The 288,358-nt window shown below is 39.7% G+C and overlaps 1 protein-coding gene and 3 pseudogenes across 4 annotated transcripts; 2 read left to right on the top strand and 2 right to left on the bottom strand.

The window, feature by feature from the left end:
- The first annotated feature begins 50,940 nt into the window (after positions 1-50,940).
- Positions 50,941-238,603, top strand: EFHC2 (EF-hand domain containing 2). Its single transcript, XM_082378301.1, is given in 17 exon segments — positions 50,941-57,046; positions 64,870-64,927; positions 106,970-107,158; positions 139,436-139,586; positions 149,741-149,964; positions 152,842-153,093; positions 155,242-155,355; positions 155,685-155,823; positions 161,794-161,959; positions 170,458-170,600; positions 173,839-174,035; positions 176,669-176,799; positions 224,034-224,073; positions 224,077-224,231; positions 225,963-225,991; positions 225,994-226,054; positions 237,320-238,603. Coding segments are annotated over 17 exon segments (2,322 nt in total). The 5' UTR covers positions 50,941-57,026; the 3' UTR covers positions 237,573-238,603.
- Positions 110,242-129,518, bottom strand: LOC309620318 (putative deoxyribonuclease TATDN2 pseudogene; annotated as a pseudogene). Its single transcript has one exon. The product of its transcript is annotated as a putative deoxyribonuclease TATDN2 pseudogene (transcript).
- Positions 238,604-249,711: 11,108 nt separating the features above from the next.
- LOC309621140 (protein FAM3C pseudogene) lies at positions 249,712-254,763 on the top strand (annotated as a pseudogene). The gene has a single exon. The product of its transcript is annotated as a protein FAM3C pseudogene (transcript).
- Positions 254,764-258,568: 3,805 nt separating this feature from the next.
- On the bottom strand, positions 258,569-259,035 carry LOC309621164 (small ribosomal subunit protein eS26 pseudogene; annotated as a pseudogene). Its single transcript has one exon. The product of its transcript is annotated as a small ribosomal subunit protein eS26 pseudogene (transcript).
- Between the last annotated feature and the right edge of the window lie 29,323 nt (positions 259,036-288,358).

Raw genomic sequence — 288,358 nt, 5'->3', positions numbered from 1 at the left:
CCTTTAAAAGGCTTATCACAATTGTCCCGAGATTGATGGATCTACAGGCCTTTAAAAGAGCTTCATTGTCATGTTCAGAGGAGAAATGGGCCCCATACAATGAGTATGTATCAAGTGCTCTGAATATATTTTCAGAGACAAAGCTACTTCTCTCAGTTGTGGCTTTAGTCCAGGTTTTTGGCCTGTTGAACACACCACCCAAGGATGAGATGGACACCATGACCATCCCATGGATCCTCTTGCGGCCAGAAGGAGCCCTTGGCCTATGGGACTCCATGAGGTATTCTCACCAAATGCCAAGGTGTTTGGCACATTTAAAATGCAGCTGCACCAACTGATCTGCCACAGTGCTGGAACTCAGAACCACATATGCTCCCATATGCCAAACTCAGAACTTTCTCCATCCCAAGATCAGTCTCGCCATTAACTGTCCAACAACAAACACAACGGTGAAGCCCAGAGACCAGGCAAGTCCCTTCTGAGGAGCACAGGCTGCTAACCATGGTGGGTTTCAGGGACAAGGTCAGCGCCTTTGTGCCTCCTTGGCTCCCATCACTAGAATCTCCATCTGGACCCCCAAGGCCAGCTTCTGAGGAACAGAGGTGTGTTCACTGTGGGCTTGGGACCCGTCCATTGACAGACTGTCCCATGCAGGGAGGCTGTACACATGGGAGCAAGTTTTGGGGAAGAAGGGGAGCTCTGGATTGTTGTTCTTCCAGAGGAGAGCCTCTAGAAGGAACCTCATGTTGGGAGGTAGAGCCAGCAAGGGGAGGCTTGTAAGACAGCCCTGAAGAGTTGGCGGAATGTGGTTTCGCCATGTGGCTCAGGGAAGTGTAGGAAGAAGCTTCCTGGAGAGGCTGCCATGGAGGAATGGATGCCACAGGAGGAAGATGTGGGGAGGGTGTTGCCAAGTGGAAGTAGGTGAGGGGTGGGAGTGAAGCTTTGCGCTGTTCGGTGACTGCATACAAGACTGACTTGGGTCCGGGTTCTGTGGTACTGCCATTTAGCTCTCTGTTTTTCTGGAAAGCTCTGCTGAGGGGGGCCTGGCAAGAGAGCTCTTTGTAGCCAGAACTCTTGGGGTTTTTCTCCTCAGACTGCTCCAGTGCCACTGTCCATTCAGCCAGAAAATTGAGGGGGTGATTACAGAGCTCTAGAGAGTGATGGTCCAGAGAATTGGGCTTTGGAAATTTCCCTTTTTACTTTTGTACATAAAGACCCGTGACTTTTTTTTTTTATATAAATTTGCTATATTTATTTATTTATTTATTTTGGCTGTGTTGGGTCTTCGTTTCTGTGCGAGGGCTTTCTCTAGTTGCAGCGAGCGGGGGCCACTCTTCATCGCGGTGCGCGGGCCTCTCACTATCGTGGCCTCTCTTGTTGCGGAGCACAGGCTCCAGACGTGCAGGCTCAGTAGTTGTGGCTCATAGGCCCAGTTGCTCCGCGGCATGTGGGATCCTCCCAGACCAGGGTTCGAACCCGTGTCCCCTGCATTAGCAGGCAGATTCTCAACCACTGCACCACCAGGGAAGCCCGACCCGTGACTTTTATACAAAGCAATGGGGTTGCCCATTCGGGCTGATCAGATGAGAACCTTTTTAGGAGGCTTAGTCTCTGTTTCCTTCACCTTGACTTTGAAGGAGCCATGACTTTCTTCTCGGTCAGGAGGGATGTCAGGGACCCGTGGTGTGGTCTGCTCTCCTTACACAGAGACCTGGTGTGTACCCAGCTTTGGGGCCAGAGAGTTTGCACTTCAGCATCCAGAAGAGCTTTCACGCAGTCCTGCCTAGACTGGCTCTCATTCCTTTCCAGATTATAGCCCTCTGGTTCCATCTTTACCACCTGAAAGAGCCCCTTCTTGATTCCAGCATTCCATTGACATTTCTTCTGGGCTCTGCTCCCCTTTTCTTCTTCGTTACCAGAACAAATCTGTTCACTCTGCTCCTTGTCTTTTTCCTCTTCCAGCATCTCTGCAGCCTTTGCTTGTGGTGTGCCGGGAATTCATCCGCGTACTGGGCCATCTGCTCTGGCATCGCCCTGCCAATAGCTTCTTTAAGTTTCTGTAGAGGCGCCTTCAGATGCACCACCTGCCCCCAACACACAGAGATGAAGTTTGGGGGCAAGTGTGACCAGGATGTCCTTGCTGCCGAGCAGGGATGAAGTCACATGGCCACACTCTTCAGAATCTTCTGGCAGAAGATTGAGAGCGAGGGATGCTACCCCATTCTCACAGGCTTATGGTCCTCATGCCTGTGTTTCCTGGGCTGATTTCTCATTCTGAAATTTCTTTAACATCTCTTTATCACTTCGAGCCTCAAGAACATTTCTTCTTCTTCTTCTTCTCCTTACCAGCATTGAGAGCTGTGAAGCTCCTTTGGGAAAAGCTGAGCTTTGTTCATTTCTTCTCCCTGTTGGAAGTGTCCTCTTTTTTCTTTCTTCCCTTCTCACTACCTTCCTGCAGCTTCTTCTTCTTCTTTGGTGATTTTTTTCCCCCCTCTTTTCTTTAGTGGAGTCGTTGTCAGATTCTGATGTTTGTTGTAACTGCAGGGTTCTCGGGTTAATGTAAAATCCTCCGTACTTTGTGGTCAGGGAAGCACCATTTGAAGAAGCTCATCATATATTTCAAGTCCAAATCAGTTGGTGGAAGAATCAGATTCATCGTGCTCATCCCCCATGGTAATCAAGTCTCGTGTATGGTCTTTTCTATGATTCTTTCCAACCTTGTTTCCAGGTTGAAGACCTGCCACTTCAGCCTGTGAACTCTTCACCAGCTCTGGGTAGTACTCTGGGCAGCGCTCACTTTCTGGGTCAACAGAACAGTTGCTGCAGCCAGCTTAGGATCTCAATGCTCTTCTGCTCTCCCAACCTCCTCTTGCCCAGATTTCTTTAAAAATGTGAGATTCACGGGGCTTCCCTGGTGGCGCAGTGGTTGAGAGTCCGCCTGCCAATGCAGGGGACACGGGTTCGAGCCCTGGTCTGGGAGGATCCCACATGCCGCGGAGCAACTGGGCCCGTGAGCCACAACTACTGAGCCTGCACGTCTGGAGCCTGTGCTCCGCAACAAGAGAGGCCACGATAGTGAGAGGCCCGCACACCGCGATGAAGAGTGGCCCCCGCTTGCCGCAACTGGAGAAAGCCCTCGCACAGAAACGAGGTCCCAACACAGCCATAGATAAATGAATGAAGAAATAAAAAAATTAAAAAAAAAAAAGGTACAGCGAATACATGTCTTTTGGGCATCCCTTGATCCAGTGTGTTTGTGATTTCTGTGCCAAGCATCACTGCACTTACACTCTGGGACTTCCTGCTCCCAGAGCTCCTGTTTTGGAGTGACAATCTTGGCTCTATCTATGCAGGGGGAGAGTTCGAACATCTCTCAATACAAGCAAACTTTGTCAGGAAAGACGGGATTTGGTGAGGAAAACAGAGCCACTCTATGGGTTGTGGGAAACCAAGGGCCTGAGGGCTTACATGATGTGGGGAAGCTGGGGGAGTGAGGGTCTGCAGGCACGAAGCACTGGATGGGGGCAGGTGGTTCTCAGAAGTTCCATAGGAAATTAACCACAATTCTTAAGCAAAAAATGGCTGAACCAAAAGATCTCTAGGGTCCTTTCCAGTTTTAAGATATGCTGACTCTTTAACACGGTCCAGAGAGAGTCCCCGGTAGACTCATCAATAGCAAGGAAAACGTGCAAGGTTGGGGAGCTGGACGACTCTTAGTCAAGTGACAAGAACCCCTTGCACACCGGCCTGTGATTGGGAAGGCAAAGCCCAGTGTTTCTGCAGTTTTTCTCATAATTCTGGCTTTCCTGAACAAACCATCCCTCCCTCCAATCCTTAGCCATCTCCCATTGGTCCTGCCCCCTGATTTTTGTGCTGTGACCTGCCAATGACGATGTGCTCTCCTGCCCCAGCTGACTGCTCAGTGTTGATCCGTGAAAGGTGTCATTATTCCTCCAGCGTGGCTGGAGGAGACAGGAACATTTTTGCCCCCTGTCTCCTTGACCAATTTGCTTAATCAAACGCACAAAGGATCTGGGACAAAGACCCATACCTTCCTTTTTCAAACCTCTTCTTCAGTCAGCCTGTTTTGCTCACCTCTCTTCAATGAATATATAAAATCTTGCTTGTATCAAGAGATTGTGAAAGATTTACTCGCCTTAGCCACATGATTTTCAAAATGTGTTAATTATGCATTACTCACATGCTCTGAGCTTTTGCTGCTAATGTCATTTTATTGGACTGGGGAGAAGTTACTTGTAGTGGTTACATAGTCCTCAGACTTGCTGACAGGGTATTTTACCACCATAATATGCGTAAGTGGGGGTCCTCAATTTTGATTCATTGCCCTGATGAAATAAAATCCTTCTGGTATTTTCTTCCTTTAGTCAGATGGTAAAGGCAGTCAGCATTTTCTTTTATCTAGATGTTCAACTTCAATTCCGTAGACAAATACCATTGAAAGATTGAAGTAATAATGATAGTCTAAACAGAGAACTCAAAATTCCTATACTAAAGATTAATGGGTTTTCATATTTTATTTGTCAAAGTAAACCATAGAGCATTATTTCATCCCCTCAAATTTTAGTTTCAAAAAGGATGCAAGTTCAGTACTCATAAACATGGTGAAATTTATTGATCAGAAATGCTATCATTTCTTCATAGTTGCCATAAATGGTATGATTATAAAGTAGACTGACATAGAACACTTGACAGCTCTTTCTTTCTTATACACTGTAATTAATCTTGCAACCTGTCTTATTTGTCAATTTAAAAAAATGGGTCAGTGAAACATTCAGTTAACACATGGCATGATTCTATGACAAATAGACATGATTCACGGTCCAGAGCAGGTCCATGCAGAAACCAGCTTTGCCTTTGATTAAATGGCAATACATGTTTATACAGCATCCTCCAAGAACTTAAGGAAACCCTGTATTTGAGGCTGAAATGCATATACTACCAATTTGTCTTTTCAGCAGCATGGGTCAATTGTTTTTGGTCAAAATACATTTTTGGGGTCCCATCTGTACAATCAAAGCAATAATGAATTGTGACAGTTTTAAAATATGTCCGCAAATCCTTTGGCACCCTTCCCACGTGGGTTCTATGGCCTCTCCCCCTGAATCTGTACTGATGTTAGAGACTCATTTGTAACCAACAGAACCAGCAAAGTGATTCACATAACTTTTGAGGCAATGCAATGTCTGCCTGGTTCCCTTGGGGCACTTGCTGTGGGGGACCCCAGGTGCCATGTAAGAAATCCAACCACTCTGAGACCCTCATGCTGTTGAGGCCACGTGGAGGTGCTCCAGCTGACAGCCCAACTGAACTCCCAACCAACAACCAAACTGCCAGATGTATGAGTGAGCCATTTTTCACGTCCAGCTCAGTTGAGCCTTTCGATGACTTCAGTCATTGAGAGAGTCCAAACAAGAACAGCCCAACTGAGTCCTTCTCCAATTCTGCAGTCAAATAGTTTTAGAGAGAATTTTGCATCTTAGGAGATTGAAAATGCACCTTGTAATATTAAAGGCTCTGATAAGTCCTGCAGTACAGAAATCTAAATAAATTTAGCTTAAATTTATTTAGCCACAGAGCCATTCTGTCTTTAGACATCTATTAGGAACTGATTGATAAAATTAACACTCTGATTAATACAGTTTTCAATTATAAAATTTTCAGCTATACCTTCGGACTCTAGCTTGGCTCAGAATTCAGAAAGAGAGCTTGTTGCAGTTGCAATAGTTAATTGACTTCATCTTGGTAAAGAAATCAAACTTCCATGGGGAAGTATGAATAATAGGGATGGGTGGAGGATCTGAAATATCGTATTAGAAAATAAGAGGCTACTGGTTAAACCAGAAATTACACACTAGTGCAGGGAATACATCAGCAATCATCAGGAAGGAAATTACTTCTGGATAGGAAAACAATTGAGTTTTATTTATTTATTTTATATTCTTTTTTTTTTTCTTTTTTTGGCTGCACCACATGGCATGTGGGATCTTGATTGAACCCGCACCCCCTGCACTAGAAGTTTGGAGTCTTAACCACTTGACCACCAGGGAAGTCCCAACAATTGAATTTTAAAATATCCCTTGGTTCTGCTTGTTTTGGTGGTCAAAGGAGTGGCAGAAACTTCTGGCTGAGTCTCAGAGCAAATCAATTTATCTACCTACCTACCTACCTACCTACCATCCATCTTCATTCATTTCATTTGAATGGGTAATATATTCATATAGTGTAAAATTCACAAGGCACAGAGTGACATAAACTGAAAACTGTCCCTCCCAATCTGTCTTTCAACCACAGTGTTTCCAGTTTCTTGTCTATCCTTCCAGGGTTAACTTAAGCATATAGAAACAAACACATATATATGTTCTTAAAGAAAACGTATATAATAGCATACTATACATATTGTATTCTGTACCTTGCTATTTGTAGGTAAAAATATATATTTAAAGTCATTCCATATTCATACATGGAGAGTTTCCTTATTCTTAGTTTTTCCATATCCATTTAATATTCCATTGTATGGATGTACCAGAATGTAATTAACTAGTCACTTACTGGTGGGTCTTTTCCTATTATAAACAATGTTGCGATGAATAAATTTGCCTGTGTGCAAACGCATCTGAGGATAAATTACTAGATATGGAATTACTGGGTCAAACGCTGGCAGGTGTTATTGGTGCCTGACCCTGACCTCTTTTATGGGACTGGTGTCATGCAGGATCTCGGGATCTTAGTTCCCCGACCAGGGATGGAACCCATGCCCCCTCCAGTGGAAGCGCAGAGTCTTAACCACTGGACCACCAAGGAAGTCCCTCACATCTGCTTTCTTTTCTGGGGAACTGCTGTTGACTGACAGTTGCTGCCTGGCCCGCAGATGTCTTGGAAGTTACACGCCCTTCTGGGGATAGCCCCTGGCCAATGACTTACAGATGTGTGGGTATCACAGGCTAGCCTGTGCAGAACAGCCTCTGTGGTGCAATTTTGACTCAGGAGTTTCCTGTGGGATGAGGCTGAGGCTGAGGCTAGACAGATCTTATGCCACATCTCGCCCTATCTCCTTCCTTTGCCATCCTGCTTCCCTTACTCCCCTGCAGGTTTCTCCTGAGAACATTCCCTCAGTAAGTCATCTGTACAAGAATGCCTGTTTCAGCCTCTGTTTCTAGGGAGGCTAGTCTGAGACAAATGGTATGTGCACATGTAATCTTTCTGTTGTTGTTAAATCACATGTTTTTTTTTAATTAAGGTGAAATTCGCATAACATAAAATGAGTCATTTTAAAGTATACAATTCAGTGGCATTTAGTGTATTCACAATTGACACACAATGCCTCTATTCACTTCTAAAATTTTTTCCATCACCCCCAAAATAAGACTATACCCAGTAAGCCATCATTTCTCTCAGCCCCTGACAACCAACCACTCTGTTTTCTGTCTCTACGGATTTGCCATTCTGGACATTTCATATAAATAAAATCATATAATATGTGATCTCTTGGTGCACGCGTAATTTTTATAAATTTCATAGATATTGTTCAATTGCCTCCATAGAGGTTGTACCAATTGAGATTCATCCTAGCAATGTAAGAAAGGGTTAGGGAAAATTGTATCATCTTAATTGCTCATCAAGTATTAGTGGAAGAGTGAATATATGCTGTATCTTACTTGGGTGATAGTATATTTGGAGTAGTGTACCCCTACTTTTAAAAATGTGTTTGTTTCCAGAGGAACTGGGACAACTGTCTTCTTAAAAAGTTGTTTCCATCTCAACAGCCATGTGACCACTGACCCCATGGCCCTTCCACTTGCCATGTAGATGGTGGGGAGGGCCATGGCCAAAGGGACTGGGTAGGAAGGTTGCAAGATCTAGGCTGCCATGTTGGTAGGATACTTTAGGACATAGCAAGTTATAAGGTCTCCAGTTTTAAAATCTTGACAAAGCACAGACTACCTAGTTGTGAGGAAAATATCTGGGACTCATAGGGAGATTCTGTTTCTGAGCCCAAATTTGACCAGTGCTTTTAGGGGGTAGATGGTTTAAGCGGCAGTGTGGTTTGCATAAGCCAGAGGCAGCCTGCTGTGGGCTTTCGGGTCAGCACACTTGAGATCCAATCCCAGCTCTGCTGCCTTCTAACTCTATGCCCTTATCTTTCTGAGTCTTGGTTTCATTTTCAGTAAAACAGTAATAATAATACCTATCTTGCAAAGTTAATACGAAGATTCAATGTGTTTGGTCCCTGGTAGGGGTTCTGTAAAGAGTACTGAAAAGGTAGTAGGAACTGTGGTTATTATTATCGGAGAGCTCTCCTTAATTTTGAGGAATGGTTTCAACACTAGGGAAGTATATTAAGTACAGAAGAAGGCCCAGGAGAAGGGCTCCTGGTCTTCACATGCCAACAGCCCCACTTTTCACCAATTCTTCACGTTGTCCTACTCCAATTCTTTTACACTAACAAAGACCCGTACTCCCCTCTCACTGCCTTGATCTCTCAGCTCATTCAGGGGCTGGCATAGACAGCCAATAAAAGAAAGCCAGAGCATGTGGGTGTCAGGGTTTTCTCTGCTGGTAAATGTTTGGGAACCCAATGACCTGTGTTCAAGAGGTTTGACTGCTTATATGACAAGGGGTTTCAATGGTGGGGAGTTTTCCCATTTCCACTGAGGACAACATAAAAGGAAATGGAGACGCTGGAGCAGAGGGGGTTAGAATGGACTTAAGCAAGATCTTCCAAGACCCTCAGTGCTAGAAGATTCCATACTGTGAACACATTGCCTCTGGGTTTATTTGAGTGTAGCATTTATTTATTTGGTTCAGCATTAGCTTTATATTTGGTTCAGCATTAGCTTTATATTATCTAAGACACCCAAAGGAATCCCCACACATAATACAAAATGCACACATTATAGAACAAAGCCAAGGATGATGATGATGATGATTTGGGCTGCACTGCACAGCTTGCGGGATCTTAGTTCCCTGACCTGGGATTGAACCCAGGCCACAGCAGTGAAAGCACTGAGTCCTAACCACTGTATTGCCAGGGAATTCCCAAGGATTATTTTTTTTAAACCCTCATTATGTTTAAAATCATTTTGGGGATAAGTTTCAAATGATCCTCTTTCATTATGTTCCCCACTGTGGTCCTGTTCATAAAGGTTGATGTCGTATAATGAGTAGGGTTGTGAACAACTTTATTGGCTTATTTGTTTTGGTGGAAGAAGGGATTCTATCTTGAGAAAAGAAAATTGGAACATTTGTTTAAGAAAAGTTTATGGGGACAGAATGTTCTCTGCTTTGGAAAAATAAAAAAGCCAGATCTGTCTTGAGCCTTTTATGTTAGGTAATAGTTTGAGAGTATGTCTTCACATCTTGTAAAATAATCATTGCATAAATTATTTATCCTCTTTTCCAGAATAAAGTACTTCTTGGTACCCACACTTGAGAGAACTTACAGATGCAAATTGGGGTGAAGTGTGCTTTTAGCTTGTTTTTTTTTTCTTCTGCAGTAGGGAAGGCGGATTGGGTAAAGGCACAAGCTCCAAGATCTAGGCTGTCATGTTGTTGCACAACTCCAAAAGACACTATTACATTATACCCTATGTGAATGGCGCCCCCTGGAATTCAACAGTGTAAATGGTGAGCCCTGGAATCGTGCATCCCTTAGTAATGTCCACATTTTGTTTCCCAATGGCACTTTTGGAGTCTTGCCCCATTTAGTGTCTCTAGGAAGCATTATCTACAGTTCAAGCTACAACAACCTGAGTCAGAAGCTGGCAATCAAATCCAGCTTAAGATACTCTCCTTGATGGGGTGACCCATCAAAGGCAGGAGATTTTGGTCCTCTGGTCTATGGATATGGTGACCATATTTTTTGAAACAAAAAATCAGGACAAATGGTCTGGCAAGGGATTATTTATGGTCTGTGAATATATTTAAAAGGAGCCTTACAAATAGCTTTTAGTGATTTATGTGACAAATCATTGTGTAGAAAAGAATGAAACTGTGAAATGGATGTCATCTCAGGAATTTTAATGTATACTCGCCACTTATAATATTAATAGCTACCATTTATTGAAGGCTTATTATTGAAGCTTCAAATTAAGTGCTTTACAGAAATTATCTCATTTTCTCCTCAGGAGAACTCTAGTTGGTGGGCACTATCAATCCATTTTATAGAGGGGATAACTGAAATCCCGAGATGAGAAGTAGCTTACCACGATCATGTAGCTAGGAAGTGGTAGAGCTAACATTCTGACCCAGGCTGGCAGGACCCATACTCTTCAATGATACAACACAATACCATCTCTCCTATTTAATGTGGGCTTTTTACTCTTTTATTGGCAAGTTTTACTCTTCTCTTTGGGTCTGGAATGTAGCAAAAGACGGTAGTTCCATCAGGCCAAGAGATTTATAGCTCTCTCCTGTCGGTGGAGAATAAGATATTCCTCATTACCTCAATTTAGTTCAGGACAACAAACATTTATTAAGTATCTACTTGATACCAGCCACGGGGTTAGTAGTTATGGAATATAAAGATTAATGAATATCAATACTGCACTCTTCCTACACTCAAGATGTGTGGATTAGGGGGAAAAAGCAAACACACAAATAACTTTAATATGAGGCCAACTGGAATAAGTGACATACTGGAGAAGCTAGTTGTTCTGAGAGTTTCAGGAAGGTAGAAATTAAATCTGACTAGGGAATCTGACTACAGGAATTGGCATTTAATTAGGGCCCTGGAAGATTGTAGGGCTATCATCGTTACTATGGTCGTGTAACAATTTACCCCAAAACTTAGTGGCATTAAACAATCATTTTACTCTGTTAAAAAATCTCATGTTCAGGAAGGTCTCAGACGAGCAGTTCTTGCTTGGGGTCTCTTAAGTGGTTACGATCAGATGCGACTGGGGCTGCAGTCATCTGAAGGCTCGAGCGGCTGGACATTCAACATGGCACACTCACGGGGCTGGCATTAATGCCAGCTGTCAGTGGGAACGCAGCTGGGAGCTCAGCTGGGCTGCCACTGGAGTGCCTGCACGGGGCCTCTGTAGCATGATGGCCTCAGGCAGGAGTTGCGTGCACTAACCTTGGAAGTCACGCAGCATTACTTCCGCCACATCCTGTTGGTAATGTGAAAGTCACTAGGGCCAGCCCAGATTCAAGGGAAGGGGTCATGGGCCCCACCTCTCAATGGGAAGAGGATCAAGGTCACATTGTCAAAGAGAATGTACAGTCTGCCACAAGGGTGTGGCAGGTGGAGGTGTGGGCAAAGGGCCTTCTAGGCAGAACCGCAGGAATAGGAAAGAGGGATGTTGAAGGAATGGCAGGTTGTCTGGTGTAGCTGCGGTGGGGAGTGTGATGAATTGGGAGAGAGAAATTTGAAAAATTAGTTGGGGTTCTGTCCGCAGAGGGCTTTATAAGCCAGAATGCTGAGTCTGGATTTATTGAGAGGTAATCTAGTGATGAGATTAAAAGCGTGGTTTTGGAGTCAGCTAGAATTATTTCCAGATCAACCCTTTGCTAGCTGTGTGACCTTGGGTGAATTCCTTACCCCTCCAGAGACTCAATGTTCTTACCAGTGAAAGAAGATGATTGTAACTTTGTTGCAGTTTTACTTTACAGGATAAGAAGATGAATGTAAATCACTTGGTATATAATAAAGGGTGGCAATTATTATTACTCTGATAGGAATAAGGCAGCCGATGAGAGTGTTTGAGGATAAGGTCACATGATCATATTTATCATTCAGAAAGATTCCAGCAGGCAGCTAGCAAGCCTGAAGTCAGGAAGACCAGTTAGGAAGCAATGATACTAAGTTGGTTAAGAAGCCATGAGAGTCTAAACTGGGGTGGTGACTGAGGAGGGCTTAGAATGACAAGATGTTGAGATGTTGAGGAGATAGAGGTTTTATTTGGTGGCTCACGGGCGACAAGGGTGAGGGAGAGGGAGAATCTGACTCGGGTCAGAGGTCAGAGGTCAGGTCGTCCTGGTTGGGGTGCTGATTCTAGAAGCAGAACCTGAGACAGAGGATCTTGGGTGAGGGGTTTATTAGGGGAGTGTTCACAGAAGAAAGAGTGTGGGAGAAGGATGGAGCAGCGGAAAATGTTAAGAAAAGAGGTGGTCTCACCTGACCACCAGCTTTGGTTGGATCCCACGGGAAGCTCTGCAGCTTGATTGCACCACACAGTACTTTGCACCTCGAGGCAAGTGTCCTGCCTTTTGTACTTTGCCTGCAGCCAGTCAGTCAGAGCTTTGGGCTGCCTGGGGCTGATGGGGTAAGGTGTAATCTTCTTTGCCAGATGGTTCCATTTGGCCAAGAGCAATTCTCTGGAGAAGGGGGCAGCTGGGAGCTCTCAGCAACCACCATTCCCGGCAGCTGGGGGAACGGGTGTCCTGGCCCAGAAAAGGGGATTTGGACGAGGCACCACCAGTGTCCATTATAAGGGTCAGTGTTGCGATCAGTCTGCTCAATACCTTTCCCAAGCCAGGGAACCAGTGCAACTGAACTTCTGCTCTGCACGCCTATCTTCATTATAGGAAATTCCTATAGGTTGCAAGCTGTGATAATAACTAACATCTAGTGTTTGGGAGGTCATCTTTTCTTCTTAAAGGATCCTGGGGTATGGCATTGTGCACGTATAGAGTGCTGAAATGGGGGCCACAAGGAAGCCCGTAGAGCCTTTGGCCTACAGAGAGAGAGAGAGAGGAAAAGCAAGAGAGGCCAATAGAACAGATAGCACATGGAGATGTGCATTACGTCGTATTTACTGAAGAACTTCCCCCCCCTCATAATTTATGTACCTCTCAAAAGACCCAGCAGGTGCTATTTATTCCATCTCTGGCTCTGTGATCTTCTGTTCCACGCACGCTGGATTTGATTGAGATTAGACAAATCACTGTTTTCTTTGAAAAGGGAAACTTCTGAAGCAATCGCTGAATGTAGCGCGTGATAAATTTAACTTTTCACGTAGGTACTGTTTACTTCTTTAAAGTCAGTATAAATGACTAAATGGGAATAACTTACGTAATTCAAAGCAAACACATACACACATACCAAATCTTTAGATGAATGGCTTGGCTGCCCGCCACCAGAAATCTCCCACTTCCCTTTTATTATTCGAAGCAAACACAAAACCAAATCAACACCATCAAGGGTTTGCCCACTTGGAAAGGATATTGCATTCCAGAGCGGTCCAAAGGTTACACTACTCATGACAATTGTATATTGTTTTCTCTAAAGTTCATGGGAAGATAATAGTTGTTATTTTCTTCCTTCATACCAGCTTTCCAGCACTCCTTGTCCTTCTAAAAGGGAGAAGCACATCTTTTGTGCATTGTGCGAAGTGACCCTCTTTGGGAAGTCCTCCTACTGGGCTGAGCCTATTTACCACCATGGTTCTACCATGATTTGTTATAGCAGCCTGAATGGACTGCTATTTTCAGAAGGAAAGACACTCATGAAAACCACTCAGACTGTCACCATTCCTGTCCTGGATTTATATAGATAACTATATAAGAATGAGCTACTGGAGGTCAGAGGTTATATTTTGACCAGATGACCACAAATAAATGGTTTCCAAGTACGTGTTAGATGCCATCACATTGAGTGAGCTAATTAAGTCCTAAAGATTAAATGCCAGTGGAGTTTCTCACTTCTATCAAGATTAATACTCAACATGAGCATGTTCTGTATATATTTAAAATTTTAAAAATCACCTTTTGCTATCTGATGTGTAATGAAAAGATGAAGATTCAGGAAACCCCAACTTGTAGTGACAGGAGATTTTGGACAAGTCTTTGAGCCTCAGTTTCTGAATTTCTAAAGTGATAATATTTGTTAGGCCTGTCAGCCAGAGTTGCTGGGAGCATCTAAGGAGATATAAATGTAAAGAAATTTTGCAAACTTGAGTGATGCTCAAATATTGGAAACTAGGGGACATTAAAGAATTATACATTTAAAATGTCTTCTTTTATTCCATCATATAGGAAATATATACTCATAACAAAAATATAGAAAAGTGGGAAAAAAATGGAGGAGGGAAACAATTATAGGATTTAAGTGGTTATTAGATTAAAAGTGATACCTCTTCAGATTGGATGTTATAGTGGACTGAGTTGTGGCTCCTCGAAAGATAAGTCTGAGTCCTGGCCCCTGGTTCCTTGAATGTGATCTTATTTGGAAAAAGGGTCTTTGCAGTTATAGTTAAGTAAAGGATCTTAAGATGAGATCATTCTGGATTAACTGGGTGGGTCCTAAATCCAAAGACAAGTGCCTTTATTATAAGAGGAGAAACAGAGTGGGAAAATGTAGGGGAAGGCCATGTGACTATGGAGGCAGAGATTGGAGTGATGGGGCCATAAGCCAAGGGTTGCCAGCAGCCAACAGAAGCTGGAAAAGGCAAGGAAGGAGTCTTTCCTAGAAACTTCAGGTTGAGTATGGCCCTACTGACACCTTGATTTCAGACTTCTGGCCTCCGGAACTGTGAGATAATACCCTTCTATTGTTGTAAGCCGCTCAGTTTGTGGTAATTTGTTATGGCACCCTAGGAAACTAATAGAGATGCTCACCATAAAGAAAGCCCTACGAATTTCATCATGCCAGAGAGTGAGCAGAGTATTGAAAGACAAAGGAAGTATGTGGTTGGCAATCTGCAATGCATGGCTTTTCTAATGAAAAAGCTTATTTTCTGCCCCTTTTAAAGGAGAATAGTCACTTTAAATGAACCAAAAGAAAACAGCAATAAAAACTATAATAAAGGCAAGTTAGGAGCAGGTTGAGAAGGAAAGTAACCACAGCAAATAAGATTAAGTCAGTTGAGTGGCCTTATCTTGTATTAAGGAAAGACTTTTGGCCGTAGAATTAAGTAGGTGAGCATTTCCTCTTTAAGGTGGAGCATGGGAATAAAAGAACAAAGGGATTAGGAATGCAAACAGTTAAGGGATAGAGGGAAAAAAACACCCAGTTGATTCAGAATTTATACCACCTTTGGCTCAGACTTTGTCCTTTTTTCGATTTTACATTTAGTTGTGTTTAAACATTTTAATAAAGAAATTGATTCTTATCAAGTTAAGTTGGAAAAAATTCACTGATTAATTTGGGTGAGTCTGGGCAAAGGAAGTCCTTGGCTATTTGAGCGACCTTAATGTAGTACCTGGCACCTACAACTCAACCAGTTGAAACCCAAATTTATAATATGGATTTTCCATGTTCTGGGACTGACCTCTTGGCCGGAAGGATATTTAAAAGAAGTCCTGCCCAAGGCAAAAGTTACCTTAATTTAAAGTCTGCCTGGTTCCTATTTTGTTAATCCCCAGCCCCCTTAATATCTTCTTTTCTATTCACTTGGTACATTTTTATGGTTCTTTTGTTATTAAAAAGAATAATAAGCACCGATTACCTCTTAGGCACTTATGTTTTCATAGATACCATTTGATTTTCATGATAATCTTGGGAGGTACCCAATACCATCCCTATTTTATACATGAGGAAACCAAGGAACCGTGACATTGGAGGTACAGTGTCTTAAGTGGCTCCATGTCCAGAAATAAGCTGTGTGACTTTGAACAGATAAGTTACATAACCTCTCTAAGCCTCAGTGCTCATTGTCAATGAGCAGATCGAAAAGGAAACCAATACATATTTTTACACACAGGAAAGATAATTACATTGTTCAAAAGGGAGATTAGTAATATGGGTGATCTTTCACTTCTTATCTTAATGTTTGAAATTGCAGTGTATCTTATAACTGCCGTCTTATATTTTTCACCCTATAAAGCTGCTATTAAATTGATGATGTCTTAGTGTTGATAGCATTTGATAATTGAGGGATTTGGTAATGCATACCCTCCAGGGTTCTTATAAAGCCTAAAGACTGTGTATGTAAAGTGCTTGGTACTGAGTCAGAGCTCAGGAAATGTTGATTTTTATTATTTTTTAAGTAACTTGGCCATAGGTTATACTACTAGTAAGTGGCAAAGCCTAGATTGGAACCAAGTTTGTAACTGTGGTTACGGAGCTCCTTCTTTTCTAGGCCAAAATTCTAGCCCCAAATAGTGAGGGAACCAGCTTATTACATTAGCTGTGAGTCGGTCCCCCATATAATGATCCAGACTCCCTGATTCTCATAACTATGCCTGTTCTTCCTAGTTCCTAATATCTTCACAAGGCATAAATTATGTTGACCCATCAACATTTTAAATTTGAAATTGTAATCTTTAAATCAAGGCACACAGGACTTGCATAATTATTATTTGTTATATTAAGTTGTCATGTTGTCTTCCGGATACTGAGCTTCTAGGATAATGGGAACTAGGTGAAAAATGAAATAGGCTAAAAGGCAAATAGAAAGGTAAATCTTCAAATTACTGAAGTGAAGTTAAGCCTTTAGCCTGTTCCAGTGTCCCCTTTTTGTGTTTTTGCTTTTCCTCCCAGAGGGAATCAACAATTCATCATTGTACCTGTGATTGGTGTCAATGTTCCTCTACCCACTGAAAGTGACTCTGAGCTGGGGAGGGAAGTGTGGTCAAGAATCTCAGGCACAAAGTTGGTGTAGTAGACATTTATTGTTATTATTATTATTATTAATTGCCTGCCTAACATCCAGTCTTTCTTCTTTTCCATTGGAGAAACTCTGTCCTCCCTCAGTCCTTGTGATTTTGAGGGGTAGGATTCATCCTAGGGGTGATTGAGAAACCCAGGCCCAGACAATGAGCATATTTTATCCCTTTGCCCACCATATTTGGTTCAGGGATGAGCAAATAAGTTACGTTTTTTTACCTAATCTAGTTTGAGTTTTAACTTTCTAATACTTTTGATTGAAAGAAAGTAACTAACATCACTAACATAATTGGAAATCAAGACCAGTTGGTGGCTGGGGACACCCCCAGTAGCCACAGGCCAACATTGGAACTAAACCCTTAATGAGGAGTTGATGAGGATAGTTTTTCAGGGTTCCCTGGCACCATCAAGGAAGGGACTTGTTCCAGTAGACCGATCCAGGTGTAAAATCAGCCAGGTAGATATTTTTATTAGCAGTGAGGTTATCATGGTCCCACAAATCAATAACCTTTATTTAAACCACACGGTTCCGTCTTCTTGAATCCAGTGTTTGTCAACCAATCATTTGAACTTAATTTAGCCTTTCTTTTCTGGGAAGGGAGTCCATATAGCAAGTGAAACCCCTGCTCTGGGAGGTATTTGGTAGGATAGTGTAAATCAATAAACTCATGGTCTGGTTATAAGTGAACCTCCTGTGAATCTAATTGTCACAAGCCAGTCCAACTGGTGAGCTCAACCTCGGATAATTTAACACATTTGAATTCCGAACCCGCACATTTGAAAATCACCTCCAGAATAGAAATGACTAGTGGCAATTAAAAAAAAACCCTTACAGTTTACCTAAAAACACCATATTTCAAAATTACCTATTTGTTGTTTTCTCTTGAGGGAGGAATGGGGTTGGTGTTTGTTCTTTGAAATGTCTTTCACTCATCTAAGATCCTGGATGCACTGTATAGCAAGTCAATGAGGGTTTGGGGGCTGATTGATTTACTTACTTTTTTCTAAGACCTCAGCCACTAAACAGGGATCCTTTGTGTGGTTGCTGAGATGTTAGTTATGAAAAATAGCCATCACAGCCCTGGTAAGATGTTCTAAGATCTTACTTGATAAAGTGATTCAGTCTTTCAGAAAGTTTATATCTGTGACTACCCTGATAAGACATGAGGTTCTAGAGAAAGGAGTGGAACGTTGAATGTCCAATGTATTTTACAGTAGAGCTTATTGCAGCATCTTCAAGATAAAGAATGCCATTTAGAGGTTATTTCTCTACATTAAGAAGACTTGATATTCCTATGTAGTTTGGAAATACTAAACTATTAATAGACTTGCTAGGAGTTTTGCTTATGAAGTACAACAAACACTATCTACTTTGTACATGGCATGGGTTAAGTAAATGTTCCCTTTTACACAACCTAAGTGCAAGATACTGTCAAAGTAATTTCATAATCATTTCATAAGTCAGATAAAGGCACTTACCATAAAGGTTGTAATGTTTTTAAATGTCAGAGCAGTAACTGAACAATTATAAGAGGGCACATTTTGTTATTAATTTGTCACTCTTACTATGACATTAACTTCCTTCCTCCAAATTACTCATTTGACATTTTTCCAATCCGGACTGTGTGAAGAGCTTCACAATGGACATTGCCTTATTTTTTCTTCTTCCTTTTTTCACATTGTTTTAAAAAAACCATACAAAGTAAGCACAAATACCTTCTTGTCATAAAAAGTTTTCAAATGATAAAAAAGCAAATGTCCCCTTTTATTCCTACCCAATCTTATGCCCCTTTCCAGAAGTTACACAGTTAACTGTTTATTGTATCTACTTTCAGCCCCTTCTCTATGCATTTATGAAAAAATATGTACATATATCAGTGTATGGTTTTATTTTTGGTATGTGTGTTTATAAATTGGATCGTAGTGTATGTATTGCTTTGTAACTTGCCTTTTTCACTTAATGGGCTGTGTTAGGGATCTTTCCATATCAACACACGTGGATTTATTCATACAATCATTCAACAAATATCTATCGAGCACTACTGTGGATTTTATTGTTGTTCAGCAAATATTCACTCTCCTTTCCCCAGCTCCTCAGGGGAAGAGTATATTTCCCTGCCCCGTTGATGTGCAGCTTGCTCATATGACTTGCTTAGGCCGCTGGAACGTGGATGGTAGAATTGACAGCGTGTCAGATCCTAGCAGAAGCTTTCAGAGGCATTGCAAGTTCTGCTAGCCTTCTTGAGCTCCTGCCCTCCACTCAAAGAATAGTATGTTCCCCATGTTCTTCAGCCTGGTCCCTGGCACAGGAAGATGCATGGAGCAGATCTGAACCCAGCCCACAGCCCGGAACAGAGTTACTGTAGTTGACTGTAAAACCATGAGCAAAAAATAAACATTTGTTGCTGTAAGCCACTGAGATTTTGGAATTTTTGTAACTCAGCCCGATCACAGCAAAATCTGATGCATACAAATAACTGCTATTTGCCAGACATTGTTCTAGATGCTGGGAAAATAACAACAATCCCTGCCTACATGGAGTTTACATTGAAAAGCTGGTTAGTATTCCATGGAATGGTTGAAGCATGGTAAGGTACTGTCTCTTTTTCAGTCTTATAGGCCTTTCGTAGAAAGTGCTTAGCATGCAAGGTCTGCGCATCTTCAACACTTCTGCCGCCTCTATCCCCTCCTTCCCATCACTACTCCCACCTGGTCGTTCCTCTGCTCTTGACCTTCCGCCTTGACTATGGAAGAACCCATTGGCTCTCCTCTAGGTTCTCCCTACTCTCAGATGTCCCACGCATTCCGACAAGTGCGTTTTCTAGCCATGACCTTGCCTCACGCAAAACTCAGTAACTCTTTTTCCTTCTTTATAAAACACAAAGTCTGGCCTTCAGTGTCCACCCCCTCTCAACTTTCCAACTACATTCTTTTCTTAGGCTTGCACTCTCGTGTTTTGCCAGAGCAGCCTGATAACTGCCCAGGACACACATCCTGTAGTGAATTTCGTGGTGGGCCACCCAGACAGAATTTCCCTTCGGGACTGAGGTACCCACTCCCCCAGCTGCCATGTAGTTTGCTCTCAGATGAAGACACCCACCTCACCCAAGGTTCACATTCCCTTCCCAGGGACAGGCTACATCCAATGACTGGTCAGAAGGGGTGGGGATTCCCTGCTGGTCCAGTGGTTAAGACTCCGTACTTCCACTGCTGGGGGCCCAGGTTCAATCCCTGGTCAGGGAACTAAGATCCCACAAGCTGCGCTCTGCGGCCAAAAAAAAAAAAAAAGTGTGTGTGTGGGGGATGCTATAAAGACCCATCCCCCTTGTCTCAAGGCAAGGCAACTCTGAAAAGTTATTCCAGCTTCAGACCAATCTATGAGATTGGCTCAGGCTTTTTGTTTGGTGTGGCTATATTGCAGCCCAGCACCTTCCTTTGCCTAATCCTGTTTCCTTGACTCCTCCACAGGGGATGATCCCAAGGATACTCCCTAATACGTTTCCCAAATGCTAAACTCCATCCCAGAGTCTGCTTCCTGGGAAACCTGAGATGAAACACACCCTGCAGGTCCTTGGGCCTTTCCCATACTTTGGGACGTTTGATCACGCTATTCTCTCCACCCAGAACACCTTCCCTATAGTCCTCAGCTAGTTAAAACTCTACCCGGACTTCATGACCTCTCCCTAACATTACCTATTCCAGGTAGTTTTTCCTGACTTTTGAACCCAGAAGCCCTTGCTCTCTTGAAAGGCCACCAGCAATGTTTTTTTTCATATTTCTGTTACGGTGCTATGGGAGCTGGCAGGTCGTAAGGGGAGAGCTTGGACTTTGGAGTCAAGCAGGCTGGTATTCTTTTACTTACTAGCCGTGTGAACACAGACTCTTCAGTTTTTCTCATCAATAAAATAAGAAAAAAAAAAAGGCTACCTCATAAGTGCGAGATCCTCCCACGCTCTCCTTCCTTCTTCCCTTTATCATACCTTGTATCTTTATTGATTGTGCCCATCATTTATGGACTTGTCTCATCTGCCTACGGGCTTGGTAAGGGCTGGAATGTGCCTTGCTTATCTTTGTATTCACACAGTGCTTTGCACAAAGAGCTTCATAAATGATGAGCTGAATGCCACTTCTGGGCCAACATTTCGAGTTTGTTTTTGGAACCAAGAATTTCCCTGTTGTATCCCATAATTCATAAATTGATTGCACAAAAAAGGGAGTCCAGAATGACTATTTATGGGTTCTCAATAGCGACTTTAGCTGCAGAGAGGTGTGCCAGCCTTCCGGCTGGCCCTGTCTCTCACTGCAAGCACCATATGGGAAGCCAAACCTCAAACAAAGTTGCCCTTAGAGAGTCTGGACTCAGATAACAGCTAAGGAATTTCAAGGCAAACCATACACATCAGCGTTCCTATGACTAAAGTTTCTTTCAATCTAATTTTTTTTTTTAAAGTATTTGTTTATTTATTTATTTATGGCTGTGTTGGGTCTTCGTTTCTGTGCGAGGGCTTTCTCCAGTTGCGGCAAGTGGGGGCCACTCTTCATCGCGGTGCGCGGGCCTCTCACTATCGCGGCCTCTCTTGTTGCGGAGCACAGGCTCCAGATGCGCAGGCTCAGTAGTTGTGGCTCACGGGCCCAGTTGCTCCGCGGCATGTGGGATCTTCCCAGACCAGGGCTCGAACCCGTGTCCCCTGCATTGGCAGGCAAATTCTCAACCACTGCGCCACCAGGGAAGCCCCAATCTAATTTTTTTAATGACCATAGTTGAGAATTCTAAAATAATCTTAAAGATGAGCTCTAGGGTAAGAAGTGACCAAGTTAGCACACTGCCTAGCATAGGTTCAGGATGTGTTTCTTGAATGAATAAATGAATGGATGGATGGGCTGTGGCTGGGTCATGGGTGAAGTTCTCTAGAAGGGATATTCCCATCTTCTCAGACACACTCAGGTCACCTTCAGGGCAAACTGGAGGACAGAGTGGGACCTCTCTTATGTAGCCACTCTTAGGCGTGGTTACTGGGGTAAGTGAAAGAGTCTTGTGTCTGACAGCACCGTTTCTGAAGGTGAACACGTACGGTGATAATGCTGTAGTGTTGGAAGTGAAATTTCTTTAAAACCCCAGCATAGCTCTAAGTCCAAGTTTCTACATAGACATTAATGGCCCGTGTCGCAGGTTGGCTTCCCTTCAGAAGCTGACTGAGGCTGAGACTGGGTTTAGCGTGCAGGGTGTTCATTAAGGACAGCCCTTGAGATCAACACCTGTGGAAAGGAGACGAAGGAAGCAGGAGTGGGCAGAGGGAAATGTCGAGCTGCAATGCAGGTCCAAAGACAGCCTTAGCCTATACTACAGGGGGCTCTAGAGCTAGATGACCCTTCAAGGTTGTCCCAAGTTGGGCTAAGATGATCAGGCCTTTATACCCTTGCCTCAATCAGTCATTGTATGTGGGTTGTCCCCAGAATAGTGTGATTTTGGGTGAGGTGGTTCTCTGCAGGTGACGCAGACCCTGAATGGGCTGAGGGCTGTCTGCTTACTGTACTCGCACAGCTGGGGTATCAAGTCCTTCCTTGTAGGGTGGCTGGGAGGTGCAGCTCCATATTCTCAGCCCTTTATGCCCATCCCTATCCCCCCAACCCCCTCGCCTTCTGCCACCCCTGCCTTCCCTTTATACCCCTGCAACAGTAAAGCGCTTGTAGTCGCCATGCCTTGGCTTACGCTGCCTCTTTTCTTAGAATGTTCCTCCTCTCCTTTCTTGGGTTAACTTCCATTCATTCTTTAAGATGAATCCCTGGGCATTATCTCCACTAAGATATTTTTCTGGGCTCCTCAAAACAAAATGAGATGTTTCTCCACAGTACTTACAAAATATCCTGCGCCTCATACTTCTTTACCACGCTGTTGTTGTGTGTCTGCTTGTGTGTCTGTCTCTCGTTCCAGACTGGGAGCCCCATTCAGGGTCCAGCACCTGGGAATGTCTGACTCAGATAACGGGGATTCTATTCATGTTTGTTAAATGAATGATTGGGTGGAAGAATGACGGGGCTTGTTAACAGAATTGTTTTGTGAGTGTGTAGTCCTACTGGCTAAGAAATTACAAAGTAGGTCAATGATAGCATTATGTGTGTTTATTCAGACTTTTACACTTGCAAGAAACAGTCTCGCAAACCCCTTGAATCCTTTTGCATTTGGCTGGCTGACTGTTTTGCAAAATGAACAGCATATATGGTGCTTTCTGAGCTGCTGTCTCCCAACCGGTAGGTTGGGACACTCTGATGGGTTGCAAAGATGTTCTTGATATGTCACAATCCCCTTGGTTTCCTCATTCTTTGTTATCGATTTCTGACCAGCAGGGTGGGATTAGTGGTAATGTGGCAGAGAGAGGAGGCGGGACAACACAGGCAAATATGTGAGTGTCTCGAGGTCAGGTGTTTGGGGTGTGGGTGGCTATAAAGCTGTATCAGCGAAGGGCTGGATGGGATGGAGCAAGAGGCAGGAGACAGTACACCCTGCCTCACTCTATATCCTGTTTTGCACAAGGCTGGTGAACACAGTGATTTCAAATGACTGCAGATGATATCGCAACAGAAATCTCCTAGTGTGGAATCAAGTACCGTCACCAAGTCAGGATGAGCTGAGGTCGGAAAATGAAGCAGAGCACGAGCTGAGGATGTAGACCGCTCAGAGAGAATTTTACTTAGTAAAAGGGAAAATTCGCTCTGTATACGTCTGTGCAAAGAAGGCTCACATGTTAGAACTCTTGTGGTTGCAAATGATAGAAGCTTGCCTGGAACCACCTTAGGCAAACAGGAGGATTTATTGGCTCATGCAGAAAACCCTGGAAAAGGCAGAGATGCAGCTGACTTCTGGGAGTAGAGTGACAGAGGCTAGTCCCCCTCTAGGGTGGAGAGTGCCACTTTCTCTGTGTCAGCTTTCCTCTTTTAGACAGGTTTTCCAGAAGATTGGATCATGGATGACAGCAACTGCCAGCTCTCATCTTCCCAGATTTCATTCATTCAATTCATAAAACAAATAGCCACGGAGCACCTATTACAGGCCAGATATTGTTCTAGATGCCGGAATAGCCGGGAAAGAAAGATGAGAAAAACCCCTCTTTTTATATTCCAGGGGAGGAAATTCAGACAGCGAACAAGAGTGAAGAGGAACATTTGATAGTACATTAGAAAGGGATAAGTGCTATGGAAAGAGAAAATCAAGCGTAGAAGGGGGATAGGGAGTGCTGGGGCTGGGGGTGGATACTGCAATTTTAAAAAAATTTATTTTATTGAAGTATAGTTGATTTACAATGTTGTGTTCATTTCTGCTGTACAGCAAAATGATCCAGTTATATATATATATACATTCTTTTTCATATTCTTTTCCAATATAGTTTATCACAGGATATTGAACATAGTTCCCTGTGCTATACAGTAGGACCTTGTTGTTTATCCATTCTCTATATAATAGTTTGCATCTGCTAATCCCAAACTCCCTATCCTTCCCTCCCCCACCCCCCTTCCTCCCCTCCCCCTTGGCAACCACAAGTCTGTTCTCTATGTCTGTGAGTCTGTTTCTGTTTCGTAGACAAGTTCATTTGTGTCATATTTTAGATTCCACGTATAAGTGATATCATGTGGTATTGTCTTTCTCTTTCTGGTATTGTCTTTGTCTTTCTCAGAAAGAAATAATCTCTAGGTCCATGATGTTGCATTTTAAATAGGGCCGTCAGGCAAGGCCTTACGAGGGAAATGACATTGGAGCAAAGACTTGAAGGAAGAGAAGGGGTGAACCATGCAGGGTAACTGGAGTTGGAGACAATAGCAAGTGCAAAGGACGTGAGGTGGGCGTGCTCTTGGCATGTGTGAGGAACACCAGCAAGACCACTGAGACTGATCTGGAGTGGGCAAGGGGAACGGGAGTGGGAAATGAGGCCAGGGAGGTAAGGCAGATTACATGGGGCTTTGTGGGTCACAGTAAAGACTTTGACTTTGACTTAGAGTATGAGGTGGGCAACCACTAGAGTGTTTTGCAAGGAAGAGTAACGTTATCTGATCTGCATTCGGCTCTGGCTTCTGTGTTAAGAATGAACTGTAGAGAGACAAGGGTGGAAGTAGGGAGACCAGTTGCCTATTGTAATAATCCAGGTGAGAAATGATAGGAGCTTGGACCAGGTTTGCTCTCTGAGAGGGACTGCTCCAATTAAAGGGGAAATGGGGGCTGTGAGGTAATCTCTCTGGTCACAGGTATGGCTGGTTGCCCCCGTGAGAGCACCTGGGTGGAGTAGGAGAAGGAGTCGTTTCTCTTAAATGTGGAGAGCTGTTTCTAGAAAAAGGGAAATTGGGAGGCAGACCACAGCAGCTGTCTACTTCAGCCATTGTTTACTCAAGACTGCTTGAAAGTTTTAGAAACATTCTCCTGCCTTTGCCTATGTGTTTGACTAGACCTAGGAAACATTCTCTGCCTGTAACTCACAAGTAGATTCCACTACACCCATGGACTGGTCTGCGGAAAACAGAGCTAAAGCTTTTGTGAAGAACTGAGCCATGAGTAGATTTCATCCTGACAGTGTCTTTCAGCGTCCTTGTTCTCTTTCTTAGAGAAGTTTTCTTTGTTGAAATATAGCTTACTCAATTTCTTACTTACTGTCACAACAAAGGACTTAAATGGTTTCATACGCATGCGCTTGGTTTTCTCAAAAACTACCTCTTTAGAACGCCATACCGATTCTCTGAAAAGGGACAATGTGTGACAAACATTGCATTGCTTCAGAGTGACTCTTGAAAATGCTGGATGGAAATTTAGGAATCTAAAGAGTAAAATGGGCTCTTCCAATATTGCTGTTACAATTACAATGAAAGAGTCTAAATACAGAAATGGTCTCCCTTTCACTTGTCTGGGTGGTCTTTTATATTTAACCATGATACAAACACAACGAGTGGACCTTGGACAGTGGGCTCTTTTATCTCATTTTTTTCCACAGAGGTATGATATGATGACATCTGCAACCATTTCAGATGATATTCAGTACAAAACATATATCTCATAATTTTAATGCCCTCCCACCTCAATTTTTAAGATATTTAGTACTGTTGGTTTAGATTGAGTTTACCGTTATCATCTTGAATCCTGGAAGGAGAAGCTGAATATTTCTTCTTTGTTTACAAGTTTACCTATGGCCTTTCTAGAATGAGAAGTTTAGACTTTGGCTCTACTTTGTACTCTCTGGGTACCACAAGGTATTCACCCAGATGGGAATAATTCTTGTTAAGGTACCATTCTGTTCACTGCTGACTTTATGGTCTCCATCTTCTGACAGCCACAAACAAAAGAAGATATGTAATCAATGTATAAGGTATGAAGAAAAATGTGACAAGTACTCAGCAAGCTAACTTAATAAATACTACTAGATTCCCTGTACATCTTTCTCCTGTCATATCACTTTCCATTATTCCAGAGGCTACTACTATCCTGAATTAATCTCTATTTACTTTTCCTATTTTATTATGTCATTTGCTTTTCTTTCTTGAGTGTGGATTATTTTGTATGTACAAAAGAATGTTATACGGCTAACAAACACTCCTGAATCTACCATCTAGCTGAAGCAGCAGACTATGACCAAGACCACTCAGGTTTCTGTGCTCTTCTTTGATCTTAAAAACCACATCCTCCAGCCCTTCCCTAATTTTTGTGTTTGCCATTTCCTTGCTTGTCTTTATAGGCTTACTATATTTTTATGTATCCCGAAATAATACGTTCTTCAGTTTGACATTTTAAACTTCATGTAAATGGTGTAATATTGTATATATTCATCTATGACTTGCTTTTTATGATCAACATTATGTGTGTGAGAGTCTAAGGCTGTGGGGACCAATTATGCTGGTTGTGTACTGTACAACTCTAGGGGGGAGCTATTTACTTTGCAGTCTGGGCAAACGGTAACCTCTGGAGCTATACAGTGTACAACTTGTATCTACTACTAGATACCAGTAGTATCTTCAACCCCCTCCCCCCAATCCTATAGTATTTTTCAGTATATCTCTCTGTTTAGATTTTTAATGGCTGCACTAAGTATTACATTACACATAGATAAGTCATCACAGCCTACTACTGTCTACATTTTATGAGTTCAAGTGAAGTGTAGAAATCGTATATCCCTGTTAAATGTTTTCCTCTCCCCTGTTTATAACTATCTTAAATATTTCTTCTGCATACATTGAGAACCACATCACATAATGTTATCTATTTTTGCTTCAAAAGTCAAAATTTAGAAAACTCAAGAGAAAGAAAGTCTATTTTATTTACCTATGTTTTTACTCTTTCCCTTATTTTTTATTCCTTGCTGATGATTTCACACTCCTTCTTTTACCATATCTTTTCTTTTTCAAGAATTTCCTTTAGCTATTCTTTTAGGGTGGGTCTGCTGGTGACATTCTTTTAGGTTTCCTTTGCCTGAGAATGTCTTGATTTCCTCTTCATTCCTAAAGAGTGTTTTAACTGGATATGGAATTCTAGTTTGACCATTCTTTTCTTTTAGCACTTGAAAAATATCGTGTCACTTTCTTATGGCCTGCATGATTTCTGATGAGAAATCCAACTGCCATTTGAATTGCTTTTGCTATAGGTAGGGTATAATTTCTCTTTCACTGATTTCAAGATTTTCACTTGTTTTTAGTTTTCAGAATTTTTATTATCATATATTGTGGCATAGATTTCTTTGACTCCCTATTTTGTGTTTGCTCAGCTTCTTGAACCTGTAGGTTTATGCCTTTTGCCAAATTTGGGAAATTTTTACCCATTGTTTTTTTCAAATAATTTTTCAGTTCCACACTCTTTCTCCTCTTCTCTTCATGACTCCAAAGACATGAATGTTAGATCTTTCATTATAGTTCTATAGGTCCCTGGGCTTTGTTTATTTTTTTTCCAGTTTTTTTCTTATTCTCTCTCTGTTGTTTAGACTGGGTAATTCCTATTGGTCTATTTTCATACTCACTGATTTGCTCCTCTGTCCTCTCCACTCTGATGTTCAGCCTATCAAGTGAGATATTTTACCTAAGTTATTATATTTTTCAGTCTCAGTTTCCTTTTCGTTCTTTTTATCTTCTATTTCTTTACTGAAGATTTCTATTTCTCTGCTTAGACTTTCTAGTTTTTCGTGTATTTTTATTGTGTCATAATTGCTCCTTGAAACGTTTTTCTGATGGCTGTTTCAAAATCCTTGTCAGATGATTCCAGTATCTGTTGACACCTCATTGTTGGTGTCTGATTGTCTTTTCTTATTCAAGTTGAGATTTTCCTGGCTCTTGGTATGATGAATGATTTTAGATTGTATCCTGGACATTTTTAGTATCATGTTATGATACGCTGAATCTTACTGAGTTCTTCTGTTTTAGTAGACTTCCTCTGACACCATGCTTTCCGGAGAATATGGATACAACCTCTTTTCTGCCAGGTTGGGGGTGGAAGTCCAGCCTCTGTTGACACCTCGGGGTTGGAAGTGGCACTTTGTTACCACTAGGTGGAGGTGAAAGTCATGACTCTTCACTAGACCTTCTCTGACACCATCTTAGCAGGGGGAAGGAAAGGTTCCTTGTTACCACGGGGTGGGAGTGAAAGTCCTGTTTCCACATGTGATTTCCACTGACTCCATGTAAGGACATTTCATTATTGCCCGACTGGGATGAGAGTCTTACCTCCCCCACTTGGTCTTTCATTACACCACCCTGGCAGGGGACTTCAGGCACCTTGCTATAGCCTGGCAAAGGTAGAAGTCTACTCTCTCCCCTTGGCATTTTCTGATGTGTGCCACAGTTTTTTCCATGATGTATGGCTGGAATACAGTGGTTATTGACCAAAAGTTCTCTGTCTTGCTAGGTTTCCCCTTTCCTGGTCCTTTGTCTAGGAAGAGCAAGCTTTTTTAGGGACTTTTTTTGTCTGTGGCTGCTGGCATTTCTGGGTTGGCAACTTCTGTAGCACCCAGTCTGAGATATATAAGGCAAAAAGAATACCCAAGGAACTCACTACTGTGTCATTCTTTGGGTCCTGAGGTTTCTAACTGGTTTGCCTTCTTCTCTCCCCCTTTCAAAGTCTTATGTTTGTTTTATGTACAGTATCCAGTGTTTTTAGCTATACTGTGTGGGAGAAATAGGAAGAAGTGTGTCTACTCTTTTCTGTTCAGGACTAGAAGTCTCTATTCAACAATTTTTTAAAAATTTCTCTTAACTTTTATTTATTTATTTATGTTTATTAGAGTATAATTGCTTTACAATGTTGTGTTACTTTCTGCTGTACAACAAAGTGAATCAGCTATACATATACATATATCCCCTCCCTCTTGAGCCTCCCTCCCACCCCCCCATCCCACCCCTCTAGGTAACAATTTTTAATATGTAACATTTTCATTGTTATTCAGTTGAAGAACTTTATTTTTCTTATGATCTTTTTCTTTTACCAGTCAGTTATTTATATTGTGTTCTAAATTTCCAAATATATAGGATGTACTTTTTTGGTTATTTTACTGAACCTATTTGCCTGTGGGTGAGAAAGTTGCTTAAATAAATTTTTTTTTAAATAAATGCTTCAGTTTTTCACTTGTAAATGGAGATAATAATAGTTTTATTCTCATAGGGTTGTGAAGATTAAATGAATTTGTCCGTGAACTTTCCTAAGAAATCATAGGTATATTCCCTTCACCATTTTTTCTTAATCTTTTTTTTTTTTTGGCTGCTCTGTGTGGCACGCAGGATCCTAGTTCCCCTACCAGGGAGCGAACCCGTGCTCCCTGCAGTGGAAGCACAGAATCCTAACCACTCAACTGCCAGGGAATTCCCTCATTTTTTTAAATGAAAGTTTATTGAAATATAATTGCTGTTCCATGTAAATCATTATTTAAAGTGTATAATTCAATAGTTTTTTAAGCATATTTACAAAACTATGCAAACATCACTACAATCAATTTTAGAATACTTTCATCTTCCCTCAGCAAAACCCATTAGCAGTCACTCCCCTTCCCTCCCCTCCCACCCCCCATCTAGACTTAGGCAGTCATGAATCTGTTTTATGTTGCTATATATTTGCCTATTCTAGACATTTTACATAAACAGAACCATACAATATGTAGTCTTTTGTGACTACCTTCTTTTGCTTAGCATGCTGTAGCATGCATGTATCAGTATTTCTTTTTTTATTGCCAAATAATCTTCTATTGTATGACTCTAACACATTTTACTTATCCTTTCACCAGTTGATAGACATTTGGATTGTTTCCACTTGTGGGCTATTATGAATAATATGTGTGGATATATGTTTTCATTTCTCTTGGGTATATTCCTACGAGTGGAATTATCGAGTCTTTATTAACTTTAATAAAGTTAAATATTTAACTTTTTGAGAAACTGCCAAACTCTTCCATAGCAGCTACACAATTTTACATTCACACCACCGACATATGAGGGTTCCAGTTGCTCCACATCCTCTCCAACACTTATTACTATCTATCTTTTTTTATTAGAGCCATCCTAGTGGGTGTGAAATGTGATCTCATTTTGGTTTTGATTTGTATTTCTCTAATGGCTAATAATGTTGCATATCTTCATGTGCTTATTGGCCATTTGATATTTTCTTTGGAGGAATGTTTACTGAAATCCTTTACCATTTAAAAATTGGGGTCTTTTTTTGTTGCCGTTAAATTATGAGTTCTTTGTCTATCCTGAATACAAATTCCTTATCAGAGGTATGATTTGCAGATGTTGCCTCCCATTCTGTCTGGTTAATTTTTCACTTTCTTGAGAGTGTCCTTTGATGCACAAGTTTTAGATTTTGATGAAGTTTCACTTGTATATTTTTCCTTTTGTCGCTTTTGTTTTTGATGTCATGTCTAAAACTCTTTTGCCAAATCCAAGGTCATGAGAGAAGTGTGTTTTCATCTAAGAGTTTTATAGTTTTTAGCTGTTAACTTTAGGCCTAGGATCCATTTTGAGTTAATTTTTACATATAGTGAGAGGTAGGGATGCAACATAATTCTTTTGCATGAGTATATTCAGTTGTTTCAGCACCATTTATTGAAAAGACTATTATTTCCCATGTCAAAAATCAATTGACTATAAATGTGACTGTTTATTTCTGGACTCTTATTCCATTGATCTATCCTTATACCAGTACCACACTGTCTTGATTACTGTAGCTTTGTGGTAAGTATTGAATTTAGGAAGTTTCATTCCTCCAACTTTAGTCTTCTTTTGAAGGCTTGTTATGGCTATTCTGCATCTGTTGAATTCCCATATGAATTTTAGGATCAGCTTGTCAGTTTCTGCAAAGAAGTCAGTTGGAATTTTGATGTGGGTTGCACTGAATCTGTAGATCAATTTGCAGGACTATTTTGATCTTAACAATATTAAGTCTTCTGATCCATGAACACAGGATGTCTTTTAATTTCTTTAAATAATCTTTAATTTCTTTCAATGATGTTTTGTAGTTTTCGGTGTACAAGCTATGCTCTTCCTTTGTTAGATGTATTCCTAAGTATTTTGTTCTTTTTGATGCTGTTGTGTAAGATGTGCTCTTGAACCAGAAGGATGAGGGCCATAGCCTAAGAATGGCAGACCAAGAGCTGGAAGGAGTCAAGGCACGCTACACAGTTGAGTACCCAAAGAGCTTTGTTTCACCTACCCAGACAATTATGTAAGAGAAAAATAAACTTTTATCTTGTGCAAATATATGTTATTTTTGGGTGATCTATCACTCACAGATGAACTCATTTTAATAAATCTAACCCATGATGTTAATCATTTATTTATTCACTCATTCAACAGTTATCTGTTGAACATAAAAAATGTCATAACATTGTACTAGGCCCTGAATGAGATGAAAAAGACATGTAAATCCCAGCTATTTAAGAACCTCTCAATGATACATACACTCCAATAAAATGTTTTGGGTAACGACAAAGTGCCGTTTGTCCACTGAAGTGAATGACACAGACCATGCTTGCCTCAAGTCAGAAAAGACAGGGGCGAGAGGGTGGGAAGAGAAGAGATCCCCTAGGACTGGAGTCTTAGAGGAAGATTTGAGGGAGGAGTCTTGAGCTGGAAGAGGCAGTGGAATTTCAACAAACAGAAGAGGCAGATGATTGAGCATTTCAGATGGAATGTTGGGTGAGAGGGAGCAATGTTAACAAAGCCCGGAAACGGGAGTGAGGATGGCAGAAAAACTGAAGGGACAGTGGGGAAAGGGGGCAAGGACCCAATGAGAGAACCATGAACACCCAACTGAGCAGTCTGTGGGCAAGGTGAGGATCCTCCAGTGGTGTGAACTAGACAGGTTTGACTGAGTGGCATATCAAGGGTAGAGTAGAGGGGGCATTGGGCCCTGAGTGCAAGCAATAAGAGGGTGCGTTGTCTATAGGAAACTTAAAAACAGTATTAAAGTGGCCTAGAATTTGGTCTGCTTTCTATTTTTCGCCTTGTACTGACAATTCTAAATAATGTCAGTGTTAAAATACTCCTCCTTCCCATAATCTTTTGTCAGTCTAGGGCAGTGCTACCCAAAGGAAATATAATGCAAGCCACATACGTTATTTAAAATTTCCCCGTATTTACATTAAAAAGTAAAAATAAGTAGGTGAAGTTAATGTTAATAATATACTTTGTTTAACACAATATGTCCAAAATATTAAATATTATATATCCAAAATATTCAACATATAATCAATATAAAAATTATTAAATATTTTGTATAATTTTTTTCACGCTAAGTGTGTATTTTCCACTTACAGCGCATCTCAATTTGGACTAACTACATTGCAAATGTTCAGTAGTACCATGTGGCTAATGGCTAGTATTGGACATGTTTAAGGTCTAAACAAAAGCTTTGCATTGTAATAATAAGTTAAAAGCTCCAAATTAGCACAATGTCATTATTTATCATTTCATAAACATTGTATTCTACATGTAAGTCAGCTTGGAGGACTCCCAGTTATATAGTCAGGCCCTAAAACATGTGGATTCAGGTATATGTGTTTGTTTGGAAAGTAAGTTTTTGTTTTAGGGTTTTTTTCCCTACTTAATAACATTTTTTAGAAAAAATAAAGTTACATGAGGAGAAATACAAACTTTAACAATAATTATCTGTTAACAGAACAATTAAGTATATGAGAATAAGCTTATCCAGGTGTATCTAGCATGTATAATTGTCATCTTTATATTCATATAAAGAACTAGTGTTTTAATTTGTTGTTCCTTTTGATCTGGCTTGGTATTCTATTTTATTGATTTCTGTTCTTCCTTTTTAAAATTCTTTCCTTCTGCTTGTGTCATTTCTAACTTCTTGAGTTACCTTTTAGCCTTTCACCTTGTCTTTTTTTCACCCAGCTTTATTGAGCTATAATTGACTTATTGCCTAAGTTTAAGGTATATAATGTGTTGATTTGATACGCTTATATATTGTAAAATGATTAGCAGAAGAGCATTAGCTAACACCTCCATCCTGTCACATAATTACCATTTCTTTTTTGTGGTGAGAACATTTAAATTTTAGTCTCTTAGCCACATTCAAGTATATGATACGGTATCATTAGCTATAATCACCATGCTGTTCCTTAGATCCTCAGAATTTGTTAATCTAATAACTGGAAGTTTGTACTCTTTGACCAATAGCTCTTCATTCCCCCCACCCCCCAACCCCTGACAACAACCATTCTACTCTCTGGTTATATAAGTTTGGCCTTTTTGAATTCCACATATAAGTGATATCATACAGTATTTGTTTTTCTTCTGTCTGACCGGAGAATAAGTTTGTAATGGTTCATAATTATTAGAGCTCTTTATAAAATTCACCATCACAAGTGTAGGTTACTAGTTTTACCAGAGAACATTTCTTTATACATTCTTCCTCTCCACCCCACACATATCCCACATAAACAATACTGTGACCTCCACCCACATCCTTTAAAGTCACTCAAATCACGGGCTGTGTCCAAGTTAGCACAGAAAAGTTTTTGTTATTGCCCTCTAAAACAAAATGTCCACAGTCTCTGAGAACATTACTCTTGGTGAACTCACCCCATCCACTGCAACTGTGACAACACTCACTCATGCCTAAAGAGAAGACTTAACCAGAGCAAAGGAATGCACTACAGAAAAAGTATAGTGTCAACGCAAATGTCTTTAAGTAAATAATTCTAGCCTAGAGGATGCTTGAACTGAAGCTAAGAAAATGAGAAATAAATTAGGCCATTTGTCAATTCTGTGACTTGGAAGACAAATACCATTTTGTGATTCAGAAGTTTGATATAAGGCATTCTAATTATGTGAGCTTGGATATTTTAAAGGACAAATCTTTTGGCTTAAAACCAAAGTGTAGATAATAAAAACCTGCTATAACATGGTTAGTTTATGGGATGGGTGTCACTCTTATCCAGTACCTATATTAATATGGAGAAGGTCTTGCTGTATGACTGAATAAGCATATATACTCTCTGGAGCATACAGAGTGAAGCCCATATGCTTCCCTGGGGAATTTCCTTTCCATTCATGAACTGTTTCTTGGCTCTCAATAGAGCCTTCATTTTGTTCATGTGTGTATCTGACTTTATTAGTTTCTTTTTTTTCCGTTTAGTTATCTTGCACCATCATTTATTGTAGTATTGTATATCTACCTCACGTGGCATTTATTACAGTCTCTAACTTACTGATCTTTATATACATCCTTCTTCCTCAAAATTGCTGAAACCATAAAAAGCATCAAAATGTAGGTACTCACATCACACCATAAATCTTTATTTTTTAATTCCTAGGCAGATAGAATTCCAAATTATTTTAGATGACAGTTTGGTATGTGAAATGATTAATCTACCCATTCTTTACACGTAGCTATTTGTATGAAACGTTGTCTTTGAATAGACAAGTTATCAGTAGGTGCAAACCTTAACTCATGAAGAACTCGTTGCAACAGGACTCCCTTCTTTGGATCTATGATCTTATGATCTTTCAGATACCACTCTCCTCATCCAGAAAAAAATTGTTCACTTGCAATAGGCCCTTGGGCATAACACAACATTTACAATGTATAGAGTGTGCATTTCAAGGTTTTTTTCATGTATTTCCTTTGGTTAAAAACTAATATGCAATCTACAACATCCAAATAAATGATTTAACATATTTTATACAACACATGTTCAAGTAATTGATTTTCTCACGGAAATGTCATACCATTTAACTCGTAGTTATGAGCCAAATATTTGTGCAGTAGTTTGTAATGAATATATGCATCATCACAGATTGCCCTATTTTCTTTGTACTCAAATATAATTTAAAGAGACAGAAGGACTTCACATTTTTTAATGCTTGATGCATATTAGGCTCTCAATAACTCCTTGTTGGATGAATAAACACATGACTGACCAGTTTGGCAGATCTGATCAAATCCTGTGGGTTTAGGATTTTGGTTAGTCTTATTGGAGCCTTATTATTATATTACTAACACAATTGACTGTGTATGATATGTTTTTTTTTTAAATTTTTTATTTATTGGCTGCCTTGGGTCTTAGTTGTGGCACATGGGATCTTCGTTGTGGCATGCGGGCTTCTCTCTAGTTGTGGCGTGTGGGTTCCAGAGTGCACAGGCTTAGTTGCCCTGCGGCATGTGGGATCTTAGTTCCCCAACCAGGGATTGAACCCGTGTCCCCTGCATTGGCAGGCGGATTCTTAACCACTGGAGCACCAGGGAAGTCCCGTATGATATGTTTTGAAAATACTTGGTTGCCCGAGTACAGCAAAAATAATTATGGATATATGTGAACAAAAGCTGATGTAAAAACCAATTTATATGCATCAAGTAGGGAACACCTATATCAGTCAGATTATTTCCAGTGGCAGGTAAGAAAAATAAGGCTCAAACTGGCTTAAAAATACGGAAATCTATTACCATGCCCAAAGGTAATGCAAGCTTCAGGCACTGTTCTTTCAATTCTCTTGGCTCTGCTTTCCTTCATGTGTTTCTTTTGTCTTCAATCTAACTTCCCTCATGGTTGCAAAGTGGCTGCCAGTGCCAGCAGCACCTGGGACAATGTGCTTCCTTGCTCACATTCAGTGGGAGAGTGCAAGAAAGCATCTTCCTCAACCATATCCTAAAAGTCCTTTCCTATAGTGTGATTGGGTGGGCTAAGGTCATGTGACCACAGCTGCTTGGGGAATGCCATGCACTGATTACCCTTAAGGCTGGGTTTCTGAACCAATCACTGGTAAGAATGATGGGATTACCTTGAATAGCTGAGACTAATCAAGACCTATTCCTGGAGCTAAGGAAGGAGTCAGTTTCTCCCGAGTCAACTGGGCTCTGGGGAAGTGAGGAGGATGCTTGAACAGAATTGGGTTCTGTTAGGAAGGAAGAAGGGGGAAATGGATACTGTGTATGCAAATAACTGTCTATTCCAGCACCACTCTTCTTTAAAAAAATTTAATCATTATTATTTTTCTTTCTTTAAAGTTTCTTTATTAAACACTTGATTTTTCTACAGCAGTTTTAGGATCACAGCAAAACTAAGAGGAAGGTACAGAGATTTCCCGTATACCAAATGCCCCCACTTGTGCATAGTCTCCTCCATTATCAACATCCCCCACCAGAGTGGTGCATTTGTTACAACTGATGAGCCTACACTGACACATCATTATCACCCAAAGTCCATAGTTTACATTAGAGTTCATTCTTGTTGTACATTCTACGCCTTTGGACAAATGTATAATATAATGACATGTATCCATCATTATAGTATCATACAGAATAGTTTCACTGCCCTAATAGTACTCTGTGTTCCACCTATTCATCTCTCCCTCCATCTTAACCCCTGCAACACCACTCTTCCTCAAAAGAGGAATTGAACTAGTCAATCAAGGAGAAGTATTCCCATATCGCCACAAAAATGAGAATTGATTCTCTCCTAAAGATACATTCATCAGTGAATTAAGAAAATGAGGACAGAATGGGAAAATGTAGTCTGTCCTTCCCAAGTTTTTATTCTTTTTTTTTTAAAATTCACTTTCCCCTCGATTGGTACCTATCAAGACCCCATCATGCTTTAGTTCTTTTTACCTGCTGCTTATTCTCTTACTTTCTCTTTTCAAGAGTGATCAGCTTCTTTGTATCATCTCTGAAAAAAATAAGTCTAAGAATCACCAAGATAATCCCATTATCACTTCTTAAATGTTTTTCACTTTCTTCAGCTAAATTGATCTGGAAAAAAAAGACCTACCATCCCCATCAGTGCTTATTGAAAATCATGTGGCTTATCACTTGCATTCTGTAAGGATCTCAGCTTTCTCACAGTCATTTAACTTTTTCTGAAATTACTTGGATAGAAAACCCTGTGGCGACAGCTTGAATATCATGATTGCCCATATCTGGTTTAAGAGGCAAAGAAGTGGGTCATCAGCCCACAGAATGGCAAGTTTACAGGGCTCTGGCCACTTGGAAAAAGGGACAAAAACCAAATGAGAGGTCTGCTGAACCAAACACAGGGACATTGGGAAGAAAACAAAGCAGACTTCCAGGATCCATTCACTTTCTGTGCAACCGAGTGCAAACTTTGAGGTGACCATACTAAAGAAACAGGTACAGCCTGTAGTTTTCTGGAAGAATTATTGCCTTTTCTTTAAAGCCCCACTTTACATAACCATCAGAATCAAACATTAGGGAAAGCAAAATCTCTTATATGGAAAGAAGAGGAGTGCTAGTGACTTTAAAATTTTTTTTTAAACTGCTCCATCATATTTCATGCATATGCTGTATAAAACATTTCCTATGAGAAATGGGGCCATTCTTATATATGATTTCACTTCTTGTCTTTTTTTTTTTTTTTTTGCGGGGGGGGATGGAGTGCCATTCAGCCTGCGGGATTTCAGTTCCCCGACCAGGGACTGAACCCAGGCCACAGCAGCGAAAGCCCGGAATCCTAACTACTACGCCACCAGGGAACTCTCTTAGGATTTATTTTCTTAATTTTTGTATGTAGCATACAACAGTGTTCATTCTATTTTTCACGTGGTACATTATATCCCTAGTACTTACTTATCTTATAACTGGAAGTTTGTACTTTTTGACTACCTTCATCCAGTACCCCCTCCCTGCAGCCTCCACCTCTGGTAACCACAAATATGAACTCTTTTTCTGCGAGTTTGTTTGTTTGACGTATAACTGACCTTCAACACTGTGATAGTTCCTGGCACACAACATAGTGATTCAATATTTTTATACATTTCAAGATGATCACCATGATAAGTCTAGTTACCATCCATCACCACACAAAGATATTACATTATAATTGACTATACTCCCTATGCTGTACATTTCATCCCCATGACTCATTTATTTTGTATTGGAAGTTTGTACTTCTTAATAGCTCTCACCTATTTCACCCAGCCCCAACTTTCTCCCTTTTGGCAACCACCTGTTCTCTGTATCTATGACTCTGTTTCTCTTTTGTTATGTTTGTTCCCTTGTTTTGTTCTTTAGATTCCATGTATAAGTGAGATCATATAGTATTTGTCTTTCTCTGTCTGACTTATTTCACTTAGCATAATACCCTCTAGGTCCATCCAAGTTGTTGCAAATGGCAAGATTTCATTCTTTTTTTATGGCTGAATAACATTCCATTGTACATATACACACCATATCTTCTTTCCTATTCATCTATTGATGATCTCTTAAGTTTGAATGCATTCTAACAACCCTGCATTTTTACTTCCTCCCCCCAACAATGAATGTTTTTCGTGTCCTATTTCACATTGCTTTGTTTTGTGTATCCCTTAACTACTTATTGTGGATATAGATGATTTTACTACTTTTGTCTTTTAACCTTCCTACTAGCTTTATATGTGGTTGATCTACCAACTTTACTGTATATTGCCTTTACCAATGAGACTTTTCCTTTCATAATTTTCATATTTCTAGTTGTGACCTTTTCTGCTTAGAGAAGTTCCTTTAACATTTCTTGTAAAGCTAGTTTAGTGCTCCTGAACTTTTTAGCTTTCTCTTGTCTGTAAAACTCTTTATCTGTCCTTCAAATCTGAATGAAAGTCTTGCCAGGTAGAGTATTCTTGGTGGTAGCTTTTTTCCTTTCATTACTTTAAATATATTGTGCAACTCCCTTCTGGACTGCAGAGTTTCAGCTGGAAGTCAGCTGACAGTCTTATGGGGGTTCCCTTTTACATAACTAGTTGCTTTTCCCTTGCTGCTTTTAAGATTCTCTCTTTAATTTTTGCCATTTTAATTATAATGTGTCTTTGTGTGGACCTCTTTGGGTTGATCTTGTTTGGGACTCTCTGTGCTTCCTGGATCTAGATTTCTTTCTTTCTTTCTTTCTTTCTTTCTTTCTTTCTTTCTTTCTTTCTTTCTTCATTTTTTTCTTTTTTTGGCTGCACTGTACTGCTTGTGGGATCTCAGTTCCCCAACCAGAGATTGAACCCAGGCCACAGCAGTGAAAGCCCGGAATCCTAACCACTAGGCCACCAGGGAACTCCCTGGATCTGGATTTTTATTTCTTTTCCCAAGTTAGGGAAATTTTCAGCTATTATCTCTTCAAACAATCTCTCTGCCCCATTATCTCTCTCTTCTCCTTCTGGGACCCCTGTAATATGAATGTTAGTATGCCTCATGTTGTACTAGAGGTCTCTTAAACTGTTCTCATTTTAAAAAGTTCTTTTTTCTTTTTTCTGCTCAGCTTGGGTGATTTCCACTACTCTGTCTTCCACTTCACCAGTCTGTTCCTTTGTATCATCTAATCTACTGTTGATTCCTTCTAGAGTATTTTTTATTTCAGATATTGTATTCTTCAGCTCCATTTGGTTCTTCTTTATATTTTCTAACTGTTAAACTTCTCACTGTGTTCATCCATTTTTTTTTCCTGAGTTCACTGAGCACTTTTATAATTATTACCTTGAACTCTTTATAAGGTAGATTGATTATCTCCATTGTGCTTTGTTTTTCTTTTGGGGTTTTAGCTGGTTCCTTTGGAACATATTCCTTTGTCCCTTCATTTTGCCTAATTCTCTGTTTCTTTGTATGTATTAGGTTGGTCAGTTACATTTCCTGATCTTGGAGAAGAGACCTTATGCAGGACACATCCTATGGGGCCCAGCAGCACACCAGAGCTATATGATCTAGCAGTGCCTCCTATGTGGGCTAAGGGGCCCTTCCTGTTGATGTGGGACTGAATACTGTGTATGTGCTGGTATGTGGGGTTGGGTGGCTGCCAGGCTCTGCTTTGTGCAGAGGCTGCCATCTGCTGGTGGGTGGGGCTGGGGTCTGGGCAGCTGGCTGCAGGCCTGGGAGGGGTCCTAGACTGGTGTTAACTGGTTAGCCCTGGTGGAACTAAGCTAGAGGGAGGATTCCAAAATGGCACTTGTAAGCACCAGTGTCTTCATGGTAGAATGAGCTCCCAAAATGGCTGCCACCAGCGTCTACATCTCCAGAGGGAGTCCCAGTTGCCTCCTGCCTTCTGAGAGGCTCTCCAAGCAGCAAGTGGGTCTGACCCAGGCTTCTTTAAAATTACTGCCTCTGCACTGGGTCTCAGAGTGTGTGAGATTTTGCAGGCACCCTTTAAGAGCAGAGTCTCTGTTTCCTACAGCCCTCCAGCTCTCCCACAGGCAAATCCCACTGGCTTTCAAAGTCAGATGTCCTGGAGGACTTGTCTTCCTTGTGTGGGACCCCCAGGCTGGGGAGCCTGATGTGGGGCTTGGACCCCACTCCTTGGGGAGAACCTCTGCAATTGTGATTATCCTCCTGTTTGTGGGTCACTTGGAGGTATGTATCTTGACTACAGTGCATCTCTGCTCCTCTTACCTATCTCGTTGTTGTTCTTTCTTTATATCTTTAGTTGTGGAAAATACTCTCTGCTAGTCTTCATGTTGTTCTCATAGATAGTTGTTCTGCAAATAGTTGTAATTTCGGTGTGCCCATGGAAGCATGTGAGCTCAGGGTCTTCATACGTTCACATTTTGGCCACTCTTTGGGTACGGAATCATAAAAATGATTTTTAAATAGTCACGTTATAAGTCATACTATGTAAGTACCACAATTAATAATTATCTCCTTTTTTAATTCTTTAAAACATTTCTTTTAAAATCGAGATATAATTTACAGACTGTAAAACGCACAGATCTAAAGCATACAGTTTGATGAGTTTTGACAAATGCGAACACACTCTAATCAAGATAAAGAATATTTCTATCAGCCCCAAAAGTGCCCTCATGTCTCCTCCTATTCAATTCCCTATCTCTCCACAACCACTGCTCTGATTTCTCTCACCGTAGCTTCATTTTGCCTATTCTTGAACTTCATATAAGTGGAATTATACAGTATATACCTCATTATGTCTGACTTCTTTTTTGCTCAACAGTTACCTTTTTTAAATTTATTTTTAATTGAAGTATACTTGATTTACAATGTTGTGCTAGTTTCTGGTATGCAGCAAAGTGATTCAGTTATATATATATATATATATTTTCATATTCTTTTGCATTATGGTTTATTACAGGATATTGACTATAGTTCCCTGTGCTACACAAGGAACTCGTTGTTTATCCATTATATATGTAATAGTTTGCATCTGTTAGTCCCAAATTCCCAGTCCATCCCTCTCCCACCCCCTTCCCCTTTGGCAACCACAAGTCTGTTCTCTGTGTCTGTGAGTCTGCTTCTGCTTCATAAGTAAGTTCATTTGTGTCATAATTTAGATTCCACATGTAAGTGATATCATATGGTATTTGTCTTTCACTTTCTCACTTACTTTACTTAGTATGATAATCTCCAGGTCTATCCATGTTGCTGCAAATGGCATTATTTCATTCTTTTTTATGGCTGAGTAGTATTCCATTGTATATATGTACCACATCTTCTTTATCTATTCATCTGCTGATGGACATTTAGGTTGTTTCCATGTCTTGGCTACTGTAAATAGTGCTGCTGTGAACATAGGGGTGCATGTATCTTTTTGAATTATAGTTTTGTGTGGATATATTACCAGGAGTGGGATTGCTAGGTCATATGGCAACTTTATTTTTAGTTTTTTGAGGAACCGTCATACTGTTTTCCATAGTGGCTGCACCAATTTACATTTCCACCAACAGTGTAAGAGGGTTCCCTTTTCTCCACATTTGTTATTTGTAGACGTTTTAATGATGGCCATTGTGACCAACATGAGGTGGTGCCTCATTATAGTTTTGATTTGCATTTCTCTAAAGTTAATGATGTCGAGCATCTTCTCATGTACCTATTGGCCATCTGTATGCCTTATTGAATAAATGTCTATTTAGGTCTTCTGGCCATTTTTTGATTGGGCTGGGTTTTTTTGTTTGTTTTTTTGTTTTTGTTTTTTGGCTCAACAATTATTTTGAAATTCATTCAAGATATTGTGTTTATCAGTAGTTCATTCTTCATTATTGTTAGTAATATTTCTTTGTATGGATATGTAACAATTTGTTTATTTGCCAGTTGATGGATATTTGGGCTGTTTCCCATTTGGGTCTATTATGAATCATATTGCTTCGAACATTTTTTTTCAAGTCAATTTTAGAGGGGGTGAAAAGTGATAAGAAAGGATAGCTAGGTCAGTGATTCTTTTTTTTTTCTTTTTGTAGAGAAGGTACAGAGAAGCAGGGGATGCAGTTGAAAGACTGGGGATGGAGGGGTGGTAAAAATGAAGCAAACAGGGCTTTTGAGAAGGAAAATCCAAGGGGGAAATTAATTTAAAAAGAAAAAAGAGAAGAATGAAAATGGGCAAGGCTAAGAAGAAGCAATCAATCAAACACTAAATGAGAAACAAGAAAAGCCTATAAAAATTAAAATAAGTAAAAAGAATTAGAACCACAAAACATATTTTTAATCATGTTCTTTGAGAACTCCCGGAATGAAGAGAAACAAACTTTTGAGCTTTCTCCGCATGGACTTCCGCCCCTCACATATTCCTGATGCTCTAATGCTTTCTTTACATGAACATTTTCTACAAGCAACACTATTTCCCTTGCTTGCCAGAGCAGAAGAGTGTGTTCAAAGTGGCTTTGATCAGGGCAGGGAGGAAGCCAGGAGGCTTTTAATTTAAAAATAAGTGCTGCCTTGTCTCCCATGTTTCCTTAATTGAGGCAGAAGCTGAATCTAGGACACAGCCTGGTGGGAGATTGGCTATGGCCCAGTCACGTGGGGATTGGATTCTGAGCGAGAATGGGATGGTGAGCAGCGGAAAAGCAGAATGGCGCAGATGTGTGTGAATGTGTGTGTGTGTGTGTGTGTGTGTGTGTGTGAACAGTTGCAGGGAAGCGTTCTCAACTGTTAGGCCTGTCAGATTAAGATGTCTGAATGGGCTATAAGGGAAAGAAGTAACTGAATCTGCATTAGCTGTATTATTTCATTTTGTAGACGTGGTGCAGAAGGATTTAAATGCCTTCATCTAGAGATGGAGGAAAACAAAGAAAGGCAAGAAGGTCCAAGATGGCTGGAATTGTTTTTGTCTGAAAGAGACTCTGCAGGCCTGAGAGTTGAAAATTTCTTTTCTACTGTGATGTTGCTGACATTTTGACCTAGGATATTTCTTTCCTCTTGAAACCAGAAAATAGGCACAAAAATAATTATAAGAAATGACAGGCAAGAAGGATGAGGAAATATATAAGGTATATTGAAGACATTGCTGATGGAGTTTTATGGTGCTTTATGGCACTCTTACCCCTGGCCCCAACTTTCAAATGGGTTTGGAGTGAGTTTGATGGATAAAAGCATGAAAGGAGGGAGAGAAATGGGCTATGGCTGCGATCTAAAGCTATTGAAAGTTGTTAACGCAGAGGAGGGATTTATTTGGTCTATAAATCCCAAAGGGACGTAACCATGAGAAATATGGTGTGGTTTACAAAAATTCTGATTGAAAAAGAGGAACAGTTTCTTGATGTGAGAACTATTGGAATACAAAATAAAACAAAATATTATATATTAACACACTTAAAGGAGTAAAAGTGCTATGCAAATTCAAAGCATCATTATTATTTAGCCCTTAAGGGAGCCGGTGGTAACTCCACCATTAAAACACGCCAGAGCAATCCCAAAATACAGTCTCCAAAAACCCTGGGGACCAGATGAGACCACAGCATATGCTGGGGTCCCTTGGGGAAGTGAAATATTCTGTCTGCTTCCCCAAATTCCCAGAAGGTTACCCCTTCCATATGATGGGCTTTGTTGCTCCCCTGATGTAAATGGCTGCTTCTGTTGAAAAATCTCAAGTGGTGCATGTGGCTGAGGACCATCTGCTTGGTTTCAGGCAATGAGTTAGGGCAGACATTAACCTTTAAAGAAACTCGGTGAATTTTCATCTCTTAGGTGTTAAAGCATATTCCTTGCCCAAATCAGGCTGGAGTAGGGGGCATTTCCACATTCGGTGTTTGAGAGTAATTGGAACTGGGCATATGAGTGTGAAAAAGAGTTCTCTTTGGGAAGCCACTTTAAAACAGAAAGTACAGTTTTCTGGTCCATAGCATAGCCTGGGGATGGGAGTTGGGAGGCTCTCAGTGATAATAATCTCATCCACTTTCAAGTTCATCCTACATTCTGGGCCCTTTACACCTATTATCTTGTTCAGTACAACAACCCTACGAGGAAGGATATTACAAGTGAGTAAACTGAGACTCCAAGATAGTATATGACTTGGCCAGAGTTACAGAATTAGGATATAGACAGCTCAGGATTAGAATCCGGTCCTATCTGACTCTGAAGCCTGTGCTTGCTTCAACTCATCATAAGGCTGTGTGGGATATTTGTTCCTTTCCTCCCTGCACTCGGTTTCAATGTCTGTGTTTTCATTTGGATTCTCCCAGAAGCAATTCTGAGACAAGGATTTGGAAGCATGTAGTTTATTCTGAGGGTGATCCCAGGAAACACTGGGAGGGACGTGGAGAAGGGAGACCGGGAAGAGAAGGCATCCAATAAATGGTTCATTATTGAGCAAGTTGCCACTGCACGTGACTGGGGCTCAGTCCTGCAGGAGAACTTTGGAAAATGAGTTATCCTGCCTAGAAGGCAAGGAAGCTGGTGCATTTATATAGCCTCCACCCCTGAGCATGAATTCCTGGCAGGCAAAGCTGGCTCTGGCGGCCAGAGAATGCCTTCAGCCCAAGAAATGAAGTGAAAAAGGTGAGGGCAAGTGAGGTATAGACACCTGGGGACCTCTCCGGTGCCCAGGGTGCTGGCTAACTTGGTGTTAGGCACTGAGCCTTAAATGGTGCTGATCTCCTGGCTCTGCAAGGGCTCAAGTATCCCCCTCTGCACCCCTATATGAGAGCGGCAGGGAATCCAGACACCATCTTGCCCAGGGAGAAGGCCAGCGTGTTGGGCAAAGAGGGAACAATGGCGTTATTTTTCTTACCAGAGGAGTCTCTCTTAGACTCATGACTGCCCAGAAACCCAGTGATGTGCTCACCATCTGTAGAGAGATACCAAAGCAAAATATATAACAGTTACTGGAGAGGATGGGGATATAACAGAGGATCTGCTGATTCTTCTAGATGCTGTGTTCCAGCTGTTTTTTTCTGGATGTTTCCCAACACTCTGCAAGGCTCTCCCAGGTCTCTTAGCAATTAACATGTGTCATTAAAATCTTCTCTACAATTGTACTCTCCAATCTAAATTCTAGCTTCGAGTTTTGCCTGCTCTTTTCTTCCCTGAGCACATGAGTAGTTCAGAGGCCTGTGAAATAGACAAACCCCACAGAGAATTTGATATTCCAAACCACACTGAATATTTTACCAAGAGGGTAAAACTTGAAAATGAATTCCTGAAAGGTTGTGCTCCTTTACATTGAAGTTCAAGCTTAGAGGTTGATAAACTGTTACTGTTAAATAGTTTGGTCAACACTTCTATTTTAGTAACAGAAAATCTGCCCTGAAAGGAGTCAAAGACGTGATGGGGCCCAATGACAAGTGAGAGCATCTGCCTGAAGCCATCAGAGCCACCTTTGAGACATAGACATAAGGGTACTTTCAGAGTAACCAAATTGTCTACATTTCTTGGACTGTTTAAAAAAAAAATCTGAGGATTCTGCTATCTGAATATGCAAATTAAAATTAACATTCTTTATGAATAACATTGTATAACTTCTCAAAAATGAGAAGTTAAGGTGTGCCACTCAAAGATCGGATTTTCTTCCTAAAAAAAAATCCAAATTCTTAAGCATATAGGGCATACTTGTTGAGTCAAACACTATCTGGGACTAAGTTATACAACTGTAAATGAGGTGTCTTGGTGATTTCTTAAATTCTTCCAGGAGAAGTTTTAAGTCATTTCCTCAGAGAACAAAGTCAACCCTTGGTCTGAAAATGGCAAAAAGTTTACATAAACAGGAAGTAGTTGAGGCCCTAGGAGATCTCTGATCCATGAAAATGATGTTTCTTTTTACACTATATTCACTCCACTGTGTATAATTTTATATAACAGAGACCATATTTTATGTATTGTCCTATAACTTGTATTCACTGAACAATACGTGGTAGATCTTACAACGTCAATCATGGTCAACTGACATCTTAATGGCTACATAGTATTCCAGTTGGATCAGTGGAATGCTATAGACCGAATGTGTCTGTTGAAATCTAATCCCCAATGTGATAGTATTTGGAGGTGGGTTTTGGGGGAGATGATTAGGTCATGAGGGTGAAGTCCTCATGAATGAGACTAGTGCCCTTATAAAGAAACTCCAGAGAGCGCCCTGGTCCCTTCTGCAATGTAAGGACAAAGGGAGAATATGGCCATCTATAAACCAGGAAGGGGGTTCTCACCAGACACAATCTGCCAGCACCTTGATCTTGGACTTCCCAGCCTCCAGAACTGTGAGAAATAAATTTCTCTTATTTATAAGTGACCCATTTTATGGTATTCTATTGTATCAACCCAAACACAGACAGATTTATTTACATAACTGATCCTGTTGTGATAAACATTTTGGTTATGTTTGATTTTCCTGTATGATAAATAATATCTACCATAATTAAGGACTTACTATGTTCCAGGCATTGTTCTAAACATTCATATATAATAACTGATTTAATCGTCACAACAAAACTTAGAAAGTAAATTTTATTATTATACCCATTATTGATGAGAAAACTGAGGTGAGAGAGGGAAGTATTGGGTTGGCCAAAAAGTTCGTTTGGGGTTTTCCATAAGATGTTATGTTACTTTGCCCAAGATTGTCCAGGTAGTGAACAGCTATAGCGTCTACATTGGTTAGCAAACTGGACACCCATTCCCAACACTTTCTCCTTTGTCCACCTCCATCATTAGACAAGAAAAGCCCAGTTCTGCTTTCCCAGCCTTCTTTGCAGCTAGGAGAGGCCAATGAGACATAAGCAGAGGTTTGCTGGTTACTTCTAGCAAAGACTTTGTATGTCTTATCATCTTAAATACAGAAGAAATGATTTAAGGTTATGCAGCCATCTCACCATCTTTCAAGTGTAAGTGAAAGGCCAAGAGAATTGCAGAGATGCCAGATCTGACACTGTGAAGCCTGCAAACCAGTGCCAGATCTGACACTGTGAAGCCTGCAAACCAATGCCAAGACCTGCCCGTTTTTAGGTTGTATATAATGTGAGAAAAATGAACTATTTCTTTAAACTCCTGCTGGTCTGCTTTTCTTTTTTTTTTTTTTAATTTTTATTTATTTAAATTTTATTTATTTATTTATTTATGGCTTGTGTTGGGTCTTCGTTTCTGTGGGAGGGCTTTCTCTAGTTGCGGCAAGTGGGGGCCACTCTTCATCGCGGTGCGCGGGCCTCTCACCATCGCGGCCTCTCTTGTTGCGGAGCACAGGCTCCAGACGTGCAGGCTCAGTAATTGTGGCTCACGGGCCCAGTCGCTCCGCGGCATGTGAGATCTTCCCAGACCAGGGCTCGAACCCGTGTCCCCTGCATTGGCAGGCAGATTCTCAACCACTGCGCCACCAGGGAAGCCCTGGTCTGCTTTTCTGTAACTTGCAGCCTAAAGCACTGCTAGCTGATACACTACTGGGACAGGGATTTGGGCCAGGCAGGCTGGATCCAGAGCCCATATTCTTAATCTCTACACTATTGTGCACATTTGTGTATCTAAGTCAGCTGGGACAAACATCTTTGCATGTACGTATCACTTCTGCTGTTGTATTAAGGAAGAAAAGTTGGCAGAGTTACTTGTCTGATTTTCTGTTTGTGTCTAAAATCCAACAGATAAAGGATGTGGGAGGTGAGGCTCAACAGCAGCATGCATGAGAATGATTGAAGTAATTTAGTATAAAGTACATCATTCCCTTGGGTCAGCTATGGGACACTGAAAATGCTGACCTGACCTGAGATGTATTTAGAGAATTGTGATGTCTCCATGGAAGTGCGGTGTTTAGTTCTGACAACACCAATTAAGAAATATCGTGATGACGATATGCTGAGTGAAAGAAACCTGACACAAAACAATGCTGCCTTGGAGCAGATCCTCTGAGAAGCAGACACCCAGGCAAGAGTAAATGTGCGAGGACTTTATTAGGGGAAATGACTATGAGAGAAACAGCGAGAGACATCGGCAAGGCTGGGAGATCTGCCAATGGGCTGTAATGTTGGTTTGACCCAAGGGAAGGCGAGAGGGCAGGGAAGTGGGCGGGAGCATCCTAGACTGTCCTGCAGTCTCTGGAAGGTTCAGCGAGGCCGGCAGGCTGTCCTCAAACCAAAGTCAGCTGTCAGAAGTCTTGTTTCTTTCAGGAACCGGCCTGCCTTAGTGCCACGCCTGGATCAGTCATTGGCTGGGGCAGCCAGTGGGAGGCATGGCATCTGTGCAAATACCACGATGGATTTTGGAGCCCAGTAGCTGTGGCCCTTGGTCAGTGATGCTTCCTGGAGTTGGATGTCTGCAAGTCACATTCTTCCTCTTGCCTGCCGTAAGTACATAATGTATGATCACATTTATGCCAAGTTCTACAACAAGCAGAACTAATCTACGGTAGAAGAAAATCAGAGTGGTTGTTTATTCTGGGGGCAAGGACTAAATGGGGAAGGGTATAAAGAAATTTTGTTTTATATCTTGATAGGGATTGGGGTTACACTGGAGTATGCATTTGTCAAAACTCAGTAAATATGCTAAAGTTTTGAGCATTTCATTGTATACAAACTTTATATCAAAAGAGAAAAGCCTGTAAATAAATTTTAAACTCCAGCTAATGATATGCTCTCTGAAGTATTTTTTGAGGGGGGGGGGGAGGTCAGCAATTTACTTTGGAATGCATCAAAAAGTAAAATGGAACTTCATACCCATTAGAATGGCTACTACAAGAAAATAAAAATAACAAGGGTTGACAAGGATGTGGAGAAATTGGAACCACCGTATACTGTTGGTGGGAATGTAAATTGGTTCAGCCTCTATGGAGAACATTACATATGGCAGTTCCTCAAAAAAATTAAAAATAGAATTACCATATGATCCAGCAATCCCACTTCTGGGTATATACCCCAAAGAACTGAAATCAGTATCTTGAAGAGATATTTGTACATCCATGTTCATAGCACCATTATTCACAATAGCCAAGAGGTGGAAGCAACCCAAATGTCCATGGATGGATGAATAGATAAACAAAATGTGGTGTATACATACAGTCAAATACTATTCAGCCTTAAAAGGGAAGGAATTAATGGGTGTTGAACTCCACGGTTGGTTGAATTCGCAGATGTTGAACTATGGATATGGAGGGTCAACTATAAATTATACTCGGATCTTCAACTGCATGGAGGGTCAGTGCCCTAACCCCTGTGTGATTCAACGGTCAACTGTACTTATTAAGTATAAGAAATAGTTCGATAGTAATTCTGCTTAAATATGGAATCAGGTAGTTCCTAGTCTTTGGCAGAGTTCAGGTATGTGTTGGTGAGGAGAGACAAATAGGACAATTGTCTGCTAGAAATCCCCAAAGCTAACTGGGACACTGGCTCCCCCATCTCCCAAAGGAAGGTGATGTCACAATGGTATGCAAGTTCCCTAGTCAGTTGGCAGCCAGTTGCGGGGGGCTGTCTCTGTTAGGAAGGCCTTTCTTATGATCATAAGGGTGTCATAGTCACATGCTTGGTTAGATGCTCCCTGGGAGAGCAGCAGGACCGTGGGTCCCTCCCTAGAGCACAACCTGTGATGTATTTAGCAGTTTCTAGCCCCAATACACCACTTCATGGGATGGCAGGAGACAGAGGCACTGTGTGCTTTCTGTGGCTGATCTTCTGCTTGCGAGTTCTAGCCTGAATCACATAATGCTTGTGATGTTTGCCCAAGTCCTTTACTCAACGCTTAGACAATCACCTTGTAAAAAATATCAGAGGGAATTCAGGCTCTGCTGGTCAGATAGTTGCATTAGTGCACTTTTATTTCACTATGGTTCCCATGGCTTTAAATACCACCACAAACTGGTGTCTACCAAAATTATATCTTCAGTCCAGACCACTCTCCTTATCTCCAGGTTTATATCCCAAATTATACGTCTAATAGGCATCTTTTTAAAAATTGAAGTATAGTTGATTTACAATGTTGTGTTAGTTTCAGGTGTACAGCCACGTGATTCAGTTATACATATATGCATATATATCTCTATCTATCTATCTATCATCTGTCATCGATTATTTTTCAGATTCTTTTCCATTATAGGTTCTAATAGGCATCTTAAATGTTAAAGTGTCCATAACCGAGTTCCTGCTTCCATCTCCAACACCCCTCTTTCTGCTTCTCTTGTAGTTTTCCCCATCTCAGTTATTGGCTACTTTATCCTTTTGCATATCCAGAATCTGAACATCTCACAAACCCACTGCCACCGTCGTCTGTTGTCTGGTTGATTTAATATTTCTAACCTCTTCCCTTTTTTCCTCAGCCCTAGCAAGGGTAGCTACTTCCTTCAGTTGCTACTCTGTGATAATTTAGAGTCCCTTTTTAACTTATCAGTTACTGACTTATAATATTATATTAGTCTTAAATGTTCAACATAGTGGTTTGATATTTTTTACATTATGAAATGATCTCCACAATAAGTCTAATTACCATCTGTTACAATACAAAGTTATTACAATATTATTGACTATATTCCCTATGCTGTACATTACATCCCTGTGACTTTTTATTTTGTAACTAGAAGTTTGTACCTCTTAATTCCCTTTACCTCTTTTGCCCATTCCCCCACCCCGACCCCCTCTGGCAACCACAAGTTTGTTCTTTGTATTTATGAATTTGTTTCTGTTTTGTTTGTTCATTTGTTTTGTTTTTTAGATTCCACATAAAGTGATATCATACAGTATACGTCTTTTTCTGTCTGACATTTCACTTAGCATATACCCTCTAGGTCCATCCATATTGTCACAAATGGCAAAATTTCATCCTTTTTTAAGGCTGAGTAATATTCCACTGTGTGTGTGTGTGTGTGTGTGTGTGTGTGTGTGTGTGTGTGTGTGTGTGTGTGTGTGTATCTCAGTGTTCTTTATCCATTCGTCTTTTGATGGACACTTAGGTTGCTTCAATACTGTATATGGGTTATTGTAAATAATGTCACAGTGAACGCTGGGGTGTGTATATGTTTGAATTAGTGTTTTCATTTTGTTTGGACAAATACTCAGAAGTGTAGTTGCTGGATCATATGGTAGTTCTATTATTAATTTTTTGAGGACTCTCCATACTATTCTCCACAGTGGCTGCACCAATTTACATTCCCACCAACAGTGCACAAGTGTTCCCTTTCCTCTGCATCCTCACCAACACTTGATATTTGTTGTGTTTTTGAAAACAGCCATTCTGACAGGTGTGAGGTGGTAGCTTGTTGTGGTTTTGATTTGTGTTTCCCTGATGATTAGTGATGTTGAGCATCTTTTCATTGTCTGTTGGTCATCTGTATGTCTTCCTTGGAAAAATTTCTATTCAGATCCTCTGCCCATTTTTTAATGTGATTGACTATAACGTGCGGGTTTATTTCTGGGGTCTCTATTCCTTTCCATTGATCTATGTGTCTGCTTTTGTGCCAGTACAATATATATATGTCTATTTCAAAGTGATAGTTGCTTAATTTCTAATGCATTCTAAAAGCACTATGTTTTATCTTCTTTCCCCCATGTTTTGTGGTTTTCATGTCATATTTTACATATTTCAATTTTGTGTATCCCTTATATTATTATTGTAGCTATAGTTTAATACTTTTGTCCTTTAACCTTCATACCAGCTTTTTAAGTGGCTGATCTACTGCCTTTACTATATGTTTGCCTTTACCAGTGAGATTTTTTTTCTTTCATATATTTAATTAATTAATTAATTTATTTATTTTTGGCTGTGTTGAGTCTTCGTTTCTGCGTGAGGGCTTTCTCCAGTTGCGGCAAGCGGGGGCCACTCTTCATCGCGGTGCGCGGGCCTCTCACTATTGCGGCCTCTCTTGTTGCGGAGCACAGGCTCCAGACGCGCAGGCTCAGTAGTTGTGGCTCACGGGCCCAGTTGCTCCGTGGCATGTGGGATCTTCCCAGACCAGGGCTCAAACCCGTGTCCCCTGCATTGGCAGGCAGATTCTCAACCACTGCACCACCAGGGAAGCCCCATATATTTTCTTATTTCTATTTTTGGCCTTTTTTTTCTCTTTTTTTGGGGGGGTGGGAGGGATCTTAGTTCTTCGACCACGGATCATACCTGGGCCCCAGCAGTGAAAGCGTGGAGTCCTAACCACTGGACTTCCAGGGAATTCCCATGGCCTTTTCTTTTCCACTTAAAGAAGATCCTTTAACATTTTTTGTAAGGCCAGTGTAGTGGTGACAAACTCTTTTAGTTTTTGCTTGTCTGGGAACTCTATGTCTCCTTCAACTCTGAATAATAATCTTGCCAGATACAGTATTCTTGGCTGTAAGACTTTTCTTTTCAGCACTTTAAATATATCATGCCACTTTCTTTTGGCCTGCAAAGTTTCTGCTGAAAAATTAGCTGATAGTCTTATGGGGGTTCTCTTGTATGTGACATTGTTTTTCTCTTGCTGCCTTAAAATTCTCTTTTTAACTTTTCCATTTTAATTATGATATCTCTTGCTGTGTATCTCTTTGGGTTCATCTTGTTTGGGACTCTTTCTGCTTCCTGGACCTGGATGTCTGTTTTCTTCCCCAGGTTAGGGGAATTTTCAGCCATTGTTCCTTCAAATACTTTTTCTGTTCCTTTCTCTCTTCTTTTTCTGGGACCTCTATAATGTGAATGTTAGTATGCATAAAGTTGTCTCAGAGGTCCCTTAAACTATCCTCATTTTTAAAAATTCCTTTTTTTCTTTTTCCTGTTCTGATTGGGTGATTTCCACTCTTCTGTCTTCCAGATCACTGATCTGTTTTTCTATATCATCATATCTGCTGTTGGCTCCCCCTATTGTATTTTTCATTTCAGTTAATGTATTCTTAAGCTCAGGTTGATCCTTTCTTATATTTTTAAACTCTTTGTTGAAGTTCTCATTGTGTTCCTCCATACTTCACCCGAGTTTAGTGAGCATCTTTAAGACCATTATTTTGAACTCTTTATCAGGTAAATTACTTATAAGTTTCATTAGGGTTGTTTCCTTGGGTGTAATTCTTTCATTTGAAACATATTCCTCTGTCTCCTCATTTTGTTTGGCTTTATGTATCTGTTTCCATGAATTAGGTGAAACAGCTACTTCTCCCAGTCTTGAAGGCATGGTCTTGTGTAGAAGCATCCCCTGTGTAGACTGCATGTGGGTGGCTTTGGCTGTCTGGTTGGACATGGAACAGGCATAGGCTGGGGGGTCCTGGGGAGTGCTGTGCTGGGGCCACCTTGGTGGGACGGCAGGAGCTGGAGTGGGCATGGGCAGAGGGGCCCAGGGTGTGCCACACCAGGGCTGCACTGGGGTGACAGATGTAACTGGTGAGGGCCAGGGTCCTGGGGCATGCTGTGGCGGCCTTGGCAGGCTAGCTAGTGCCTGGACTGTGTTCCCACCTGTGCTATCCAGGTGGAGGGGGGAATGCAAAAATTGGTACTCTCTGGCACCTCCAACCCGGGAGAGAGTTCCAGCAGTCTCTCTGTCCATTTGGAGATGCCCTAGGGTTAGTAAATGGATTTCCTTCTTGTATAGTCTAAGTGCCCTTTAAATCACTATTTTTTTTGCCGTGCCCCAGGGTGGGCAGGTCTGCATGCGGGGCTCTCAGTGATATCCCTCTCTACTGCAGGTTGCTATGTTGGAGGTATCCCATAGATACTGTGTCTCCATCTCTCTCCTGTTTGTATTTATGTGGTCCCTCTATTTCTTGTTGTGCTGAAGCTGTTCAATCAGCCTTCATTTCTTCCTCAGGAGGAATTGCTCTTCCTCTATATAGGTTTAGATTCATTGTGTCTGTGGGAGGAGGTCAGTCTTCCTATGCCATCATCTTGGACTGGAAGCCAGTGCTCCATTTTCTGATTTGATGATGCCTCCATCCCCCAGTGAGGGATGAGACTAGGACAGAAAAATAATCCAGAAGAGGGATAAGCATCTAGAGGAAACTCACCTCAGAAGAGGGCTGGAGGGAGGAGAAAAATCTATTTATTCTTTAGATTAAATTCTATCTGTTCACTTAACTAGTGGGGTTTCCTTTTCCTGTCTAGACCCTAAATAATACAGCCAACATATTTAAAATTGCAGTACACTTTTAGTACTCCATATTCCCCCCAGTTAATTGTCCTCCTCTGGAGGCAGGAGATAGATGGGCCCCAGGTCGAGCAGCTGGAGTTTGTCCCCTGGAGTTTATGGACGGATACTCCAAAGTAGCAGGAGTGAGAGAGGCGCTGGGCCCTGCCCAGATAAAAGATAGAGACCATGTATTTCTCATTCTCAAGGTCAAGGAGACCCTCCCGACTACACATGTGCAGAGAGGCTCCTTGGAGGTCAAAAAGGGAGCGATGTCAACCTACCCATAGGCTCTTAGCTAGAATCCATCTTGGCTAAGAGATGCATGAGCACACATGGGAGGACCCTGAGATAAACCAAATATGGACTCAGAACCAGGCAAAGCAAGATGATTGGCCAAAGGAAAGCTGGAAGAAATGCACCGTGTAAGTGATTCAAACTACCATGGGGACGCGACTCTCTCTCTGAGTCCACCCATATGTCTATCCACACTTACTCTTTTTCCTCCTAATAAGCACTTTCCTTGTTTCACTACTTTCTGTCTTTGAGGGAATTCATTTCTACATAGCCGACGGGCCAGGGCCTTGTCACTGGTCACTGGTCCCTGGTGGTCTAGTGGCTAGGATTCACTGCCGTGGCCTGACTTCAGTCTCTGGTCGGGAACTGAAATCCTGCTTCAAGCAGCTGCAGGCTGAGGACACCCGAGATCACTCCCACCAGAAGGTAAGCTCCATGAGGGCAGGTATTTTCCATTTTCTTCATTGCTGTAGATCCAGTACCTAGATTAGTCCCTGATATATGGTCAAAATTCAATATGTATTTGTTGAATGATTTCTATTATGTGTAAGAAAAGTGAGATTTGCATGATTTACAACTGTAACTGGAAGAGTGAGATCATCCTTTTTCTTCCTACTGGACTGAGAATGGGGTCAAAGGCAGCCATTGGTTAAGAAGGTAAATAAATCTTTCCAACTGACTGTTTCAAAAGTTTTGATCAGGCCCTTGTGTAAGTAATCTGGGAAGCAGCCACTAAGACAAGCCACCAAGGACTCATCAACAGGGTAGGCGGACACTTTTGTTTGCTCCTCTTCAGAGAGCAACAGATGAATGGAGAAGTTGAGGGTCAAGGAAAGTGACTAAGTATTATTATTACTACTGAAGGGGAACAGAATTTGCCACCCCGAGCTATGCCTCTTTGGCATAAGGATTATCTTGAGCTGGTTATTTTTAAGAAAGAGAAGACATAGAGAAAATCTGAAAACCAAGTAGAAGTTAACCTCTGAAAGAGACATTTACATTTATAAGGGAAATCACCATTTGTCAGGGTGTCTCCATCTCTGTACCGGGAAGAGAGGGATGACTAAATCTCTAGAATGCTTATCAATGGAGAAGGCAAGGACCTAAATCTGCATAACAACCTTATCCTTGTTAACTGTGCTTTTCCTGATAACCTCCCACAGCCTTGTTAAAGATAGCAAGGAAGACTCTTCAACAGGGACCACTGCAATGCCGGTTTTCAGTAGGGGTGAGAGATTGGGCTCCAATCTGAATACAATTGGACAAGTAGAGATACATAGCCAAGGAGCAGGGTGGGGGTCTGTGGATAGAAAATTACTAGGAGGAAGCATCCGTGTAAGGAGGATTCTGGCTAAACTGACTTGACAGGATTCCTGCCTTCAGAAAAGCCAGAGGGATAAGATACTGAAGGTGGGGGATGAGGCATTTGGTCAGATATCAAGAGCGAGGGTTTTTGCTAAGCTGACCCAGCAGGATTCTTGCTAACACTGAACTAAGTGGGCCAAGGACAGAACCGAAGGTTGGGGCCTAGTTGAGAAGAGGACTCAGAGGATCCTGACTCAAGTTTGGTTAAGGAGAGAGTCTTTGTCAGAAGTAGGGAAGGCTGACACGTTGGGGGTTACATACAACTTGGTACAATTTTCATATAGCTTCTCATTCCAAAAAGAAGGATAATCTATTATCTCTCATTTAAGTGCAACTAAATGCTTTAACTAGAATGAAGGTTTGCTTCAAGAAATGTTCTAAGTCTGTCTTTATATGTAATTCAAATCTATGTCTAAGTGACTCATTCCTGGTGAAAACGGAGAGCAGCTAGTGATGATGATGATGATGAAGATGATGATTTTGTTTCCTGTGCTTGGAAGCTATTTTTGAAAATATCCCCAACTTCCATCTTTCTCTCTTCTTAGATAATTAGTCCCTATTTCTAAAGTTTAGTCCTTTTTTTAAAAATCTTGGGCCTTTGAATTCTACTAAAGTGTGTTGACCCTTTAGGTTAAAGTTTCTTTTTCAAGGAAGTTACACAAAGATTCAGTTGCTTCTCTGAACATTGTAAAAGGGGTTAAACAGTCTTTTTGCCTTTTATGTCCAATTTCAGGTTCCTATCTTATTGAGAGCAACCTTACTGTTTTGTCTATTTACTTCTTTTTTCCCAAAAATATTGACATTCTTTTTGAGGAGTTTTTAGGACAGTCACCTGGAGTATGGGGTCGGGATAAGGATGAAGCAATTGAGGCACTTAGACCCTAAGTGGTTAAATATGGTTTTGACTAGAGGCCTGGAGATGAAATAGAAAAGCTCTTGGGTTCTCTCCTGCTTTGTAGACCATCACTGACCTATTCTTTTGAACCGGGAATTGTTCACATTAAACGATGTTGACTCTGGGGAAAAAAAGAGTTGCTTCTTGAAGAATACAGGGCCTGTAAATATTAAAGGAACATTTTCTCTCGCAGGGATTGTGGCCAACACAGCTCTCTCCAGTGGAAAATGAATTAACTCAGAGCATCAGTCTCCTAATTAGAAGAGCTAAAGCAATGGTCCTCAAGAGAGGGAGGTATGGAACAAAATCACCCAGGGGACTACACGTATCACTTCTCCCCCTTTCTCTACCCCCCTGGAATCTGATGGGGGTGTGCATGTCAGGATGGCCCAGGTGGTTTTGACAAGTTTCCCAGGCAACACAGAGGGGCAGCTCTCTCTCACCCAGCTGGGGAATCACTGGGCAAAAGAGACCCAATGTTATTTATGAAAGTTTGAAATACATATTATTGACTCTACTTCTAGGAACCTATTATTCAGAAATGCTTGTATACTCGTTCAAAGATAAATACACAAGGATGGAAATTACAGCACTTTGTAATAGCAATGATAGTAATAATAAAAATAATAATAACGACAACAACTTGAAAGTCCATCAGTAGGGCACTGGTTAAATGTATGATTTAGCCATACTATGAAATTATATGCCTTGGTGAGAAAGAACAAGGTAGTTCCTCATGTGCTAACATGGAGTGATCTCCAAGGAATATATCTGGGTGGAGAAAGCAAGCTGTACAACAATAGGTATAATGTGATATTTTTAAAAACAAAACAAACAAAGAACAACCAAATCATGCGCATACCTGTTAAAATGTATTAAAAAAATTCCGAAAAGAGACATGCAAATTCTTAACACTGGTTACTTATGAAGATGGGAGTAGACTAGTGTAGGATTTTCGGTTTTTTAAATGGACTTTGGCACTTGACTTTTTTTTTGCAACTCACATTTATTAGTGAATTTGTTTTTGTCCAATGAAAAAGTTAATTTAAAAAATTGCCCAAACAAGTCTCCTTTGCCTCACATGGTCCTCGGTTTCCTCTCCGTTGCAGGCTCTTCAGTTATCTTCACCATCACTAGCTCCTCTCATTCACACCCACACCTACACTGCCACCATGAGCTTCACGTGAGACATGAATAAAGGGAAGTAAAAGCTTAACATGTTCTATAGGAGAAGGAAAAAGGGAAGTGGCGCAAAGCATGTGTCGTATGACTGGCCACTCTCTGCTAGACAATGTGTGTGTATTACTCAAGACGATCCTGAGAGATAGCATTTTATAGATGTTGTCCATGCCCATCATAGTCTCTTTTTTGAATACAGCTTAAAAGATGGTCTTGAATTGGGATTAGCCAACATCTTCCTAATTGGACTCAATAGCTTCTGCTTTAACCCCTTCAGTCTGCCCCGAGAGATATTTTTTTTCTAACATTTAACCTTATTATATCTCTTTCTTGCATAATATTCTTCAAGGATTAAACATTGCCTTCAGGACAACGTCAACATTCACAAGCAGAGTTTCCAAGCCCCTTCATGATCTGGCCTCTGATAATCTTTTCAGTTCTATCTCCTGTCACATGCCTCACCCTTGGCAAGCTAGTTTCACTAAGCTACTAGCAATTTCCTTCAACATGCCATTTGTTTCCATTTTTGGCTCTGATGGGGTTCAGGGCAGGCCACCTCCAAATATGCCACTTTGGCATATTCATTATTTTGAATTAAAGTTACTTAAGAAACAGCTGGCACAAGAAAGACACTCTGACCTTCCTTTGTCCCCCTGAAATCAGGAAATAAATCTCTCATATGAAATGTACCCTCCCTGTACCAGGAGGGGAGAAGGCACCCTCATCACTAGAGACAGGAAATTCAGGGCCAAGAAGGCTGTATAAACAAACCTTGTTGCTTCTTCACTAACTTACTACCCTAAGTCCAAACTTCTTTGTCTTGTAGATTCTTCACAGACTTATTATTTTTTTGTCTAAAAAGTATAAAAGCTCCCTGTTTTGGTCACTTCTTTAAGTCTCATATTTCTATGAGCTCCAATAAGTCTAAATTAAATATTTTTTTCTCCTGTTCATCTGTCTTATGTCAATTTAATTATTAGACCAGACTAAGACCCTAGAAGAAAGGAAAAGTTTTCCTTGTGTATAGGTCATTGTATATGCAGAATGTTGGAAGTTCTCTGATGAATTCCCGCTTATCTTTTTTATAAATTCATGTATTTTATTTATTTATTTTTGTCTGTGTTGGGTCTTCGTTGCTGCATTTGGGCTTTCTCTAGTTGCTGCGAGCGGGGGCTACTCTTTGTTGTGGTGTGCGGGCTTCTCATTGCGGTGGCTTCTTTTGTTGCAGAGCACGGGCTCTAGGCACATGGGCTTCAGTAGCTGTGGCTTGCGGGCTCTAGAGCACAGGCTCAGTAGTTGTGGCGCATGGGCTTAGTTGCTCCACGGCATGTGGGATCCTCCCGGACCAGGGCTCGAACCCGTGTCCCCTGCATTGGCAGGCGAACTCTTAACCACTGCGCCACCAGGGAAGCCCTACTTGCTTATCTTTTAAGACTCAGTTCATATATGTGAAACCTTTTCTGACTCTCTTGAACTGCATCCCCTCTACTTATTCCATGCCCTGAATACCTGATGTTTTATAAATATTTGTATTTTTTAAACCTGTTTGACTTTCCTATTAGACATTTAATTCCTTGAGGATAGTGACCTTGTTTTCTTCATTATTTGTACACGTAATAACTAGAAGGCATGTGATATGCATTAAATAAATGTTTATTCCATGAATAAATAAAAATAAATACATAATCAATTGAAATCACTGTTGGGGGGATAAGGATTTGAAGAAGAACGTATACAGGAATGTCATTATTTGAAGTACTATAATCTTCTAGGAGTAAAAATTGAAGGTAATTGATCCGTAAGATTTGGGTATCAGATGATATAGAAGAATTCTTAGGAAGTGAGAGTCTTATTTGAATAAACTGTGATTATCAGCAATTTCAAATATTTCCCAGCTTGTGAAGCTTTGACTTTGCTTTATGCAGGATTGACATGCATGTCAACCACACAGTAAACAATGAAAGGGAAGTAAAAATCTGACTCATAAGCAAACTCAGTACTAAAAATGGAATTACCGCTTCATACACAACAGATGAGGTATGGACATTAAAGAGAAAAATGTGACCAAAGTAAAGAAGAAATGTTGCTCAGAGGAGTATTTTTTTGTTCTCTCCCTGAGCACCTACATATAGAAAACTCATGTTAAGAGCAGGTGAAGCAAATTTTAATGGCTGAAAGATGATTTAAAAAATACAACATTGACAGTAGGCCACAACACTTTCTTGTAATTACTCATCTGGGTGAGGACTTCAAAATGCAGTAGCCATAATTATCAGAGAAATGCAAATCAAAACTGCAATGAGGTATCACCTCACACTGTCAGAATGGCCATCGCTAAAAACTCTACAAATAATAAATGCTGGAGAGGGTGTGGAGAAAAGGGAACCCTCCTACGCTGTTGGTGGGAATGTAAATTGGTGCAGCCATTATGGAAAACAGTATGGAGGTTCCTCAAAAAACTAAAAATAGAGTTGCCATATGATCCAGCAATTCCACTCCTGGGCATATATCCAGACAAAACTATAATTCAAAAACATACATGCACCCCTATGTTCATAGCAGCACTATTTACAATAGCCAAGACATGGAAAAACCTAAATGTCCATCAACAGATGAATGGATAAAGAAGATGTGGTGTGTATATATATAATGGAATACTACTCAGCCATAAAAAAGAACAAAATAATGCCATTTGCAGCTACATGGATGGACCTAGAGATTATCATACTAAGTGAAGTAAGTCAGAAAGACAGATATCATATGGTATTGCTTCTATGTAGAATCTAAAATATGACACAAATGAACATATCTATGAAACAGAAACAGACTCACAGACATAGAGAACAGACTTGTGGTTGCCAAGTGGGGAGGGGGGTGGGGGAGGGAAAGAATTGGGAGTTTGGGATTAACAGATGCAAACTAGTGTATGTAGGATGGATAAACAACAAGGTCCTACTGTATAGCACAGGGAACTATATTCAATATCCTGTGATAAACCATAATGGAAAAGAATATGAAAAAGAATATATATATATATAACTGAGTTACTGTGCTATACAGCAGAAATTAACACAACATTGTAAATCAACTATACTTCAATAAAATTAAAAACAAATTGTAGCAGTAAAGGAAAGACTCCAGACAACATTTGCAACTCAAAATGTTTAGGCTGACTCAGGTATGATGATTATTTTACACACACACACACTCAAAACCCAAATATATGTTGGTTCAATTCTACTAATAGGCCTGTGCTTCAGATCTCAAGAGAATGGAATAATGATACAACCCAGGAAGAAAGAAAAAAGTATCCATGGGGCCAATATTACCCTTAGGGCAGAGAAGAGTTAACATAGCAGGCCTAACTGCTTATCCTTGGAAAGGCCTGCTTACAAGATTGGCCCTTGGCTGGAGTCTGGGAACTTGGATTTGGGAAGGGTTCTCACCATTCCCAGAACTGATAAGGGCGGCTCACTGTGCCTAGACTGTACAAACATTTTAAGGTTTATGCTGAACACCTGCTTGCCTTCTGGGAGTCTGGAATTCGGGGATGTGCTAAGCAAGGTGTGCCTATGTGACCAGCCCCCAGTAAAAACCCTGGGCACCGTATCTATAAGGACCACCTATAGTTGGCAACATTTCACATGTGTTGTCACAAGTTGTTTGTGACTCCACTGGGAGAGGACGCTTGGAAAATTGCCCCTGGTCTCCCCTGGACTTCTCCCCACGCCCATTTTCCCTGGGCTGATTGTGCTTTGTGTCCTTTCACTGTGATAAATCTCAGCCATGAGTACAACTATATTCTGAGTCCTGTGAGAACCCCCCCTTGAATCATCGCCTGGGGGTGGGCTTGGGAACCCCCGATACACCCTCAGACACAAAATGTGGTTGCTTTTATGACCTTACTTGAAAATCATTCTTACTTAATACTCTCAGACTCTCTCCCAGCATATCATCCTCTTTGATGTGCTACAAATATCCAGTTAAAGCAGAGCCTGCTTTAAAAAAAAAAAACTCATTGTTACATACAGAGTTCTAGAAAACAAAATATAGTTAGAAGTTGAAATTTCCCCCCAAAGAAGCCAGCTGGTTCTATCTAAGAGTGTCTGAATGCTGTAACTGACAATGAAAAAGTCTGTAGGTACGTGCAGCCCTCTGGGGATATTCTGTTTTGATGACAAGACACCTGACTCACTTTTCTAAAAAGTGAGATTTCCTTTTCTCTCTTTTCCACTTGGCAAGTCCTTGCTCAGCCTTCAAGATTTAGTTCAAATGTCACCTCCTTAGTGTAGCTTCTAAACTCCTTCAGGCCAAGTGGGTCCTTCCTTTGTCAGTTTGCACATTGTATTTTGTGCCCACTGCTTCCATAGACTGATTGGCTTACATTAAGATTGTTTACCTCTCTCTCCTGAACTTTGAGGTTCAGGACTAGGTCAAACCATCCACCAATCCCCAGACCACACCTTAGCGTGTGACAAAAAGCAGGTACCCAGAAACAGTTTGTCCCATAATATTAAATGAATCACTAGGCACCTATTTGATTCATAGATGAATTTAAATATATTTATGTTTGCAGGACCTTTCATTCCCTGAGGTACTCTGAGATATAACTGAGATCTTGGTTTTGAAAATTTTCTGAAAAGTATATTTTATAGCACTACATTACTCATTATTATGAATCATCATCATCTTTGAGAGTTCATATTATTATAAAATATACAAGTCCTGGCATTTTGAAAATGTGAAGTTAAGAATCACTGTTCTCGCTCTTGCTAGAGCCAGTATGGATCCAGACACTATCCCATTACACAGTATTTCGTCTTTTAAGAAACTGACCAAATATAATCACAGAGGAAGTGCCAAGTGGCTAACAGTTGTACTAATTCAAAGTAAACCAGATAACAAGAAAGCAATATTGGCCAGTAGTGCTGGTCTCTTAAAGATCAGCAAGGACCTCCTACTTCCCAAATACAGTGACCTTTTCTCCTCAGACTGCGGTGTCTGAAGCTGATGCTTTCCTGTTTCTGGAGACTCTCTCTTTCCTTGCTTTCTAGGGCACCACAATCTGTTATCTACCTTCCAGTTCTTCTGTCCTTTCTCTACTTTCCTCTCTGGCTTTCCATCCCCCTCCTACCCCTTAAGTGTGCTCACTCACTCATATTCTATCCATGGGCCTCTTTTCTTTCTGTTCCCTCACTTGAAAAAGAAGATAGTTAACAATTACCAAGCACCTGCTATTCAATTTAAGCCTCAAACTATTATATAGGTAGTATTATTATCCCCATTTTAAAGATGAGGAAGCTGAGGCACAAAGAGATTTAGTAAGTAGTCCCCGATCACATAGCTCACCAGGGGAAGAGGCTGGGATTGAAATCAGACAGCCCGGTTCCAGAGTCCAGACTCTTGACCACTCCATCACTCTTTTTTTATTTTTTAAAAAATTTTTATTGGAGTATAGCTGTTTACATTGTTGTGTTAGTTTCAGGTGTACAGCAAAGTGATTCAGTTATACATATACCTATATCCACTCTTTTTTAGATTCTTTTCCCATATAGGTAATTACAGAGTATTGAGTAGAGTTCCCTGTGCTATACAGTAGGTCCTTATTAGTTATCTATTTTATATATAGTAGTGTCCATCACTCTTTTTAGAAAGCATCTACAAAGCAAGACCCTTAGGTTCAGGGACTGGAAACCAATTGCAGTAGAGTGCTGAGTCTGGAAGAACTGAGGGTTGACTGTTTTCTTGTGAGTTCCTCAAAGGGATCTCAAAATCAGTTTACTTAAAACAGATACCATTTGCTCTGAAGTTGTGAGACCAGGCAACTGAAAAAATCTTGGTAACACTGACCCCAAACTCATTACCTTTATGACTTTCCTATCTCTGGAACTGATACTACCATAATGGTGGAGACTGCACCAATGAGATACTTTTCTGTGACTGTATCAGTCCAAAGTGATCTCTTCACTCGTCATTTACCCCTGGTGTGATGTAAACATCACAACCACTGTGTATTGCACAGTGTTGGGCACGTTGTCATCTTTTGTGAAAAGTATTTGCAGAATGAATGAACACATTTCTACCAGACTGTAAGTTCCAGAAAAGTAGGGGCAGTGACTCTCCTACGTTGTATTCTGTAGGGAAGTACAGAATCTCACTAAATAATCCTTCAATTAGGTGTATCTGTTGAATTCCATCGATTGGAATCAACCTTTTCAGATGGGCACATTTGAATGCAGTGGAAAGCTTATTTCAGGATTTAAGAAATAGTTGCATCACTTTTAAGGAGCTTATTAAATTCTAAAAAGAGCCAACTTAAAAGCCTTTTTATTGAACCAAGAGCGAAAGTAATGAAAACCAATTTTGCAAAGTTAAAAAAACAGTGAAGTTCTTAATAATAATTGTTTTTGAACTCCCCATTGCTTAACGATACATTTGTTTCTGAGTAAAACTTTTCTTTCCTCTTGGGAACTCCTTAACCAGTCCCAAAGTTACACAGTAATTGAAGTTGTTAACTACTCTGCCAAATGCAGATCATCTGCCTGGGAGTCTGAATCACTTTTAAAAGCTCACTAATACTGCTCGTGGTGCAGAAACATTCATGGATGGTTCAGAAAATTCCTGCAGATTCACTTCAGGTTTTTTTCTCAAGTTAAATTAAAGTATTATTAAATTTCATATGTTTTATTAGATCTAACATGTCTAGTCCAACTGTGTTCTTATGAAATTATTTCAGAGTATCTGGACTGTTATATTCTCTGTCTCCATCATTGGATCTGTAGACGCTGGATCTTGCCAGGGACTCTGGGGGATTTGCAGCTTTCTTCTTTGTACTTTGATATATTCCTTGACCATTTTTTTTTATAAAGAGCATTCCTCATTTTTATAAAATCAATATGTCATTACTTGATTTAAAATTTTTACTTTCTGTGTTTCAGGTTCAGTTCAGACAATGAAGGTCTATCGAGCTTCTGCTGTATGCTAAGATGCATATGGGTAAGATGGGGTTTCTTCCCTTACGGAGCTTTCAGCTCAGTTGGAGAGAGAAAAACATATATGGACAAAAGCATGTATGCTGGTGGTCTGTGCAGGAGACTATGGGGATGGAGGAGTTCTCTTGGAAGAGAGAGCCTGGGTATGACAAGGACAAGTAGTAACTGACCAGGAGGCTGGGGGCAGGAAAGGCAGAGGCCTAGAGATAAGAGAACCCTCTTACACTGCTGGTGTATGGAAAACAGTATGGAGTTTCCTCCAAAAATTAAAACTAGAGTTGCCATATGATCCAGCAATCCCACTCCTGGGCATATATCCAGACAAAACTGCAATTCAAAAAGATACATGCACCCTTACGTTCATAGCAGCGCTATTGACAACAGCCAAAACATGGAAACAACCTAAATGTCCACTGACAGATGAATGGATAAAGAAGATGTGGTACCTATATACAATGGAATATTACTCAGCCATAAAAAAGAATGAAATAATGCCATTTGCAGTAACATGGATGGACCTAGAGATTATCATGCTAAGTGAAGTATGTCAGAAAGAGAAAGACAAATACCATACCATATCACTTCCATGTGGAGTCTAAAATATGATGCAAATGAACATATCTACAAGATAAAAACAAACTCACAGATATAGAGAACAGACTTGTGGTTGACAAGGGGGAGATGGGGTGAGGGAGGGAAGGATTGGAAAAAAAAGAAACATCGGGGTTTTTGTGTCTTGCTGGGATTGCTGCTGAGTAATGTGCTGGGCACAGTCAGTGTGAAAAGATACTAGAGAGGTATCCAAAGACCAGCTCAAGAAAAGCTTCCTTCCTATTCTACAACTTTACACACATCCAGGCTTTATATATGTCCCCTAGTGGTGAATTTTAAAGAATAGCTACTGTCTAATATTGTCAGAAATGGAAACACAGATCTTTTTCTGTACATTTAGATACACTGCATGTACAAGCATCTTCCCTTAGCCTCACAGCTGTCTTACTTTGTGGCTTTATCAATCTACCTTGAGTTTTTGTTTTATTGAGCTCCTCTAAAGCCTAAAATATTCTTCGGGAATTTTCTCCTCTTCCTTGTCACGATGTATCATTTGTTCAATATGTTGCTAGGTTCAATTTTCTAAGATTTTATTTAGGATTTTAGCAACTATGTTCATAAGTGAGATTCACCCATAGTTTTTTCTTGCTCTCTCCTCCTTTCCCTTCCTCCTTTCCTCTTTCCCTTCTTTCTTTGCTAGCACTCTTTTTATCTGATATCAGGATTAGGGTTTTGCTAGTTAGCATAACAGAAGGAGAGTTGGAAACAATATTTTTAGAAGTTCTTGATCAGTGTAACGAGGAGAACATCTGTTCTTTGAAGGGTTAGGAGGCCCCCTGGGCCTGGTGGCTTTTTAGCAGTAATCTTGGATTGTCTTTTTTATTTCTTCCAAGGTTATTGATTTAGTCAGGTTTTCCACTTTTCATTTTTAAAATTATCGTATTGTAACATTGACTTTTTCATTTGATGTGCGGCTCTGTGAATTTTAAAACATGTAGATTTGTGTTACCCTTACCACAGTCAGCATATAGAACAGTTGCAACATCCCAAAACTTTCTCGTGCTCCCCTTCTAACCCCTGGCAACCACAGATCTGTTTTCCATCACTACAGTTTTGTCTTTTCAAGAGAGTCATATAAATGCAATCATACAGTATGGATCCTTATGTCAGATTTCCTTCACTTAGCAGAATGCGTTTGAGATTTATCCACGGTGTTGCTTGTATTGGTAGTTCATTTTTATAGCTGAGTAGTATTCAATTCTATGGAAGTATCACAGTTTGTTTATCCATTCTCTCATTGAAGGACATTTGCGTTGTTTCCAGTTCTGGGCTATTACAGCTAAAACAGTCATAAATATTTGCACACAAATTTTTTAATGCACACTGTTTTTGAGCATATGAGTTTATTTCTTTAGGGTAAATACCCAGGAGAGGGATTTTTGGGTCACATGATAAGTGTATGTTTAATTTTATAAGAAACTGCTAAACTACTTTCCAGAGGAGCTATACCATTTTGCATTCCCACCAACAATGTATGAGAGTTCCAGCATCACTCATTTTTGTTCTCTTGACTTGTTTTTAACTATATTTCTCTATAATGTTGATGGTGGCTTGTTTTTTGTTTTTTGGGTTTTTTTTTTTTTGATGGTGGCGTGTTAACTGCATATATTTGATAAGCTTTCATGGTGAGCTTTTGTGGCTGAAATTTATTTTTATTTATTTGGATTGCGATCTGTTGTTTTTCCTGTAACTAAGGATTCATGTCTTTCAAGCACTGTGGAGAATCCTTAGTCATTACCCCTTTGAAGGTTGTTTTTTTCCACATTCTCTTTAATTTCTCTTTCTGGAACTCTATTAAGTATATGTTGGACTCTTTCATGCTTTTCTACGTGCCTCTTTCTTTGTCTCTCATTCATATTTTCCAGCTCTTAATCTCTTTGTGTTGCATTCTGGGAAATATCCCAAGAAATGTCTTTCAAGTCACCAGTCCTCTCTTCAAATATATCTAATTCCTTAAATTGTCCACTGAGGTTTTAACTTTAGTGATAACATTTATCATTTCTAGAATTCATATTGCAATTATTCCTTATCCTTTTTGGTAGTATACTGTCCTTTTCTCAAATTTGTATTTTTTTATTTTAAAAATAACTTTAACACATGTATTTTACAGTGTTTATTTGTGATATGGTTCTCAGATCTGCTCTATTTCCTTGTTTTCTCACGCCTATGATTCTCTCACTTAGAGAAGAAAAGAAAGAAAGAAAAAAAGAAAGAAAGGGTACCTCTACTTAGAAGGGAAATAGATCAAAGTAATGAGTAAAGTGATGCATAATTTGGTAACTGGGAGGCAAGGGGGAGATTAGCTTGCCCTAAGAAATGGAGAACTTTTATAAAAATGTCAGGAAGAAGCACATTTCTTTAGAGTTTCAACAAATATGTTTATGTGCCTAAATACTACTTTCTCAGTCTCTGATCTTCCTGTTTCTAATACAAAATTAAAAATAAAGTGGCATTTATTGAGCACCCATTATATGGCTGCTACAATACTAAGTACTTTACATACAATTTCATGTAATTCTCATGGCCATCTATTTTACAGATGAGAAACTGCCACACAGAGAGGTTAAGCGGTTTTCCCTGAGATCACCCAGCTAGTAAGTAGCAGAGGTGGGATTTGAACACATGTCTTTCTCTAATTCTTGTCACTTCTATTTCTTATCACTTGACTTTGTTAAGATAATAGCGGTAGTAAAGGGGTCTGTTTTCCAAGATTTTCTTCAGTTCTCTTCTTTGTATCATTTGTAATCTCCTATCAGAGAACTCATTTTCAGTTTTAACAGCTATCTCTATGTAGTGTACTCCCAAATATTCTGTCCTCGGTACTAACATCTCCTTTAAGCTCCCCTAACCACTAATATCAAAGAAGTGGAACTGGACATTGCCTAATGGATAGCAAGAGGTGCACCTGTATAGCAGTTAAGTGCAAAGGCCTTGGCTGTGGACAGCTGGGATTTGAATTCCACTTCTATCACTTGTCAGCTGAGAAACTTGAACAAGTTGCTCAAACTCTCTGTGCCTATATTCTCATTTATAAAAAGAGAACGAGGTAAGTTTGCTATTATGTCTCAGACATATAATTTCTACCTCCCCCTGAAAGCATATCTTCCCTTTCTCCCCACCCCTTAGATGTAGGCACTTTCTTGTCTCATTGTCCCTAGAGCCCTTCCATGAAGTATTTTGAATCTAGCCCTTTCTTTACAGTTCCTTGGTCACCACACTTTACCCCATCTTTGAATTACTTTAAGACCCCCCTCCCCTGTTTTTGCTTTGCTCTCAGGTTTTTCTCTTTTAATTCATCCAGTCTTTTCTCCATATAATATACCTTGAATATTTCCTGCAAGTCTATGATTCTTTGTTATTAACATTTTTTCTGTTTCCTTTTTTTTTTTTCTGATGGTGAATTGCAAAAAATCCAACTCCTATACAACAGAGAAAATTAAAGACAGCCAAACTTTCCCTAGGACATAACCACTGTTAATTTGGTGCACATTTTACTTAACATTATATATAACCATTATTAAAATTAGGTGCATATTTTATTTAATATTATACATAACCACTATTAACATTTTGGTGCTTATTTCCACTAGTAACAATTTGTGCATAGTCTATGTAATATTTTACACCGCCACTATTAATATTTTGGTACATATTTTAATTAATATTGTGTATAAGGGTTTTCAACATTATCACTTGACCGTATATGTTGTTGACATATTGCCATGGTAGTGTTATAGATGTATATCATTATTTTTAAAAAATTGGTCTTTATTAAATATTGATTGAACACAAAACACTATTTATAAAGCATGTGTAAGGTATAAAGAATTTTCATACGATGAGCACTCATGTTCACGTCACTCTGTTTAAGAAATAGAACATTTTCGTCACCTTTGAATTCCTGTTCCCTTCCTACTCAATTGTAGCTCTTATCATGTATTTCCACTTATCACATTCTTACTTTTCATTCTAGTTTGCATATATGTTTGTATAGCTAAACAATATATTGTTTGCTTTTGTGTGTTTTTGAAATTGATATAAATAGATCATTTTGTATGTTGTCTTCTGCAACTTGATTTTTTTCCCCCTCCACTTTATGTCTCTTTTGGGATTGTGACTGGAATGACATTAAGGAGAATTGATATGTTCATGATATTGAATCTTCCAGCCCATGAATGTAATATATTTCTCCATTTATTTAGGTCTTCTTTAATGCCTTTCAATGTAGTTTATCATTTTCTCCCTAAATGTCTTGCTTATCTTCTGTTAGCTTTATTCCTAGATAGATATTACTTTTTGATTTATTCTAAATGGTCTTTTTAAAAGTTAGTTTTCTAGCTGTTTGTTGTTGGTAGATAGAAGTGCAATTGATTTTTTAAAAAATGAAACTGCTTATTTAACATCTGGAAACAGGACAAAAACATTTATTTGTTTATGAATACATACAGCTGTAGTGAAATTCTATAAATTTGGTTGGAAAGATGGATGGAAACTTCAGGATAGTGTTATTTGGAGAGGCAGAGGGAATGGGATTAAGGAGAGGCAGAAAGAGGACATTAATGGTATCCATAACATTTTATTTCTTTGTGAAGCAAATATGGCTAAATATTAAGATTTGTTAAGGCTGCATAGCAGGTATATGAGTGATTATTTTATTATTCTTTGTACCTTTTTGAAATAGGTCATAATTTTTAAAAATGAGATACACAATATTAATTATATGCTCAAAATAAATCACTTTCATGATGGACGACCTCAGAATCCATTAATTCTATTGATTATTCTAAATTGGACCTTGTAGAGTGGGGGCTGTGTACTGAACCCAGGCTCCAGATGTGATTTTTTTTTGTGCTCTATAATTAAACAAATGAACCAGCAATGAAATGCCAGAGATTTTACGTAAGAATCTGGATCTCTGAATTCTCTTAAAACGTTAGAAAATCTGACAACACTATATTTTCATGAGGTAATTGTCAATTAGATACGAATAAGTAGTGGCTGCCTGTTTGTTTATTGACTGTTTATTATGAAAAATTTCCAACATTTTCAAAGATAGAGAGAAGGGCACAATGAGCTCCCAGACACCCATTGTTGAAATTCAACAGTTATTGACTCATGGCCAATTTTGTTATATCTATTTGCGCTGATCTCCCGATCCCTGGGTTAGTTTGAAGCAAATCCCAGACATTGTATCATTTCATCCATAAGTACTTTAGTATTTATCTCTAAAAGATAAGTACCTTCAGAAGACGTAACCATGATTTTATTGTCATACCTAAAACATTTAACAGTAATTCCTAATATAACCAAATATCCAATCAATATTCAAAATTTCCCCATCTTCTCAACTTTATTTTACTGTTTGTCCAAGTAAGAATTCAAATAAGGCCCTTACACTGCGTGGGTTTGATATATTTCTTAAATCTCCGGGATGTTGTAGTGAGACTTAGATCAACACTGTTCAATAAAATTTTCTGTGATAACCCAAAATGTTCTATATCTGTGTACTCAATGTGGTAGCTACTAAGCCATGTATGGCTATTGAGCACTTGAAGTGTGACTAGTGCAACTGAGGAAATGAATTTTTAATTTTATTTAATTTTAATGAATTAAAAATATTTCCTTATAGCTTTATTGAAAGAAAATTCACATACCACAAAGTTCACCTTTTAAAGTGTACAATTCAGTGGCTTTTAATATATTTACAAGTAGTACATTGATCATCATTTATTCTAGAACATTTATGTCATCCCTAAAAGAAACCCATTAGCAATCACTCCCCATTTCTCCTGCTCCCAACCCTCAGCAACCACTAACCTACAGCCTTTCTCTATGGATTTGCCTATTTGGATATTTCATATGAGGAACTTATACAATATATAGCCTTTTGTATATTGCATTTTTCACTTCACATAATGTTTTCAAGGTTGATCAACTGATACATTAATATGAATCAGTTAATTTATATAATTTTATGGCCAAATAATGCTCCATTGTATGCATATACCATAGTTTGCTTATCCATTCATCAATTGATGGACATTTGGGTTATTTCCACTTTTTAACTCTTATGAATAATGTTACTATAAACATTCATGTACAAGTTTTTGTGTGGACATATGTTTTCAATTCTACTGAGCATATACCTAAAGATGGAATTTCTGGGTCATGTGGTAAAACTCTGTGTTTAACTTTTATAGAAACTGCCAAATGGTTTTCCAAAGCAGATGTAATATTTTACATCCCATTAGGAATGTATGCAGGTTCCAAATTCTCCACATCTGCACCAATACTTATTATTGTCCATCTTTTTGAGTATAACCAATCTAGTGGGTGTGAAGTAGTATCCCATTGTGGTTTTGATGTCCATTTCCCAAACAACTAATGATATTGAACATCTTCTCATATGTTTACTGGCCATTTGTATATCTTCTTTGGAGAAATGTCTATTCAAATCCTTTGTCCATTTTTAAATTGGGTCACTTGTCTTTTTTGTTGAGTTGTACGAGTTCTTTATAAATTCTAGATACAAGTCCCTTAGAAGATATGTGATTTCAGATATTTTCTCCCTTGCTGTGAGTTGTCTTTTCATTTCTTGATGGTGTCCTCTGAAGCATGAAAGTTTTTAAATTTGATGAAATCAATTTGTCTATTTTTCTTTTGTTGCTTGTGCTTTAGGTGTCATACCAAGAAAATCATTGCCTAAACTAAGTTCAAGATTTACTCCTATATTTTCTTCTAAGAGTTTTACAGTTTTAGCTCTTACATGTAGGTCTCTGGTCCATTTCAACTTAATTTTTGTTTATGGTATGATGACCATGTATTGGTGTGTAGCAGGGGTACAAATTCATTCTTAAGATATGGATATCCAGTTGTTGCAGCACTATTTGTTGAAAAGATTATTCTTTCCTCCACTGAATTATCTTGGCACCCTTGTCAAAAATCAATTGACTGTAAATGTAAGAGTTTACTTCTGGACTGTCAATTTTATTCCATTGATCTGTATGTGACCTTTATACCAGTAACACACTGCCTTGATTATGGTAGCTCTGTAGTAAGTTTTGAAATTGGGAAGCACAAATCCTCCAACTTTGTTCTTCTTTTTCAAGACAGTTTTAACTATTTTGGGTCCCTCGCGTTTCCATGTGAATTTTCAGATCAGGTTTTCTGCAAAAAAGCATTTTAAATTATGATAGTCATTGCATTAAATTTTTAGATCAATATGAAAAACATTGCAGTCTTACCAATATTAAGTCTTCCAATCCATGAAATGGATATCTTTCCATTTTTTTAGGTTTTTTTTTAGTTTCTTTCACTGATGTTTTGTAGTTTTCATGTATGAGTGTTTTAGTTTTTGGTTAAATTGATTCCTTAGTATTTTATTCTTTTCGATGCTATTGTAAATATTAATTTAGCTTTCAAATTGTTCATTGTTAATGTACAGAAATACAATTGATTTCTGTGTATTGGTCATGTATCCCTGAGAGCATTGTTGAACAGAGTGGCAAGAGTGAACATTCTTGTCTTGTTTCTGATCTTAGGGAGAGAGTATCCTATATTTCACTATCAGACGTGATGTTACCTGTGTGTGTGTGTTTTTATTTTATTTTTGTTGTTGTTGTTGTTGTTGTTTTTTGGTGTGTGTGTGTAAGGCTTTTATTAGGTTGAGGAAGTTCCCTCCTATTCTCAGTTTGTTGAGTGTTTTTATCAAAAAACAGTGTTGGATTTTGTCAAATGCTTTTTCTGTGTCTATTGAGATGATCATGTGGTTTTTGTCCTTCATTCTATTAATATGATATATTACATCAATTAATTTTCGGATGCTAACCCAACTCTGCATTCTTGGAATAAATCCCACTTGGTCATGGTGTATACTCTTTTTTATATATAGCTGGATCTCGCTTGCTAGTATTTTGTTGAGGATTCCTGTATCTCTGTTTTTAAGGGGTATTCATAACTTTTCTTTTCTTGTGATACTAGCCTAATAGAATGGGTTAGGGAGTGCTCCCTTCTCTTCTATGTTTTGGAAGAGTTTGTGAAGGTTGGTGCTAATTCTTCTTTTAAATGCTCAGGATGAGGACTTGAAATGTGGATATAACCCAAGTGAGCACAAAATAATGAAGAGCATCAATTTTCAGGAGCTCAGAGGAATGGGGCAGTGATATTTATGAGGACATCAGGGCAAGGGAGGCTTGAGAGGCAAGGCTTCAATGGAGGAGAAAAGGAAGTTCCAGCAGAAATACTGTCAAAGGCACTCCCTCCTGCTGCCAAGGGCTCTTGCATCTTGTCGAAAGGCTCTAGATTGCAGGATGACCTCATTCCTCAAAAGAAATTCTCCAACCGGGCAAATATTTCCTTGCTCATAGGCTAGTTTGGGCTTGCTCAGAAGTGTTAGCTCTGCTGGCCTCCCCTGCGCTTTCTTCATCCACGGGTGTGTGTAACATAGATTCTTTGAACATCAATAACAGCGTTTCCCAGCACTGGTCCTGACATGCCCCAAAGTGTTTTCAGTTATTTCCAGGGGTGTCTTGCAATTCTCAGAACTAGTTTACTTTCAATTTATTTTAAAGAGAGATACACGCCATTTCAGATGTTCCTTTGTGGTAGATGTGTCAGAGCAGAAGGAATGGGAAGATAGGTGTCATGGAAGGAAAACAAAGCAAGAAGAAAAGTTGCAAGTTGCAGAAGACTGAGAATCTCCGATCTAGGGTATTTAGAAGTGTTCACTCTGTCCTAATCACTGATTAATCCCAATGTCTGGAAGCGGTCCTGGCACATCAGAGTAGATGCTCAATAAATATTTGCTAAATGGAAAACGATTGAATCAATGAATGTAAGACTCTATGTGTGAAGTATCTACAGAAGTACAAAAGTGGAGGTATCAGTGTGCTCAAAGGAGATAGCATGTGTGAACAGCCAGGGCGATAGATGTGTGTGGCGGACTCAGGTCCTAGATTTTTCGGACAGCTCTAATTTAAGATATTTTGTTCTGTTACTCCCTTAAGAAAGTCATTCTTATTAGAACCGCTTTTCTGTTTGGAAAATATCCTCCTTGTAGAAGGCAGAGGCCTTCTGTGTGTGGAGTGTGTGAGTTGTGACATATTGAAGAGGACACTGGACTTGGAATCAGAAGGTGGGAGTCCCAGCTCTACTACTTGCCCCATAGATGGGATGACCAGAAACATTTATAAACACACAAGGGAGCAATCTGCCACAAAGAAGAGTCAGCCAACACAGGAAAGAGGGAAGGTGAACATCAGAGGGTAGAATTGTTGGTTAAAGACCCTAAACTAAGTATTTTAAAAATGATTAAAGAGAAAATAAGCAAGAGAAATTATAAGAGCAGGATCCCACTTAAAAGAAAGAACATATAGACTTAAAAAGAACAAGGGAAACTTCTAGAAATAAAAGTATATTTATTGAAATGAAAATTTCAATGTATTGGCTATAATCACTTTTAAAACATTTAATATTATTTGGTAAAACTGAAGACGTTCAATTGTCTTAAAGAAGTTATAAGTACAGAAATAAACACTAGAACAAAAACACAAGCCTTCTTGAACACCAAGAGAATTTATAAATTACAATAGCAAAGAAAACACATCATGAAGAAAAAGAAGCAGTAAATGTACATAGTTTACATGGTGATTACAATATAAAATAATATATCAGAGTTGAGATAAAAAAAATATGTCCTATCAAGAAGTGTGAATGGGCTTAACTCACCTACTAAAAGAAAAATATTTTCAGTATGGCTTACAAAGCAAGACCCAAATATCTGGTGTATGCAGATACATTCAAATCAAAATGAGTCAGACAGGCTAAAAATAGAGGCATAGGCAAATGAAAATAACAAATAAGTGGGGACTGTGAGATCAAGGATATCAAACAAAGTAGAATTCAGGCCAAAAAATAATTAAATGTGACAAAAAAGGATATCTTATTTCAATTTCACAATGTAGGTATAACAGTTATGAAAACCTATGCACCAAATCTCTAAAAATCTTTAAAAAGCAGAAACTATAGATGCAAGATGATACAGATAGAAACAGATTGCTAATAGGAGACTTTAATAGGTCATTCCTAGTGCAGAACAGATCAAGTGGCAGAAATATAAGTAAGGATACAGAAGAAGTAAACAACATAATCAATAAAATAGATCTCATTTACATATAACGAACTTTAGAACTGAATAATAGGGAGTACGCCTTCCTTCTCAGCTACGCATAGCATAGTTACAAAAATCCATGAAATATTAGGTCACAAAGAAATCGACAGTAAGTTTTATACAATGGAAATATTACAAACAATACTTTATTATCACAGTAAAATAGAACTAGGATTAAAAATTTTTTTCCAGCTAGAAATTTAAAAGTCTTCTATTAAACAACTGGAGTGAAATGGAAAATACAAGCCAACATTACAGAATATCTTTAAAAACAAACAAACCAGTATGAAAACACTACATATCAGACACTATTGGATACATTTAAAGTAGAACTCAGAGGAAAAATTCATATACTTAAACACTTAAATCAATAAAAATGAATGAATTATGTCAACTTAAAAAGTGAGAGAAAGAACAACAAATGAGCCGTAAGAAAGGACAAAGAAGAAAAAAATAAAGGCAAAAGCAGAAAAATAACGAAGATTAGGAATAGAGAACAGTAGGTCAGAGTAATAAATCAAAATTCTGGTTCTTTGAAAAAAGTAACAAAATATATAAACCACTAGCTAAATTAATCAAATGGAAAAGGGAGAAACACAACTACAAAATAAGAAAGACAAAGGAGAAACAGACAAGGATGGAGCAAAAAACTGAGCGAGAGCTACAAATGGGAAAAGAATGAACCAGACTGTTTTTCAAATGAGTAACATAATCAGTCTAAACAGGGAGGAGAGGACAAGAGTGGGGAAACACAGCCAACTCATTTTGGAACACAGTATTTTGACTAAATACATTAAGACTAAAGAAAAAAAAACCCTGAAAACATATATTGAACTTTAGTTAGTAGGTTTGTTTTCACAATAACATGAGTTAGCTATTCTGAAACTGCTTTGGGGGTCTTTTAATATTGAGCAAATAAGTAAATATTTTGAGGGTAATTGGAATCAGATTTCTTACAGTTTGAGAAGGGCATTATAGATGTGGAAAGGGGAACTCGACCACATACTCTATTGTGTTGACTGAAATTGGACATATCAGTATAAACTCAAGGGTTTTAATATGTCTTTATATCTATCTATCTATCTATCCATCCAAAGACAGAAATGGAAAGAGACATACTATCTGTGCCTATCTATGTCTGCCTATACCATAGATATCTCGAATATCTTGTAGTGACAGAGTACAAGGAAGTACTTGAAAAATGGTAGGGAAAATCAAAAGAACAGAGGAGTCAGCTTAGAGGGACTCCCACTGACCAAATGTAGGACGATTTTAACATCAAAATAAATAATAATAGTAACAGATCATAATGCACGGAATAAAACAAGAGTCTGTAGACCATTCTGATGTAAATGAATGAATAAATAAATAAATGGAGAGAAAGAAAAGTTCTTCCTTGTAGAAGAATGCCAACTAATATATGTAGAAGGAATGGTGGAGTTAAGGAATCATCCTTTGGCAATCACAGTGGTAATAAATGATTTGGGCAAAATCATCATTGATGCTAGTAGTTTAATGAGGAACTCGGTATTTACATAGTTCCAAATGATCGCCTCACAGAATTCTTATTAATCAGAAAGGCAAAAAAAAAGTCACTACAGTGGAGAAACTTGGCATGCACCACCTTAACCAGTGATCAAAGTTAACTTCACAGTTGATGGTTAAAATACACATTATGTACCTGCTCCTTTGATGAATGAGAAGGACACAGCGTTCCTCTTGTGGTGTTCCTGCTAAAATGCCATGAACAAAAAGACAGTCATTTACTCAGGAGAAAACACTGGTCAAACCGAAACTGAAGAACATTCTACCAAATAATGTTCTTATTCTTGTTGAAGAGGCCTATTCTCTTCAACAATATCAAGGTCAGGAAAGACAAAGAAAGATGGAAGAACTGTTCCAGATCAAAGGAGAATAAAGAGATGTGACAACTAATTTGTGATGTTAGATGAGATTCTGGACCAGATTTTTTAAACTAATTTTTTTTGCTAAAAAGAACGTTTTGGGGACAATTGACAAAATTTGAATTAAATATTTTAGATTAGGAAATAGTACTCAATTAATACCAATTTTCTGATTTTGATTATTGTACTTCAGTTATGTAAGAGAATGTCCTTGTTATTAGGAAATATATACTGTAGTATTTAGGGGTAAAGGGACATGATGTCTGGTATTTACTCTAAAATGGAAAATTTGGATATACAGAAGGAATGATAAAACACAAATGGTAAAATATAAAACAATTGGGGGAATCTGGGTGAAGGGCAAACAGGAGTTGTTCGTACTATTCTTGCTACTTTTCTATTAGTTTGAAATTATTTCAATTTAAAAAGTAAGAAAAAAGAAACATTTAAAAATATTTGTAAGAACATGTAGGAGAATAATTTTGTTCTACAGGATTTTTTGAATTTACATACAAAGCACAAACCATAATGGGAAAGAATGATCTAAGTAGAGTAAAATGACATATTCATGTACAATAAAGAAATCTATAAATGGAGAAGACAAACCACAAATGATGAGAAAATATTTACTATGCCTAAAATTAGTATCCAGAGTATATATTAAAAGTTACAAATGATCAAATAGAGAAATCGGCAAAGGATATGAATGGATGAGTCACAGAAGAAGGTAACAAGCCTGTGAAAGGATGACCAACTGCACTAGGAATTAGGGAGAAACAAATTAAAATAACAATGGCATACCATTTCACATTTATTCAGATGATTGTTCAAAATTATACAATTTGATAATACCTATTGTTGAAAGGATGAAGGTGAAAGGGGAACTTTCTTAATCGGTTCAAAGATTCTGGAGATCCAGTACAGATGAAGGTGTGAACAATTCCACCTTTAGGTATATAGCCTAGATAATCTCCAAAGAAACAGGAGAGGGTTGTTCTTTGCAGCATTGTTGATAACTACTGAAAAATTGCAAACAACCTCATCGTCATCAACAGATGACATCAACAGCTGACAACAGAGGGATCAGTGATTTGTGGTATAATCATACAATTCGTTTAAAATGGATGAAATAGATCTACATGTGTTAACATGTAGAAATCTCAAAAACAAAATCTTAGGTGAAAAAAGCAGGTAGCAGAAATTTATAGTGTAGGGCTTCCCTGGTGGCGCAGTGGTTAAGAATCCACCTGCCAATGCAGGGGACACGGGGTCAAGCCCTGGTCCAGGAAGATCCCACATGCCGCTGAGCAACTAAGCCCGTGCGCCATAACTACTGAGCCTGCGCTCTAGAGCCAGGGAGCCACAACTACTGAGCCCACATGCCACAACTACTGAAGCTCGCATGCCTAGAGCCCGTGCTCCACAACAAGAGAAGCCACTGCAATGAGAAGCCCGCGCACCACAACGAAGAGTAGCCCCCACTAGCTGCAACTAGAGAAAGCCCACGCATAGCAACGAAGACCCAACACAGCCAAAGATAAATAAATAAAATAAATAAATTTAAAAAAAAAGAAATTTATAGTGTAAAATTTATAAACACAGAAAAACAATAATGTATGCTTTTAATGAATAAAAAAGGAGATAGAGTCCCTGCCCTGGAAGAACTTGGGGGCATTTGAAGAGAGTCAAATAAAACCATGATTACAATGCAGTACCACAAAAGCCACCATTAGAATGGGCACCTAATACAGATGGGGGAGTGGAGAAGGTGGAGGAAGTTTTTCCAGAAATGACAAAGCCTTCCACACCTCTCTCCCACACTTAACCAAGTCCTGAAAGACAAGAAGGGGTTACCCAGGTTAAAGATAGGAAGGAAGGGTGTTTTCTAGCAGATAGTGACATTTGCAAAATCCCAGAGGGGAGAAACTGCAGAGCCCGGTTTGGAAACTGCCAGTGGTTTCTCGAAGCTGGAGTAGAGGAGCGAGGCAAAGAAAGGGATGGAGGGAGTTCGTGGGCGCCTTCTGACATAGGCTCTGACTGGGCTAAGGAGCTGGCCTGCCTCGTGAAGGATAGAAGAATATTGAAGCAGAAGAGTTACCAGGTGCATCATGAATTATATAAGAGGATGGCTCTGGAGGCAAGATTATTTAGTTGTTTTTTGTTGTTGTTGTTTGCTTGTTTTAAAAGAAAACCAGACAAGAAATAATGGGGTCTCGATTGAGACAGAAGGGGTGGTGGCTGAGAGATACCCAGCGTGTCCAAACTGTAGAGTAGGACTCAGGGAGGGATTAGCTGTAGCCGTGGGGAGAGGAGCTTCTGGCTTGGGCATCTTGGGTGCATGATGGACTGACAGAGGTTGCATTTTGTGCCAACTCACGCCGCCCCTGGCCACCATGATTGCACCAGGAACGAGCATCTTACAAATGTTTAGTTCAAATATAAAAAGATACAGAGGAAGGACTGAGGATGGTGGTGACCGCTGAATGGGTTTTCTCCGGTGCTGGTGATCGCGCGGGTGGGGGTGGGGAGACAGATGGGGGGTATGTGTGGCTTTGGATTCATCTGGAACGTTTTCATTACGAAATTAAAGCTGATGTAAATGTAACATTCACTGGTGTTACATTTCTGGGAGCACACGGGTGTCATCTTATTTTCTGCACTTTTCTGTGTGTTTGAACTAAATTTAATAACCAAATGGCAAGAAATGTGCAAGCAACAGAGGAGCTTCAGTACATGAAAGGCTTTGAGCCCCATCCAAGGGTTAAACCAGCGAGCCGCGGGGGCGGGGAATGGTGCGGTCGTCAGCCTTTGTGCCTGCACAATGCGTGTGGAGAGAAAAGCCTCGGGAGACCCGTACCCGGCTGAGTGGGTGGGGTGGGGTGGGGAGGGGAGGTGCGGGCGGGGAGCTTTTCCCCTAGCCCCGCCCCGGCCCCGCCCCGAGCCCCCGGCCTGTCGAAGCCCCTTCTCCTTTCGTGACACCTATTTCGGTCTCTAGGTAACGTGGGGTCGGGGGTCAAACAGCGCGGCCGCAGGGTGGCAGCTGCCTGCCGGCCCCTCTTCTCGGTCCCTTGACCCTCGGACGCTCAGAGCCATGGCGCTGCCGCTGCTGCAGGGCAACAGCTTCAACCGCGACGTGATTAGTGAGGGCGCCCGAGGTCAGAGGTCCCGGCCGGAGTCTGGGGTGCAGGTGTGGACACTTCCCCGGCCCCTACTGGAGGCCTCCTGACGCTGCTTCGCCTTCTGTGGATTGGGCGCAGCTTGGACCGAAGTTTGCAGGCTGGTGGAACCCTTACTCTCTACCTCCCCTTCCCCCTCTCTCCAACTGCATCTGGATACTTTTCCTACGTTAGATACAGAAGTGGAGTCCTTACAGGTGTTAGGACCCTCGATGGGAGCCGATGGTAGGTTGCTGATGATAGTCATCATTGAGCGTTGAAGGTGTGCCAGGAGCTGTGCTTTAATCACCTTACACAGCATTAGATGTTCCCGACAGCCCTTTGCATTAGCTACTATTTTTAATTCCCATTTTGCAGTGGAGGAAACTGAGGCACAGAGTGATGAGTCAGTCACTCACTGGCCAGAGCTACACAATCTCAGTGGTGAAGCTGGGTTCCCTCCAGGCAACCAGTCTCCACAGCCCGGGAGCCTAATCACGACGAGCCTTAATACCCTTTGTGAAAGAGTTTGCTATTAGAGTGAAGAAACCTGGCACTCTCAAGGCTGGTAGGGGGCAGATAAGGGTTCCACCTGCCTATAAAGTTTGATCCTAAACTTTATAGTGAAGGATCCAAAGGTGGAGGAGTTCTTTCTTCATTTAGAATTGGCAATGGTTCATTTCAAAACAAGATGAAAGTACCAAACGACACAACACAACAACATTAAAAACCTTGAGCATGCAAGAACTTTTGCCAGTAAATAGCATCTTATTTAAACCACGGCAGAAAAATGATTCAGGTTTTTGTTTGCACTGGTCACTACTCTTTACTTGGATTTTCCAGTTGTGTCTGTAGGAAGTAGGTAAGTAATACACTGATGGGAGGGAACTTGCTGGAGCCACTCAAGGTATTTGTGTAAACCTCTGTTAAGTTTAGAAAGCAGGCAGCAGATTGAAGCATTGGACTTTATGGATCCTTTACAGCGTCTGCATCCAAGTTGTTGGCCCTAAAGTACCACTTATCTTTATAGCTTCAGGCCACTGCATTCTGACCCCCACAGGTTAGCTGGCCAGTTCAACTTGTTTCTTGACCACTGGTTTGTGCATTTCTTGGCTGATGCGTAGAGGCTGGCCTTCCAGCCTAACGTTGCCCTTAGGTAAGATGAAGCCAGTCACACAAATTAAGTAAGACCCCTGAAAGGCAGGGCATGAAAAAAGATTCCAGAAGTAAAGAAGCATGCTGCGTAAAAGTAATTGTAATCAAAATTGAACGTAGAGCCCACAGCTTTGGGCCTAGCAACACTTCAGATCCACAGCTCTCACGTGCAGTGATTAAGGGTGGGAAGGAAGAACAGTGGTTGAATGAGATATTTTAAAATCTGCAAGGCTGCACTCAGTGTACTTTTGCTTTTTTTAAAGTTTTTTTAAATTGTGAAGTATAACACATATACAGAAAAATGCACAATGGATGATCACAGAATGAACATCAAGAAAGAAAATATTACCAGGACTCCCAAAGCATCAACGTTGACTAGGGTTGCTGGATTTACCAAGTAAAAATACATGTCCCAAATATGGCATGGGACCTACATATATTAAAAGATTCTTTGTTGTTTATCTGAAATTCAAATTTAACTGAGCAGCTTGTATTTTACATGGCAACCCTACCTATGACCCTTTCTGGTCTTTACCCCTTCCCTGTTCTCCAAAGGCAACCCCTCTCCTGGCTGCTACCACTGTAGTTCGGTTTGGCTTGCTTTTGAAATTTCTATCAGTGCAAATGTCCGGTTTTTACTCTTTTGTGACTGGCTTTTTTTTTTTTTAAGCTCAACATTGTTTGCGGGATTTGTTCATGTGGCTGTCTTTAGAGATAGTTTGTATGTTTTCATTGCTCTAGAGTATTCCACTGTATGAGTATGACATCATTTATATACACATTTTACTCTTGATAGAGATTTGGTTTGTTTGGGGTTATTAAGAGTAGTTTGCTGTGACTATTCCTGTTCGTGTCTCTCAGTACAATTGCCAGATCAAATGGTATTCTTTTGTTTTGTTTTTTTTAGTAAAGTTCTTTTTTTAATATATTTTTATGTTCAGCTTTGGTGGATGCTGTCACAGTGCTTATACCAATTTAAATTCCCACCAGCATTTTATGTTCCTGTTGCCCCATAGCCTTTCTAACACTTGATATTGTTAGTCTTTTAAATTTTAGTTGTTTTGGTCAGTGGGTGTAGTGTGACTCTGTAGCTCTAATCCGCGACTCTCTGATTCCTAACGAAATTGAGCACATTTCACACATTTATTGGTCATTTGGATATTCTCTTTTGTGTGGTGTCTGTTTGTCGTTTGTCTAATCTCTGTTGGGTTGCCTGCCCTTTTCTTAGTGATTTGTAGGAGTTCTACATAGATTTTGGATATGGCTCCTTTGTCAGATATTTGTGTTGTAAATATCTTTTAGTCTGTGGTTGGCCTTTTTACTCTCTTAATGATGTTTTTGATGAAGAATTTTTCCTTTAAATTAGTGCTTTTTGTTTCCTATTTAAGAAATAGTTCCTTACACCAAGTTCATGACGATATTTTCCTGTGTCATCTGGAAATTTCGTTGTTTTTACCTTTCATGTTTAGATCTATAATCTAACTAGAATACATTTTCGTGTGTGTGTATGAAAAGAGGTAGGGGTCAGGTTGTATTTTTCCCCATGTGGATATTCAGTTAACCCAGAACCATTTGTTAAAGAACAAAATTCTGAGTAAATTTTAAAGAGCTTACTGGCTTTATTCAGTGATTAATGAATCAGGCAGATGGAAAGGAGCTCTGAAGAGCTATACAAGGCAAGAGATTTTGTAGGGAAGTTGCACTAGGCAAAAAATCGGATTGGTTATTGTAAGGTTACTTTCCTTATAGGGAATGGCAGGGGTTTATCAGGCAGATTACCTAACTAATGCTGATCAGGAAATTCATGGTTGATTGGTTTAAGATTCTATTTCTGGGAGAGCTGAAACTGTAACTAAGTTAAATTTCAGTTTGGTAACATGGGGCTTAGCATAAGCAACTCCATTTGGGTTCTGTTGTCCTTAATACATTTTTGGGAAATGGCCACATTTTCTCCACTTCTCTGCAGAGCTACTTTTGTCATAAGTCAAGTATCCAAAATATGTGTGGGTCTGCTTCTAGACTTGTGAGTGTATTTAAAAAAATATTTATTTACTTCATGCCTCAGACCGATAGGAGGGTGTGTGTGTGTGAGAACTAGAGAATGACAGTATACTTATTAGGTACCTTGGGCTGTCATTCAACAAATCAGTATTTATATACTGAGTGTCCTAGTATGTGCCCAAAGCAGGTGGCTGCATTAAAAAAATTGTTACACTAGCCTTGGGGCTAAATGTGCTATGTGTTGCCAAAAAATTGATATTTTTAAAACCTTGCACTTAGTTAAAAGATTGGATGTTCTCTGGCACAGAATGGTCAGAGAGTCAGTAAAGCCAAATCTGGCCTTTCTATCCCCGCCTCCCTCCTGCCTATTACAGAGCTTTGTCTGCTTAATTAAATTATTGAGAGAAAAACCTTGGCCTCCTGGAGATAGCATAATTACTGGCTGTTTGGGTTTAAAATTATAACACAAGCTAACTAACTTTTATGCTTTTTCTTAGAAATTAAAAAAGGAACTTGCTCCCCCCCTTAATTAGCTGCTGGTGGTCAGTCATGAGCGATAGATTTGTTTCTGTCCACAGCTAGGTGATGTGCAACCTCTCCTTCTATATCTGAAATACAGGAAGTATTGTGCTTTCTAAAATATAAGCATTTGTATCACTGATGACGTTAAAATTATTCTGATGTGAATTAACTGCAAACCTTAGGGAAAGATCACAATTCCAGACCCGAAGTATCTTTTTTCCAAGAACTTACATGCTGGATTTGTATTGAGCTAAGAGAATCTCAGGCATATTGTCAAGAATGATAGGATATTAAAGTTAAAAGGGACACTTCCAGCCAAAGCTGAAAATCCTTTCTACAGCATTTTAGACAGATGGTTGTGTAGCTGATCCTGAATGTCTCTAATGAATAATGAGGAGCACACTTTCTGGTTTTTATGAAGCTACGTCGCCACCATCTTAGGAGGGTTTGTCGTAAATAGTCCATCCTCTAATTTATAGTGAAGCAACTGTTTCCTTAGGAAGAAAAAGAAATTATTTGAATTCACAACAGTAAAATAAAACATATTTAGAAACTGTCTCTCTTACAGAAATACCTTGAAATTTATTTTTATCTAGATTAATATAAACCTATATATTCATGTAGGAAAAATCACTCTTTGGGAAATTTACCAGCAATTTAAATGATAAACAACTGAGAGAGAAAAACTATGAGTAATACACAGTACACATATTGATTTCATCGTGTGGTGTTAGCTAAGCCAATTTAAATTTAGCTCAATGACAAATATAATCGTAAAACAATCACTTTATTCACAAGGTAGAGGGTTTTCCAGCCTAAAATTCTGCCTGCAGATTCCTGGCCATGTTCTTAGCAGTCAATTCCATGGCCTTAAAATAAGCTGCATCGGGTCCAAAGCCCTTAACCTGAGACCCCAGGCCATTAGAGTTTGTCACTCATTTTGTGAGATCAGTTTAATGAATCATGACCAGGATTTAGGAAAAAGAAAAAGAAAAAAAATAAACAGAATAGGGTGGAATAGAATAAAAGAATCAGTGTATTATGCTTGGGAAGAGTAAGTATTGTTTCATGAACTTTTGTTTCTGTCACGTGTGTACGTGAACTGGGTTGCGCTAAAATCTGTTTGTTATTGTGGCAGTCAGCATTTGAAAAACACTCTCTTTAGAGCCATCTCCACCAATTCTTGCCTCTGATTTAAATTCTGATCTTCAACATCCTTCAAGGCCAAATCTAGTCTCTTACCCTTCAGGAAGTCTCAACTGATCCTAGTCAGCCTTTCTCGGTGTTTTTTTTGTTTTTGTTTTTTATTAAGGTACAATTCACATAACATAAAATAAACCATTAACCATTTCAAAGTGTACAATTCAGTGGCATTTAGTACATTCACAGTGTTTTGCAACTGTCACCTCTGTCTAAGTAGTTCCAACATATTTTCATCATCCCACAATCTTTTTACCCCAGAGGAAACTTTGAAATGATTTTCAGGTCTTGGGGAACTCCTGCATAAAGATGATTTCTATAGCCCATGGTACCTTAGCATGATCCATGAGTTGTAGATGTAGTGATCCAATAATAATTGTCTTTTTGAGTAAAGAGTAATAGTTTTCTGTGGATTTGTTGATTTCAGCAAATTAATTCACCTAGTCTGTGTGGTTTCCTTTTCTCACAAGGGATCTCAACTCTAACACGAGTGGGAGTGTACTAGGGGAAAGGTCAAGGGTTTCTTTCTTGTTGTATTGTAAAATTTCCTACTTGATTTCTCCTCTTTTCTCCTTATTCAAGTAGGCCTAAAAATCCTCTCAGAGTTTCTACTGTAGAGGGTGCCGTAAGGTATGAAATGTGGTATAATGGTATGAGCAAGAGTAGTTTTCTCCCTTATTTAAAACAAAAAATGACTTTTAGCTAGGTTTTCTTTTCTTTTTTTTTAAATAAATTTATTTATTTTATTTCTTTATTTTTGGCTGTGTTTGGTCTTCGTTGCTGCGCGAGGGCTTTCTCTAGTTGTGTCGAGCGGGGGCTACTCTTCATTGTGGTGCATGGGCTTCTCATTGCGGTGGCTTCTCTTGTTGTGGAGCACGGGCTCCAGGCGTGCGGGCTTCGGCAGTTGCGGCACGCGGGCTCAGTAGTTGTGGCTCGCGGGCTCTAGAGCGCAGGCTCAGTAGTGGTGGCACATGGGCTTAGTTGCTCCACAGCATGTGGGATCTTCCCGGACCAGGGCTCGAACCCATGTCCCCTGCATTGGCAGGTGGATTCTTAACCACTGCGCCACCAGGGAAGCCCATAGCTAGGTTTTCTTGAGAAACAAACAGGTAGTTAAGCTTAGCTTTCCTTTCTTTCCTTTTCATACCTTAAAAAAATTCATAAGGCAGCATCATACATTTCTGTTGAATAACTGTTTTAATCCAAGGTGGGATTTACTTTTTCAAAAAGTAGGTTCAGTTGATTTAATTTAAATTAAGGTTATAAATTCATTTTAATTAATGCTGTTTACAACATGAAAATATAGACAATGTTAAATAAGCAAAGCTACTAAAATCATATTGACAAAGCAATATGAATAAAAATAGAGCCTAAGACACAATTTTATGTGAGACCTAAAAATTAAGTTTTTTTTACTGACTGACATGATCAGGCTCAAATATAGGCAGTTATACAATCATTATAATCTTAATTTCCTTGCAGACCTATATACATAAGAATATGATTTTTTAAAAACTAGAAATAAAGAATAAAAATTAGCTCTTCAGTGTGAAACCGATGCTTGTATTTTGCCACATAGACACGTAATTCTGAGTCAAATTTGAGATAAGCACTCACAGGTTTCATTTTCAACTGAAATGAGAAGATTTCTCACCTTTCTCTTGATACTTGTTAAACAAGGAAAGCTTTGCTTATATATGTGAGAAGTTGAAAACTGCAGCAAAATGCTCACTGCTTTCCTATGAATGGCAGGATCCTTGATTTTCATGTAAATTTGGAACTGGCCATAGGTGTATGTTTAATTTTATAAGAAATTGCTGAACAGTCTTCCAAAGTGGCTGTACCATTTTGCATTCCCACCAGCAACGAATGAGAGTTCCTGTTCTTCCGGATTCTTGAGAGCATTTGGCATGGGCAGTGTTTTGGATTCTAGCCAATCTCATAGGTGTATAGTGGTAACTCATCCTGATTTAAACTTTTATTTCCCTAATGGCTTAGGAATGATGTTGAACATCTTTTCATGTGCTTATTTGCCATCTGTATATCCTCTTTGGTGAAATGTCTGTTTGTGTCTTTTGCCCATCTTTAATTGAGTTGTTTCCTTACTGTTGAGTTTTGAGAGTTCTTTATATATTCCGGATACAAGTCCGTTTTTGGATATGTGGTTTACAAATATTTTCTCCCAGTCTGTGGCTTGAATTTTCATTCTCTTAAAACAAGGCTAGAAAATATGTATACATTTTTAAAGATAAAATACCACATGAATCCAAACTGATACTTGAAATGCTAAGTAAGGATTATAGGATTTTTATTTAACTTCTTTGATTCTTCACTTATCTTTTACTTACACTGAAAATCTTGATTCATAAGGACATTAACATAATTACTTGCTTTATCCTACCATAAATAAAAATATATATCCATATAATAGTTTTTGAGTAATAATAACATTATTATTAACAATTTGAGTTTTGAAAATAGGTTAAGATTTCTTTGTAGTTCTTATTGATTTTAGGATTTATCCCCCTAGGAACGTATGGTCAAATTATTGGGTTTTAATTTCATTTAAGTATGGTTAAGTCACCAACTCAATACCCAGTTAGGTTGACTGTTGCATTTTGCTTTTCATTTTTAACTTAAAAATTTTTGTTTTATTATAATGTAAAAGTAAAACATCTCTGTGGTTTCAAAGGCAAATTTACAAAGTGAGGTGCGTTCAGACAAGTCCTAGCTTTTCTCCCTGTCCCTTCAGTCTTGTTCCCTCCCTCACTCCCTCTAGAAGTAACATTAAAAAAGAAACTATTTAGCTTGGGCTATCCTTCCTTTTTTGTTTTTGTTTTTTAAAATAGCAAATTCTTAACTATATTTACATGGCCTCTTATTAAATAAATGGTAGCATACTCTACATATTCTCTTGCACCTTCCATTTTTCTTTTTAACAGGTATATCTTGGAGATTTCTTAATAGTCATATGCAGAGCTATACTCATTCCATTGGAATGTGTATTCCGTTTGTAGCTACATAGTACTCCATTGTGTGGACATACCATAGTTTGTTTAACTCATCCCCTCTTGATGTATAGTTGTATTATTTCCAGTCTTTTGCTATTACAAATAATGCTGAAATAAATAGCCAAAGTTGTGCTTCAGAAGAAACCATCAAAAAACTGAAAAGGCAACTACAGTTATTTTACAGGGAGAAAATAGTTGCAAAGCATATATATGATGAGGGATTTATATCCAGTATATATAAAGAACTCTAAAAGCTCAACAATAAAGAGATAAATAATCCAGTTAAAAACGGCCAAAAGATCTGAGTAGACATTACCCCAAAGACACTCAAATATCCAATAAACACATGAAAAGATGCTCAATATCATTAGTCATTAGAGAGATGGAAATTAAAACCACAATGAGATATTACTTCACACTCACTAGAATGGCTATAACAAAACAGACAATACCAAGTGTTGACAAGGATGTGTAGTAATTGAAACCCTCTTATGTTGCTGGTAGGAATGTATAATAGTGCTGCTGCTATGGAAAAGTCTGCAGTTCCACGAAAGTTTAAACATAGGGTTACTATATGACACAGTACTCCTAGGTATAGACCCAAGAGAAAAGAAAACATATGTCCACAAAAAATGTGTACATGAATGTTCATAACAGCATTATTCATAATAGCCAAAAAGTAGAAACAACCCAAATGTCCATCAGCTGGCGAATGGATAAACAAAATGTGGTATATCAATACAGTGGAATATTATTTAGCCATAACAAGGAATGAAATATTGATACATACCACAACATAGATGAACCTCAAAAACATTATACCATAAGCGATATGCAAAAGACTACATATTGTATGATTCCATTTATGTGCAATGTACAGAATAGGCAAATCTATAGTGACAGAAAGATTAATCGTTGCCTAGACCTGTGTGGGGGAAGGGAGGAAGTGGGGAGCGACTGCTAATGGGTTTGGGGTTTCTTTTTGGGATGATGAAAGTGTTCTGAAATTAGATTATGGTGAAGATTGTGCAACTTTGTAATTATAGTAAACTCCTTTGTATTGTATATTTTAAATGATTGAACTTTATGATAGACACAGTTTGCTTCTACATCTTGACTATTGTAAATAATGCTGCTATGAACATTAGGGCGCATGTATCTTTTTGAATTAGTGTTTTCATTTTCTTTGGCTATATACCCAGTTAAGGGACTAATATCCAAAATATATAAACAGCTCGTGTAACTCAAAATCAAAAAAACAAATGACCTAATTTAAAAATGGGCAGAAGACCTAAATAGACATTTTTCCAAAGAAGACATACAGATGGCCAACAGGCACATGAAAAATATGCTCAACATTGCTGATCATCAGAGAAATGCAAATCAAAACTACAATGAGATATCACCTCACACCTCTTAGAATGCTATCATTAAATAGAACACAAATAACAAATGTTGGCAAGGATATGGAGAAAAGGGAACCCTTGTACACTCTTGGTGGGAATGTAAGCCACTATGGAAAACAGTATGGAGGTTCCTCAAAAAAACTAAAATTAAAACTACCATATGATATATAAATTATACCTCAGTGAAACTGTCAAAAAAATAAATAGCCAAAGAAAGGAGTTGGTGGTGGGGAATTGCTGGACAAACAATAGGTGTTTACTGTGCCAGATCACAGGATGGTTTTGATTTAGTTTTCTGTTACTTGTTCCTGGTAACTATTGAAATGTCCTTGAAATCACATGATTTCAGACTGGGCCACTTCTTGAAGCTGCTATTCATAACTTTGGAAATGACATAAAACTCCATTGCTATTCCTAAATGTTAATTTGCATTTCAGAAATTAGAGTCACTTTGCCTATTCAGGGATCAAACACCTAACTTTGGTCATTTTTGTATTCTGTCCTGAACTTTATAGCTATGTCACTTAGGATACTCAGATTCTTTTTCTCTCTCCATTTTGCCATCTTCAGAATGTTGGCTTTACTTTCTTAGGCTTGTGACCTCATGGTTGCAAGATGGTTGCCTCAGTTCCGGACATCACAACTTCTTACAACAGTGTTCAAGACAAGCAGGAAGGAGGGGTGGGGGAAGGCTCTTATATCAGAAAACAAAATGTTTCCCAGTCCCCCATTAGGTTTCTACCCTACATCTTATTGGCTAAACTTGAGTCACATGGCTATCCTTTGCTACAAGGGACATTGGGAGCTTGATTTTTCACCATCTATTTTTGGAGCTGGGAAAGAGAAAAGGGAGCAATTAATGGCTGTTGGGAGCCAGGAAACTTTGTTTGCCACACCAGCCACAGACTCAAACCTGTGAGTCTAGATGCTCTCCTCAGCCTTAGCATCCCTTTCTTTAAAATTGTTTTGTGTTTTTTAATTATACAAGTAACACGAGTATATTATCATTGTAAAAATTCAAACAATACCATTCTTTCTTAACAATCTTCTTTTTCATAATGGAAAACAAACCTAACACTCCAGTTAAACCAGTAAGCTCACTGTCTGTCCTTTGAATATATTTTGGACTTTTCCACTCAACTATTGGTTTACTTGCCCCCTTCTCCAACAGCATTCTCATACCTCTTCCTCTTCCCATCCAGATCCTAGTCTTCCCTCGAAACCTGGCTCTAATCCCCCCTCCTCATTAAAGCCTTCCCTGATCATCTCAGCAGGAGCTATCTCTCTGGCTCCGTAACCCTGAACACTCATATTGTCCAGACCACTCATTTACTGGCTTATTGGCTGTGTTATGTTTTGCATTCTTTATGTGTGGTTGTAACATTCCTCAGCTGACTGAGAAACTAGGATTGATGCCCTTTGGATTGCTGTTCCTTACCCAGGGCAGGCCTTGAATAGGTGCCTGTCGATTGCCCCTGTCTACCTGTAGCAGCCATGCCTAGAAACTAGCGGGGATAGACACAGTTTGGGAGAATCACCTTTGGAATGCTTCTCACTAGTGTTTTCCACTGCCGCTGTGGGAAAAAATATTTATTTTAGCAAGAGTGAATATAAAGGAGGAAGAAAGGCATTTGCTTTTGTGGTTTAAATCGGCGATAAGCCTCTCAGGATGCGTGGTTTATACAAAGCAGCCAGGACAGCCTGAAGGTGTCACCATGCAAGTTGTGACTCAAAGCCTCTCTGTGGCCTGTTGTGCCATGCAGTGGGAAGCTTCTCTTTTCCTTGTTGGCATCCAGTTTGGCTTTTTCTGGAGGCAGCAGATTTTTCTCTGCGCATTCATCAGGCAGGACCCTTTAGCAGACCAGTCTCCCAAGAACAGGATTCCAGATACGCACTAGTGCAAATGTAAAGGGACTTCTTGGGTCATTTCCTGAGTTTATCCTGTTCCTACAGTTGTAGAAAGGGCAGAGCCAGCTTTGTAGGGGGGGGGGGGGTTCTGCAAAGCAAAAAGAAGGGAGAGGTAGGCATTTTCACTCCCTCATTAACCAAGCCCCAGGATGCCGGAATTTGACCTGGGAACTCCACTGTGACAAAGTGACAAGCTTGGCCAGTTGAAGGCCAAATTCTTTGCTTTCCTAACTATGTATTTGGCATTCCAAAGAAGAGAATGGTAACAAACTGCTAGAGTTTGGGGGGAGACCAGGTCAGTTCACATGGTTTAATGGTTAATTTAGACCACCTTTTCTTCTTCACTTGTGTTTGGTAATTGAAACAGAGATGTTTGTTTTGTCATTTATAGGACTATCTTCCATCTCATTTCTGTGAGACTTCAGTCATTCATTGCTCATCTGTATTCATGTTCATACTTAATACCTTATAAAAGGCACCTGAGTAGAACCTCTCCTAGTTACTGAGGAAAGTAAACCCTCTCTTTCCTTTTATTGTTAATTGAAATTTTTATGGAGATACTTGTACATTTACATGCAGCTATAAGAAATAATACAGAGAGAGATCCTGTGTACCCTTTACCCACTTTCCCATTGGTAACATTGCAAAACTATAGTATAATAGTGCAACCAGGATATAAACATTAATATAATATACCGATCTTATTCAGATTTTCCCAGTTTTACTTGTACTCATTTGCATGTGTGCATTTCGTCTATACAGTTCATCACATGTGTAGGTTACTGTGACCACCATGACAGTGAAGATACGGAACAGTCCCATTATCACAAGGATCCCTCCTGTTGCCCATTTATAACCACACTTAAGTCCTTCCCATCAACCTCCGCACCTGCCCCCCCCCCCCGCCGTCTTGCCGTTCCTCACCACATCCTAATTCCTGTTCTCTATATCTAAAATTTTATTACTTTGAAAATATTAGATAAATGGAATCATAAAGTATGTACCTCTTGGGATTTTTTTTTTTTTCACTTGGCATAATTCTCTGGAGATTTATCCAGGTAGTTGTGTTTATCAGTTGTTCATTTTATTGCTGAGTAGTATTCTGTGTATGTACCACAGTTTCTTTAACCATTTACCTGTTGAAGGATATCTGGGCTATTTCCAGCTTTTGGTTGTTAAGAATAAAGCTGCTAGCAAACATTCACGTACAGGTTTTGGTGTGGACATGTGTTTTCATTTTCTGGGATAAATGCCCAAGAGTGCAATTGCTGGATCTTACGATAATTGCATGTTTAGTTTTATAAAAAAAACTACCAGCCTGTTTTTGAGAGCAAATGTACCATTTTACAGTCCCAGCAACACTGTATGAATGATCTAGTTTCTCTGCATCCTAGTCAGCATTTAGTGTTGTCACTATTTTTCATCTTAGCTGTCTGATAGGTGGGTAATGCTATCTTACTGTGGGTTTAGTTGTCACTTCCGTGATGGCTAATGAGTTGAGTATCTTTTCATGTGCTTATTTGCCATCTGTAGATCCACCTTGGGGAAATGTCTTTTTATGGCTTTTGCCTGTTTCTAATTGGATTGTTTTTTTTAACTGTTGAGTTTTGAGAATTCTTTATACATTCTAGATACTAGCCCTTTGTCTAAGATGTGGTTTGCACATATTTTCTTCCAATCTGTAGCTTGTCATTTTGTCCTGTTAACTGTCTTTTGCAGAACAAAAAAATTTCAAATTTTGATGAGCTCCAACTTATCAATTTTTTTCCTTTTATGGATCATGCTTTGATACTAAGTCTCTGCTCAGCCCTAGATCCTGAAGAATTTTTCCTATCTTTTTTCCTAAAATTTTTGTAGTTTTACACTTTCTGTTCAAGTCTGTGATCTGTTTTGAGTTAATTTTTGTATAAAGTGTGAGATTTAGGTCAGGGTTCATTTGATTTTGCCTATGGATATTCAATTACTCCAGCACCATTTGTTGAAAAGGGTATCTTTCCTCCACCGAATTGCTTTTACACCTTTGGAAAAAATCATTTGAGCATATTTGTGTGGGTTTCTTTCCGTGTTCTCTATTCTGTTCCATTGGTCTGTGTCTATCCCTCTGCCAATGCCACACTGTTTTTATTACTGTAGTAATATAGTAAACCTTAATATCAGGTATAGTGATTTTTCCCACTTTATTTTTCTTTGTCAAGATTCTTCTTTGTCTAGGGCCTGCACCTTTCCATATGAATTTTAGAATAAGTTCATCTAAGTCTACAAATAACTTCGCTGGAATTTTGATAGGAATTGTATTAAACCTTAGATCGATTAGTGGAGCATTGGCATCTTTACTATGTCGAGTCTTCCAATTCATGAACATGATATGTCTCTCCATTTCTTTAGGTCATCTTTGATTGTTTTCATCAGCATTTTGTAATTTTCAGCTTACAGATCCTGTACATGCTTTGTGTTTTGTTTTCTTTGGAGTGATTGTAAATGACATTATGTTTTAAATTTCAGTTTCCTGTGTTCATTGTTAGTATATAGAAGTGTGATTGATTTTTTTATGTTGATCTTGTATCTTGTGGCCCTGATGAACTCAATATTAGTTTTAGGAATTTTGGGGGTAAATTCTGTGGGATTTTTAAAATATAGACAATCTTGTCACCTACAAATAGAGACAGTTATATTTCTTCCATTCCAATCTGTATCCCTTTTACTTGTTTTTCTTGCCTTACTGCAGTGGGTAGAACTTCTCGTAATATGTTGAATAAGAGTGATGAGAGCAGATATTTTTGCCGTGTTCCTGATCTTAGGGGAAGTACATTTAGTCTTTTACTATTAAGTATGATGTGAGCTGTAGGTTTCTTGTAGATGCTCATTATCAAGTAATTCCCCTCTGTTCCTAACTTGCTGAGAGTTTTAAAAAAAATCTTGAATGGGTGTTGGATTTTGTCAAATGTGTTTACCTGTATCAATTGATATGGTCATTTGAATTTTCTTCTTTACTTGTTGATATGGTGCATTACATTGATTACTTTTTGAATGTTGATCCAGCCTTGCATAATAAATCCCCCTTGGTCATAGTATATAATTCTTTTTACACAAAGCTGGGCTTAATTTGCTAGTTTTTTGGTGGAGGATTTTTGCATCTACGTTCACGAGAGATACTGGTCTGTAGTTTTCTTTGATTGAACTGTGTTATCTAGTTTTGGTACCAAGATAATACTGACTTAATGAAATGAAGTGGAAAGAGTTCTTTCCTCTTTTATTTTCTGGAAGAGATTGCATAAAATTGGTGTTAATTCTTGTTTAAATATTTGGTGAAATTCTCCAGTAAAGCCACCTGGGCATAGGAGTTTCTTTTTGGCTTTTAGTTAAAAATCCAGGCTCTTTAAAAGTTATAGGACGATTTAGATTATTTCATCTTGATTGAGTTTTGTTAGTTTGTGGTTTTGAGAAATTTATCAATTTTTTTCTAAGTGTTTGAATTTACATATGTAAAGTTGGTCAAAATGTTCCCTCATTATCTTTTTAATGGCTCTAGGATCTGTGAGGATAACCCCTGTTTCATTTCTGGTATTGGTGATTTGTATCTTATCTCTTTAAAAATTTTTTTCAGTCTTGCTAGAGATTTGTCAATTTTATTGATATATTTTTTGAAGAACAAGCTTTGTATTTGATTGATTTTCTCTGTTGCTTTCATCAATTTCATTGATTTCTGCTCTAATTTTTGTTGTTTCCTTATTTATGCTTGCTTTTATGGTTATTTTACTCATCTTTTTCTAATTTCTTGAAGTAGAAACTGAGGCTGTTGATTTGAGATCTTTCCTCATTTCTAATATAATTATTTAGTGTTATAAATTTCCCTCTCAACACTGCCTTAGCTGCACTCCACATATTTTGGTATGTTGTATTTTCATTTCTTTCAGTTATATCTATTTTTAAAAGTTCCTTTTGCAATTTCCTCTTTGACCCATAGACTATTTAGAAGTGTGTTGTTTAATTTCCAAGCATTTGGAGATTTTCCTGCTATCTTTCTGTTATTGATTTCTAGTTTGATTCCATTATCAAAAGAATATAATCTATATGATTTTCATTCTTTTAAATTTGTTGACATTTCTTTTATGGCCCTGAATATGGTCTGTCTTGGTGAATGTTTCATGCACAGTTGAAAAGAGTTTGTATTCTGCCGTTGTTGGGTGGAGTGTTCTGTATATATTAATTAGGTTCTGTTGGTTGCTGAGAGGATTGTAGAAGTCCCCAACTATAATTGTGGGTTTGTCTATTTCTCCTTTTAGCTCTGTTGGTTTTGCTTCATATATTTTGAGGTTCTGTTGTTTTGGTTTTGCTTCGTATATTTTGAGGTTCTGTTGTTTTGTGCATACACATTTTTTAAAAAATGAATTTAATTATTTATTTATTTTTGGCTGTGTTGGGTCTTCATTGCTGTGTGTGGGCTTTCTCTAGTTTCAGTGAGCGGGGGCTACTCTTCGTTGTGGTGCACAGGCTTCTTATTGCGGTGGCTTCTCTTGTTGCAGAGCACGGGCTCTAGGCACATGGGCTTCAGTAGTTGTGGCACGTGGGCTCAGTAGTTGTGGCGCATGGGCTTAGTTGCTCCACGGCATGTGGGATCTTCCCGGACCAGGGCTCGAACCCGTGTCTTCTGCATTGGCAGGTAGGTTCTTAACCAGTGGGCCACCAGGGAAGTCCTGTGCATACACATTTAAGTTTGTTGTGTCTTCCTGGTGGATTGATTCTTTTATCATTATGTAGTGTCCCTCTTTTCTCTAGTAATTTTCTTTGCTCTGAAGTCTAGGTTATCAGATACTAATATAGCCATTCTTGCTTTTTTAAAATTAGTGTTTCCCTGGTGTATTTTTTTCCATCCTTTTACTTCCAACTGACCTATATATTGAATTTGAAATGAGTTTCCTGTGTACAGCATGTAGGTTGTCATGCTTTTAAAATCTACTCTGCAAATCTCTATCTTTTGATTAATGTATTTAGATCATTTACATTTAAGGTGATTGATTTGTTAATGCTTATGTTGAATATATTATTATCTGTTTTCTGTTTCTTTGTTTCTCTTTTCTTACCTTCCTGTGGGTTACTGGGACTTCTTTTAGGATTCTATTTTGATTTATTTATAGTGTTTTTGAGTATATCTCTTAGTATAATTTTCATAGTGGTTGTTCTGGATATTGCAGTATATATATATATGCGACTTATGTAGACTTTGGTCTATTGCTATCAGCGTTTTACCACTTCAAATGAAGTATGGAAACCTCACTTTCATTTAGGTATCTTTAACGTTTCCCACTTTTAAATATCATTGTCATGAGTATCAGATTATGTTATAATTTTTGTTTTAATCCTTGATCTTGTGGCATCAGGGACTGTTGACGCAGATGTTCAGATTCCAGTCCTAAAACACACCCAGCACAATTACACAGTCACCGCCCCCTCCTACCATTGGGCTTCCATCATCCACTTACCTCACAGCTATGGGAAAAGGCTGCCTCTGTCCCTGAAAGTCTTTAGCAATTCATGAAGTATAGTTGGAAGCTGTGCTGCCCTTCTATCTCACCCCTCCACTCTGACCCAAGATTTTTTAATCCATAGGTCTTACCCTGAGTGGCCCATCATTCCTAAAGCCCACAGATTCTTTGCTGGGGGAGAGGGAGGTCAGGTGTGACTGTTATACTGCGTTGCAGGTGCTTTGTTTCTTGGTGCCACTTCCTTTGACCATCAACTTGCATCAGCTGCTAGTATAGCCAGTATGTTATTACAGGAGTGCTGAACTTGGATGTTACAAGGAGCTTACTTCAGCCTATATACTCCCAATGTGTGCGTGTGCGCGTGCACACACACACACACACACACACACACACACACACTCATGAACCTCCATCCCATGAACAACTCTCTGGTTTTACCTTGACGTAGACTTTCCTCCATAATATTCATAAGGCAGGTATTGGGACAGATCATGAACTTGTGGTTTCCATCTCCAGATGTACTGCTCATGTGTATACAACTCACAGCTGCCTTTATCTTTTCTATTCTTCTAGTCTTATCAGTAGAATCAGTTGTCCCTCTCCATAAATTCTAGAATTAATCTCAAACATATCCCTTAAGTCAGTGAAGGTAATAAACTTTACTAATATTTGTTGTGCTCAAAGTTTGAGAAGATATTTATTTTTCTCAATGTATAAAGAAAATTACACTTTAGATAGGTCACTTAATAATCTTATTTTGTTTTTTAAAAAAGGCATTAAAGCACAGCTTTTAAAGACTAAATGCATTAATTTGTAATGCTTTATACTGCAAGTAATGGAATACCTGACCAATAGAGGCTTAAACAAGCAGGGATTTATTTTTTTAACCAAGCAGGAAGTCTGGAGGTAGGTGGCTGGTGGCATACATTTAAAGGCTCAACTTTGAGCCAGCATCTCTGCAATCCTCCTCACCTTCCTGCCATGATCCCAAGGTGGCTGCTGCAGCTCCAGGCATTATGTATACATCTCAAGGCAAGAAAAGGTGAGCTAGGGGCAGCATCACCTGCATTTGTCCCTTGGCTCAGGAGGACAAAATCCTTTTCTAGAATCCCAGAACAGAATTCTGAAAAGGAGGCTGAGGAAACAAGTGGAGTATTTAGCCTTTTCTAGCTTCTAAATGGAGACCAGCAAGGGAGAAGGAATTTGGAAATGGATGTACTAATCAGCTACAATGAGCCAGTGATGTTAACTGACTTTGGGGGAAGTCTTTAGAATTCTTTTGATTGGTACTTTGAGTTGAATTATTTAGAGGAAAAAAACAGGACAATGTTTTCTGAGGAAGGGGCTGCACATCCTTCTAGATCTTATCGATTTAATTTTATTTTTTACTCTACTGATTTAAATACATTATTAAGTATATAAAACCAATCTTGTTATATTGACTTGAATGGCTAAGATTCATGAGCACAACATTTTTTCTAGTTAGGTTTGGAAAGAGAGGAAAATCAGCTTAAAAATGTTTGAAGTTTTCTTTGACATGACTTTTTATTTTTACATTTAGGGTTTCTTTTTGAGTGATTTAGCTTTATTAATCAGTAATGATAGCTTTCATGCTCTTATGGTCCTGAACTCTACCCAAGGCAATTTTGTTGTTATTTTCTCTGGGAGGTTCACGGTATTTGCTGAATGACTTCTCTTTCTCTATAAAAGTACAGAAAAGAAGAAAAGAGAAAATGAATTTCTGAAATAAATATGCTATGAAGGGAGAGAAAAACCTATTCATGGAGCAGAAGCAAACTAGTCTCAAACCTGATCAGGCAGGAATATCTAAGAGTGATAGTTTTAGGTAATTCATAATTTCCATAAGCCTCAAAAAGTAGTTAGAAAAGTAAGTGTTGTTAATACATATTAAAATATTAAATATTAACTGGCTTTCTTCAGGCCCCAAATTTTTAGTGACTTCTGGTGACTGTAAAAGGGTATCTACAGTACTCTCTAATACCTGTTCTGCTTTTAAGGGATTGAGCCCAGGTCCAATGATCTCATCTATTTCCTCTCTTCCATGTCATGGTGGTCATTCTCATTATTATGTTTGTCAAAAGCAAAAGTAGTAATTCTGCCCTGATGACTTAAACAAGAGGAGATCTATTCCTTTTCTCTAAGGGAGCACAGACAATGCAAGACCTAATGCCTAAGGGCTCAGGCATGTGAGTTTTCATCCTGGATTCACTATACTAGTTGAATGACCTTGGACAAATTACTTAAACTCTGTTCCTGAGTATCCCCATCTATAAAATGGGGATAATGATAAAGCATACTCAGAGATTTGCTCTGAAAATTAAAAGAATTTAGTGCTTCTAAAGTACTTAGCGCACTGCTACACATGTCAGCTTTTATGGCTATGATAATGATATTCACATCTGCAAAGATAGGCTTCTAGCTAATGGTGGCCCTAATGAGCTGTCAGATTCTTACCAAGCACCTTATTCTTCTTGCCTTTGTCATGTGGTTGTCAAGCATCTGGGCTTTGGACGCAGTCTAGATAGAAACAGAGAGACTCTGATGTGCTGAAGCTCTAAAAGAGAGATTATAAATGGATAAACAACTCCTGATACTGATGACTATAACCTGCTTCTCAGTTTGGGTTAGCTTTACGGTTTCTGTAGTCGCCCTGGCAACTTACTGATCGTTTATTAATCAATCCAGTCATGTGATAAAAGTGCTCTTCCAATCTTTAGCAACAAGGAAGGGATGGTGGTACCAGCTATTAATTTGATGTGAAACATCAAGGAGAGTCTGGGTTTGGCTGCTGCCTTTCCAGTAGTGGTGCCGTAAGTGGGATGGGACCCAAGGAGTTGAGATATCAAGGAACACTGGATCTGTGGATAGTATGTTCCTGATTTTATCATTTGCTAAGACATTTGCCTAATTTCTTTGGACTGAGACTGAGCACCATTTCACAGTTACTAGGGCAAAGGGCAGGTTGACATGTGATCCTATGAGATTATAATGGCAAATCTCAAGTTTGTGTGTGTGTGTGTGTGTGTGTGTGTATTGGGAGGGGCAAACATTTGAAACAGGTGCCCTGTGGGCTTTTACATCATACCAAACAAATCCTCAAGCAATTAGTTTCTGAGGTATAGAATTTTGAATTGAAATTTCAAGTTAGAAATGGAATTTTGCATGCTATGCTGGTGAGAATAACAATAGAAATTGACATTACTGAACTTTAAAGAAGCATATGTGTATTGTTGATTTTTGGGGTTTGAATGTGTTACACAAACCAAGAGTTTGGGGAAGGATTTAGTAATAGTTTCTTTCATGTTAAAAAATATTTAAGAATTTGGTCTGGCTGATTTGATTTTATTTAGCAAAAGAATTGGAAATATTTAACAAGTATCCAGCTAATACTCTGCATAGAGAAATTGCTCATCAATTTAGCAGGAACTTGATTGAACTACCTTCTGAATTTTACACATTGTGGTTTCTCTTCAATTTTCATAGCATTGATAGATCTTATGTTTAAAGAAAAAGGCCCCATTGTACGGTATACTTAGTCATTGTCACTAACTGGACAAAAATGTACTGACAAGAGTTCATAGCAGTTGTGTATGTGTATGGTTGGTGGGGGGGAACCCCTTTACTTCTTCCAGTCTCTTCTCTTTCCCTTGCTGCTGTGAGGGTGACCAGGAAAGGGAAGGCCAGCCTTGCTGAGGGCTCTTCAGGTTCAGTCCACTGCTTTAGTTTCTTTCAGAAATTTCAGAAGTGAGAAGCTCAGCCAGTGCTGTTATGGCCATGCTTGGGAGCTGTAGCAATATATCGGCTAAGGAGCCAGGTGATAGAAGTACTTCGTCCTCCTTATTGCTTTTTCTGCTCTCCCCACTACCCCTTCCAAAGTGGAAGTGAGGCTGGCATGAAACTTGCAAGTCACCTCCCATCATTCTTCCTTTCTTAACACATCCAATCACAGACGTTGGTTTCTTTCCCTGCTGTCTACTGTAGCAGTGCTACTCCAAGTGTGGTGTGTGTTTGTTACACTGGGAGTCTTTAGAAACTTATATAGCAATATGACCTTGCCATGATATCCAAGGGGGTGATTTAGTGGGCTTGTAAGTTTTTATGTCTTTGTTTTTGTTTCAGTTTTTTTTATAATTAATTTTATTGTATTTTATAAAAGTATGGGTCTGAAATGATTTGGGAAAAGAAACAACCAAACTTGCCCTTCCTCAATAATAGTTTGAATGTCCTTGTCCTATAGGATGTTCCTTTCTTCCCATTCCCATTGTCTTCACCCTCGTGCAGGCCTTTCTCACCTTGTGCACTAGCAGCTTGCCTCGTCTGCCTACTTCTCACCTCTCATTCCAATCCATCATTTTTTTAATGTGAGGTGCGAAGAGGTGAACTAATTATATTCCTCCATTTATGGCCCAGTATCATCATTGATCTGTGCAAGGTCTCTCTCTTGTTTTGCGTATTTTTGCTCCTCATCATTCCCAACCCCTAGTCTCATTCCCTTTCCACTTCATATAGGCTTCCATACAGATGTCTTTGATGCACATTCTTGAATCTGCATGTGTTCTTAAAAAATATGTAGCATTATTTTTTGTTTTTAAAAGATGTATAAATGATATTGTATGCTACAGATACCATTTTTCACCCAACGATATGTTTTAAGGATCTGTTTTGCTATATGTACATCCAGTGCTATATGTCCTCCCCAAATCCATATATAGAAGCCCTAACCCTGCAGCGTGATGGTATTTGGAGATGGGACCTTAGGAGGTCATTAGGTTTAGATGAGGTCATGAGGGTGGGGCTCCCATGATGAAATTCATGCCCTTATGAAAAAGACACCAGAGAGCTTGCTCTCTCTCTCACTGCCCTGTGAGGACACAGTGAGAAATTGGCAGTCTGCAAACCAAGAATAGAACCCTCACTGGGCAACTGAATTGGCCTGGCCAGCACCTTTATCTTGAACTGTGAGAACTGTGAGAAATCAGTTTCTGTTGTTTCAGCCTCCTAGTCTATGATATTTTGTTACGGCAGCCTAAGCTAATACATCTGGTTTATTGCTTCAAAGCAGTGAAGTGAAGTGAAGTGAAAATCTACCATAGAGTACTTATCCATTAAACCATATTTTCTTATCCATTTCCTCAACATAAATATCTAGATTGCCTCCAACTTTCCCAAAATATTGGGTTGGCCAAAAAGTTCATTTGGGTTTTTCCACAATGTTACAGAAAAAACCTGAATGAACTTTTTGGCCAACCCAATACCATTACACATTCTCATATATGTCCCTTTATTGGCTACTGTGAGAATTTCTCTGAGATACACATCCAGGAGTGGGATTCTTGAATCATAGGGAATACACATCCTTAGTTTTGCCAAGTAGTACCACATTGCTTTCCAGAATGGCAGTTAACTCTCCCATCAGCAAAGCATTAGGGTTTCTATTTCCCTCCTCTCCTGTCTAATTCATCCCATTCCTCCAGGCCCAAGGCAGTATCCAACTACCTGCAGGACCTCAACACTACTACTTCAGCCCATCAGTTTATGGCTCTAGGTAGATAAACTTACCAGAGCTTAGGGTCAATGAGCTTAGATTCAGATGCAGGCTCCACTAGTTACCATATAACTGTGGGTGTGCTAGCCTGCTTGTCTCTGCCTTGGTTTCCTCATTGGTAAAATGGCAGTGATAATGCATATCAAATAGTTTTGTGATGGTAAAATTAGGTAATGTATATAAAGCCCTTAGTAGAGGGTCTAGGTCATAGTAAGTGGTCGAAAATGGTAGCTGTACTGCTTCCTAGTTGTTTTATATATATCTAAATCTTGGCTCATCAGCAAGAGAGTGGGTTTCCTCTTCAAGGCAGGGGTGGAGTTTTATGCTTGTTTTAAGTAGTGTATCTGGGGACTTCCCTGGTGGCTCAGTGGTTAAGAATCCGCCTGCCAATGCAGGGGACACGGGTTCGAGCCCTGGTCCGGGAAGATCCCACATGCCGCGGAGCAACTAAGCCCGTGCACCACAACTACTGAGCCTGCGCTCTAGAGCCCGCGAACCACAACTACTGAGCCCACGTGCCACAACTACTGAGCCCACGTGCCACAACTACTGAGCCTGCACTCTAGAGCCTGTGCTCCACAACAAGAGAAGCCACCGCCATGAGAAGCCCGTGCACCGCCCCGCACCGCAACGAAGAGTAGCCCCCGCTCGCCGCAACTAGAGAAAGCCCACATGCAGGAACGAAGACTCAACGCAGCCAAAAAAAAAAAAAAAAAACTGTATGGAGCTAAAACATAATTTTAAGTAGCATGACTGGCACAAAGCTAGGAATATAGTAAATGCTTAACAAACATTTGTTGGTTTGACCTGAGGTGAGTTTGTGATTACCTGAAATTACTTGCTTTAAAAGAGGGAACATTGTTGTAAAATTCTATGTTATTCCTCCATTCATTTTAACCAACCCAACTGTTGCTTTGCTGTGGTGATCTGGGACTGACTTGTGGTAAACTGAGTGTATGTGTGTGTGTGTGTGTGTGTGTGTGTGTGTGTGTGTGTGTGTGTCGGGGGGAGTGGGGTGGTGGTGGGGTTTGTGGCAATGGATTCTCTGTGGGACAGAGCCAGGCTGCAGGTCACCGTCCTAACTGCTGCCTCTAGCTTTCCTCCCACAGCCTTCGAGCTGGGCTGTTCCTCTGCCCAGGGCAGCTGTAGTGGCCCCGGCTCTCCTGGGCAAGGCTGCTCAGGCTCTTCCCCATTCTTCCAGGTTGTCTTCCCTACAAGGGGAAAGGAGGTCTTGTCTTTTCCTTTTAATATTGAGTATTTAATTTTTAGTTTTATTGAGGTGTAATTGACATATAACATTATATGAGTTGCAGGTGTGCAATGTAATGATTCGATAGTTGTATATATTGCAAAATGATCACAGTAAGTCTAGTTAGGTCCACCACCACACGTAGTTACAAGTTCTTTTTTTTCTGGTGATGAGAACTTTTCAGATTTACTCTGTTAGCCACTTTCAAATATACAGTAATTATTACCTATAGTCACCATGCTGTGCATTACATCCCGAGGACTTACTTATTTTATAACTGGAAGTTTGTACCTTTTGATCCCCTTCACCCATTTTGCCCACTCCCCACCCTCCACCTCTGGCAACCACCAATCTGTTCTCTGTATCTATGCGCTTGCTTTTTAGAATTTTTTAATTTTATTTTTTTTTAAGATTCTACATATAAGTGAGATCATATGATATTTGTCTTCTTCTGTCTGACTTATTTCACTTAGCGTAATGCCCTCAAGGTCCATCCATGTTGTGGCAGGATTTCATTTTTTTTTATGGCTGAATAATATCCATTGTATATACATATATACACCACATTTTCTTTATTCCTTCATCGTCAGTGGCCACTTAGGTTGTTTCTGTGTTTTGGCTATTGTAAATAATGCTGCAGATGGACATGCGGTACACATATCTTTTCAAATTAGTGTTTTCATTTTCTTTGGATAAATACCCAGAAGTGGAATTGCTGAGTCATATAGTAGTTCTATTTTTAATTTTTTAAAGAACTTCCATACACACCAATTTATATTCCCACCAACAGTGCACAAGGATTCCCTTTTCTCCACATCCTTGCCAACACTTGTTATTTCTTATCTTTTTGACAGTAGCCATCCTAACAGGTGTGGGGTGATATCTCATTGTGGGTTTGCTTTGCATTTCCCTGATGATTAGTGATGTTGAGCATCTTTTCATGTACCTGTTGGCCATTTGTATGTCTTCTTTGGAAAAATGTGTATTCAGATCCTCTGTCCATTTTTTAATCAGACTTTTTTTTGCCATTGAGTTGTATGAGTTCTTTATATATTTTGGATATTAACTCGTTATCATATATTATTTGCAAATATTTTACCTCATTTCATAGGTTGCCTTGAAACAAAGTATTTTCAAACGTCCTTTCAGAATTCCTGCCAATGCGTCATGCTTTGCAGGAGGCTATTGCTCTGGTGTATATAATCCTGGCAAAGTATAAAGTTCAAGCAGCAAATTCAGGATACTGGTTACCTCTGGAGAGGGAGGCAAGGGGCATGAACTCTGAGAGAGGGCTTTATTTGTTTATTTTATTTCTTTCTTTTTTTAATATTTTAATTTCATTGGAGTATAGTTGATTTACAATGTTGTGTTAGTTTCAGGTGTACAGCAAAGTGATTCAGAGTCTTTTCTCATATAGGTTATCACAGAATATTGAGTAGAGTTCCCTGTGCTATTTATACAGTAGGTCCTTGTTGGTTATCTATCTTATATACAGTAGTACTTGTATGTTCATCCACAAGTATCATATATCACTCATATGTGGAATCTAATTTTAAAAAGATACAAATGAACTTATTTACAAAACAGAAACAGACACAGATATCGAAATCAGAAGCTTGGGATAAGAGAGTGCTTTAATTGTATCTGAAATGTTTTATATTTTATACAGAGCTGTGGTGTACATGGATGTTCATGATATGATATGCATATGATACAACAAATATCATATATCATAATAAATATATACGGTATTTATTGTATCATATATCATATATTATCTTGGATATTATATTAACTTGAATTTGCTGCTTATTTCCATGCTTATATTATCCATAAATAATACTGTATTTTTGAATGTTTTCAGACTTTATATAAGTGAAATGATCAAATTTTGTGTGCCTTTCTACTACCTTTTTTTTGCTTGACATTTTTTTGAGATTTGTCCATATCGATGCATATAATTTTAGACCTCTGTATTAATATTAATATTAATTGAGGTATCTTTTTTGCTATTGATGGACATTTAGATTGTTTCCTATTTTTCACTCTTACCAACACTGCTGTAACAAATAATCTGATCTATAGCTCCCCATGCACGGCGCAAAAGATATTTAGGAGTGGACTTGCTAGGCCTCAGGGCATATATCTAGGCTTTGCCCTCTCTGCCTAGATCCTCAGAAAAGATGGGAGGGGAGTGGGGAAGAGGGAGGGCAAGGTTCTACAATTAGGAGGAGAATGTCAGCTCTGACGAATTTCCTGTGACATTTACTTTAATGAGGAAAAGATTTTATTCTCTGTTTTGATGAAAATAATATTTAGACTTCTGTGGGAAAACTGTTACATTTTTACTCTGAAGTAGAGGAGTTTTTTTTTTTTTCCTGTTTACATTCTTGGCAAATAAGTAGAATAGACCAATTAGCAAGCTAATGTCCTAAATGTTCACTTGCAGTAATAATTTTTAAATGTTTTAAAATAGCATGGAGCATTGGGTTTATTCTTATTGCTTTTCAAGGTTTTGAATTTGTTAAAATGAATTGAATTTAAAATGAGACACTATAATGAAGATTGATCATAATTATTTGCCACTCTAATTTGCATTTTGTAATGGGAAAATAAATGATGGGAAGTGTGTTTACCTTTTCAAACAAATAAGAAAAGTCACAAAGAGTAACTTTGGCCATTTTATGTTGTCTCTTGTGTTCACAGATGGGAAAAGAGAAATTCCACAAATCTCAACATTGGGGCTTTTGCAAAAATGTTAGGATGCTGGTGAGTGAAGATAAACCAGGAATAGGTGGAGAACTGCTTCTCGGACAAAAGATAAACCCAAAACATAGTGTATTTCCTAAAGGAATGGGAACTGATTCACCATCCTGGGTGGCTTTTGATAAACAGGTAAGTCACATGACATTGGGAGAAATGCGGTCTTAAAATGTTACATGTACTAAATATTAAGTAGATGTGAGAAAATAAGAGTCCTCAATGTAAATGTAAATGTTCATCTGAAATGACACATTTTAGAACAAAAGTACCCTAAACAAAGAAAAGTTATCCCTGCTCCTGTTTCTGACTAGCTACATTGGCTGCAGGATGCTTAATGTTCATCACCTTTCTTGGCTAATGCTTATCAACCTTTCTCTCATCTCCTGCCCTGGACAGGATAATGTCCTTCTATAGACTATAAGAGTCTGGTCAGACTGCCACTTTTGCTTAGTGATTGCCATTAACTAAAGAATTTTGTTTGATTCTGAATGTGCCATTGAATACAACGGGAGAATGCCTTCTCTTCTTTTCTCCATACTAATTATGGTTCCTCATCCCTGAGGACCATAGGGTGACATGGCATGAATTGTAGAAGTGAAGGAAAGAGGTGCCATTATTAGACAAGAGTCTGAACTTTTTAGTGATATGTGTTTGTATACATAACGTATACTGGCATATTGACAGTTGTAGAAGGCGATCCTTTTGAGTATCTTAAAAAGAGACTAAGATCAAAGGGAAAAAACCCAAGGTGACCAGTTATTTCCCACAAGGCAGCTATATGGATATGCTCTGTTTATCACACAACCTTGTATCATGGCCCCATGGTCTGTTCTCCAAAAAAGAACTTGTTATTAGATTATTTAGGTCCTGTAATTAAAAAATAACTCAGGACTAAAGAATTCAAACCGTAGTATGCTAAGTATACCAGGAAGTTTTTAGCAGCCTTAGCATGGATTGGTTGGCAATACTTTGATTCCAATTAAAATGTCTTCAAATTTGGTAGAAGTGACATATCCCATGTCATCTGAGTTAGGGTCAATCAATTAGAGCACATATTTCTTTTGAAGCCCCATTCTGACACTTGTGGAGATCTAACAGACCACGGGAATGCTTCTTTCCTGGGAAACCATCTCTACTTTGAAAGTGGACCAATATTTCTTCTTGTTTTGATTATTTTCAGTACCTGGCTTAATGCTGGACCCAGAGTTCAGAAACAATTTCTGGGCTGACTTACTTGGGTAGATCATGCATGGCTTCCTGTTAATATCAATCTTATAGGTGTTTGCACATCATCATTCTAGAATATTTAATTTGCAAGGGTCAAAAAAAAGATTCTATTTTTACTTCTTGTGTCAAAAAGAGGGTATTGACAATAACGTAATCCACCACTGAATAAATAATGTAGGCCACCATATATTAAACTATTCTCTTGCATTTAAAGTTGAAAACTCATTTTTTTCATGTTTTTCTCGGTATTTAATATGTGCCTTTCGAGCCTATTTTATAGCCCTTTAATTACTTATAAAATTATGTAGAATATTTCATGAAGTTGGAATAATTTTAGCTTTAAACTACTTGAGAAAATGAAGAGCTTGCTCATTTCAGGCCTAACTAAATGCGACATAATTCTTTCAGTTATTTTGTTTGGTCAACTTCAATTAAATATTCATTGAGCTTTAAATGAGACACTAAGACTATGAAATATTTACGTGCTCTGATGAGACTGTGAACTGCAGATTGGATCCTGGTTATTACCCAGAGCAAATTATAAAGCACTTTCTGCATTTGTGGTTCAACAAAACAAGTCAACACCTGTTAATCATTTTTCTTGAAAATGAGACACTTTCAGCTCGTTGCCAGTTTTTCCAACAGCTTTTAATCATAGCAATATACCTAGGGTTCCATTCTCAAACAATACAAGGTAGAAATAAAGGCAGTTCTTTGGAAAGTGCATCAAAATTAATATTTGCAGTAGATGCTCTTGGTGCCCACCCAGACCCATGATAGGGTCCCCTGCAGCTGCAGCAAGTGCTTTGGCAAACAACTCACACCAGTAACCCTCCATGGATTGTTGCTCTTGGCCAGTGGGCATTGCATCACCCAGAGAGGTAACCTGGGAGGTTACACTGGCCCCTTCATCACAGGACCGGGTAGCAAATGGCTGACTGATTTCTCAAGGGTAAAAGGCTGAGCTTCTTTAAGGTGGGACAAGTCTGTGTTGTGATTTAGGCTCATAGCCCCTTGTGGCGTTAAGCCTCGGCAAAGCTTCATGTGAGAATGCATCCTCGCTTGGATCATTTCTCTTCCTTTGGCTGTTCCCCTCACTCCCTTACAGGTTTCTCCCAAGAGAAACGTTGGAGCCCAACGTAAGACAATGTTCCAGTTTCTATCCATAATTCTAAAAGTGACCATCAAAATGCTCTGCTCAGGCAGACCATCAAATTACAAGCAGAAAAGATGCTATTTGCAGTCACGCAAAAGAGCCAGCATTTATCTTCCTGCCTGGCCCTCATGGCAGACATTTCTAGCTATTTATCTTTTCTTCACTCTCCCCTTCATTCTTATGGAGAGAACACTAGTTTTATTCAGGCTGGAGACGTGCCCACGTACAGGTGTTCACCTCCCCCAGGCTCCGTGCAGCTAGGGCTGGCCACTTGGCTCACTTCTAGCCAATGATATGTGAGTTAAGGTTTATTGGGTGGGGCTCCTGGGAAAGGTATTTTTCTAATTAAAGGAGTCAGGCTCAGCTGGTATGTTTTTCCTGCCCTTCGCCCTGCCTTGTTTTCCTCTCTGGAACTAGGACATAATTCCTTGGGGGCACATCAGCCGTCTTGTGACTGCAGCAGAGATAAAGGGAATCTAGGGCCCGGATGGCATCATGCAGCCACTGTTTCAGGCCTGGGCTGTGTCTCTCCGGACTTCTTGTTAAATGAGAAAAATCAGCCCCTATTTCAGAGGTTCTCAACCCAGGGAGGCGTCTAGAAATGTGTGGAGGTGTTTTAAGTTGTCGCAATGACCGGCAGCAGCACCGGACTAGGATAAAGCAAGTGGGGCACTTGTCTTGGGTACAGAATTTAAGGGGCACCCCCAAAATTCAGTAATCCGCCAGATAATATTTTAATGAAATATCTTAAAAATTAATGCAAAAAAATTCAGGTTGAACAAAATGCCGGCATGTTATAATAAAGACAGGATCAGTAACCGCCATGCAGTAGCACTGATTCCATATTTGTTTAACATGGTGGTATTTTGTTCATCATGGATTTCTGGCATTAGTTTTGATGTTTTAAATTGCCTCGCCCTAGGGCCAGACGTGACCCAGAGGTGCTGCTGCTATTTGAGTAGCTGGGGGCCAGCCTTGTATTAATATTTGGGGCAACCCCCCACCGGGCAGAATATTCTGCCTAAAATGCCAGTACTGCTCCCATTGAGAAACACTTAAACACTAACTTGCTTAAAACCCTTGGCAGTGGGAGGATTTATGCAAATAGCCAAACATAATTTTGCCTGATACTGCACCTACTGCCCGAAGACTAGTCATTTCGTTGAATTCATTTAAATACAAGCAAGCACATATTCAACCAGTGAGTTCCAGTCGTCATCCCAGCACCTCTACCAGGAAGAAGCAAATGTGGATGATTGTTCTCATTTTATAAATGAGGAATCATTGGCAAGAAGTGGGGCAGGAGTCTTCTGATTGTGGCTTTTTCACCTCATGCGTCTTAGCCTGAGTTTCCTTGACCGTGATGTGGGGCTTGGCTAGCTGGTTGCTAATACCCCTTTACCTCTAGCAGTCTCTACCTAAGTCTTGAGTCTTAGTCTGTGGCGTGTAGTCTATGACTACGGGGAAATTCATCCTAGAACTGAGCCCAGACCCTGGATCTCCTGGCCTGGGGCTCTTTCTAATTACATCAGTCACCTACTGCTTCATTGTTGATTGAAGTTGGGCACTTAGTAGTTTATAATACGCCGCCGTTGCTATCGTTACCTGCTTTTATAAAAAAGTCAGACTAGTTAGAAATACTCAAATGACTGAATGTTTTTTAATGACTTTTATCTGGATGTTAAGCATCATTTACATAGACTCTACAATTACACACTCATTTCTCTTCATTTGTCGATGGCTCCTAGTTAGCCTAATTTGTTGGCTGATTTGCAAATGACTCTATTATAGTAAGTGGCAGGATAAAGGTTGATCCTATGGGGTATGCATGCATTTAGAAATATTTCGTTTTTTCCATCTACTGTATACATAATAATTATAATCAAAACTACTGACCACAGAATTAGAATTTTAATAACTTTGCATTCGTTGACATTGAGTTTATGGTGAGCTGATTATTTAGTACTGTGTGGATCTCTATGCTTTGAACAATATGGAAATAAAAATTTAAAGTATAATTTGATCTCTAGGGTCACCTTGATGTATTTTTTTAATTGAACAAGTTGGTTTATTATTCCTTGCAGTGAGGGAAAACATATACCCTGAGTAACTGTGGGATGTCTAAGTAAGCAGGTGTTAGAAAAGACTTACTATAAGATTTGGGCTTGTGTTAGGTAATTTTGGAGAGGATCGAAGGAGGTGAGGCCTTGCTCTGGATTGGGTGCTCTCAGGAAGCGGGGGTACTTCTATGATTGTGTATCTTTTTTTTAAAATTGAAGTATAGTTGCTGTACAATATTATGTAAGTTATAGGTGTACAATATAGTGAGTCACAATTTTTAAATATTATATTCCATCCATTTACAGTTATTATAAAATATTGGCTATATTCCCCATGTTGTACAATATATTCTGGCAGCTTATTTTATACCTAAGAGTTTGTTCCTCTTAATCCCCTACCCCTGTATTGCCCCTACCCGCTTCCCTCTCCCCACTGGTAACCACTAGTTTGTTCTCTATATCTGTGAGTCTGCTTCTTTTTTGTTATATTCACTAGTTTATTGTGTTTTTTAGATTCCACCTATAAGTGATATCATACAGTGTTTGTCTTTCTCTGTCTCACTTATCTTACTTAGCATAATGCCCTCCAAGTCCATCCATGTTGCTGCAAATGGCAAAAATTTTCATTCTTTTTTATGGCTGAGTAGTATTCCATTGTGTGTGTGTGTGTGTGTGTGTGTGTGTGTGTGTGTGTGTGTGTGTGTGTGTATACACACCACTTCTTCTTTATCCATTTATCTGCTGATGGACACTTAGGTTGCTTCCATAGCTTGGCAATTGTAAATAATGCCACTGTGAACATTGGGGGGCATGTAACTTTTTGAATTAGTGGTTTTGGTTTTTTTTCAGATACATATTCAGGAGTGGAATTGCTGGGTCCTATGGTAGTTCTGTTTTTAGTTTTTGAGAACCCTCCATACTGTTTCCACAGTGGCTGCGCCAGTTTACATTCCCACCAAAAGTATACGAGGGTTCCCTTTTCTCCACATCCTCACCAACACTTGTTATTTGTTGTCTTTGTGATAATAGCCATTCTGATAGATTTGAGTTGATATCTTATTGTGGTTTTGCATTTCCCTGATGATTAGTGATGTTGAGCATCTTTTCTTGTGCCTGTTGGCCATCTGCATTCCTCTTTGGAAAAATGTCTATTCAGTTCTTCTGCCCATTTTTTATGACTGTGTATCTTAATAAATCTCATTTATGGAGACAGCAGACTAGAGTGAGGCTACATCTGTAATTGGGAGAGAAGCAGCCGTCACTCCCATGAGCTAGGACAGGAGGATATTTGGCATTTTGTGGCTTGGACAATGTTTATGTTCTGTCTGTGTTTAGATGTAGCTATGGAGTGGTCTGTTTTTTTGGTCTTGATCCACTGTGGTCACAGAGCGGCCTTGTCTGAGGATGGTATTTTCTGGAAGTGTTCATGTTCAGCGGGAGAACACCAAGGCTTTGCTGTGGCTGCCAGACCAGCTTGTAGCAGCACCAAGGCCAGCTGATAGTGCCAGGCTGGCTCCTGCATGTCAGGGGCTGCTTTTCTCCTTACCCAATACCAGCCAAAATTTTTTAGTTTTCCCACAGGGGATCAAGGAGCGATCAAGTAGGCTAGAATTTTGTATGATTGGCAAAGAACAATACATGACTACAGATCCTTGAAGTTTTGCCTAAAGCCAATTAGGACTGTTACAAAATATAATCAGCGTATATAAAAATAAAATACAATTAAAAATTTAAAAATAACTAGAAAATGTGTCAGATACTATACCTTTAAACCATACCCAGAAGGTCAAATGAAAAATTTTCCATAGGTTTATGTAACTTTCAGATTATCTGAAACCTGTTAGAATCATTTCATAAAAGACACCGATATGTATAATTATAACACAATGTGATTGTAATACATTGCCATTTAAATCCCATGTTTTAGGTCACAATTACACAATCTTTAGCTACTTAGCTTTAAAGATGAAATCAAAAGGCTTGCCTGAAATCAAACATGTCATACCCCAAATTCTCAACTGTATATTCTGCATCTATTTCTAAAACACAAAATTACCTTCTTTAAATTTATGTTAAACTGATAAAGTTTCTAATTTCATCATGCATTATGGCTTTCTTTAATCTTTTGAAATTCAGAAGGCATTTAATTAAAACCCCCAAATCTGGAATAAATGTATTTGGAATAAAAAGAATGAGGTTCATAAATGAGTCTCTGACTGAAGAAGAGAGAGTTCTTCCTCCCCTCTTTTCTAAAACCTAGAGTGTGGTTACCAGGCAAAATTTTAAGACCCTCCCCTCAGGGTTAAACTTTTTATCAATAAGTAGGCCTGTGGCTTATTTTCATTAGCCCAAAGTTAAAATTGTCTTTTTGAGCTTAAACCTGAGTAGATACCAGTACACACTCATTAGGATGGCTATAACTTAAAAAGACTGACAATACCAAGTGCTGACAAGGATGTTAAGAAACTGAAACTTCTATATATTCCTGGAAGGAATATAAAATGGTACTGCCATTTTCGAAGACAGTTTGGCAGTTTATTAAATAGTTAAATATATGCTAACACATGACTCAGTTAATTCCACTCCTACATATATTTCTAAGAGAAATTAAAACATACGTTCACGCAAAAACTTGTATGTGAATGATTATAGCGTCATTATTCATAATAGCCAAAAACAGGGAACAACCCAAATGTCCATCAACTGATGAATGGATGAACAAAATGTGGTATAGCCATACAATGGAAACTATTTGTCAATAAAAAGAAACTACTGGTATATAGTACAATGTGGATAAACCTCAAAAACATGCTAAGTAAAAGAAAGCAGACACAGAAGACTTCATATTGTATGATTCCATCTATCTGAAATTCTAAAAAAGGCAAATATATCAGAGAAAGCAGATCAGTAGTTGCCTGGGGTTGGCAGTGGGAGAGGGAGTGTTTCGGGGGTGATAGAAGTGTTCTAAACTGGATTGTGGTGATGATCACATAGGTCTATAAATTTATGAAAAGTCATTGAACTGTATACTGACAAGAGGTGAGTTTATGGCATATAAATTACAGTTTAATATATTAGTCTAGGACTGCCATAACAAAATACCATAGACTGGGTGCCTTAAACCACAGAAATTTATTTTCTCATAGTTCTGGATGTTAGAAGTCCAAGATCACGGTGCTGGCAGGGTTGGTTTCTCTTAAGGCCTCTCTCCTTGGGTTGCAGATGGCCGCCCTCTTGCTGCCTCTTCACATGGCTGTTCTCTGTACATACTGATTTTTTTTTTTTTTGAACACAAAGATCTTTGTCATGTATAACATTTTAGTTCACAAATTAGGAACTGTTAGTTACTGTTTGATTTGTTGACTTATATTTTAGGCTGATTTATATTTTGATCTGAATTTTTAATCTATACAGTAACGTTTATTTATTAAAAAGTACTTCCCTCTCTGAATTCAGACCAGCCGCAGGTTTATTGGAAACATTTAAAAGATTATTTACCTTCCTGAATTTTGTATTTGCAGGATTCTACCCTATAGTAAGCTCACCCTTTTTTAACACTGATGGCAGGTGATGGTACAAATACTAACTATATAATCCTTGTTCTTTTTTAAAAAAATATTTTTGAAATAATTTTGTACTTACAGGAAATCACAAAAATGGCACAAGACAGTTCCTGTGTCTCTTTTCCCAGCTTTCCCCAACAACAACATCTTATACAATTATAGTACATTATCAAAACCAGGAAATTGACATTAGTATAATACTAAACTTGCAGACCTTAATTGAATTTCACCAGTTTTTACATGCACTCATATTTCCCCTTTAGTTTATAGTTCTATGAAATTTTATCACAGGTACGGATTCATGTAACCACCACCACAATCAGGACACAGAACACTGTACTCCTCTAGGATCTTGTTGTTTGAGTCTTTATTTTAATCAGCTTTACTGAGGTATAATTTGTATATGATAAAATGTACCCATTTTAAGCATACAGTCCCATGAGTTCTAACAAATGTATACACAGGTAACCACACCCCAGACACCATATAGAACATCTCTACCACCCTAGACAGTTCCCTCATACCCCCTTCCATTCAGCCCTCCTCCATGGCTCTGACTTGCATCACCATAGTTTTGCCTATTCTTGAACTTCATATAAATGGAATCTTATAGTATGTCTTCTCTGGAGTCTGGCTCACTGTTTGGGATTTAAGATTTGAGGCACAGCTTTGATGCTGTGTATGTATATAAAGAAAGTGCAGCCAATTCACATGTAATAATTCACCATGGCAGATTTCTGGTTATTTTTATAATTGCTTTTCATTCTCTGGATTGATATTCCTTTATTTTTAAACATGCTGGTTTTTATTTTTTTCAAATAAATTGCTCTCCTAACTCCCTTCAGAGGTTTAAAAACATTTAGCATTGTTAATTTCTAAATTTAAACATGTTAGAATTGTTCATATCCTTCTACTTATTTTAATTATGCTCCTGTATTTAAACACCTATGCTGAGTATGAAATTCATTGTGCTGTTTAGTGTGGTAATAGTTCTTTTAATAAAGAGGATTCTTCAGGGACACATGTCATTATCATAAACCTTTTATCAGAGGTACAAATAATTGAGGGCGCATGGCCGTTCATTCTAGGACATCAGAAATGGGGAGGTGGCAGGGAGGGCATGAATTCCACATTATTGAAAGGGGGACAGAAATGCTTATCTCCATTCTTTTTTCAATGTTGTCCCATTTCCTTTGCTTATATCCCATCTCTCAACCTCCTTAATCTTTCCCCTTGCATTCTTTTGACCTCTTTCTCTATTTCTTTTTCTCTCTTAATGGACTTCGTCTGTCTCTTCATCCTCATTCTCTTTCCTTTCATGCATTTTTATTCATCTTCCATCATGTGTGCCCTATTTAACTTTCTTCCCTTTGCCTACTTTGTCTTCCTCTGTCGCAGGCCTTGCAATTGCTGACTTCTCTTCTTAGGAAAGTAGAATCATCATCATTATTGCCAGGGTCTTTTCCTTTCCCTTTACCTCTAGGATTGAACCCAGGGTATGTATGTCTCTCCAAATGGAGCATTGTTTGAATGAACTCTGTGTACATTGGTTGGGGTATCCCTTGGGAACATGGTCCTCCTGCAACACCCCTGTAATGGGAGGCTCTCTGGTGTAGTGGAGAGAGCAAGGGTTTCAGTTAGACAGATGGGTTCAGAACCTGGATTTACCATTTATTACCTATTTCATCTGGGCTATGTTTTTAACCTCTCTTGGTCTTAATTCCCTCATCTGTCAAGTAAGAGTAACAAACCTATCTTAGAGTTGCCATGAGCATCAAATGAACAATGCACATCAAGTGCCCAGCTCATCGTATGTAGTCCTGAAGAATTAACTCTCCTCCTTTGCTTAAGGCCTGGCTTATTTTCTTACGTGGGGTAGGGAGGGCGGTGTTCCTAGGGGAAGTGAAGCAGAAGCTGGGACTATCCCAGTCATCACCTGTGCTGCAGGATTCTTGCATTTTTCTTTGGCACAAATTCTGCCATATTCCAGAAGAATCAGTTTGGAGATGCCACCATTGAGACCAGTGAATTCTAAAAAGTAGCCATTAAGCTATCGATGCATTGCTCTTTCCAGTTGTTCCCCAGTGTTCCATTTATTCTGTGGGTATTAAGTTAGTTTAAAAAGTCTTCTATTGTTTAAGAGAGTTTGTCATGTGTCTTCTATTTTAGCAAATTCACTTAATGGTCTTTTAGGGGAAAGGTGATAAATAACTACATTTATTATTGTTTTACTTTTTCACTATTCTGAACTAATAGCAGTCAGTAATAGACTACTACAATTGTATTTACATTCCGATTATTCTAAACTCAAAGATTTTACACCATTGTCATCTAGGTTCTAGAAACTTCATGTAGGCCCTTTTATGTTTAATCAAAGTTTTACTTCCTTTGTAGTCTACCCTGTTGTTGCCCTCCTTTTTAGCCTAAAATATAAAATCTGTTTTTGAGTGTATTTTATTCTATCTCTGGTTCTACTTGTTGAGTTTTTTCATCTGGTGTTTCAGGGCATTTATTTATTTATTTATTTTAAACTTTTTATTGAAATATAGTTGATTTATAATATTTTATTAGTTTCAGGTATATAACAGTGATTCAATACTTTTATAGATTGAATTGCCATTTCAAGTTATTATAAAATAAATAATGGTTATATTTCCCTGTGCTATACAATATATCCTAGTTGCTTATTTATTTTACACATAGCTGTTTGTATCTCTTAAAACCTACCCCTATCTTGCCCCTCCCCCTCCCCACTGGTAACCAGTAGTTTGTTCTCTATATCTGTGAGTCTGTTTGTGATATTAATTCATTTATTTTATTTTTTAGATTCCACATATCAGTGATAACATACAGTATTTGTCTTTTTTTTGACTTACTTCACTAAGCCTAATACCCTCTAGGTCTATCCACATTGTTGCAAACGGCAGAATTCCATTCTTTTTTATGGCTGAGTAGTAGTCCACTGTGTGTCTGTATATATCACATCTTCTTTATCCATTCATATGTTGATAAACACTTGGATTGCTTCCATATTTTGGCTATTGTAAATAATTCTACTATTAACATTGGGGTGCATGTATCTTCTTGAATTAGTGTTTTTGTTTTTTTCAGATACATACCCAGGAGTGGAATTTCTGGATCATGTGATAGTTCTATTTTTAGCTTTTTGAGGAACCTTCTTACTTTCTTCCATAGTGGCTGCACCAATTTACACTCCCACCAGCAGTGTACAAGGGTTCCCCTTTCTCTACATCCTCGCCAACATTTGTTATTTGTAGACTTTTTGATGATAGCCATTCTGACAGGTATGAGGTGATGTCTCATTGTGGTTTTGGTTTGCATTTCTCTGATGATTATCAGAGCATTCATTTTTACATTTGTGTTTGAATTTCAAAAATAAAGCTGTTTTTCAATTCTCGTCTAGTTGGCTTTTACAGTCAGCTTTATTAATTGAAGCTTTGGTTCTTACTGATATGTAATGGGGATAATATTATTAATGTGTGTTCCCAGCTTTCTCCTTTTCCCCACACCCTGCCTGCTGAACAAAAATTTGTCTTTGCTCATTCCACTTCCCCGCCCCCCGCACCCCGCTCCATCCTCTAAGGATTCTTCTGAGTTTTTCAGTCAGATTCTCAGGCTTTAGGGGATGCAGAAAAGGGAGAAGGGCTGGAAAGAGCTGAGGGGAGGAGAGAGAGAGGGAGAGAGATGTCTTAGAGCTGATGGTGAGGAAATGTGAGACTGACAAGACTTGAAAAAGAGAGGAAAGGCATTTTTGTGAGAAGTGGAGATGTGGAGTATAAATTGGATCACCTTTAGAGTTTCTTCAGGGAGCTAAGGTGAGACAGAGTTTTCAATTGCTGTTGGTTGCTCAGCCTTTTCTTGGACTATATTACCATGCTGGGCCTGGTCCACATTGGCTCATTATTTGAGTTACATCTAAATGTTAAGTCACTAAATTATATATTTTTGTTTATATTTAAACAAGTAAGAGAGCCACCATTACCCTCTGTCACTGATCAATTGACCCCAGTCCTCTCTTGTTTCCCTCTAAAATCTCCCTTTCATCAGTCTCCTTTCGAAGGCCACTGCTGCTATCCTATTTCATATCTTTCATCCAGAGAGTAGCCTCTTCAGCGCCATCCCTGCCTTCAATCTGATTCCCCTTTCAACTGCCCACTCTGCTACAGGGTTAACTTTCTAAAATATTTAGAGTCCTTTGACTTAGCTTTGCATGGCCTGGGGACCACCTGTCTTTTGGCTCTTGTACCTTACTCATCTCATCTCCTCTGCCACCCCTTCCCCACTCAGCCCTCAGCCACACAGAACGACTCGCAGGACCCCACATACCATATACTACCATGCTCTTGTAACTTTGTACATGCTGTTCCCTCCACAGAGAATGCCCTTACCCACCTGTCCACGCACGCAGTTGTTCTTTCATCTCTCAGCCTCGAAGACTCACTTCACTTGTCACCTCCACTGTGATGCGTTCTTCTTGATGCTCTCTCAGGTGGTTCGCACTTCCCCCTCCTACTGGAGCATTTTCAAACCCCTGTTAGAATAGCCCTGTTACTCTTCTCTGTGTCCTTCACTGAGCTGGAGTGTGGTGGGGATCTTGTGGCAGTTCAGGACATAATGCTTAACCTCTGAAGGTGGCCTCTGATGCTAGGCAGTGTGGGTTCTAACCCCAGCTGTCCTATTCTCTTATCTCGAGACCTTGGGTAAATTATTTAACCTCCTAAACCTTGATTTCTGTAGAACAAGTATCACGATATTACCTATTTTAGAGCTGTGTTGTGAGGAGTAAATGAGATAAGAGTGTAAAAGAACTTAACACATTGCCTGACCCATTATAACTACTTAATCAGAGTTGGCTATTTTCATTTATCTTTGAATTCTCAGAGCCTAGCACAGTGCCTGACACATCACAGGTGCTCAGCGATGTATACTGAATGGCTTTGTAAGAATATTATTTTGTCTCTCTCTCCTAATGGCTTTTCACTTTATCTCCAGCGCATTATAATTATTTGGAGGTACCATTCCCTGTTTTGCAATTATTTGCATATAGTCTAATCTCCCTTACTTGACTGTGTAATCCTTGTAGCTGGAGAGATTGTTTTACTGAATGCTGTACCCTCCGCATAGAGCTTTGAACTTAGCAGGTGCTCTGTAACTGGGGTTGGTCTGTGTTACCTTGCTTTTGATACAGGAGCCTTTCCATATCAAGTATCCATTTTGTGATCTCAGCTGTTGACGCACTTGTGGGAAGTAAGTGACATACTTTGAAACCAGTAGGACAATCTAATGTACAGGGGAGTCCAGTTTATTGAGTAATTATTAGAAGTATAGAATAGATTCTTTCGATTGGAGGAGAACATAAAAGGCATCTTATCTAAGCATCTTTCTTCTTACTCTTTTGGGAGGAATCCAGCCTTTTAAAGTACATAATATCTCAAAATGATGGCAAGAAAGAGTGTTTTTGCCTCAGGTCCCATTATTATTCCCTCTGAATATATATATATAAAATACTTGGTAAATTTTATATATATATTTACCAAATATTTTTCTTTGTCTTTTATATTGTAGGTGCTGTTTTTCTTTTGTATCTTTAATATTGAATATTTGAATATTCATTTTTCTCTATTCAGTTTATGAAACCCCATGATTAGCAATGGGATTTCTGTTGGATAGGGTTACCCCCTTCTTCTCAACCTAATTATTTTTCCAGGAAGACTTATTTTTAAGCAGTGGGTCTGAACCTCTTCTCTTAGTAATATCAAGTGTTTTTAAATTGCCTTGCCCAATAGATTCCATAAGGATGTGAAAAGACAATTTTAGATGTGGTTTTGACAGTATTTTTAAGCTTCTAGCTTTGCATCCTACACTGATTTATATATTATTCAGTATTTTTATACATTCATTTTCTCTCCAAAGTGCTGTTATATATACATAATTTTCTTAATCCTTTAAATAGTGCTGCACTGTCCTGTGGTGAGCAAGTGTTGATTTTCTAAGTTTTGCTAAAAGGTTAACCAGGGAACAAAGACTTTAAGTGGTTTGCACCAGTTATATGGTTAATTAGTGATACAGCTACAAGAATAATATTCTAGCATTCTAGTCACATCTTTTTCCCCTTTTATAAACCATAAAATCAGGTCTTAAGGAGAAGCAGACAAGTAAAAATAAATTTGATGAATGCTTATGCTGTCCATATAGGTTAGGTGCATTTCATCTTAAACCCACCCTAGATTTAGTCATGAAAATCGGAGCATAAATTATAAATGGATTCATGATGATAATATTTTTATAATATGAAAAATTTCTGGAAATCATCTTTCTATAGTTTGTATTTTTTGTCATTTATTTATTGAATTTACCTTTATTGACCATCTCTTATGTTCAACAAGCTAAATGAGATTCAGATTTGTATAACTTGAATTTTCTAAAATGATATGCCTATTTAAACACAGTATCCATAGGAACATAAATTTATCAAAAAAAAGTGAGGAAAAAATGAGAATTTGGAGTGAGATTATAACTTAGGCATTGATATTTAGATGAACCTCTCCACCTTCACAATCCCAATTAAAATGACTTCAAAATTTTTAAATACGGAGAAACCATAATAGTGTTGGAGGCCAGGGGGGAGGTCCATCTTCTTGTTGCAAACTGTGAAGAATTTCCACTAGATACAGTGCAGATGAAATCATATTGAAGAATTATACCAAAACCAACATGCAATTTCACTTCCTAAGAAAGTGACAAGAATTGAGTCGGGGTGTTAGGACAACCTGTAGGGGCTTCCACTTGGCTTACTTTCACAGCTATTGATGGATTAAGAGTGTCACTAGGAGGCCCAAGAATAGTCACACTGAGGGAAAAAGCAGGCCCTGCATTAGGGCATTTCTCTGATGCGACAGGCAATGCACACGAAGGACTGGCTATATTCGCTCTGTTCCCGGAGTGGAGGTCAGGTCAATTTATAAAATTTTTGTATGGAAAAATCTGAAGTTTTTCCTGCAGGGGACTCTCCATGGCCCCAGCTCCCTCCCTGCTTCCCTTAACATGCTGTATATGAATTTCTATCAACCAGCTTCCCACTGAGAGGAGGAATCAGAACATTGGAATGGACGGTGAAGGAAGGAAAGAAGACCTGCCCACCCTATTTTTAGAAAAACATCAGCCTGGATAGACTGCTGTTTGTTCAAGAATGAACAAAGAAACCCAACAGAAGGTTTCTGAAAAGGCTCTGCAACGTAAATGGAGGAGAACATAGTATTTAAGAGGCAGAGGAAAAAAAATATTTATTTTAAAAATATGCTTTCTATAGGAAAATGAATATTTTTGGTAACGATTTGCTTTGTGCTTTCTATTGAGTGCAAAGAAGTCTACAAAACAAAGTAAGCGTTTAAAGCAAACTAAAGTGAAGTCTAGAAGGAGAAAAGAGAACAAGAGAATATGTTTAAAATATTGCTGAATGAGACTGTAGGTGAAAAGGAAAGGGAATTTGCTGAAGAAGGAAGAAATGTGAGGAAACTAAAAAGCATTATATGTAGTAAAATTTTAAAAAAAGAAACTGGAGAAAATGAGATGAGTGATGGAAAAGGCAAACTTGAGAAATTCTCCCAGAATGCAGAGGAAAAGGTCAGATATGAGAGCTTGAGGTAGGTAATGAAAGGCTGGACAGAGGATGGAGCTCTTATAATATATAGACAATTGTTGCTAAAGAATTAGAAGCTAGATTAAAAGCAACCAGATCAGTTAAGCACGCCATAAGAAAATAATAAAAACAAAACCAACTTTCTCGACTATAAAAAGACACAAATCTACAGATCAAATGCTTACCGTGTACCAGAGAAAATAACAAAAAAAGAGACCAATAATTAGATATAGTCTGGCATTTTTTATGTTAATTTCAAGGATAAAGCAAAGAAATTACCTAGCATCCTGAGAGAACAAGTAGTTTAACCCTCAAAGAAGGAGAAGTTGACATCAGAATTCTCTGCAGTCTTACATGCCAGAAGACAGGGAAGCAATGTCTGTAACTGTTAGGGGAAAATGTTTGTGACCCACAAATTCTAGACTCAGCCAAGGTGTTATTAGTGAAAGCCGCAGAAAGATGTTCTCAGATATATGATCTCTCACAAATATGCCATCCACATACTTTTCCTGAGAAAGTTGCTTGAACATGTACTCCAGCCAGCTGTAAAGCAAATTAAACAGTTCAACCATGAGGGAAGTCATGAAATAAAAGGGTTAGTGGTGAGCAATGGAAACAAACTTATAAGTAATTATAAAATATAAATAAAGTTGAAAACAGTGTAAACATTTTAAACGTTTATTGGAAGGTAAAAGCACAATGAACAATAATAAAATGACAAATGCAAGATAGGGATATAAAGAGAAAAAATATAGTATTTTTCACCATTCAAGGGAGTTGTTCCAATAGATGTTAATTTTTGGAATTCACACTTGAACTGACAATTCTTTACAAATTAAAAGTAACAATGAATAGAGCTGAAATCTTAATCAATGGGGGAAAAAGCTTCTTATATCATCTTTCTCTAGGACCTGTAAATATTCCTTCTTTAACTCTGCTTAATAAACATATATACTTTGCGTTTTTAACTACGTTAAAAAAGAAAAAAGACTTTTAAAGTAAAAATACACCAGAACATGAAAATTGTATATAGATTGGTGGTGGGATTTTGTGGCACATAAATCTTCAGTGAGTATGGGCATGAAAGCAATCATTTTTTAAAAGCATATATAATTTGGCATAATGAAAATATGAATTTTTTAAAAGTATACAAAATTTGACATAGAATCACAATTATGTTAAGGAAAGACATTAACAAAACAGTGGGTTCTAGGTAGTAGAAATATCCTACACTTCTTTCTGTTCCTATTTTCATATTTTTGTAATGCATATGTACTAATTTTTATAGGGAGAAAATAAACTTCATTAAAATAAAAAATCCTATAGATACAGCAGAGTTATAAGGCAGATTTATAATATTGAATACTTTGTTCTTCCCCCCTAAATTAAAAATAAACCAAGCATTTAATTAAGGCATTAGGAAAAGCATAACACAAAAAAATACATCTGAGAACTGAAGGAAAAATTAATAAACTTAAAAGCAGAATTTTATAAATCAGTAAACAGAATAGATTTGAACAAGAAGTCAAAGAGTTGAGTCTTAAAAACAACAGAATTAAAAAACTTCTAGCTTATTTCCTCAGGAAAGCAAACAAAAATACACAAAATAATGTATTTAAATCACAAATTTAGAGGAAATAAAATGCACTGCTTATGCTTATTATAAAGTGAAGTGAATATTATAGTAAGTATTAAGTAGCAAAGTTGACTCAAGGAGTACAGCACTGGAATTGGCCAATAACTAGGGAAATATTAGAGAAAACCTCCAAAGAGCTACTCCAGTTGTTAAAGTGATTGTCTCTAAGTAGTAGGATTGTGGACTTTTCCCCCCACTTTGTGCTCTTTGGTAGTCTCAAAGCCGCATAGCACAGGGAGATCAGCTCCGTGCTCTGTGACTGCCCAGAGGGGTGGGATAGGGAGGGTGGGAGGGAGGGACATCTGGATCACGAGTTGTTTTTTTGTTTGTTTTTGTGGGTTTTTTTGTGTTTTTTTGGTGGTTTTTTTTTTTTGTTTGTGTTTTTTTTGGTTCTTGTTTTTTGTGTTTTTTTGTTTTTGTTTTTTTGTTTTTTACTAGTAACATGAATAGATGAAACAAGTGTTCTTTACTGTATTCAAGAAATAAATAAAGCAAGATAGTGAGTTTTGACTTAGGCCACTCTGGATATACTACACTCAGAAAAGACTATATTGCTCACTCCCATTCCTAAAGAAATTAAGCTGAATTATGGCAAGGTTCTCTCCTGCACGTTAGAAACACTGCAGAGTATGGTCTATGCATTTGCCATCAAAATTGTAGAGGGAGAGGAGCAGGTAAGGAAAGTATTTTCTCCATATAAGAAGGAGATCATTTTTTTTTTTTGGAAAGGAAACTTACTTTAATTATAATATGTGTATATCCTGTTTATCTTGTTGATTGTGCGCTTACAAAAGCAACCGTTCATTCACACCCATTTTTAAAATGCCCACTTGGTAATGTCACTTTGCTAGAATCAGATGAATAACATTGTGTTCTCCACAGATCTTATGTTGTGAGAAAGGTAAATGAAAGAGGATGTTAGAATGTGATGAGTGGAGATATGTACAAAATGTGACAAGGGCAAGGCAACAGCAAGAGTGTGACTAAGGTCGTGTTTCCAAAGAACTTGAGCTCACTGAATTGTACCTCAAGTTAATCAAATTAATCTAGAAGTAACTTTGAGAAATACCTTCTTGGGTATTTGTGGCTCACATTAGCATTATCACAGGAAATGTGAAATGAAAAAAAAATCTGAGGAACTTTGTACAACTCATTATTTACCAAAAGTGTGTGCCACGGAACCCTCTTTCCTAAAATTGTTTATCACAAGCTCAGGGCTCCAGTGGGTTGAGGGACACACTGTGAACAATGTCTATTTAAAGTGTACATTAAATAGAAAAAAACCTTCCTAACTCAAAATATTGGCTTAATTTTTGAACGTCTTCTGTCTTGAAAAATATAATCAAGTTGCACCTTTAACACTGCATCAGCTTCTTTTGTTCTACTAAGGAAAGTGAAGCACTTCAGCTACGGCTTTCTTCTTCTCAAAAGACTGGATTCCCAACAAAGGGGAAATCTATGCTATACTCAGTGTTATTTATAGGAAATATGAACTGTCAAGTTCCTGGTAGAGCTTGATCTTTTTCATTTATTTCTTTTATTATGGATGACATCTACCGGCAGAATACAGGTGGCCTTTCAACCTTGCCTTGCCTTGTAAATTAAAGAGGAATGCTAGAACTAGGATGGCTTATTACTCTATTCTCTTACTAATATCTGCCACCTCGCCCAAATACTATCATTTAACTGCCAGGTGTTAATGAAGTTAGTTATTCATTCATATGTTAATCCAAGAAATCTTTGCTGAGTGCCTGCTCTGTTCCAGGCACTCTTCTACAATCAGGTGTATGTACAGTGTGAACGAGACTGACAAGCTTGTAAACTTACAATCTAGTGGGGAAGATAACCAATGAACACACATATCTATTCACAGCACAATCTCAGACAGGGCTAAGTGCTAGGATTAAATCAAAATAGTAAGTCCAGGATTTTTTTTCCTCCCAGGTGAGGTGAACACTTACAGATTGGTGGTCAGGGAGAGCTTCTCTGTGGAGGAGACTTCTGAGCTGAGAGCCAGATGGTGAGGAGCCAGCTGATTTTTCTGGATCCTCATAAATAGGCACAAAGGAAACTAGAGAAGTCTGGAGTATGCTGGGCCTCTTTTCATTGACTTAGTTTTCAAGAGTAAAAGAGATTTTCCATTTTAAAAATGGAATTTCTCATCCAGTAATCGGACTCCTAGACTTAGGTGTGTGCCTTGGATGGCAAAGTTAAATTTCCTAACTCAAATGTTTTCCTGAAAATGTGGGTTCATTTTAATTTCTCAAGGAGGAAGGCTGTTTGCCAAATGGGCAGCTGAAGCTCTTCTCTGTTTCTGCCCTTGTGGAGAATGGTATTTCTAAGTAATCTACATTTGGGCCTTGTTAAAGAATCAGAGCAATTTGAATGAAGAGTTGCTATTACTAGTATGCTAGTTATCTGAAGAGCTTTGGAATTATCCAAGTGTGGGGAGGGAGTTCAGTTCAGATTCAAACCTCATCTCCTCAGTGGTTGTAAAATTCAACCGATTTGGCTCCCATCAATTCTAAGGTCCCCCACAGCCCTCCCTGGCACATTATGACTATTAACTAATTTTTATCTAAATTGATTTCCTCTTAGATGAAATGCTACTGTTGGTTTATCTTTAGAAATAAGAAATTGCAAGTTGAACAGTCACTGAATTTACAAATTTAACAACAACCCATATGGACTATAGGATTCCTATAATAACAAATACATTTTGGGAATAAACGGAACAAATCACCTAGCTCACTTCTAAAATTCAACATTCCTTGCTTTGTTTTTTTTTAAAAGACAAGTAGGAGGGTGACTTTAGTCACCAACTGCTCAGAAACACAGGCTGCAGAGAACAGGGATTTGGATTAGCAAACCAGAACCTTATGGAACTCTTTCTTCTCTACTGACTACCCTGGCACAACTGGGCTGGAAGGAAACCCCTAATAACATCAAGGGCAGTTCCCCTTAGTCTTCCTCCCATCCCACTGCACCCCACCCTACCAGCCAGAAGCAAAAGTCTTATGAAGAAGTTTTGCGGAGAACATCCTGTCCTGGTTTCTTCTGTTCCAATGGGCTTGCCAAACACACCCTTGACCTGGGACACAGGCAGAGTTCAAACCAAGTCAATGTTGTCAGGCTGCTGGTCTCCCTTTTCTGGAAGACTCCTGACTGTGCCCTCTCTGCTTAAATATTGTAGAGGCGACTAGTGTTCTCTCGTAAGGTGGCCAAGGTGTGGGAGAGTGGCTGATCTTTGATTCTGGCCATCTCTCGAACCGTATGCAGGGCCAGGCCTGGGTGGGCAAACGGGCAAACGCTTTTGGGAACCCCACGAGGGAGGAAGAAGGGAGCATCGGTTTCCACGACGATTCTCTCCAGTGGGATCTTTTTCAGAGCATCCTGGACCTCCCAGGTAGAAGAGTAAGTCAGGAGTGCAGTGAAGCCCACAGACATGTTGGGGAAGTAGTCCAGAAGGGGCTTGATGACTGCGTAACTGCCAGTGAAGCAATGCCTATGGATCTTGTAGTCAGAGGGCACACATTTTTTCAGGATGCCCATCAGATCTTCCTCAGCTCCTCGGCAGTGGATCACCATGGGCTTCTTTAGAGACACGGCCAGCTGCAGCTGTCTCTCAAATATCTTGTGCTGCTGTGGGACAGGTGTGATGCACTTATGGGAGTAATCCAAGCCAATTTCTCCATATGCTACAGCCTTGGGGTGCCGTAAGGCTTGCACAATATTTCTTTCGTAACTCACATTGTAGTAACGTGCAAAATGGGGGTGACAGCCAAAGGCCCCCCAGACCAGATCCTCTTTCAACAGCTCCTCCCATAGACCACCCTTCAGTGTGCGAGGATCACAGAAATCAGAGATGCAGCCATGAAATTCCTTAGGGAAGGAGTAGCTATAAATTTTTCTGAACTGGTCAAACGTCCCTTTGAAAGACAACCTGGAATAGAGCATGTCCAGGTGACAATGGGTATCAATGAAACCCTGCTGTAGGCTTTGTTGCCAGTAGTTCCTTGGCAGGCAACAAGATGCATATTCTCCCCAAGAACGTGATGGTGTCTCCTCTTGGAGATGGTGTCTCCTCTCCTTCATCCTGGCTTCTGAACTTCTGGAGAAATGAAATGAATGAGAATTCAGAGACTGATCTTCTTCTGATGCCTTCAGTTCTCTGAGCCAGGTTGGGGAGTACACTGGAAAACCGAAGGGATAACCACTCAAGAAACTCTGGCTGCTCTTCCCAACCTGGGATGTCTTGCTGCTGCTGCTGCCGCCCATGGAGAGAGAGCAAGGAGGCTTGGGACTACTGGGCCAGTAGCTGGTAGAGTTATGCCAAGGACCACTATACAAATTAGGCCAGTAGGTGACAGGCTCAGCTGTGAAGGATGGAGGCTGTGAAATTATCAAGGGACTGAGTGAGACTGGCTCCTCCTGAGGGAAATTGAAGGCAGAAATCTCATTCACCTCAGACCAGCCGCCTCCCGAAGAAGGGCGCTCAATTACCATACTCTTATCTTGATGCTCTTGGATTTGTGAATCATAGTCAGGTCTGCCTAGAAATTTTGGGGCTGGAGAGCCTTCTTCAAAAGTGAGTGCCCTTGGGTAACCAAGTGGCTTCTCACGATGTATCATCATTCCCCTGTCACAGAAGTCGCTGATCTCTATCTTCTCCTCTCTGACCTCTGAGGCAGACACTATTCCTTGAGGAGCAGAGAAGGGGACATCCCTGGCTGATATTCCTCCAGAGTTGGGCTGCTGTCTTGTGCTCCATTTTGTACTAGTGGCAGCCTCTCTTTCTGGCATCGATGTTTCCAGGATGCCCTGGATCTCCTTCACGTATATCATTGAAGAGCCTTGGTCTTGCTGTCTACCCCAGCTTCTCTGGCCCTCGTTTGCTTCCTCAGTCTCATTATTCTGACCCTCAGCTATGGCTGCAAATTCAGGGTTTATGGAGCTACAGAAACTATGTTTGGAATTACCCTTAAGGTTGTAGGCATCCTCTGGAGAAGCCATTTCTTCTAGAACGGGACTGGCAAAGCACAAAGGGGATGGCGCTGAGGCGATTCCACGGACGAGAGGAAACCGGAGTGCTCCGAATCAGGTAGTCTTTGGAGGCTGCTCCACCCGCACGCGAACCTGAGGAATGGGAAGAGTATAAAGAGAAATAAAATGAGAAGGTGGAATTTCCCTGACAGGATGAACCCCAGGAAACCTCGGCTTGACGGCCACAAGGACCTCCTTCTGAGCTTTCAGGCACCCGGGCGGCTAGGGCTCCCCAGAACGTAATGCAGAGCCCTAAGCTGGCTGGCTGGAGGAGGCCACGTCACTGGGCCCCCAGAGGCATCCGCGTTTGCTGGGGGATCCTACCTAAGTGCCGCTCCTGTGGTCCTTTACCTTGCGCCACTCCCGCGGCTTAGGGAACTTTCTCCTTTCTTTCACTCGCCCATCACAGTTCTCCGTGTTCCAGAGATGTCAAAGTCCTTCCACTGAGTTTGTGATCTCAAAACTATTTGCAAAAGTCACAAAGATCCAACATCGACTGAAGGCTTGGTTCGACGTCCAAGCCCGCAGCGAGCTCCTGAGAAAAACAGCGACTTTTTTTTTTTTTTTTTTTTTTGCAGTTACTTCCGGGCCGTCAAGGCACTTCCGGGATATCAAAGCACTTCTGGGATTAGAAAGCTTTTCTATTTGGTTTGGAATACAAGGTCCTTGTGAGATGTCAGAGCCCTCGAAAACGCTGCAAGGTAATTTAGGGACCCCACACGGGGGCCCCTGAGCTGGGCTGGTGGCCTAGAGATCCAGGCTGCCGAGGGAGTGCAGGAGGGCGGGGCTGAACCCAGTGCTGGAGGAGGTTGGGGGGAGGGCACAGCTCCTTCCGCCCACCCGCCCTGGCCACCGGAAGTACTCCCGCAACCCGGGGTGCCCCCCCATTCCGCTTCTACCTCAGGTCTGTTCCATCCTCTCCACAGCTGCCCCTCCCCCCCCCGCCCCCGCCTATGCCTCGTGTGCGTCGCAGCCAGCCGGCCGCTGGAGTCGCCGCCATTGCTTGCTTTTTGTTACTCCCCGCCCCTCGCCTCGTGTGCGTCGCAGCCAGCCCGCCGCTGGTGTTGCCGCCATTGCTTGCTTTTTCTTACTCCCCACCCCCACTGCCCCCCACCCTTCCCCCCCGCCCCCGCCTCGTGTGCGTCTCAGCCAGCCCGCCACTGGAGTTGCCGCCATTGCTTGCTTTTTGTTACTTTCCCCGCACCCCCTGCCAGTGTTTTTGAAAAGCATAATTATGGTTTATAAAGCATAGTTTAAATATACATGGTTTTGAAAACATAATTGTAGTATGTTACCATTTTCAGTCCTGTGGTTTTTTTTCACTCGACATTTGTGCGTATCCTAAGCATTTCTCTTATTGCTGCATCGTTTTAAAAAACATACTACTGCCTTCATAATATTCCATAGAATACATACATGTGCCATAATTCACCAGATCCTTCCTTTCTTGTTAGATCTTTAATTTACCCCACTCTAATTTTTTGTATAATAAAAAAAATGCTGCAAAGAACATCTTTGCACATATGTTTCTCCATATTTTGGTTTGTTTCTTTGGGCTGCGTGCCCGGAAATGGAGTTCCTGAGAAGAAGTATAGGAATTTTAAAATGGCTCTTCAGAGCATCACACTACCTCAGAAGAACTGTAATAATTTACAATCCCATGGGTAATGGATAACCCTACCAGGCTCATTTAATAGGAGAAACAAACAAAACCGGTGCCTCACTGTTATTTTAATTTGTACTTACCTGATACTTTCTTAGAGTGAATATTTTCCTTTTTTTAGTTGAACCTCTCCTGCATTTTAATTTCTGTTTTCATTTCTTTTTTAAGATCCTTTAAGAATTAATTAAAATTTTTTTTATAAAATAAGCTTTTGTCATATGTTCTAAATTTCTAACTTGTATGTTGGTTTTTTTTTTTTAAAGAAAGTACTTGAACTGTGTTTTTTTATTTTTTTAATTAATTTTTATTTATTTATTTATGGCTGTGTTGGGTCTTCGTTTCTGTGGGAGGGCTTTCTCTAGTTGCGGCGAGTGGGGGCCACTCTTCATCGCGGTGCGCGGGCCTCTCACTATCGCGGCCTCTCTTGCTGCGGAGCACAGGCTCCAGACGCGCAGGCTCAGTAGTTGTGGCTCACGGGCCTAGTCGCTCCGTGGCATGTGGGATCTTCCCAGACCAGGGCTCGAACCTGTGTCCCCTGCATTAGCAGGCAGATTCTCAACCACTGCGCCACCAGGGAAGCCCTGTTGCTTGTTTTTAATTTATATTTTAGCCTATTGAAGTTATAACTTGTTTTTGTAGTTAAATTTTAACATTTTCTTTCATAATTTTGTCTTTTTCTCTTACGTCTGGAATGGTCATCCTCCCTTTCAGGGCTTTGCCACATATATAATTTTTTTTGGAGGGTAAAAGGGATCGATTTGTTATATTTAAGCTGGTAATCCATCTGATATTTATTTTGGGTTATATTTATTTTAGGTGGAGATATACATTGATGGTTTTCCAAGTTAGTACTTTTTTCACTTACTGATATGATTCCTCTTTCATCATGTGTTAAATTCCTATATGTAGTAGAGCCTATTTCCAGACTATCTATTCTTTTCCACGCACTAGTGTGTCTCTTATTACTCTGGTTTTGCACTGTTTTAATAACTGAAGCATAATAGTAAGTAAGGTATAAAATCTAGGAGAGTTAGGTCTTCTACATTACTCTTAATTTTCATAATTATCTTTAATAGGCTGAATGTTTATCAGATGAAATTAGAATTATTTTTTCAAGTCCTTCCAAAACACCAATGAAATATCCATTTGAAATATGTTATTTTAGTCTGCTTATCCAGAATATACTTTGCCTGTCCTATTATTTGTCAAGTTTTCCTATATCTTCTAGTAAATACTTTTAGAGTTTTATCTGGGTCACAGAGTTTTCATTAAAACTATTTTTAAGTGTTTTGTAATTTTGTATTCTATTGTGAACATACCTTTTTCTTCCACTGTATTTTCAGGTGGTTATTGCTAGTACATAAGAATATTTTTGATTCAGTTGTGGTTATGCTGAAATCTTTTATTTATTCTTAGTTTTTCAGCGTTTCCCTATGCCATTATTTTGTCTATCTATAATGATGCTTTTGTCTCTTTCTTGCTAATATTTTTACTTCTTACATTGTCCAGAACTCCTAAAAAATATTAAATCATGATGTTGGTAGGGGCATTTTTGTTCTGTTCCTGATTGTCGCAGACACATAGTTCAATTACATATAATACTGGATGTTTAGGCTATTGTTTTAAAGCAGATGCTTTTTTATCCTGTTAAGGAATTACTCTTGAATTTTAAAACATATGTGGTAGGAAACAGTTTGAGATCATTATATATTTGCTCTTGCTTCCTAATTTAGAAACATCTTTGCATCTGTGAGGAAAATGCTGCTTTTTGTGTAGTTTGCTTATGACTGTTATGGACTCTTGAATTTAGTTTGCTTGTACTTTAGTTAGGATCTTTGCTCTATAAATCATAAGTAATGAAATTGTTCTGGAACAGTAGTTCTCAACCTAGGCTTACACATTGTAATCACTTGGGGAGCTTTAAAATCACTGATACCTGGGCCCGACCTGAGGGATTCTGATTTCATTGTGTGTGGGTGTGTATAGGTGTGGATGTGGCCCAAACATCATGATTTTATAAAACTGTACAGGTGATTCTAATGTGAAGCCAGGGTGAAAACTATTGCTCCATAGTTTTCTTTTTTTTTTTTTAATACCTTGTGTATTAGGCATTGGAATTCACCTTTGTAGCTTTCCATCTTTTTTGGTATCCTGGGGGAGTTATATAAAGTGGTGCTTTTCTTTTCCTTGAAAGCTTGAAAGAATCTATTAGTAAATCATCCTGGTTGGAGCCTTTGTTGGGGCAATACTTTGGTAATTTTTTTGCTTCTTACTTGGTTATTAGTTTATTCATTGTGTTTTGATACTTCACAATTCTTACAGAAAATCACTTATTTAATTGTGGTTTTAAAATTTATGTTCATAAAAGCTTGAATAATTTATTATAATAAGATAACTTACATCTTATAATTTATTACTTCTCTATGTTGTGCACTATCTCATTTCTGATTTTATTTATTTACATTCTTTGATTATCTTTGCTAGTGCAGGGGAGCAAAATTTGCCACCCCAAATAGTGTCTTTTAGGCACGTGGATTATCCTGAGCTGAAAACAATCAAGGCCCAAAAGACTAAGGAAGAATCTTTGACTTTCTCCCTAACTGCCTAAAAGAATTTAGATACAGGACCTGTTCCATGAAGGGAGACAGGGAGGAACCTAGCAAAGTGTCGGTTAAAATTCCTCTCTTTCTCCCATTGCTTCTGTATGGCCCAGCAAACGTTTGTTTACCAAACATTTGCTTTTTTTCACCTTCTTGTGAATTGCCTTCCTCCCCTTTGAAGTCGCAAACTCCTACCCCCTTCCCCTTCTCTCAGATGGCATATAAGCTTCAATTGCCTAACTTGTCTTCGGGCTTCATATTCTTACGGAGCCCCTATACGTACATAATGAAATTTGGTTTTTCTCCTGTTAATCTGTCTCATGTCAGTTTAATTCGTTAGACCAGTCAGAAGAACCTAGAAGGGTAGAGGAAAGTTTTTTTCCCTCCCCAACGCTAGAATCTTACCTATTTTATTTATTAATAAAAACTCTTGGATTTATTTATTGCAGTTGTTTTTCTCCTTTCAAATTTATCTATTTGTGCTTTTATCCTTTTTTGCTTTAGACTTGTTTTCCTTATGACAAATTTTTGCACTTTCAAAAATTTTTGTTCAATCCATTGCTCACTGTGACTGCATTTCAGAATTACTTGTGGAGCTTTAAAAAAAATACTAATGCCCCTCTTAACTGCCTCCAAGATTCCTATTTAATTTATTTAGTCTTGGGTATGGTCTTTTTTGTTTTCTAAGTTCCTAATGAGAAGCCGAGAAGGCTGAGAATCACTGAGTTAGTACATTTACCTGCGTTGGCTGTCTTTAACTCTAAATTCTCATATGTTATAATCTAAATCCAGTAATTTACCTAAGATTACAGATTTGCTTGTATCTTATAGGTTTATACCTCTTTAAATTTTATTAAATTCTCTACTTATTTTTTGTATTTTAAAATTTACTCTCCTCACAATAATTATTAGGGGTGACAATATTTGTTTATAGTTACATGATACATTTTTAGTTGTATTGCTTGTGATTGATGGTTATGATTTCTGTAGTTTAAATTTATTTAAAAAATATTTTTTTTTTTGTAAATTAGCCTATGTAGGGAAGGAAAATAATTTTCCTTTTACCCTTCTAGGTTTTTGGCTGAGATGCCCCCTGTAATGAAAGACAGCTTAACAGGAGAAAAACAAACAAGTTTAATAGCATGTTTACCTCCTGTATACGTGGGAGATACCAGGAAAACTGAGTAACTCTCCCAAATATCCCAAGCCACCACCTTAAATACTAGTTCCAGCTAAAGGCAAAAGATGTTCGGGGTAGGGGGAGCCAGTTATGGGAGGTTATCAGGCAAAGCACAGTAAAGGTCGGTACAGTTATGCAGATTTAAGTTCATGCTTTCTCCATTGATGCATTTCTAGAGATATAGTTATCTTCCTTTTTCTGGCACAGAGAGGGAGAAACCCTTACCAATGGAGATTTCCGTTATAAATGTAAAAGTCTCTTACAAAAGGATAACTTTTACTCACATTTCAGAACTTCTTCTTTCTCAGCTGTTTCTTAAAAATGATCAGCTCAAGATAATTCTTATGCCAAAGAAGCATATTTTGGGGTGTTATATTGTGCTGCCCTTCACATATGATAAATTTCTTAAAATATACCATCGTCATGTATAAAGGAGCCATCCTCTATATGCAATACAAAATTCATTATAGTTTATTTCCTTAATTCTGAGATTCCATAGTCATAAGAGAAACCATTGATTTAATAACAGCTTGGGGACTTCCCTGGTGGTCCAATGGTTAAGACTTCACCTTCCAATGCAGGGGGTGCAGGTTCGATCCCTGGTCGGGGAACTAAGATCCCACATGCCTCATGGCCAGAAAACCAAAACATAAAACAGAAGCAGTATTGTAACAAATTCAATAAAGAGTTTAAAAATGGTCCACATCAAAAAAAAATAATAATAACATCTTTTTCCAGAAGAATAAACAACACTGCATTAAATGTACACAAATTTTTATTGTCTGCTAACTAACCTATGATAGCATGCATTTATCCTTACTATTATGTACCTTTTTGTTTAGTACCTCGCAATTTACATCTGAGCCTTTTTCATTAAATAGAACATAAACATTTTAAACTTAGACTTATGATGTTGATCTCTTTATAAAACGTTGAGCCTTATTGAACATTACTGGTGCTTCTTTCTTTCCTAACAGCTTCTCTAGGAATTCACCTGTAAGCTTTTGACACTCAGATGTTTGGTTCCTGAGTAATAGTCTTTATGACTCATGCATTGGTCATACCAGCTTCACGATCTTTTAAAATTCTGTGATTTATTCTGAGAGATTAGACTTTTGTTTTTGCCTTATGATTGCATTGCCTAGCACACGATGGACAATCTTCTAGCATTTTTATGTCAATGCTACATCAGACAGTAACATTTTGAAAACATTTTAAGTGAAAATTAGGATTCCAGATCGATGTTAAAATCCAGCTATTTGGGATATGCAGTGCAAAGCAGAGAACTCAGTTGACATGAAAACAGAACTAACTCCTTCCCCACAAGGCTAAATTTACACCTTACATCAAGTTACATCTATGTTCCTCGTTAAAATGCATTCCTGACTGCTTTGAGTTTCTTTTGGCTTTAATTGTAAGAAGAATCTGATTTCAGAAATATTAACATTAAATTTTTTTCCATTATATGAGGAAATATCACATATCTAGTATTTAAAGCTAATTGATTTCAGATTTTATATCCTCTTGGCTAGCATCAAAAATCTGAATGCCTTGGGGATCAGGCAGGTAACCTCATATAATACAGGGCTTGTAGAGGCCTGTGGGGAATGGAAGATCACACAACCTGCCAAATGGCATTTACATTCTGTTTTCAAGAAAATTACAGCCAATTACACCCTCTAGGACCTTATTTATCTAGTCTCTGCTTGACATCATAAATTATGATGAAACCTTGTATCATAATTATGTTTCTATAAATTTTCATTTCTCACAGTTTTTATTTTAGATTGTTCTCTCTGGATTCTCTGGTACATCAAGTTCCATTGCAATTAGGTCTTTCACCTTTGTGAGATCACTTTTAATCTATTTGGTATCTCTTCCCTCAAATGCCATTTTGCTACATTTTACAGTTTCCTCTCCCTCTTCTTTTTCTACCTTTCCATCTCTACTGCTCTGACTTGCTCTCTACCTTTCATGCTGGAGTTCGTCAGCCCTGTATTCTCAGGGGACCAGAACATGAAATATCAGTCTGTCCCTCTTCTAGAAATATTGAAGTCCAACCTAAAATCATGTCTTTCTTTCTCTTTGTTTCCACTGAGCATCGTTTATTCTCTTTCAGTGCATCATTTGCTTGATAAATATTTAATGATTATATGCTTGACAATATTGTCAGCTGATCTCTGGCAGTTCGGTCATGCACAAATTTATACCAGTAGCATTCAATACATAGAGGTAGGTGGGGTATGAATAGTCTCTCTACACTTTCCTACCCAATTACAAAGAAAAAAAGTTTCAGATTGAATATTACTGTAGGAGCAGAAAACTTTTCCCTTCTTCCCTTCTAGATTCTTTCTCTGGACTAATAGTTAAATTAACATAATACAGATGAATGGAAGAAAAGGAAATTTTGTACATATCGGAGCCCCATAAAAATATGAGACTCTTTGGCAGTCGGGTACTTGATGCTCATATACCATCCTCAGCTAAGTAGACGGGGGTAGAGGTCTGGGGCTTCAAAGATCATTCACAGGAAAATGAGAAGAGCAAGTGTTTGGTAAACAAATGTTTGCCATGCCATGCTGATAAGGCTTTCTGATATAAATAAGTTTTCTCTGGTAGTAGCTCTCTTCCTGGTGCAGGTTTCGTGTCTAAGTCCTTTTAGGCAGTTAAGGGTCTTCAGCTCAAAATAATCCACATTGTAAAGTGGCACCTTCTAGGGTGGCATATTTTGCTCTTCCTCACTTCCTCTACTGAAAGCTTGATGGAACCCCAGCTCTCTTGTCCTTTTAGGTGTTCCAACAACATCTTTTTCCCCCCTACTTTAAAAAAATTGAGACAGTATTCATATAACATAACGTTTACTATTTTAGTGTTCAATATAATTCGGCATCCCACATCTTTTTTTAAAAATTGAGGTAAAATTTACATAACATAAAATTAACCCTTAGGCATTTTAAAGCGTGCAGTTCAGTGGCATCTAATATATTCACAGTGTTATACAACCATCACCTCTATTTAGTTCCAAGACATTTTCATCACCCCAGAAGGAAACCCTGTACCCATCCAACAGCATCTTACCGGAAATGTTCACTCAACACAAATGTGACAACATTCTAGTAGTGAGTTTAGCGAACTTTCTAACTGGAATCAGCCCAGATAAATTCCCCAAGAAAGCAGCTGAACATAGGACCGTTTTGGAATGAAGACAAAGGTGCCATTTTGAAGGTATAGATCTCTGGGCTCACTAGATTCCTAGAACCTGTTCTGGTAAAGACAGTGGCTGCTCAATATTTGTAACTGATCCATTCATTTTGAATACAATTATTTCACTAGCGAAAACTCATTTCTAATATTCTTTATGGTGATTAGCAAAGCCTCTTCTGTTGATCAGAGATAAACTACTGAGGCATTTTGTCAGCCACTTCTGAAGCATGGGCTTCTGATAGAAATTTGCCAAACAATCCTGGAGCATATATTCCTAATTAGGGTAACTGACCACCCCTAGAGGTTAGATTGCGCCTAACAGCCTCACTCACATATATATTGTCTATGTTGAATTAACTTGGTGTTACAACAGATGTACACTTAACTTTTGCAACTTTAATTATAAAAATTGAACAAAAATGAGAGCAAAGGAAGTATTAAAATGGAGCTCTGAAGGAGCTTGTGCCCCAGGCCAAGCTTGAAATGGTAGCCTGAATCTACTGTTCCTTCAATTGTCCTCAATTACCACATCTTTCTTAGTGTGTGTAAGCAGGTCGTTGTGTTGAGAGTGATTCTAATGGTGAAAGGTATGTATTATTCATACAGCATGGCACCTAAACCTAAGGAAGCTATTTCAACTGGTCTTCAACTGAAGAGGCAGTCAGTCTTCTGCTTCAACATGGGAGAAAAACGGGCTGTGTTGTACTTACTGAGAGGCACAGTTTTCCAAAGTAGTTAAGGAATTTTCAAGGGTATTTTTGACTCTCTCTGATTTTTACCGTAACTGCTTTAGAATCCACCTCTCCTACCCATGTCTACCCCCCACCCCCACCCCGACACACACAATAAGATGAGGCTGGGTCTAGCATTGAGCTAGGCTCTTTGAGGTTCCTGAAGAAGTGTAGGGTGGGGTCTCCAGTGCATTGGAAGAATTTCAGCTCCGCCTGCTTGAATTGCCTCAAGGCAAGCAATCAGCAGGACCAGAGATGAGAATAATTTTATCCTAGAACCAAGGTAGCTTTGTGGTATTTTTAATGAGAAAAAAATGACAAAACTTCTTATATTCGTCTTGTGGGAAAGAATATTATTTTGTCTGTAGCACATACATATGGAATCCCACTGTGAAATTCCAAAGACAGACGCTAGTTCAATTTATGGTGGAGCTGAATGATGGATTTATTGCTTGAATATCATTTCCTCATTCTAACCAGACAGTGATGAAAATATAAAATAATCTTTATATACTGTAACCTAGACTGTATATCCATTCTCATAGCTGATGTGTAGAATGTCTTCTTGCAAAAATTTCCTCAAATTTTTTCTTTACGTTAACAAAAAGTATACAGGCAGTAGCTTTATTGATTTTAAGTTCGCTGAATTTTTTTCATTTCTTAGTTTCTAATTATGATTCCAACAGGTATTATCTTTTGATGCCTATTTAGAAGATGAAGTACCTGATAAAATTCAGGAAAACTATAGAATAAGATGCTATAAAATCTACTTCTACCTTGAAGATGACACAATTCAAGTAAATGAACCAGCATTGAAAAATAGCGGACTGCCTCAAGGTATCTATTTAAAGCAGAGTTATGGTTCTTTCACTTCTAACTACTGCCTTTATATACTATCTTTCTCTCGCTTTTTAAAAGACCCCATGCTACTGCGTAGGTATCTAACTTGTTGGCAATGGTGAATGTCAACACGCTAATAGCTTGTAGTTATTGATGCTGACTTATCAGCTTTCTACCCTCCACACCTCAACACTGGCCATTTCACTCACTCTTCTGTGTCATCCCTGTATCTTTCACATGCTGCTCTAGTATGAGCAAACTCTCCTGTGTCTTTGACTTTTTTCTTCAAACTCTTTTTTGTCTTTTTGCTATGACCACATTACTTCCTTCATAACACCCTCAGGGGTAGAGAGAAGACCGGTCTCCACTGCCACTTCCAGATTGGGCTTCTCTCTCCTTTCTTGAATTCACTGCTGTTTGCTTCAACCACTCTCTCTTCATCTTCATACCTATTAACTACAGACTTTCATAGTGCTTCAAGAGAGGGCCATTGCTCCTTCGCCCCACATATGCCAGTCATCTTTACCCATACTCCACTTCAGCCAGACAAGAGTTAGCTCTGCGACATGGCCAGCAGAGAAGCTAATCCTAGGTTGCATTAGTAGAAGCATGGCAGAGGTCAAGGGAGGTAATTGATTTCTTCTGTGTGTGCTGTAAGTCCTTTACTTTGGACAATGCCAAGTTCTGGATGCCTTCAAGCGACAGCAGCCATGTTGGTGAAAGGACTGAAAATTTATCATGTGTAAGGGAGAATAGTGAAAAGGGCTATTTGTCTGTAAAGGGAAGACTCGGGTGTGCCTGATAAATGTCTTAAGGAATCTAAAGGGCTGTCACGTGGGGGAGGGGTGACCTAATTTTCTGTATCCTCAAGGACAGGACCTAGGGGGTCAGAACTCAGGTCAGTAAGAGGAATAATTTTTTGGCAGAGAGGTTCACATACTTAGGACAAGGTACAAGTGCGTGGAAGGACCACCCTGCCCGAATCCTGGGGTAGGCAATGGTCCTCTCTCTCTTTTTCTGTTGCATCAGGCTTTTCTGACGATAGTATGGTTTGGAGACCAGAGTTAAAGTTCAAGGAAGACCACAGACAGAAGGGACCTTAGGCTAATGGCACACACTTACTCTGTTGGAAAGATGTAGGGACAAGTGGGCCTGGCTACAGCTGTAGCTTGCCAGTCGGCCTGCTGAATAGTCATGGGTTTTATTTGTGTTTCTTGGGCAAAGGACACATGGGGCTAGAATGGGTGTCACCAATGAATGAGTGGCCAAATTAAGGCCTCATGAATATTGAGTGGCCATGAATATTTAGTGCCTCTTGTATGTTTAGTGTATCATGAATATTCAGAGCCCAGGTACCTCATGTATATTTAATACATACTGAAAAGTAGTTGTCTCTTGGTCCTTCCATCCTTTTCTTTCTGTGTTTAACATATACATGCTCTACTTACTATCAAATTATCGTTATTTAACACATCTTATGATTTTCTACCTATGTTGAATAAACTTTTTGCTTACTAACTACTTATCTGGGCCCAGTGCCTCCATATTGATATACCACCATGGGTTCCATGGGGGAGAAACAGAGAAGTTTTAGGACCATAGGCCTCTGAGCGTAATGTTATGACGAGTCAGTATGCGAAGGACTTCCTTCAGTGCTCATGAGATTGAGATTGTTCTTAGAGCATGGCTTCGTTATGTCTGGACGATTAATTTGGAGCCAGTCAGCGTTGTCATGAAGTGTTTGTTGAGTGTCTACTCCATGCTAGGCACTGTGCTGGGTTTTGGGAAAATGGACAAAAGGAATAAGACTCATTACATCCCTATCTCATGGAGCTTGTAGGCAAGCAGGTTGGAGAGGAAAGGGAGCAAGGTGACTAGTCCAGGAGTTTTGCAGTTGTTCAGGGTAGAAGTGCTGAGTATCCAAACCAGGACAATGATGGTAGGAAGAGAACATAGGGGAAAGATTGTAGACACATTTGATTGGCAGTTAATAGGCCTTGGCCAGCGATTAAATATAGAGAGTGAGGAAGGGGAATATCTAATGATAAGGTACCTACTTTATCATTATCTCATTTAATCACCCCAGTGACCATCTAAAGTAGGTTATCATCAACTTTTACAGAAAGGAAACAGGCTTAGAGAAGTAATTTGCTCCATCTGAATCTTAACCGATTGTCTCAGAGCTCATGCTGTGGTTGAGAGGATGGTGATGCGTTAATAGAGCCCAGGAACATGGAGCAAGGAGCGGCATTGGAGTTGGAGCTGGGGTGTGTTTGGGTCATGAGGCTTTTCAAGTTGTGTTAGAACATCTGTATGGTGTTGCCCACAAGGCAGGTGGAACCTTAGGATGTGTTTTCAGGAAAAAAGTCAACACTGGAGTTGTGGATTGGGAATCAGGGGTGCCCAGATCATGAGCAGAATCAGGCTATTGTACCACGTTGGGAGAGAGCCACTGTTGAGGTGGTGGAAAGAGGAAGAAGATTTGATTTAGTGTTGTGCTTGGTTTTACTGGTGGAGGGAGCAGGTGAGGATTGGTATGGGGAGGCAATATGAACTGTCCTCATGATTCTTTGTGTTCCAGCTGATACAATATCTACTCCCTGGCTTTTATTTGGAGAATTTGTGGCTTAATGATAAATCTTTTAGGAAATATGGAAATGCTTTGATATTTAAGAAAAGATTTTCACAAACTTTTAAAGTTGGAAGTGTGATATTTTATTTTGTAAAGGGACAAGAGGTCTTTATACTCTTTTAAAAAAGTTTCTATTGGAGTATAGTTGATTTACAATGTTGTGTTAGTTTCAGGTATACAGCAAAGTGAATCAGTTATACATATACATATATCCACTCTTTTGTAGATTCTTTTCCCATGTAGGTCATTACATTACATGGGAGTATTGAGTAGAGTTCCCTGTGCTGTACAGTAGGTCCTTATTAGTTATCTCTTTTATATATAGTAGTGTGTATATGTCAGTATGTCAATATTGTCAATATGTCAATCCCAATCTCCCAATTTATCCCTTCCCCCCCTTTCCCCGCTGCTAACCATAAGATTGTTTTCTATATCTGTGACTTTATTTCTGTTTTGTAAATAAGTTCATTTGTACCATTTTTTAAGATTCCACATATAAGCAGTATCATATGATATTTGTAGGTCTTTATACTCTTTAGGGTCATTTTAAACATATATAATGCAGTTCTTAAATATTGACAGTAATGTATTAGAAAATGTTTAAAGAATTATTTCAAAACATTAAGAAAATTGACAACTTTTAATTTCTATGAACATCTGTTTTGCCTAAGTGCATTTGTTTAGGTAAGTGACATTACTGCTTTAGCAAAAAAATATTTTTTTATACATTTTCACTTAAATGCTTTACTCTGATATTCCCTAACTAAGCTTTGCTTATTTTTTGATTACCTTCCCCACATGACATCAGATTTACACAAGTGATGGACTGGAGGTCATACGACATCCTGAACCTGCATTAGTGACTTGCATTATGTTTTTATTTTTATTACTTTTAAGGCAAAAGTTCATATTCCCATAGCTCACTGGCCCCTGTCCAGTGAATCTTAGTTTTATTAAACTCCAAGAGGAAAAATGAAATGCATCCTCTATGAGGATCTTGGAAAGGCTTTTATTAAGACTTTTCGATTCTCTCAGCCTCTTGATTTCAAATCTCACATAGGCAGATTCCAAAGGGAAATTGAAGATAGTTATAATGATTTACTTGAAAATAATTTTTATGTAAGTAGGAGGGAATGTTATTCATAAAGACTCAGGGGAAAAAAAAACCTTAGGAGAAGACAATTTTAAAGTCTCTTTTGAAATTTTCAGAATTTCTGATGGGCTCACTCTGATCAGGACATTTCCCTGAGTGAGACGCAGCTCAAGGGGTATGTACAGAATACATTAGTAATCACGATATGTAATGAGACTGAATTTGTCAGCAGAGTGGAGATACTTGGCGGGCTCTAGCAGTTCCTGTGGAAAGCAAACACAAATAACCACTCTATCATCAAGTTTTGTTTAGAGAGAAACCGGTCTCTCTTGAAATATTAATTAATTAATTAATATGATGATTCTTGTTAAGGAAGGTCTGTTAGGACAGAGGAAACTTTGGAAATTCATTGAAATGCCTTCTTCAGGCTTTCCTAAATTAAACGATTGGGAAAAAAGAAATGAGCTTACTGAGCCAAGGGCTCAGACCTCAGTGGGATGGGGACACTCAGTTGTGTCTTGAGTGGCCTGGGACTGCTTTTCACGTGCCTGTGGGCCCTCAGAAGGGGTTAGGGGTCACATTTAGGTGCTGGGCACTGATGGTGCTCCTGTTACTTCCATAGGGTTTTGATATTTTCCCAATGAACTGGAAGGTCAGATGCACCTGTTTTTTTTGTAGAGCTGACCATTCAGAAATTAGTGCACCTGGATGAATTATAGCCTCCCTTCTTAGTTGCCTCTCCTATCATGTAATTTTTTTTAGGGAGGGGGAGTTTGGAATAAGCCAGAAATAAAAGAGGCATCCCTTAGCGTGGTGCCAAAATAGGCATTCAGTTTTCTGTAGCTTCTCGTCAGAACAACATATTCACGAATCCTCGTTGGCAGAGAGATATATGTGTGTGAAAAGTCAAGTCACTGATGCATGTCGAGGCTTGCTTTCATTTCTTGCCAGGACATCATTCTCTTTTAGGTTAGATGTGTTATATTCATAGAATTTGTTGCTGTTCTGCTGGAATATAGTTAAAACGATGTTATGCCAAGCCAAGAAGGTCAGAGGTTAATCCTAGTAGTTTTACCTCCGATTGTCTAACAGAACAACTGTTTGTCAAATGCTGCCAAGTCCCAACTAAGCTATACTAAAGAAAGGACAACCGTTAGAAACATGCCATGATTTTCTGGTAAGGTCTGTACCAGTTGTTCTCAGCGCAGAGCAATCATCAGAATCTCCTGGCCCACCTGCAGAATTTCTGATTCTGTAGGCCTGGGGTCAAGAAATGGCTTCTGGGACTTCCCTGGCAGTCCAGTGGTTAAGACTCCATGCTCCCAATGCAGGGGGCCTGGGTTTGATCCCTGGTCAGGGAACTAAGATACCACATGCTGTGAGGTGCGGCCAAAAAAAAAAAAAAAGAAAGAAAGAAAGAAAAAGAAATGGCTCCTACTTGATTTGCAGTGCATCCTTGGTTAAGAATACTGATCTCCACTAGTGACTTGTTTTGGCCCCTCAACAGGGTAGTATTTCATATATATATATATATATATATATATATATATATATATATATATATATATATATATATATAAATATATATATACACACACATATATATATATATGTATATATATATATAAAATCACAAAATAGAAGTCATTTATTTATATTGGGCATATGCTATACCTAATAAGTATGCATCCCATAAAGTGGAATGGTGGGATGGTAGTAGAGTTGCCAGATAAAATACAGGATACCTGGTTAAATTTGTAGTTCTTAGTATAACTATGCCCCAAATATTACACGGGACATACTTATACTAAAAATTATTCATTGTTTATCTGGAATTCAAATTTAACCAGGCATCTCGCTTGTCAGTTTGGTAAATCTGGCAACCCCAGAGGGTGGACTTTGCAGAGAAAACTGTAGCAGAATGGAGCAGAGTGGAGTATAGGAGTGGAGGTAAGTCACTGTGAAGATAGGTGCTTGGTGCATGATGGCTGCTCAGTAAATTTGATGAAGAAAGGAAGAAAAAGGGAGGGAGGGAGGGAGGGAGGGAGGAAAAAAGGAAAGGAATGTGACAGACAATGTCCATAACACAGTGTAGTCATTGTGAATGCTATGAGGTACTTTGAGGGATCAGAGGAGGAAACGCCAGTATCCATTAGAGAATAAGGCATTTGAGTGGTACCTCAAAAGTTTCTCCAGATAAAGTTGGAAGAGGAAGGCACATTAGTCAAAAGGAACAGCATGAGGTAAAGAGGTAGGAAAGTGGTGAGGCGAGGAGTTGGGAGGTACTGGGAGCAGATCATAGAGTGTGTAAGGAAAAGTAGGCAAGAAGGTGGTAATGCAAGAGGACAGAATACCCAACAGGCTGTCATTTGGGGCTCATTCAGTGGGTAGGGGGAGATGCATAGGATTATTGTTTCTTACTGGGATCAGAGGTATGGAATTCAAAAATTTTTATTCTTTTGCTGCAAGGCAAGTGTCAAGTTAGCTATATTTAAAAAGTTATTCTCATTAAATCAAACTCCACAAAGATGACATTTTATAAAAATAGAAATGGAATAGTAATTTTAGTGAAGGAATTATAGTGAACATAAGAGGAAAAGATACTCTATCATGGCTGATCACAGTGAATGGTCTTAGTATTTTTAGGATACACATGATGACAAGTGGCAATTCCACTCGTATATTCATTCACCTAAGAAATACCTGCCTCTAGACTTGGATGTACCCTAGGTCTGCAGTGTTACTAAAATGAACTAAACATACTTAAGATAGAAGTAAGAGGTTGGGGTCTTAATTCTTGAAGGTGAATTCCTAAAAACTAAATTTAGTGGTATGAGCAAAGATCTAAAGCAATTCCAAACTGAATGAAATGAAAACGCATTAAACATAAATGGATATATCATCATTTTGATCTAAACCACAGGGGAGTGTTAGAAAGTTAAAGCTTGCAGAGTATAATCAGATAGCAGGGCCTTTAAAAAGAAAGAGAGATGAGAAATATGAAGATAAAGAAGAGCTTAAAAGCAGATACCTGATGCCTGGACATCTGCCCAAATTGTCTTTATGGACCAATTAAGAAGATAAATATCTGAACATTTCAAGGGCAGATATAGTGCTTTTGTTGTTGTTTTTCCATTTTGTAATGTTATTTTTATTTATATGTCTTGATGGTCTTGGGTGCTCTTCAATGTGTGCCAAAGACATGGCATCCTGCATATTTCTTTGATATTCCAGAACAAACTTCTGCTGGTGGAGTTTCTGCCATTTATCATGGAAAACTATAAGCATACAAATACCAATAAATAGAAATTTTAATTCCCAAAGGGCACAGTTGAGAGGTCCCACAAATGTATTTTTGAAAGCTCTCATGTGTAACTACATTTCAAATGCCCATGTTACTTTTCTGATTAACATGGGATTGTGACTTTGGATTTCTCGTTATTAAAATTTTCTTGTTTAGTGTTAGACCTGCCTTCTCTTTGCAATCCATGAATGGTCAGGACTCTCTTCTGTTGCCACAAAGAACTTCCCTGGCCTCTTCTGAGAACCATCTAGTGAGAGGAGTGTGGGACCTAAGATAAGGAAGAGTGTGGACGTTGCAGATATGCAGGCTCCTGGAGGGGCGGGGACAGGTGACACAGTGGTGTTGACCCTGGCGGGGGATTGCTGCTGCTGGCAAGTGGGCCCTCGCCAGAAATCTACTCTTAGAGAAGAGAGAGGCTGTTCTTTTGGAAGAGCAACTCCATCATCTCTGTTTCACGGTGACTGGCCGCTCTTCTCCCCATTTCTATCCTGTTTTGCCTAAGACACTCCCTCCCCTCCTTCACTTAAGTAATTTGTGGCTGTCATACAGTGAGATACAGTTCAGTGCAAACTGTGGAAAGTAATGGTATTTACTTAGAGCTTGAAAAACCCAGGTTCGAGATCTTTTTGTGCCATTTGTGAGTGCGTGACCTTGGGCACGTCACTTAACCATCCTGAGCTTTGGTTTTCTCATCCATAAACTGAATATTTGTATTTCATGCATTATCTGCCTGGTGGGATTATTGAAGATTAAATGAGAAAAATATATGAAAGCATATCCTAGGGCTATGATGATGATTGTGATGATTACTATTTAAAAGCTCAGTGGGTGGGCCAGTTCTTCCCACCTAGAAAAATACAGGATTTCTATTTGAAGTCTTACTGAACAGAAATCAGCACTAATTTGCTTATTTGAATTTTTATAGTGAAGTACAAATGCAAGATAGATGGAATTCCTAAAGAAGCTCTTGGCTGTTGAATAAATTTCATATATTTTAAAAACTGTCACAATATAAGTATTTTTGAAGAGATATATAATGGTTCGTGAAAATACCTGAAATGCCCGTGCTTTTATGGGTGTTTAGTATGCAATTTGTTCTAAATGTCTAATCTTGAATCATTAAATAATTTGCATACTGTTTTCAGTGGCATGAATTAAGGGCTAATTGAAGTATAATTTTTTGCCGTAAAATTATATCAACTTTTATGTAGTACATTTAAAAATATTCTAGGCCAGTTCTAATTTTATAGTTTTATTATTTTAATTTAATGTACCGAGTAATTAAAAATTGCTACAAAGAAAAGAAGATGAAAATGATTTTAGTTAATTTCCCCTCAACAGAGTGAAAAGATGATTAGTAGAATAATGGAACAGAGCTCAACACAGTTCCTGGCACATAAAGATATTCATTAACTGTTCCTTAATGAATAAGGAATGAATAATTTCTAAGTATTTCTAGACTTTGGGAAAAGGCACCATTCTCAGTGTTACACAAAATGTGAAGAAGATTGCTTGACATCTTTATACTAAAATGCCTCCATACACAGGTCACACAAGCCAATTTTTCTTGAACCATTAGACCCTCAGTTTGCTCTACTTGCCTTTTCTCCTTTTGTCTTTGCTCCTGGAGTAGATTCTCAGGCTTAAGTCAGTTTACAGAGGTTGAGAGACAATTCTCCGCAGGTATCTTGCATTTCTGTGGATCTTGCAAGCAGAGACACTGTCTGCTCTTTGTTCTGGATTATCTTTTCAAGGATGTTTATATAGCACACAGCTTTGGAAGACAAAGATAGTCTCTCCTTCTGGAGCAAAGTGCAGGTTTGCTCACAGCCTTGGAACATAGAGGTGGTGTCTCCCTCTAGAACAAAAGGCAGACATGTTTACTGTCCAGTCTAATAAAGGTAATTTCTCCCTCTGAGACAAAAGGCAGGGATGCTTATTGCCCATTATAATAGATTCAGGTTCTCTCATCTCAGGGTTGCTGTCCTATAACGTGTAACCTACTGCATGTGCAGAAGTTACCTGGCCCTTGTTGTGTCACCCTGTGGGAATTGGGGCTCAGGAAACTGGTACAAAAATGCTGATGTTCTGGCTACTGTTATTACTGTGAGTAATAAACTGCCCTTTGTCTCTAACCAAAGCATCTCATGTCTTCTACCAGCATCCATGAAATTGTGGCAGGCTAACTTGTTAGCTTGAAAGTAGGATAAACTCTCAAACCCTAAACACTCCTTGACAACAGGTTTCAGCAGTGTTTGGGTAAGTTGGCTGGTGTGGTGTGGTGTAGTTGGTACATTCATCTAGTTAGCAAACCTTTTTACCTCCAGTGGCTAATTGCCATTTGGGTGTACTTGGGGACCCTGGGTCCATATTCTCAAGAGGAGAAGTGAATGGGCATCATAGGGTTGGAAGTAGAAGAGGGGATGAGATCCAGAACCTTTAGCCCAGAGCACTGGTTAAAACTTGAAGCCTCTGATAACTCTCACTTTGGGGGAGTGGATGGGTGGCGGTGGACAGAGTCCATAGAGGAAGAAGGAGGGAGAAGAGGTTGGTAGAGGGAAGAAGATTCCAAGAAGCTTCAAAGCAGCATAAAGTCATTCATGCTTATAGAAGCCGTAAATCATGGTGTTAGCATCTACCATAGTGAAGCTTATTAGCTTACTTTTTTCAACCAAGAGTGTGCATTTTTGTGAGTACTCTGCTTTAGGGTCTTAGTTCCTTGCGTACTGTGCTCACATTGAGTGCTAGTGGGTGAAAGTGAGCATGCTTGTTTTGGGAAAAGACATGATGGTAGTGTCTGGCACATTAGGTCACTCTGTTCATACCCCCTCCTCCTTCCCCCCTGCCCTAGTCTTTATGGTTTACTTTAATAGAGTAAACCCTAGTACCACTTAGGCAACTCTAACAACATGCAAGGCTGGTCAAATTACCCTGGGCCTCAGAAGTCTCAGCTCCCTCTGGCACCCTGAGAGTTTGAACATACTGATGCTACTTCTCCAAGAACCAACCCTTTGCCCGCTTCACTGTGGTGGGAAAGCATTCAGGGTTGTTATAAAGATGTACTGTGATCTCTTTCTGGTGAGCCACACGATGAAACAATTGTGTTTTATTTCACACCGTAGGAATTTTTATCCGGCGTCATCGGATTTCTCTCCCGCCTCCTGATGAGGGTCAGTTTTATACTGTGCCTCATTTTAACATCAACATAGACATTGTCTTTCATGGTCGGACCTTCAGGATTTATGACTGTGATACATTCACAAAAAACTTTTTGAAGAAAATAAGAGTCAGATTAAACCCCCCGGGACAGTGTCCAGAAGTTCCTTATCTGAAGACACGGAGAGAGGTAAGTTGATTCATCCATGAACTCTTAGCTTCAAGATGAGAATCCCTTCAAGGTCAGTAAAGGGTATTGGTACTCCTGATGCAGATGTGAAAGAACTTTGGGGGCCATGGTCACTGGAGTTGTCCTGTTTTCCTCTGGGCTGGAGGGAAGGCTGGGTGTTGGCTTCGGTGCAGGAGATGCTCACTTTCTGCCCCTGCCCCCACTTCTCTCCACGGAGAGTCTCCCTTCCAGGAAGTAGGAGTCTTCAGCGAGCTGCCCGCATGGGATGGTTTCTAAGAGGCCGTGATTGGCTTTGTGGTCACTGACAGTGAAAGAGTTGGGTCCACGCTTACCTGGCTTTTCTTTTCCCATTTTAGTTGCCTAACTCTGGGAAAATCTTTGCTCCTGTGCTACCGATTTACTGAACCCTTTGGGTACGCCTTTTTCCTTCTTCCTTGGGACTCCCAGCTCCCTTTATGGTGTTATTCAGACGCAGAGGTGTTCAGGAGTGAGGAGGGCCATGATTTCGACGTACTCCTATGATGACAGGATGCTTGTTTTCGAAGGCTGACCCCAGCTAGTGTAGGGAGGAAAGAATCAGTGTTAGTAGTATTACTGTAGTCTTTCCAAAGTTTTTTTTAATGATCCCTTGGCCCAAATTTTATGTTTTACAGAAAAATCTGAATACCCAAAAGGGCAAGTGTCATGTGGAAGGTCACATACCTCACCAATCTTCTTGCTGGGCCTTGAACTCAAATCTCTTGCTTCTTATCCTGATTTTCATTTTTGTCATTTGTTTCTCTTTTTATTGAAGTATGATTATGCGCAGTAAAATACACAGAAATTAAGTATGCAGTTTGATGGGTCTTAACAAATGCATGCACCCATGTAATCCACATCCAAAATCATGGTATAGATTTCCATCCCCCCAGAAAGTTCCCGCATGCCTTTTTGCAATCTGTCCTTCTCCCCACCCAGGGATAAGCACAGTTCTCATTTCTATCCCTATAGATTAGTCTCATTTTTATTGTTTCTAAAACTTGTAATTAACTTCTTTGCAGAAAGATAACATAAAATTTAGAATAAAAATCTCCTTTGATTCTGCTTTGATCTCTTGTTAAAAGCTGCATGTAGGATCATTCATCTATTCCTGCCTCCTAGCCCCAGCAGAATTACCCTCTAATGCTGTAGGCGTACAACCCTCCTGAGAAATATATATTGTTGATCCTGGCATATCTAAGGTGAAATCCCTGTGGCATTATACTTGTGTGTATTGGCATGCAAGGAGATTTATGGTTTGGGTTCATTTCTACTTTTTCCAAATGCCCTAGAAGAAGGAGTCTAGATAAATACAAAAGTCTTTAGAACCAGCAGAGAGAACCTAAAAGAAATGGATCTATATGATTTACCACCCTTTGCATCTGGCTACATTCATTCACTAACAGCTGGTATTATATGATAGTTATTGTGAATGATGATGCATTATATGAAATACTTAGAACACTGTGTTATTTCATAAGTTTATAAGGAAAATAATCTTTTGTTCCAGGAATCAAGAATAAATACCAAGAACAGCCAAGAAATGTTTTTCCTTTCAGATTGGAAGAATCGTTTTAGCATTTATTCCCTCAGGGAGAAAGCTCTTCAATAAATATAGAAATCTGTGGAAAATTAGGAGTTTAGTAAGAGGCTTTTATATTGACTTTAATGCATTTACTTCTCCAGTGTTTGCTGCCTTGAAATGTAAAGTTAAAATTAAAAAATTTAACTTGAACTGAAAAGAGCCTCGATGGTATATAATCAATAATGCATTTCTTAGAGGCCTTATAATGCCAAAGAAAGATTTTTCAATCGCTGAAAGTAGAGATCTCGTAATTTCATTTATATATCAAGGATAAGACTGAAGAGCCTCTGGAAAGCCCATCATGTCTCCCCCACTGTCTTGGGATAAGTCTGCACCTAGACTGCCCTGGACAGATGCAAAATTTTGAGAACTTACAAGTAAGATTACATAACCCGATGTGGGACTACATCTCCCTTGCTAGTGAGCACTTCCTTATATAACCATCCTATTAGGCTACATTAGATAGAATGGGGGGCGGTTTGCTCCAAGACAGGGCTGAGACTGTGCAAATAGAGGAGTTGGGCTGAGAAGACTGCCGAGCTAGTGCTTCCTGATTTGGGGGCCAGAGCCCGCGCATTAGTTCTGTACAGATTGGAAAGTTCTCCATTTGCTTTGCTCCTGTTTCCATGGCCTTTCAGATCTTCACTATCTAAAGCTTTTGAGCAAAATAAAACTGTGAATATATTTCTTCTCTTTTACCTTCACAAAAATCTTTGGATGAGTAAGAAGCATATACAGATATGAGTTTTCAGTGAAAAGAATTTTTTGGTTGAAATATAATTAACATAGGCTTGGATGTACAAATATTAAGCATACCCGTTGACAAGTTTTTAAAAATGTATACAATTTAGTAACCAACACGAAAATCAAGATAGAGAATATTTCCATCACCCCAGAGAGTTCCCTTGTCCCCCTTTCCAGTCAGTCCTCTCCCCAGAGGCAATAACTGTTCTAATTTCTGTCACCATATATTAGTTCTGTCTGTTCTTAAACAAGAATTTTAAGTCTTTGAGAAAAGTCAGTTTTCAAAAACATTATAGAAGTATATTTTAGTGTGTTAAAATAATAATGAAAAGCTTCCTAATACTCGATTGTCTGTATTTCTAAGGTTGAAACTGGTTATATATGCATATCATGTATGTTGTTAGTTGAAATTTGAAAAAATGTCACTGAATAGTCTATAGAAAAGATACCTTTATATTCTTTGATTGCTTGCATCCCAGAAGCAGCTATGGAAAAACTTCCACTCTCATTAACCTTTTCTCCATTGGCAGAAGCTACACTGCATGGAACCCTTACGTCCCTATGAGTCCTTCGACACTCTGAAACAGTTCCTCGAGTGTGATAGGAAGGTTTTGCGTTTCTTCTGCCTGTGGGACGACTCAGGCCCAGTGTTTGGGGACCATAGAGAACTCATCCTGCATTACTTTCTGTCTGATGATACCATCGAAATCAAAAGAGTATTGCCACATAACTCAGGAAGAGATGCTACGTCATCGTTCCTCCAGAGGAGGAAGCTGCCTAAGGTGGGCTGAAGACTCTAGTCACTCACTGTCTGGAATGTCATGTGTTATGACTGCGTGATGACAAGTCACCATGTGTTAGTGCAAGTGTTTAGAAAACTCTCACTTTGTGCCCTCTATTAACGTACATCTATGAAAGTAATACAGAGGATATGACAAATTGGAGTTGGAATATTCAGGGCTTGAGGCAAGTAAAGGAAAAATGTCAAATGCAAGAGAACTACCTATTCATCAGTGAGTTCACCATGAGTCTTATGAAGGTAAATGACTCTCTAGTAAAAGGATTGCTCGTGGCCTTGGGCAGGGCACTGGCCTCTGGCCTCTGTAGCCTACTGAGGAGATCCCACTGTATTGGTCTGGGTTGTGAATACACACACACACACACACAAGTGCACACACACACACACACACACACACACACACACACACACACACAGGAGTGACTCTTCTGAGAGTAGCCACCAGTCACCAACTAGCCACTGGCTAGCAACAATGATAGCTTTTGCATTTTTACTATTAAAAAAGAGTTGTGCAAGTGATTTCTACACATGTTTATGGCCATTTGAGAGCTAGTGTAACCTGGGTGCAGCAGAAATGGCACAGAGACAGAAGACCTGGGTTAGAATTGTGAGTCTGCCACTTAACAGCTGTGTGACCTTGGGCAAGTCATTAACCTCTCTGAGCGTATTTCCCTATCTCTAAAGTGCAGTTAACTAGGCTTCCCTCCTGAGGTAACTGTAAAGACTGAATGAGATAATATAGTAAAAAGCACTATCTAAGGACCTATGAACACCTATAAGGACACGTGAAAGTATCAAGGCTTATTCACAGCTCTACGTTATATTTTACTTCTTATTTGGATAAAGAATTTTGAAACTTAATTCTTAGTGCTACTGAAAAGATTACTGTAATGCTCATTTCTGATGCAAACAACCACTGGTTATTTGCTTATCACAGGAGACTCTTCCAGATTCTCTGAGTCTCCTGCCAGAAGTCCTGCTGTGTTGCTTCTTGGGGCAGGGGCAGGATTTGTCCCAGAGCGAACTCTGGGCGTATGCACAGCAGGTGGCCAGGAGGTGCCAGGGAAGCCTGTTTTTAGAATGGCTTTGAAAAATAGGCTAAATATAAAATTATAATGACATACTACCTGACATTTGCAGTGTTCCTTGACATCAGTTGCTTCATTTATTCTTTCATTCAACAAATATTTAGTAAGTGTCAGTTGTGTGCCAGCTCTGGGGTTACAGTGAGAAAGAAAATGGATAAAATCCTGCTTCGTGGAGCTTCCATTCTCGGGAGAGATACAGTAGCAGTGGGTGTTCCCTTGACACTCACAGCATCCTTTGAGAAAGCAAGGAGTAAGTACTGTTGTTGCGGTTAGATGACACAACTGAAGTCCTGAGAAGATAAATGCCTGGCCCCATGTCCTGTAGCTAGGAAGCAGCGAAGAGAGAGTTTGCATCTAAACGTACTGTTTTTTCTTCGTTACGTGGCTTACTGACACCCCACACATCATAAGTTCACACATTGAAACTTAAACATTTTATGTCACATGTATCTGGCATGATTCAGATTTCTCATGTGTATGGGATAAATGGATCACTATCAATTTCTATAAGTTAGTTCAGATATTTCCTGCCTGGACCACCTCCAGTGGGGGTGGAACTGAGGAGTGCCCTCCTTGGCTTGCTCCGGGCCACAGTTTCTGTTAGAGGCTGACTGCACTCCATTGCCAACGAGTGCGTCCTTGCTCAGGATCAGGCAGGGTGCTAAGCAAGTAAAGAAGGCAAGGCAGGGTTTCTCCATCAGGGCGTTTGGGAGTTTAAAGATGACTGCCGATGAAGCAATTAGAGAGCAACAAAAAGTGGTTTAACCCTGAGGTAGGTGCTACGGAAGTTTGAACTGGGGACAGGCCAGTAGGATGGGAGAGGTCAGGGGCTTTATCAGGGCCTTGAAGGAGTGGGGGAGTGTAGACCAGCCTGCAGCGGGTGGGGAAGCAGGGGGAAAGGTGGCTGGAGTCTGTGTCCTGTCTTCCTCGGGATGGCAGAGAAGAACCATACGGGGTGCCTCTTCCCGCTTGAGTCCCTCAACAGGAGCACGTCTGTGTTTAGAGGCCATCCACTACATCTTGATTTGATTTTTATCTTCCAGTATGGCCCCCCTGGAGTCTATCAACCAGGCCAGATAACAGACCGGACAGTTCTCAATGGAGATGGTGGCTTGTCAGAGAACCGAGTGTATGGCTGCCTGTTGGATAAGTACAAGGTGAGTCACGTTTTATTACTGTTTCCAGTGTGACTTCCCTGGAACCTGGAATGTGGGGTGAGTTACGTGTTCTGCTTCTGGGAGATTGATTGTGAATGAAATCGATGAGTATATAAATATATGCATTGCACTGCCATTTGGTAGCACTGCATTGCTAAAAGAATGTTTTAAAATGTTAATATTGAGCGATTGTCTTTTGATTTGATTTAAAAATTTTGGTTATGAATGATATAGTTGATTTTTTTTAATTTCTTTTTCCCTTTGGGGGTGGGTGCCAATGTCTTTGGTGGGTCTGTGGTGTCAACGTCACGTTCCTTTGTTTTTATTAGCTAGGAAAAGTAGACCAAGAGTTTTACAAAGAGAGTGACCTGTCCATAGGAACCACCATCAATGTGTGGGGAAGGAAAGTGCTCCTTTGTGACTGTGATGAATTCATGAAGACTTATTGTAAGACTAAATATGGAATTGGTAAGTGATACATCTGTCAATTAGAAAATAATATGTAAAACTTAGAGTCTTTGTTCCCTAGTTAGGCTTGATCTGACTTTTGAGTTTCAAATTCTAAGCTCATAATAGCTACCGTTTATTGAGCATTTGCTAACTGCTGGGCATCTGTTGTCTTATTTATTCCTAACAACAATTCTAGAAAGGTAGGCTCGTTATCCCCATTTTAGAGGTGAAGAAACCATGGCGTACAAGGGGCTTACTTGTCGAAGGTCATGCAGCAAGTAAGGGGTGAGCCAAGACTTGAACTTGTCTGCCTGATGCCAAAGGCTTCCATTTGCCCGTATAGCCCCCTGCCTCACTAGAGTATGGGGGAAATGCTTTGGTTAAGCAATTGCAATGGAAATCCAAACACTTTTCTTTTCACTGAATTCTTGCTTACCACAGAGGATATACTTATTTGAGCTCTCTGGGGAATTGTGCCAATTTGCTCTACCTTTCCTGGTGAGGCTCAGCCAGGCTTCCAGCTTCTCTCTTCTTAGATATCCATTCCATTCAGATCAGGTTAGCGCAGTTCAGAATGAAAACCAGTGATTTATTAAGCACCTACCACATGCAGGTCATTCACAGAAGCAGGTGGAGGATCTGAGGCGAAACCTGAAAAACACGCCCCTCCATTTGCTAAACCTGCCGGCCAGCTCTGCCCCCACCTGGGCCCTCTACCCCAGGCTCCAGGTACCTACCGGTGCTTGGCGAAGTGGGGTGGTGGAAGGTGCCAACCTCCCAGACTGGGGTTTGGAGCTCTGATGGGGGATGCTTACCCCGCTCTGAACCTTGGAGCATTCATACGAGCTCACTTCCTGAGCGATGAGTTGGAAGCCGGAAGCAACCACAGCTTCCTAAAAGACAAGGTGCTTTGTCTTTAGAATGAGACGAGGCCCACCTTACGTGTCTTGGTGTCCCCACTGTGTCGTATTCCTGGCCTCCTGGGAATCTTTATATCATGGGAGAAGGCACACAGCATACAAAGGGGCTGGAATAAAAGAGAATTTCAATCTCCCTCCTCTGTGCATGAGGGGAACTCGTTCCACAACATCTGCGTGCCAGATTAGTCAAAATGGAGCCAAATTGGTGGCCTCTTCTTATATTCTTTTCTAAAATTAGTCCTATTTAGTGGACACAGTTGGGCATATTTGTTTTAGGGACTGAGGGCAAGAAGCAGCCAGGAATGTGCAGGTAGTGGCTACTGTAGAGAAGCTGCTAGTGACCCTTAGATAGTTGGGAAGGATAGTTTGCTTTTTAATAAATGTAAGTGCCTGTTCAGAATCAGCAAGTCTTCAGTGTAGACTTGGAAAATTTTTTAAAATGATATATATATGAAATGAGTCACTGAAGACATTTACCTGTGTCCTACTGAAAGATTACCTTAATTTAAAGGACATGGTAAAGGTTCAAAACATCATATGATCCCTTAAATAGCAAGTCCAACATTCGGTTGATGTTTGTCTGTCAGCTTGATTTTGAGAATATAAAGGTCGCATTTGGGAAAATGAACGTAATGCTGGAGAGACACGGTACGCTGTTAGTCTTTTAACGGGTTTGCAGGGAACTTTCAGAGGCAGAGTAAATCCACCGGTGCGCTCCAAATCTAGCCATCCTCGGCAAATGTATCAGCTTCAAATGCCCTATGGTCCATTTCAGTTGAGCCCTAGTGCTTAATTTCTTTCTGCTCACTTCTTTTGCTCACTCTATAGACTTACTGTATTACGTTAAAAAAAGGTCATTTGTGCCTTTAAAGCTAATATAACGTGAGCATTATGCATTTAAACAGAAAATTATGCAAATGCAAAATTATGATATATTTTATAGTCACGCTGACTTTTTATACTTCTCATAACATATGTTAAAATACCCCATTTAACAGACACTATTATTACACAACATTTCTTGAGTAACAGCAGTGTACTTAATATAACTAATGACTGGAAATTATATCCATGATTCAGGGTGGAGGGGAGTGAATCAATATTCTCTGATAATCTTTACATTTGCTTTTCCTGACTTTTTGGTAACATTAAATTAATAGACTTAATGTTACTTAGATACAGTTACTTCTGACATTTTGATTTTTTTATAACTCACCTGGTTCTAAAAATTCATGAGACTGACCAAGTTTTATACATTATATTTTGGTATCCTTGAAGCCCAAACCAGGACAAAGTCCTGGCAATAACTGTGGTCACATTTCCTTCCTTGTCAGTAATTGTGGTCTCCACAGGAAGGAGCTGACAACTGCCAACGACACAGCTAGGGACCTCCCTAAGAGGAAGTCAGGGGGAAATTTCTAATGCAGTATACAGCCTGGGTGCTTCAGTACCTTCTCTTACCTAATGCCGCCCCAACATATTTTGGGGGAGAAAAAATGGCAGACAGACTAAGAGATGGAGTTGGCCACAGTCCCAAGAATTGTGCATGAGTAAGCTTTCTATTATGTGGAAGCAGAGGGCTTGGTAGAATTCCAAGAGATGTATGTAACCCCTGCATAAAACCCAATCTGACTCCTAAAAAGATGAGATTGTTTTGTGTATTTAAGGATTCTAAAGAGAAGGCAACTTCTTCCACAAAACAGTCCAATGTGAGTCCCCCACTAGGCAGCTTGGCCATCCCGCTGGCCCTGGCGTGTCTGCCGGGCGGGAGCTTGTCACTCCCTCATTATTTCATGTGCATGAACACGGACTGGCAGATGGAGGCCTGTCGGACTTTCCTGTAGCCTGAAGGTTGGAAAAGGCTCCAGGGGCTCTAGCAGGTGTTTCTTTCACTGAAGAGACAGGGATTTGAATGTAAACTGTTCTTACCTAGAATTCCTGCCTTGGGTTATTATTTCTTTGTCTATAAGAGGACTTTCTTATTATCGATTCTTAGTGGTTGGGACAGCCAAACTAGTAATAAGACCACTCATTCGTGTTGTTCTCGAATACTTATTAGGCTATACCGACACTAAGGATAAGCAAAAAACTGAAAGCACCTTTAATTTTGTGGAGTTGTTTATGGCCGCCTCTGAACTCTTGGTGTTAGAAGCAGCAGGGCATCCAAGATGAGAGTCTAATGATCACTTGAGCAAATTAGCCATCCCAAGGTGCAGCGACAGAGGTAGAATTTGCTTCTCGTCTCTCCACATGGCTTTGATAGAGCTAACAATTTCACCTTTTTTTTTTTAACCTCTCCTATGAAGTGAAGAGGGTTGAGGATTAGATGATTTCTAAGGGTTTTCTAGCTAGAGCTAGAAAATTATGTGATTCACTAATTATTTGACCCAAAAATGAACGTCCCACCAAAATCATTTGACCTGGGTATTGGGTACAAGCAGAGGTGGATTTACCTTGAAGTTAATGAAGCTTAAGCTTTAGGGTTCTTTCTTTGCAGGGGCCCCACTCCAAGGTCCTGGGCCTAATTTTGTCTTAATTATTTGACATTTTTAGTCTTAAAGAGCTTCTCCCAAATTATATAAGCTTTAAACCTGGGTCCATATCTGGGTTACTAGTACATCAGAGATGAACTTCGATGAAGGCTCTTTCCAGGATCGTTTCCAAATGAGATGATGAATCGTAAATCACTGTGAAGGAGCATTAAGACATATCCTTTAAAAAAATCTATCACCTCTCGGTAAATTTGTTGCAATCTGGTCAGTGTGGATGGACATTCAATATATATGTTTTTACAAGTCTTTTGGAATTAGAGGAATCAGACTACTTGAAAGACAGATGTGTCTCAGGATATATCAGAGTTGTCAGTTTAAGGAGATATTTGGGAAGATGCTTTGTAAAAAAAAAGGTATACTTTTTCATTAAATATTTTTTTAACACCTGAAACATGCAGGATGCTGGGGTGATGGAAAACCAAAGACAGAAAGTTATTCAGGTGCGAGTTCAAACCTTTGTGAATATACTCAATTACCCAGAAAAATGAGATCTTAAGTCAGGGTATCCAAAAAGATTGGATTGTTAAAAAAGTCAGACATGGTGGAGTGGAACAGTTCTCGGCATTTATACACTAGATGGCACTGTGGGTGCAGAGGAAAGCTCTAAATTGATTCTTTTGTTACTTAAATCTGTGGCAAAAATTATGTAGTTGAGAAAACAACACTGTGTTATAAAACCTGTAATTTTGGGGGGAGGTGTAGAATGCATTCTTAATTACTGTGAGATTCAATATGTGTCCTCTTTTGGTTAGGCTGCGTAGATTAGTATATAGAGTTGTATGCGTATGTCCCCTGTTAGAAGAAACCAATCATGCCCCAATTTTCTAATAATCATGTAGAGCTCTCCCTGCAATCCCTATGGTCCTTTTCCTAAAATGAAGGTACCAGTTAGTGGTGTGTTTCATGTAACAATTAGCAATGAAAGGGTCTACTGTAATTCTGCCTAATTCCAAGATTTGAGCTTTCCTCTTTATTACCAAAGCTTCTCTTTAATTGCCACAAAAATAGCAATAGGAGAGGCTCACCAGTCACTTCCGTACCAGCAGTCTGGCTGCCCCCTTTCACTGAGTCAGTGAGAAATATTTGATGGCATTCTCTTTGCCAATATGTCTTCTGTAAGCAGTTTCTGTTAGGATGGAACAATACTCTTTTGGGGATTATGCTTGAAGAGATTTCACACAAAGGCTGTTAGGAAGTCTAAGTAAATGTGAAAGTTGAAAATGTTTTCAAATCAGAGTTAGAAACAGCCTCAAACCCTTAGCCTTTTGATCAATCAGTACAAAAAAAGACTCCCTCAATTTTAAGAGTTAGGTTGCCTTGGATGACAAATTGATGCACATTTTCAGTTAGAGAGGTATGCACTAAATCTGTACTCTTCCTTCTATTAGAACTTTGGCAATGGAAAAGGAAATCTTTGCTTACGTGAACCTCCTTTCACGCACTAATGGAAACGCCTATGGGATAGTCAACCTTGGGGAAGAGGTAGAAATTAGATTCCATGGGTTGTTTTGTTTTGTTGCTTTGTTTTGTTTTGTTTTAAGGAAGACCCTGACATCTTCTTTGTCATTTGTGGTGTGACAAACACAGGTGACTGGGATCTGTTGAGTCAATGTATTATTTGCTTTGGAGAACACACTTGCTTCTCAGAGTTTGTACAGCCTCACAAATGAGTACCAACAGCTCCTAGGCTATTAAAAATATGTCTCTCCTTCTTCACAGATGACAAATGAATAAAGAAAGTCAACAGTATTTACCACTTAACACTCCCTTTGAGAGTAGGCAGTGGCTGTTTTAAAGGTTTTGTTCGTTTGTTTGGTTTTGGTTTTATTCCTTATTTATTTATTTATTTATTTTTGCTTCATCACATTTCAGTACGATTGCAGTCTTTACTTGGGCAATAACAGAAGCACCCTGGAGTGGTGGTTGGTGAGAAGAAGTTTTGTTTTTGTTTTTGATCTAGACAGTGAAGTGTCATGGCCTGGAGCTGAGTTGGAGGAAAGGGAGAGCGTTTAAAAAGTGGGCACAAGAGGAGGGGACATCAGACGGGGAAGGTAAAGCAAAACACTTAGGAGTCAGTCCTGTTTGGAAAGGAATTTGATTAGTGACTGTTGACTAAAGATAGGACAGGGCTACATTACAGGTTAAAATATGGCATGGGTGGCATAAAGTTCCAAGTTTGAATTTTCCTGTCATTGGAAAAATCAGGGAAGAACAAAAAATATTCTGAAATGGGGATGCGATGACAAAAGATAAATGTTTACTTATTCGACACAGACAGTTTCTCTCTTTTTTCCCTTTCTTTTGAACCAATGGCAACTATTGAGTGAGTTTTGTGGTTTTTGTAAACACGATTGAAACCTACCCTCCCAGGATTTTGCTGTGTTTTGTTTGAAAGAGTTTAAAATAGTCTACAAAGATCTCCATGTTCATCTTGAAAACATAACAAACCTTTCAAAACAGCCATAATCAGGGCAAAAAAAAATATTGATGTTTCATCTGCCTTTGTTTTGTTATAGAGAACTTTACCTCGATTTCATGCAAGGCCCCACCTCCTCCAAATATAGAAAGGAAATTTCCACGTTACACCGGCTTTGGTTCTGAAGAGGATTCTCTCTGCTCCTGCATAGGCCTCGTGCCCACACCTCATCAGAGGAACTTCAAGAAGTTCATGGAAAATGACAGGTGCTTGAGGGAACTGCTGTTTTAGTCTGATCTTTCCCAAATGTGTTCAGGGTTTATAATATTGTCCTCATGACAAAACAGATGACACTTAATTTGTCTGATTTCAAGTCCAGGGACATGTTGTTATACCTTTTTAATGAAGTTGATTAATATGTAAGTATTAACAGGTTCTTACTTCAGTGGTTATTTTATTTTTTTCCAGCCTTTTGAGAAATAATTGACATATAACATTGTATAAGTTTAAGGTATGCAACATAATGATTTGATATATGTATGTATTGAAAAATGATCACCACAATAAGATTAGTTAACATTCATCATTCTCACATAGTTATAGTTTTTTCCTTGTGATGAGAACTTTTAAGATTTACTCTCTTAGAAACTTACAAATATACAATACATTATCACTAACTCTAGTCATCATGTTGTATGTCATGCTCCCAGAACTTATTTATCTTATAGCTGGAAGTTAGTACCTTTTGGTCACCTTCACCCAATTCTCCCCTGCTCCGCACACCTCTGGCAGTCACCAGTCTGATCTCTGTTTCTATGAATTTGGTTTTTGTAGATTCTACATAATCTACATATAAGTGAGATCATGCAGTATTTGTCTTTCTCTGTCTGACTTATTTTACTTAGCATAATATCCTCAAGGTCCATCCATGCCATCGCAGATGTCAGGATTTCCTTCTTTTCTATGGCTGAATAATATTTCATTGTGTGTATGTATCTTATATAAATATAGATATATGTATATATACACACACACGCACACATATATATATATGTTTTTATTTATCCATTCATCTGTCAGTGGACACTTAGACTGTTTCTCTCTTTTAGCTATTGCAAATAATATTGCGTTGAACATGGGGGTGCAGATATCTTTTTGGGGCAGTGATTTCATTTCCTTTTCATATATATCTAAAAGTGAAATTGCTGGATGATATGGTAGTTCTATTTTTAGTTTTTTGAGGAGCCTCCATACTGTTCTCCACAGTGACTGCACCAATTTACATCCCCACCAACAGTGCACAAGGGGTTCCCTTTTCTCCACACCCTCACGTTGAGTGGTTATTTTAATGTGTCATCTGGAAGCTACTAAAGCCATATTATCCACAATCTATATTGCCTTTCCGTGTATATATATGCCTTTCCATGTATATATCTCCTCAAGATGGTCCCTAAGAAATGGTGTAGAGTGGGGGTCAGCAAACTTTTTCTTAAAGGGTCAGGTAGCAAATATTTTCTGCTTTGCAGACCATGCGGCCTCTGTCACAACCACTTAGCTCTGTCGTTGTAGCATGAAAACAGCCACAGACAATATGTAACTACACCCTGATAAAACTGTTTATGGACACTGACATTTGAATTTCATATGATTTTTACATATCACAAAATATTATTCTTTCGATTGTTTTCGATCATTTAAAAATGTAAAAATCATTCTTTGCTCATAGGCCATACCAAAACAGGTGACTGGCTGTATTTGGCCCATAGGCTGTAGTGGCTTCAGTGATTTATAAGTGTTTTTTAGCATGTTATTTGGCAATTAATGGGGTTTGGTTTTAATTTGAGAGATTTGGTTGAGTTCAGTAACCATAGATTGCTCGTGTGGTGGAATATGATTTCAAAAGATGGACTTGCAGAAGTGTTCCTAATATATATGAGGAAAAATCTGCCTCTGAGTCATGTGTATAGCTGTGAGCACTGCCCATGGTTACTTTTTGCTTCTTCAGAGAATGGAGGCCCTGGAGAAAGAAGTCAGGGAGGAAGAGTGGTGGGAAAATGTTGCAGATGCTTGAATAGGATGCGGGCTAAACACCGAAGTCCTGGCATGAGGGAAATAGTGGGTCAGGAGAACCTGTGGAGAAAAATGATAAAGGGAACATGGAGTAAGAGCAGGAGAAGGAGAAGAACAAGACAGCACCCTGAATTCGATAAAATTTAATGGCATCAGATACCGCTGTAGAATATTTTGAGGTGGAGAGAATAGTTTTGCTCTAACTGTAAACGTGGTGAAAATATGTTACGAATTGTGTAGAATGTCTAAAAGGCTGCCTTTGCCCTGACACGATGTCCTTTGTCTTTTAAGAAATAATCTTTTATTTGTAAGGACTTGGGAGTTTTGTTTTTAAGTTTCAGAGTTGACGCTACTCAAGGTGTGGCCTCCGCACTGGTTAGAAATACAGATTCCCGTGCTTCACCCCAGACCTATCGAGGCCCAATCTCTGTGCGTGGGGCCTGGTACTGTGTTTTAACAAGACTTCCAGGGGGTTCTGGTGATGGGCACCAGGGTTTGAGAACCACTGATTTCGATCATATAAGAGGGACACCAACTCATACTCCATCCTCCCTTATAGGTAGCAGTGTTTACAGTGAAGTTCGAGGGCAGGACTTTTGATGGATACTTTTCACTAACTGCTGTTTTGAAGGGCAGCCACCAAAGGAGGTGGGCAGAAAGAATGTCCCTATTGTAAAAGGAGAGGGAATTTTTCTTATAAGTAAACAGGATGAAACACGATCCAGTGTGTTACTTCTGGAATCCAGGGGGAAAAGAGCTCCTTGTGGGTAGTTGCCTTAGTCTCTCTTTCTGTCAACTTGCCCACAGAGCACTGACTGTAGACAGCATTCCACGTTCTTGTCATGCTGTTGTGGCCGGAGGATGGTGGTACAGGCACGAATGGGTCTAATTTCTTTTCTTTCTGTCCACTGCTTGTTCTGTGCCAGGAATACACTTCCCTCAAGCTCCTCCCACACAGTGACCTTGTTTCCATAGAAACTGGCACATTCAGCTGGAGACTTATACATGAGTTTGAATAACCCAAGGTTTTAAAACCGTGAGAACCTAAGGAAGATGATCTCACAAAGCATACAAAGAACAGTTTCTTAATGCAAATAAATAAACCGTGAATTGAGACGTGCAATAGTATATGACATATATTGATTATATATATTGCTATTAAAAATGTACTGGCTGCTTATTGTTGTATGAGGTTAATGGTGATCTACTGTGAGTCATTGGAGGAGATAGTTTCAAGTTAAAGCATATGAGGTTTTTGATGGAATGAAGACCTTTATTGTCTGGGTAAAAATTCACTGTGGTGGCCTGCTGGGCAGATTGTCTAGTCTGACTTGGGAAAACCAGAAGAATATCTTTCTCACTGCACCTGGCTGAATTAGGTACTTTGTTCTCTGTGTGCTCACAATACTCTGCTGATCATACCTCTAACAATAATAATATTACTAATAAAAAGCAGTTTATGGTTATGGTATGCTAACTACAATACTTGATCTCATTTAATCCTCAAAACAACCTCATAAAGTCGGTAATATTATTGTACCCATTCTTCACATGAGGAAATCGAGGCTCAGAGAGGCTATACGATTTGCCCAAGCTCGTACAGCTAATTTTTAGTTGAAGTAGGATTTGAACACAGGGAAGTCTGACTCCTGGAGTTCACCTTTCTTGCCCCAGAGTCTGTACTTATCACAGTGTGTGGCAATTACTTGTTTATATCGAGACCAAGCGCTCCTTGAGGGCAGGGACTGGCTTTATTGCTTCTCTTAGAGTTAGAACAGTGTTGGCTATGTACTTGGGGTTCAATAGATATTTTGTCCGTAAGAGGACGAATGATGAATAAGTGAGTAAATAGAATGAACATGCACCCTTTTAGTTCTTAATGATGGATAGAAGAGACGGATGACTTCCTACCAGGAAGGCTATTATCCCAGACTTGTGCTATTCATAATCATATAGCATCTAAAAATTCACGGTTTAATCTTAATCTCTGACTTGTTTCAGATGTTGTCCATCTGTTGTCTCCGTCAGTCATTTTTTTTCCTCTTTAAACAAGTTTTCCCCATCAATAATAATAAGCCTTCATGCCTCTTCTAACCATAAGACTATAGCTATAGCTATCTTTAAGGTTCTCAGCAGGTATGTAGCCCTGGGTGAGCCATTCATTTTCTTAGTCAGCAAATATTTACTGAGTACCCACTATGTGCCGAGCACTGATCTTGGGACACATCAGTGAACAAAACAGATACAAAGCCCTGCCCTCATAGAACTTACATTCTAGCTGGGGAGGCAGATAATAAACAATAAAGGTAATACGTAAGTACATTCTGTAGTATATAGAAGGTATTGAAGTACCATGGAAAAAATAAAGAAGGTAGCTATGAAAAGAATAAAGGGGACTTGGAATGTGGGTCTGAAGAGCACCCCTGGTTTCAATTTTAAATGGTGTGGTCTGGATGGACTTTACTGAGGAGAGGAAACATGTTCTAGGCAGAAGGAACAGTCAGTGTAAAGACCCTGAGCAAGGAGCAGGCTTGGGATGCACAAGGAACAGGCAGGAGGCTGACGAGGATAGAAGAGATGAGTAATGGGCAGAGTAGACAGATTAAGAGAAGTAATGGGCGATCAGATAACATAGGGCCTTGCAGACCATTGTCAGGATTCTTTTGACTTCAAGTGATAAGGGGACTCATTGGGAGGAGATTTGAGCAGAAGAAGAGTGACTTGGTCTGATTTACATATTAGAAGAATGACTGCAGATGCAGTATTGAGCGAAGACTGTAGAAGGGCAGTGGTGGAAGTAAAGACCAGTTAAGAGGCTACTGCAGTAGTCCAAGAGAAAAGTTATGATGGCCCCATGAGGGTGAGTACCATGAAAATGATGAGATATAGCAGATTCTGGAAATATTTTGAAGGTTGTGCCAATAGGATTTCCTGGCAGATTGGATATGAGGTGTGAAAGAAGAGAGGAGATACAGATGACTCCCAAGATTCCTCCAACTAGAAAGATGGAGTTGCCATCTAGTGAGATGGGAAAGACTATAGTTAGAGTAGGTCTGGGGCAAGAGCAGAAGTTCAGTTTTGGAACAAGTTAAGTTTGAGATGTCAAATATCAAGTAGAGATGTTAAGTTGGCCGTTGGATATACGAGTCTGGGGTTCCGGGAGAGAGGTCTGAGCTAGAGATAGAACTTTGGAAATCATCAGCATGTAGGTAGTATTTAAAGCCTGAGACTAGAAGAGATCACCAAAGGAGTGAATACAGACAGAGAAGTGGATGACCAAGTTATTCCTTGTTATCCCCGGGACATCCCAAATTAAGAGATTGAGGAAAAGAGGAGGAACCAGCAAAGGATACTGAAAAGGAACAAGCAAGGAGGTAGGAGCAAAACCAAGAGAAAATACAGGATCCTGGATGCCAAGTGAAGCAAGAATGTCATGGAAGAAAGTGTGATCCTTTGTACCAACTGCTGCTGATTGGTCAAGTTAGACACAAAAATGAACCATCGGAATTGGCATTGTGGAGATAGATCATTGTTGACCTTGACAAGGGTAGTTTAGGTAGAGCTAACCTAATGGAAGTGGATTTAAGAGAGAATGGGAGAAGAAGTCAAGACAGTGATTATAGATAACTCTGGGCTGTGTGCAGAAAAAGTTAGGACATGGCTGCTGGACCTAGGAATTTATCATCATTTGTTTTGAGACAATGGTATTCAATAAACACATTTTAAAAAACCAGTCAAGAATACAAGTCTATACAGTGCTAAATTGGGTGCCATGCATAATGGTCAGTGCAGGAGGCGTGAATAGGTGGTCATCTGGGTGGGCAGCCATGGTCAAAGAGAGCTCTACTGATTGGGGCCCAAATGGATGGACAGGACTCTGGACAGGCATAGGACAGGATGAGGGTGTACCCTGGGGGAGGGGATGACACCAAGCGAAGGCCTGGAAGTAGAAACAAGCACAGTGTGGGGCACTAAGTGAAGTGGCTTGTGTGACTTGAGTAGAGAGTGTATTATTGGCAGTCATGACAAATAGCTGTATGTGTAAGTATTTGAACCTGACTATCAATGGCCCAGGAAGCCAGATTGAGCAGGGAAAATGCTAAAATTTTTTTGAGTGCTGGGCATATTGTGATAAAAAGAGTGTATAGAAAAGTTTGATAATTAGCTTATTAGCCAAGGAAATGTCTGAAGCTACTTGCAAGTGTTTTTCAAAGTGTGCTCTGGGGATGACTTCATCAGAACCTTCTGGGGAGCTTATTAAAAATGCAGGTTTCTGGAGCTGCAAGCTAACTACTGAATCCATACCTCTGGGGGTAGGACTCTGGATTCTGTATATTTAACAAGCTCCCAGGTGACTTTCATACATGGCCAAGTTTGTGAATGACTGGTCTAAAGATTTTGTTTGAGTAGATTATATTCCTGACTGATAAGCTGTCCAGAACACTAGAATTAGGTTTTTTAAAAAAAAGGGCATATTAAACATGAAAAATCCATACTTAACATACACTCTTATACATTTATGTAAGTTCTAAGAAGCTAAATTTGCAGTTGTATTCATTTGGCCTGACATTAGACCTCATTCAGTTGTTTGAATGATATTTCAGGCATCTGTAAAAGTATGGGTCTTTCATGAGAGGGGGTTACCAAATCTGTTTGTTACTTTTAAATCCAATTATGTACCAGAGAAGATGGTTGAGAAGGTATAGCTGCTCTCCTCCCCTATGCTGTATGAGGTCTGTCTGACGCCTGGGAAAATAGGGACTAAGAGAACAGCTATGGAGATCTGGCTGTTTTGCCAGGGCTGCCCTCGGGGTAGCCTTCCAGATTGCTACTTCCCATCTCACTTGAGGCCTCAAGCTGTGAATCATGGTGCCATGCTTTTTCAGCCCTCCTTCCTTGGACAGTCAAAGAAAGGAGCAAGCAGAGAAAAGCACCTTCCGCCTCTGCAAATCACAAATAAGTTTTCTTGTTTGTTTGTTTTAAAATCAGTGTGATCACAAGGAAAGAATGAATTTCAGCATACGAGACTGAAAGTGAGGCCCTCTCTGCTCAGAGTTGTGACAGGGAAGGGATTAAATACATGGTTTATTTTACTCTGTGCCTCCTTGGGGTAATGATTTTGATTATCAGAGACCTCCCAAAGCATTCAGTATTTGTCATGAAGTCCACCTTTCACTAGCTGATATCCACAGACATGCTTCTGCTGACAGACCATAAATTAATTTCTTCCAAGACCAGGCAATCAATTTTGGGAACTTTTGATTCTAGACTTCGATCCCATCTTCATTCTTCTAGACTATTCATGCACAGAATTCTAAGTGCAAACTCCAATCTATACGGATCTTATAAAAACTTTCTACAAACATTCGAGCACTTAGAATGTAAAAAATGTTGTCTTAGACAATGATTAATAAGATGCAGTCCTTGCCTTCAGAAAACAGACTTGTAATGGCGACTTATGATATGGGTGATAAGTGTTACGAAAGGCGGGTCTGTCATATTTAATATAGCATTTGAAAGGGAAAAGGTAAATTTTCCCTTGAAGGGAGTTAGGGGGCTGCTGGGGAACTGGGAGAGTGACTCAGCGAGGAGACGATGTGGGGTTTGAAGAAAGATAAGGAATGGGCATGAGAAAGTGGGCGGTGAAATGGGGAGGTGGCTCTAGGCACCAGCAGAGCGCAGCCTCTGGCCTGCTCAGGCAGTGAGGCCCAGGTGCTGTGCTTCTTGCTGACACGACTGTGATTGTTGACCAGCCTCGTGAGTAGGGAACAACCATGTAGTGCAGATGGTTTGAGCAGTGTGTTTATGACATCTGTTTTGGGTACATTTTCCCAATGTGTTACCCTGCACATCGAAAGAATAAGAGATTTTAATAAACCGAGAAAATGCCTCTGCATATAGATTTAGAGCCTTAATGAGAAGATGGTTGAACTTTTTCAACCTCTGAGAGTTTATGCTACTATCTTAAAACCATAGCGCACCTGGGGGATGGGAGGTGGGTGAAATGGGTGAAGGGGGTCAAAGGTACAAACTTCCAGTTATAAAATAAATAAGTCACGGGGATGTAATGTATAGCATGATGACTATAGTTAATAATACTACAGTACGTATTTCAAAGTTGCTGAGAGAATAGATCTTAAAAGCTATCATGACAAGAAAAAAATTTTTGTTAAAGTGTGGTGATGGATGTTAACTAGACTTATTGTGGTGATCGTCTCACAATATATACAAATATCCGATCATTGTGTTGTATACCTGAAGCTAATATAATGTTATATGTCAATTAAACTTCAATAAAAAAACATAGCATACCTTTTGCAGGTTTTTTTTTTAATTAATTAATTTATTTATTTTTGGCTGTGTTGGGTCTTCGTTTCTGTGCGAGGGCTTTCTCTAGTTGCAGCGAGCGGGGGCCACTCTTCATCACGGTGCGCGGGCCTCTCACTATCGCGGCCTCTCCCGTTGTGGAGCACGGGCTCCAGACGCGCAGGCTCAGTAGTTGTGGCTCACGGGCCCAGTTGCTTCGCGGCATGTGGGATCCTCCCAGACCAGGGCTCGAACCCGTGTCCCCTGCATTGGCAGGCAGATTCCCAACCACTGCGCCACCAGGGAAGCCCCTGCAGGTTTTTTTACACGCATAATATGTGGCAGATTACTTGTATAATGCTATAACCCTCATTTTTCTTCCATTTAGCTACAGCAACATAAGTAATACACTCCGTTGTTTTGCAAAACTAATCACACACAAATGTGCTGATGTGGAAAGGATGTTTGTTATTTCATATTTTCTCAGTGATGACACAGTTTCAGTGTTTGAACCTATGGAGAGGAATTCAGGTAAGAGTCATACCTGTCATAGCAGTTTCCTCAGAATAATTAACCGTCTCTTCATGTTGAAAGGGACTATGGTCTGATTTTTTTTTTAATTAATTAATTAATTTATTTATTTTTGGCTGTGTTGGGTCTTCGTTTCTGTGCAAGGGCTTTCTCTAGTTGTGGCAAGCAGGGGCCACTCTTCATCGCGATGCGCGGGCCTCTCACTGTCGCGGCCTCTCCCGTTGCGGAGCACAGGCTCCAGACGCGCAGGCTCAGTAGTTGTGGCTCACAGGCTTAGTTGCTCCGTGGCATGTGGGATCTTCCCAGACCAGGGCTCGAACCCGTGTCCCCCGCATTGGCAGGCAGATTCTCAACCACTGCGCCACCAGGGAAGCCCTATGGTCTGATTTTTATAGCCTAGATGATCTAAGAGAGTGGCTTTCATTTTTTTTTTTTAACCACTAACGTTCATTTTACAAAGATCCCTTAAATGCGAACCCAGACATATAAAATGATAAAAGAGGAACAGTTTTGGTTGGCTCAGGACTGGGGGACTTGGGACATCTCCTTTTAGACACTCTCCCTACTTCCTCCGTGGCCTCTGAGGCACCTCTGTGGAATCCAGCGGCTTCAAAATCATGGTCTGGCTACCACCAGTTCCATGCAAAGCTAGCAAGACAAGAAGAAATCCGTATTCTTGATAGTACCACGTACGAAATTTTTGTCTAGCTCTAGGACAAGAATCCCAGATTAACAAATTTAATCTTCAGAGTCTATTTCCCTCTGGCTGTTGAGGCTGTTGCCAAGGTCCCAGCTGCAGGGCCCACGGAGTGCCTCTCTGCAATAGACTGATAGGGTGGCCATTGCTGAAGAGAGCCATTGATTTTGACTTACCAAATTATGGAACTGTAGGGCTCTCTTCTTTGTCCCAACACGTTCAACATTTTTATCTGTGCCAAAGACACACGTTTGAGAAGAATAATCAATGGTGTGCTGGTTAACCGACTCTCTGAAAAAATTTTAAAAGCTCTGTTTTGTACTGTTTGTCAATTTCCATGATGCAAATACCCAAACCATGGCCAATTTCAAGCAACCAACAGTTTTAACAACTGGCTTGAAAAATCCCTTGAAAATTTAACAACCAGCCCTTATGAGCTGGTTTGAGCCACTCAGCACACCAATGAATAATGAATAATTTGTATAACTAAGTCAGGGTCCACGGTGATTTGAATAATGAATCAGATCTTAAAATATGAAATCAAATAGGGATGAATATAAAGTCATGCTCTTGAAGGTCAAAAAATCAACTCTATACATCTAGAATGGGGACGATATGGCCAAACCAATTGCAGCATTCATAAAACAGAAGGAGTGATGGCAGTCAAGTACAAGCTTGCTGGTAATAATAGCAGTCCTGATTGAGTACCTACTATTATCCTTAGAAGACCTGTATGAGGTTACGTTTTGTGTTAGTCCCGGTCCTCCAAGAGGCAAACCCCAAGATGAGATTAAATGTACAAGAGATTTATTAGGGGAAATGCTGGTGAGGGAAAATGTGGCAGGAGCCAGAAGAGGCCAGGAGAGCCATCAGACTGCAGTGCATGTCTGACTCCTGTGAAGGACAGAGAAAAGGGAAAAAGGGGAAGGTCTTAGACTGCAGTGAAACTCTAAGAAAGTTTTGCCAAGGCTGACTGGGAGTCCTGGGGCCAAAGTCACCAGTCGGAGGAGCTCCCATCTTGCAGGAATGAGCCTGCCTTAGTATCCCTGCCTTGCTCAGTCGTGTGTTGGCAGCAGCCTCTGGGAAGCATGACCTCGGCACAAATCTGGGGATAGATTTCAGAACATAGCAGTTGGAGCCTTCTGTCAACTTTGTTCCCCGCAGCAGGCAATCTGAGAAGTACATTTTCATGGCCCCCCACAAATATTATTCCCATTTACCAATGAGAATTCAGAGTGGTTCAAAGAGGTTAAAAGACTCCTAAAGATCATCCAGCAAGCAAATGACAGAGCCAGGATGGACTCCAGCTCTGTTTGGCTACAAAGCCTATGTCTTTCCACCACCCCTGGTTTCTGCAAGTGGTAGGAGTGTGATGAAGCTGATCCCCAAAGCTCATCTGGTCTCAGGTTGTATTCACAGGTTTGAAGATTTCAGTTCATTTTCAGTTAGAAGGTAATGGAGTCCCGCATTCAACTCTGCTCACTGCTTTCCAAGAGCTCAAAAACCAAATAATGCCCAGAAAAGAGCAGAGGAAACGGTGAGAATTCTGGAAAGTAAGAAAAATGAGGCATCGCTAAAAGAAGCAAAGATATTTTGCCTGTAGAAAAAAAGAGTTCAGGGGACTCCCATAGTTATCTTCAAACAATTCAGTAAGCTCCTTTCCGGAAATGGCGCATCTTACATTTCATCTGTATGTCAGCAGAAGTATAAGGACAAATAGGTGGAGATAAGCTCAGGTGAGAAATTTTCTACCTGGTACTGTTCAGGCAGGCTCTAAAGATGTTCCTGATGTCCCAGTTTCCAGGATGCTGCTGGGCATATAGCAAGTCCTCGCTAAGTGTTTATTTAAGTGTTTGGACTGGGAAGGGAGTGGAGCAAGAAAAGAAAAGGCTGGAATGCCATGCCACTTTTCTTCTTTACACACTCATCTCGGAAGTCTCACTTCTTGACCCACTGCCTTATTCTTCCCTTAAGTACTATACGCAGTATGAGTTCACAAGTTCACAGCTAAGTTGTATGGTCTGTGTTTGAGCATGAAGTAACTCTAAAGGCAAGTTGTACTATCCTTTTTTTTTTTTTTTCAATTTAATTTATTTGATTTTTGGCTGCGTTGGGTCTTCCTTGCTGCACGCGGGCTTTTCTCTGGTTGCAGCAAGCAGGGGCTACTCTTCGTTGCGGTGCACAGCCTTCTCATTGCCGTGGCTTCTCTTGTTGCGGAGCACGGGCTCTAGGCGTGCGGGCTTCAGTAGTTGTGGCACACGGGCTCAGTCGTTGTGGCACACGGGCTCAGTCGTTGTGGCTCACGGGCTCTAGAGCGCAGGCTCAGTAGTTGTGGCTCACGGGCTCTAGAGCGCAGGCTCAGTAGTTGTGGCGCACGGGCTTAGTTGCTCCGCGGCATGTGGGATCATCCCAGACCAGGGCTCGAACCCGTGTCCCCTGCTTTGGCAGGCAGATTGTTAACCACTGCACCACCAGGGAAGCCCTGTACGGTTCTTTTAAGAACAAGACCTACTCATTAACTTTTTTTCTCTTTTTCTATAGGGTATACTGGTGGGATGTTCTTTAAAAGAATTCGTGTTAAGAAGCCTGGACAAGAAGTCTTTAAAAGTAAACTCTCAGAATATATCAAGGCTGAGGAGCTGTATGTTGGAGCCAAAGTGAACGTGAATGGCTACCTATTTCTTTTGGTCAGTGCTGATGTGTATACCTTAAAGTACATGGAGAGGAATTCAGATAAGGTGAACTCACTTGGTGTAATTCTTGACTCACCTCTCAGCACTCTGCAGTCTGTGTTTTTCTTACTCCAGGCCTTTTCTTCTTCATCTTGCCACCAGTTTTACATTGTGCTTTCACACATGTGGGCATGAATAATGGATCTGCACGACTTGGCCACAGGTCCCGTCACAGAGGCCAGGGCCTGGTCTCCTCTGTTTATGTGCTGGGTTTTCCACTGCCCAGCATCATGGATGCCAGGCACAGGCAGGAGGCAGGCCCAAGGTTGAATCAAGTTTCCTGGGTTTTCCGCTGACGCTAACAATGTTTTCAGAAAGAAATTCAGCAATGATCGGAAAGGAAGACAATCTGGTGCCACACACTGTGCTGTCCCAGTTAATTGGCACAGGCCTGCAGAGAAGGCCAAGACCTAAACAAACAGAAACCCCAAGGGAACCTGATAGTTGCTGGGATTGCAGCCTCCCATAACAGGAGCCACCTGAGGCCTAAATGGGACTCCAAGGACAAATTGGCAACAGTGAGCGCCAAGAGTTTTTTCATTTGAAATAGTATGGCACGTGGGTACTATTACTCAAAGTTCCATTATGGCAGTGCCGGTCAGTAAAAATAACATGTTGACAGAATCTTGATTTTTAAGTGTGGACTAGTCCGGTGTGCAAACACGTATGTCTCAGAACCATTGCCTACTATTGAAGAATCTATCTAGAAATAATGTATTTAAAAAGTCTGCCTGAAAATAATAGTATTTATGTGCCATTTATATAGATACAGTACCAATTCCGTTTCATTTATATGTAAAATGCTCGGGGTAAGTTGCTAAGATCAGTCTCACTGGGTATAGCACGTTACCCGGATCAGTTTGGGTCCTCTGAGAAGCAGGTACCAAGACAGACTTAGACATGCGAGAGATGTCTTGGGGGAAATGCGTATGAAGGATAAAGGGGGAGGGAACAGGAGTAGGTGGGGAGACTGGGATGTAGGTCTGATCCCTGAGAAAGGAGAGGGAAGGAAGGAGGATGGGGTGGGAAGAGCCTCAGACACAGCGTAGCTCTGGGAAAGTCTGCACCAGGCCAGTGGGGAGCCCTGGAGCAAACACTAGCTATCAGAGAAATCCCATGTCTGGCAGGAATGGCCCAGCTCTGGTGCCTCCTTCCTGCTCAGTCACTGGATGGTAAGAGTCTGGGGAGAGTGTGGCCTCCGTGGGGTCTCTGAAAGCTGCAGCGCTGCAGTGATCACGAAGGTGCAGCAGCTGGGCGCTGTCCGCTACCAGTGCTCTTCTCTGCGTGGTCCCTCTAGAGGGCAGGCCTGGGCAGCACCCTCTGGGGCTGCCACACCATCTCTTCATTTGCAGCGTTAGGAACTTGGGTTAGCGTGACACCATGAGCCGGTAGCTCTTCAAAAGCACTGAAGTCAGGTGAGAGGCTCAATAATAGGGCAGTTAGATTCCTGGAGACCAGCAGGCTTGGCTAGGAAACCTGACTCCTTAAAAGCTGAGGGGCCTTAGATGTGTATCTTCCCTGAGCTTTGTTTTCCGCATCTTTAAAATGGGAGTACCAACAGTGCCTATTTCAGAGAGTTACTATGAAGATTGGATGCGAAAATGTTTTAAGTGCTTAGCTCTACGTGGCCCATAGCAAGCTCAGTCAGTGTACAATTTACAATAGCTATTGTAACTAGAGCTCCATTTTCAAACACAGTGCAAACCTGTACTTTAATATAAAGAATATATAGCATGAATACACACACACAGACAGACACACACACATATATATATATCTCATATATATATGAGACATAAAGGGCTTTTCTCCTTTCAGAAAGATAAAAGCAGGGTAAGACATTATCTAGTATCAGCATCCCAAGTGAAAACTGCATTATCTTAAAACTACCCTTAACAAAGACATTCTAAGCAGAGAAAGATTAATATCAGTCTGAGGAGTCTTTTCAAAAGAGCTAATCCTATCATGGAAACAGATTAAAGGAAATGCAAAAAAGGGAGGGAATGCCTCCCCCTTCCCAGGGCAGAGATGAACTTTATTCTAAGTTACCATCAATGTTTTTCTTTTTGTATTTAGTCTTCTCCTTTTCTAGCTCTTTGCTGTAGTTATTTACAAGCTTATGCTTTAGTGGATTGAATAAGAAGTATTCTTACAGAGTCAGAAGCCAAATCACAGTGTAGGAGACAGGAACTGGGGGCTACCTGGAGAGTGAGTGTAAGGGGACTGCAGTGTGTGTATCATCTGGTGGCTGACAGTTCTGGGGGCGCACTCTAAAGATCTGGGGAAGATGGGGGTCCATTTATTCAATTTTGAATCCCCGTGCTCTCCATTAGGGTCTCCCAACATGTTGGGTCAATGTCCAAGGGTTAAAGGGAGGAGGCTGAGGTGGGAGTAGTGGTTCTTTTCTGATTCCTGTGGCCCGCTGTCCCTTAAGTGCATTTCTCTCAGATCTGGCCCTGTGCTAACGTCACTCGTTGTCCTAGAGCCATAGCTGAAGAAATCTGGTCATGTCTTCTCTGTGTTGGTCTCTATGGAAGGACATAGCCAGCTAAGTCAAGGGTCACAGTATGAAATCTCTTTGCTGGCCACCCGGAAGATTGGGCTCCCTATCTTAAACATCTTTCTTTTCCCCTTTCCAGTTTCCTATGAGCAACATTGAACTTGCCCTACAAAAGATAAAACAAGAAGAATCAAAATCCAGAGAGCTCAAGCAGGTGTTTACAGCTGCTGATTGCATGCACACGAAGATGGTGGATTATAATACATTCAGGTAAGCCATATTCTGCTAGCAGTAATCTGTTTTCTCCTCAAGATTGTCCAAAGAACAGAAGGAACAATTTCTTCCCTAGTGTTTCTTCATTAATTTCCTACATACTTTTTTTACTAGGAATTGGTGTTTCTTTACATTCGTATTACTTTGTGACCAAGTTTTGCCCATTTCTAGTAAATTGTACGCATTTGCATATAAAAGAAGTTCCTAGGGGAGAACAGAGAGACAAAGGCATAGTAAGTCAGTTGGGCACATTGTCTTGTGAATCACGCAGGGCATTGAAGGATCAGGGGAATGCCAGGAAAACAGTGCAGCTAAGAGCGCCCCTCTGAAATCTGAGGAACCTAGGAGGGACATCTCCTTAGGAATGCGATCCAGTTGGAAAAGATAGTGGAAACTTCGGCAATTATCAGAGGAAAGGTGCTATGTATACATCTGTGTGTATGTACGCCCACACACGTAGGTATTTTGAAAGACACAAAAATGTAGAAATCAAGGGGAAAATATATGACAGAGGTTAGAAGTATTATAAGAAATCATGAACAATAAAGATTTTCTCTAAGGTTAAGCTGAATTCTAGGACTGTCCAGTGACTGACCTAGGCAAATTTCCAAACAGCAGAAACACAGGGAAATTCAAATTCAGCGTCTGGTACAATTGTGAGACTTCTTAGCCTGAAAACAAAGTGAATGGAGCGTTCAGGAGAATGTAAATTAAATCACAGATGGAGGACAAAGGGGACTTTCTCTTTAGGCTGAGAATGCTGGCTCCTAAAAACAATAGTGGCTGAAAGCTATATAGGAAGCTCAGCTTGATACAGTCAAGATGTGGCTGAGGAATGAAGACGTGAGCCCAGGAGAGGGTGGCAGGGAGGTCTTTCTAACTTTGTGTCTGAAGTTGCCTGTTGCATCAATACCTGGTGACCCGAGCCCTCCATTAGGCCCAGAGTGTCTCCAAAGCTCATTTGTTATTTTAACAAAGCTCTTCTGTGCCTCCAAAATATTCTTTTGAGAGCAGCAGTCAGAGGACATATTTTTGTTGTTTAGAATTCCCGAGCTTCTGGGATCAATAAGAATTTATAGTTCTTTGTTATTGTTCATAGCAGTACACATGTTCATGGCCTCTTGGAAAATAAATGGAGACAGGGTAAAGAGCAGAGGCAATTGCTCAGGCCATGGATTAATGGAAAGCAGTGGAGGGGAAAACGAATTTCCATCAGAAATGAGGGAGTGGTTTCGTTTTATTATTTTGTGTTCTTTTACGAAAGCGTCCGTTCTCCTAGTACTCTAGCAGTGTCTATTGGAAACAGTTTAGTAAGTTTATGGGGCTTTGGGGGAAGCACTTAGGCCAGACAGGAGATCCAAGGAGGAAAAGTTGCTCTGCGGCCTGACCCTAATTGTGGGCGGGATAAAGGATGGCCACGCTGTGTGATTGCAGGGTGACCTCAAGGCTCAGAAAGATGCTCAGAAAGAACCAGTTCCCAATATTTAGGCCCTCTCCTGGACAGAAATTCCTTAAGACAGAAATCAGATCAGGCTGTACCTGGTTTGAGAAACCCTTCAGTGGCTTGCAATAAGATCCAAATGTTTTATTGCAGCCGGCAGGGCCTTGAGCGATGCAACTCTGTATTTCCCGTGTCATCACTTCTTTTCCTCCAGCTCTGTCCTCTGCCCTTGCTGACCGTCAGTCACTTGCTTTCTCAAACACATCAAGCTCTTTCCCTCCTCCAAGCCTATGCACACGCAGTTCTCTCTGCTCAGAACGTCCACACCACCATCCTTTTCGTGGCAAACCCTGTGACTCATTGTAAATGCTGCTTCCTTGGAGGGGATTTCTTTCTATTCTACCTAAAGGAGATCACTCACTGTTTTTCTTAGCCCCTTGTTTATATTTTTCATAGCACTTAGCACAGCTTGCAGTTAAGTTTATTTAGATAGCTGTACTTGGTGTGTGTGTGCTTGGGTGTGTCTTCTCCTATTAGAATGTCGACAGCCCTGTTCACTGCCCTAAACCTGGCACCTCGTGCTGGGCTCACTACATATCACAGTTCCTGAATGGAATAATGACATGCTAGGATTATTCTTGGGGGTTCTGTCTCCAGATGAGAGTGCAGAAGAGGCGTCAAGACGTCCTGGTCCGTGTGATATGCTTGGTGTCGGGCACTACGCCATCTGTGGGTCCCTAGTTCATGGTCTTCAGCCCTCTTTTTTGCTCTTCACGTTCTTTCCTGGGCAAAGGCAAAGAAAGTACCTAGTCAGTTGCTATCACACCACATCCTAATTTAATTATGTGCTTGGAGCTTTTACTAGCTAATATTTTTCTTTTATTTCTGTATGTATGTATGAGTGTATATTCTGGCTCTTCTCACCAGAACGTAACCTCTTTGAGGGCAAGGACCTTCTCTTTCTTGCTTTCTGCTTTAAGTTTATCACTTTTCACAGTGCCTGGGTGTGAATATTTGTTGAGTGGCTGCATTTTATCCAGCCCCCCCTGCTTTGGCTGCCAGCTAAAGGCTGAGTTCTCCATTTAGTTCCTCGTGCTCAGACCTTTTTCCTGAATTATAAATCTGAAAATACGAACGCCTCCGAGACATCTCCCCTTTGGATGTCCCTAAGGCATCCCCAAATAACTTTCCCTAAATTGACCTCATTTTCTTCTCCCATAAAGTTGCAGCCGGGGACCCTGTCTTGGTAAAGGGCACCATACTTGTCCCCAGGGCCTGGGCCAGGCTCTACCTTGTCTTTCCCCTATCTTGACCTCTCCCACCCTCTTGAAATTGCACTTCTTAAACTACCTCTCTCCATCTCTAGCTTCACTGTTGCAGTTCAGCTTTTCATCTGTTCACCTGGACTCCTTGTCTTAACACTCATCCTCCAAAGCTGTGCCAGAGTGACCTCCCTAAAATCTGATCATGTCGTTCCTTTGCTCTAGGGCAAATCCCAGCCTTTTAGTGTTTCATGTGAGTTTGGTCATGATCGGACCCTTGCCTCCATCTCTTCCCTTATTTCCATCTCACTCGAATTATTCTTTTGGAGAAGTCACCGTTTATCGAGCACTTGCTGTGGACCATACATCGTGCTAAATGCTTTTCCTGTATTATCCACTGGTAGCCCGTGTTGAGTTATTCGTTTACTTCCCTGCCTCCGCAATTGGCTCCTGCCAAGTACAATAGGTGTTCGTTGAATAATGTAATGAATGGTCCTATTTCTCAAGGAACATTCTGTTTAAAGTTTGCATCAAACAAGTAAAATAATTGATTACCTTGCTCTGGGGAAGGGAAATCTGTCTCTGACTGTAGGGAAGTCAGGGAGAGCTAGTCCCGACTCTCACAAGTCACGTGACTTGGGCAACTCACTTCACCTACCTACACCTCACTCTTTGGTCCATATAAGGGTCTCTAAGGCCCCTTCTAGGCGCTGACATTCTGAAACATTCTGTAGGTTTATGAATACACTTGTAAAATGTTCCCTTTTCAAATTTGTGCATCGAAGTAGTAGAGTGGGCAGGCGGAGGCAGGACTGAAGTGTAGGCCTCTGGGCTTCACCTCTGTGGCCCTCATTTTCTCCCCTGCTTACATACCTGGCCCTCTCAGTATGTACCTGGCGCCTCAGAGCCCGGCCTTGCTGCTTTGGGCAGCAATCCAAGCCCCGGGCATTTTCTTTCTTCTCAGAGATTTGCACCGCTTCTCAGGGAAACCTTGTGGGCAGGAGCTAATAAACTATCTCTGCATAAGGTGCCATGGTTGATAATGGATTACTGGATTAACTTGTGGACCTTCCTGAGATATTTGCCTCAAAATTGACCCGAAGGAATGCAGGGACAGGTGGAAACAGAGGGCACTTCTGGGAGGGAGTGTTTCTCTTCTGCCTTGTGGGGCTCACTGGCTCTGCCTCTAGGCTGGACCTATTTCTCTGGGACCCTTTTTTCATGGTCTGTCAGATTGGCCTGTGACAGCCATGGATTGTTATCGAAGAGAGTGCAGAGAGCCTTTCTCAGAGCCTCGATACCTGACGGGCAGGTTTCAGCAGGGAGCCACGCAGGGACTAGGCTTGGCAGGGCTAGTGTTTCGTGCAGGTGGGAACATGGGCAGGGTGAGGCTTCCTGATGGGGGCCCTGGACTCAGAACCCTAGGCGACAGCAGCAGCGAGGGCCCTGTGCCAGGGAAGACGTGACCAGCCCCTCCCTCCGGCCGCCTCCCCGAGCCTTGATCCCCCCATCAGAGATGACACCCGCCCCACGTAGCCTGCATGTATTTTGGTTTTCTGTGTGCTCAGTGCTCACCTCTTTTCCAAGGGCAGGGCACATGCCCGGTTCACCCTGGAGTCTTTCCTAGATACCTCCAGCACGCCGTGTCTCAGGCCTCAGGGAATGTAGTGAATTATTACACCATTCTTCCTCAGACCCCCATTATCAGCTGTGGGATCAGGAGATTTCCTGTGAGCATCCATGTAATAAATTCCAAGATTTACAGCCTCGAGGAAATTTTCGTTCTTGTAAACTTAAAATTCTTCCTGAGAGAGATAGTATAATGTAGTAAACAGATTCAATTTTAGACTTGTAGACTTGCATCCAAATCTCAGCTCTGCCATTTGTCAGCTTGGTGGCCTTGAGTAAGTTGCTGAACAATGTTTTCACCTACAAAATGGAGATGGTAATAATACCTACTGCATAGAGCTGTTGTGATGAATAAATCTGATAACATATGTAAAGTTCTTATTGTAGCACACGGTAGTGCATAGCGGACACTAGAAAATGAAAACCCTTTATCCCAATAGTTGGAATAGTTTGAAATAGTCACCGAAAATAGTAGTAGGAATCTATGTCCTGTTTTCGATATTTCAGTAAGTTCTGTATTTACTCTTGATGAGGTCATTGAAAGCATTCTTTAATAAATGAGGTTGGAAGAAGCCCTTTAAAAACTTGGAGGCCATGAAGGTGGAAAATAAACATCACCGTTGGTGGACCAAGGTTGGGAAACATTAATATAATCCACCCCATTACTGTCCTTTACTTCAAGGAAGAAGATTATAAATTTAGTGCTTAGAAAATTGTAATGATCTCATCCTGATTTATCTCAGACAGTTATCTCTCCTTTTATGTGGTTTTGCTCTATCTTTTTTTGAACAACTCTGTGTACATTGTTATTGGTGTTTTTATTGTAAGCCTAACTAACATCTTTTAAGGAAGCCACTAGTCTATGAATCTATATGAACGGAAGGAAAAACCAAGACAAATTCCCAAAGCACTCAAACATGTACTCTCATCTTGAACCAAATAGACACTTTGACAGTGTCCATACTATATCTTTGAGATACGAGCCTCAGCATACATTTTTGAAAACAGCATTTTGAACCTTCCTAAAAGCATTAAATATAAATAAATGTGATGTCATCGAAAAAATGCTGGCCTGGGAATCAAAAAGACCGAGATCTTTGATTTGATTCTGTCACTGCCTGATGGTGTTGTTTGTACTGGTGAGGGCTTAGTTTTTAAAAAGCAGAATCCTCTCTGGCTAGTTAAGCAGAAAAGGAATTTTTAAAAAGGATCCTGGGTGGTTCACAGTATCTTTGGAAGGGCTGGAGCAACAAGCTTGAGGCTCAGTTCTAGGAACAGTGCCCAGAACTGGGCTGTAGAACTTGTCTGATGAGAAAATGGCCTCTGTTCCTACTGCACCACCCACACTCATTGCTACATTTGCGCTGCTGCCAAGAACTTGATTTTACCACAACCATCACTGCCACTACTTTTGGCAACCTTGTGTCCTTTGCTACCCCTGAAAGCTGGACCCCTCTGACACCAAAGGTGGCCACGCCTAGCTGGTTTTCTCTTGTTAATCCCTTCCAAGTCAAGGTCTCACGTAAGCTTCCCCAATTGGCAGAGCCTGGGTCACCAGCATGTTTCTAACTGCAAGGAAGCCTGGGAAATTGAGCTCTGACTTCCATGTTGGGGTGACGGAGAAAATAACGTGGTAATTTCCCCAAATACAGATGGGCGATTTAAAAGGTACCCTCTTCATTTGCTATGACGGCAAATCCAAGCCAAGATGAGCCAAACAGGGGGCATAAAATGTCAACATTAGGAACTGAACTCCTTGTTTGTAAACAAACCAAGCAAAGCACTTGCCTGGTTTTAGCACTTTGCAAATACTGTTCTGATCTACCCGAGCAGCTAAACAAAATACAAACTCCTCCCCTATATTCCACTACTTTTGCAATCTCTGACACACCTTTCTGAGTTTAAATTGCCTTCAGTGAAGGCATTGGATTACTTTCAAGTTCATGGATTGATAGCTGGCAATCGTGTTTTGTTTGGTTTTTGTTTAATGTTTTTTAAAATTAAGAGTTTAAACATAAAAGTCTATATTTCTCTCTCCTCTTGAAAAATAGAAACTGGGCCTACATTTCCCCATGTCAACTGTCAGTTGGGGGTGAGTGGCAACTGTCCGCCTCAGACTGTGCCTGTTCTCTGCACTCTTCCCCAGTTTCTACAATTCCTTATTGTCGTATACCTTCTCCCACTTATCTTACCTGCATATCCCAGAAGGTACTTGACGAGGTAACCCTTGGATTAGATAATTTTAAGGTCCCTTCCAGTCATAAAATTCCATTATTTTGTACCCTAGGTATAGTGGAAATAGGCATTTAGGAACCAATTGTGTAAATAGCCCAAAATAGAACTGGAGACTGATTTTTAAATTAGAACCCAAGTGTGATTTTATATCTAAAAATCCAAAAGACTCAATTTAAAAATGATTAGAAATATTAAGAATATTTAGGAAAGTAGCTAAATACAAGAAAACTACATAAAAAGCAATAGTTTTACTAGTGATAAACAGGAAATATTATGCAATGGGGGGTACTATTCGCTATAGCAACAAAAATTATGAAATACCTGGGAACAAATTGGACAAGAAATGTGTAAGACTAAAATGAATACAATTTGAAAACTTTATCATATCTCTGAATGGGAAGACGCTATTTAAAAAATTCTAATCTGTTCAAATTAATCTAGATTTGAAGCAATTCTAATCAGAATTTACGATGTGAGTTTTTGTTGTTGCTGTTGTTAGATTTGGTTTTGTTTTGCGGAGTTAGGGGAGAGAAATTGGCTCATTGATTTTGAGGTCCCTCAAGAAAAATCAGGGATTGAAAAAAATGTTGAAAAGGAAGAATATTACAGTCAAGATACTAGAATTTATGTAGTTTATAGATATTTGAAATCACTGTAATATACTAATAGAGGATTAAACTAAAATATCAGTGAAACAGAGTATAGAGCCCATAAAAGATTCATTTTTATGGACTTTATTATAAGGTACAGAGAAATTCTCAATTCAGTGGACAATGAATGGATTAATAATAAAGGTTTTAGTGATAATTGATTAGGAAACATTTAATACATTTTAATTTTGTGGTAGGTAGGGCACAGTTTCCAAAAACCATAAAGGAAAAGTTGACTGTATTGACTACAGGAAAATTTTCTATTTCTCTAGGCAAAAAATACTGTAAACAAATTGAAAAGACAAGGGACAGACTGAGAGAAAATATTTACAACCAGTATAAGAACCAGGGGATTGACATTAAGGATTTATGAAAAACTGTAAAATCAACAGACAAAAATGGGTTAAGGACAGGAATAAACAATTCTCAGAAGCAATACAAACAGCCTTTAAACCTGTGAAAAGAAGCCCAATAATCACGCAAGCTGAAACAACAATGAAATATTTCCATCTATTATATTGGTGCCATTTAAAAAGAATAACATAACTGGCTCCAGATGAGCATGTGGGATAACAGGTACTTTCATTTTCTATTGATAGGAGTTTAAATTGGTTCAGCATTTTAGAGGGCAATTGGCAGTATCTAATGCTTAGACCCTTTTACCTAGTCATTGCACGTTTAGAAACTTTTTACTCAGAAAAAATTTGACAAGTGGATTGTAATAGATATGTGTGTGTGTGTGTGTGTGTGCGCACAATATTTATTGCAGCAAGCTTTGTAATAGCAACAATTTGGAAAAATCAAATGTCCAACAATAGGGGAGTAGTTGGATAAATTCTACTGCTTTGGTTTAAGACTGTACTATTTAGCCATTAGAAAGAATGAGATAGACCAAATATGCATACTTGAGAAAATGTTCAATGTGTTAGTCAGGATTGGTTAAGTAATGCTGCAGTAATAACTAACCCCCAAATCTCAGGGAACTAAATCAACAAAGGTCATTTCTTGTTTACTCTGTGTATCCATTGTTGTTGCCAGAGGGAACTTTGTTCACAGTAGCCACTCAGGGACTGAATCTGACAGAACAGCCACTACCTTGAATATACCAGAGAGAGAAGAGAGCTTTGGAGGGTCAAGCCCAATAAGTCTCAGCTGGGAAGAAATACATATCATTTACACTCTCAGTTCATTGGCCAGTACTAGTCACATGGCTCCACCCATATGTTCAGAGGAAAGAGGGAAACCAGATGTTAGGTAAACAGCACTAATGGCTACCATATATATATCATGCTGTTTTGTAGATAAAGCAAAATTCAGAGGTCTGTATAATATGATCCTATTTATGCCAAAAGTCTAAAGGTTATATGTGCTTGTATATTTATATAAATATTTCAGGGATTGTGTATCCTTTGAAGAAATCCTAGCAGGCTGCACACCAAGCTGCCTCATTCTTTGATATTTTTTTTTTTAACAATGAGCAATTGTAGAAAAAAAAATTAAAAAGATAAATAAAGCTCAAGCAAATAAAACCAAAAAGCCTGGGCAAAGAGCACTGAGCATTTTTCGTTTCTTGCTTCAGTTTCCAGAAAGAGCTAATGACAAATGCTGGCAGAATGCTTAGAGCAAAAGTCAAGAGTCTCATAATCATAGAGCAGGGTATGAGTTGTTCCACTTGATGCTCTACTCTGATTATTGATTAGAGTCAAATAATTTTAATGTGCTTACTTAAAAGTCTTTTATTAGGGGCCATAATATTTTATATTTATGTTACAAAATTCCAGAGCTTCGCAATTAAATTTAGGATGGAATCGTTTTTATAATTTTCAAATTCTTGTCAAATTAGCAACAAATTCTTACCCATTTATTTTCCCCACTTAGACTGAATCATTAATATTTTACTATTATTTGCTTTATCATGCATCTCTCCATTCATACACCCCTCTATCCATCCATTAATCCATCTTAACTTTGGTGCACTTCAAAGAAAATCACAGACATCAATTACTTCCCTCTAAATATATCAGCATGCTTACCATTTATTTACATTTTTTTCCTTTTGATGTATAATTTATATTCAATAAAATGCATCAACCTTAAGTATACATTTGCTTAATTTTGACAAATGCATACACCTGTGCAACACAAATCCCTATTAAGATGTACAACATTACTGTCACCCAGAAAGTTCCCTCACACCCCATCCTAGTCAGTCCCTGCCCACATCCCCCATTCAAGGGGCAGCCACTTTTCTGATTTTTTTCACAGTAAATGGCTTTTTTCCTGTTCTAGAATTTCATATAAATGAAATTATACAGCATATATTCTTTTGTGGATTCTCTTATTAAGTATGATTTTGAGAATTATCCATATTGTTGAGTGTATCAGTAATTCATTCTTTCATATTGCTGAGTAGTGTTTCATTGTATGAGAATACCACAATTTGTTTATTCTTTCCCCTGCTGATAGACACCTGGGTTATTTCCAATTTTTGGCTAATATAAATAAACCTGCTCTGAACATTCTTGTACAAATATTTTTGTGAACATAATTTTCTTTCTCTTGGTTACATAACTGTGAATGGAATTGCTAGGGCATAGGTATATGTTTAGTTTTTTTAAGAAACTGGCAGACCTTCTACCAAAAGAGGTTATACCAGTTTACATTTCCCCTAACAACGTACAAGGGTTCTAATTGCTTCACAATCTTGCCAACATTTGCTATTATTAGGCTTTTAAATTTAAGCAATCTTGTAGACATGTAGTAGTATCCCATTGTAGTTAAATTTGCATTTTCGTGACAACCCATGATGTTGAGCACTTTTTTTCATGTGTTTATTGGCTATTTGTATTTTTTGTGAGTGTGAAGTGTCTTTTCAGATCTTTTGCCAATTTTTATTGGTTGTTTGTTGTATTATTATTGAGTTGTTGGAATTCTTTATATTTCCTGGATACAAGTCATTTGTCAGATACACTTTTTGCGAATGTTTTTCTCCCAGTCTCTGGCTTTCCTATTCACTTTCTCAGTGGTGTCCTTTGATGAATACTGTATATATTTTAAATTTTGATGAAGTCCAAATGGTCAGTCTTTTCTTTTAAGGTTATTGCTTTCTGCTTAAGATGTCTTTGGCTGCCTCAAAGTCACCAAGATAGACTCCTATGTTTTTCTCTAATAGCTTTATGATTTTAGCTTTTACTTTTAAGTCTATGATTCATCTCAAATTAAATTTTATATATGCTGTGGGATCAGCATGCAGGTTTATTTTACTTAAATTCTTAAAATGCTTATTCCAAAGTTTTCTATTATAAGCCAGAATATTTTATATTGAAGTAAAACAATTCCAGAGCTTTAAAATATAATTTTGAAATGGAAGAGTTTAAAGTTTTTTCAAATTCTTATTAAATTAGTGACAGTGTCTTCCCCATTCATTTTCTTCTTGTTCTGTGACTTAGTTTTGACTATTAAAATTGCAAATTCTCCTTCGCAAAAGAAACTGAAATGCTGATCTTTTATACTTCCACCAATTTCCTTATGTAGTACATTCCCACTTCTTGAGAATTGAAATATTCTCACTACATTAGTATCCCAGTTAACTGAGGAATGCTAGATACCAATGATCTTGTTAACTGAAGGAAACTGTATACTACACATGTATGACAGATTGTATTTTTCAAAGATGGCTGCAGCAGTGTCCAACATGTGAACTTGACACTCGTTCCACTGAGAGGTGGGGTCTATGCCAGTTCCCCTTGAATCTTGAGTGGCTTTGTGATTCACTTGTAACCAATAGAATGCTACAGAAGTGATGAGACAGCTGTGTGAGACAACTGAGGCCAGGTCAGAAAAGATGATGCAGCTTCTACATTGTATGACGTGACACTTGCTTTTGGAACCCTGTACTACCGTGTAAGAAGTTCTACCACCTTGAGGTTGCCATGCTATGAAGAAGCCCAAGCTACATGGGGAAACCACGTGTAGATGGTAATTCAAGTGACAGCCCAAACTGAAATCTCAGCTGATGGCCCTTGCCATGCACTGGATTTATGAGCAAAGACACCTTTGCATAATTCAAGCCCCCAGTTACAGAATCTCCGCAGTTGAAACTCCAGCCCTTCTTTTGTGCCCTGTCAGAATTCCTGACCCACAGAATCCATGAACATAACAAAAGAGTTGCTTTAAGCAGTTGATTTTTAGGGTAATTTGTTAAACAACAATATTAACTGAAGCAGCATGCACCAACACATTTTGGGGAATTAGAATACTGAAAATATGCAGCCCTCAAATTAAGTATTCGATTTTTAACTTTTTGAGAAACAGTCTGATGTCTTTTAGTGCCTCAGAGTCCTGGCTTCCCAGTTCTTTAACTGCAGAGGTGGAGAAATCCTGTGCCACATCTTGGAAGTTGCTCTTGTGAAAAGATCTCCACATCAGTTAGAACACAGAATATGCTGGGTGGGGGAAAAAAAAGTAAAGAAATAATTCTTAGTATGTGTACCTTCCATCTGGAAGAATAGTGGTAAAATTTCCTTTTTCTACCAGAACTGAGCCAGGTGAGGTGGGGGTGGAGGCTTTTGTGGATTTAGATACGTTTTCCATCCAAAGAAGAAGATGTGGTCTCATTTTCCAAGAACACATTTGATTTTTTTAGGCATTAATTTATTTTTAAATTTACATACACTGAGATTCACTCTTTTTGGTGTACAATTCTATGATTGTGACAAATTCCTAGAGTTGTGCAACTGCCACCGCAATAAAGATACAGAACAGTTCCATCACACCTGCCCCCTCACACACACACACCCCCACCCCCAAAATGGGAATAATGCTGTCTCTTGAGTAAATACCTAGGAGTGGAATGTGTGGATCGTACAGTAGGCATATGTTTCACTTTTGAGAAACTACCAAACTGGTATTTTTTGTTGTTGTTTTAGAGGTTTTTTTACATCTTTTGTTACATTTTCCCCTGGATATTTCATACTTTGGGTGCCATTATAAATGGCATCTTTTTTAGTGGTTGCCCCAGAGTTTGCAATACTGTACACGTTTACAATTAGTCCAAGTCCACTTTTAAATAACACTATACCACTTTATGAGTAGTGAGGAAACCTTATAATAACATCACGGTCATTCATTTCACTTATACAGAAGCATCTATATGTTCATATACATGTATATGCACATAATTGAATACATTGTTGCTATTATTTTGAACAAATTATAAATGTTAGATCACTTAAGAAAAATAAGTTTTTTATCGACTTACTTATTCCTTCTCTAATGCTCTTTCTTTTTTTTAACTTTTTCTTTTATATTGGAGTATAGTTGATTAACAATGTCGTGATAGTTTTCAGGTGTACAGCAAAGTGATTCAGTTATACATATACATGTATCTATTCTTTTTCAAATTCTTTTCCCATTTAGGTTATTACATAATACTGAGTAGAGTTCCCTGTGCTAGACAGTAGGTCCTTATCCATTTTAAATATGGCAGTGTGTACATGTCAATCCCAAACTCCCTAACAATCCCTAATGCTCTTTCTTTATATAGATACAAGTTTCTGACCTATATCAATTTCCTTCTTTCTGAAGAACTTCTTTTAAACATTTCTTGGAGGGCAGGTCTACTGGCAACAAATTCCCTCAGTATGTGTTTGTTTGAGAAAGTCTTTATTTCTCCTTCACTTTTGAGGGATAGTTTCACAGGATACAGAATTCTAGCTTGGTTTTTTTCTCTCAACACTTTAAATATTTCACATCACCCTCTTCTTGCCTGCATGGTTTCTGAGGAGAAATAGGATGTAATTCTTATCTTTGCCCGTCTATAGGTAAGGTATTTTTTTCCCTTTGACTTCTTTCAAGATTCTTTTCTTTATCTTTGACTTTCTACAGATTAAATATGATGCGCCTAGGTGTAGTTTTGGGCAAGCATTTATCCTGCCTGGTGTTCGCTAGGCTCCTGGATCCATGGTTGGTGTCTGACATTAATTTGGGGAAATTTTCGTTCGTTATTGCTTCACGTATTTCTGCCGTCCCTTTCTCTCTTTCCTCTCCTTCTGGTATTCCCATTACACATATGCTATAACTTTTTGTAGTTTTCCAGAAGTTCTCGGATATTCTGTTCCATTTTTTAAGTCTTTTTTCTCTTTGTTTTTCAGTTTTGGACGTTTCTATTGATGTTTCTATCCTCAAATGCAGAGATGCTTTCCTCAGCTATATACTAATGAGCCCATCAAAGGCATTCTTCATTTCTGGTAGTGTTTTTGAGCTCTACCATTTCTTCTTGATTATTTCTTAGAATTTCCATCTCTCTATTATCCATCTATTCTTACATGTTGTCTACTTTTTGCATTAGAGCCCTTAGCATGTTAATCATAGTCGTTTTAAATTCACAGACTGATAATTACAACATCCCTGCCATATCTGAGTCTGGTTCTGATGCTTGCTCTGTCTCTTCAAACTATGTTTTTTGCCTTTTAGTATGCCTTTTAATTCTTTGCTGAAACCAGACATGATGTACTAGATAAAAGAAACTCTGGTAAATAAGCCTTTGGTGATGTGGTGGTAAGGTGTCGGGGGAGAAGTGTTCTCTATCGCTATGATTAGGCTTCAGTCTTTTTAGTGTGCCTGTGTCCCTCAGCTGTGAACTTCATAAGTACATTTTAGTTTCCTCCCCCACCCCTCTAGGTGGGATAGGATGGCCGGAGGGGGCTAGATTTGGGTATTTCCCTTCCCTTATGTGTAAGGCTGGAGGGGGCTGGAGTTGAGTATTTCCCTTTCCCCAGGTGGGTTAGGCTCTGATAAAACCCCATTGGTAAAATGGTTTCCCTTGAAGGCAGGCATTGTTAAGAACAGAATGCTCTTGCACATTTCAAACTGGTTACTTTTCTCCTCTCCTGCCAGAAGCCAGAGAGAATTTTTCCTTGATATTCACTGTGAGAGCCTGGTAAAGCTCCTGGAGATAAAGCTCACACAAGTGTGGGGCTCCCTTGATGACTGGCCTCCCCAGGAGTTTTTATCTCTTAGATTGGTCCACATGCAGCCTCCAGAAATTCATCAGTTACAGTTCAGATTTTCCTACCCTGCTACTGGTTCCCACTGAGGTTTCTGCTTGTGGGTTTCTGCTCTGATAAGTCATGATTCTCTGGATCTGAGTGTCTATTTGTCTTTCCAGTTTGAGGGACAGTGGTTTGCCCGGTGACCTCCCTTCTCAGATGGATCTAAGAAGAATTGTTGATTTTTCAGTTTCTTCAGCTTTTTACTTCCCAAATTGTTTTTTAAAAGTGATTGTATCATCTTCATTTTTACCAAGAGTCTTTGAGAGTTCCAATTCCTCTACATGCTTACCACACGTGGTATGGTCCATTTGTTTAATTTTAGCCATCCTAATAGATGAGTAGTAGTATTTCATTGTTGTTTTTACTTGAGTTTTCCTAATGATTAATGATGTTAAACATATTTTCATGAGCTTCTTTGCCATCCATAAATCTTTGGTGAAGCCAGAGGAGATTTCAGGTCTTTTTCCCAAACATTTTTTGAGTTTTTTGTTTTCTTGTTCCTGTTTTGTGAGTTCTTTATTTATTCTGGATACAAGTCCTTTATCAGATATATGCTTGCCAAATATATTTGTCTGTGGCTTGTGATTTTATTCCCTTAGAAAAGTATCTTTTGAAGAGAAAAAGTTTTAAATTCTGATTAAGTTCAATTTATCAATATTTGCTTTTATGGATCATGATTTTGGAATTAGATCTAAGAAATCTTTGACTAATTCAAGGTCACAGAAGTTTTCTTCTAGAGGCATTATAGTTTTACAATCAGGTCTATGATTCACTTTAAGTTAATTTTTTGTTTGTGGTATGAAATAAGGATTGAAGTCTTATTTGTTTGTTTATATGTAGATATGCATTTTTTCAGCACCGTTTGTTGAAAAAAAACACTATCGTTTCTCCACTGAATTGCCTTAGAACTGTTGTTGAAAATCAGTGTCCATATATGATGGGCCTTTTTCTGTTCCGTTCCATTGATCTGTCTGTCTCGTCACTGATACCACGCTTTCTTGATTACTGTATCTCTATAATAAATGTTGAAATCAGGTAGTGTTAGTTCTCCAACTTTGTTCTTCTCTTTCAAAGTTATTTTGGCTATACTAGGTTGTTGTATTTCCTTTGGTACTTTGGAATCAGCCTGTCAATTTATGTAACAAGCCCTGTTGGGATTTTGATTGCAATAACATTAAATCTATAGATAAACTTGTGGACAACATTGAGTCTTCTGACTCATGAACATGGTGTATCTCTCCATTTATTTGAAATTTAATTTGTCTCAGACATACTTTATAGTTTTCAGGGTACAGGTCTTGCACATCTCTTGTCAGATTTATCCCTGAACATTTCATATTTTTGATGCTTTTGTAAATTGTATTGTTTTTAATTTTAATTTCCAATTGTATATTGCTAGTATATATAAATAGGATTGATATTTGTGTATTGATCTTATATCCTGATACATTGCTGAACTCAACTATTTGTCCTAATAGCTTTCTTTTTTATTCCATCAGATTTTTTATATTGACAGTCATGTCATCTGAGAATAAAGGCAGTTTTACTTCTTTGTTTCCAAACTGGATTCATTTGACATCATTCTCTTGTTCCTAAAATTAGAGGGAAGGCATTTAATCTTTTAACATTAGGTGTAATGTTAGTTAAGACTTTTTGGTAAATGTCTTTTATCAGGTTGCGGAAGTTCCTTGTTATTCCTATGTTGTTGAGTGTTAGGTTTTTGTCAAGTCCTTTTTCTGCATCTGTCGAAATGATCGGATTAGTTTTCTGTTTTAGTTTGTTAATTTAATAACTTACATTGATTGATTTTTCAAATGTTAAAACTTGCATTTCTGGGATAAATTTCACTTGGTCATGATGTTGTTTTCCCTTTTATAGTTGTTGTATTTAATCTGTGAAAATTTTGTTTAGAGTTTTTGCCTGTGTTTTCATGAAGCCTCACAGAACGAGTTTTGTGCCTGTCATGGTGACCAGGTCACTTTACCTGTTGGGATTTCATTTCCTTACTTGTAAAAGGAAGAGGCTGGATTGATGATCTATCTGTTATTTTCCATTCTAATGGAAAATGGTCTTTTCCATTATTCATATTTATTTTCCCATGATTTACATTTATCTTCATTTAGCCCTTTAAATTATTTTGCATATCTTTTATTATATATAAAAGTACAGTCAGTCTTTTCCCACCTGGAACACTTTGCTATTAGTCTTTGAGGTTGTATTGGACAATTATATAAAACTCGTCTCATCCTTCAAATAACCCTGCAAGGCAGACTCATTAATCAGCTCAAGGTCACGGGGCAGAGCTGGGATTCAGACCTAAGTCTGTTTGATTCCAAATCTGATATTTTCTCTTTCAAAACTTAAATGGAAGTGTAATTACTAAAATTTTAACTATACCAAAATGTGCTGAAAGACACTATATACCCACTACCCAGAATTAATAAAAGTTAACATTTTTTCTACATTTTCTTTTTATCTTTCTTTTTAAAAATTAAGTAAGAAGTGGATATACAGCTAATGCCTGCTCCCTCAGCATCTCTTTCCCTTACCAGTATCAAGATGTATATATAATACCCATGCTTAATTTTTTCCACATATATATGTATCCATAAACAATTTATTATATCATTTGTGCATTTAAAAATGTACATTAAAAAAAATGTACATAATGGTAAACACTGTATCCTTTTGTGACTTGCTATTTTCGATCAACATATGATTTTCACTTATTTCCACGTCAATACATGTAGCTCTGGTTTATTTATTCTCATTGTTTTATAGTATTTCATTTTATGAATAAACTACAGTTTACCAATTTCTTATTATGTTAGTTTTCTGTGGCTACTGTAACAAAAGCAAACTAGGTGGCTTAAAACAACAGAAGTTTATTCTCTCACAGTTCTAGAGGCCAGAAGTCCCAAATCAGTATCACTGGGCTGAACTAAAGGAGCTGGCAGGGTGATGCTCCCTCTGGGAGAATCTGATCCCTTCTTCTTCAGTTTCTGTGGCTGCTGGCAGTCCTCGGCTTGTGGTATTACTCCAACCTCTGTCTTTGCCTTCACATCGCTTCCTCCTCGTGTGTGCGTGCGTGCGTGCATGAGAGAAATCTCTCTCACTCTCTCTTATAAGGATACATGTGATGGCAGTTAGGGCCCACCTGGATAATCCAGGATAATCTCAGGTAATCTATTTCAAGATCTTAAATTAATCACATCAGCAAAAACCCTTTTTCCATATAAAGTCACATTCACGGGTTCCAGAGATTAGGACCTGATATCTTTGGGCACCATTCTTCAGTCTCCTGTACTTATGAACAGCTATTTTGCTATTACAAACAGCTGCAAGGGAACATCCTTGTGCATGTCTCTGTGGATATGTGCTAGTTTCTCTAGAATAGGAACCTAGAAGTAGAATTGCTAGGCTATAAGCTGTATCTTTAACTTCACTAAGGATTGTTAAATTTTTCTTAGAAACTGGAAGCATCAATTTATATTTTCATCCTTTGCACATTGCTCATTTTTCTGTTGAGATTTAAGTCTTTTTTAAAGTCTTTGTTCTTGATACATTTTGCATGCGAGTCCTCTGTTGGTTATGTGCTTTGCAGATGTATTCTATGTCTGGCTTCTCTATTCACTTCCTGTATTGTGTCTTTTGTCATGTGGAAGTTTAAATTTTTAATTGTGAATGAATTTATGGGCTTTTTTCCTTTATAGTTAGTGAATTTTGCATCCTCTTTAAGAAATTATGAATACCATATGAATTTCCAGTTGTTCCAGCACCATGCATTAAGTCTATCCTTTTCTCCCCAGTGGTTTGTATTGACACATCTGACATATTTCATAGTCCCATATCCATATGAATCTGTTTCTAAGCTCTCTATTTTGTTAAATTTGTCTACTTGTCTAGCCATAGGCTAGTACCACCTGTTTTAATTTGTTACTATGGCATCATAAGTTGTGATATAGAGCAGGGTTCTAATTTTTCTTCTTCTGACTATTCTTAGGCTTTTAATTTTCCATATCAATTTTATGACCACTTTCTAGTTCTTTAAAAAGCCAGGTTGGATTTTGACTGGAATTGTGTTGAATTTATAGATTAACTAGGGGGCAGAACTGCTGTCACTATGAAATAGAGATTTCCTATCTTTGAATATAGTGTATCTTGTTTTATAATACTGTATAGTTTTGTTGTCATCGCAAATATTGTCTTTTAATTTTAGAATTACATTTTCCAGTTGGTTGTTGCTGGTGTATATGAATGCTACTGATGTTTGTATTTTATTTTTTGTATGCTGGTCTCATTTTCCCTCTTGAGTCCTCAGAATATGTAGTGTCTTTTGGATATTATTTTGGACCATATCATATAAACTGTAAATAATGACAGACCTGCCTCTTCCCTTTTAACCTATATGATTTCTTTCTATTTTTCTTATTATAATATTTTGGCTAACAGCTGCAATGTAATATGTAAGATAAGTAGTAATAGCAGGGATCCTTATCTTTTTCCTGATTTTAAAAGAGGTATTTCTAATATTTCACCATTAAGGTCATAGGTTTTTTGGTAGATGCAGGTATTCTATTTAGGATTTTCACATCTTTGTTCATACAGGAAACAGGCCTATACTTTTACTTTCTCATACTGTCTTTGTCCAGTTTAGATATCAGTGTTTTATAATAGTCTTATAAAATAAGTTTCAGAACATTCACTCTGTAAAAAGTAGGTATTATTAGTTCTCTGAAGGTTTTGTAGAAGTTGTGTGTAAAACCATATAGCCATTCCTTTTCTTTCTGTGGGTGGATTTTTTAACTAATGGTTCACTTTCTCTAAGGAGAGTACATGCTATTCTAGATTTCTATTTTTTCTTGAGTTGGTTTTGAAAATTATATATATTTTCTAGAAACTTTTCCATTTTGTCTAATTTTTAAAATTTATCACCGTTTTAAGCCCTATTACTGTTGATTTGTGCTTTTTCTGTTTTTTTAAAGTCAATTTTACTAGAGTTATTTGATTAATTTTAAAAAGAACCAGATTTCAATTTGTTAATCTCCCCCAATTTTTACCTTTAACTTCTATTCTATTAATTCCTACTCTTATTTTTATTATGTCCTTCTTTCTATTTTCTCTGTGTTGATTTTCTAAGTTCTTGACTTGGACATTTGTTTCACTGATTATCAGTCTTTATTTTCTAAGAAATGCACTTGAGGCTTAATTTGCCTTGTAAATACTACTTTGGCTTTAGTGTGTTTAGTGTTTATTATTCTTTCTGTGTAAATAGTTCCTAAAATTGGCCAATTATTTGTTTTTAAATTTCCAGATGTGTATGACGTTAGCTTTATAGTTCTTTTTTCTCTTTTTGTTACATTTAGTTGGAGAATATGGTTTGCACGATACCAATTCTTTGATATTTATTGAGACTTGCTTTGTAACTCTGGGAATGAATAAACTTACTTTCTGAAATGTATTTTTTCTCTTACTTTTGAAGTTTAACTGGGTAAATAATTCTAGATTTATAGTTATTTTCCCTTGACCTTTTGAAGATATTATTCTGTTGTCTTCTGCCCTCCATTGTGGTTGTTGGTAAGTCTCTTATTAATATAATCGTTCCTTTGTAGTCATATGCCTTTTTCTTCTCTCTGGTTGCCTTTCTCTTTGTTTTTGGTGTCCTGCAGTTTCATTACAGTGTATCTTGGAACTATTTGTAATTCTTCAATTTGACAATTATTCTCAGCCATTATCTCTTCAAATCTCTTGTCCGTTCTCTCTGTTTTTCTTCTCAAACTCTCAAGCTGTTTTCTGTTATCCTCTTAACTACTTGTCAAACTTCTCTCTCTTTTCATGTCTTTTAACCTCTCATTCATTCTTTTCATTGATTTTTTATTCTGTGCTGCATTCTTGGAATTTTCCTTAAATCCGTCATCCAGTTCATTGGTTAAGTGACTTTACCTTCCAATTCCTTAAGTGCTATTTAGTTGTGTGTGCGTGTGTGTGTGTGTGTACACGCACTCATGTGTGTTTTAAATGTTTCTGTTATTTTCCATGGCATCTGTGTTCTTTTCTTATGGTTTCTCTATTTTTTAATCTGTTTTGTAATTTTAAACATAATATTTCATAGTCCATTACTGACTTTTGTACTGTTGTCCCAAATTCATGGGGTACTACTCCTTCTGTTATATCTGCTGACTCTCACTCATGGTGGATTATTTCCTTTTATGTTTTCTAAGCTCACCTTAAACTGGACTTTCTTCCCCACTGCAGTGTTCCTTTGCTGCTTGGGTTGGCCTTTCAGAGTTGTTTTTGTTTCGTTTTGTTTTAAACCCTTTTATTTTGAACTAATTGTAGACTTACAAAACAGTTCCAAAATAGTATGGCGAGTTTTCACATACCCCTCACTCAGTTTCTCCTAATGTTAGCATCTTACCATAGTGCTATCATCAAAACCAGGAAATTAACATTGGGACGATATACTAAACATCTTATTTGAATTTTACCAATGGCTTTTTTTCTTTCCCAGGATCCTGTTTAGGATCCTACACGGCATTAGTTTTTCTTTCTTCTTAGTCTTCTGTGATCTATAACAGATCCTCAGTCTATCCTTGTCTTTTATGACCCCAATATTTTTGAATAAGTTTTTTGAATCAGTTATTTTGTAGAATACCCCTCAATTTGGATTCTTTTTTGATGTTTTCTCATGGTTGGACTAAGATTATGCATTTTTGGCGTAATCTTGGCAATTTTCTATAAAAATTCTACAGAAATGATGCATCCTTCTTAGTGCATCACATCAAGGAGCTCATGATGTCGATGTCTTATTACTGGTGATATTGACCTTGATCACTTTATTAAGATGGTGTTTGTCAGATATCTCCATTGTAAAGTTACTATCGTTCCTTTTGTAGTGAATAAATACCTTGAGAGAGATACTTTGAGACTATGCAAATCCTGCTTTTCCTCAAGCTTCCACCCACTAATTTTAGCATCCAGCAGTAGTAGAACTTTCAGAGTATTGATTTTGCCTCTCCAGGCGGGCTTATAAACTGAACTTAATTTAATCTTAATTTTGATGTTAATTTATTGCCTTGGAGCTTTCTATAGTTAGTGGGTAAAATAAATTTGTACTACAAATTCTTATTAGGCAGAATATTGGCTTTGAGATCTAGCAGGTAATCTATCCATCTTCCTCCCTCCCTCCCTTTTTTCCTCTCTCCCTCCCTTTTTACCTCTCTCCCTCCCTTTTTATACAGAGACTCAGAAAAAAGGTCCATTGTCATCTCTCTAAGACAATGGTTAGAGTTTATTAATCCTTCTTTCACTTCAGTTGCAGCCTTTTACAGTTCTAACTTTATACACAGGTTTTGTATGTAGGAGTTCCAAACTGCTTCTCTCCTTGGCCAGAGGCCTTGTTTCTTGTGCCTGAGTGAGCATTAAAATCCAAGCTCTTACCTGTTAATAGTGTTCGATTCCCACCTCCCCCAGGTGCCACCCTGTTAGCTTGTACGCCTTCCTCTCTGGCTGTACCAGCTACCTGTTTGCCTTGGTACCTGCAACATTTTCTCTCCTTTTTGACAAGCTCAGCCAGCAGTTTGAGTTTCAATTGCTATCTCGTCTACCATTTTGCCACACATAATCTCTTTACCATGCCATACGGACTCTCAACTTAACACTGGAGAAAATACAGACTAGACACATTATTGGGGAATGTAACATCATTATAAATACCTATGCTGAAGTGGATTTGGCTTTGCTTGTGTAGACCTAGTTAAAATCAGCTCCACTATTTAAAATCTTAATAACTCTCAGGCTTTTCTCTTTCTATTTTTGAAGCATATCCATTCTTATAGCCTTGAGTTTTATGGGATGCTAGAAAAAATTCTTGGCATTTTAGAATAAATAAACCATATAATGTTGTGCCAAAACAGATAGACTATTTCTTATGTTTCTAAAGAGTGGAAAAAGGACCAACTCTTTTTCTGAGGTTTTATATATACATGTATATTTATACTGTGTTTCTTTTATTTCTTTTTCCATGATTATATTCTTGTGGGAGTGGGTAAATCATTAACAGTGAAACTACTATTTCATCCAAAATACAGTGTTCTAATGGTCTCTTTTCGAAGAATAAAAGCAAGGCAGCTGTGTGGCCATTAGTTGCTAACAAATGACAAGGTTAGTGCCACCCAGGCTTTCTCCTTTAATTAGAGTCCCAGTTTTGTTTTAAAAAATGAAAACAGTAACTAAATGCTAATTTTTAGTTCCTAAAAGGGAGACTTATGATGTAACAATTATGATGTAAAATGAGAGAATATTACAGAGCAGGAGGGGAATGACACTTAAGCCACCATAGGGCAAGCCCTACCTGGCTGTTTTTCATTCAAGTAAATTTTGCAACCCAAAGTACTGGGTATGGAGGGTGTGCCTCTCAGTGTGGTGTTTAGCCATGTACATTTAGCATTCATTCAATAAACATATATTAGGCACCTACTCCTGTATCAGGTCCCATGGCGGGTTCAGAGATGAACGAACTGCCCTTGGAGAATGCCAGCCTCATCTTTGAACCTCGATCAATCACCATAGGACCTGGCACTGACGTTTCTGGGCCACCCAATTCATGTCATTCTCTTTCCACACCATTTTGGAAGGGATCTCTCCTTTGCTGTCCAGCTTTCTCCTACCCTTAAAGATATTCCAGTTTACATTTTTTCTCTTAAGATGTTCCTGAACACCCCAGCTTACAGTGATCTCTCTTTGATCTCCTTGCATTTATAGCTGGTGCCACTCAGCACATCTTTTTATTCCCTCATGCACGTTAGTTGAAGAATAAGTGAATGAATACAGGCATGAACAAAGGCAATGACCTTTGTTTGGATTCAACTTTCATTCACATAATAGTTAGGATCCTATAGAAAGGGGTTTCTTAACTGATTTTGGCCTTTCTTGAAGGAAAGTTCATTCTACTACCTACTAATAATTATAATAATAGCTAATACTTGGGTTTGGAGACTTGCATCAAGATGGTGGAGTAGGAGGATGTGGAACTCACCTCCCTGCACAAACACATCAAAAATATATCTATGAAAAAAATATATATATATCTATGTGTGGAACAATTCTCACTGAAAACTGAAAACTAGCAGAAAGACTCCTGTACAACCAAGGCTATAAGAAAGATCTACACGGAATTGGGTAGGCAGGGAAAAGAAGCAATCAGGTCGGGACCTATGCCCCTGGGAGGGGACTCAGAAGAAAAGGGAGATTACAGAGGTGGAGACCCTCCTTGGGAAGTGAGCATTTCGAGCCACATATTGAGTGCCTCAGTCCTGGGGCCTGACAAAGAGAAGATGAGCCCCCTTGGCTAGTTAGAGAGCCAGTGGGACTAACATGAAGGCCGTGGGAAGCCTGGACTCCACTCATGAGAAGAACACTAATGCTTGCTTGCTCCTGAAGCAGGGTGGAATGGGTGATTGAAACTGCACAGGTGGCTGATTGCTTTCCTGTGACTGCCCTGGCACACGCCCCAGCCTGAGCCGAGTGAACACTCCAGCACTGTTTGCCTTGTGTTGTAGCTCCACACTGGAGTGAGGGCTGTTATGACTGAGGAAGAAGCCTGGCTAATAGACACTGAGGTGGCTCAAAGCCTAAGCAGAGTCTGAGCAAGGAGGGGGTAGCCACTTCTGGTGATCATGCAGGTGGTGCATCAGAGGCGGTCTGGATCTCTGGCAGTGGCCAGACCACCACAGCCCATGCCGTGACTCTCACCGAGTACCCACACCAGCCCTTTTTGCTCCAGCACTGCTCCCCTCTTGGGTGAAGGTGCTGGTGCTGGGAGGGGGAACAGCACACACTTAAATGGAACTGAGCCTGCTCAGCCCCGACCCTCAGGGCTTCTGCTTCAGCAACTTGGGACCTGACTCTACCCCTCATAGGGTGGTGATGGCCACTGAGCAGAGGGGAAGCCCCCCTCACACCTTGCTCTGCCCTAGCCCCTCCATCTCCAGCCCCATTTTCTACCTAGGTGATACCTGCCAGCACACCCTGAGGAAAGACATGACTTGTGTTCACATCAAATCCAGCTCTCTCACCAAAGCCACTGGGCACATACAGACTGTATAGGGTTGCTCCCACATAAGGATACCTCTTCAAGACCACCACAGGTAACTGTTTCACCTAATTTCATAGAGACAGAGAGAGAAGCAAAATGAGAAGACAGAGGAATTTGTCTCAATTGGAAGCACAAGAGAAGACTCTGAAAAAAACAACTTTTGAAACAGAAATAAACAATTTACCAGATAAAGAATTCAAAGCATTAGTAATAAGAATGCTAAATGAATTAGGGAAAAAAATAGATGAACACAGTGAGAATTTTTTTTTTAACATCTTTATTGGAGTATAATTGCTTTACAATGGTGTGTTAGTTTCTGCTGTATAACAAAGTGAATCAGCTATACATATACATATGTTCCCATATCTCTTCCCTCTTGCATCTCCCTCCCTCCCACCCTCCCTATCCCACCCCTCTAGGTGGTCACAAAGCACTGAGCTGATCTCCCTGTGCTATGCGGCTGCTTCCCACTAGCTATCTATTTTACATTTGGTAGTGTATATATATTTTAACAAGGAAATAGAACATATAGTCGAAAGGAACACAAATGACAAATGTTGGTGAGGATGTGGAGAAAAGGGAACCCTCGACATCATTGGTGGAAATGTAAATTGGTGCAGCCACTGTGAAAAACAGTATGGAGGTTCCTCAAAAAACTAAAAATAGGGCTACCATATGACCCAGCAATTCCACTCCTGTATATATATCCAAAAAACCCCCAAAACTCTCATTTGAAAAGTTACATGCATCCCAGTATTCATAGCAGCATTATTTACAATTGCCAAAGTCTGGAAGCCACCTAAGTGTCCATCAGGAGATGAATGGATAAAGAAGATGTGGGGTGTGTGTGTGTGTGTGTGTGTGTATGTGTATATATATATATATATATATATACACATACACACAAATAGATATAGTTACACATTAACTTATATGAACCCCATGGTAACCACAGACCAAAAACCTACAACAAATACACAAAAACAAGAAAGAAAGGAACATAAGCATAGCACTAAAGAAAATCATCAGACCACAAAGGGAGAAAGTAAATGAAGAAGAAAAGAACAGGGAAGAGCTACAAAAGCAACCAGAAAACAAGTAGTAAAATGGCAATAAGTACATACATATCAATAATTTATTTAAGTGTCAATGGACTAAATACTCTAATCAAAAGACATTGGGTGGCTGATTGGATTAAAAAACAAGACCCATCTATATGCTGCTTATAAGAGACTCACTTCAGAACTAAAGACACACACAGACTGAAAGTTAGGGGATGGAAAAAGATATTTCATGCAAATGGAAACGACAAGAAAGCAATATTTGTATCAGACAAAGTGGACTTTAAAACAAAGTCTATAACAAAAGGCAAAGAAGGGCATTATATAATGATAAAGGGATCAATATAAGAAGAGGATATTTTACTTGTTAACATGTATGCATCCAATATAGGAGCACCTAAATATATAAAACAAATACTAACAGACCTAATCAGAGAAATTGAGAACAATACAATAATAGTAGGGGACTTTAACATCCCACTTACATCAATAGACAGATCATCCAGACAGAAAATCACCAAGACAACAGTGATCTTAGATGACAAAATAGACCAGTTGGACTTAATAGATATCTCCAGGACATTCCATCCAAAAATAACAGACTACACATTCTTCTCAATTGCACATGGAACGTTCTCCAGGATAGATCACATGCTAGGCCACAAAACAAGTCTCAACAAATTTAAGAAGATAAAAATTATATCAAGCATTTTTTCTAACTACAACAGTATGAAACTAGAAATCACTTACAGGAAGAAAAATGGGAAAAGCACAAACATGTGGAGACTAAACAACATTGGTGGTTTTTTTAAGTAAAAACCAATGGGTCCATGAAGAAATCAAAGAAGAAATCAGGAAATACCTTGCAACAAATGAAAATGGAAACATAACTTTCCAAAATCTATGGGATGCAGTAAAAGCAGTTCTAAGAGGGAAGTTTATAGCAATACAGGCCTACCTCAAGAAACAAGAAAAATCTCATATAAACAACTTAGCCTTCCATCTAAAGGAATTAGAAAAAGGAGACTAAACAAAGCCCAAAGTCAGCAGATCAGAGAGGAAATAAATAAGAGACCAAAAAAAAAAAAAAAAAAAGAAATGAAAAGATGAAACCAGGAGCCAGTTCTTTGAAAAGAAAAACAAAATTAATAAACCTTTAACCAGAATCCTCAAGAAAAGAGAGAGGATCCAAATAAAAAGATAAGAAATGAAAGAGGAGAAATAACAACCAATACCACAGTGATACAAAAAAATCATAAAAGAATACTATGAACAGTTATATGCCAACAAATTGGACAACCTAGAAGAAATGGACAAATTTCTAGAAACATACAAACTTCCAAGACTGAATCAGGAACAAATAGACTATCTGAACAGACCGAACACTAGTAGTGAAATTGAATTTTTAATAATAAAAACTCCCAGCAAATAAAAGTCCGGGACTAGACAGCTTCACAGGGGAATTCTACCGAACACATAAACAAGAGCTAATACCTGTTCTTCTTAAACTATTACAAAAAATTGAAGAGGATAGAACACTCCTAAATTCATTGTATGAGGCCACCATTACCCGGATACCAAAACCAGACAAAGACACTACAAAAAAACATCACACGCCAACATCTCTGATGAATATAGATGCAAAATTCCTCAACAAAATATTAGCAAATGGAATTCAACAGTATATAAAAAGGATCATACACCATGATCAAGTGAGATTTATTCCAGGGATGCAAAAATGGTTCAATTATTTGCAAATCAATCAGTGTGATACACCACATTACTAAAAGGAAGGATTAAAAATTACATGATAATCTCAATAGATGCAGAAAAAGCACCTGACAAAATTCAACATCCATTCATGATAAAAACTCTCATCAAAGTTGGTTTAGAGAGAACATGTCTCAACATAATAAAAGCCATTTATGACAAGCCCACAGCTAACACCATACTCAATGGTGAAAAACTGAAAGCTTTTCCTCTAAAGTCAGGAACAAGACAAGGATGCACACTCTTGCCACTTCTATTTAAAATAGTATTGGAAGTACTAACCACAGTAATCAGACAAGGAAGAGAAATAAAAGGCATCAAAATTGGAAGGTAAAAAGTAAAACTGTCACTATTTGCATATGACATGATACTACATATAGAAAATCCTAAAGTCTCCACCCAAAAACTATTAGAACTAATAAATAAATGGTTAAAGAAGATGTGGTATAGATATACAATGGAATATTACTCAGCTATAAAAAGAATGAAATTCTGCCATTTGTGACAATGTGGGTGGACCTAGAGGGTATTACACTTAGTGAAATAAGTCAGATAGAGAAAAACAAATACTCTATGCTGTCACTTATGTGTGGAATATAAAAAATAAAACAACGGAATGTATGTAAAAAAGCAGAAACAGACTCTCAGATACAGAGAAGAAACTAGTGGTTACCAGTGGGGAGAGGGAGGCGGGAGGAGATAAGGGTATGGGATTAAAAGACACAAACTAGTATGTATAAAATAAATAAGCAACAAGGATATATTGTCCTGCACAGGAAAATATACCCATTATTTTGTAATAACTTTAAATGAAGGATAATCTATAATAACACTTAATCACTCTGTTGTGCAACTGAAACTAATATAATATTGTAAATCAGCTACACTTCAATAAAAATAAAAGAGCTAATACTTACATGCTACTTACCCCATGATGGGTGCTGTACTAAATGCTTTCTATATATTAACTCACTTAATCCTCACAGCAATCCTAAAAAGTACATACTATTCTTATACCCATTTTGTAGATGAGGAAACTGAGGCACAGAGAGCTTAAGGAAGCTACCCAAGATCACATACTAAGTTGCAGAGCTGGGATTTGCACCAGGCAGTCTAGCAGTTTCATCATGAGTTCTCAGATTTAGAATAAAACTAGGTAAGTTTGACTCCTCATTGTGCCTCTCTAATGCCTTATGGTCTTCATCTGTGAAATGAGAATAATTCAGGAGATGACTGAGGGGATAAAATGAGTTAATATATGTTAAACACCAAGCCCGTAAATGCCCAGTTACATTCATTCCATTCACGTCCCCTCACCACTGGCCACATGGAACTTATACTTTCTGGTTCTAGAAGGCATGTGTGTGCTTCTGGATGGTCCAGCAGCTGTCTGTACAAACCTTGAGATCTTTGCTCTCATTGAAATTTTCTTTCTTGACTTTACCCTTTCTGGATGGCTCTCTTCTGGAAGGAGCACAGTTGGGGTGGGATTAAAAAAACTTCCTGGGCATATACCCCCCTCAGTTTTTCTTCTATTATATGTGGTTTTATACTTATTTCTATTTTGCCTTGTTTCAGAAATGGGATTAAGTTGAGTTACTAAGATGCAAACAATTCTATAACACAAGATGGATATACAGATAATAAAAGTGAGAGAAAAAAATAAATATAGGAACGAACTGTGGATGCAGGGTGGAGTTGACACACAGAGTGTATTTACAGACTCTGAAGTCATGGGCATTTACTAGAGGTCAGCCATAGGCTGGCTCTGACCTTCCTAGAGGTCAGCACCAAATAAGAGACCACGAGCATAAAGCAACAGTAAGCCCATCGCTTAGCAGAAGGAATCCTAACACAGAGCCCAAGACTGGCCCACCGTTCGTCCCCCCCTCTGGGGCTGAGGCTGCCTCCTGACCCGCTCTCTTCCTCCTCTCAGGGTGGTGGACAACGAGGGGACCCTGCAGCTGAAGAGAAGCTTCCCCATTGAGCAGAGCTCGCACCCCGTGTGCAGCATTTTCTGCCCCCTCATGTCCTTCCGCCAGGGGGCCTGTGTGGGTGAGTCCCAGGGGGTCGGGGTGTCTGGATGGCCAGGGAGGGGCAGGGACCAGGGCTGGTGCTGATCTGGCTCAGCTATCACGACATCCTAATGCCCTGACTTCCTGGGCCTCAAGATCTCTCCCGCCCCAGCAACCTCACACTTTGAACACAGACCCCCAAACAGCCCAGAAACCTCACAGCCTAAGACACAGACCCCTCCCCGCCGCCAACAAAGAGCTCAGAGACCTCACACTCTGGACACAGAGCCAAAACAGCTAGGTGACCTTGCATCTAGGGTTGGTCCACCCCAGAGCCCCCAGCCCCGCGACCTCACACCTTGGACATAAATCCCTCAACACCTCAGACGCCTCAGAGACTTCATACGCAGGGCACCCCGCTGCCTCCTGCAGCACCTCCTGATGGTCTTCTCTCATCTGGGCAGTGACGGGTAGCGAGGACATATGCGTGCATTTCTTTGACGTGGAGCGGGCAGCCAAGGCCGCCGTCAACAAGCTGCAGGGCCACAGCGCACCCGTGCTGGATGTCAGCTTCAACTGCGATGAGAGCCTGCTGGCTTCCAGCGATGCTAGCGGCATGGTCATCGTCTGGAGGCGGGAGCAGAAGTAGGAGACTTCCAGCCTTGCCCCTGTCCACCTTCCCACCCGCCTCCGGCCCCAGCCTTGTGTTTGTAAATAAAGTTCCTGTGGTTGTGCCGATGGCTGGTTCCCAGGTCTTCTGGGGGTGGGATGGGGGAGAGGGCAGCTCTAGGACCCAAGATGGGATGGGGTTCACCTCCTCATTCATGCCTTCATGCATTGATTCATTGATGGATTCATTCAGCAACCGTTTATGAACGTCTGCCATGTCAGAGGCACCACTTCAAGTGTTTTATACAGTCACGCTTTGGACAGACATTGTGGAGCACCTACTGTGCGCCGGGACCTGTTCTAGGCACTGAGGGTACAAGCTGTGACTTAAACGGACAGGAATGGCTGCCCTCGTGGGACTTACATTCTAGTGGAGGCAGGCAGATAATAGACAAAAATATCTAATAGGTCAGCTAAAGCTGAGTGTTGTGAGGAGAAAGGGCAGGGGATAGAGTGCAGGAGTGAGGGGAGGGTTAGGCTCTTTTTGGTGTCATGATCAGGGAAGATGTTCCTGACAGTGTGAAATTTATTTTTCTTTAATTTTTATTTTATATTGGAGTATTACATTAGGTCCTTGTTGATTGTCTATTTTATGTATAGAAGTGTGTATATGTTAATCCCAAACTCCTAATTTATCCCTCCCCTCCTTCCCCTTTGGTAACCATACGCTTGTTTTCTATGTTTGTGGGTCTATTTCTATTTTGTACATAAGTTCATTTGTTTTCTGTTTTTAGATTCCACATATAAGCGATATCATATGGTATTTGTCTTTCTCTGTCTGACTTAACTTCACTTGGTCTGATAATGTCCAGGTCCATCCATGTTGCTGCAAATGACATTATTTCATTCTTTTTTATGGCTGAGTAATACTCTATATATGTACCACATCTTCTTTATCCAGTCATCTGTCCGTGGACATTTAGGTTGCTTCCATGTCTTGGCTATCGTAAATAGTGCTGCTATGAACATTGGGGTGGGTGTATCTTTTTGAATTTGAGTTTTCTCTGGGTATGAGGCCCTTCCCTGTTCTGGTTGTACCTGCTGCCACCATGTGGGTTAATTAGGCCTGCAGGAGGCTTAGGCCTGAAGTCACTGTGACCGTGACTAGTCACTGTTGCTGCAAGTCAGCTCTGGGCAAACTTGACCCTGGGAGTGACCATTGTGTGGCTTAGGAGGGACTGTGCTCCAGCACTTGCTAGAGAATCTCCCTCCTGCCCAGAGTGGAGAACACGGCTTCTGAACTGGCAGGGAAGTTAGGTTTGTGACTGACAACCAGCTTCCCTATTTCGTTTTATCTTAATTCATTCCTGCTCATTTTCCCTTTATTTTTTATAGAAATGCCACACTCTTCATAAATAAGCATATTTACTTTATTTTTGATTTAGAGCCATTTATGCTTTATATATGAGGTATCAGCATATGGATTTCTGAATTACTTTTAAAACTGCTATTTTTAGGTCTGATGTTCCGTGGTTACACACTAGGATTCATTACATAATTTAAGCACAGGGTGTTTAGAACAAGGAGCCAGGAACAAGTCCTCATTATATTATCTGGACTGAAAATGATTTCTCACTGACACTGTAAAGTTTAATAGTTCCAGCCACTGTCAGAGTGTAGTCCGGTCGATTGCCTAGGTTGTGTCTATGACTTCTGATTCAGATAAGTGATTTAGTTCTCATTTCAGTGCTGCCCTCTCCCAAGCTCAGAATTCTTCATAGAAGACCAAAACAAATAAAAAAATAGGACATGACAGTAAAATGTAAGAAATTTTCCTACTTCAGATTCTGATAAAGAAGTAAATCATTGTATTCATCAATGGACTTATATTTCTTCCTTTTCTGATTTATTTCCTGGCATAGGAGACCCAGTTGCCTTAATGACGATCTGTCAATTGAGCGTAAGCCAAATAGTCTATCTTGGGGCTTCTATGTCATTAAGTGGTCCTAGGGAAGGGCCACTGTAAGGGTTGTACAGATTGTGGACTGCACAATTCTGGGGACACCAAGCATGGAGAGGCTCTTTTCTAGTCCCTCTATCAGTGGTTGGGGTACTGGGACAAGGCTCCCAGCCTTTTCTCTGCTACTTAATCTTTTTTTCCCTACCAACACCCCACCCCAAATTTGGCTTCTTGGTCTCCAAATCAAAAGCTTGTCTCTCCCTCTGTCTTTCATGTTGACTTGGGCACATTTATTGAGGATGGCCATGATTGGATCCCTCCTTTCCTTAACGCCCCCCCCCCAACAGATACACATACGCCCCATCTGTGACAGATCCTATGGAATTTGGTTAAGTGCAGCGCCATACCAATGCCCAGACTGCTCTACAAACCTCTTTGTAAGGTTGCACAAACAGAGAGAAACTAAACCGTGCAGTGTAGGAGGTTCCATGCAGATTCCAAAAGTGATTGATTGTATGAAAAATTGGTTTTTGTTTATTTGTTTTTAGAACCTAGTTAATGGTCACAACCAGATGTATGATGGTCTCAGCAAGAGCAGACCATTTTGAGAAGCAAACAGACCAAAATAGGGAAAGAGTTGTATTAAAATGTAAAAAACACATATTTTCTGAATTAAAAATTAAACAGGAGGCACTAATAGGAGACTGGACACTGCAAAAAACTCAGTAGTAAACCAGAGAACTATCTTTAGAAACACTCTCAAACAGAGCAAAACAAGAAAGAGATTAAAATGTTGAGAAAGAAGAGAGCGGAAATGGAGGTAGAGAGGGAACTGAGCAAGTGGAACTACGGTAATAATCAATGATAATTTTTAAAGAAAAATCCTTTTCTAAGTGAAAAAAAAATACGTCTGGAAATTGAGAGATTTCACTCTGTTCCAAGCAAAGTATGTGAAAAGGGATCACCAGATACACCTTGGTAAAAATTTAAAGGTCATATATGAGGAAAGAATCTTATAAGGAGCATCAAAGCAAAACATACACACAAAATAAAGCTTGAAAACACCACCACCACCAGCAGAACCAGTGACCTAAAAACCACAAAGATGTGGCTTCAGGTAACGCAAGGAGAAAATGGATCAAATCTTCAGTGCTTTGAGAGTAAGCAAAATGGGGACAAGTTGTTTTTCGTACATGGAGACAATAGAAATGTTTTTAAATCTTGAAGAAAATGGACTATGATATAGTTTCTTTGACACATTACTCAAAGTAACCTACTACTTTCATAAACTACTCCAGAACATGAAGAGAAAATCAAAATTAAGAACTCAAGGAGGACATCTTATCTTGAAAGACTGGACCAGCATTGAACATTAAGACAGGTTTCACACACACACATGCACACACACACACACACACACACACACACACACACACACACACACGGTTATACAGCTAAATTCCAGGATAAAACATTATTTCAAGAAGTGAATATTGTTAGAAAAATTGAAGAGGAAGATGACATGGTTTGTACCACAGATAAAATAGCCAAATAAAGAGAGTTGGGAAACTAAGGGCTGAATTCTTCATATTTGATCTTGAGAGTAAAATCATATTTCATGCTTGCCTTTGAAAATTAGGTAGTTATAAGTTTAAAATATTTTAGGGAAATTTCAACTTAACCAAGATAAAATTCCAAATAGAATTGCAGAATCTAATAATCATTTCACAATGTATATGTATATCAAATCATCACGTTGTACTTAAATATATATAATTTTGTCATTTATCTGCCAATAAAGCTGAGTGAAAAAAGAATTCTGGGGAGTGGGACTGGAGCTTGAGGTGGTGAGGAGATCATTATATAACTTTTTATATTCTTTGAATTTGATGACATATTTTATTATTTTAAAACCTACTATTAGGAAACAAAGACAAGCATAAGACATAGTGTTCCTTTTTAGAAAAAAAATTGCAGAATCTAAGAGCAAACCTAGTGTAGCCTTGACGGCAAAAGACAAGTAGCAATAGAAGGTAATGGCAACAGTACATAAAAAACTGAAAACAAAACCAGAAGACAGGGGAAAAAAAAAGTCCTAGGAGAAGTCTTGAGCATAAATGTGAACTCCTTGATGGCCCCTGCAGCCATTATGACACATTCTGTCTTCTTGAGGTTGGCATATGATCATCTCTCTTTTACTTTCCTGTTTAACTCCTTGAGCTCCCATGGGCCATATTATCAGGAATTCCTCTTGAGGAATGATCAATATATTCCTCCTGAGGCCTCTTCCCTTCCCCTTCCCCCTTAGTGGTCCAGGAACCCCAGGAGGGTGACTTTGTCCGAGGAGGGTCAGACCACTGTCCAACACCACTGCTGTGGCTCCTTGCTTCACAAGGCTGCTGTGGGAGACTGGTCCTGCCAGGCTGATGGATGCCACCGGGATGACTTAGCTGGCCAGGAGATCAGCGGCTAGGTTTTGCTGTTGTTTTAAGTTGGGAGAGACATGAACATGTCTATAAGCTGAAGAGAAAGGATCAATAGGGACCAAGAAATCGAAGGCATAGATGACAGACTGGATAGTTGATGGATCAGTGGGCAGTTAGGGATGAAGAAGCAGTTAAGGATGGGTCAAGGCATAGTTATGCCTTTGCCCGTTCTCCACAACGGGTGGCAGAAAACCTCATCTCCAGGTTAACAGAGAATATAGAGGTCCTGAGATACAAACCTCCCCCATGCCCCTGCATCCACAGCTTCGCATTCCTCCCTTCTCACCTCAGTAGAAAAGGCGCCCCCTCTGCTGTCCAAAGCTAGCTTCCATGATGGCCCTGTTTCCCAGACACTGAACAAGAAAGAGACTGGGACCCATCCTCAGCCAAGCACATCCAACCCCAGTTGACGCCTCTCAGCTCACCCTCTTGCCCTGTTTCCTCTGCCCCAGCAGCCCTTACTGGTGTGCCTACACTCACGTTGCTTCCTGAGTGCCCTGACGTCCAACTCTCTGTTCATAGTGCTCGCTTGCTTGACATCCTTCAAGAGATTCCCTTCACCTGTGGAAGAAAACCCAGATGCCCCATGTGTGCCTTTCATGATTGGGCCCCACCTGCCAACTCTCTAACTTATCTCTTGCTTCATTTCCCTATGTTCTAGTCATCCTAAGAATCCTGACTGGGTTCAAATCTTGGCTCCACCACGTACTAGCCATGTGCCCTTGGGCAATTTGCTAGAGCTCTCTGGGCCTTAGTTCTTCATCTGTAAAATGGGGATAGTCCAAGTTCCTACTTAAAGAGTTGTCGTGAGGTTAAATGAGTTCATACATGTGAAGCAGTTAGATCGCTGTCTGGCATACACTAAGCACGTGATAAATGGTAGCGCCTGTTATTAGTACTTTGTACAGCTCCTAAGATGTACCATCCTCTTGCTCTCCTTGTATCTTTGAGAATATGGTTTTCTCCCATTCCTCCCAACCTCCTTCCCCTCCCCACCCTACTTTTCTGACTAGCAAATTGTCCTTCATCTGCAGGGTCTGTCTGCTCTATTGACACCTCGACTGTGGAGCATTCCTAGATTTCCCCCTTGATGTGTATACATGCCAGACTGGGTGAGGGCTACTTTTTCTGAGCTGGACATATCTTTATTATAGCCCTTTTTCTACTTTGTTGATTTGGCCTTCCTCTTGGTCTGTGATTAACTGTAGGGTGCAGGCATGGAGGGCTGGGAGTCAAATCTAGTCCATTCTCTTATTTTCCATCAGTTGATGTGGCCTGACATGGACTAAGTGCTCATTTAGTGTTTGTTGAATGAATGAATGAATGAATGAATAAATGAATACATAGGTAAGGGACATGTGCAGACAGAACACTATAGGAGAAATATAATTTCCAAGCAAATAAGAGATGTTCAAGTTTATTAGTAATCAAATCACTGTTGATTAAAATGAGACATCATTTTTACCTGATGAATTAGGAAACGCTTTTAAAAATGATAGTATCTATTTCTGTGGCCTCTTTCTTGTTCCTGGTGGGAGAGTAAAAGCAATTTAATACCATGTGTCAAGATCCTTTAAAATGTCCTTTTCTTTTGCCCACCTAATTGTACTTCTGGGACAGTAACAGAAATAATTTTAAATACAAACAAATGTTTATGTGTAAATATGTACATTATGACATTATTTATATAAAAATTTGAGAAAAGCCCACAAAATATCCAATAATAGAAGAATGGATTAGCATTTTGGTTTCAGAGGAATGTGTGATGATAAGAAATGTATTAGTTAAAGGAAAAAAGCAGACTATAGAATATGTTCACAACTATTAAGAAAAAAAAGACAAGTAGATACCCATGCATAGAAAAGAAACTGTGAGGAAGTATACCAGAATGATTACTTGGTTATATTTGGATGGTGGGAGTGTGTATGGGTTTTTTTCCTGCTTTTATATATTATCCAAATTCTCTATATTTAGAAATGTGTTCCTTTTACAATGGAGTAAAGCCAATAAATTTTATATTTTAAAGTGTGTGCTCAGAAGCAATTAAGAATCTGATTATATTTTGTTTGATATGTTTTGACATGAGTAAGTCTTAAATTATGAAGTTGATTTTAAGTACCGGAGGACACAGATCTGGTCTTGTGTTCAACCGATTGTGTGACCAGTAAATAACCTGTGGGCTTATATGAGGTCACCCTCCATATAAGAAACCACAGTTGTCACAGGGCTTAGCATGGCCTCTAAAACATCACATCTGGCCACCAGTGAGAAAGAGTTAAAAACAAAAAGCCAAACAAGTGAGGTTTGCTTGGAGACAAATAATCCCTGAACACAGGGTGGGTGTTAATGAAAAGGAAGGTGGTAGAAAACAAATCACTTTGCTTGTAAATGAAATGCATATTCATTCTTTTCTGCCCACATGCAAGTTAAGCACCATCATCCCGGGTCCACTTGCTGGATGCAAAAATCTTGACATGATTTAAAAAACAAAAAACAAAAGAAACCTCACTGTTGTCTTAACTTGCTTAAATGCATATTGTACCAAATTGTAGAAGAATTATAGATGAGCGTTTTAAAGGGTTTCTAAAATTGTACCCCTATGAAGAATATTGCTAATATACAGCAATTACTGTTAACTGCATGAGAATATCTCATTTTGTTTGGCTACACTTAAACAACCCCAAAGTTGAGTGCACCAAGACATACTGGATTTCAAACTAAATAAATCAAAATTACCATGTACATTCCACTACATGTCAAAACAGGAAAAGCCATAGTATTTGATGTGAAATGAAGATTAGAGCAGTAACAGAGAGAAAACTAGAAGCTGCTTACATTTATTTGGAATAAGAAAACAAGCTCAGTGATTTTCAATGCAGATGTACTTCTCTTTGAGAAAATACATCAAAAAATCAATTTACAAAGCAGAGAAATTTGGCAGTAATTATTATACTGTTAAAAGATTCTTTAGTTTCCGAAGAACTTATTTCAGAGTTCAGTGTGCTTGCTTGTTGTTAACAACTTGACAGATATTGGAGGAATTTAAAGCTAAGGTGTTAGGTGCCATTGCCAATTAAAAATGACCAAAATGAAGATAGAGTATCTTCATATGTAATAGAGAGTGAAAGGGGGCATCTAATTTGAATTCTAAGAATTAAGCATTTGTGCAGCATCTCAAATCTATCCATTATATAAAGGAAGGCACACCTGGAGCTTATTACTTTATCACTTCAGACTTAAATCCTGAATTTGACTATTTAAAACAAGTGTACCATCTTCCTTTTACATTCTGTGATAAATTCCATGATTTCACTCATCAAAGACATTTCACATTTTTCCAAGATAAACTTGCTTAAAGGAAGTAACTCATCTAGTTTAATACAACATGAAACTATCTTCATTTTGGGACGATGAGAATAAAAATTGATATTGTTTATTGAGCATTCATACAGTTCCAGGCACTATAGAAAGCTAAATGCTTTTCATACCTTGCAAACTTAACCCTCATTTTTCATTTATTCAGAAAACTATTTATTACAGAGTGCTTACTATGTGTCAGGGGCTATTGAATGTGTCGGGGATTCAGCAAGGAACAAAATAGACAAATAGCCCTGCCTTCTGTGGAGCTTACGTTCTAGCAGGGGAAGAAAGACGATATACAGAATAAGAAAATAAATGATATACTAAGTTGGCGTATGATGAATGCCACTGAGGAAAAGAGAGCAGAGAAGGGGCTAGGGAATGCCAGGCTTATAGGGGGAGGGGTCACACTTTTGAAAAGGATGGTTAGAGAAGGCCTCATGGAGAAGATGACACCCAAACAGATGAAGATGCCCTACAGGAAGTGAAGGACCAAACTGTGTTAACTGTCTTGGGGAAGAGCATTCCAGATAGAGGGAAGAGCAGGTGCAAAGACCCTGAAGTTGGAAATGTGCCTGCCTTGTTTGAGGAAGAACAAGGAGTGCAGTGTGGTGGGTGCAGAGAGAAAGAGAGGGGACGAGGTCTGAGAGAGAGAGCAGAAGAGGGGGCACATCATGTCGGGCCTGGTAGGCCGTCATGAGGCTTTTGGGTGCAACTTCAGGAGAGATGGCAAGCCCTCAGAGGCTTTTGAACAGAGGCAGGATATGATCTGACTTACGTTTTCACAGGATCATCCTGGCTCCTGCGGTAACATAAAATTCTGTGAAGCAGGTGGTCTTGTCCAATTTCACAGATAAGGAACAGAGCCTCAGAAAAGTTCAAAATTTACCAAAGTTCCCATTTATTAGAGAATTTGTGGGGCTGCAATTTTAATCCAGGTCTGTGTAATTTGGAAGCTCACATTTTCCCCACTAAACCACACTGCCTCCCAATTGCAAACAGGTTGTGACCCAGGCTGGGGTAGATGATTTTCTTATAGTCTGTGGTGACCTCTTTTTTTCTTTTTTCTCTGGAGTCCCTTGGCTTCTCTGGCGAGGCCACCATGTCACACAACTCCAGGGGACACGATTTATGCCATAAGTCTATAAATGTTCTCCCTGGAGGTGGGCAGTACCCAGCCAACATGGCCATATGTAACGGCTTTGTTCTCCAGTGAGATTGAAGAGCTCTGTAAATGGTTTTGAGCTATAGTTAGGCTGGTAGCAAAATCTGGTAAGACATTTATACTGGCTCCATTTGATCTATCTTTCCATTTCTCCTTCCTCTGACACATATTCTACCAGCTGTCTCTACTACTCTCTGCAGTCTGGCAACACACTAGTCCAGCACTATGCCAGGCTAGGACGTAAGTTATGGGAAAACCTGCTCACATCCTACATTCCCTCAGGTTTTCTGTTACTTGTGGGCCTAAGCAGGTGTGCCTGGCTTCTGATTAGACAAAGTGAAACACATTTTATTTGTTGAATATCAAATTGAAGGAGATGATACAGGGTGCTATCTAACTGTCATTAAAATTGCTGCTTGGTTTAATTTAGGCTCAACCAGATTTTCTTGTAAGCCTTAGGGCCCAAGGCTTAGACTCTTGAGCCCTTGTTTACATTGAAACTAATTTTTTTAGTTTGTTTGAAAGACATTGCTTACACTTTAACAATTCGATATGTAAGAAAATACCCCAAGATTCAGACCTTTAAAATGAAGTTTTGATTCACCATTACTTGACTGAGTGACTTTAATGGAATTATGTCTTGTAAAACTGTTTAGCATTTCATGTTTCAGAATTCTGCGTAGTTACCTCAATACCTTAGAGCAGTTTGGCTTTTTTTTTCGTCTTATGGCTTAAATTACAAAAATGGAGAGAAAATCATGGCAGCATCCCTTATAAGATTAATTAAATATTACTGTGATGATCTGTATAAAATATTAGTGCCAGGAGCATAGTACAATGTTGAGTAAAGGCAAAGGTGATTGCCATTTGAGTCTTTAAGATGAACAATAGTAATCACAGAATACCAGATCACTAAAATTATGACTGCTTTTTAAAGTGCATTTTTATTTTCCTTAAATGATGGGGCAGGAAGTACCAAGATGAGACTTTGCTCTCAGATCGTATTGGAGGTTCACTCGGAAGGTTTAAGTGAGAAAGGGCTGTGTCTGATGGAAGTTGGACCTTTGTTTTTGTGACTGCTGCTAGCAAAAATGGAGTATGCAGAAAACAGTTTGGTGGGTCCTCAATAAGTTAAACATAAAATTACTATATGACCCAGTGATTCTACTCCTAGGTATAAATACCTAAAGTATTGAAAACAGGTGTTCAAACAAAAACTTGTACATGAATGTTCATAGCAGCACTATTCACAGTAACCAAAAGGGGAAAACAACCCCAGATGTCCACTGATGCATGAATAGATAAGCAAAATGTGGTACATTTGTACAATGGACTATTATTCAGCCATAAAAAGGAAGGAAGTACTGATACCTGCTGCAACATGTATGACCATGAATACATTATGCTAAGCGAGAAAAGCCAGACACAAAAGACCATACTGCATAACTCCATTTATATGAAATATCCAGATTGGTAGTCTGCAGAGATAGAAAGCAGCTTAGTGGTGGCCAGGTGGGGAGAGGGCTGGGGGAAGGAAGAAACTGGAGCGATTGCTTCTTTGGGGTGATGGAAATATTTTGGAACAGATAGAGGTGGTGGTTGCATGACATTATGAATGCACTAAATGCCACTAATGATAGATTTTGTCTTCTGTGTATTTCACCACAATAAAAAGAAATGGAATGTGCTACTTTTGAAAACATTCCTCATTCTTGGTGAAGCCCATTAAAGTTTGACAGGGTGGGGTGGGTCCTAAAGATATTCCATGTAAATGGAAATCAAAAGAAAGCTGGAGTAGCAATTCTCATATCAGACAAAATAGACATTAAAACAAAGACTATTACAAGAGACAAAGAAGGATACTACATAATGATCAAGGGATCAATCCAAGAAGAAGATATAACAATTGTAAATATTTATGCACCCAACATAGGAGCACCTCAATACTTAAGGCAAATGCTAACAGCCATAAAAGGGGAAATCAACAGTAACAAAATCATAGAAGGGGACTTTAACACCCCACTTTCACCAATGGACAAATCATCCAAAATGAAAATAAATAAGGAAACACAAGCTTTAAATGATACATTAAACGAGATGGACTTAATTGATATTTATAGGACATTCCATCCAAAACAACAGAATACACTTTCTTGTCAAGTGTTCATGGAACATTCTCCAGGATAGATCGTATCTTGGGTCACAAACCAAGCCTTGGTAAATTTAAGAAAATTGAAATCATATCAAGTATCTTTTCTGACCACAATGCTCTGAGACTAGATATCAATTACAGGAAAAAATCTGTAAAAAATACAAACACTTGGAGGCTAAACAAAACACTACTAAATAACCAAGAGATCAGTGAAGAAATCAAAGAGGAAATCAAAAAATACCTAGAAACAAATGACAATGAAAACACGACAACCCAAAACCTATGGGATGCAGCAAAAGCAGTTGTGAGAGGGAAGTTTATAGCCATACAATCCTACCTCAAGAAACAAGAAACATCTCAAATAAACAACCTAACCTTACACCTACAGCAATTAGAGAAAGAAGAACAAAAACCCCCCAAAGTTAGCAGAAGGAAAGAAATCATAAAGATCAGATCAGAAATAAATGAAAGAGAAATGAAGGAAACAATAGCTAAGATCAATAAAACTAAAAGCTGGTTCTTTGAGAAGATAAATGAAATTGATAAACCATTAACCAGACTCATCAAGAAAAAAAGGGAGAAGACTCAAATCAATAGAATTAGGAATGAAAAAGAAGTAACAACTGACACTGCAGAAATACAAAGGATCATGAGAGATTACTACAAGCAACTATATGCCAATAAAATGGACTACCTGGAAGAAATGGACAAATTCTTAGAAAAACACAACCTCCTGAGACTGAACCAGGAAGAAATAGAAAATATAAACAGACCAATCACAAGCACTGAAATTGAGACTGTGATTAAAAATCTTCCAACAAATAAAAACCCAGGACCAGCTGGATTCACAGGCAAATTCTATCAAACATTTAGTGAAGAGCTAACACCTATCCTTCTCAAACTCTTCCAAACTATAGCAGAGGGAGGAACACTCCCAAACTCATTCTACGAGGCCACCATCACCCTTATACCAAAACCAGACAAAGATTTCACAAAAAAAAGAAAACTACCGACCAATATCACTGATGAACATAGACGCAAAAATCCTCAACAGAATACCAGCAAACAGAATCCAACAGCACATTAAAAGGGTCATACACCATGATCAAGTGGGATTTATCCCAGGAATGCAAGGATTCTGCAATATATGCAAATCAATCAATGTGATAAACCATATTAACAAATTGAAGGAGAAAAACCATATGATCATCTCAATAGATGCAGAAAAAGCTTTCGAGAAAATTCAACACCCATTTATGATAAAAAACCCTCCAGAAAGTAAGCATAGAGGGAACTTACCTCAACATAATAAAGGCCATATATGACAAACCCACAGCCAACATCGTTCTCAATGGTGAATAACTGAAACCATTTCCTCTAAGATCAGGAACAAGACAAAGTTGCCCACTCTCACCACTATTATTCAACATAGTTTTGGAAGTTTTAGCCACAGCAATCAGAGGAGAAAAAGAAATAAGAGGAATCCAAATCAGAAAAGAAGACGTAAAACTGTCACTGTTTGCAGATGACATGATACTATACCTAGAGTATCCCAAAGATGCTACCAGAAAACTACTAGAGCTAATCAATGAATTTGGTAAAGTAGCAGGATATAAAATTAATGCACAGAAATCTCTTGCATTCCTATACACTAATGATGAAAAATCTGAAAGAGAAATTAAGGAAACACTCCCATTTACCATTGCAACAAAAAGAATAAAATATCTAGGAATAAACCTACCTAAGGAGACGAAAGACCTGTATGCAGAAAACTATAAGACAATGATAAAAGAAATTAAAGATGATGCAGACAGATGGAAAGATATACCATGTTCTTGGATTGGAAGAATCAACATTCTGAAAATGACTCTACTACCCAAAGCAATCTACAGATTCAATGCAATCCCTATCAAACTACCACTGGCATTTTTCACAGAACTAGAACAAAAAATTTCACAATCTGTATGGAAACACAAAAGACCCCGAATAGCCAAAGCAATCTTGAGAAAGAAAAACGGAGCTGGAGGAATCAGGCTCCCTGACTTCAGACTATACTGCAAAGCTACAGTAGTTAAGACAGTATGGTACTGGCACAAAAACAGAAATATAGATCAGTGGAACAAGATAGAAAGCCCAGACATGAACCCACACACATATGGTCACCTTATCTTTGCTAAAGGAGGCAAGAATATACAATGGAGAAAAGACAGCCTCTTCAATAAGTGGTGCTGGGAAAACTGGACAGCTACGTGTAAAAGAATGAAATTAATTAGAACACTCCCTAACACCATACACAAATATAAACTCAAAATGGATTAAAGACCTAAGTGTAAGGCCAGACACTATAAAACTCTGAGAGGAAAACATAGGCAGAACACTCCATGACATACATCACAGCAAGATCCTTTTTGACCCACCTCCTAGAGAAATGGAAATAAAAACAAAAATAAACAAATGGGACCTAATGAAACTTCACAGCTTTTGCACAGCAAAGGAAATCATAAACAAGACAAAAAGACAACCCTCAGAATGGGAGAAAATATTTGCAAATGAAGCAACTGACAAAGGATTCATCTCCAAAATATACAAGCAGCTCATGCAGCTCAATATCAAAAAAGCAAACAACCCAATCCAAAAATGGGCAGAAGACCTAAATAGACATTTCTCCAAAGAAGATATACAGATCACCAACAAACACACGAAAGGATGCTCAACATCACTAATCATTAGAGAAATGCAAATCAAAGCTGCAATGAGGTATCACCTCACACCGGTCAGAATGGCCATCATCAAAAAGTCTACAAACAATAAATGCTGGAGAAGGTGTGGAGAAAAGGGAACCCTCTTGCACTGTTGGTGGGAATGTAAATTGATACAGCCACTATGGAGAACAGTATGGAGGTTCCTTAAAAAACTAAAAATAGAACTACCATATGACCCAGCAATCCCACTACTGGGCATATACCCTGAGAAAACCGTAATTCCAAAAGAGTCATGTACCACAATGTTCATTGCAGCTCTATTTACAATAGCCAGGATGTGGAAGCAACCTAAGTGTCCATCGACAGCTGAGTGGTTAAAGAAGATGTAGCGCATATATACAATGGAATATTACTCAGCCATAAAAAAGAAACAAAATTGAGTTATTTGTAGTGAGGTGGGTGGACCTAGAGACTGTCATACAGAGTGTAGTAAGTCAGAAAGAGAAAAACCAATACCGTATGCTAACACATATATATGGAATCTAAGGAAAAAAAAAAAAAAGGTCATGAAGAACCTAGTGGCAAGACGGGAATTAAGACACAGACCTACTAGAGAATGGACTTGAGGATACGGGGATGGGGAAGGGTAAGCTGGGACAAAGTGAGAGAGTGGCGTGGACATATATACACTACCAAATGTAAAATAGATAGCTAGTGGGAAGCAGCCGCATAGCACAGGGAGATCAGCTCGGTGCTTTGTGACCACCTAGAGGGGTGGGATAGGGAGGGTGGGAAGGAGGGAGATGCAAGAGGGAAGAGATAAGGGAACATATGTATATGTATAGCTGATTCACTTTGTTATACAGCAGAAACTAACACGCCATTGTAAAGCAATTATACTCCAATAAAGCTGTTAAAAAAATAATAAAATTTAAAAAACAACAACATGGAAAGCAGTGGAATACTGAGGTGTTTAAAACCCAGGCGTGCAGAACCCAGCAGATATAAATTTTCACTGCAGTGAGGTCAGGATAATTTCAGTTTATCCAATGAAAAGGAAAATAAACTTTTTTTTTTAAACATCTTTATTGGAGTATAATTGCTTTACAATGGTGTGTTAGTTTCTGCTTTATAACAAAGTGAATCAGCTATGCATATATATATATCCCCATATCTCCTCCCTCCTGCGTCTCCCTCCCACCGTCCCTATCCCACCCCTCTAGAGGAAAATAAACTTTTATGACCTGGTGGGGCTAGAGTAGGTTTAGTTAAAGGTACGTGGTAAGTTTCTAGTTATTGCTGCAGACGCTCTTTTCCCTCGTCCTTGGGAGTGTGCCACTTCTTCTTCATGCCGTTTTCTACCCTCAAAAAGAAAAAGATTTCAAAGGGGTATTTTTCTGACGATAAAAGTAATATTTGATAATTATAAAAATTCAGAAAAAGCAGACATTTTATATATAGGTATAAAATCATTTGTATACCTATATATAAAGAAAGCTCAGCAATCAGGGATAATGCTATAGATGTTTTGGTATGTATCCTTCCAGTCTTTTTTTCTGTGCATATATATGTCAATTTGTACCGATATCTTTAGTTTCATTGGGATCATACTACATTTATCAACATAGCATGGATGTCTTTCATACCAATTAATACCAATCAGTCAACAGCCTACTTTTCATGGTTGCATAGTGTTCAATTCTGGGCATGTGTCGTGACTGATTATTCCATGACCAGTGTTTTAAATGAGCCGGGGACTTCCCTTGGTGTGGTTCCTCCGTGGTCACTTGGCTCTCTGTCAGAGATGGTTGGTGACTCAGGGTTTCTGAAATTACTTTCTCTTACTTATTTATGCGGGTTAGTGATAGCCCTCAAAGCACAGGTCATGGACGGGAAAGGGAATAGAGAGGTCTGTTAAAAAAATCAGCTCAAAAGCCACTGCCTTCAGCTTTCCCTGAATGAGCCCCACTGCATGCGGTCACTCTTTCTTCTGTGTCCCAACAGAAGAGGGACAGAATAGTATGCAGGAGCATGGGCTCTGGAGCCAGACTGCAGGGGTTTGCATTCTGACATCATGACACTGGACATATTACTTCACATTTCTCTGCCTCAGTGTTCTCATCTGTAAAATGGGGCTAATACTAGTATCTACCTTCTGGGCCAGATGAGATGATCCATGCCAAAAGGACCCAGCAGCACAGGACCTGGCACATAGCAAGTACTCAACAAGTGGTGAGGGTTATTATTATTACTCAGTTCATTCAAGTGCCCCTCCCAGTTAGTAGCTAGGGAGCTCATCTGGATGCCTGGACAGCCCAAATAGATTATAGACTCTGAAAAGTTCAGATGCCAAAGTGACTACAGTGTTTTCCAGATAGTGAGCCCCCGGCCAACGTTACTGATTGATCGTCTAACCCAAACTGACTTGCTGCAATGGTGGGGTCCTCTTGGTTGAATCTGGCCTTCATTTCCCATTAAAAAAACAAAAGCAAAGCAAAACAAAACAAAAACCCCAGAGACCCTAATAAGTGGATGTAGGTGAAATACAGTTCCTTCAGGTAGGTCAACATCATAGCTGTGGGCTTTCCTACACTCTATCTAAGGAAATTCTTGACCAGAAGAACCTACAGATCTCTTAAATGATAGTGAAAATGACAAGAAATATTTAAAAGAAATAAAAACCATATTATTCCAAAAGACCAGTCTATAACAGAAGAAGAAATCAAATCTTGTATTCCCTCATTTATTTGGGATTCTTGGGAACTGAATTTTTTCCCAGTAAGTAGATTTTCTAGATGGTGGAAGCTTATTCATTTAACCACCATAACAGTTTGCATTTTAACCATTTTGATGTAATTCTTTCTAATGCCTGTTGCATGGTTTATGGCTTTCATATAGTGAATAGATTGAAAACATGTCAGCCAATTTGTTAAGCTTTGAGGCCTCATTGTGAATGTGTTGCTGTCATTTGTTTTTTTGTTGTTGTTGTTTGTTTGTTTGCTCTGCCAAATGATATCAGTGCCATTTGCCTTCTAAAGACTCAGACAACTGTACCTTTACACAGCTCTTTTCACTTTTCACTTTTTTCTCTCACTGGTAGGGTATGTCAGTTTTTACTTTTTACCACAGAAATGTGCATAATCGCTTTCCCCATCTCCAAAACACCTTTCTAACTTACTGATTTATAAGTTTTATACCCTGGGAAACCAGAACCCCAAGTCTGTTACTATTTTGTATACAGTAAGATTAATAGGTATTGAATGAAATCATGTATTTAGTCACAGGATTTTTGACCATTCGAGGACTTTAAGAATTTACTTCCTGGTTGTAGGCTGTTATGCGGTAGAAGTTTGACTCTGGGCAAAGTGCCATTTTATTTATAAGCTGTTGTGCTTATTGTTTTCCATTCTAGCACGAGTGCCTTCCTGTTGCTCATAGGTAGAGAAATTAAATTAAAGAAAAATAATAACCTGTCTCTAGGCAGTTGGTAAAGTTTTGTAAAATGGGATTTGGATATTTTTAATAGAAAGAAAGGTAAAATAGTCTTAGATATAATTTCTTGAGTGTTTTTCCATTTTCTTTACAGAGAAATAATGATGAGTCTAACTGTCGGGAAACTCACAGACTAAGAAGTTATAACCATTGCACGTCACTACCGGGTGCCTGAGGACCCCCGTCCAGATACGAATGTCCTCATTGCACAGGCCCATGAACAGCTCAAGAAAAATACTTCTGAGAATTTTGAAAGACTCATTGCTACCTGTGTATACCAAGATCGGGAAAAGTAAGCTTTTATTTTATTGATTCTAATAAATCATTTACGTTTCTGTGAACCTGACTAATGAAGGAATTTGTATTCTATCAAAAAGGGCAAAAAAGAAAATTGACATGTCTCCTCATACTCCACTATGTAGCAAAGCCACCTTAAATCATTTTTGGAGATTATCTGGGTACAGATATTTCATAGTGATGGATGATGAGCTTTGCTTGTTGATGGAATAGGGGAGGCCCTGTATCTTCAAAAGAATAGGATTGCCCCTTTGCATTTTCTTTTAATTGGTCTCTAGAGGTTTTCAATTGAAACATAGTAAATCAATGTTAGAAGGTTTAATTCTGAGATGTCATCTCTTTACATTATTTTAGTGATAAGTGGGATTTATAAGTGTGACTTTTATAATACACAGAACAGGGGATTTGCAAGTAAACTTTCTATAGAATTTCTTTGAAATTATTTCTCCTTGAAGATAATGAAGCTCAGCATAATCTATTTCGAATACATTTATCGTGTTTGCATTGAGCTTTATTAAGTCACTGTTACAAACAACTGGAGCTCCATCTTAATATGTTTTGGTGTTCATCTTATCCACAGACTGATATAGTGAGGGGTGGGCGGAATACTCAACTGGAGTTAGAAAACCTTAGATCAAACTCTAGCCTCTGATTTTATTACTATAGACCACTGCCATCTCTTTTCCCCATGACCCCTTCCTTCATCCCCAAACCTGAAGTCTGCACCCAAGTGGCTACCTACATACCCTAAATATCTTTGAAGGTCCCATAGTTTATTTTAATTGTGAATATGTTTTTTTTCCCCTAATCCATAATACACCCTTGTTGAGTTGTTATAAAGATGGTATTTTTCCTTGAATCTTTAAGCTTCTCTGAGCCTCCTGGAGGATGTGTGGCCTGAGCTTTGCATGACCCGGGCCTTGCCTTCCACCCTAGTGGTACCGCTTCCCAGGGTGAGAATTGTGACCCTCCTTCACTAAAGGAACACCTCCTGGGAAAATGGGGCTGGTTGATCAGACAACTCTGAGGTTCTCCAGATCCAACAAGCTCCAATTCTAGACATAAACATTCTCTTATCATTTTATAACCTACTGCAAAGAAAGAAGCCCACTTTCTTTCCTGTTGGTTCTAATTTTGCCTGATGCCTGGAAGAACACTGTCTGAGTTAGAACATTGGACAAGCATCTCTGTGCCCTCAGCAGGCTGGGGAAAATGGCTGTTGGGCTGGTCTGGAGAAAAAATTGAGGTGAATGTTAAGGCCCCAGTTGGGGCTTCTAGGTTATAAGGTTTGGGTCCAAGGAAAAGACTAGAAAAACACCCTCCAGTCATATAATACTTGTGTTGGAGGCTCTAGATGCCTGTCAGATTAAGAGATGTTTTCAAATATCAGAACCATTTTTGACTAGTGGTCAAGAATGCAGATCGATTACTTAGAGCAACACTCGTGGCTACAGCCTTAATAGGCTGTACTATCACCAACCAAGAATCTGAATCTTGATGGAAAGGCCTTTGTAAGGACAGAATCTAGTGACTTCTGAAATGGAAAAAAAAAGTTGGTGAAATGCAGTATTACTGTTTTTCCTTACTGTGATTCCAGTACCAGTTTTCATACTTATTTCCAGGTGCATGCTTTTAGGACACATCTGTGTTTTCTTTCCTATAGAATGTAATTGTTACTCAAGAGACACAAAGTATATAAAAGCCCATTTACTTTGTTTTAATGCAGGGAAAAATTATTACCCAGCAAAGACATCAAAAGCTGTGCAGGTCCTCCAGATTACCTTTGAATGATGATCTTCTGGGATCCTTACTCTCCAGGTAAGTGAGAACTCCACCCTCATGGGCAATGTCCTGCATATTTTTGTTTCGGAGACTGTTCCTGGTTTTACATCTACCTTTAATTGCCCTTGATTTACCCTTGACTGTTTTTATTTATTACCGATGACACATCTCCATTTAAGTGTTAAAAAGGAAAAATGAGTCATGATTTTGAATGTTAGAGAGCCTATTATGAATTATCATTTTATCTTTTTAACATTAAGATATACTTATATGCACACAGATTCCTGGGACAAAATGAAAATGTACAACCTCATTGGTTATGAGAGTCTTAGATGTAAAATTTAGGGCAGATTTTTCAAAGCAGTAGTTTCTAATGGCCACAGACATGCAGTAAGAGCACCTCGTGTTATTAGCACAGAGCTCTGTCCTGCTAGAACACTAGATGTAAAGTGCAGAGATTATGATGTTGCAAAAGGGAAGCACAGTCAACCGCTTTCTAAAACACCTCACTTCTTGTACTGAACCTGACTCTTGACTTCCTGGCACCACCCTCCTAGCCACCCAGACTCTGGTCATCTTTTATGCTTACCATGGCATGACTCCAGCCCCCCCTCTAACGTACTTATCTTGATAATTCTGACATTTGGGGCTGTGTTCTAGGCATTGTTATCATTGCTTTGAATACATTACCTCATTTACTTTGTGAGGACAGCTTGGTGAGGTCAGAGCTATTATCCTATCTTACAAGAGGATGCTGAGGTCTAGAGAGATAAAATTTTGCCTAAAGTCACATAGTCTAGAAAAAGAAGAGCTGTGACTTAACCCCTGAACCTTTAAAACGCACATCTTCTGCTTCTAACCATTTTGAATTATTGTCTACAACTAGCCAGTAGATCAGAATGTCTTGACAGGCCCACCTCCTTTCTACTACTTGCATCTACTCTCTCCCCTCCATTCCCGCCACCTTCACTCTTGTTCTGACCCACCTTTCTTCTTGACTGTTTCAGGGCTTCCACATTGGTCTTTCTTCCAACGGCCTCTAAATTTTTAAATCCATCTTTACATCTTGCAGCTAAGTACCTTCTAAGAGCAAGAATATCATAGTGTCACTCTTCTACTCTTGTACCATTTCTTTGTTCTCTAAGGAATGACCAAACTCCTTAGCTTTGAGCTCCTTCTCCCCCTTCTCCATTGTGGGGCTTAGGGTTGTCACTAGGGCATTATTCTCAAGCAGGGGCTGGAGTGGGGAGTCCTCATCTGAGACAAAAAAAGAAACAAAAGGAAGCAGACAAAACTAAATCCCATGTGGGAGAACTAGAGTCCAAGGTATCAGGAGGGGAATCAAGAAGAGGCCAATTCAGTTGGATGTGTGTATATGCATTGGATTGACCTGGGGTTATCTTCTAGACTATCAGCTCTATTTGGTTTCATTTGCTAGCAGTAGTATGAGGGATAAATAGGCCATCCCGGTGTAAAGGACCTGAGATGAAATAGGCAGGCTTAGGAGCCCGGTTTCTCCACAGTTGTCACATTCCCAAAGCTCCTCTTCTCATTCCCAACAGTCCAGCCAAATGGCTCATTTAGCATTTCACATGTATTCCTCCTGCATTCCCACTTTTTTGCCTTTTCTCTTGCTGTTTCTTCAGTAGGAACTAGCTTCCAATTTTCTTCACCCGCTGAAAGCTTGTTCTTTACGACCCGTTTCAAATAGCACCGTATCCATGAAGCCCTCTTGGATTTGCTTGGCTGGCAGTGATTATCTCCTGCTAAGGATTCTCACAGCACTATTTATGTTTCTTTTTTTGTCTCTTACCTTGTAATGAAGACTTGTGACTAGACATTTGATCCACTTAGATACAGAGGCCTGCTTCTAACCTGTTTGATTTACTGCCTAAAAATAAGCAGTGGCTTGTCACATCTTGACAGTTTTACCCCTACCTTGTCTCCTATATTCTTTGAATCTACTTGCTAGCTGTGTAATCTTGCTAGCAAGATTTTTGACCTGCCTGAACCCCAGATTCCTTACCTCTAGAATAAGATAACACTACCTACTTCCTCACGGTTCTCAGGGTGACTTGAGATAACATACATAAATTCCCCCGTGCCATAGCACCTGGTACTAAGTACTGACTGGGGACTAGGAGAGGAGTTTCCATCAGGGACCATAGACCACACACTCTGACTTAGAAATGAACTGGAAGAGACCTGCGTCCTTGCACATAGAGGAAGCCTTGTTTTTAAACAGTTGGATCTGAATGCCTTTCACACATTAAGCTGTCTTCTAGTCAGGAAGCTGCGGATGTTTATTAGATTATCTCTTGATGGCCTCGAGGATGAGTTGTCCTGGAAAGTCCAGTAATGTGGGAGCCTGGCCTCCGGGGGACCTAGATGTTTCCTATCCAGCACTGAGGCCACCAAGTCGTCATCCTCTCATCCTCTCAGCAGACTGTTTTGTCTTTGCCTTGACGATTTGACATTAAAGGCAGAAAGACGATTCCCCAACTCGTTGCGAAGCCGGCTCAGTCTCAGATCACATCCGCCTCCGAGCCCGGCTTAGCTCCGAGGAGGTCATCCCTCTGAGCCGCTAAGCAGTCTAACTTTGCCTCTAATTGTGCACTGACCCTTCTCCACACTCAGGGGAAACTTCAGACTAATCAGATTAGAAAATGTCTCATTCCCATTCCCCTCTCCCTCCAATATGCCCTGCCACGATTTGGGTCACATGCTTGGTGTTTTGCATCATCTCCGCAGATTCCTTTCAAAGACTGCCCTAATTCCTAATGGGCCCATCAGCCTGCAGCTTACATTTATATTCTGCATTCTTATTGTTCCCCACAGACTCCACAGGGCTTTCCAGAGCCTTGACCAGACTCTCTTTCTACACAGCCCTCCTGTGGCACGCTAAGCCAGAGCCCCTCTGACGTCTGCAGTCTCCCGTGGGAGACAGGCCCGGAGTTTGTTGACTTGGTTCAGCACACACTCTGCCCAGGGGCAGTTTTACCTGCCTTGGGATGGAGCTGGGCAGCTGTTGAGCAGCTGTAGAGCCCTGCTGCTGTGTGAATTCAGATCAGGAGACGAAAACCTATGTGGCTAAAGATTCGGATGATTTCTTTCACCCACTCCAGATTGTTACCTGTGAATTTCTCCTGACCCGGCATGTGGGTACGAAGATTTCCCCTCTACTCCATTTCCATTTTTCTTGTGATTCAGTTAGGTCTTTTCCTTATGAGCACAAGTCCTGCTGGAATCAGCATTTCAAAATCTCTTCACATCTGGTTACCCAGCCCCTGTCAGTTTGTGCTGTGGTAGCTGGTATGAGGTCACTTTACTTGCCAAACGAAGTCAGAAGTCATTTCACTAATGCACAGAGCATCAGACTTAAATGTTCCATGTAGTGGTAGCTATTACCCATTCATAATAGGAGTGGCACTCTGTATTGACATAGTGCCTAGGGCCCTAGAATATTTTGTAAATCCTTGAGCACATTAAAAGGTACATTTTAGTTGATGGTAGGCATGATACCTCATTTCATGAGCGCAAACGTTGAGGTATAAGGAGGCTCTCTCACTCAAAGAGCTTGCTTCAGGCCTGAATGGCTCTCTAATGGAATTAAAACGACAGCTCGCTAAGATACCCTAAACCTTTGTTTCTGTCTGAGCTCCTAGGGGTAGGGACGGTATCTCATTCACCTTTGCAGTCCCAGAGACTTGTCCTGTGCTGGTACACTGGGCAGCAGGGAGAAACACATGGGCTTGATTTCTACCAGAGCTGCTTCTGAAGTCCAGCCCTACTGCCTTCTGCCCAGGTGATCCCTGTAAATGGAGTCAAGCCCTCTCCGCCTTCATTAGGGTATTAATATTTCCTCAGTACTAATAAGCAAGAAATCCTGGTTCTCAAACCATAAGCGGTAGCGAGTATTCTGAGGTCATTCCATACTGTGTTCCTGATGGGACTGGGGAGTAAAGAGGCAGCCTGCTCCCCTAATTGTAGCCTTCTGAATTGGGACTTGGAAAAGCTGGAAATTCAAGTGCGACTCTTTCCCCAGCAGCTCTGCCCCAAGCTAGTCTTTTACAGCTGTCTTTGGGCTCCATGGAATGCCTTAGAACTGGCCTCCCAAGAGAGCTGGTGCCTCATCCAGAAATATCAGTTAAAATGGAAAAAGTTAACAGGGCTTTAAAATCATCTCATTATACTCTACCCAGCCTCTCCCTCTGCCCCCCTCCCAGAGGCATGGTTGGGGCTCAAGTGATTTCACCCAACAATACGTGGCAGTGAAGCTGAGGGGCAAGGGTTGAACCATGTGCTTGCTAATGTTGCAGAGTGTTTGGTGCACTGGGAAGTTTTCAGAGAGAAACGCTCTTCTGTCCCTCTCCTTCTCTCTCTCTCTCTCTCTCACACACACACACACACACACACACACACACACACACACAGAGCTGCTTTCTACCTTTTCAAATATAAGGTGATTTGGTCCCTAAGGAGATCTGTGCTGGGCTCACAATTGGAACTTAGAGGCCTGGCGATTTGAGATCACAGGAGTTAACTCATTGGCAACTTGGGCAGTGCCATCTTGCCGACTCCTAAGTTTTTGTGGCCAACCGGGTAGGGTGGCCTAGAGCTCCACTTTTTTTCCTTAAGTGTCTGGTCTTTAAGACTCTCACCAGGTGTTTCAGTGTGCGCCCCTGGGTTTGTTGGGTAATGAACTGAAACCAAACACAACCAAGTGAGTCAAAAATGTGTCTTCACCACCCTCCCTCCCTTTCAGCCCTGTTCCTGCCGCCAGCCCGTTCCCCTAAGTTATGAGACGGCCTTTGCGGCAGAGGGGGACCTAAGTTACTACTCTTCAGCAGAATACAGCTGCTGCGCCTATTACCTCCACAGATGGTGGAAATAAAGCAGATCAGGATTATTCCCCACAGCAAGGAGATGGATGGCTTCTGCGGTTTTCAAGCCATTCATCATTTTTGGGAGGGGGACCAGGAGCACCTGTCAAATGACACGTTAGACTCACTTCTTAGAACTCCCACCTAGCAAGGCATTGGGAAGCCTGCTTGGGGTTCATTATTACCTAGAGGAGAACCAGAGAAATTGCCTTCCCTCCCTCTTCTTCCACAAACATGTCCTTTAGTTTGTGTAGGGAAGGAAATGGTGGCTTGCCCAAGTATCAAAGGAAAAGAAGAATTTATGGAGGTTTTAGGAAAACACTTTAGCACTGTGAGCTGGGACTTTAAAGTAAGGAGGCTGACTTTTTAACAAGCATCGACGCACTTAAAAGCCAGAATTAGTGTTGCCCTTTAGGGCAGTCCCCCTGGAAGGCTGTGCGCTGACTCCAACAATGTCGCCATAGAAAGCTCTTCTTTGGAATTGCCTTCACAGCCTTTTCAAAAGAATTTCCTCCAGAGTGGCAAATCTTTGTCCTTTGACCATGAATCGGAGTCTAAGCAAGAGTCAAATGTCATTTGGCAAGGAGCGAAGTAGGGGATTCAGGTGGGGAACGAGGATGCTGACATTTTTGATCAGAAGCACAGCACGACCCTGAAGTAAGGAGATCCATTTTCTATGCGATTCATAGGCTTTTCCAAACTACTTTGAAAGGATGGAGAGGATTTGGTGAATGATTACCTGTAGTCATGAGGCAGGAGGGACGGCTGGGGAGATAATATTCAGGGAAATTGACCTACTTGTCCTCACTCCCCTAATAGTCAAGCCTTTCTCCGTCTCTAAACTGCTCCCTCTCGGCTCCTTCTCCTCCAACCTGGACTGTTTTTAGAGCTGCAGCACTCCTTTGTATCCTAGTCTTTTCTCTCTCCCAACCTCATCTAACAGTAGCGTATAGTAGATATAGTGTAGAGTAGCAAATGAGGGCGTGAAAAATCTCACTATGTCAGTGGTCCAGGGGAGGCAGCTCTGTGCTGAGTTTTGGAGCATGGAGGAAAACCGGGACATGCTCCCAACGAGCGGTGCTCCTGCCTTGCCAGGTCTGACTTGTGTGAGTTTACTACCTTGAAAAGCACGCTTCAAGGTCTCTCATCGGCTTTTTACACTTCTTACATTTTTATTTATGTCAAACTGATACATGCTTATAGTAAAAAAAAAAAAAATCAAATCATTCTAAAAAGCTTATTCCGACAACAGCAGTTTCCAGCCACATCTCTCCCCACCTCCCAGACCCGTTCTCAAGAAACAGCCTTTCAGTCCTTCTAGCTGTTTCTGCAGACCTTTAAATAGCATGTACGTACTGCTATTTCTGGATTTCTCATTTTTAGATACTGCTACTACTTCCTGTTACGATGCTTGAGAATTTAGCATAATATTGATTCCCATTACTGCTGTTCTTTCTGGATGCTCTTAGGATCGTCTCTTTATTCCTGGTGTTCTGGAAGTTCATGATGGGGCTTGTGGTGTGTGTGTGTGTGTGTCTGTGTCTGTGTGTGTGTCTGTATGTAGATTCATTGTGCTTAACAGTTTATGGGCCCTTCCGGTCTGGAGACTCTGTCCTTTGGCTCTGATAAATTTTCCATTAATTTTTAAATAATTTCCTTTCCTTCATTTTTATTTTCCTCTTGTGAGAACTCCTATCATTAACATTTTGGCTCTCTTGAATTTGGATCTTTCTCTCCCCAATTTTTCTTTGTCATTATGATGTCCTTACTAAGGGGTTTCCTCAACTTTACATTCCACCCCTTCTTCTGCATCTGTTTACTACTATCATGTTTTTTATTCCAAGAGCACTCTTTTGGTTCCTATTTTTAGTCTTCTGTTCTTTTTTCGTGGGTGTAATATATCCTCTTATCTCACATCGTTCCCTCTGCTACCTGAATTACCTTTGTTGCTTGATACCTTTTTTTTTTTCCTGTTGCCGTTTTGACTTCTGTCCTTAATGTTGGAAGCTTTTGGGGGTGGGTCTTGTTGATTAGTGGGTTTCGCTGCATGAGTCATCTCCTAGCCCACATTTTCATTAGGTAATCCCCAGAAGCCACAATTTGGGGCCATTCAGAGTACTGAGAGGAGAATCCTATCTCCTCCTGTGGGGCTAGGAAGGAGGGTGGGATACAGGAAAGGAAGAGAATTTAAGTATGGCCACTGGTGTTCTGGAAACAGAAAAGGAGAAGGAAGGGGGCTGAGAGACCCAAGTTCAGTGTAGTGTGTAATGTTCTTCTCTACCCTCCATTATGCTTCCTCTCCCCAAGACTAGAGCTGCTTTTGTTGAATTTCTCTGGAGAACAAGCCTCACTCCCCTGTAGGGAAGAGTACAGTGTACAAGGAGATACTTGAGGGTTCAGCTGCTCTTGCTTTATTTAGGCTTTCAAGCAGTCCTTGTTTTCCGGCCCCCACCGTATCCCTGCCTTTATTGGCACCTGGAGTCTGTAATCGCTGAGCCTCTCAGAAGTTTTGTGGGCCACACTGGCTAATCTCTAAGTGGCCCCTGCCTCTGCCATGGACATTTCGAGTTCAGCTTCCCTTCCTCAGCTCTGCCGAGCCAGTTACCAATCCTTAGTCTGATTTCCATCTTGCAAACGATTTTGAAATCTCTTGTCCACTGTTGCCTTGTTTTCCAGCTATCTTTGCCATTGGGGGTTATCACCTATTTTTATTTCTTTGTTGTCATTTTGGTGAGATTTTGGTGGGAAAGGGAGATAAATATTTGTGAGTGACCCATCGTGATTTACTGCAACTCTATCCACTTCCCAAGAGCAAAGAATTCTTCCAAGAAGCATTGGCTAATTTTATCCCTTTTAATTGAAAGATTCTTTGTTCTTTTCTCCCTTGCTCCTTTTGGGGGGATTCCCATATCCATTGAAATCCTCCAAGACAGAACTGAAAAGAGAAACTTGGAGTATTTTACCACATTAGCTCAACTCTTCCCTGAGGCCTGGCTTTGGGACTTTGGAAAGATTAAATCTTTCAAACATTTTTCCTCAAAAAGATTTTATACATCATTTCTAAGCTGTGTACGCTTTCATTTACAGCTTTTGATCCTTCCCGAATATCATTTGATTCAGGAATATCCTTCCCAAATATCTTTTGAGATGGGTAAATGGTTAGATGTGTTGAGTCTGACATATCATGAGTTGGGCAGGAAAGAGTGCTGGGGGCCCAGGGTTAACGGGTGAGCATGAGTAAATATAAGACGGATTGGTAAGGAGGTCTGATAATAGGACTTCCAGTGGTGACTTCCAGAAGTTTTCCTGTATCATCCAGGGCAAATGCAGACTTAGGCATGGGGGCTCGGTTAGGTAAGAGGAACTGCAGGAAGGCCTTTCTGAGGCCTTTGAATTGAGACTTTGGAATTGAGACTTTCCAGACAAAGAAACCAGAAGGTGCAAATGCGTTGCATTGCTGGGAACGATCTTGGTATGCTCAGAGAGCAAGAAGAAAGCTGGTGTACCTGGAACATTGTGAACAGAAGAGAGTTTTCAGAGGAGGTCAGAGAGGTCAGCAGGGACCAGATTATGTGCGGTTTTATAAACCCTGGTAAGGAGTTCAGCTTGCGTTCTAAGTGGATTGGAAAGCCATTGCACAGTCGTAAACAAGGAAGTAATTGATCAGATCTGTGTTTTAGAAAGATCATTCTGGTGGAGGATGGTTTGCAGCAAGGTAAGAGTAGAAGCAGCAAGACCAAGATACAAAAGCTATTCCTGTAATCCAGGTGAGAGATGATGGTGGCTTGGAATTAGTGAATAGTAGAAAAGATGGAGAGAAAGAGACTTGTGATGTGCTATGGTGGTAGAACCTACAGGACTGGTTAGTGGACTGTGTATGAGGGGTGGTGTAATTCTAAATCTGTTTGGTAGTCTTTTGACTGGTTCCCAAATTACTGGGATATTATACTTCTGAAACCTCTAGGATTCAGTACGTGCCTCCTGTCATCAATGTGATGGGAATTTACAAACAATTAAATTCTGTATTGTAGGAACAGATGAAGAAACTTTGTTCATTGGTGATCTCATTCAGTCTTCCAGTCTGGTGGCTTTAAATATCATCTGTATGCTAATGACTCCCACATTTCTATCTCTAACTCAAACATCTTCCCTGAACTACAGACTCATCAAAATGTAACACATCCGAAACCAAACTCCCCATCTTTTCTCCCAACCTGTAGCTCCTGCAGTCCTTCCCATCTCAGTTCGGGCAACTCTGTTTTTCCAGTTGCTCAAGCAAAACCCTGGGAGTCGTCCTGAATCCATTCCTATTCATTCTCCCCCTCGCCTCCCCTATACACTATATACAATCCTTCAGGAGTCCTACACTCAAAATATAGTCAGGCTTCACCACTCCTCACTGCCCTCCCTCCACTGCCACCACTGTCACCTTAGCCACCATTATCTCTTGTCCGGATTACTGCAGAAGACCGCTAACTGCCCTTGCCACTTTGGCCTTGCCCCTACATTGTAGTTGCAATATATCAGCTAGAGTGATCTTCAGAAAATATAACTTAGATCTGGTAACTGTTCTGTACAATATACTCCAATGGCTCTTAGTTGTCCTTAGTATGAAAGTCAAAGGCCCTCCATGATCTCATTCTGTGACCTCAGCTCCTATTCAGAGTATTAGGGAATACTTTTCTTCGAGGCACCATGCTAAAGGAGTTTCTTACAAAATATCTTTAATTGATTGAGTTTTAGTTCTTCTCCCCAAACACATGCAAATAAAAGACATAATGGTCCTGCATTTTGGCTACAAATATTTCCATAAACAGAACATGTCCTTTCAAGGAGTTCAAATGATGAGTGAGCCAAAATTCAAAGGATAAACAGTGGTAGGGGGCAGCATATTGGAGTTGTATCCCAGAATCCTTGGCCAAAGAAAATGTACACAAAAGAATGACTGAATTCCCTTTCTCCTCTTCTGATCACTCTGTTTATTCTACTTTGTTTAGCTTAATGAGTCTATGTAACTTCATCTTGTAACATTTAACTTATTGCTGCTAATTGTTATTAGTTTATAAATATGAGCTATTATTTTCTTAATGCTTTGATAAAAAAAGAGAAAAGCCTTTTGACTGATTATGAATAGGTTTTTTTTTCCTGCTTCTGTTATCACTGAGTTTTCTTATAATTAATTATCCTCTGTTCATCCTTGCAGTAGTAACTTTGTGCACCTCACTTGCTGGTTGGAGGGGCGTGTTGAGTTAGAGGTCCTGAGAGAAGGGCAGGAGCCTGGAGCAGGGTGCTTGTAACAGTGCCTTAGTGACCACCTTTGTCTTTTTCTTCAAAAAATCGTGTTACATAACCAGTATGTATTTAGCCTTAGAAATTGGCAGAGGTGGTCAAATTCAGAATAGAAAAATAGCATTGAGGTATTACAGTAAGAAGTATTTTGTTTGTGTTTAGGTCATTTTAGCAATTGTCTTGAAATTTTGGGGTCTTAATTGCCAAAACTCTATTATGGTTAAGGATAAATTTATGTCAATTTCCATAATTAGGAAATAGCAGTCAAACAGATTAGTTATTTTTGACCTATAGTTTTATGGTGCAGGGTAATCATTTGTTGTTGTTGTTTTTTTTCAAAATGAAAATGGGCTTAATATTTTCTGATTATGAATTTAAAACAATTCAGATGATACAGAAAAGTCTAAAGAAAAAGCAAAAATTATAATCTCTCTTGCTACAGATAGCTGTTCTTAATAATTCCGTGTATTGTTGCTAGACTTTTTAAATGTTGTTTTGTACAAATATAAACCTAAAGTGAGACCATAACTCTACATTCTATTTTATAACCTCCTTTCCACTCAACAATATATTATTAACACATCTCCATGACAACATATATGGATCTACATAACCCCTTTTAATGGCTACATGATAAATGATTAAAGTGCCTTTTATTTTTCCTAAAAATATATTAGTAGACAAAATGAATCTAGGCTTGCTTTAAAGATTTAAAAGGCATACAATTTAAGAAAAATGAAGACGTTTTAAAAATTTTACTGACATAGTATCAACCTATTAAACTAAGAAGAACTTCAATACTGTTAACAAAATATAACAATGGTCTTAGCTGCTGAATAAATTAATTTGTTTCTATGGCAACTGCAACAAGTATTTGTTGAACACCTACTATGTGCCGGCATTGATCTAGGTCCTGGGAATACTTTGGTGAATTAGATGTGTGAGGTCTCTGCTCTCAAAGAATTTACATTCTGGAGGGTTAGAAACAGAAAACAAGGTAATAAGAAATAAGAAAAATATCTGTATTGAAGCACATCTAGTAGTATGTTTTCATGGTGGATTTAAGCTGACAGTTTGGTCCTGAAATCTGCAGATTGAGTCAAATCATATATTATAATTATATTTTTAGGTTTGAAGACAGTGAAAAACAAATAAATTACGAGTCATTTTTCTGTGCCCTGAACTGGAGAGTGAATCCGATGCCCGAATTGGAAGCAGTATGGTGCATTAAAGAGGTAAAAGTAACACCTGTTTTAAAAACCAGCTGTGGCTACCTCCCTTGCGTTTTTAATATCCTTTATCTTAAAATTATTTTTCAATGTAAAATAGTAACATCAGTGCTTTTGGAAAGAGCACTATGTATTTCTGGGTATTTGTGTTAAAGTCTAATTCACTTTCCATACTGAGTGAACATCTGCTGTATAAGAGCGTGATTTTTCTTATGCAGCTGAATGTTTTTTAACCCAAGTCGTATCCAATTATATGGAAAATAGGATAATAGGTTACGGTTATAAATAGATACAAACACTGTTATCAAGGGATTCTGGTAATATCATCATAGGCTACAAGAGCAAGTCTCAAATAGTGCATATGTCAAGAATCCCCAGTGTATTTGCGGCTGTGCATGCAGGTTTGCCTTGGGTGAAACAGTATAGTATGGACATGTATATTTCATAGTGGGGCCAAATTTAAAATAAAAATTCAGTAGAAAAATGCTTGGTTAGGGAAAACAGAGTTCATGTGATCGGATGATGCTCTCAACGTTGTGAAATTGTCTGAATTCTCTGAGATCTCTTTGGACCAATTGTCTTTAAGGAGTGGGTGGGTGGGTGGTGGTTTGTTTATATTTTAACATGCTCCAGAAATTGATTTTCTTGGGAAAGTCCCTTGATAAAGCAAATGTCATGTGGTTGATACTCCCAGAAAGGAGGCATTTATTCCTCCCGGTCTCTGATGACCAGCTCATTCTGGCCTGAACTGGTCTAGTGCCCTTGGGGAGTTCCCTCAGGCATGCAGCTACTCTGGAGTGTCAGGCAGCCTTAGAACTTCCAGATGATTGGGAGACACTGGTGGCCTTTGGAGTCAAACAGACCTGGGGTTGAATTCTGGCTCTGCCACTTATGTAGCTGAGTGACTTTGGGGCAGTTACTTAACTCATTCATTTATAAATTTAATTCTCAGACAAATCATGTTTAAGTATCCACTCTTAGCAGTTTCTATGCTCTGCGCTGGGGTCTAGAGACAGTCATTATTGCTACCTTAAGGAGGGTTGGGGGGCACAGGAAGTCTTAGGGGAGGTGATGCTTGAAATTTCAGTGATGAATGGTAAGAGCTAGGTAGGAAAAGTGGCATGGTATTCCCAGAGGCATTCCCAACAGAGGCTCTAGGGCATGGGACGACACGGCTCTTGTGCAGAACCGGAAAGAATTGGTGTGGCTGGGATGGAGGCACAGAGGGAGGAGTGGAGATGAATGAAGCTGGAGACGCCTGCACGGGTGAGGTCTGAGTATCGTCCTACAAAGTCTGCAGACTGTGGACAAATTTCAAGGAAGAGAGTGACATGACCAGGTATGCCCTTTAAAGGGAGCTTGCTCTGGTTGGGTGGTGGGTAGATTGGAGAGAGGACAAGGAGACAAGTAGACCCCATAGGAGGCTCTTGACGACCCTTCGTCACCATAACAACAGCAAACACTTTAAAGCATTTACTATGTGTCAAGCCCTGTTCTAAGACCTCAAAATCTATTCTCTCATTTAATCCTCAGAGCAACTTTCTGAGGGTAGATACTTTTATCATTCCCATTTTAGAGATGAGGAAGTTAGAGGAACAGCCAGGGTATGGTAGAGTTAGAATTTTAACTCAGGTCTGTTTTACCGCAAAGCATGAAAAAGGAAAAAATCATTTAAATACAATCATCATTGAAGATATTGGATTTAATTAACTAAAGTCCAAGATACTATCACAAAAACAAATAAATACTGTCATTTGGTAACCTTTTAATTCTTATCCATGCAAATATGTAATTTTTACATGTAAAAAGAACAATGATAGATGGAGTTTATATTCCACCTTTTCATTTAATGTTACAGTATTCTGTGTTGGATATCATCCATTTGTCCCATTGGGACCTGTCTCCAACCCCGTCTACCCTGCTCTGAATCCTAGACAGCTGATCTTTGTGGGCTTCATCAATGGGACCCTTAGCCCTCTGGCCTCCAGTTGGGGGAGCCAATGGGACGCACCAGCAGGAGAGTGGAGGGTGGGATGAGACAGAAGTCATCTCCCTCCCTGACAGTCACAAGAGATTGACTGCCTCCTCCTGCCCAGGGCCACAGTACCTGTCTGGAGGGTCTCTCCACATAGCTGTCTACTCCGGGCTCTGGCAGCCACCCTCACGTGCCCCTTCAGCCCCAGGTGGTGGCAGTGGCTCCCTGTTGCTACAGTCCCTGAGGGTCTGGAGGATCCCTTGTTGCTTTTCCTAAACACTTGCCACAACTTTGTAAATAGTCTCTTTATTAAACTCTTCTCAATTTACACAGTTTGCATATGTCCGCTATTTCTTCTGGGATCCTGAAAGATACACATACTTATTTTGGCTAGTTAGCAACAGCCTTTGTTGTGTTTTTTTCCTTACTTCCTCCTTCTCTCCTTTTCCATTCCACCCAATCCACCACCCAAATGTTTACCTATGTGTTGGGGGTTTCATCATTTCATGCACAAAAATATAATCATACCACAGGCATTTATCTGCAGTGTGTTTTTCTTGATAGTACACCATGGGACATTTCTCTAGTTTAATATGTGTAGACCTAAGCCATTCTTTAATACTGTAGTATGAATATGGAATCATTTATTCATCCATTTCTCTATTGATAGGCATTCAAGTTATTCTTACATTTTTGCCTTTGAAAACATGTGGTATCTTGTTACTTGAATTTTTATCTTCCTGATGACTATTGAGCTTGAATGAAATTTAATTACCTTTTGGTACTACAACCTACAGTAAGAAAGACGTTTTTCCCTAGCAACCCAGCATGCACATATACAATGGCCCAAACGTCTCATGAAACAATACTATTCTAACTGCATGTGATGATGTATGATATTTTTTCTTTCCTTTCTCTTTTCTTTTCTCTCCTCCCGCCTTCTTTCTTTCTTTTGAATATAGTTCATTACCCATTAAATTGACTTAAGGACCTACAAAAGAATCACCACCCATATTGGAAGAGGAGTCAGTGCGTGGAAAGGCCAGAGATCCACTTTCCCTTTAGCCACCCCTCCCCCATTTCATCTCTTACCTACTCTGTCAACTGGGGCAGTTACTGAGCCATGGACCTCAGGTTCTTTAGAGAGATAGTGTGGAGCACAAGGTCTGGAATCACATGAAGCTGAACTCAAATCCTTAGCTCTATGATTGACTCACTGGGTGACTGTGTAAGTTATTCAACCTTTCACATTGCCCCATCTCAAAAATGGAGATAAAAGTAGCGCTTCTGTCAGGTTGCTTGTAAGGATTGAATTGATACACGTGAGACACTTATCACAGTACCTGTCCCATAGTAACGGCTTAAATGTTAGCTATTACTGTTGTTCTAAAATGGAGATGCCTTACGTCCTCAAGTCAGTGGGCTGGGCCTTGAGGAGTCAACTTCCAAGACTAAGATCAGTGATTCTGTCGTTAAACGTAAGAGTCAGAACAGCTACAGAACAGCAATGTAGCATCAGATAGGGCCTGTGCTTTAGCAGTAAGTCAGCTCTTTCAACTGTTACTCATTTATGGTGAGAAGAACTTTAGTCTTAGGGTCTCTTGTCAATTCTGATGACCAAGCCTAGAAGCAGTTCAGTCTGTGGGAGACATTTGGATGGGGCCGTTCTTTTTCAGCCAGTTTTTTTCAAATAAAGGAAGAACATAGTTATAAAATGGTACCTGATCAATTTAACCAATAATGAGAACTTAACTAAATTCCAGAGTCTGAAGCACTCTGGTACTCCTGAGCTTGCTATCGTTCCATTAAAGAGGATATAAGATAGCTTGGGAATGGTATCAGTGAGTCTGTAATCTATGTGAAAATATTTAGTGTGAATGGGTTGAGCGTAATATTGCATAGTTCAGAGAGTAGAATGAGTAATGAAAAGTATAGTATCTCCTGAACCATGTAAGTGTACTTAAATGTTAATATCTAATAATGCCCTGAGACACTCTGGGTCAGAGCCTGTCACAGGTTGGGTTCTCCAGGAAGCAGATGGAGTTTAATGTGCAGTATATTTATTTGGGAGTGTCCTTGGGATCAATACCTGTGGAAGGGAGGGGAGGGACATAGGAGTGGGCAGAGGGAGAAGTTGAGCTTCGATGCAGGTCCAAAGACAGCCTTGGCTGGTCCGAAGGGAACTCTGGAGCTAGAATGGCCTTTCAGAGCTGTCCTGAGTTCGGCCAAAATGGCCTGGACTTTATCCCTGTGGGTTGGTTTAGAAAGGGGTATGACCTGGGGTAACGTGGCTCTTTGCAGCCAACACAGCTCTGTAGCTGAGGTAATCCCTGAAGGGGTCTCCCATCAACTGGGCCACCAAGTCCTTCCTCAAGGGGATTCTGGATGGTATATCATGTCTTGGCAACCAACCACTCTTGATTATTCTTGGTCTGAACTGGAGGCCTGGCCTGTGGCACAGCCTTCTCCACACACCTGCTCCTCTATTACTGTCTGAGCTTTCACCCGTGGCAGGGAACTGACAAGAAACTGGTTATGCCAGAAGAGGCCGTGATTATGGCAGAAGAGGAAGTGGTAGAGGAGTTGGACCAGATGCGTAGGTCTGTGGGGCCCAGTTGGGCAAAGAAAACCTCTCACTTCGAGCTTTGGGGATTGCCAACAGTTAGGGAGTCTGCTGTAGCCCAAAAATCATATGTGGGACTTCAGAACAAGATCCACCAGGTTGTGAAAGTGACCCAGCCTTGAATGTGACGTGACAGATTAAAGCTCTGTTGAGAACAAGGAATGGCAGGCTGAGCTCCTGCGTGGAAGTATGGCCCACGTGGAGGCCAGCAGAGGGGCGGCTGCGTGCTTCCTCCAGTGTATGAGCTGGACAGGCTGTCTCTGGCTGAAGTTCCAGAAGTTACCAGCCTCCACTCGGAACCTGGGTGTCCTTACTCTTGGGCTGAATGTTGTCCTCAACAGGCTCTCTTCCCTGAACTAGGGATCTTACTGAAAAATGAAAAGAGACTGCTTAGCTGATGAAAGCTGAGCAGGTCTCAGTACCAGATTCAACACCAATTCTGTTTGCATCAGCATTAATGGATAGGATGGATGGTAGGGGTGGAGATTTGGGACAGCTTCCCTAGCTTGATTAACTACAGTGAATGGAAGCAGGAATGGACAAAAAAAAAAAAAAAAAAAAAAGAGGGACAGGACCATGGGCTTTAGCCAACCACAGGCTGAGTAGGGGGGTGGTCTGGTACACAGTACTTGGGATTGGAAGGGCAGCGCGTCAGGGAGTTCTAGCAGGGGGTCTCTCCAAAACAGGGAGCACAGTGGTGGGGATCCTGAAGTTAGCGCTATTCAGCGACCAGAGGGGGCCAGCCAGCAGGCTTGAACCACGCCTTCAGCCGCGCCCAGGGGACAGAGCAGGCTGGGTCCCTATACCAGTGAGGTTCTAGCAGGAGACACACGGCCCACTCAGAGGAGTCGGGATATGGATTTAAGGCAGGGACTATTGACAGAGGAGAGGGTAGGGTTAAGGGAACCAGTCAGGGCGGTGGAGTGCCCAGGGCCTAGCTAGAGTGGGAAGCCTTTACCATCCCTAGGTCTGGAGAAGCAGGGAGGGACTGGTATTACTGGAGCCCAGTAGAGGAGCCGGAGCAGTGGCAGCAGGTAGAGGAGCGTAGCCACTGCCAAAGCGTGGTTGGGCAGGGAGGGGGCAGGCAGAGGGGAAGTGGAATCAATACCCTGAACCCTCGCTGCTTCCCATTGGCTGGACCCGTTCGGAAGCCAGAGAGCCAAGGAGGCTCGAGAAGTGATGCAGTCCACAGAGGTCAGCCTCCCAGGGCAGAGAGCTTGGTGAGAAGGGCAAAAAATGGATCTTGAGGGGCAAATGGAGGATGAGCCAGTACAGTCTGTTACCAGAGTAAAGACTTGGGCTCCAGTGAGCAAGCCTCACAGCCAGCTTTTAAGACTAACAGCTCCTGAAGCTGGGTCTGCTGGATGTTAGGACTGGTCCCTCTGACTCCGATGGGGCTCCACCTACGTGTGATTGTTACATGGCATCAGCTAGTAGGCCTGCGGATCAACAACAAAGAAGCAAAATTCACAGAGAGGACTGTGGTTGTAGCGAGTCCAGCTTTGATTTGGTGAGAGGTTTCCCTATGTGGATGGGTGGGAGCTGACTGTCACCCACCAGGATTGTTGACTGTGGCCTGTAGCCTGGATTCTCAGGAGCTCCCTTGGCCGGGCCTCTGCCTGACCTCCACAGCAGCCCATGGTGAGCCACTGGGGCTGTAAGTTAATTCTCACTCCATTATGTGACTATCTGTGGTCTCAGCATGTTGCCCTGGTGCTGTCACGGCCTAGAGACCCCAATTCCATTCTATTGTGCTTGCTCACAGATGGTAGCTGTAAAACTGGCAAAAGAGGTCCCGCTGTTTAGAGCCTGCCTGGTTAATCTCAGAAGTCACGTTTTAAAAACTAACACTAAATCGGTTCTCATATAAACTTTATAACTTGCACTGTGTGACTGGCATCTTATCCTTTGACGTTTCTGAGAAAAATTGAATGTGGCTTCATTTTACGAGCACTAGAACTGCAGAAGCATTAACAATTGGCTCTAAAGTTTCCTCTTGTCACAACAGGATGACATATAGCCTTGGCACTGGGGAGTAGGGGACAGTGGGGTACACCTTGGGATATATCTTTGGGCACCCCACTTGTCGAGGATCTCCTTTTGGTATTTAGAGGGTGGAATACCCTGTGACATTTTATTGTCCCAACCATTTTGTGAGAATAAGTATCATTCCCAATTTATAGATAGGAAGCTGAGACTCAAAGGCATTCCTAAAGGTCAGGATTATATAGTTAGGGGCTAGTGCCAACTCTTTAAGTAAGCAAAGTTATGTCTAATATTTCAGGTTGAGTTTAACAGTTGAAATAAAAGATTATTAATCATTCTCGTAAGACTTAAAAAAATAACTGGTAAACACATACTGATTACGTAACACAAAGCAGTGACCTAGTAGGAAACTTCCAGAATCTACTGTGATTTAAAGGTTTGGATGATGTCTACTTGAGTTGTATGAATAAGCCTATCACTAAAGCTAAAAATTATCCATGTCTCCTTGAAAACTTTACTTGCCCCGTAATGCAATTTCAAGGAAAGGTTTCTTGTTTAAAAGTTACAACTGTGTTTTAGCTGCAGCCACACAGATGACAATTCTACTGAAGCTCTGTCTAGAGCAAAGAGAAGCAATTGTGAAATATTGGCATTACAGTAAAGACAGAAATGGATAGGCATATAAGCGAATCTCCTGGTTTTGAGCTTTTCCTTATGTCATCAGAATGCTCTTGATTATCTCAACAAGTATCTGTAAAATTTCTTCCCCAAATTAATTTCATTTTGGTTTTACTGAAATTTAATTGTTTTTATGATTTCTGTCAACTTAATTTGATTATTTCCAAGGTCATGTCAACCTAGTAGAAGGAAGAAAATCCAAGAAAACCACAATTTCAATTCCATACACAGTACTGGATTTTTCTACAAATTCATGGATAAAAACATCCTTTTTTTGATTGAGCAGAGGGGGAGTAACAGAGTGAAATCACTAACATGACTCTATCAGCCTTACATTTGGGACGAATAAAAATAACCTTGTTTCAGTGAAGCGTGGAATTTAATTGGCTCCCGATCTTTTCCCCGCATGCATCTGGTGGCCAGTACTACAGTAGAAAATTTTAAACTAGAAGGAGACATAATCCAATTAAATTTCCTTTTAAAAATGTCAAAGCAAATAAATCCAGGGCCTATGAGCTCACACACAGCTTTGCTGTTCTCACTGGGCAGCTGCTGTTTACTGGGTTTCCATCCAGTGCCATCTTTGCTTCCCATTTCAAGGATATGTGGTTTTACAGATCGGCAGCTACATTTTTTTTCACCATTGATGAATAAGTAATTTATTGCCAACTTCTCTGACATCTTAAGTAGCTCTAGTGACAGCCAGATTGAAAACTGTCATGGGGCCCTCTTGCAGACAATGATTTCCAGCCATTTTAGAGTCATGATTTTGCATTATTGCTGAATTTCACTCTGCATTTCATAGTTCTTCCTTCTTCCAGAAAATGCTACGTGGCACATACTGTTTATGCTCCAGATTAAACTGAATTTTGTTTTGAGATTTGGGTACTGTCTCTGGAATTACCTGGAAGTCACATTGGAGACTCTGGATCCATCCACAGTTTGTCAAGAAGTTGCTTTGTTCCGAGCCATACTGTGACTTTCATAGACATTTTATTAATTTTGAAAAATGCAAAATGGCATAGTATCTTTGACTTCCTCTGGAAGCTGACTCGGAGACAAGGATTTGAGTATAAATAGTTTTTTGGACGAAGTGAAGGGAGTAACTAGCAAGGGAGCAAGGAAGTGAGAAATGGAAGAGAAGGAGTTAATACAGGGCATATTATCAAACCAGTAAAAATGTGAATGACTGGAGCGTAATGCCTCTGGGAAACACAGGGATCCAGTGGCTGATAGGTACCTCAGCGTTATCCCATCCATCAACTCCTGTCATTGTTTGAGAGCTGCTCCCGAAGTGGGGGAAAATAATGAATTCCCAAGCACTTGTGGCATGTCACAGGGACAGCCAAATCAGGCCTCAGAGGCCAAAGGGAAGCTCTCAGGAGAAGGAATGCAGGTGCTGATGGCTGGAAGTTAGGTTGGTGTGCGCCAAAGTGGAAAGGGTGAGAGGATCAGGAGAGGTGCTGGCAGAACCTGATACACACAGATATTTAAGGTGCTGATCATGCACCTTTAGGCGGGGTGTTTTACAGAAATACAAGCAGGCTCGTCCTCGTCTAGAACAGGAGGGACTGACTGCTGTGGATGAGCTCACCTGTTATAAAATCACCATGCAGTTATTTCCGCTTAAAATTTATGTGCACTGCTGGGAAACAATATGATCTGGAGTTTCCTTCGAAGTTTGTAGTGTGGGATGAATAAAAGGTCAGTGAGGACAAAGAATATTTTAACTCACTGCCCAGTCATAAATATTATGTAACGTTTGGAGCATTTGCAGATTTATTAGAACAATTAGGCAGTGGTAGTGAGGGGATTTCTCATGTTAGCAAAGACCTCTTTATTTTACAAAGAGATTGGCCATGTGATTCCTTTAGGTGGACCCAATTACAGGCAAAATTATGAGGAAGATACTTTTTCCCTCTACTTTATCGATGCCCCATCCCCCTGAGTTTCTTAACTCTTGTCTCCTGCTTCCTCCTTCCTTTAGATCCCAGTTTGATTCCTGTTAGTTCATTTAAACGAGTACCTGTGAAAATCTCCCTAAAACTGGGAGCTAGCTACAATTCTGGTACCAATTCCAGTGTGTATTTTTCCCCCGTACCAAGCAATTCTCAACAGCAGCTGAGTGTCCTGCAAGTCAACTCAGTTCTGGCACTATCTACCTGGAGATAACCTCAGATCCCACAGGTTACGGGCTCAGTTCCACAAGACTACCTCCCCTCCTTCAGATGCCATTCACAAGTCCAGATTGTCGCCTGTGCTTCTGACCAACTGGCTGTGGATTGGAGGTTCCCATGACCTCCTCCTTGGGAGGAGCGGCTCACAGAACTCAGAGAAACATTTTACTTACTAGATCACTGGTTTATGATAAAAGGCTACAACTCAGGAACAGCCCGATAGAATTGATGCATAGGGCAAGGTGTGGGGAAAGGGCACAGAGCTTCCATGCCCTCCCTGGGCTCACCACTCTCCCCACATCTCCACGTGTTTGCCAACTCAGAAGCTCTCCGAACTCCGTCATTTTTGGTGTTCACAGGGCCTTCTTTATATAGACACGATTGATTAAATCATTGGCCGTTGGTGAATAAACTCAAATTCCCGCCCCTCTCCCCTCCCGGAGGTGTGGGGATGGGGAGTGGAGGCTGGGGACTGAAAGTTCCAACCCTCTAATCACGTGGTTGGCTCCACTGACAACCAGCCCCCATCCTGGTGCCTTTCAATAATGTTTCATTAACGTAACAGAAGAGACCTTATCGCTCTCATCACTTAGGAAATTCTAAGAGTTTTAAGAACTCTGTGCCAGAAATGGGGACAAAAACCAAATATATATTTCTTATTATAAATCACCATATCGTATTGCCAATGTACAGACCTTGGGTTCCTCAAGCACTGCAAATATGCCTGTGGCATTTATCAGTTATTTAGGCAGAAACAGTCACTCCCACCTAGAACCTGGAGAAAAGTGACAAAGGGAAATAAATTTGAGGGAAGTGGTATTGATTTTAGAGAGAGAGCATAGGGGGGCTGGAGCACTCAGGAAGGTATTGTGTGAGCCATGGGATTTAAAGTGATCAGGATTAAAAGAAATGCATTATTGTTACTTTTTTTTGGGGGGGGGGATAATTTCCCCCCCCCCAGCCCTTCTATGTTCTTTTGGCTGGTTGAATAATTAAAATGAGATTAAGACAGATTAACAGGAGAAAAAACCAAAATTTAGTACGTATGTATAGGGAATCCATGTAAACATGGGAGATTCCAAAGACAGTCAGGCAAAATGAGGTTTATCTGTCATTCTTGACTAAGGGGCTAAGGAGAAGGGGCTAGGGGTCTGGGACTGCAAAGGGAAGGAAAGCAATTCACAGGAAGATGAAAAGAGCAAATGTTTGGTAAATAAATGTTTGCAGGGCCATGCAGAAACAATGGGACACGGTGAGGAATTTTAACAAACAGACTTTGCTAGCTTCCTCCCTGTCTACCTCACATGTAGTTATCTACGGTGATAGCTCCATTCTTGGTACCGGCCCTGTATCTAAATTCTTTTAGGCAGTTAAGGGGGAGGTAAGAGTGCCTCCTGAGTCTTTTGTTTCTTAAAAATAATCAACTCTATATGACAGTCTCTAGGTACAGATGAACTGGTTTGCAAAGCAGAAATAGAGACACTGGTATGGAGAGCAAACGTATGGACACCCAAGGGGGAAAGGGGGGGGGGGGGTGGGATGAATTGGGAGACTGGGATTGACATATTTACACTAATATGTATAAAATAGATAACTAATGAGAACCTGCTGTATAGCACAGGGAACTCCACTTCGCTGTACAGTAGAAACTAACACAACATTGTAAAACAACTATACCCCAATAAAAAAAAATAATCAACTTAAAATAATCTTCATGCCAGAGAGACACATTTTGGGGTGGCAGATTTTGCTCCCCTACGTTATTTTTTCATCTTAAATTATCCTTAATTTCAAATCTCGGGGTATTTACTTGAGTTTCATTTACCCAGGTTTGGCTTGTTGCTAATAAATTTAATTCTCATCTCCAAATTCTTGAGTTATCATTATTCCAGTATAAGTTCTTCTATTTCTTTTTCTTTTGTTGTTAGGATTTAAATCATGATTCCTTGCTCAAAAAACAAACAAACAAAAAACCAAACAAACCAAAACTTTTGCTGCCTAATAAGGTATGAGGAAGGATCTTCTAGTGTTGACCTGTTTCATGAGAGAATCCTTTCCCCAAATAATTTCATTGTAATGTTATGAGCTGCATAATGTATTTCTTTTTGTATTGAAAACTTGTGTTTAAAAAAACCTATCAGGGAATAGTGATTCTGAATGTATATATTTGTTCTATATTCTTCTATAACATGGTAAAATTTAAAAATAAAGTCAGCCCTCCATATGCGTGGGTTCTGCATTCACAGATTCAACCAACCATGGATCAACAGTATTTGGAAAAAAAATTCCAGGGAGTTCCAAAAAGCAAAACTTGAATTTGCCACACACCAACTATTTACATAGTACTTATATTGTATTTGCAACTATTTACATAGCATTTACATTGTATTAGGTATTATAAGTAATCTAGAGATGATTTAAAGTATACAGGAGGATGTGCATAGGTTATATGCAAATACTACACCGTTTTATGTGAGGGGCTTGAGCATCCTCAGATTTTCGTATCCGCAGGGGGTCTTAGAACCAATAAAGATACTGAGGGACTACTGTACCACTTGAGTGAAAATTGCTTTAAGTTTTATAATGAAATTTTTGAGGACATGTTGAATAGTCGAATTGAATGACTATTGATCTCAGACTTCATTGATTAAAAAGAGATATGTAGCAGTCCTCCGGCTCCACGGAGGGCGGGGCGGCGCGGCGCCTGGCGCTCCGGCCAGCGGCTGGCACGTGGGGCGCGCGGGGGCTCCAGCTCGGGTCGGAAAACGGGGGCCGAGTGCTCTTAAGAGGCGGGGATGGAGTTGTACGTTGCATTTGAACTCTGTGGAGGGCGGTCTTGGCTCACTTGTAAAGCTTTAGTGTCTTCTAAGCTGGAGGAGCTTATTTAATGAAAAGTGCCATAGGCCGAAAAACCAAACATGAGGGTAGCAGGTGCTGCAAAGTTGGTGGTAGCCGTGGCAGTATTTTTGCTGACATTCTATGTTATTTCTCAAGTATTTGAAATAAAAATGGATGCAAGTTTAGGAAATCTATTTGCAAGGTCAGCATTGGACGCAGTTGCACGTTCTACAAAACCTCCCAGGTATAAATGTGGGATCTCAAAAGCTTGCCCTGAGAAGCATTTTGCTTTTAAAATGGCAAGTGGAGCAGCCAATGTGGTGGGACCCAAAATCTGCCTGGAGGACAAGGTTTTAATGAGTGGTGTTAAGAATAATGTTGCAAGAGGGATCAGTGTTGCCTTGGTAAATGGAAAAACAGGAGATCTAATAGACACCAGATATTTTGACATGTGGGGAGGAAATGTGGCCCCATTTATTGAGTTTCTGCAGACCATACAAGATGAAACAATAGTCTTAATGGGAACATATGATGATGGAGCAACCAAACTTAATGATGAGGCCCGGCAGCTCATTGCTGAATTGGGGAGTACATCTATTACTCATCTTGGTTTTAGAGACAACTAGGTCTTCCGTGGTGGATAAGGCATTAAGACAAAAAGCCCTTTTGAATAGCACATAAAGAACAATAAAGACACAAACAAATATGAAGGATGGCCTGAAGTTGTAGAAATGGAAGGATGCATCCCCCAGAAGCCAGACCGATGTGGAGAAAATTGAAGGGAGCACACTTTCACTTGCTAATGGGAAAGCCCTAACCGAGAAACTACATGTAAATATTTTAAGAGCATGCAGCCATCTCGGTGTGTGCATGACCATTATCTCTTTTGATATCAGGATTATTTATTGCTAATGTAAATAGACATCTTTGTAAATAGTCATCATAATGAGCAAATCACTGAACCATTTCTAAGCACATCTCCCTAATGGTACAATGTTCAGACTGCGATGATAATGGCATCTTTTAATTCTAAAAGCATTACCCAAAGGATAACTGAACAGATTTGAAAAATATATTGATATATATAGTAGTCGCTGTGAAAATCTATCATGGAATAACGTGGATTTTAGGGAGGAGACTGTTTTATGTATATATATATATATATATATATTATATATGGCCTTTTGATGATAGTATCTTTTAAATTAAAAAGATATTGGGCTAAAAAAAGATATATATGTGTGTGTGTACATGTATATATACCTATACACACACATGAAATACACACACATTTTGTATATGCACACACACAGACGCACAACGATTTACTGCTTTTGGGCATAGGAAGCATATTTCACTAAGTTCCATGTAGCATGAATTGCACAGAACACGCCCTAGGAGTTGGTTTAGCCATCATCCATCTGAATGGTCATTTCCTTCTTTACACAGCTGGTTGGCAGTTTGGGCTCAAGCTCCAGCATCCAACAGGAGGCATTCTTGAAAGAGAAGTGTAGTGTTACTTCAAGAATCACTTAACTTTTCTTGTTGAAAGCGGTAGGACCAAATATAGCCATGTCGGATGAGAGCCAGCTGCTTCTGAATAGGCCCACTCCTTTCCTGGGTTTTGGAGGGTAGCCCAGCAGATAAGCAGAGCTCTGGAGCCCTAATACTGGGTTGCGGTCCAGCCTACTCCACTTACCGGCAGTTTGACTTTGGACAAGCTACTTAACCCTTCCCTTGACTCAGTTTCCTTTCCTGTGGATGGGTATCATAATAATACCTACCTCTTAGGGTTTTCTGCTGTTGACCTAAAAATAAATAGACTGCCAGATATTTCTCCAGCAAAGATGGATTTATTTGGGATCAGCAGAGAACTGCATTTTGGGGTCTGCAACCATGGTAAGCCATGTGCAAGTTCCTTCATGGCAAAGGAAGGAGAACACTTTTATAGAGAGGAAAAGGAAGTTGGGAGAGCGATAATAAAGAGTCCATGGCTTTTCATTGGCTGAGTCCTTACCAGGAAAGAAGAGGAGTCTTTTTCTTCCTGTTGTGCTCTGCTATCATTGCAGGGCATGAAAGCTTCCCCTTCTGGTCTCCTGGCTCTATTTAATTGAAGTTTCTGTTTATTAATTTTTTAAACTGCAGTAATTAAATAGCTCAATACTTGTAAAACGCTTAAAAGAATACCTGTCGTATAGTAAATATCCAATAAATTTAGTATTATCATCATCATCATCATCATCACTACTAGGTAATTATGATGCCTATAATCCTGAAAAAGTCTGCTATTAGTTCATCATCATCATAAATCATCTCTTAAACTAAGGCTTTATGCTTTAGTTACAGATGCCGGTTCTTGGTGCTCTTCTGATTCTGCATTAGTGTTATTAATTACCATAGTTTTACATATCACCCATATTTAAGTGACTTCCACATCTTTGCACAGTTCTGGACTCTAGGTCTGTGCTATACAGAACCCTATTTCCAGGTGTTTACCAGAATCTTTACTTTGATGTACTATGGGTACCTCAAATAAAAATGCCCAAAATTGAACTTAGTTTCTCCCTCTGATCCTTATTTTCCCAGTTAAAAATGTTTAAAACTCTTCTTCTTCTTGCTTTCCTTATTTTGCTTGTAATGTTGCCCTGGGTTGAACATTATCCCGCACGAATTAATGTCTACCCAGAACCTCAGAATGTGAACTTATTTGGAAATAGGGTCTTTGCAGATATAATTAAAACATCTACTAAAAGTTAAGATGAGGTCATACTGGATTAGAGTGGCCCCTAAATCCAGTAATTGGTGTTATTATAAGAAGGCCATGTGAAGCCAGACACACACACACACACAGAACAAGATATAGGCAGAGATTGGGGTGATGTATCTACAAGCCAAGGAACTCAAAGGATAGCCATCAACCACCAGAAGCTAGGAGAGGAGCATGGGACAGTCTCCCTTAGAGCCTCCAGAAAGAACCAGCCCTGCCAACACCTGGATTTTGGACATCTGGCCTCCTGCACGGTGACAGAATAAATTTTGTTGCTTTAAGCCTCTCAGTTTGTGGTAATTTGTTATGGCAGCCCTAGGAAACTAATACAGACATCGTCAGCTGTGACTAAATTTAGAAGTCTTAGAACCATCCTTATCTGTATTAGTTTATAAGGTCACCAGTCATATTGAGTTAAGGGGTCTACCCTACTCCAGTATGACTGCATCTTAGCTAATTATATCTGCAATGACCTTATTTCCAAATAAGGTCACATTCTGAGATATCAGGGGGTTAGGGCTTCAACATATCTTTTTTGAGGGGACACAGTTCAACCCATAACATGACCCCCTTCTTTTATCACCACTTCACATCAGTCACCTTCCAGGTATTGTATGTTCTACTGCAGCAAAACCTTTCAGATGTAGCCCTTGTTCATCCCAGGCTCAGCTGCCCTGGTTATGGCACAGTCATCTCTCCCCAGGATTATTGCAGTAACCTCCAGAGTGATTTTCCACCTTCATTTCATTCTTCATACATCCAATGAGTTATCTAATAAACTTCCAATCCGATTTCACTGAGACCCACCAGTGCCTTTCCCTAGCCACAGCGTAAAGTATAAACTAGCACAGAAGCCCTCAAGTTCGGCCCCACCTTTTCCTTCCAGCTGCCTCTCTTGCCCCTTTGTACCGTGTACCCCAAACCCGCTGGGCTAGTCACCCTTTCTTGAAAATAGATTTTTAGGTCTCCAGGCCTTTGCTTATGCTGTTCGCTATGCCTAGAGCACCTTTCATCACTTTAACCGCCTGCTGAACTGCTCCTCATCCCATAAAGCCCAAGTGAAATATCACTGACTCAGGTTGCTTCCACAACTCCATCACATAGAATTATTGAGCCCTTTCCTGTGTTTCTGTGACATCTTGTGACTCTGGATACTAATTTGGCACTAGGAAAGATTTAACACCTCTTATATGCAACAATTAACCTTGACAGTAGAAATAAAAGCAGCCGTAGTTATGGACTCACCCCCCCCCCACCATTGATATTAATATTAATTCACCATCGCAGCATAAGTAAAAAGTGTGTATGTGTATGTGTGTATAGATTTATATATACAAGATTTCTGAAATCTCCTTGATGTTACTTATATAATTACATTTTGTTGCAACCCACCTTATCAAAATAATTCTTAAACCTCTTTAGAGTGAAGGTATTTATTTTTCTGAAATTAGCAAATATATACACATATATATGTATCATATATACTATATATATATATAAAGCATATGTGTATATGTATTTATACACACGTATGTAAAGTAGCTTATCCCCAAGAACATACCTGGAATGATCTAGTGCTCATTTCATTGTTAGATTGAAGAAACAGTAACCAAGCAACCAGTATAATACGCTAGCAGTCTGGATTTTAAAAATTGAGTTCTTAATAAAGTATAGGAGGCGCTATCACTGCAGTAATGCTGCATAACAACCCCCCCAAATTTCAGTAGTTCACAACAGCAGATGTTTATTTTTCTTGTCCATGGGCCCGTAGATCTGCTGGGCTTGGCTCCAGCTGGGCTTTCTCCACCTGTGTCGTTCTGGGACCAGCAGCATCTTGGGCCATGTTCTTCTCATGGTGATGGCAGAGGCACAGAGGGCCAAGCCAAATCATGCCAGCACATTAGGGCCTCTGGCTGTGGTATATCTGCTAAGATTACATAGGCCAAAGCCAGCCATGTGGTCAAATTTATGTCAAAGGGGCAGGCAAAAGGACTCCATAGGAGGTTCTGCAAATTCACATGGCAGAGAGCACAGTGTATAATTCTAATACAGGGAAGGACGAAGGATTGAGGGCAAGAATCCAATCTACCACAGGGTCCTTATGATCTGAAAGTCGATGGTAGAAATATCTGCTTTGGAAATAAACTGCTTAGCCAAGAGCTTGACAGGGAACAATTTGATGTTGCATTTACAAAGCTGCACTTTGAAATGTAGTTCTAATTATATCCATCTTTGGGTTTTTTTCCCGGAGATGTGAAGATGAGTGGCTTGGGATGCCATCACCTATTCCTGTGAAACGCATTTACTATTTAAACCTTTTAAAGGATGTGTTTGGCTTGGAGGATGAGTAACCATGCAGTTTGGGTTAACTCCCTTTGATTTCCTGATTTCCTGCTCTAATTTTGCCAAGTTTATTTCAGTAGATATGATTCCATTAAAAACAAAAAAAACAAGGTTCATATTGAATTAAAATCCATATTCCAAAATTAATCTCCTTTTGTCATTTCAGTTTTTCAGAACATCATATTATATTGCTGATGTACCAGCACTATTAAAAATGCCATTTAAAGAAACGTTGAGCATTCTTATTATACATATGATTTATTAATACCTAGACTCTTATGGTAATTTTCTATCCAACATAATTTGATTCATTACAACACAAAAAGAAAATGACTTTTGACAGCTATATATGAAATATAAAATCAAATTATATCAGAGCAATAAGTTGTGATTCTATTAAACATTTTTTTTGAAATCTTTTTGACACACGCTTATTACTTATATAATTAAACTTTGTAGCAACTCACCTTTTCAAAATAATCCTTAAACCTCTGCAGAGTGAAGGTATTTATTTTTCTGAAATTAACAAAGCTATGAGAAGAAAAAACCCTCCCTCACAACACATACACACACAAAAAATTGGGGAGAGAAATTAAAACGTATGCAGTGTTTATGTTTTTAATGCTCTTTTAATATCTGAAGTTAGCTTGTTAACTTAGGAATATATGCATGTGTATATAATTATAGTATGACCAAAAATGTATTATGTCTGAAATATTTAAGGATGTGAACGCTGAAGATCTTCAGAGGTCTGTTTTGGTTCATTCTCCACATATACATAACCGCCTACCCCAGAGGTTTTAATATTCTAAGACTACAGCATGTTTCCCTTTTGCTTTTCTCTAGTCCTATTTTTAGTTTTCTTCTAGGACTATACATTATGAGTCTCAGCAGAACTTTTGTCATGTAGTGTATATTCGATTACAAGTCATAACCATGGACCTCTGGGAATTCAGTGTGAGAAGTTTGTCTCAGTGTACCCCATTTTTCAGTGCTGGGTGCTAGGTATCATAAATCCAATTGTCTGGTGTTCTCAGAGACGATGGAGGCCTATGGAGAAGGGTCCTCGACATTGACGTTCAGGGACTGCTCTGAGGGGAGGAAGAGGAACTGGTGACATCTCAAGGGCCCCTTCTATCTTCTTATTCTTTCACTCCACATTTGCAGCGTTTTGCCTAGAAATGAGCTGGCTTCTTGGCAGTCAGATGTACCAATTCGTTTGACAACAACGGCTCCTTCATTTTTTAAATTTGAAGTTCATCAATAAACCATTTCTATATATAAACCTAGGATAATTCCACATGTGCCATTGTTAAAATAGATCCCATAGGATTTTCCAATAAACTAGAATACTCAATTTATATACTAGAACCATTTACTCATAAAGTCTAATTTTGACTTCTTGATTTTTTTTTTTCAAAGACAACTGACAGTGCCAAGCCATTTTGTCACTTTAAGATTTTCCATTCCCCAAAGAGCAAGCTTTTAGAAGGATGACACTTTCCTGGAACTTTTCAGGCTGACACATTCATCAGTTACCTATTCAACTCTTCAGTCAGTTGTCTTTCCCTCAAGATTTTAAATATGTAGATAATTTAGCCCTTGTATAGGCTTGTAATATAGTTCATTTGAGAAGTAGGAGGAGAAAAGGAAAGGAAGCAAGCCAGTGATATGCTCCTGAGTTTGTAGGATGACAACTGCTTGTTCTGTTACATAGATGTGTGTCACTGCCCTGGTTATTCACAGTACAAGCCCACAATTAGCAATTAAACGGCCATTATAGGAATCATGCCGATAAACATGATACATTGCAGTCATACAGACACTTTAAATAATTATTCTTTTTATAACTAAGCCATATACTGAAGGAGATTTATAATTTAGAGATAATATGCCCATTAGTAAAGTTTATGACCCAATAAACAGCTCCCACTAGTTAATAAATGCCAAAGCCATAAAAACAAAGACTATTAATGTAATAGAATTTCTGTACCTCCCTCTTTTGCTGGTGGTCTCAAGACACTGAAGGGAAATGCTATCTTAGGAAAAACATTTATTCTCGTTATGTAAATATCAATGAACTGTCTTACAATCCATCTGGAAATCTCCCAGCCCTCACCTCCTTGGTCCCAGGTGGTCCTGAAATGCTGATGCAGTCTGCTTAGGTTTCAAGCAGTAGATAACTCTGGTTTTCAGCACAAATAAACCCTGTGACTCAAATCTTTGGGGGATGTGGGGAAGATGGCCGTAATTTCTGTGTCTCCTCTACCCTCCGAAAAAGAGAAATCCCAACTATTGCCATTATTCCAGGGTAATAACTTTTAAACGTTTTACCACCTTTGCGTACACTTAGATTTTTAGCTGCCTCTTCTCTTTCCTCTAAAAAAGAGAAATCTCAACTATTGTCATTGTTCCTGGGTAATAATTTTTAAAGAAGTTTCACAACCTTTGCATATACTTATATTTTTAGCAGCTAATATTTCTCATTTTGATGGAAAAACAGGTGCTGCCTGTGGATGTCTGGGTGAGTTGAAGGTTAATATAGGCAAACCTTTTGTACTAAGAACATTGTTTTTCAGTATTCCTGGAACTGTGGGAATGATTGATAAAGTCATTTGAAAGCCCAAATCAAATCCTGTCTTTGCATAAGGAACTGATTAAAAGCTGTTGAAGTTCACATTAAATGGTTTGCTGAGTCACTGTTGTAAAGTATGGATGTTGTCAGCAGATCACTCATGTTCAGTGTTTATTTGCCTTTTTCCCCCTTTTTAACCTAACCGAACCGTTTGGACCTAACCGTTTGAAGAGCAATGTGGATATGTCTATTGGTTGACTTTATTTATTTTTTTTTATTGAAGTATAGTTGATTTACAGTGTTGTGTTAGTTTCTGCTGTACAGCAAAGTAACTCAGTTATACATATATATTCTTTTCCATTATGGTTTACCACAGGATATTGAATATAGTTCCCTGTGCTCTACAGTAGGACCTTGTTGTTTATCCATTCTGCATATAATGCTTTGCATCTGCTAACTCCAAACTCCCAATCCATTCCTCCCCCACCACCTCTCCCCCTTGGCAACCACAAGTCTGTTCTCTATGTCTGTGATTCTGTTTCTGTTTCGTAGGTAAGTTCATTTGTGTCATATTTTAGATTCTACATATAAGTGATATCATATGGTATTTGTCTTTCTCTTTCTGACTTCATTTAGTATGATAATCTCTAGGTCCATCCATGTTGCTGCTAATGGCATTATGTCATTCTTTTTTTGGTTGAGTAGTATTCCACTGTGTATGTATATCACATCTTCTTTATCCGTTCATCTGTCGATGGACATTTAGGTTGTTTCCATGCCTTGGCTATTGTGAATAGTGCTGCTGTGAACATAGGGGGGTACACGTATCTTTTTGAATTATAGTTTTGTCCGGGTATATGCCCAGGAGTGGGATTGCTGAATCATATGGCAACTCTATTTTTAGTTTTTTTGAGGAACCTCCATATTGTTTTCCATAGTTGCTGCATCTATTGGTTGACTTTAGTGCTTATTAAGTAGTTAAAATTTTAAACAATAGAGAGGAGATAAAGAGCATTGTACTTTTAAGTATCACAATAGTTTAGACATTTTGCCTACTTTAGTCTATGTATTGCCTCTGATCCAATTAATGTCAAACATACCATTCTCGGTCTTTGTTTGAAGTTGGTTTTTTGGGAGGTTGTATTGCTTCCAGGCTTTATGGATACCTCAGTCATGAGTTTAGGATATTTATTTATTTTTTTTTTAAAGTATAATTTCCACTTTATTGTCTTTCCAGAGAACAGTATTTCTTCAGTCTTTAAGGACTTAGCTCCTTACATGGGCTTTGGTGGAGGTCGTGGGGCAGCACCAGCAGGTCTAAATCGGGGTGGAGGTGTTCGGTCCTTCCGGGCTTCCCGAGAACGATTCCTGACTACCTTGCTGTGAATGGCACAACTCACGCAGTAATGCAGTTTCACATACAGCTTGGGAAGCACATAGGCGTCGAAAACACTCGCTTCGGAAATGTCCCTGACGGCTGCGGCCTCTACGATGTTCCGAATGACGAACTTCTTAATAGCCTTATCCTTGGGCACGCAACGGGCACAGTTGGTACAGCGAATAGGCTGCATGTGGCCGCGGCCCTTTTTGGCATGACCATTGTTCCTTCTTTTCTTGGTCATCTTGGAAGCGAAGAGGCGAAAAAAGGAGTTTAGGATATTTAAATTGCCCTTCCTTCTTTCAAATAGTAGGGAATTATTGAACAAAATGAAGTCTCTCCAAATTAAAAAAAAAAACAAACTCTTGCCTTTCCAACTTGGATTTATTTATCTTACTTTGAGTGAGGACTGCTTCATCATCATAGCCTTTTCCACTTGTTCCTCATCTCCCTGACCCCTTCTTCCATACATTCTGATTTTGCTATAAGTTGGCAGTTGGAGTCTTCACTAGTAGCTTAATGAAACAGTAGGGTTTTCCACAAAATATTTATGTTGCTTCATAGTTCAGAATCCACTGAATAATGAATAGTCACGTTCCCAATTATATGTATATTCGTTTTAGTTAAGTATATAGATTCCTGAATTTTTGAATACCCTTTAGAATTGGTCTGTAAATGGTCCTTCAGACAGACAGCTTCCAAATGATGATATTAAACATATACTCAAGTAGTGAGTCTCTGCCCTAGTACTTGTTTGGGCAAAGTTTGAATTGCTTCCAGTTGAAAGCAGGTTAAGACTTTCTCAAAAATGAGTCTCTTCAAGTTGACTGAGCATCTTCAGAAGCACAGTGCTTTTCAGTTCCCAAGAGAATGTGATGTGTAAAAATGGAAAACCTACTGAGGCAAGATCAATGAAGCTATTTAGCAAATAAACCTGGAGTGATAATGGAGCAAACATCATTATTACAAAGGGTAACGCTGACTGTGCAATTAGTTTAAAAGAAATTGGAATTCACGCCCACTCGCCTTCTTCTACCAGGTTATATATTGGTTTAAATAAACATTTTCATTTCGTGTTCAATTAAGTTCCCCCAAACTAAGAGTTCTAACACTAGAATATGCATCTTCTTTGCATTTGTTCCTGGTCGCCAGTAAAATTCCTTCCAAGGGGACTGCCGAGCCCATTATGTGTCTGGTGCATGGCACAGGAAGCCAAGGGTCAGCGCTGCTGCTCAGAAGCAACTGGAAACGGCTGAAAAATGTGGCTGATGAAAAACTCCACAGTGGCTCTGCAAGCAGAGAATTAATGACTGGCTAGAATCAGTAGGAGCCTTTACTTCTAAATACTCATTAGTTTAAGCAGTGAGGCCTGATGTTATGCAAGTTATAGAGGGAAAAGGGGACCGCCCCTCCCCATTGTCTATTTTGAACAGAATATGCACATTTAACTCAAAGTGGTGAATGGTTCAATCACATCAAACCAACTATTCATCAGTCTCCCAGCTTCCTGAGCAACTGCTTTGCTTCTGTATAAAGCCAACAATAGAGGAAATGCTTGTTATGACCCCACTATAATATTAAAATCCAGAGGGGCTGATGGCTTGGTGAAAAACACAAAATACATTCTCCTTTAGAAATAGTTCCACCAAAGTCATCTCTGTGTGTCCTTTTTCTTACTTTGCCTGTACAAGAACAGCTGACTGAAAGAGGAACTTGATAAAATTACTTCTGCCTGCTTGTTTCTCCCTTGCTACCACCGTTCTTCCTTCTCGTTGTGAAGCCACTCCCTGCATACAGAACCGGAGCTGACAAGCCATTTCAGACTGCGGCAGATAGCGCTAGTTTGAACTATGACCAGAGAGTGCAGAGAGAGAAGGGGAGGGGCAGGAGATGACAACTGCAGAGGGGAGCCAGGTGAGAATAGGGACCACCTTGTGTGTGTCACGTCACGTGTAAAAGCGTTCGAACGTCATCCTAAGGGCATGAGAAGTTACTGAAAGATTTTAATCTGGAGAATGAAAAGATCACGTCTGCATTTAAAAATCTCTGGCTGCTTTGTGTGTGTGTGAACTACAAGAGTGAGTTTGGCAGTGAGAAGGCTGAATAGGAGGCTGTTGCCAGAGAAGTGATGGCTGGTTTGGATTAATGTAACGTCAGCGAGGTTGTGAGGTTGCTGAGAAGTGGATAGATTCAGGACACGTTCAGGATGTTGAAGATAAGGGAGAAGAAGAAGTCAAAATTAGGATTGGGTCATTTTGGCAGCTGGGTAGGTGGAGTTGCCATGCATTGTGCTGGACTATACCAGGAAAAAATCAGGTTTGAGGGGGAATCAAGAATTCTGCCTTGGGCATATGACATTAAAATTAGGGTGCCTGTGGGACAGAGAAGTGGAGATGTTGATAAGGCAACTAGATGAACAGGTCTAAATCTCAGCAGAATGACCAGCGCTGGAGATGCACGTTTGATGGTAATTGTGAGCTTAGGTAAGATTGGCTAGGGGGGAGCCTCTTGTCTGAGAATCACAGTGCCTACTGTATTACTTACTAATTTTTTTTAAAAAGAGCTTTTTCTTGTCATACAATGAACTGCACATATTAAAGTGTACAATCTGATAAACTAACACATCTATGTACCCGTGAAATATCATCCCAATCAAGATATAATGAACCTATTCCCCCAAAATTTCCTCACGCTCCTTTGAAATCCCTCCCCTCTACACAGCCCCGTTGTAGGGAAGGAAAAATAATTTTCCCTCTACCGTTCTGAGTTCTTGGATGAGACCCCCTGTAATAAAAGACAGATTAACAAGAGAAAAAACCCAGAAGGTATACATGGGAGATATCCAGAAAAAAGTAGTAACTCTCCAAGGTGACCTAAGCCACCACCTTAAATGCCATCTTCAGCTGAAGACAGAAGAAAGGTGTGTGTTGTGGAGGAGGGGAAGATGACCAGGAAACGCAAGGTAAACAAGGGTAAGATTTGTTTTGCAGGTGTTAAGTCAGCACTTTCTTCATTAATAGGAGCTTCTTGTGATTTTGCGCCATCCTCACTTCCTGGTGCAGAGAGGGTGATATTCTTACAAATGGAGATTTCCATTATAGATATAAACGTCCCTTACGAAAGGATAGCTTCTGTTTTCAGAGCTTCTCCTGTGTCTGCTGTGATTATTTCTCAAAATAGGCAGCTCAAAATCATCCTTATGCCAAAGAGGAGTATTTGGGGGTGGCATATTCTGCTAGTCTTCAACATCCCCCGCGCCACTTAGCTGCTTTCTGTCACTATAGAAAAGTTAGCATTCTCTAGAATTTTATATAAATGGAATTATACAGTAGGTACTTATTATTATTTTTTTTTTTGGTCTGCTTTCTTTCACTCAGCATAATTATTTTGAGATTCATCCATGTTTTTGCATATACCAGTATTTCATTTCATTTTATTGCTCAGTAGTATTCCATTGTATGGATATACCACAGTTTAATTCATTCACACATTGATGGAAATTTGGGTTATTTCCAGATATTACCTATTACAGATAAAGCTGCTGTGAACATTTGTGTACAGGTTTATATGTGAATATATGCTTTCATTTCTCTTAGGTAAATACCTAGCAGTAGAACGGCTGGATCCAATGGTTGATATATATTGTTAAATAACAAAAATTCAACAAAATGAGTAAATTTAGAGATCAAATTGGCTTTATTAAATGACCCATGAATGGGGCAGCATCTCATCTAGCAAATAGAAAGGAGCTCTGCTGAGCTGTAGAAAAGGTAAACTTTTTGAAGGTGAAATGGGGACAGAAAAAGAAAATTATGAGCAAAGAATGCATTGTTTCAGGGACGGTCACCCTCCTAAGGGGAATGGAAGGGGCCTATTCGGGGGGCGGGGCAGGGGAGATTACCTCACCAGTGCTGACTAGGTAATTCCAGGTTGACTGGCTAAACGTTACATTCCTGGGCGGGGTGGGGGTGTTGAGGTTGCAGTTAGGCTAGGTATTAAGTCTTGGTTTGATGACATGGGGTTTAGCACATCATTTTGGGCCTGCTGTCTCCTTTTTAACAATGTTTAACTTTTTCGGTAACTGACAAACTATTTTCCAAAGTGATTGAACCATTTTATTTTCCCTTCCAGCACTGTATGAAGTTCTAGTTCCTCCATGTTTTTGCAAATACTTGGTATGACCAAGCCTTTTAATTTTAACCATTCTAATAGATGTGTAGTAGTGTTGCAGGAAGGGGGACCCCTTCCAGGGCCGAAGAGTGGGTTCTTGTCTAACACTCGGAAATGAGTTGTCCAAGGAGACACACGTGCTGACAAAGCAAGAGACTTTATTGGGAAGGGGCGCCGAGCGGAGAGCAGCAGGGTAAGGGAACCCAGGAGAACTGCTCTGTCACGTGGCTTGCAGTCTGGGGTTTTACGGTAATGGGGTTAGTTTTCGGGTTATCTCTGGCCACTCATTCTGACTCAGGGTCCTTCCTGGTGGCGCGTGCATCGCTCAGCCAAGATGGATTCCAGCGAGAAGGATTCTGGGAGGACGGTAGGACAGACGGACTGGCGTCTCCTCTCTCCTTTTGACCTTTCCCGAATTCTTCCAGTTGGCGGTAGCTTGTTAGTTCCGCATTCCTTACCAGGACCTCCTGCTGTAAGATAACTCAAGCAAGTGGTTACTATGGTGCCTGGCCAGGGCTGACGGTTTCAGTCAGTGGTTCCCCTAACAGTAGTATCTTATTATGGTTGCCTGTTTTCTAATTATTGAGTTTTGAGAGTACCTTGTATGTTCTAGATATAAGTCCTTTATCAGATATGTTATTTCTAAATATTTTCTCCCAAATTCTGGTAGTCTTTTTATTCTCTTGACAGGGCCTTTTGGAGAGCAAAAGTTTTAAATTCTGACTAAGTCTATTTTATCAATTCATTTTTTAATGGATTGTGCTGTTGGTGTTATATCTAATAAATCTTTACTAAACCAAGGTCACAAGGGTTTTCTTTTATGTCTTCTTCTAGAAGTTTTATAGTTTTAGGCTTTTCACTTAGTTTTGTAATCCACTTCTAGTTAATTTTTGTTATGATGTGAGGTATGGCTCCAAGTTCATTTTTTTCAAATGGGTATCCAATTATTACAGTACCATTTGTTGAAAAGATCATTGTTTCTCCACTGAATTGCCTTTGTACCTTTGCTGAAAGTCAGTTGTTGATATATGTGTAGATCTATGTCTGGACCTTCTGTTCCATTGATTTGTGTGTCTGTCTTTACACCAATACCACACTGTCTTGATTATTGTAACTTTATAATAAGTCTTGAAATCAGTAGTTTTAATTCTCCAATTTTGCTCTTCTTTGCATAGTTTAATGTGTACAACATGTTAATTTGATACATTTATATATTGCAAAATGATTACCACTGTAGTGTTAGCTAACACCTCTATCATGTCACATAATTACCATTTCTTTTTTGTGGTGAAAACATTTAAGATCGACTCTCAGCAAATTTCAAGTATACAATACAACATTTTTTACTATAATCACCATGCTGTACACTAGATTCCCCAGAACTTATTCATCTTATAACTAGAAGTTTGTACCCTTTGACCAACATCTTCCCATTTCCTCCACCCCAAGCCCTTGGTAACCATTACTCTACTATCTGTTCTTTTGAGTTCAACCTTTTTAGATTCTACATAAATGAGATCATACAGTATTTGCTTTCTCTGTCTGACTTATTACATTTAGCATAATGCCCTCAAGGTTCATCCATATTTTTACAAAATGGCAGGGTTTCCTTCTTTCTCATAGCTGAATAATATTCCATTGTATATATGTATATCTTTACCCATTCATCCATTGATAGAAACTTAGGTTGTTTCCATATCTTGGCTATTGTGAATAATGCTGCAGTGAACGTGGGAACATAGATATCTCTTTGAGATCTCGCTTTTATGTTGGAGTAATAATTTTTAAAATTATCACTGTTAGAGTTCTGCTTCTGACCAAGATGTAGTAACAGGGTCCAGATTTACCTTTCTCCCTGAAAGAACTGAAAAACAGGCAAAATATATCAAACAAGGCTTTTTAAGACACTGGATTTCAGGTAGAGAAGGAGAGTAATCCATGAGAGACAGGAAACAAATGTGGCGAACCCCTCTATTGCCGCAGATTACTGCCTTGAGAAAGTTTCTGGCCTATGGCACAAGAAGAGGGAAACGAAATAGAATATGGTGGCCTCTCTGACTAGAAGAGATGGGACTGAGAGTCTAGGAATATCAAGGTTGCTAGAGTTCAAAAGGACATATTACTTGAGAGAAGAGAACTGCACAGAGATAGAGCTTCAGAGATCTTCAGAAGGCTCCTTGAGTATTCAGTGGAGTACTGAGCAGTGCATGTGTGTGAGGAAACTACCCAAGACTGGGGAACCACCTGAAAGGATTAGAGAGAATGGTACTTAGTGTCTGAACAAAGCTGATAATACTGCCTATTCTCAACAACCTGACTGTAAAGTCTCTCATGGAGAATTGTACTCAGAAAGTTCTTGCCCCAATAATAAGGGATAATGAACGTTAGATTAAACATGGTTCTTATCCCACTTGACACATTTAAAAAGCAATACCTAAAAGGATCAAACTGTTTCCAAATAATTTAGCTATGTCTCACCAAAAAAAAGCTTAAGCATATTGATAGAAATACATAAATATTCAGCAACCAAAAAGGTAAAATTCACAAGGTCTTGCCTCCAATAAAAAATTACCAGGCATGCAAAGAAAAGGAAACTTCAACTTACAACAAGGAAAAAAAAAGAAATCAATAGAAACTGACCCAGACTGACACAGATGTTATAATTAGCAGAAATGGACAATCAAACAGCTATTAAAACTGTTTTCCATATAGTCAAAAAGTTAAGGAGAGACATGGAAGATTTAAAAAGACACAACTCAAACTTCTATTGATAAAAACTACAATGTATGAGGTGAGATGAAAAATATAATGAATGGGATTAATGGCAGATTAGACTTTGCAGAAGAAAAAGATTAATGAACTTGAAGACATACTAATAGAAATTATCCAAAATGAAACACAAAGAGTAAAAAATTGGAAAAAAGTGAACAGGACATTGGTGAACTGCAGGACAACTTAAAGCACTCTAATATGCAATTATTATAACAGAGGGAGAAGAAAGACAGGGAAATAATGGCCTAAAAATTTCCAAATTTTATGAAAATAAGTAACATATGGATGTAAGAATCTCAACCCAAGCACAAGAAATATGAACAAAACTACACCAAGGAACATCATAAACAGCTCAAAGCTAGATATAGAGTGAAAATCTTAAAACCAGCCACAGAAAAATGACATGTTATGCACAGAGGAACAAAAATAAGGATTTCAGCAGATTTTTCATCAGGAAAAATGCAAGGAAGAAGATAATGGACCAACGTCTTTCAAGTACTGAAATACTAAACTGATAATGTGGAATGTTATGCCCAGTAAAAATATCTTTCAAAAATGAAGGCAGAACAGGTACTCAAAGAAATATTTATGCACAAATGTTCATAGCAGCATTATTCACAATAACTAAAAATGAAGCAACTCAAATGTTTATCAACAGATAAATGGATAAACAAATTGTGGTGTTAACATGCAGTGGAATGTTATTCAGCTGTTAAAAGGAATGAGGTACTGATAGATGCTACAAAATGGATGAACCTCAAGAACATTATGCTGTGTGAAAGAAGGCAGATAGAAAAGGGTCACATATTGTATGATTTCATTTATATGAAATATCCAGAATAGCTAAATCTATAGAGACAAAGCAGAGTGGACCGGAAGGAGAGAGTTTTATTTTGGGTCGGTGAAAATGTTTTGGAACTAGGTGGAGGTGATGATTGTACAAAATTGTGAATGTACTAATTGCCCCTAAAAGTTACATTTTGAAATAGTTAATGTTATGTGAATTTCACCTCAATAAAAATATATCAATTGAGCATGGTCTGGAAAACTCAACATACTAAAGGTGTGAATTCTCCCAAGTTGGTATACAGATTTAATGCAATTTCTATCAAAATTTCAGTAAGAATTTTTGGCGATATAGACAACATTATTCTAAAATTTATATGGAAAAGAAAGGAACTAGAATAGCTATAGCAACCTTGAAAAAGAAGAACAAAGTAGGAAGAATCAGTCTATCTGATTTAAAGATTCATTATATATCTACAATCATCTAGATTGTTTGTCATTGGTGGAATGATAGACACATAAATCAATGGAAGGGAAGAGAGAAGCCAGAAATAGACCCACACAAATGGTACAAACTGATCTTTGACAAATGAGCAAAACTAAGTCAGTGGAGGAAAGATAGCATTTCAACAAATGATACTGAAGTAATTGAACATCCATAAGTCAAAAAAGAAAAGAACTTTGACTTAAACTTCACACTTTATACTATCACCTCAAGATGGATCATGGACTTACATGTAATATGGTAAGCCATAAAACTTTCAGAAAAATAAAACCCAGGAGAAAACATTCAGGATAAGGGGCAAGTGAAGAGTTCTTAGACTTGATATCAAAAGCATGATACATAAAAGAAAAAGAAAGATAAATTGGACTTCACCAAATTTAAATATTTGCTTTGCAAAAGACCCTGTTAAGAGGAAGAGAAAACAAGCTACAGACCAAGAGAAAATCTTTGCAAACCATATATCCAACAAAGGATATATGTAAAGAAATCTCAAAGCTCAGTAGTAAACAAACAATCAATTACAAAAGGAACAAAAGACGTGAACAGAAATTTCACCAAAAAATGAAAAATAAGCACATAAAAAGACACTCAATATCATTTATCCATTAAGGAAAGGCAAACAGTCACAATGCAATATTAGTACACATCTCTCAGAGTGCCTAAAAAAATAGTGACAACAACAAATACTGACTGGATGTGGAGAAGCTGAATCTCTTGCTCTTTGCTGGTGGGGATGTAAAATGGTATAGCCACTCTGTAAAACAACTTGGCACTTTCTTAAAAACTAAACATGTGTTGGTGGGAATGTAAATTGATACAGCCACTATGGAGAACAGTATGGAGGTTCCTTAAAAAACTAAAAACAGAACTACCATACGACCCAGCAATCCCACTACTGGGCATATACCCTGAGAAAACCATAATTCAGAAAGAGTCATGTACCAAAATGTTCATTGCAGCTCTATTTACAATAGCCAGGACATGGAAGCAACCTAAGTGTCCATCAACAGATGAATGGATAAAGAAGATGTGGCACATATATACAATGGAATATTACTCAGCCATAAAAAGGAACAAAACTGAGTTATTTGTAGTGAGGTGGATGGACCTAGAGTCTGTCATACAGAGTGAAGTAAGTCAGAAGGAGGAAAACAAATACCGTATGCTAACACATATATATGGAATCTAAAAAAAAAAAAAAAAAGAAAATGGTCAGGAGAACCTAGGGGCAAGATGGGAATAAAGATGCAGACCTACTAGAGAATGGACTTGAGGATACAGGGAAGGGATACGGGGAGGATACGGTAAGCTGGGACAAAGTGAGAGAGTGGCATGGACATATATACACTACCAAACGTAAAATAGATAGCTAGTGGGAAGCAGCTGCATAGCACAGAGAGATCAGCTCCGTGCTTTGTGACCACCTAGAGGGGTGGGATAGGGAGGGTGGGAGGGAGGGAGATGCAAGAGGGAAGAGATACGGGGACATATGTATATGTATAACTGATTCACTTTGTTGTAAAGCAGAAACTAACACACCATTGTAAAGCAATTATACTCTAATAAAGATGTTTTAAAAAAAAACTAAACATGTACCTTTCATATGACCCAGCAACTTCACTCCTGGGCCTTTAATCCAGAGAAATGCAAACATATGTTCATACAAAAACCTATATATGGATATTTACAGCATATAAATTGACTAATTGAACTTGATCAAACTGTAAAACTTCTGTTCTTCAAAAGATATAGTAAGAAAATTAAAAGGGAAGCCACAGACTGGGAGAAAAAGTATTTGTAAATAGCATATCCAACAAAAGACTTGTATCCAGAATATATAAAGAACTTTCAAAACTCAAGATTAGGAAAACAAACAACCCAATTTAAAAAATAGGTGAAAGATTTGAAGAGACACTTCACCAGTGAAGGTATTCAAATGGCAAAGAAACACACAAAAAGGAGTTCAACATTATTTGCTGTTAAGGGAATGCAAATCAAAGCCACAATGTGCCACCATTACACACCCATTAGAATGGCTAACATTTTTTAAAAATATTAATAATACCAAGTGCTGGCTAGGGTGCAGAGCAATTGGTGGAATGCAAAATGGTCCAGTCACTTTGCAAAATAGTTTGGGAGTCTCGTATAAAGTTAAGCATACCTACCATATGACCCATTGATCCCATGCCTAGGTATATACCCCAGAGAAATGAAAACATGTGTCCAAAGACTTGTATTCAAATATTCATAGCAGCTTTGTTAATAATAGCCCCAAATTGAAAAGACGTCAGGGACTTCCCTGGCGGTCCAGTGGTTAAGACCCCGCGCTTCCACTGCAGGAGGCACAGGTTCGATCCCTGGTCAGGGTACTCAGATCCCGCAAGCCACGGGTGCAGCCAAAAAAACAGAAAGGAAAAAGAAGAGACTCCAAATGTCAATCAACTGGTGAATGAATAAACAAACTATGATGTATTGATACATACAACAACATGGATGAATCCAAAAGTATTATGTTAAGCGAAAGAAGACAGACAAGGAAGTCTGTGTGATATATTCGTATGACATTCTAGAAAAGTCAAAACTATAGTGACAGAAAGCAGGTCAGTGGATGCCAAGATTGTGGGAAGGAGACTGATTGCAAAGGGCCACACGGGAGCCTTTTGGGATGTTGCAGGTGTTCTAAATCATGACCGAAGTGGTGGTTACATGACTATAAATTTGTCAATATCCATTCAATTTTACACTTAAAATTGGCTAATTTTAGTGCATGTACATTATATGTCAATTAAGCTGATTAAAAAAAAATCAATAGGAGTCTCCTGATGTGATGCTCTGAGAAGACACAACACTACCTATGAAGTTTTTCTAACAAAAATATTTAACTAGGATCTACTCTTGAATAAACTCTCAGGCTAGCCAGATTGTGAAACAGTCTATAAGACAACCGGCCTGAAATATCGAAAAACTGTCGGTATCATGAGAGACAAAAGAAGGAGACTAAAGGGCCACAAGAACTAAATACAATGTGTAATCCTTGATTGAATTCTATATGAGGAAAAGGAAAACTATAAAGAATATAATTGGGACAATTGGGGAAATTTGAGTATGGACAATTTATTAGTTAATAGTACTACTGTATGAATGTTGTTTCCCAAGTATTCTGTTTATGTAAGAAGATGCTCTTGTTTTTAGGAGATACATGGTGAAGATTTTGGGGTGAAGTTCAAGTGTCAAAATGATTGCATCTATCAAGTGGTTCAGGAAAACAAAACAAAACAGAGAGGGGGAAGGGGAAGGGAGGGGAGGGAGAACGTATAAAAAGTTAAAGGAACTATAAACAATTGGTGAATATAGGTGGAGAGTATATGGGTATTCATTGTATTATTATTTTAATTTTTCTGTAGTTTTGAAATTTTTCAAAGTGAAAATTTGAGAAATAAACTTGGTTTGAGACTTTGAGATTGCAAGTTTTAAATCAAGATTTTTAAAAAATGATGCATACTCAGTCATATGCTCTCACTAGAAATATAATAAACTGACAGAACAAAGTGTTTTTGTACCTTTAACAAACAAAAGTTTTCAATGTAGAAAAATTCAGTGGGAGAAGATACACATTATTCAATACATTCGTTAGAAGAACAGCTCTTTGGAAAAGAAACCTATATAGCCCACCTGAACATTAATTATACATGGATTAAAGTTCACTGTCAAAATTCAAACCATAAAAATTGAACATTTATTGACTAAGTATATCCTTTGTACTTGGAGAAGACTTTCCAAGTATAAAAGACGTTGAAGGGAGCAGAAAAAGATTAATAGATTTGATAATGAAATTAAAACTTTTGGAACATTGAAAACATAACATTAGACAATAAATAGTTTAAGCAGATACAACAAATGATGGCTTATCAGATTTATCTTCAATATGTAAAAAGAATATCATACACATTTGATAAGGAATATTCTAGGACTAGTGGAAAATAAGCCAAGAATTCAGTCACAAAACAGAAATAAAAATGGCAGACAAACCTAAAATTGTATTTAACTTTAAATGGAGTCAGAGAAATATAACTGGAATACTATAATGAGTCTATTTCTATGAAATCAATGTCACAAATTTTTTAAAGTGGTAATTTCCCTATTGCTGAGGAAAATGGGGAATCCATACTTTCTCTCATTTCTGGTGGTACAAGTTTTCTAAAAAGCAATTGGAGAATATCTATTTAGAGCCTTAAAATATCCATACTCTAGTAAGGCAACCTAAGGAAATAATTGGAGATGCAGACCAAGATTTATGCACTAAGTTAATCTTTGTAACATTATGTAAAATAGTGAGGATATGGAAATAGCAGAAATGGCCTGTGATTAGGGGTTGATTAAATCCATTTCAGTACGTACAAGAAAACAATATGATGCAGCGATTAAGAAGCATTATGAAGCATTTTTTAATGACATGAGGAATTACTTAAGATATAAATACTAAGGGAAAAAAATCAGAGTTCAAAATTTTATATCAAGAAAATCTCAACCGTTTAAAAATATATGCTTAGAAAAGAGTTTGAAGGAAATAGTCTATAATGTTCACAGTAGTTATTTCTGGGTAATAGGACTTAACTGATTTTTCACTTTTCCTTTGCACTTTTATAAATTCATATTTTCTTCAGAATATATGTTTGACCTATATTAGGAACACTGACAACATTATTAATAAGAATGAGACGTGGTCTCTGCTCTCAGTTGGAGAATGAAAGAGTGTACCTAAACCTTGCTGGATCGGCCCTGGGGCCATCTTGTCCCATTCAGGATTCCCTTCTGTGATACCCCTGCCCATTGATCCCTCATCTGCCACGGAACACTTCCCGGGCTGGGGAAGGTGGGGAGGGCACAGATAATTTCAGGCAACCCATTTACTGCATTGACAATTCTGATGGTTTGGGAGTTCCTCTCTATTGAGCTGAAATCAAAATCTTCTAAATGTAATATAACGTCCCCTCACTGCCCTTGGGCCAGCTGAGGGTGAATGTACTACCCTTCACCTCCAAATGTCCAAATCCAACCATAGAGGACTCCACCGCAACTATTCTTCCTGTGTCCCAGTTTTCAGACCCTTTGAGATCATGGACACCCTAACCACACTACTCAAAGTGTGGTCTGTGGACCAGCGGCATGGACATCACTTGGGAGCTTGTAGGAAGTTAGACTCCTGAATGAAATCTGCATCTTAACAAGATCCTCAAGTGGTTTGTGGGCACGTCGGACTTGAAGAAGCACCGACCTTGAGGAGAACACATTCTCATTTGTCAGCATTTCATTTAATAGGTTCTCTCCAGGCTGAAGAATATTCCAATATTTTTGAGGTATACAAAGTGATTGTTAGCGCTTCTGATATGTCCATTCATCATGGAAACCAATATTTATGGAGCTTGTAGCTTTATGCAAGCCACTGTTGTCAGGCACTGTTAAGTGGAAGACAGATGTGAAAAATTAAATCACTGCAAAAATCTAAGAGTTTCAGGCCCCAGTGGAAGAGTTGTTGTGAGACATAAGTGATAAATGGCAACAAGATGATACGGACAAGGATGGCTGTTAAGACTAAGAGATCATCTGAGAACAGGGAGGGTACAGAGGAGTGAGCTTGTATCTGGGCTTGTAACGATTAAATGCCCCTGGCAAGGGACCACACTGTGATGAGCTCATTTCTGGGTATCGTCATGTGGATTTGTGCTCTAGGACAGGTGTTCTCCAATTTTGAGGAGTATCAGCCTCACTGGAGGGCTTGTTAAGACACAAATTCCTGAGCTTCTCAGATTGTCTGAGTTTCTCATCCAGTGGATCTGGAGCAAGGCCCGAGAATGTGCATTTCTAACAAGTTCCCAGGTGATGATGACGCTGCTGGTCTGGAGAATGACACATTCGAGAACCACTAATTTGGAGGAGATAGCATGGGTCTCGGAGCCAGTTTTTGTTCTGCTACTTAATTTAGGTGGCAAGTAACTTTTTCTTTTTCAGGTTTCTCTTTGAGGAGTAGAGAATTATAATGCCGATTTTACAAGCGTTTGGGGCAAGTAAAGGAAATAAAGGTCTATGAAAGCACCTTAATACATTGCCTGGTATATTGCAGGTACTACTAGTTTAACTCAGTTTCCATTCCCTTCCCCAAAGTAATCTTTTTTTTTTTAATTTATTTATTTATTTATTTTTGGCTGTGTTGCGTCTTCGTTTCTGTGCGAGGGCTTTCTCCAGTTGCGGCGAGTGGGGGCCACTCTTCATCGCGGTGCACGGGCCTCTCACTGTCGCGGCCTCTCTTGTTGCGGAGCACAAGCTCCAGACGCGCAGGCTCAGTAGTTGTGGCTAACGGGCCCAGTTGCTCCGCGGCATGTGGGATCTTCCCAGACCAGGGCTCGAACCCGTGTCCCCTGCATTGGCAGGCAGATTCTCAACCACTGCGCCACCAGGGAAGCCCCCCCAAAGTAATCTTAATTGGCGGTGTTAACTGCAACATCTTTGGGAGCAAAGGAATAGTGTTTTGGGTGGGAAGGGCACCTGGCAGTGGGCACAGGCCCTTTGTGGAGAACCTGGGGGTGAGCCTTTATACCATTGGCACAAATTGGTTAGTGTCTTTTGTGTGGCTGTTTTGGCTGTTTATTACTCTGATGACATTCATATTGCCTGGCAGTGCGTAAAAACGAAGATACGTCAAGGCTTAGAGAGACCAGTGCCATTCCAGGTAGTATAGTGCCTAAAGGAATGATCTGAGAAATTGGAAACTAGAACTTAAATTTCACCAGGGAAAGATAAAAATCTATTTCTAACTTATTAGAACTGAAAATTCTAAGATAACTTCCTTAGACCTTTTTATTTTTAGGAAATTCAGGCAAGCCTATATATTTGGAAGAAAGTGAATGTAGACCTTTCTCCTTTCTCTAATAGGGATCCTCAAATGTCAACACCATGAACAAAATGATTTGGCAACTGAACCTATGCATCCCCATCACAACTTCTTTGGGAAGTACTAGAATCCTTAAAACCCTGAGGTGTTTTTATTCGGGTGCATTTATTCACTTGAATTTTATTGTTCACACTAACAGGATGCATTAAGAAAAAGAAGACCTCTCTATGTGATCCCCAAATTGACATGGGAAATTGATGGATTCTCCTTGTGCCACCATTTGTCCTTGAGTCTTTATGGGAATTTGTGTATTAGGTTATAGTTGATAGCTAATTAATCACATAGCAAACTTTTGAAGATTAAGACATAGAACAGGTACATTTTGGTGGATGTGGAGGAAAGAAAGGATCATTCTAAAGCAGAAGTCATTGCCCGGTTGAGTTTGGGACACTTAGGGGTCATCTTCAGGACATCTGAAGGAAGGACATCAAGCAGGAGAACGAGATAGAAAAGGGGGCAAAGTTTTTCCACCCTGCAGTCTCACTTGAGACTAGACTAGGGCCTGTTCTTGTTTCTTTACCGTCTCAATAGCTGTACTTTAACAGAGAAAACATGTCACCTCCCAGATTATGTGTCTTTACTGGCTCCACTGGTTGCCTTCTGGATCAAATTTAAACTGCCTATTTCAAGAGCAGCCAGGATCCCTTCACTCCAGTGGCGCATTGTATAAATAGCCATCATGGGCAATTAGTGTCTCTGATTTTATTCTCTCTAAATAATGTGGTTGAGTGATGTTTAATATATTTCAGTTTTTCTCTCCCCAAATCATGTCAAGTAAATTATGTTTTCTTATGCCTTGCAAAGTTCATGCATATATCACTTCAACTGTGATTAAAAAGGATAAAGGGGTTAAAAAAAAAAAGGATATGAATCAGCCACTCACTAACATTTCATGAGCTTAAGACTGTTTCGGTCAGAAGATTTCCTTAGGAAAAAATTTCTATTTTTTTTTTTACAGAAGACATTTTAGTTTTATATAGTGAATATTAAGTTACTATATAACATTAAATGGGAATTTTTGATTGTTTATTACTCTTGTCTTTCTTGCCCACCCACACACACCAGTGTTACACATCCTTGTTGCCCGGAATCACTTTAAGCCATCCATAACTCTGCACTCCCATAACCCCAATAGCAGAACAAGAAGTCTGAAAATCAAGGGAGAGAATATTCTCACCTTGTTGGGTTCTCAAGAAATTAACAATATCTGAGGCTCAGTGCCTGAGGCAAAGACTGACTGAGAAAGAGGGGGTTCTAACAGCACTTGGAAGGGGCAGCATGTCACCTAAGTGCCAGGGTATGGTCACAGTAACCACACCCACGAGTGCTGTGCAAACCCTTCTTTACCAGCCTGTGCTCTAAGACTTACCATTTGGGCAACAGGATGATGTAATTCCACTATTTCATCTTGCATTCGATTGTGTTTCATAATCACTGCAGGGCAGGTGGCCACCACTGGCCTAAAGGCCAAAAGGCTCAAAATTTGTCCCAAAGGATGACTTCAAAAGACTGCCTGCAGACACCCCCTCAGCTGCTTTGTCAGCACACCCCACGCCACCACCCCACCCTGCAGCGTCTTTCCTTAGTGCTCATGGCCCTCTTGGTGCTGCTGTTTCTACTCACCACCTGCCCCTGGGCTCCTTAACTTTGTCTGGTTATACAGACTTGTGTGCTACTGAGCTGATGATCACCCAGCCTACTGCCAACCTAAGCCCTAAAGAATCATCTCAGCCCCATCCAAAACTCTGTCTTCCAGAGAGCCAGAGCAGGAGAAGGCAGGCTTGGGCCCTTCTGCACAGGAGAAGAGATGTGTGAAAGAGCTGGGTATGAAGAGGACTTGTAGAGTAGAAGCTGATGGTGGCGCATCAAAGAGCGCTCAGCAGTCACCATTTGCATGTACTCTGACCTGATGGCTTCCTGCTTCAAGTACCTAGGGCTCTGCCTGAGTGCTTTCTCTGGCCTCCACAGTGACCTAGATTTGTATAGGGGCACGCCGGAAGTGACAGGCAGTTGATGGGTCTAGAGGTAGCCCTCAACGAAAGGCTGACAGAAATTGGTGGATAATTCCCCAGGTACTTCAGCTCTTGGGCAGGATAGCTCTGAGGTGTTCTCTATGCGGTCCTCCAGAGGCCCCCAGTGAGATTGGACCCCAGTTGCCCACAGCAGTAATCTTCTCTTTAACTAACTCTGTATTGGTTTCCTTTTTTTCCCTGTCTTACTTACTGCCTCCTACGCTATTGCTTCCTGGCATTACCCTTCAAATCCTTGTCTCTGGGTTTGCTTCTGAGGGAATCCAAGCTAAAAGCTAAAACATGGGATGTGTGAGGTTGTGACTGCACACATCAGCTGGGACCCCAGTGGGGAGGCCCTAAATGTCATGTTGAGTTGAGACTTTATTCCATAGTGACTGGGTGATGAGTGCTTGGTCAGACTCCTATGCTAGGGGATCATTCTGGAAACAGGGAGAAGAATGGATAAGAGCAGTGGTTCTCAAAGTGTGGTCCCTGGTCCATGAATATAAGAATCATATGGAAACTTTTAATACTGCAAATTCTTGCTTCCACCTCAGACCTGCTGTATCAGACAATCTGAGAGTGAGGCCCAGAAACCTGTGCTTTAATAATCATCCCCCCCAGGTAAATCTGATGCCCCTAAAGTTTGAGAACCACTGGATTCGAGAATGGAGGAGAAGCTAGCAGCATGAAGACCATTTATCAGGCTGTAGTGAGAGTCCTAGTGAAAGACTATTAAGGTCCGAACTGTAAGTTTTGATTCCCTTCTCCCCATTCTTTTTGCCTTGGACTTTGTTCTGCATTCAGAGTGTGCTTAATAAATATTTTGGCCTGATGTCTCCCATCCCATTATCAAATAAGTGGGAGCAGCAATGAGAGGGGCAGGGATGGAGAGAGGTGGGGTCAGGTGACGTGTGGTTCATATGAGGTTCAGCCACCAGTGACCACATGGCATTTCCAGCATTATTCCTTTCTCAGTTCTAGGGACAAAGTCTTCCCCTAAAGAAGTTGGGGCATTGGCCAAAGCTGATGTCTTCTTTAAGATATCAGCAGCTACTCCCTCTTCAGAAATCAAGATCCCATGACTTGTGTGTATGGAGCCTGAGAAGTATTGTAAATCCGAGTATGAAATCCCCATAAACTGAGCAATAAAAGCTTTTTAACAGAAATTACTTCCTGAGAAAGGGAACATTGTGTGTGGACAACAGGGAGGGATAGAGTTCTGGGAACATGAATGGGAGGTTTCCTGCTAAGTGGCCTCAAATCCTAAATTAGTTTGTGTTAGTTTGAGACCTAATCCATATTATTATTATTTGTTATTGCTTGAAAACCTTTTTTTTTCTCTTTTATTTTCAGAGTCAGCTTGACCAGGGTCTTTATAAGTCATGAGTTTCAGAACCCCTTAATTATGCCCTGCCACCTTGTCCAAAGGCGTCCCAGACCCTCAGTGCCTGCTTATGGAGCTGTGGGAACTCAAAAGTCCCCCAGTAGTCCCCAGGGCTGGGGTGGGTGAGGGAGACGTGGTTGGCAATGGCCCATCCCACTGGGGTACCACCTCCCAGAACAACAAGGCCTTTGACTGAGGCCTTCACTGGAAACTGGGTGACATTCCTTGGGCCAAAAGGAGTAATTGGAAAGGTAGTTTTGTGGGTTGGATTCTAAGCCAGAGTTGAAACTAGGCTGTAGCAAGGCTGAAAGAAACCTGGCAGAGGAGGAAAAGGCCCTCCCTGTGCCAGGAACTGCATAAACCCAAGACCAATCAAACAGAACCAGTGTGGTGAGGAAATATTTCTGACTGGCAAAGATGGCCTCCGCTGTCTAGTGATTTACCGTAAGTGGTAACGGCCAACCTCCTGCTTGGTGGAGTGTGGCCTGTTGCAGGAGAGCCTGGCTGGAAGGATTGCTGTGTTATTTCTCTTTGACCTGGAAAAAAAAAAGTACGCCTCTTCAAGAGGAACTAAAGAGGGGAAATCTTTTGTGATTGTAAAACCTTAAAAGGGCATTGTATGCCCTTCTTAACCAGACATTGACTTATTGCTTGAGCTATGTTGCATAAAATTAATGAAAATAAAGATGTATACGGACAAGAATTTACTAGGCATATGGATACTTTCTCATTAACAAAGAAAAATAATTAGCTTGAAGAGCAGGCTACGGTTGGCTACACCAAGGGATTTTTCAGGGTTGCTTTGTAGATTAAATACATAGCTGTTGTAAAATGACTAAGTGCAAAACCTCATATCAGATAGAAAGACTAATGGGACCAGTGTTGGCCCTGGGCTGGAGAGAACAAATCCACAGGGCTAACTCGGCCCTTTGAAAGCTCCCATAGCAGAGGGGCCACTGGTTGTGACCATTTCTCTCCACCGAGTCCTTGGCTTTTGCAGCATTGTTTCTGGTTGTCATAACAACCAGCTGTGGAATGATCTATCTGGATACTGAGTAGCCTACTCAGTTCAGTCATTAAAAACTAACTCAGATTTTAACTATTTCAGTGAGTTTCATGACAGACATGAACAAATCTGACAGCCATTGGCTTGATTGCTTAGTTAACAACGGGAGGGGCTGGTCAAAGAACCAAGGAAAGGGCCCCAGAGATTGGCTAGTCCAACTTCTTCTTTTTCCAGAACTGAGGCCCAGAGGGGGGCAAGTAACACCCAAGTCACCTGGCTAGTATAAGGTAGAAACAGAATGAGACTCCCAGGCCAGAGCTCCCCGCCTCTTTCTACCATCTGGTCAACCCAAAGCACCTACTCTTTATTCACAGACACAAAACAAAGCTATTTTTTAAAATTATGCTTTTTTTTTCCAACAGAAGTTAATCCTCCAAAGACATATCTTAATTAAGGTAGCATAAGAAAAATAGCAGCAATAACTATAAAAATGATGCAAGATAAATATGGGCATACTTTGCAGCTTAATTTATTATGACTTTAAAAGGGTTGCAAGAGCTCGCCTTGCTTCTGTGAAACATAGTGCATTTTTGCAATTCCCCTCAGTTATAAATTAATATAGGCCATTAGGGATGAGGCTAATGGTGGATGAAGACTATCTCATGGGGAATGTGCAGCACCTGAGAAAATGAACAGCTGTGGTGTATGGACCCCCAACCAGTTCTGCAAATGACACAATGTGTCACAAAACTAGTCCCCACAGAGGCATATTAATTTCTAATAAATAAACCCAGCCACTTAAAAAAAATTTTGCTTTCCTCTATAAGCATGTTCCCATGTCGCTTTATCCAGAGGAGTTTTGGTATAGGTATCAAGGAGCTGTATAGGCCCATCTTAAGCCAACCTGGGTGAATGCTCTGTGCTGGCACTTGGCTCTTCCCTCTTGGAAAGTCTAAATTCCCAGCTGAGACTATGTGTTAATGAGAAGAAAAGCTAACATATTTGCAGGCTGGTTACCCATTATGAGCATACCCCCAAAGTTTCCCTTTCAGAAATATAAGAAAGCCTCAGAAACTTTCTAATTCCTGGTGCAACAAAGTAAAATCTGGGGAGTTTTCGGGGTAATAGCATTAGTTGTAACAATATATCAGTTTTTTTTTTCTCCCTTGTACAGGCATACAAGGTTGCTGAGAGAGGATTGAGGGAGTTTAGCAATTTACTGGGAGAGGCTTGAGATAAAAGACAAACCTCATGCCACTACAGATTTCTCGTTAGAAATGTAATCGCATTGAAACTGAAAAACCAAGGCCAAATCTTAGACTTACAATGGCATTATGGACTCAGAAAAGCAAGGCTACCGCATGTCAGAGGACTGAATATGCGTGCTGTTTTCCTGCAGTCTGAATCAATCTCTGGGCAAGCCATACCTGGGTGAGCTGCCGACTTCAAAGCCTGCATCCCCCACCGCCATCCCCAACCCCAGCGTGGCTTCACTCTTCTTTAGTACTTTTTAGATTTAAATGTCCAGTCCTGCCTTTCCACACACAGGAAAGTAAATGTAGCCTCCCTTTGTGTGAATAATAATAATAATAGTATCCCACAATAATTTAACACAGAAGGATGAACATGCATCTGGTGTTAAGAATTTTGACTTATTGCATCAGTCCTGGCCTCCCAAATAACTCTCGTTGCCTGCTTACACACACACACACACACACACACACACACTCATGGCCAAAGACAAGCACTAAATGATTGGAGGTGGATGTGCCCTTGGAGAGCCACATTGTACCTGCTAGGCAGCTGTGTGTATCACATCATACCGGGTGATCATCTGGGCTGCCTGGAGTCTCTTGAGTGTAAAAGGAACTGCCATTTGTAATACCTTCCATTGAATGGAAGATTAGTTTGATTTTTCTCACTTTATTTCAATAAGAGAACAATTGACTAGGTAATCAGCTAATGATAAATCACAGTAATGGCCGATGCACCAAAGCTTGGTCCAGTCCAGAGGTGAGGCTGATGTAGGATACAAACAGAGCATACAACTTATTTACTATAAATTAATTTCTCCCTAAAAATCATCAACGTCTCTCCGAAGGCATCTCCCTTTTATTAGAACAACCGTGACACAGTTTTCAGAAAATGGGATCAGGACCATAAATAAGCTAGTAAGCCACCATTTGTGACCCCAAGAAATACAGGATGGTGTCGTGTCTTTCACAGGTAATTCAACATAGAGGGTGCTTTTCTCCAAGTGAGAGGAAGAATAGGTAAGAAGGAGTCTGTTCCTTCAAATTCATTGCAATTTTGTATTGGTCATGCAGGAAGTTGGCTACTATAGGATCAATGGTTGAAATAGGAAACAATCTTGACTGATCATTGATTTCCTTATCTTAATTGAGAGGATATCATATATGGAATTGTAAGGGAGGAAAAATAATTTTCCCTCTACCCTTTTAGGTTCTTGGATAAGACCATCCTTTTATTAAAAGACAGATTAACAGGAGAAAAACAAACAGAAGTTTAATAACATGTATACCTCTTATATAAATGGAAGATACCCAGGAGAACTGAGTAACTCTCCAAAATGGCCCAAGCCACCACCTTAAGTACCATCTCCAGCTAAAGCAAAAGAAGATGTTGTGTGTATGGGGGTGTGTGGGGGGGTGCAGGGGCCAGGTATGGGTGGTTATCAGGAAAAGCATAGTAAACAAGGGTAAGGTTGTTATACACATTCAAGTCAGTTGCCATCTTCATTGATAAGAGTTTCTAGAGATTTAGTCATCCTTCTCTTCCTGGTACATAGAAGGAGACACCCTTACAAATGGAGATTTGCCTTATAAATATAAATATCTCTTACAAAGTGGTAACTTTTATTGGTTTTCAAAGCTTCTCCCATGTCTGCTGGTTTTTGAAAAATAACCAGCTCAATTTGAGTTTATTTTTGTATATGGTTTGAGAAAGTAGTCCAGTACGATTCTTTTGCATGTGGCTGTCCAGTTTTCCCAACACCATTTATTGAAGAGGCTGTCTTTTCCCCAATGTATATTCTTGCCTCCTTTGCCATCGATTAATTAACCATGTAAGCGTGGGTTTATTTCTGGGCTTTCTGTCTTGTTCGATGACCTATGTGTCTGTTTTTATGCCAGTACCATACTATTTTGATTACTATAGCTTTGTAGTATAGTCTGAAGTCAAGGAGCATGAGTCCTCGGCTCCATTCTTTCTCAAGATTGTTTTGGTTATTTAGTGTCTTTTGTGTTTCCATATAAATTTTAAAATTATTTGCTCTAGTTCTGTGAAAAATGGCCTTGGTATTTTGAAAGGGATTGCATTGAATATGTTCTACTTAGCATCTCACTTAATTCCCCCCACAACCATAGGAATTATCCAAAGGCAAATTCTCAGTCTTCATATTACTTATTGCCAGTAATTGACCCAATGGATCACTTCCTCCTGCTTGAAACACTGTTATTAGCATCCAGGACACTTGGTTTTCTGAGTTTTCATCTTATCTCTGGTCTTCTCATTCTTCCTCATTTGCCTGACTTCTAATTGTTGGAGTGCCCCAGGCCTCAGTTCTTGGACCCCTTCTCTTTTCTATCTAAAACTTTGGTGATCTCATTTAATCTGAATAATTGTTTCAATATCATGACTATCCAATCTAAATGGTTGAAATATCATAAATATCATGCATGCACACACACATAAAATTCCCAGAACTTCCAGGGCCGACCAAGATAGAGTAAGCTTACTTAGTCTATCTCTCCCAGTGATGACAACTGAAACTCTGGACAGAATATACAAAGCAACTACCTGATGACTCTGGTAAGTAAACAATAGCAATCAAAACTGGAAGAACGACCAGTACCAGGGAGACTCCTTTTCTTTTTTTCTTCTTGTGTCTCTGGACTTGATATGGGGGTGGCCTGGAGATCTGAGTCACAGAATTTTGAAGTGGGGGTGGGCACCCAAAACTCCGATAGAAATCCCACTCTTTCTGGCCAGAGGATTGGAGAAAGAGACCCCTGAGAGCCAACAGTAAGTTGGGGGGGGATCCTCATTTTTTGCTTTTTTCTCTTTTTGTCTCTCCTGGCTTTGTCTTGGAGGCCAACCCCAGTTGCGGATCTGTACTGCTGTGGTGACAATGTTGGTGGTGGTGCAGATACCTGAACCTTGTCTGTCTGACTAGTGGAACCGGAAAAAGGAATCCTTGTGTGTGAAGAGTGTAGGAGGAAACCCCATTATTTTTTTTCTTGCTGCTTCACCCTGAAGGTGGCTCCAGTGACATAGAATTGTAAGACAGTGTGGTGGGGGAGGGAGGGCTAAAAGTCTGAGAAAAATCCATTTTTCTGGCCAAAGGAATTGGAAAAGGGGGATCTTGGGAGCCAGAGAATGTGGAGAAAATCCCAGAGAGAAAAGAATTGGAAAAAGGAATCCCTCTAATTCTGTGTATGAACTAACACAAATCCTGGGCTCACCCCCAAGCTGTGCATGAGCAGCACAGACCCAAAAGGAGCAGAGTAAAATCTCTGAGAACTGAGCTGTGATACAAACCACTCCCAAGTCCCAGACACACTCCTGAGTGTCACATATACTGGGCAATAAAAACAATGGCATTGAATCCTGAAATGATATTTGAACCACCGCCCACAGAAAGCAGGACAAAACTTATGGTCTTAACCTAAGGTGTTTACTTCCTGCTAAAACAACAACAAATCTATTGACATTCCATTCTCAAGAGGATTTTAGCAGGACCCAGTCTCAGAATATAATAGTCAATATGTCCAGAAAGAAATCTAAAATTATTTAACATACAAAGAACCAGAAAAATCTGACCAATTCTCAAGAGAAAGAACAACAGATGCCAACACCATGATGATCCAGATGTTTGAATTAGCAAAGACTTTCAAGCAGCTATCATAACCATGTTCCATGAAGTAAGGGTGAACATTCTTGAAATGAATGGAAAGATAAAAACTCTCAAGAAGGAAATAGAAACTATTGAGGAAAGAACCAAATTGAAATTTTAGGACTGAAAAATATGATACCTTAAAATTTAAAAAAAATCGCTGGATAACTTCAACAGTAGAATAGAGATGATAGAGGAAAAAGTAAGTGAACTTAAAAATAGGTAATTAGAAATTATCCAATCTGGAGAACTAAAAGAGGATTAAAATTAAAAAGGAAAGTAGAGATTCAACAAATGCTGCTGGAAAAATTGGACACCCAATATGCAAAAAAGAATGTACCTTGACTGTACCTCAAGCCTTGTAAAAAATTAACTAAAAATGGTTCAGAGACCTAAATATAAAACATAAATCCATCAGACTTTTAAAAGGAGATAAAGGAGAATATCTTTGTGACCTTGATTTAGGCAATGAGTTCTTGGATATGAAACCAAAATCATGATCTGTAAAAGAAAAAAAATGATAAACTGGGATTCATCAACATTTAAAACTTTTGGGACTTCCCTGGTGGTCCAGTGGTTAAGACTTCACCTTCCAACGCAGGGGGTGCAGGTTCGATCCCTGGTTGGGGAGCTAAGATCCCACATGCCTCGTGGCCAAAAAACCAAAACATAAAACAGAAGCAATATTGTAACAAATTCAATAAAGACTTTAAAAATGGTCCACATAAAAAAAAATCTTAAAAAAAATTTAAAACTTTTGCCCTGCCAAAAACACTTTTAAGAGAATAAAAAAACAAGCTACAGACTTGGAAAATATATTTACAAATCACATATCTGACAAAGGACTTGTAAGCAGACTATATAAAGAATTTTCCATACTCAACAGTATGAAAACAAATAACCCAATTAAAAATGGGCACAGATTTTAATGGATACCTCACCAAAGAAGAAACTTGTATGGAAAATAAGCACATGAAAAGACACTCAACATCATCATTCATTAGGGAAAGGCAAATGAAAACCACAATGAGATACTATTACACACCTGTTAGAGTGGTTAAAAATAAATTTAAAAAATAATTTAAAATCTGATATTGCTGCGGGAAACACAAAATGGTGCAAACACTTTGGAAAACAGTAGGCAGTTTTGAAAACATATACTTACTGGATGACCCAGCAATCCTACTCCTCATTATATATTCAAGAAATCCGAAAACTTTTGTTTACACAAAAGACCATGAATGTTTATACTAGCTTTATCATAACTGCTAATAAGGGGAGACAACCCAGATGTCCTTCAATGGGTCAATGGGTGAACAAACTATGGTACATCCATACAGTGGAATTGATAAACACGACATGGATGAATCTCAAATACATCGTGCTGAAAAAAGACACCAGATTCAAAATGCTACATACCGTATGATTGTATTTATATGAATTATGGAAGAGGCAAAACTCTAGGGATGGAGAATAGATCAGTGGTTGCCAAGGGCTGGAGATGAGGGGTGAGTCTGAGTACAAAAGGGTGACATAAGGGATTTTATTAGGATAATGGAACAGTTCTGTATCTTAACTGTGGTGGTGGTTATATGACTATGTATTTTTTGAAGCTCATAAAACTGTACAACAGTAAGCAAGAATTTTTCTGTAAGTTAAGAAATAAAGTAAAAAATTTTTCCATATGTATATCTCCGGATCAGAAATGTCCCCTTCAGTCATATATCTATCTGATATCTGCACTTGGATGTTTAACAAGCATCTTAAATCTAACGTGTCCTAAAGCAAACTCTTGATCTTTTCCCCAAAACCCGTTCCATCTACAGCCTTCCCCAACTCAGTTGATGGCAGTTCCATTCTTCTAGTTGCTCAGGCCAAAATGCTCGGAGCCATTCTTGACCTCCCTCTTTATCTTATATCCCATATCCAATCTACCATAAATCCACTTGTTTCTATGCCTCAAAAACATATTCAGAATCTCATTTCTTCCACTCCTATCAACCTGGTCCAAGCCATCATTGTCTTGCAATGGCATTACCCCTAGACTCACTGCTTGTGTGGGGCACAGAGATGTGCCACCCAGTTGCCTCTTCCAGGAAAGACTTGCTGTTCCTCTGTGGGAAGCGCCATCAGCAGAGAGCCTTCAGCTGTTAACTCCTTCAGAGTCCGCTTCAGCTGCAGACTCCCATCACTCCTGCCACTCCAAAGACACAAGCTTCCTGGCTCTTTCCCAAGCAGACAGGCAAAAGACCTGCCTCAGAGCCTTTGCACCTGCTGTTCTCTTGCTTAACCACTTCTTCGATACCCTCTGTATTAATCTCCTAGGGCTGCCATGAAAAACACCACGAGCTTGGTGGCTTAAAACAAAAGAAATTGATTCTCTCATAGTTTTGGAGGCCAGAAGTCTGAAATCCAGGTGCCGCAAGGCCATGGTCCCTCTGAAGGCTCTAAGAGAGAATCCTTCCTTGCCTCTTCCAGCTTCTTTGGTCCAGGTGTTTCTTGGGTTGTGGCTGTATCACTCCAATCTTTGCCTCCATCTTCTCATGGCTTCTCTGTGTCTGTCTTCTCCCCTTCTCTCTTACAAGGACACATGCCATTAGATTTAGGGCCCACCCGGATAATCCAGGATGATCTCATCTCAAGAACTTTAACTTAATCACATCTGCAAAGACCATTTTTCCAAATAAAGTCACATTCATAGGTTCCTGGATTAGAACATGGACATAACATTTTGGGGGCCACCATTCAACCCACTCCACCCTCTTAGCTCACTCCTTCCCTTCCTTCAAATCTTTCCTCAGTGTACGACCTCCCCACCCCCAACCCTACTTAAAGTGGAAACTTCCCTACTGCCATCCCCTTCCCTCCTTAATTTATCTCCGTAGCACTTATCACCATCTGATATGTTGTATATTTTACTTCTTTATTCTTTATTATTATATTAAGCCTCCCTCTCCATTAGAATCAGCAAGGGTTTTTAAATCTATTGTATTCACTGCTGTACCCCCATCCCCTAGAACAATGCCTGGTGCAGTAATAGTGTTGAATGAGTAATTATCCCTATTTTACAAATGCTTAAGCAGGCATAGAGAGATCAAGTAATTTGTCCAAATGTGGCATGTCAAAGCAGGTTTCTCACACCAAAACCCATGCCTCTAATGTGATGACAAACCATCAGGACCAGGACAATTTCCTACTGTGGCAGTGACCTCCAGGGACATCTATTGTCTCAGGGTTGAGGAAATATTGAATTGACTTCTTACCCTTAGACTATCTGGAACACACGAAGTTTCTCAGTTTCTCAGTTTCTCTCGATAACATTCCCTGTTAAAGAAGTTTTCCCTTCTAACTAGCCTAACTCTTTCATGTGGCAGTGGAGGTTCTTTTCTTCTTCCGTCCTGAGTGGCAAGAGAGAGCAGCTGCTCTTTCCAGTCCCCTTGCATTTGGAGATTATTATCAAGTCGCCCTGTGGGCATTACTTGCCCAGACAAAACATGCCAGACAAGTTCTTTTAGCTTTTTCCAGAAATCTCATTTTATAGTTTCCCTCCGTCTCCCTTCTCCCCTTCCCTGCAATGGGTTTCTGATAAAATGCAGGATGAGATTTTTGGCTTGTAGCATGCACTGCCCTTAGGTGATGTTCTATAAATAATGAATGGAACAGAACAACATTTGCAAAAATGCATGTTTTGGCACAAATTCAATTAGTGGTATTGGCACTTGCTAACTTAGCAAATAAATGCATTTTCCCTGGCACCCAACGCTGGACTCCAGCTCTTAATGCTTATTTTCTGGGAGTTCTATTTACAAACTCTACTTTCATAAATAGCAGAGAATGTTCGGAGGGAGAAGGGAGAGGCAAGTGATTGTCCCACCCAATTCCCAGGTAGGGAGACTGAGGTGGGAAGGGACTCTGCCGCTCCAGGATGGATGGACAGCCTGGGGCTTCCCATAGTGGGTCACACTGATTCATAAAGCTCCAGAGGCCAAAGGCATTTGCTCATTCCATCATGCAAGCTGCTCTGGAAAACAAGGCCAGATAAAATCCAAGCCGATGTTTGGATGGACATTATTCTGTGCTCCGTCAGCCAGATTCTCAGCCTATGAAGCTTTGTGGCAATGTGTGTGGAGCCTCATCTCAGGCTAGTTGATGGGAATTTCTACAATAAGTGAAGCTGAAGCCAAATTCTCAACCAATATAACTCTGTGAATTCCCATAGAATTACATCAGTTGAGAATCTGGCCTATGTGTACATGCATGTATATAACTCACATTATTTTGTGAGGTCAATCATAAAGATGACCATAAAAGTAGAGATGACCATAAAAGTCTCTTCATTACATTATCATCTTAGACTGAGATTCCATAGTGAGATAAAAGGAAAATTATATGTGTGTCTGTGTATATGTGTATATACGTATATATATATATGTGTGTGTGTGTGTGTGTGTATATATATATATATATATATATATAAACACATACATATATACACACATACACATGTATACATATATATACTGGATTCTGTACAAGAATAAGGAAACTCCATGCTATTCAAATCCACTGGGGGCAGTTGTGACTTTGTTTTATTTTATTTTATTTTGTTTCTGTCTTCCCAGGAAGTTTTGTTTTCCTCCATTTTTTGTTTGATTGAGGTATGATGAGCCCAGTTTGGGACGGTTCTAATCAACCCTGGACAGATGAGTTCTTTAAATTGCTCAGAAAGCGCTTGAGAATTCCATTCAGGAAGTTCCAAACACTAGAGCAATTTAGAGTTGGCTGTCGGTGCTTCCCCCAATGCAGGTGGCTTTTATCTTTATTATGGATTGTTCAGTGAAACATTTTGGTCACTTGAGTTTATTTTCAATGTAACATTTAAACCCGTAAAGAATAAATCCCATATGTGCAAGAGGGAATAACAGCAGAAAAGGAGAAATGGAAATTTTCACCTTCTCCCTCCAACCATTGGTTCAGGGCCAACCCGGGTCTGCACTGGCAGAACATATCAGCCTTTCAATGAATGCCATGTCTTGTGCTGTGTAAAAAAGGTTGGTGGTCTTGGTCTGGTGGGTCTATGTGGGTAACTGCCTACAT

The sequence above is a fragment of the Balaenoptera borealis genome, assembly GCF_965194805.1.
Source record: "Balaenoptera borealis genome assembly, chromosome: X".
Classification (NCBI taxonomy): Eukaryota; Metazoa; Chordata; class Mammalia; order Artiodactyla; family Balaenopteridae; genus Balaenoptera; species Balaenoptera borealis.
Note: the sequence above shows the minus strand (reverse complement) of the source record. Positions and strands in the feature narration are given on the sequence as shown.